Source organism: Schistocerca nitens, chromosome 1 (assembly GCF_023898315.1).
Source record: "Schistocerca nitens isolate TAMUIC-IGC-003100 chromosome 1, iqSchNite1.1, whole genome shotgun sequence".
Taxonomy (NCBI): Eukaryota; Metazoa; Arthropoda; class Insecta; order Orthoptera; family Acrididae; genus Schistocerca; species Schistocerca nitens.
The window spans coordinates 431658534-431936056 of record NC_064614.1 but is presented as its reverse complement, the minus strand read 5'-3'; the positions used below and the strand labels follow the sequence as shown (position 1 = coordinate 431936056).

Here is a 277523-nt window from a genome sequence, read left to right as displayed (position 1 = left end):
AGCTAGTCCTAAATAAAACCGATCTGCTTTCAGAAAAAAGTGTGTTGCATTACTTATTGAATGCCCCTTGTACATGTTGTTAAAAGATTATAACTTAAAAAACAGCCCTCAGGATCTTCACATTCTTAATGAATTTTGTGGACTGGTGCCTAAAGGATCCGAGTTGAACACTGTGTTTCTTCATGTTTCTTTTAACATAGATCTATTCTCCTCTCCTACTATCCGGCATCAATTACACTGTCTACAATTATCTTAAATTAGCATATTTCACAGACTATAAGGTGCACTTTTTCTTCAAAAAATTGCCTCCAAAATTCAGGTGTGTCTTATACTTGAAATTAATACAAAAATTCTGCTGTTTGATTTAAAATTACTGCCAGCCTTAAAAATGGCCATATATTCAATGCAATGGGAAACCTATCTCTGTCTGGTAATATTGGATTCAACTTGCAGCAGCAGTGCACCAATGTGATGAACATGAGTTGTGGAGATTCACAAGCTTGCACTGTCACCTTCCTACCCTGCCATCACACACCCAGAACACGGTCTAGCATATGATGCATCATTGCAGTCTACGGGTGCCAGTGAAGTTGAGCTGAAAGTGATTTGTATCAGTAACAGTACAATATTTTTGTTAGTAGCTAGTTTCATAATGGAAAATATAAAAGGTATTCATATGACGAGGGCTGTAAATTGAAAGTAATAGCATTTCGGTCCTCTACCAACAGAAAAAAAGCCATTCGCAATTGGCAACCTTGTAAAGAAGAACACAAAAAAATGAGAAAGACTAAATGTGCAAATAGAGGAGTGAATGCAAAATGGATTCAAGGACACCGTCAAAATGGCATTGGAATTAATACAAAAATGATTCAAATACATGCTTGTAAGCTAGCATTACAGTGGAACGTAACAAACTTTAACAGTGGAGTGGTTGGTGCTACAGGTTTATGAAGTATCATGGACTTAGCATGCAAACCAAAAGCAAAATATCTCAGAAAATGCCACAAGAGTATGAAGAGAAAATATTATCTTTCCATTGCTTTATTATTTATGTAAAAAAAAATAAAATTGTGGAACTAAGCCAAATAGCGAATATGAAGGAAACTCCTCTGACATTTGATGTGTCGAGCAACAGAACTGTCACCATGAAAGGTGCTGAAAAACTGTAGCTATAAAAACAAATGGACATGAAACAATGCACTACACTATTGTCCTTTTGTGATGTGCTAACAGTACCAAACTTAATCCAATGATCATTTTCAAACTCAAAACTTTCTGAAATACTGGCAGGTGGTGCTGTTCACGTACATGACAAGGGTTGGATGGATGAGGCTGGTATGAAATTATGGACTAACAGTGTGTGGGAGAGGAGGGAAGGTGTTTTATTGAAGACGAGTGCTCTCCATGTGCTGCAACATAACACTTTCGGAGTGAGAAATATCATTATAGCTGATCTTACAGTGTAGGAAGCTTTTCTTTTAGTAAACAATTCTGCTGCCACCACCAAGTTCAGTAATATGAACATCTTACTTTCATCATTGAGGTACCGTTCAATTATTTAAAAGTAAAGTGTGGTAGAGATAATTCTCCCTTGTAGGCATTATGCTGTTTCATCGAGTCATTTAAAACCCAAACTTTTTTTCTTAGTTCCAACAGTAGCCAGTATTATGCTTCCACTTTTACAAGGTTTCCAAACAATTCCATGTCATAATCTTCCTATAAGTTTATTTTTGTGTGAAACACTGTAATGGAACTGGTGAATGCACATATCATCATTTTATTACACACTGCAGAAAGCTTTTTTTTTTTTCAGATGTTAGCTGCATCACATTGATGAGAGGAAGAATAGGCAAGATAGTGGACTGAAAGCGTAATTGTTGACGTGCTAACATCAGTATTAAAAATAGTTGTGTGTCTTAGCACCTGTGAAAATAACTTGCATATTAGTTTAATCTAAATGGATAGATAAAAAATCTGCTCACCAAGCAGCAGCAGGGAAATACACACAAAAGGATTTAACTTTTACAAGATTTCGGAGCCAGTGGCTCCTCCTTCTGGCAGAATATTTGAAGCGGAAGGAAGAAGGGTAAAGGAAAAGGACTGGAGAGATTTAGGGAAAGGGGCACAGTTCAGAAAAGTCACTCAGAACCCCAGGTCAGGGAAGACTTAACGGACAGGATGAGAAGCAAAGACTGATTGTTGGGGACTGCAATGGATGAGATTTGAAAACCTGAGAGCTTAAAGGTGATAGACAGTGTAATATGCAAGACAGAGATTACTGCTAAAACATCATGTATAAGCTAATAAGACTGAAAAGCTAAGTGCATTGTATGTAACAGAGGTGCCAAGGGGACGGTGAAAAATAGACAGGTCAAAAAATGAAAGATGTAGAAAACTAAAATGGAGTGAATAAAGGAGTAGTTACAGTGAATAAATGCTGTCATGGAAGAAATGAACATAAATTAAGGCCAGTTGGATGACAAGAATCTTGGACATGTTTTAATGCTAGTTTCCATCTGCAGAGTTCTGAGAAACAAGTGTCTGGGGGAAGAATCCAGATGGTGCATGTGATAAAACAGGCACGAGGTCATGACTTGTCATGTTGTAGAGCATGCTCTGCAACAGGATATTGTGTGTTGCCTGTAGGATATTGTGTGTTTCCTGTATGCATCCTATGCTTATGCCCATTCATCCTGACTGATAAGTGGGTGGGAGTCATGCCAATGTAAAAGGCCGAACAGTGTTTACATAAAAGCTGGTATATGATGTGTTATTTCACAGATGGCTCTCCCTTTGATAGTTTATGTTTTGCCAGTTAAAAGGCTCGAATAGGTGGTGGTAGGAGGATGCATAGGGCAAGTCTTGCAGTGGGGATGATCACAGGGATAGGAGCCATAAGGTAGGATGCAGTGTGTAATAAAACGACGATATCTGCATTCACCAGTTCCATTACAGTGTTTCACACAAAAATAAACTTATAGGAAGATTATGACATGGAATTGTTTGGAAACCTTGTAAAAGTGAAAGCATAATACTGGCTACTGTTGGAACTAAGGAAAAAAGTTTGGGTTTTAAATGATTCTTTTGTAGTCCATGGAACAGGGTAATGCCTACAAGAGAGAATTATCTCTACTGCACCTTACTTTTAAATAAATGAACAGTATCTCAGTGATGAAAGTAAGATGTTCATGTTACTGAATGGGTGGTGGCAGCAGAATTGTTTACTAAAAGAAAAGCTTCCTACACTGTAAGTTCATCCATAACGATATTTCTCACTTCGAAAGTGTTAAGTTACAGATTATTCTGCAGGTATATACTTCTTAATACAGTACATATGCTATTCATTTACAAAACGCTAAATGTGACGTGTTACCTGTGTACCCAGCTTGATCACAGATACCTGCACCAGTACCATATTTTACGATCTATATGACACTATGGACTAAAGGTGCACCTCAATTTTCAAAAAGTTTTTTTTTTAATTTAAATTTTTACCATTTTCATTATTAGACTGCAAATCCAGACTAAAAAAAATTCTTCGTTTATAAAACCCGACTAACCTTTAAAATCCCTGAAAATCGTCATCTGAACTCTCTTCTTCTTCTTTTTCTCCTCCTCCTCCTCCACCACCACCTGTGCAGGAGCACAGGGTCTGTCAAAGAAATTGTGGATATTGGGAGGGCAACAAAAAGCTATTCTTGGTGTGGTGGGCAAAATCCCAATCTCTGCAATATCCTTGTCAGACCCTGTGCTCCTTCTGCACCCGTCTCCTTATCCTATGGCTCCTACCCCTGTGACCATCCCTGCTGCAAGGCCTGTCCTATGCACCCTCCTTCAACCACTTATTCCAGCCTGTAACTGGCAAAACATATAATATCAAAGGGAGAGCCACCTGTAAAATGACACATCATATACCAACTTTTATGTAAAGACTGTGTACAAGCAACACACAATATCCTTTTGCAGAGCATGCTCTGCAGCATGAAATTCATTACCTTGGTGCCTGTTTCACCACATGCACCATCTGGGTTCTTCCCCCAGACACCAACTTCTCAGAACTCTGCAAGTGGGAACTAGCACTACAACATGTCCTTGGTTCTCACGATCCATCTGGCCTTAATTAATGGTAATTCCTTCCATCTCAGCATTTCTTCACAGTAACTACTCCTTTCTTGACTCCATTTTAGTTTTATACATCTTTCATTTTGTGACCTGTCATTTTTTGCATATGTCAAAGTTATTGAAACAATATTCATTGTGGTGATGGACACAAGAATGCACAACTGGGTTTTTAGCTATCAGGGACAGTTAGGTGTCACACTATTATCAGTGCATTTTGATTCAGCCAGTTCTTTCATCTCATGACAGATGCCTCATATTAAGGTTTCTGGACCCAGCTGTGCCAAGAAACATGATTGGACACTGTAATGCTGTAAAGGAACACAAACCTATAGCATTTACAAGCCATATGCTTACACACACTGAAAGAAATTATGGCATAACTGAAAACATGACATTAGCTAGAAGTTTAAATACATATTAGCAGGACATGAGAGAGTCATCCCTAGTGATTACACATAATTAACATTACTCTCGAAAAGTGAGTTGCTACATAGTAGGTTCTCTAAGTGGGCACTGTTCTTGTGGAAATTTAATTTTTCTATAAGTTACATCAAAGACATGAAACTTCCTGGCAGATTAAAACTGTGTGCCCGACCGAGACTCGAACTCGGGCACACAGTCTCGGTCGGGCACACAGTTTTAATCTGCCAGGAAGTTTCATATCAGCGCACACTCCGCTGCAGAGTGAAAATCTCATTCTGGATACATCAAAGACAATTAAAATTCAGTTGTGGCTTCCAATACAGGGTGTATATATATGGATTTCCTGTTTAAAAGTACATCTTTTTCTGGGTGAAAATACGTATACATCAGGTGAGAGTACATTTTTGCAGTGTTAAGTGACAATATACTTTCCCTTGGAGCTGTAAAACTTACCAATCCTTTGAGTAGTAAAGGTTTTATACACCAATGTAGAACTTCCTGGTGCTTTAGGAAGCAAAACCAAGCAAAAACCAATGATATTTGGAAAAATCTTTAATGTTATGCAACCTCTACACGCGTTTTCGGTATTACTAAAGTATGAATATAAATTCCACCAAATATAACATGGTAGCTTCCAAAGTACAGTCTCTGTGCAGTAAATTAATAAAATTGGAAATAATGCTTTCCAATGAAGTAAATGACGCTTCTGTATTACGTCTTAATGAGCACTGGTTAAGAGAGAATATATTACAAACAGTGAACATAACGAACTATAAATTGGCAGGCACTTGCAGAAAGCAACTTCATTGTGGTGGAAACTGTATCTTTGTCAGAAAAGGAATAGCTTACAAAAATACAGAAAACTAAAGACACTAAATAGGGAAAAGGATTTTCAAATAACATCCATAGAATTACTATCACACAAAACAACTATAGTACGCCTTTACAGATCTCCTGATGGAGACATAAAAAACTTTCTTCAATATATGGATAAAACATTAACTCTAACCATGAAAAATAAACAAACACTCCTCATATGCAATGATTTCAATACAGACTTTAGAAAACGCCATAAAATGAGAACAGAACTATTGAATCTCTTAGTTTTTTATAACTTGAAAATCACAATACATTCCCCAACATGAGAAACTTGCTGTTTAAAATCCACAATAGACCAAATAATACGGTAATTAACTCTAATCAACAACACTGCAAAGCAGAAATAATAAAGAGTGGACATGGAGACCACTATGGACACATCATATTTCATTATTGAATGTGATAAGGACAAGAAACTGACAAGTACGTATGAGACCAGATCTTACAATGATCAGAATATTGACATATTTAGAAATCATTTTAAAAAAGAATCACGGGAGCAAATTTATGGTGCTGGAAATATATCTGACAAATTTAATATCTTTATGGATACAATTAAATATCATTTTGATGTAGCATTTCTACTTAAAATTAGGAGGTCAAAACTCACTCATACAAACAAATGGATCACTACAGGTATCAGAAAATCATGTGCAGAGAAATGATTCCCCTACATACAAAAACACAACACCAGAATTTGATAGGTATTTTAAAAACTATAAAATAATTCTCAAGAAAGTAATAAAAATTACGAAAATGATGGAAAATGACATACATGGGATGTGTATCCAATAAAGTGAAAGCTGTTTGGAATTTTCTAAAGAAAGAAGTAGGAAGTAACAAACAAAAACTAATAATATACAGTTGAATGAAAATTCGCACACTGTTTGCAAACCAAAGGAGTTAGCTTATACATTTAACAATTATATCGTAGATGTAGCAGAAAAACTTATGAAGCAAAGGGCCATCCAAAAAACATCCCTCACAAATAATATCAAAAATTTAACAGGTAGAAAACACAAGATTTCTCATACCAAGTAATACACAAGAAGCACAGCAAGAAATCAAGCTTCTAAAACCAAAACATTCATCAGGAATAGATAACATATCAGATTTTGTTGTAATAAAATGTGTAGACTTAATCTGAACCTCTGACATATCTTGTAAACTCATCCTTCTCAACTGACAGCTTTCCAACTTGTTTAAAAATTGCTAAAGTTAAACCACTGCACGAAAAAGGAAGCCAGGAAGAGGTGTCAAAGTACAGACCAGTTTCTCTACTGTCTGCATTTTCTAAAAGTCTAGAGAAACTCTTTTATGAAAGACTGCCAAATTTCTTAAATAAATATAATATATTAATGGCATCTCAACATGGTTTTAGGAGAAATCACTTTAGTGAAACAGCAACATTTTCTTTTCTGTATGAAACTTTACAGGCCCTAGATAGGCAGGAACATACCTCAAGCGTATTCCTAGACTTGTCAAAAGTGTTTGATACCATCAGTCATGATAAATTACCAGGTAAGATTCAGAACTGGGGTATTAGAGGAGTAGCACATAACTGGATTAAATCATACTTCCATGAAAGAAAACAGCTCATAGAGATAACACACGAAGTAAATTGGACAGTCAAAACTCCTCAGTCAGATTTATTAGTGGGCAATCGTGGTGTTACCAAGGTTCCATATTGGGTCCAATTCTGTTCTTAGTACAAGGAAACAATTTTCATACAAACAGCAAAAACAGTAAGCTATATCAATTTGCAGATGACAACAGCATCTCAATTACAGGAGGTAGCAAAGAAAACTTTGAAAATGACATTAAGACCATCACTGAGAAGATAGTACAGTATTTTGATGCAAACAGTTTGATTATAAATCTAGAAAAAACTGCCACAATGGATGTTTTCACCACCCAGAATAGGACACCAGCTAATCGTCCTGTAGAAACAAGTGAAACTGAAATCCACTGAGACAGAAATTGAAGAGGTAGAAATTGAAGCTGCATGTGAGATTGTTTGGGCAAGACTCAGTATCAAGGGTAGATATAAAATGATAACTGGATTCTTGTATCACCCACCAGACTTATCTCCGATGTAACTGAAAACTTTAGAAGAAACCTTAGTACACTTGTATGCAGGTTCCCCAGTCGTCCAGTAATCTTCAGTGGAGACTTTAATCATCCAACAACTAATTGTTAAATTACAGTTTTGTTAGTGGTGGGCATGATAACACACCCTGTGAAACATTACTAAAGGCCTTCTCTGAAAACTACCTAGAACACACAGTTAGGAACCCACTCATGGTGAAAATATATTGGATCTAAAGGCAACAAACAGACATGACCTCTTTGAGGATGTCCACATTGAAACTGGTATCAGTGAACACGACAGAGTTTGGGCAAAAATGATTATCAAAGTACAAGGGACAACTAAAACAAGCAAAATGATATATGTGTTCAGAAAACTGGATAGAAAAATCAGTAGTGTCATACCTCAACAATCAACTTTAAACATTCAGCACAGGGCAGGAACATGTAGAGGAACTATCACTAAAGTTTAAAAGAATAGTTGACCATGCACTGGATAGATATGTATCCAGTAGAACAGTTCATAACGGGAAGGACACTCCTTGGTATACAATCACTCTAAAGAAACAGAAATTGCTACATAATATGTCTAAAACAAAGTGTATAGAAAGATACTGATGAAACATGTTTGGCTGTCAAGAGAGCAATGTGTGATACCTTAAATGACTACTGTAGCAGCATCTTGTCAAATGATATTTCACAAAACTCAAAGAACTTCTGGTCATGTATAAAGGCTGTTAGTGACACCAAAGTTTGTGTCCAGTCCCTATCAAATGAGATAGGAACTGAAATTGAGGGTAGCAAAGCAAAAGCTGAAATTCTCAACTCAATTTTCAAATGTTCCTTTATGAAGGAAAACCAAGGAGAATTGTCCAAATTTAATCATTGAAAAGATGAATGAAATAAGTAATAGTGTCCATGGTGTTGAGAAACAGCTGAAATCATGGAAATTGAACAAAGCTCCGGGCCCTGATTGGAATCCCTATCAGATTCTGTACTGAATTTGTGGCTGAGATAGCCCCTCTTCTAACTATAATTTATCATAGATCCCTCGAACAAAAAATCATGCCCAGTTCTTGAAAAAAAGCACAGGTCACACCCATCTACAGGAAAGGTAGTAGAAGTGATCCACAAAACAACCATCCAATATTCTTGACAGCAATTTATTGCAGAATCTTAGAAAGTATTCTGAGTTTAAACATAATGAGGTATCTTGAACAGAATGACCTCCTCAATGCCAATCACTGTGGATTCCGAAAATGTTGATAATGTGAAACCAAACTCACACTTTTCTTACACATCATACTGAACGCTTTGTATCAAGGCAGTCAGATAGCTGCAATATTTCTTGGTTTCCAAAAAACATTCGACTCAGTACCACACCTATGCTTATTGTCAAAAGTGTGATCCTGTGAGGTATCAAGAGACATTTGTGATGGATTGAGGACTTTTTGGAAGGGAGGACACAGCATGTTATGTTGGGTGGTGAGTCAGCATCAGGTGTACCCCAGGGAAGTGTGTTGGGGCTCTTGCTGTTCATTTTGTATATCAATGATATTTCAGACAATATTAACACTTTTTGCAGATGACACAGCCATCTGTGATGAAGTACTGTCTGAAAGAAGCTGCATAAATATTCAGCCAGATCTTGATAATATTTCAAAGTGGTACAAAAATTGGTAACTTGCTTTAAATGTTCAGAAATGTAAAATTGTGCACTTTGCAAAACAAAAAAAAATGTGGTAATTATGACTATAATATCCATGAGTGACTACTGGAATTGGCCAACTCACGCAAGTACCTGGGTTGAACACTTTGTAAGGGTATGAAATGGAATGGCCACTTAGGCTCACTTGCGGGTAAAGGAGGTGGTAGGCTTAGGATTGGTGGAAGAATACTGGGGAAGTGCAATCAGTCGACAAAGCAAATTACTTATATAACACTTATGTGACCCATTCTAGAATATTGCTCAAGTGTATGGGACCTGTACCAAATAGAACTAACAGGGGATATTGAACGTATACAGAGAAGGGCAGCACGAATGATCACAGTTTTGTTTAATCTGTGGCAGAGTGTCATAGAGATACTGAAGGAACTGAACTGGGAGGCTCTTGAAAATAGACATAAATTATCCCCAGAAATTCTGTTAACAAAGTTTCAAGAACCAGCTTTAAATGATGACTTTAGGAATATAGTACAATCCCGTATGTATGGCTCACATAGGGATTATGAGGATAAGATTAGAATACTTACAGCACACACAGAGGTATTCAGACAATAATTCTGATGTGTCGGCAGCGGGGCCAACACCTTGTAGATCGAAGTGGCTGAAAGTGCACGCTAAACTAACGCAGACGGGCGTGAAGTACTGGAACATGAGACTTATTAATGAATAAGAAGAACAGTACGTAGCTGGAATAATATACTTAACTTTATTCTCTTGTTGGAATACATCTCTTGAATAGTAGTAAGCTATAAGCACTGATACAAATGGCGCCTTGCTAGGTAGTAGCTATGGAATAAGCTGAAGGCTATTCTATCAGTCTCTCGGCAAATGAGAGGAAGACTTGGTAGGTCTGGTCGCAAGCTATGTCGTCCGTACAACTGGGGCGAGGTCTAGTTCGTGTATTGTGACCTGCCATGTGGTGGCGCTAGGATTGCGATTACACAGTGGCGACACGCGGGTCCGACATGTACTACAGGACCGCGGCCGATTTAAGTTACCACCTAGCAAGTGTGGTGTCTAGCGGTGACACCACAAATTCTTCCCATGCTCCATACATGAATAGAATGGCAAGAAACCCTAATCACTGGTACAATGGGACGTACACTCTGCCATGCACCTCACAGTGGTTTGCAGAGAGTATATGTAGATACAGATGTAAACAAACCACAACAGAAAAATAGGCAGAAAAAGTGATGTAATTAAGCACAACACTGCACCAGAATCCATGAGAAGGAAAATTTTCACTGGAAGATAGCTACAAGGGTAAGAAATAAGCGGCATAACGTAGGTGTCCGATCATGTTCTCCTCACTGTCTGATGACCTACAAGGTAACTCATCCAGTGACATAATGCACTGAACTTCAATATTTGTTCCAAATATTGTCCCTCACTCAGGCTGCCCAAGGGCTACTACTGTAGTGGATGACAGCTACCTTCAGATTATGGCTCTGAGGAACCCTGAGAGCAATGCCAACTCCTGGTCAGATATCAGCTAGTAGCCACAGGCAACAGAATGTAAAGAAGTGCAGTCTTCTTCTGTTTCTGGGGCAAAGGTAGGCCTAGCCTACTCCTATAAAAAAATAAGAAGAACTTTATCTGTGCTGCAGGTACAGCAGAACTGATGTCATCCAGGCAAGTTGTGGCAATTGGTTGCAACTGACTTGATCTAGCTGCAGCATACTTAACACAAAAAAGTTATTGGAACTTGTGGTGAGCATGTAGAGGGCTCATCAGAGATAAGATGCACACCAGCCTACAAAATATGTGCCAGAAGTGCAATTGTGTAGCAGGAACAAATGGATGACATAGACGTTATGAAGATGGGTGTGGTCATACCGTGGCTGGTACCTGACACACACACCAGTGATAGCACAGCTTTAGGCAAGTATTGATAAGTCACATCACCCACTATGCCAAAACTATTCAGTAAGTACTGATAAGTCACACAACTCAATATCACAGTATCATAACTATTCTATTGATTGGCGACTCCATGGAGTGTCCTGTGCACCACGACCAGATAATGGATATACTTAGAAGGAGAGACAGCATTGGTCGTATTTTTTGTTTTATTAACCACAAAATCGATTTTTGGTCACTTAGTGACCATCCTCAGTGCTGTAATATATAATTTAAATTGTTAGGCACTGGTGTCAACAAGCTTAGAGCGATCACATAAACTGAGATTTTGACACCAGTGCCTAACAATGTAAATTATATATTACAGCACTGAAGATGGTCACTAAGTGACCGAAAATCGATTTTGTGGTTAATAAAACAAAAAATACGACCAATGCTGTCTCTCCTTCTAAGTATAACTATTCTAACCTATCAGACCAAATGGAGAAAATGATACACATTATAAGAAAGACACTGAATAGACATAGTGTGGTCATACTCGCATACAAGAGAGAATGTGCCAGATGCAAGTAAATTACAACTAAAAGACTGTAGATCAAACATATCCTGTGGTAGGGGATTTGTAGATAAAATGGAGATTCAGGCAAATCTATTATAGCACATTTGGACTACTCTAGGAGTGTGCCAGTAGTACCTTAATCTGTGTCATATGAACTTGAATGAACTTTATGGCAAAGCCCAGGTGTAAGGAAGAATAAAGAACAATTTGTTGCTTCACTTTCTGTGTGCTTATATCAAATACACTGCCTCAGAAAATAAGTGAAGTATCATGTAAACATGGACTGATGTCAATGTAACTTCACACACATACACACCATTGATGGGTATGCAAATCTACACACATCAAAAAAAGTTTTGCGTCAACCCATTTCTCAGAACTCCTGAAGACAGACATTGACTGTGGATTTGTATCACAGACACAGTCCCTTTGATTGTTCAGAGATGTCACCAAACCTGCACAAAGATGTAAAAAACCATGCATGAGCACCGCCTATTAGATGGAGGGGGTCTGACAGCCGAGCAGTTCCAGTCATTCCACCAGGAAGTAGGTACACTGCTCATGTTGTCTGTAGTTCAACTATGCCTAGACGGTTAATACCGCAGTTCGATCATGTCCGCATTGTTACTTTGTGCCACTAAGGGCTCTTAACAAGGGAAGTGTTCAGGCGTCTCAGACATGGAGAAGATACAGAGAGACAGGAACTGTCGATGGCATGCTTTGCTCAGGCTGCCCAAGGACTACTACTGCAGTGGATGACTGCTACCTACAGATTATGGCTCGGAGGAACCCTGACAACAACGTCACCATGTTGAATAATGCTTTTTCTGCAGCCACAGAACGTCATGTTATGGCTCAAACTGTGTGCAATAGGCTGCATGATGCGCAACTTCACTTCCTACGTCCATGGTGAGGTCCATCTTTGCAACCACAACACCATGCAGCTTGGTACAGAAAGGCCCAACAACATGCTGAATAAACCGCTCAGAATTGGCATCACATTCTCGTCACTGATGAGTGTCGCATATGCCTTCAATGAGACAATTGTCAAAGACATGTTTGGAGGCAACCTGGTCCGGCTGAAAACCTTAGACACACTGTCCTACGAGTGCAGCAATGTGGAGGTTCCCTGGTTTCTTGGGGTAGCATTATGTGGGGCCGACATATGTCGCTGGTGTTCATGGAAGGTGCTGTAAAAGTTGTACGATGCGTGAATGCCATCCTCCAACCGACAGTGCAACCATATTGGCAGCATATTGGTGAGGCATTTGTCTTCCTGGGCGACAATCTGAAGCCCCATTGTGCACATCTTGTGAGTGCCTTCCTTCAGGATAACATCGCTCGTCTAGAGTGGCCAGCGTGTTCTCCAGACATGAATCCTATTGAACACGCCTGGGATAGATTGAAAAGGGCTATTTATGGACAATGTGGCCCACCAACCACTCTGAGGGATCTATGCTGAATCGCCATTGAGGAGCGGGACAAGCTGGACCAACAGTGCCTTGATGAACTTGTGGATAGTATGCCACAATGAATACAGGCATGCGTCAATGCAAGAGGACGTGCTACTGGGTATTACAGGAACTGGCGTGTACAGCAACTTGGACCACTACCTCTGAAGGTTTCGCTGTATGGTGTGGTATAACGTGCAATGTGTGGTTTTCATAAGCAATAAAAAAGGTGAAAATGATGTTTATGTTGATCTCTATTCCAATTTTCTGTACAGGTTTCGGAACTCTCAGAACCAAGGTGATGCAAAACTTTTTTTGATTTGTGTATTATAGCACATTCGGACTTCTCTAGGAGAGTGCCAGTAGTACTTAATCTGTGCCGTATAAAGTTGAATGAAATTTATGGCAAAGCCTAGGTATAAGGAAGAATAAAGAACAATTTGCTGCTTCATTTTCTGTGTGCTTATATAAAATACACTGCCAGACAAAATAAGTGAAGCAGCCATAAAACATGGTCAGATGTCAATGTAACTTCACACATGAACATGCCATTGGCGGGTATGTAAACGATCAGAGTTGCAGATCTCTGTGACATGTGCCAGCAACCACAGTGCATTAGTATTGTTCATGTTTAGTGTTGTTACCAAGCCTGGTATGATATATAAGGGGCATGGGTAGCATCAGATGTTGAGTGGTCACTGTGCAGGACATGGACGTGCTATGTACACATGTAGTGCAGCAATGTCAGCACTTGATAGAGCTTGGAAGGGGCTTCATTGTGGGTATCCACAATGCTGGTCAAATCATGCAAATCCAGATTTTTTACGGCATTCAGATATAATAGTGATCCAGTGTAAGATTGTTTGGGAACTTGAGGGCACAAATATGCATCTTCAAAGTTGTACCTGGCCACCACAAGTGAGGACACCATATTGTGCACCAAGGTCATCATAATATCTTCACATGTGGCCAGGAACAAATAATGGACTCTGTGGTGCAACATTCCGTGTCATCATACACAATTGGTCGGAGACTAGTGGCAGCTGGAACAGGCTGCTGTCAACACAAATGGCTGCATTTGGAATGGTGACATGAGTGGGAAGCAGGGTCTGCTGATGAATGGCATCACATTGTGTTCAGTGATCAAATACTGCTCTGCACCAACCTAGATGACCATCACCAGTGAGTATGGCAGCAACCTGAGGAGAGGTCCCATTCCTCCAATGTTTTGGAGGGGCACAGTAGTGTTGCACTTGGTGGCATGGTCTGGGGAGCCATCAGGTATAACTTCAGGTCGTGGCTGACAGTGAGTGAGGGAACTCTGAGAGCACAATGGTATGACACGGACATCTGTATCCTCTTGTGTTATCTCTCTTGCAACAATACTGTGGCACCATTTTTCAACAGGACAGTGCTTATGCACACATGGATTTGTTTCTACGGTGCTGAGGTACTTCTATGGCCAGTAATATCCCCAATCTGTCACTGATAGAATATGTGAGGGACCAGCTCGGACTTCAATTTTGTCCTAGTGCCAGTATCCAGAGTATCAACAACCAGTCATAACGTTTGAGTGACATCTTGCCCCAGAAGGGGATACAATGACTATACAACACTACTCCCAGCAGAATCAGTACATGGATCTATGCTGGTGATGAGAAGGGGGGCGGAGGAGGAGATGTGGTCCAATGTCATACTGATAAATGTGTTCTAACTGCCAAGTTTCTGTAAATTTGGCTCAGTTTTGTAATCACTTAAATAACATTGTGACGCCAATGAGGTCGACACCAGCACCAATCTGAGTATTGTCTTTGAACTAAACTAAGATTATCTTTGGGGCGAAACCGCCATGTTAGTTCTCTTTAAGCCTTTGATGTGTTTAGGTGAATTAACAAACTACTGCAAAATGGGAGTGTTGTTTGGTGTAACTGACCCAAACATCTCCCTCACTGCTGACCCCATGTTGTAACGTCTTCCATTTTCGCCGTTTTACTGTGTCGGCGACCTCCGTGCCAGTTATTTTCGCGTGTATTACATCGACACAGCATTCGAGCAATGACTTCGGCCCAGCGCCTAATGCCGGATTTTGTGATCAACATGCATCGTGTTGCGGGCAATGTACACCCACCAGGACTGCAACATGATGCCTCTCACTCGACGGTTAGGCCAAACGTTTTCGAGCCTGCAACAATAAGTGAGATTAGGAGTGTGCATGACTCTGGCTATCAAACGCCTTTGTTCCCACCACATGTGCCCTCCCTCATCGACTGTCCAGTTACCTCTTACAGATCTCTGTGCAGTGCGGGACCAATGCCGATTTCTGCAAATGCTTTGTTGGACAACCTACCACCGCCAGGACAACAATTTGCCATGCTGCAATCCGTGCAGTACCACGCGGATATCTGCCACGTGGCCGGAACTGCTTTGTTCACAGGTCAACCTCCTCAGCATCTGACCACACCCATGCCTGCTTCGGTTCAGCATCAGTACATGCCTTGCCACTTCGATACCTCAGCCTGCAACAGGAACAATAACTTGTTATCTGTGCCTGACCTCCACCTCCGTCCTACTGCTACGCCTCAGTGTTTTGTGCTACGACATTCACCTTATCCGCACAACGTTTTGAGTGGAGTGACTATGAACAGTGAACATTCACACATTCCATCCCACATTCGACATCATTTCCCACACTGTGCTTCTGGACAGCCTGCACCTCCACAGCTTCCCTGCAACACAGGTGGCCCGGGCTCTGATCATACATTGAGCTCTCCGCGGACTAACACGCGTTCTCAAACTTTAAACTTTTTCTCACCTGTCGCCCCCGCGCCGGCTCCAGTCGAGCTTCTGCTACCGTTCTCAGCACATCTCGGTACCTCCTCCGCATCGGTCTTCCACGACGCGTCAAGCTTCCGAAACCGCAACCGACACATTATGGTGTTTCACTTGCGTCGGCCTTCCACGTCGCGGCGGATCACACTCAACCACAACGTGTCACCTTCACGCTGCCACCCAAACAGCCATTGTTGCCACATCCCCTGGAGGCACACTCTCCTGGAATATTACAGCAACAACAGCTCGATTCAGGCAGTGCCCCACCGAACTCAACTCAACCTGTTCTTCCGAACATTCTACAACGGTTACTGACACTGTCACCGTTTAATCCCGACACAGCAACAACCTGATTCAAAATTGTGGATGAAGTGTTCGACCATTACAAACTCGACGAGTCAACCAGGTTTCTGTGCCTCATCACCCACCTGCACGACCACGAGGACTTGATTGCTGACCTGGTCGACGCTCGGGACTCATCTACCCGGTAGACTCTAGCCAAAGAGACAGTTCTATGTTGGCTTGCATGCTCAACTGAGGCAGCAATACAGCAAGTGCTCCACGTCGAGCAACTAGGCAACGACAAACCTTCCCAGCTCTGGAGATGGCTATGTGCCCTGGTCAGCGCCAATCTATTCTCTGACACAGCTCTCCTCGCCATCTCCTCACATCCACTTTGCTCTGGCTCAAAGGCCTCCTGAACCTGTCGAGCAAAGAATGACGATTGCTAACAAGCTACACAATGCATCACTGCTCCATTTCGCCAGCCACTGCCTACCTGACAAGTCTCAGGTTCAGGCTCATTGCTCTGCCGCCGGACGCGGCTGGGGCCGTACTGTGCTGACTGTTCCACTCGCCACGGGAAGCAGTAAACAAGCAACTGGGACGTCACCAGCTCTTCCCGCGGCTACGCCCCCTCCTACAACTGAACCTGATGTGGCCACCGAACATCAACGACCACCACTGGCAACGAACTTTCCGCAGAAAATGCAACTGCACTACCCGTACTGTTACTTCCACACACGGTTTGGTGAGGCGGCACGGAGCTGCTACTTCCCAAACGCCAATCGCAGGTAGGTTCGGGTGCCGCCTCCTGCGCACAACATGACAGGCAGCCCCGAGTGCTCCATTCTGTCTGGGAACGACCGGATAATTGTGAACGACTTTACATTAAAGACATTTCGTCGGGATACCTTTTCCTAGGGGACACAGTCGCCGATGTTTCACTGCTGCCCACGTCCTAAGCGTCGTCGAACATCCGCCCTCATCATACTTCACTGCAAGCTGTGAATTCAACTAAACTACAATGCTCAGGTTCAACCTCACACATTGTCTCACTCTCCGCAAATTACAAACTCAAGTAGACTTTTTTAGTGTGTGAAATTGACAAACCTATACTAGGCATTGACTTCTTGCGACACCACGAACTTTCACCGGACCTAGTGCGAAACACTGTGTTTCACCATCCGTCCAAGACTCACTTCCCCTGTTCTCCACTCCATCGAGCAACTCCAGGCTCATCTCATTTGTACATGCTTGTCTCTGTCGACAATGTTACAGGAAACCACGCATAAGTGCCTTGTCGAGCTCGAACACGTCGCTCGCCTACACAAGGAAAACTTCCGAGCTCTCCCTCTGGCTCCACGAAACACAGCTCCCACTCTCCGATGCAGCAAAGGAATTACAGACACTACAGCAAGGTCAGTAAGTGCGCCGAATCTGCTTGCAATCCCAGCAATCGAGCTAACGTGTGTTTACCTCCTGCTACCCCACGCAACTGTGCTATCAAGACTGCCATAACGTGTACTGACAGTTCCGCAGGGCCACATCCTCCTAACACGGCAGCATTTGACACTCGGCCGGACACAAGTGTGCATGCACGACAAGCGTCACATGTTCCTGAACTGATAGCTCCTCCCCCGCCCCTTGTGGACAGAACCTCAAACAATGCAACTTTGGGTCTTGCGTGCCGCCGTGTGACCGCCACTGACAACACAAACAGTGCACTTGTGCCAAGCATTTCACCCATGACTGTGCTGCCACAGGCCGCACCCTTGGACAATGGACTCACTAACGCTTCATGAGCTCTACCAAGCTCACCCGACCATGGTGCCACTGCTTTGGGCCGGCGGCCATCTTGTCACATTGACTCCTGGGACACTTCGCTGCCTCGGCTCCCGTCGGATCTGCCGAGTGGCTCTGAACACCACGACCATGGCTCGCCTGCCCCACCTGCGACACATTGTAAACAAACTGCCTTCCGTGCCACCGGCAACATTTCCGTCGTCACCAATGGCACGGTTCACAACCTTCGCCTCACGCCAGGCCCCCTGATCTCCAGTAAACCACATTGACTTTGTTCTGAGCGCCTCTCCGACCTTAAAAAACAGATTTCTGAACTACTAAGCTCCAGTGTCATTGAACCCTCTGCCAGTAGCTGGCCTATGCCCATATACATGACACCCAAGAAAGATGGGTCGTGGCGCATGTGCGGAGACTACCGTCGACTAAACACACGAACAATTATGGACACCTACCCCATACCCAACATTGCCGACTTTACCAGTTCCCTCGCAGGTGCGACCACGTTCTCTGTCATTGATTGGAAACAGGCCTACCACCAGATCCCCATGGCACCTGAAGACATCGAGAAGACAGCAATCACCACCCCGATCAGATTATTTCAGTTTCGATTCATGCACTTTGGTCTGAAAAACGCAACCCAGACTTGGCAACGCTTCATCAATGAAGTGCTATTCGAATTAAAATTCTGCTTTGCATATCTTGATGACGTTCTTGTGTTCAGCTCCTCCATTGAGGACAAAATTCGACATGTGCAAACTGTTATGAACACTCTCGCGGCATGAGGCATTGAGACCAACCAGGACAAATTGCAGCTACATCAAACCGCTGTCACTTTTCTTGGTTTTTGGGTTCCTGCCGACGGCATTTCACCACCCCCTGAGAAAGTAAAAACAATAATAAACCTACCCAGACCTTTGTCATTCAAAGAGCTCTGGCGCTTTCTGGGGATGGTTAATTATTATCGTCGACATCTATGTCGGGCTGTGGAGATTCAAGCTCCACTGACGGACGTCATGGCAGGCACCAACACTTCTGGATCTCGGCCCGTTCCATGGACCCCTGCTATGACTGCCTCTTTCACTGCCCTCAAAAATCTTCTTGCCGAGGCCTGCAACATCGCGCATCCTCATCCCAGTGCACAGCTTTTCATCACCACAGACACGAGCGATACTGCCATCGGTGCTTTCCTTAGCCAGACAGTCGACGGCCAAACTTCACCTCTGCAGTTCTTCTCGCGCAATCTCACCAATGCACAATGGAAATATTCCGCGTTTGACAGGGAGTTGCTCGCGGTCTACGAAATGATCAAGCATTTTAAGACTGACATTGAGGGAAGCACTTTCTATGTTTTAAGAGACCATAAACCCCTGGCTGCAGCCATTACAAACCCACCAGCTGACCCGCCTCCTCGCCACTTCAGGTACGTGGACTTCATATCTCAGTTCACCACCGATGTCAGACACATAAAGGGTGCTGAAAATATAGTTGCTGATTTCCTTTCATGAGTCGACGCCGTTCATTCGGTGTTAGACCTCTCTGTACTGCCTAACCTCCAACCCGGCCAACGAGGACACACAAAACCTGATTTCAGACTCTACCTCTTCACTACACTTCGTCCGCACCACCTTCCCTCCCATTTCTGGTGATATCTGGTGCAACGACAGTATGGGCACATTATGCCCCCTCATCCCAACCACGCTCCGTCGAGCTGTCTTTAACGCACTGCATAATTTAGCCTACCCTGGTGTTTTTGTGTCCGCCCGCCTCATAGCGGAGTGCTTTGTGTGGAGAAAAGTCAACAAGGACTGCCAGCCATGGGTACGGTCCCGTGTCGCGTGCCAACGCTGCAAAGTACACAAACACACTTCACCCCCCCTCGGCGCCTTTTCGATTCCTCCTGGGCGTTTCCAGCATATCCATATTGACATTGTCGGCCCTCTCCCCCCCCTCCCCCCTCTAACGACTTTTGTTATGTTCTCTCGTCTATCGACTGAACAACTCACTGGGTCGAGGCTGTCCCCCTCCCCAATATTACAGCAGAAACTGTTGCTCGAGCTTTCGTCGAGTCATGGGTATCGCATTTCAGATGTCCAGCTATCATCAGAACTGACCAGGACAGACAATTTGAGTCGGCCTTGTTCAACGAGATTTGTAACATTTGTGGCATCCGGCACATCCATACCACAGCATATCACCCGCACAGTAACGGGCCAGTTGAGCGGTGGCACCGCACTTTCAAGGCGGCTCTTCGATGCCATGACTCTCTATGGGCGGAGGCCCTTCCCCTTGTGCTACTCGGCATTCATGCGATCTATAAGAAAGACCTCAAAGGCACAATAGCCGAGTTCGTATATGGCCAGAACATTGTTCTCCCTGGCGAACTTGTGAGCCCTTCCGCTTCTCTCCCTCAGTCTGACTTACCTTCCTTCATGGACCGCGCCAGACGCCACTTCACCAACCTCCATATCCCTCTGCCTGCCAGACATTTCCACCCTAAGGTTCACGTCCCGAAATCTCTGGACAATTGCGAATATGTCATGCTCCGAGATGACACTGTCCGTGCTCCCCTCCAACCTCCATATACCGGCCCGTACCGAGTTCTCTGGCGCTCAGCCAACACCTATGACATCCAGATAAACGATTCAGCTGTTACAGTCTCTCTCAACAGACTTAAGCCAGCTCATGTCGAACCCACTTCTACTCCCCTTCAGGCCACGACCACGCAACTCACTGTCGTGGGTCACGACACTCTGACCACTCCCTCTATGTCGGACTTACACACTCGGTCGAGTGACTTCCAGCTCCAATCGTCGAGCTCTTCTCCAATCTCGCCCTCTACTCTGGTCTCACACACTCCATTGAGTGATCACATACTCCCCACATCGAGTTTACCTACGATCATGCCCTCGCCGCCGGGCCCTTCACCGTTCCCTTCGACCTCTCCCCTGTCAACTGCCTCACCCTGTCGAGGTTTCTCAGGCCCCTCCCCCCCTCCATCTTGAATGCGCCCTCACTTGAGGTGTTTGTTCCTCTCCCCCCCCCCACCCCCGGACATAATCCACAACATCTCTATAATACTATCGCCTGACGTCAACCTGGACATACTTCGTGTGTTCACCACGCCCACCGGAGACGTCGTCGTCATCGCTCCATTCCACACGCAAACTGCCGACCTCTCTGTCACCGCATCGCCACACAACCAGCACGCCCAGTACAACCCCTGGTGTGCTTCAATGACTTTCAGGTTCGGTGGCTGAACCTTCCTTCAGACGTCTACCGACACAGCTCCCCAACAACGCTGTCGAGCTGACTGTGATCCGGCTCCTGTGGACCACCCCTGCCAACGCCATAGTCACCCCCCCCTCCCCCAGCCTCGGAGTACTCTTGAGAGGCTGGGGGGGGGGGGGGGTGACTATGGCGTTGGCAGGGGTGGTCCACAGGAGCCGGATCACAGTCAGTTCGACAGCGTCGTTGGGGAGCTGTGTCGGTAGATGTCTGAAGGAAGGTTTGGCCGATGAGGTCAACACCAGCATCGATCTGAGTATCGTCTTTGAACTAAACTAAGATTATCTTTGTGGCAAAACCGCCATGTTAGTTCTCTGTAAGCCTCTGATGTGTTTAGGTGAATTAACAAACTACTGCAAAATGGGAGTGTTGTTTCGTGTAACCGACGCAAACATCTCCCTCAACATCAAATACCCTCTCAGCCCATAAAGTTTCATTTCATTTCCTCCTCCCCTTCTGGGTGATTAATGTTTTTTGTGTGGCGGTGTTAGTTAGTTGTACAGTATGTTCAGTACTCACAATGAAGAGTGCTATAACCCTGTACCTTGTATTTGGATATGAATCATGGGCATGGCCACAGGCTCACTACACTCAAACACTCTGCCAATGGCATCTGTGTGGGCCAGCCACCAAAGGCCACCCACTACTTGTGCACATGGCATGGCACATACCATCGTATCTATCAGAGCTCTTCCTTATACAAGGGCAGTGCTGCAGGCACTTGTCCTCAGATGTGTCCTACTATTTATATGCTTGTGTGCATCTGAATATGGGTTAATAAACTCTTGTTCTTTATGGCCACGCTATTACTTGTGTCTCACATTATGACACAACTGGCGTTGAGGATGGGATTCACTTCCATGTGCTACATTTCTTTGGTTGTTTCCCCTGTTTTCTCTTCAAGCAGCAACAGGCTCTTATGGTTGCTATTACAAATTTGGTGGTCACATTGGCTATGGAGGCTTCTATACCATTGTTGTACCTGCCACCTTTCTCCTCTTACAATGATGCAACCAAAGACTGGAAAGCTTATGAGATGTGGCTTCAGCAACACTTCCTTGCTTTTGGTGGCCATTGATGCTAACATGCGTAAGGCTTTGTTTCTTTCTTGGATCTCCCCCCCCCCCCCCCACTCTTGGATTTATCAGTTGTTGTACAAGTTAGCCATGTTCCAGGAACCAGACTCACTTTCATATGACAAAATGTGTAAGTTGTCCAATTGCCGCCATAAATGCAAGCATATCATTTCAGTGCACATCAAGTTCTCTTGTTGTCATTAAAAGCCCGATCAGCCCCACCAGGCTTGGGTGGCTGAACTCCATGGCCTCAGTTGCAAATGTCAGTTTGTTACCAGTGCCCATTATGATTCCTCTGCTGATTCTGTGGTCTGTGACATCATCATTCAGTTGGCTTCCAACAAAGAGATGCATCAATGTGCAATACAGTGTGAAAATACATCTTTGGCTGAAGTGTTAAATATTACCCAGTCTTCTGAGATGCCTCATGCTGCTGGCAATCAGAATGTGGCTTAGTGTTCTGAGTATTTGAGTATGATTTAGTTCTAGGATGAGGATGACATGGCAGTGGGGCAAAGTGCTCTTCGCACTGCACTGGGCAGCAACATGCCAAACAAACAAACAACAATAACATCAACTGCCACAGCAGTGGCAGTGCTGGGCATTCTCATCTTGCCCGTATAGCTCTGTGCAACACAATAGGGCTGCATACATAGCATCTGGGTGTCATTCCCAGCCTTCCCCTGCAGATATGGATTAGGATGTAAATTGTTTATCTCCAGTGCTTATACATATTAACAAAACTGTTTATTGAACTGCAAGTGATGGACATGGGTGCAGCTTGACATTGCTGAACTCACAAATTATGTGGACTTAGTATCTCCAGCATTGTTTACTGTTACTCAATGGTTGGTAAATTACAAGCCATATATTCCAATTCTGGGGCAACTTAGAGCCCTCACTGTGTGTAAATCAGTGGTTCATCTGCTGATTTTTTGGCAGTGGGTGATGCTGGCATTGATAATTTGTTTGGTCTGGATGCTTTCAGTACTTTTGGTTTTTCTGTTGCGAATGCAGTGCACCTCATATTTACCAGGTCCCCTATCAGCAATTAGACTCTGTGTGCTCTTTTTTCAGATAGGTTAAGTTGTCCATCTAATTTTACAGCCCATGTTACTTGAAACCTATGGCACAGCCAGTTTTCTTCCATGTATGCCCTATTACAGTGGCATTGTCAAGTGAAATCTGAGATGGACAGACTGTCACCATTGGAGGTCATGCAGCCTATTACATCAAGTGAGTGGTCTACTCCCCTCATGACTGTTAAAAACCAAATGGTCATCTTTGGTTCTGTGGTGACTTTAAAGTGTCCATTAGCAATCAATCTATCACTGGCACGTATCCTTTGCCCCATCAGGATGAGTTATTGGCCAAACTCACCCAGAGGCCAGCTTTTTTCTAAGACTGATTTATCTGAAACATATTACAGGTTCCATTGGATGAAGATGGCTCATTGTGGTTAACATGCCCTTTGGATTGTACCAACACCAATATCACCCATTTGGTGAGGAAGTGCTGCTGCAATTTTTCAGAGTTTTTTAGAATAATTGGCCATATCTGTTCTGAGGTACACCAACTATCTCAATGATGTCCATGGACAAACACACATGCAACTTATACCTACTGTTCATGGTCTCATACATACTGCAGGGTTGAAGTGCATCTTAGCCAAGTCCCAATTTTTTCAGTCATCAATTGTTTACTTGGGGTATGAAGTTTCTTTGAACACTGTAAAGCCTCTGTATCATCACGTCACAACTGTCACAGCTATGCCTCACGCAACAAATATCAAAGAACTTCAAGTATTTTTCGCAAAAAATTGACTCATATCATAAATTCATTCTGGGTGTGGGCACATTAGCCTATCCTCTCCATAAATTACTCTGCAAGGGCGCTGTCCTGTGAGCATGCATTTACAGTTTTGAAATCTAAATTATTTGCTGATCCTTGTTTAGCTTCTGGTCACCACCTGGTCTTGGCTATGGGTGCCTTCCAGTATGGCCTCAGGGCCATTCTTGCACATCACTATGAGGATGGCTCTGAACAACCAACAGCTTATGGATCAAGATCGCTTAGCTCTGCTCAGCTCTCCCAAGTTGAAAAGGAACTGCTTGCTATCATCTATGCCCTGAAAAAGTTTCATATATTCCACCTCCTTGTGTACCACAAGCCTTTGGTTTCATTGTTGAATCCTTCTGCTTTGTTGCCCAAGGCAGCACATCATCTCCAGCACTGGTCCTTGTTTTTATCTTGCTGCAACTATCAAAAACATTTTTGCCTACCATACAGCATGCCAAGGGCAATGCCATATCCCTACTTCTGACGGTACTGGATCCTACTTTTGATCAGGATGAGTTCCTTAGAAATCCTTAGATGTTGAGCTACAATGTACAGTGGAAGGGTTCCTATTACAGGCTCCCAGATCACAGCTGCTGTTGCTGCCACTCCAGTTTTCTGCCAAGTTGTTCACCTTGTTCAGAACAATTGATTGGGCAGGCCTCCTGGCAGGGTTTCTGATCCTTTACTTTTTTGCACTCCGTCACCACCTTTCAGTGTTTGGAGGGTGTTGTTCTCTTAGCTGCAGACTGTGGTTGTGATGCTGGCCACCCTACAGTGGGATGTGCTTCAGCTCCTACTTCAAGATATTGGGGGGGGGGGGGGGGGGGGATCATCTGCACACGTTTAGGCACAGCATTTAAGGTTAAAGGTTACATGAAGCATCTTGGTCTTGGTGTGCTACACAATAGGTGGCACCATGTGTGTCACTCTCTGTGGTCCACAGCACAGTGTCTGTTGGAATGCATCTGTGTTGATTTTACAGGACTCTTCACCACTTCTTTTTCATTGCTGGTTGTCAATGAAATATCTAAATTTCCACATGTTGTCTGTTGTCCTATGACATCAGCTACAGCTGTGGTTCAGGCCCTTCCAAAAATTTTTCTATTAAAAGATTGCTGTATACACTTGTGACAAATGATAGTCCGCAGTTTGTGTCTCAGACCTTCCACTATTTCTGTGCACATTGAGGCATTCCCCATGTGGCTTGCCTTCATTTCTATCCCCAATCTAACAGTGAAGCTGAATGTTTCATCCACACATTCAAGCTTCAAATGAAGAAGTACATTGTGGACTCTTCCACAGTTGACATTGTGACGTACTTATTGAGCTCGTACAGGTTTGCATTGATAGGAGTCTGGCTGAGATGCTCCATGGTTGCCATCATCACACCTTCCTCCACCTGTTCATGCTGCCCAACCAACATCTGTCATTGGGGCCCTTGTTGTGGTTCACTCCTGGCTCCACAGTTTGGACATGGGCGTTTGGCCATGGACCGAAACGGCTTCTCGCCAAGCTCCGCGGCTGTCGCCTCTGTAAAGTGTGCACCAGTGATGAGCTCTTGGCAAGCCACCATGATTAGCTGTGTCTTTGCATCATGGCAAGAGCCATGGCTCCAATGCTGCTGCTGCCTCTGCCTCCACCTCCTCCTCCTCCCTCAGTGCCTGTCCAAGACATCCCTACTGTGGGGGCAGACCTGCCCTGCTTGTGGATGTCACCATTTCTTGCCTCTCCTCTGGGCCCTAGCCCCCTGATGTTTGCTGTCAGCCCTTCCCGCAAGGCTCCACAGCTATCTGCGCTTCCACCACAGGCTGGGCTGGCATTGTCAGCTCCCTTGACACCTGTGTCCCTGGCACCTCTGTCTGAGTGGATGGTGCCTTTGCTCTCAGTACAGTTTTACTATGATGAAGATCCCAACACTGAGATGCTTCCTGCACCCTCATCACCCATCCTTTCTTCTGGTACTTCAACGTGGGATGGCTGCTACATGTGTCCATGACTATGCCATGTCCGCCTCTACTCACCAATTCAAGGTCAGAATCTTCTTCCATTCCCACTGTCATCACTTGTGACACCCGCTGCAAATATATAGATGTGTCAATGGCCATCTTGACATTTGCACTGGACCAGCCAGCAGAGGCCATCCACAACTTGTCAATGTGGCATGGCATCTGCCGTGCCATCCTCCCTATATAAGGATAGTGCAGCAGGCACTTGGTTGTCAGATGTGTTCTATTGCTTACTGTACTGTCTCTATACTTGTATGTATTTGAGTGTGATTTAATAAACTCTTGTTCTTTGTGGCCGCAATACTGTTTATGTCTTGCATCAAAATGAATGGTACTTCTCCAATTCTTATGGACACATTACTATATGTTGAACATTGCATTAGATATGAAAAGACTCCTTGTGAATTTAGGCTGGCTATCTACATTTGTTTTCTTAATAAGATTGATGCCTGTATGAAGTGTTGCATTTTTTGATATGGTACTTCATTGAGTGAGATTTGCTGGTTTAGTATTGCAGAGATCACTCTGTGAAGGTGACTGCATACCTTGCTATTTCCTTTTAATTAAATGAGGACGTTTTGATTTAATGAAATGTGAATTGTGATTTGTAAAAGAATCAGCAGTTCTTGGGCCAGACTAATTGAGAATTGTGTGTGTATTGTGATTGCATATCAGTAAATTCAGGTGTTCTACATTATTTAGTTACTTACAGACACGTCCACAGTGTTTTGCTTGATTGTTTGTGTGGTGTCACCGCCAGACACCACACTTGTTAGGTGGTAGCCTTTAAATCGGCCGCGGTCCATTAGTATACACCGGACCCGCGTGCCGCCACTGTCAGTAATTGCAGACCGAGCACCACCACACGGCAGGTCTAGAGAGACGTCCTGGCACTCGCCCCAGTTGTACAGCCGACTTTGCCTGAGATGGATTACTGACAAATACGCTCTTATTTGCCGAGACGATAGTTAGCATAGCCTTCAGCTACTTTTGCTACGACCTAGCAAGGCGCCGTATTCAATTGATATTGAGATTCTATGAATGTATCATCAAGAACGATGTTCTACAAATGTGGATTAAAGTTAAGTATTCCAGAAGCTACGTACTTTTCTTTATAGCATTCATTACGTATCCTGTTTCAGACCTCACGCCAGCCTGCATGAGTTTAAGCGCGTGCCTTTCGGCTTCCTCTCATTGTGTCTGGGCTGTCTTGTCTAGACACAACAGTTTGTATTGTTTTGTTGGGGCATACGCTAAGGAAATTCCAGGTACCATTACAAAGCCATACAGTTGATAATAAAGACAACATGGACAATTGAATTATGCTAGGTATACTGACGTATTTGATACCACAGTCGCCTATTTTTCTTGCACACTGTGAACGCTTACTGTTTCGTTTACCCATATTTTCACTTCAGTTAAGATTGCATTATCACTTCTATTTCATATTTGTGTAACTATTTGCTAATTGTTTAGTGTTTTTATATAAGTTAGTAAATCACAGAAATATTTTTGCATTACTGGAATGTCAATAATTCTGGAATCAAAGCTTAATTTTTCTCCACACCAGAAGTTGTCTGTTCAAGAGAACACACTCTACAGACAAACACCAAAATTTTGATTGTCGTAAAATGTTCAAAGTAATTAAGTTGTAATTAAAACTTTAGTTGGAAACATTGTTAAGACATGTAACACAATATAATTTCACATGAATACTGTAATATATTCCAGATTGTAATTATGACAAAAGGTAGTCAATGAGATATAGTAATCCATGATATGTGTAATTTTTTGCAAACCTGTAACTTTTAATTGTAAATCAATCAAAGCTATGTGTCCAATTATATGAAATTAATATGTGATTATTGTAGAACTACAGGGTTATTACAAATGATTGAAGCGATTTCACAGCTCTACAATAACTTTATTATTTGAGATATTTTCACAATGCTTTGCACACACATACAAAAACTCAAAAAGTTTTTTTAGGCATTCACAAATGTTTGATATGTGCCCCTTTAGTGTTTCGGCAGACATCAAGCCGATAATCAAGTTCCTCCCACACTCGGCGCAGCATGTCCCCATCAATGAGTTCGAAAGCATCGTTGATGCAAGCTCGCAGTTCTGGCACGTTTCTTGGTAGAGGAGGTTTAAACACTGAATCTTTCACATAACCCCACAGAAAGAAATCGCATGGGGTTAAGTCGGGAGAGCGTGGAGGCCATGACATGAATTGCTGATCATGATCTCCACCACGACCGATCCATCGGTTTTCCAATCTCCTGTTTAAGAAATGCTGAACATCATGATGGAAGTGCGGTGGAGCACCATCCTGTTGAAAGATGAAGTCGGCGCTGTCGGTCTCCAGTTGTAGCATGAGCCAATTTTCCAGCATGTCCAGATACACGTGTCTTGTAACGTTTTTTTCGCAGAAGAAAAATGGGCCGTAAACTTTAAACCGTGAGATTGCACAAAACACGTTAACTTTTGGTGGATTGCGAATTTGCTGCACGAATGCGTGAGGATTCTCTACCGCCCAGATTCGCACATTGTGTCTGTTCACTTCACCATTAAGGAAAAATGTTGCTTCATCACTGAAAACAAGTTCCGCACTGAATGCATCCTCTTCCATGAGCTGTTGCAACCGCGCCGAAAATTCAAAGCGTTTGACTTTATCGGGTGTCAGGGCTTGTAGCAATTGTAAATGGTAAGGCTTCTGCTTTAGCCTTTTCCGTAAGATTTTCCAAACTGTCGGCTGTGGTACGTTTAGCTCCCTGCTTGCTTTATTCGTCGACTTCCACGGGCTACGCATGAAACTTGCCCGCACGCGTTCAACCGTTTCTTCATTCACTGTAGGCTGACTCGTTGATTTCCCCTTACAGAGGCATCCAGAAGCTTTAAACTGCGCATACCATCACCGAATGGAGTTAGCAGTTGGTGGATCTTTGTTGAACTTCGTCCTGAAGTGTCGTTGCACTGTTATGACTGACTGATGTGAGTGCATTTCAAGCACGACACACGCTTTCTCGGCTCTGGTTGCCATTTTGTCTCACTGCGTTCTCGAGTGCTCTGGCGGCAGAAACCTGAAGTGCGGCTTCAGCCGAACAAAACTTTATGAGTTTTTCTACGTATCTGTAGTGTGTCGTGACCATATGTCAATGAATGGAGCTACAGTGAATTTATGAAATCGCTTCAATCATTTGTAATAGCCCTGTATTTAATGTGTTAGTAACCAAACAGGTCTAGGTTTGATTTTGATTTTTAAGTAATTTCATCTGTGCCAGTGAATAGGGAAGTGGAAATGGATTAATAACTGCTTGAGTAATTGGAAAAATTGATTGGAAAGAATAGTTGAGAAAATTTTGAAGGTAATTTATGAATCTGTGCACAAACTTGAGTGAACTTTAACTGCTGCTGCCAATAACAACAGACCTTGAATATCATTACATTCAAAGTTGATAAACATAATTTTCATTATGCACTGCTGGTTCCAGTAGTATGTGGTATCAAATAGTCATCGAACCCATTGAAATTATTGATCTGTCTATAAGTTCTTAAACACACAAAGCACACTATTTTTAGTATAAGTAATCCAAGTTCAATAGGGGCCTATTAAGTCTGAGTCATTATCTTCACATTAATTCCATTGTGTTTAGTCTTGAGTGTGGCAATGTAAATGCAGGAACGCTCCTCCAGATATGGTGTTAATTATTCTTGTCTGCACTGAACCTTTTGATGCAGGATCTCGGAGGCAAGTGAAATGATGAACAGATAGGAATTGAACTTATAACTGTGTGAAAAATATTCCTTTTCTAATAACTTTTTATAATACTTTTAATGAATGGTTAAAGTACACATTTTTAACAATACTGGTACAATGGATCCAAGCATACGTCTGTACGCTACAACTTCCCGAAAATAAAGGGTTAAGACAGGTGAATTAATAAACTGAAGAGCACGTTTCCTACTTTGTTTCATACAGATATTTAACAATGTATCAAAACATTATCCTTGCCACAAAACAACTCGTTAATTTACTTTTGGTGGTGTCTTTGGTTTATAGCTCACCCAGTTTACATGTAGCTTATATGTAAGAAAAGAAAAGAAAAAAAATATTATTTTTTTCTTTTTTTCAATACACCAGTCATCACAATACTTGGAAAAACTGATGTAATTATTTTGGTTTTGTTGATATATTGAAAGTTAATAAATTGTAAGTTAAAATTTAATGTTTACTTATCAAACAATGGAAAATCCAGGAAGGAATGTAACAATATTATGAAAAGGATAGTTGCTACTCACCTTATGGAGGATATGCTGAGTTGCAGATGGGCACAACAAAAATAATTATAAAAATATTGTTATGCCTGTCTGCAACTCAGCATCTTTGCTATATGGTGAGTAGTAACTATCCTTTTCATAATAATGTTTTGCATGTGTTATTTTATAGTTAGAGTGCTACCTTTACATTATGACACACTAGTATTGTTTCCAGTTAAAGAAGTATCATCTGCAGCAAACTACAAAATTTGAGTTACAACCCAAAGATAATGCAGTAAAGTCAAAGTTGTAATACAAGGGGTGTTCAATAAGTAATGCAACATTTTTTTTTTCTTGGCCAATTCCAGTTGAAAAAAATGTGGAGTCTGTTGTGGGGCATTATCGAATACTCCTGCTTCAGCCCCTATAATATCATGAAGTTCAGATAGGTGGCGGTGTTATACATGGCCTTCTAAGTGGCATCTGTAATGGAGATGCATATCAAGCAGAGAGCATCACAGATATGTGATTGCAGAATGTCTACAGGGACTTGGAAGTGAACAAAAGCCTGGTGAATCATTGGGCGCATCATCTGTCTGCATTTCTGGGAGCCAAGTTTTCTGAAGGGCAATGCAAAAAGCAGGAGAAACACATAAGAGATGTCGTAACTCAGCCAAGGTTATAGAAAAGTTCACTGCAGTTCCACTGGAGGATCGCACTAACAGTATCCTGTGGGGGCATGTAGGGACCAAGGAGGCAGGTCATTCCTCAGGGGTGCCTGTTGCCATCAGTTGTGAGGATACTGCATCAAGAGACATTGATTCTGAACCAAGGTGTGTGGTGGGACTCCAGACCCATAGGGACAATCAGGGATGCCGCCTCAGAATCAGAGGCAGAGCATGCAGAGCCGAGTGGCACTGGGGCCACCAGAATCTCCTTCTCCTTGACATTCTTTTCCTTAGATGATTTTTGATGTCTGCAAGGGCTTGTCTGTCCAGGTTTCTGAGACAGAGGAAGGACGCAAAGTTTTACGATCTACAACTTGTGGCTCTTTCTGCCACTAGCTGGCATCTGGTTGATTACCAGCAGATTCCTGGGAATTGAGCATCCCAAGGGACCCCTTCCTGGTAAGAGATGCTGGTGCTGGAGGAGGGCACTGTTTCTCTGGCTGGGGAATGAGGGCGACATCCCCAAAGGGGGTATGGGGGAAGCAGTAAAAGGAGAGCCCCTAACTACCAGGGCTGGCGAGTGGATGCAGTCAAGTGGCCCCTAGAGCTTGAAGTATAAGAAATGGAGGGCAATGGTACAGTAGCTGGAGGACAAAATTTTCATGGCCATAGAATACATCATTGTTATAAGTGTAAGATGTAGAAAATCGTATTACATCTCATTGTCTTGATGTGTGAGTCAGTCCTGGATTTTCTTTTCTCTTTGGAAGACAGTGCATTCTGGTGAACAGTGGGAATGGTGCTCCCTCATTTGATGAGGGTGGTGAGGAACATGGAGCATATGTGAGCAACTGACATCCACAATCCCTACAGGGGGTCTGGAATTGCAATGCAAAGACATGTGCCCAGGATCTCATGCATTTGTAACACTGCATGGGAGGGGGGACATAAGTCTTCACATTGCATTAATACACCATCACCTTGACCACCTCAGGTGACGAGTCACCTTCAGAGGCCAAGATGAAGGTGCCAGTATCAATCCTATTGTCCTTTGGTTCCCATTGGATATAACGGGTAATGTGTACACCCCATTGTTCCAAATTGGCAAGCAACTCATCATCAGTCAGCAAAAGGAGATCATGTTGAAAGGCCATACCCTGCACCCTATTGAGACTGGTATGGGGAATTTAGTTACAGAAATGTCACTCAAATTGTCAGAGGTAAGCAGCACCCTTGACTGAGCAGGGTTGGCCATTTACATCAGAGCAGAGCCACTTTTTATTTTTGAAATCACTGCTAGTTTCCCAAACCTGTCCTTGAGGTGTTCAATGAACAGCAGTGGCCTTGTTGCCAAAGAGGAATCCCCATTAAACCTAGAACAAACGAAGTATTTTTCCCATTGTATCTGAGCACTATGTTCCTCCCATGGCATCGCCAAGGAAGGAAACATGCTAGGGTCATCTCTCTCCACACAATAAGTCTTACCTTAAGAAGAGGTTGCTGAGGTCATGTGGCCACGTGAAGAAAAGTTTAATTTGCTTCATGCGTAAGTCTTCTGCCGTGGTGCCAGCCACTCTGAACAAGGGCTCTCCCCATGGGCTCCACCAGTTCGCAGCAACGGTTACCTGGCCAGTAAACTGTTGCCCAGAGTCCTGGTGCCCCAGCTATGATGGGCACATATCCCTTGGCATGTGTGTGGAGTTTTGAGCTCAGGCACCAACAGTGCGAGCCCTGCACAGTCAGAGGGCTACCATAGAGCAGGTATTGGAGCCCCTCCCACAACTGAATGGCTACCATGTTGGGTTTTGGGCATATTATCTTTGCAAGAAAGAAAGAGTGCAAAGAGAGAAAGTGACAAAAGGTGGAATATACATCACCATGGCAAACTCCCTGCATGATCTGCACTTCTGTAAATTTTGGAGAAGAGGTAGCATATCAAACCAAACAATGAGGACCATATGTTTATGAATGAAAAGTTGTAGAATGCTGGAAGGGAAGAAAACAAATGTCAAAAATCACAAACCAAAGCCAAGTGCCATCATCTTCAAGAACAACATCCAATGGAAAGGCAGAAGGGAAAAAGAATAGTACAAGGATAGACTTGCAGCATGAAAAGGGAAGTAGCACTGCAAAGTCCAGCCCCCATGGTGGACAATTACTTATTCACAGAAGAGATGTGAAGCCCCTAGTACGTTAATTCACAGTCTTTGGTCAATACTTACCCCATTCCTCACCTGGATGAACTCATGATGAAGCTGGCTGGAGTACAGTATATTTCAAAACACTTATTTGTCAGAAGCATATTTACAGCTGCCACTTGAAGTATCACTTTATCTTCTTGTTGTTAATACACTGTAAGGCCTCTAGAGGTGCAACTGATTGGTTTCTTGCATTGCTGGCATGCTGGTCATCACTCTGGAACAACTTACCCAATAATTCCTCGTTGCATCAGATACCTCGATAACATTAGTGTTACTGGTACCACCACCAAGGGTCACCTTTGCAACTTTCTTCTTTTATTTCAGACCTTGTTTGATGCAGGACTTAAGTGTAATGTGGGAAAGTCATGTTTCTTCCAACCCTCTATAGAATTTCTGGGACGTCCGGCCCCGGTAGCTGAGTGGTCAGCGTAACGGAATGTCAATCCTACGGTCCCGGGTTCGATTCCCGGCTGGGTCGGAGATTTTCTCCACTCAGGGACTGGGTGTTGTGTTGTCCTAATCATCATTTCATCCCCATCGACGCGCAGGTCGCCGAAGTGGCGTCAACTTGAAAGACCTGCACCAGGCGAACGGTTTACCCGACGGGAGGCCCTAGCCACACGACATTTCATTTCATTTCTGGGACATGTTACTTCCAATCAGGGAGTTTAGCCAACCGACAGTCACATGGAGGATATCGTGGACCTCCTGCGCCCTACGAAAGTGAATGAGCTCCAGGCATTCTTAAGCAAAGTTGCATATTATGACAAGTTCCTTCCACAGGCAGCTTCAGTTTCCTATCTTCTCAATGCATTACTTAAGAAAAGAGCAGTGTTTGAGTGGTCCTCTGCCTGCAACTACACATTCAAGATGTTGAAGGATGGTTTGTGTTTTGTACCATGTTTGGCTATGTCTCAGCTGTGGCTCCAGCTCGTGGTTGCAATGAATGGATGCAAATGGCTCTGAGCACTATGGGACTTAACATCTGAGGTCATCAGTCCCCTAGAACTTAGAAGTACTTAAACCTAACTAAGCTAAGAACATCACACACATCCATGCCCAAGGCAGGATTCGAACCTGCCACCGTAGCGGTCGTGCAGTTCCAGATTGAAGCACCTAGAACCGCTCCGCCACACCAGCCGGCGCAATGGTTCGAATGGCTCTGAGCACTATGGGACTTAACATCTATGGTCATCAGTCCCCTAGAACTTAGAACTACTTAAACCTAACTAACCTAAGGACATCACACAACACCCAGTCATCACGAGGCAGAGAAAATCCCTGACCCCGCCGGGAATCGAACCCGGGCGCGGGAAGCCCGGCGCAGTGAATGGATTGCAGTATGGTATGTGGACCATGTTGTCACAACATCATGCAGAGGGTTCGGAACAGCCTATTGCTTTTGTGTCTAAGATACTTGGTGATGCACATAAGACTTACTATCAAGTAGAGGTGGCAGCTTTCACTCTTATTCATCCTGTCAAGAAGTTTTGTATGTTGCTCTATGGAATAAAGTTTCATTTGATGAATGATCATAAGCCATTAGCGTCTCTCTTTAGCTTTGCAGCACACTTGTTGGACAAGATATCCAGTAGATTTCAAAGGTGGGCCATGTTCCTTAGTAGATATAATTATGAGATTCATTTCTGCCCTATGGTTCAGCATTCAAACGTTCATGCTCTTTTGCATTTACCAGTGGTCCTGACACTCGTTTCAATCACGATGAAGTACTTTGTTTTTACCTCGACGAGGAAGGTTGGCAGACAGTGGGTGCATTCCCGATTACCAGTTGCTCAAGCCATAGCTGCTGACCCCATTCTCTGTTGTGTGATAATGTATTCAGCAAGGGTGGTCCAAGTCACCTTCAGCTCATGCATCAGATCCTGCCTGCAATTATTTTCTGATAAGGCACAAACTAACACTCATCAATGGCTTTATTTTGTTTTCCACTGGAAATGCTGCTCCACAGGTGATTATCCCACCATCTCTCTGGCGCAACATTCTTCGCCTCCTGGGATGTCTCACGCACAAAGTTGCCAGCTTGCCACCATGTCTTCTAGCCCAGAATTGTTAGTGACCCACCACTGCGATCAACTGTGCACTAAAGTGGAGGCCTGGTTGCCACCACCTCCTCACATGCCTACAAGATTGCCCACTCTTTCGGGTCCTCCTTCCTCACTCTGCAGCCCTTCTGTTTGTTTTGCCCCCATATGACACTGGGCCTTGCTCAAAATCCTCTGTTCTTGTTTCATCTCCTCCACAAGTTCATCAGAACCTGGGAACGGATGGCCATACACAACAGGTGTAGATCCTGAATTGGCAGCAAGTGCCACTTTGGCTGGAGCCATCTCATGCCCCTGATCCCCTGAATGCCTCCATGGATACAGTTCCAGTGTTGGTGATGCCAGCGGCTGGCATTCCACCTGTGGGCATCCACCTGCAGCAATGCCAACGCTGTCCGGATCACTTCTGGCCCCTCTCCTGTGCAGGCCAACAGGGAGTTATTTGCGGCACAGAGGGCATCTACTGACAGTACCACAGAAGACACGGACATCACCTTCCTGAGCACTGAATGCCATCCCACGCTACACGGGACAGATGTCGAGGTGGCACTGGCTTAGAGGCACCTTAACAAAAGGAGAGGACTGTGATAATCTGCAGTTACCACCTCAATCACACCAGCACCTTGCTGTCTGTCAAATTTTGCAGATCCAGAGTGCCAGCCTCTCATGTCTTATTCAATCCACCCATGCTGGAGCATGGCAGGTGACTCAGTCACCAGGCCAAGAGGTGGTACTTTCATACAGTACTGACAGATATGCATCAAGAGCGGTGCACGCAGCCATCACCTAGTGCCACTACGTGGAAACAGCAAATGTCATTCTATTTAACCCTGGAGCATTGTGGCTTCTGTCTCAGTCTGTAATGATTTATGTTCTTTTCTTACTTCACTACACTTTCAGATCATTGTACATCAAAAAGGTACTGACCCGACTGTGTACAAGGACAATTAGAGACTGCGTATATGGATTCAACATTAGAGTGATTGCATTTTTATTTGAAATCTCAATTGTTATGTTACTACAGATGTAACGGATGTATGTAAAGTCTCTAAGGATTATTATTGTTATTATTACGTAAGAAATTAAATTAGGAAAGTTTTGGTTAGAGGAATGGTGTTCCAAGTGTAGAATGGTATGTTCATCAAAGCATAATCGATTATTAATGTATGAAGTCATGAGTGAGTAGAGCTTGCCTGTCTAGAAGAATATGTATCTATTTCTGAAGTGTCATATCAATTGGAATTCAATGAAATACTAGTGAAATGTAATACAATTTTCTGTCATCATTTTGGCTGAGTGCAGTAATATGATTGCAACCAATATCTACAATTAGAAATAAGTACTACAATAGATGCAGTCATAACATTTTAGTCAGAGTTAATTGTTGGAAATGAGAGGAAATATAATGAGACTTCAAGAAAAAAAGAGTGTCATAAATGGATATACCCAACCAGATCGGCCGGCCGAAGTGGCCGTGCGGTTAAAGGCGCTGCAGTCTGGAACCGCAAGACCGCTACGGTCGCAGGTTCGAATCCTGCCTCGGGCATGGATGTTTGTGTTGTCCTTAGGTTAGTTAGGTTTAACTAGTTCTAAGTTCTAGGGGACTAATGACCACGGCAGTTGAGTCCCATAGTGCTCAGAGCCATTTGAACCATTTGAGCCAACCAGATCCAATTAACACTGTGTACGAGGCAAAAAAAAAAAAGTGTTATCAAAAATCTATTCATGAACCTTTTTACAAAATTCCTTCATTCACCTTCAAAGTACTCTCTATTAGATGCAATCGATTTGTCTTTTTTCCAACTGTTTGGAGCACATCTGGAAGTCTTCAAGTTAAATCATATAGTGCCCTTTGCAAAGCTGTTTTTACTGCCTCCACATCATCATAGCACTTCTCTTTAAACATTCTTTGCATTTGCAGGAATAGGAGAAAGTCACCTGGGGTCGGTTTGACAAATACAGAGGGTGGGGAATGAGAGACCATTCCTGAGATGCCAAATAGTGGCTCACTTGTAAGGCCATGTGTGCAGGGACCTTGTTGTGATGAATTAACTAGTCACCTGATAACTAAAGCTATGCGTATTTCCTCTGCAAATCCTCTCACAGACATCTTAAAACTTCCACTCAGAATTCACTGGCACAAGCTCCACCTCATACCTGTCTCTGTCAAAATTTGGTCAATCATGAGACAACAGTCCCCATCGATTTTTTTGGTAGATTTTTTCAAGGTTTTCCTTGTTTTGCAACATTGCAGGGCATCCACACTGAGGCTGGTCTTTAGTGCTCATCTCAACATGTTGAAAGCACTCAAACCAGTTGAAACCTTGTGCGCAGCTCACAGCCTCAAGGATTTGGTGGATCTCCACCGTTGATTTTTTAAGCAGGAAACAAAATTTCACACACACACACACTTTTTGTTCTTTTAAAAGTTGCCTTAATGCCTTCGCAAATGGAACACACCAACAGGCAGAGGAACACGGTAGAAATGGCTCTGAGCACTACGGGACTTAACATCTGAGGTCATCAGTCCCCTACCACGATAGAACACCTACACACTGACATCATCTGCACACTTGTGTGTGAAGGTCTCTACTAACCCCATCTAGCAGGATAACTCTGTACTTTGTCTATGAATAGCAGCACCCTCTCAGTCCAGTTCTTTTGGTCCCACCTCGTATATAACTGCAACTTGCTATTCTACACTGATATGCAAGCAACTAGTAGAAAAGTTGTTTTGCATGAACTCCATGTTCACACACAATCTGATGCCATGTGAATTTTACCTTTGAGAGTTCATAAAGGATCGTGTGTGTATGCCTCCACTACTAGCGGATCTACCCAACTTTGGAAACAGCACTGTTGCAACAATTACTCCAAACACACTGATAAAGGTTTGGGAAGAACTCACCTTTCGACTTGATGTTTGACAAATAGTACTCACATACAACAGTTGTAAGGAAAACTGTTTGAGTTGCTCTTTCATTTTATATATTATTTATAATTGTAAATTGAATTTAAATTTTTTTTACAAAGCCTTAAACCCTGTGTACTCATTTTGAAACAACCTGTACATTTTTGTACCATATATGTACTCGTCTGTCTTCTTTTTACTAACTTGTTCAGTGTTACTTTGTTGTCACAAAATGTCGCATACTTCAATGCAAATCATAAGTATTGTGTGTACCTAAAAAGAATTCAGTACTTGTGGAAGATATAAATCTTGAATACCAATTTATGACATAGAAAACAAACACAACTTATGTTCATAACTAGAACAACTTTTATTCTTGTCTAATAATTACAGGCAGACCAGTACCTGAGTAAGTTTATTTTCTTTTATAAATGTGCTCTAGTTGTTAACTTCAGTGACAATGAACATGTATGCTATTTCAAGTATATCACAATGTGATTTGTCAAGAACCTTACAAATTGGTAAAGAAAAGTGACACACTAATATGTCATGCTTTCAGTGTACATGTGATGAGGATTGGACTCTGGTGAAGAGTGTGATGGAAAGGACTTCAGAGAAGCCAGTCATTAAAAGTATAACTAACCAAAGTGTTAAACATGAAGTGGAAAAAACAAAAGAGGAGTTGTGGTGGGCAAGGTGGGCTCAATGCAGGAGGTGGGGGGGGGGGGGGGGGGTAAAAAAGGGAAGGCGCCCTATGGGATGGAGGAGAAGACAAAACCATGACTCCAGGAGGGAGGACGGCTCAGGAGGTGAGTCTGGGGACAGCAGAGATGGAGGTGGTCCCCCATCCATGGGTGTAGTTGGTTGTGATGGTGGGCCACCAGTCTGTCCTCCATACGCAGCACGAAGACTCGCAAAACCTACTAGCCGTCGATGACCAGCAGAATGCAGCATTTACCATAATGAAAAGCGTGAGCCAGGATGTGGGTCCCCAGCATGCAGTGTGGTGATGGAAGTGACCTAGGCAGGTGTGAGGTAGGCAGCATGGGGTGCACCACCATGCATGACTGGCACAAGTGCAGAAGTTCAACCAGGTTCTTCTGGCCAATCAGCATGGACCTGTAAGAACTGAAACAACACCAGTGCACCAGGCCATCTCTGATGTATTTCTTCGTTTGGGGTTTGAAAGTCCTTATAAAGATTTCTACCTTTCATACAGCTGAAGGTGGAATAGGGCCATTCTGATGTGGTGGGTACGATGTTCCAGAGAAAAATCTTGAACAGTCTGTGAGATGAACTGGGGGCCATTGTCCATCACCAGGGCCTGGGGAAGCATTCTAGGGAGAAGATAGGGGTGAGGGCCTGCATCATCAATTCCATTGTCATGAAATGGCAGTTTACAATGTGTGAAAACTGGCATTAGACATCTGTTACATTCAACCAATATCCATCCAGAAAGGACTGTGGAATCTAGGTGGAAGGTTTGTATGGCTGTGATGGATCTGGACACAGTGATCAACATTGCTGTGATACAGCCTGGTGATCTACACACGAGACAAGCAGTAATTAAATGTTCAATCTCTTGATCAACCAGTGGCCATTAGATGTGTTGGCAAGCCAGCATCTTCATCCTTGAAGCCCTCTGGTGACCTTCGTTGCAAGAGACGGGGGACGTACCTCCTGAGAGTCAGTCTATGGAGCAGCACAAAATAATTATGGATGGTATCCGATATCCGAGCTGGAAGCAATTCCAGCAACTCCCTCTGGATATACTGCTGCATCTGGTGGAGAACCGGATCTGACACGACTGAGTGAGCAATGAAGAAGTTCTTAATAAGGAATCCATTTACAACTGTAAAGCGCATGCTGGATGCTGGAAACGTCTCGCTGTCAGAGTGTAAATTAATATAGTTTGTGTGGAAGTATGTGTAGTGATATAACAACTGAACATCAAAATGGAGGCACACAGATGGACACTAACCGAAAAAAGCCGCCTATACTGTCGGAAGCCAGCACCTAGAATTATGCTAGCAATAATGATGTAACTTCCTGGAACCATCTGAAGATGAACCTGAAAAGGTTCGAAAACCAGTTCATGGAATAAAACATAATCATTAAAAAAAGTGACTGGTTGCAGTTTTGTATAATTTATTTACATGCAGTATACAGTCACGGTTCTAAAATATCTGTAATGGATAAGCATAATCCATTATATATGTAACTGTTTGCAAAACTATAACTTTCATTCATAAATCAATGACTATTGTGCGCACAATGGCCAGCACCAGCTGCTGCTGCGAGGGCCTTGGCTACTAGCTGGCATCTCAACATTCTTTGTCGTAGTGAAGAAAACTTGGCACTGGACAGATCTGACTTTGCTAAGTGGCTGTGTACCTGGCCAGTACCTCCATATAGCTCACACAGAACTGCTGAAACATCAGAATCTGATGTATAAGCACTCTTCTGCTCAGCCTCGCCTCACACTTTAGTAGTGACGAGGAAAGTGAAACTCTGGTTGGTTATGCCACAGTAGTTTGAACAAAATATTCATCACTGATTGAAAACTCACTGTTAATGATTAAAGGATAGACTGGTTACTACTATATATGAAATCACATCTTCACCGATTGATAGGTTTGGGTGACTGAAGAATCATCATATTATCACCCCCCCCCCCCCCCTCCCCCAACACACACTCAACATTTTTAGTATACTTGTGAAATGTAGAAGACAATCACGTAAACCCAGAAATCTAAGCTTGACTTTTACAAGCTAACTGCAGTTAATTACTTTAGTTTTGGAGTAAGAGATTTGAGTGCTGCACTGGCAATGGTAGCCATAGATTTATCCATGGTTGATTCTAGCTGTAAACAGATGACCCTTAAATAAGAACTTATTGCACTGGAGGAAAAAAAAAAACCCTAAGAAACAAATAAGGAACTAAAAGCCCTTATAGAGAGCTTTTCTTTTTTTTTTTTTTTTGATACATTACCCAATAAAATTAACTTCGCTGGCTTATATTTGTTGAGAACCTCTTGAGTTATGAACAGTCCTAAGTAACTGGAAATAACATGTGAAGGAATTTTAAACAGGTATTGAAGTATGCTGCATGTTGCACAAGTGTATTCATAGTTCGAACATTGTGAAACTCCTCAAGGATGTGGAATACTAGAGCAAATGGCTAATACTAGTATGAAGTAACCTCACCAAGAACACTGCAGTGAACTGAATAAGTATATATGAAGAATTAGCTGTTTATTCTGTCTGAACATCTGCAATGTTTGAGTTGTTGAATATTAATGGGTACATACAATTGAGAATAGCTAACAAATGCCCTGTTGTACATGCTGTTTAGTTACGACAGGGTTCAGGTGTCTCAAGGTCGTTGATGTAGTGATGAGTAGCAACAGGTTGCTGTTGTCATTGTGGGAAATACATGGTATTCTCTGCTGTAAGTTTCAATTTGTGTAATGACCTGTAATGGGCTCTAGCACAGCATATACAAATTTATCACATAAAATAAAGTCTATTACTACTTCTACACCAATACTCGACAAGCCAAGTTACAATGTGTGTGGGAGTGTTGTTCGTTGCTTGTGTACCACAGTCATTTCCAACTTTCTGGTTCCAGTTAACAAACAGTGACAGAATGGATGACTGTTGGTAAAGTCTCCATGTAAGTGTGAATCTAACAAATTTAATCTTCAAGGTCTTTTCCTAGGACCAAGCAAAATATTGATTGATTCTCCTATGAACATACACTCTCATTATTTCAGCCGTAAACTACATCATGATGCAAAAGTGTCTCTTGTAGTAACCACCTCCATGTTACTCTCGTGCTTACTACACAAATCCCCAACGAAACACGCAATTCTTTTTTGAATCTTTCAGCTTACCACTTTTGCACTGGAAAAGCCAAGCGATTGGAGCAGGGATTTATTTGATATTATAAATGTCTTATCTGAAAATTACCCTGAGCAGTTAATAAGAGAACAAACTCATGACGGTAGGTTCTTAGATCAACTTACAATTTTTTGGCTGTGTTAGAAAGCTGCTCTTAAATCTGAGAGAGCCTAGCAGACAAACAAAAACCAACTTAAATAAAAAAGAACTATGCATGAAGCATTCCCGAATCCAAAAGTAAAATTCTATTTACCGATCTGATAGTAAATTGTAAGATGATTTGGTATTATGTTAAATCGGTAAACAGATCACAGCCACTTGTCCATCACACAGTAACCACACTGGCAATGAAATGGAAGATGAGAGAAGCCTGAATCACTGGACCTAATGACATATCTAAACAAATCTCCATAAAGCATGAAAATCAATTTGCTCCTTCTCTAACAGCAATCTATCGTAGGTCACCAGAAGAATTAGGCATACAAAGTGATTGGAAAAATGTGAATATCATTCCTTTTCAAGAAGAGTTATCTAACAGAAGCACTCAACTATAGTCCTGTGTCACTGATGTCAGTCTGTTGTAGGATTTTGATACGATTCATGCTTGTGTATTATGACCCTTTGAAGACTGAAAATCTCCTCTGTTGGTATCAAAATGGATTCAACAAACAATGATTATGTGAAACCCAGCTCATTCCATTACAGGCCTTGTGGATTAACTTGTGGTTAACATCTCATGTGCTATTTACCTTGTCATATCATGCTGATTTACTTCAGCAGACACTATTGATATTTGTTTGAAAAGTATAAGCCCTTAAGAGATTACAAAATTCATCAGCTCACTAAAAGGTGATGATTTCTGAACTGGTCCAAAACTGGCTCACAGAGATATGCAATTGTTCGTATTTTGCCCTTTCAAACACGCAAAAATGACTTGCTGTGCTGGTGCCATAAATACTCTGGTGCTAAGGTATTTCATAAGCTTCCATCTAACATATGAAAAAAAATTAAGAATCCCAATTAAAATAAATAAATAAATACATATCACATCAGGCTCTCTAGAGTTTGTATGATTATCTATACTGAAGCTTTCCATTACCTGCTTTGTAAGCAGGAGTGTTCACCGTACGGCGGCAAGACAGATAGTAGTGTATTCGTAACAGCATTCAGTATTTACAGATATAGGAAACTGGATGATAAACAGTAGCTGTTGAATAAAGATGAGGAAAATGCAATTTTTTCAGAGTAGCAGCTTTTCTTCAATTTTTTGGGTAACTTTTAGCAAGGTTAAGGAAGAATAGTATTAAGCAGTACAGTGATAATCATTGTTAATAAAGTTTACACACTAACTAACTTTCTGTGTTCTGCTTCGCTTTTGATGGCAATGCTCGTCATCAGTAAAGTTCTCATTCTTGAAGGGATCTGCACAACACAGTGGATGGATGAAGGAATATCAATGAAAGAGTTACAACAAGAGTCACTGTACAAGTACTTATGGTCCTAGGCATTTTATAGGCTGGCCCAAGGTGTTGATACATTATGTAAATTTAATAATACTAACGAAATGATGATATTTCCCCGTAAACGATTCAGGAAGAACTATGACCTCGGTCTTCCTTTAAACAATAAGCACGGCTAGGTTAATCTTTTGAACTGCCTGAGAGTTCAGTATCAACAGACTACAGCACAAAAATTCTGAACCTTGCAGAAGAAACTCGCAAACTGGTGAAAAGAACAATTTTACAGTGCCTTAGTTTAAATTGGTAGGCCGTAATCGATGCGTACTGTAATTTAAAAAACTGTCTAAAACTGTGCAGCAGTCTGCACGCGACTAAAATCCTTTCTCACTATTCTATGAAACGCAGGTGCTGAAGAATTCTATATACTCTGTAGCACTTTCTTTCCGTTGACATGCTTAACAGAAATGTAAACGACTTTAGGTCATCGAAAAATTATTTCAAACTGCACAGTAAACAATAATAAACATTGGCACAAAAACAGGCAACCCTTCCCTACGGTCAAACAGCCAAAGTTCTCACGGACTGAAGATGAATCTCTTAATCGGCGCCGGAGAGATGTGTTGATTACTTACAATACATTCATTCAACTGCAAAACTCAACAACTGTTGTTTATTTAACAAGTGGGCTATGTTGCACACGTTGGTTGTTTTCCTTGATAAAGATATTGTTGCTGTCTACAAATATTTGGCTGCAGTAAAACAAATGACGCCTGCAAAATTTGGTGTCAAGAAACAGCTGATCGTGTGTTGAACGCTGCGACGCACAGAGCGAATTTATTTTTAGCGTAATGGTGTCGTGATGTGTTGGGAGAGAGCGTGCCAGCTAAAATCTGAGAGTAAAAACTGTTTGTTCCAAACAAAGATAATTCGCAAAGGAAATTGTTTACGGTATTCTACATGTTTGTTGCTCAGAACTTGACACTGCAGTTTTAGACAACTGAAAGTGTTTAAAGAAAACGAAAGTAGCATAATAATGAAAGGTAGGAAAAGCGTGTTTCGAGATGTTTTTCATCAGCCATACGACGATAAAACAAGAATAAAGTTATACAACAGCAGCAAAGGTTGGTGTCTAGTAAGAGGCATGTCATCATGGATTGATTGTTGATCTATTTTTACATCGCTACCTATATGAAGAAAATGAAACAACAGTACTAGATGTAAATGCAGTGGTCTGTGTTCATTTCCTTATAGTAATTGGATTTTGAGCCTAGTAAAATGACTACGAATATAGGGATAGCAACAGGAACACCACTGTAAGATCTGACTCACTTTAGTTGCAGATAGAGCTATTTACTAAACAAAAAAAAAAGGTATCAAATGAAATTAGCTATCCAATGAATAGGGAAATCCCCCCCCCCCCCCTCTTCGCAGTAACTGCTGACAGTAAGTATCGGCAGCTGCTAAATAGTGAGTTTCAAAGGACCCACGTAAAGTTTGATGTTAGCAAACGATTAGCTGTCATGGGGACAGCAATGAAAAATGATATATTGATCGAAAAAAAAAAATTAAACTATCAAGTCCCTATATGAAGCAATAAAATTTCTTGACACCCTGAAAGCAAATTCAAAGCCAGTAAACGAAATAAAGTTTACTATGAATTAACATGCTCAAAGCTGTGATATTTACATTCATTCTGATGACTATGCAGCTAGAAAGGACGTTATCTATTAATTCAAATCCTGGTGTACAAATCTAATGCACAGAATCATTCAGTGCAGTGATATTCCTGGCTCACAGTTGTCATTCGTTCATCATGCTTTGCAGGTCCCATCAATAAGGAGAACTTGCAGGGATGTGGAAAGTAATTAAGTTAATTATAGAAAATTGAATAGTATATTGTGTCAACAACAAATAACCACTATAGGCTTACTGTTGATGCAATATGTGCTTAAGCCATTCAAATTGTCAAGTAAATTAGAACAAAGCTGCTCTTTATCTCCTATTGGTAGCTTAACATTTAAAACCAACAATTACAGCGTTTCAGCGTAAGGGAAAGTATTGTTAGAAACACAAACTTGTGGAAACTTACCAATGGTGTAAATAGATGATTGCCATAATGTGAAATTGTTTAAGAAGTTTTTCATAAAGGACAGCTGAACATCTTATCTGTGTGCAACATTTATTTGTACTTTGTTGTACTATAAATTAACTCAACATTGCTTCTGACTTGGAACTGTAAATTTTTTTGTTTTCTTCTTCTTGTGAAATGTTTCATTTCCAGTTTTGGGCATTTGTGTACATAGGGGAGGATCAGAGAAGAGTACTGTTATTGTAATACCATGGATGTTTTTTGTCTGTCAGGAAGCCTCGATTTAATACAGAGACTTCGCTTACTGAAGAGCCTGCCTGTGCATAATGGCTGTGTGAATTCAATTTGTTGGAATGAGACAGGGGAATACATCCTTTCAGGCTCAGATGATCAACATCTTGTTGTAACACATGGTTACAATTATAAGGTAATATGTTTGAAACTGTAAAGTTTACTAGTTTTTATCTATACAGTTAGTCATATTACATTCTTAGTACACTCTTGATAATGGTTAAGAAGACTCATCTGAGTTTGAATATAGTGCAATTTATTAGTGCTCCATTGTAACTGTACCAGAGGGTCAATATCTGTCATATTGAGAAGTTGCGGTGTAATGTCAAGTTTGTTGATCAGCAAATATTAGTTGATAGATTAGAGTCTTCAGATCTCTCTCGTAACACAGGTTAATACTGAAGGCTACAGTGTACTCCACATGCTCCTATTATTGAATGATGGAGCACCATCAAGTTAATATATTTTCGGGTTGATGAAAACTCTCTAAGTGTTCCCTCAGAAAATATTGTAAACACCTGCATGGAACGCAAATTATTCTGTTTACTGTATCTGACACATCAGTAACCCATGTACTATTTCTACAAGTCGGTCTGTCACTTTCAAGTGTTCATAGTAAACAATCACCAAAACTGACAATGGCCAGGAGAGTGACGTACTGACTACATGCCCCTCCACATCTGAATCCAATGACGCCTGTGGGAATGAACCACCATGGTATACAGTCACTGTAAAGAAGAAATAGAGACTACTGCAAAATAGGAGTAAAACAAAGCATAGGGCCCTATAGATGCTGAATGAAACATGTTTGACTGTCAAGAGAGCAATGCATTGTGCCTTAAGTGACTATCGTAGCAGTATATTGGCAAGTGATCTTCCGCAGAACCCAAAGAAATTCTAGTTGTATTTGAAGGCTGTTAGGGGCACCAAAGTTATTGTCTGGTCCCTAGGGAATGAGACAGGAATTGAAATTGAGGGTAGCAAAGCAAAAACTGAAATACTTAACTCCATTTTCCAATGTTTTCAAAGGAAAACCCAGGAGAATTGCCCCAATTTAATCGCTGTACCACTGAAAAGATGCATGAAATAAGTAATAGTACCAGTTGTGTCGAGAAACAGCTGAAATCATTAAAATTGAACAAAGCTCCAGGCCGCCCCCCCCCCCCCCCCCCTCATGGAATCCCTGTCAGATTCTGTACTAAATTTTTGCCTGAGTTAGCCCCTCTTCTAACCATAATCTTTCGTAGGTCCATTGAACAAAAAACAGTGTCCAGTTCTTGGAAAAAACACAGGTCACACCCGTCTACAAATAGGGTAGAAGAAGTGATCCACAAAACTATTGTCAACTATCCTTGACATCAATTTGTTGTAGAATCTTAGAAATATTCTGAGCTCAAACATAATGAGGTATCTTGAACAGAATGACCTCCTTAGTGCCAACCATCATGAATTTCGTAAATGCTGATCATGTGAAACTCAACTCGCCATTTCCTCACAATGACACTGAAAGCTTTAGATAAAGGCAAACAGGTAGATACAGTGTTCCTTGATTTCTCAAAAGCATTTGACTCAGCACTGCACCTATGCTTATTATCAAAAGTACAATCATATGGGGTATCAAGTGTAATTTGCGACTGGATTGAGGACTTCTTGGTAGGGAGAACACAGCATGGATGGAGAGTCATTGTCAGATGTAGAAAAACTTTGTGTGTGCTCCAGGAAAGTGTGTTGGGGCCATTTTTGTTCGTGTTGTGTATTAATGACCTTGCAGACAATCAGGCTTTTTGCAGATGATGCAATTATCTATAATGAAGTACTACCTGAGAGAAGCTGAACAAATATTCAGTCAGATCTCTGTAAGATTTCTACACGGTGCATAGATTGGCAACTTGCTCCAAATGTTCAGAAATGTAAAATTTTGCGCTTCACTAAAAGAAAAGAGGAAAAAAAAAGTAGTATCCTATGACTATAATATCAATGAGTCACTTTTGGAATTGACCAACTCATTCAAATACCTGGGTGTGACACTTTGTAGGAATATGAAATGGAATGATCTCATATGTTCACTCATGTGTAAAGCAGGTGGTAGACTTCTATTTATTGGTAGAATACTGGGGAAGTGCAATCAGTGTACAGAAGAAATTGCCTACAAATCACTCATGTAACAGATTCTAGAACATCGCTCAAGTGTGTTGGACCTGTACCAGACAGGACTAACAGGGGATATTGAACGTTTGCAGAGAAGGACAGCACAAATGGTCACAGGTTTGTTAACACATACAGAGAAGGACACTATGAATGGTCACAGGTTTGTTCAATACATGATAAGAGTGTCAGAGAGATACAGAAGGAACTGAACTGGGAGCTTCTTGAAGACAGATGTAAACTCTCCCAAGAAAGTCTATTAACAAAGTTTCAAGAATTGACTTTAAATGATTACTCTAGGGATATACAACAACTCCCTATGTACTGCTCACATAGGGATCGTGAGGATAAGATTAGAATTATTGCTACACACACACACACACACACACACACACACACACACACACACACACACACACACAGAGGCATTCAGACAGTCATTCTACCAGTGCTCCATAAGTGAATGGAACAGGAGGAAACCCAAGTGACTGGTACAATGGGACGTAGACTCTGCCATGCACCTCATGGTGGTTTTCAGATAAGAGATGTAGGTGTAGATGAAGTTTTAGTGTAGATCTGCAGTATTAAATCAGTAAACATGATTTTAAATTAATTTAATCTGCTAATAACAGTATGAATGGTAGTAGTAATAACGAAATTACTCCAGAGCTCGTGCTTTCTCCAGGCATTAGCAGTAGAAATCTTACAAATTTCAATTTTGTAGCCAGATGATAAGGTTCCATAGTTGTAAAATTCAGTTACTTGAGCACAGACAAACAGTGGGTTCCTCTACTTCCTGTGTTATAATGAAGTGATGTGAAATGATGGTATGGCATTGTTGGCCGAGATGCCCCATCCAGGGAAGTTCGGCCGCTGAGTGCGAGTCTTATTACAGTCGACGCCAAATAGGGCGACTCGCTTGCCAGTGATGAGGATGAAATGATGATGTGGACAACACAACACCCAGTCCACGAGCTGAGAAAATCTTCAACGCGGCCGGGAATCGAACCCGGGCCCGCTGCGTGGGAGGCAAGCACGTAAAAACGTGGTATAAACTGGGGAGACATAACCTAAAAGTGCCCAGAAAACTTATAGTGCTGAAAAGTAATTCTGAGAACATTCTCCACAATTGTCCTCACCAAAGTGTTTTTTGCTTGATGAGCATCTCCCTAATCTAAAATTGCTCAGAAAATTTACAATGGTGATAAATCATTATGAGAACAGTCTCCATAACTATTTTGGGCAAAGTATTGTTTGCTTAGTCAGCATCTTCTGATGTCACAAGTGTTTGTTTAGAGTTTCAAGATACTGCCTTTCATGACTAAGCAGATGGATGTAGTCTGAAAATAACACTAACAAATGATGAAAGGCTGCCAATTTCTAGCTGAGGGTCAGTTTTAAAATACTTTGATGTTTTGATGGATTATCATACTCATCATCTTGTGGCAAAGTAGTGAGATATTGCAGGTGTCCTGGTATTTACGTGAGATAGGCAAGCACAACCTCCCCATGGATACATGGGCTGAGGCTTGTGCGGTTGGTGGGCGAGAGGGTTGCTGGACGGGAGCTGTGGAGTGATAGTGAACCGAGACTGGAGGCTTTGTTTTAATCTCTTTGTGGACACTGTTAATCCAACTCATACGCTTGTCATACTTTCAGCATATAGTTGCTGATGTGGGATTGATAGAAATTAGGTTCCATGAAAATCTCACCAACGGGGATATCAGCTCAATTCATTATGGAATCCTGTGTTAGCAGCTGAAGCCCATTCAGCAGTGAACAGCATGCGAAGTTGCTCAAGAATACCCATGCAAATACGAAAAACATTTTAAGATGTCTGAATTTCAAAACAAGGAAGCCTGGAAGGTCACAGTACTGGAACCTCTTTTTTTTACAAATAGAGCAATCAACTATATTTATATTGGAATTCATTGAACATTTTGGATTAAACACTGACATGAACTGAGCATACAACTAAATACAAACTATTTCACATAGTATTCTGTGGCGAGGAATGTCTTTTCTCACTGTCTGTTGTAGGAAATATTTTCGTTTTGCCCGGTGATACTGAAATTAGGAGAGTTGGTACCCGTGACAGAAGGACAATTGCGAATCAGTGTGTTTGCATTTCCTGTAGCTACTGTTGTTATGTGATGTGACATTGTTGTATTAGAAGTGGTTGAACACTTTGGATTAAACAATGAAATGAATGGGTGTAAATGTTGAGAAAGGGTGCGCTAGTAATATTTTGTGATGGACCAGTTAAATGTCTCACATACCATTACATTGCCATCATTAGCTTTAACAGTCTTTCATTTATGGGAAATTCAATCTCATAAATCAGATCTTGAGAAATATGGTAAGGAGATTTCTGGCAGAAGGTAAATAATTTAGAAGTAAAAGAGACCACTCACCGAATAGTAGAAGTAATGAGTCCACACACACACACACACACAGATATGCATGACTGTGTCTCATTGCTTCCACTATTCTGTGTGTGGTCTCCTTTACTAGTAAATTTTGTAAAATCTTGAAGAATTGTAAGAAAGATGCAGTGGATTAAGTCATGTATTTTTCAGATGTTCATTGTTCAAAGGAAAATGTGCCAAACCAAATAAGGAAACAGACCCTGACTTGCAGTCATTATAGGCATATAGGCATTCAGTTTGACTCCTAATGCCCGTTCCACTGGACAGATTTTGCATGGTGTGCAAGGTGGTGGTCATTGCAGCTCCACCACACATCATATTTGTAGCAGAACAACAATTGCACCAGATGATGCTTGCTGCCACCACTTCCACTCCCCACCCCCAAAACACTATCTAGGCTTCAGAATGAGATTTTCACTCTGCAGCGGAGTGTGCGCTGATATGAAACTTCCTGGCAGATTAAAACTGTGTGCCCGACCGAGACTCGAACTCGGCTTATTTAGACCATACTGCTATCAGCAGTTCATTAGTTTCACAGAAACTCAATATCCACATAGCACTCTCAAAATGCTCATATATGAGAATTGTCCCAATTTAATCCTCATACCACTGAAAAGGTGAATGCAATAAGTATTGGTGTCAATGGCACTGAGAAACAGCTGAAATTGTTAAAAATCTCCAGGCCCCAATGGAACCCTGTGAAATTCTACGCTGAGTTTGTGGCTGAGTTAGCCACTCTTCTAACTGTAATCTAGTTTAGATCCCTCGAACAAAAGATCATGCCCATTTCTTGGAAAAAGGCACAGGTCACACCTATCTACAAGGAGGGTAGTAGAAATGATCCACAACACTACCATCCAGTATCCTTGACATCAATTTATTGTTGAATTTTAGAATATATTCTGAGCTCAAAAATAATGAGGTATCTTGAACAGAAAAGCTCCTCAGGGCCAACCAGCATGAGTTTCGAAAACATCAGTCATGTGAAACCCAATTTGCACTTCTCTCATGTGACATACTGAAAGCTTTGGGTCAAGGCAACCCATAGATATAGTATTTCTTGACTTTTTAAAAAAACTCTGCACTGCGCCTACACTTATTGTCAAAAGTGTGATCATATAGTCTATCAAGAGAAAATTGCGACTGAATTGAGGACTTTTTGGTAGGGAGGACCCAGCATGTTATCTTGGATGGAGAGTCATCGTCAGATGCAGAAGTAACTTCGGGTGTGCCCCAGGCAATTGTGTTGGGGTCCTTGCTGTTCATGTTGTATGTTGATGACCTTGCACACAATCAGGCTTTTTGCAGATAAAGCACTTGTCTATAATGAAGTACTATCTGAGAAAACTGCATAAATATTCAGCCAGATTTTAATAAGATTTCAACATCATGCAGAGATTGGTAACTTGCTCTAAATGTTTACAAAATGAACAAAACATAGTATCCTATGACTTTAGTATCAATGAGTCACTGTTGAAATCAGCCAATTCATGCAAATACCTGGGTGTGACACGTTGCAGGGATATGAAATGGAATGATCACTTAGCAGGTGGTATCGGTTTATTGGTAGAATACTGGGAAAGTGCAGTCTACGAAAGAGATTTCTTACAAATCACTCATGTAACATATTCTAGAATATTGCTCAAGTGTGTACCAGATGGGACTATTAGAGGATATTGAATATGTACAGAGAAGGGCAGCCTGAATGGTCAGAGGTTTGATTAGTCCATGGGAAAGTGTCACAGAGATACTGAAGGAACTGAACTGGCAGACTCTTGAAGACAGATGTAAACTCTCCTAAGAAAGTCTATTAACCAAGTTCCTAAAATGAGTTTAAATGATTACTCGAGGGATATACTACAACCCTCTATGTATCGCTCACATAGGCATCATGAGGATAAGATTAGAATAATAGCTGCACACACACACACACACACACACACACACACACACAGAGGCATTCAAATAATCATTCTTTCCACACTCCATATGTGAATGGAACAGGAAGAAACCCTAAAACTGGTACAATCGCAAGATGGTTTGCAGAGCATAGATGTAGATGAAGATGAAGATATGAAAGTCCTGTTTCTGTGTGTACCTCAGCTAAGGCATTGCTTGATAGTGGTGTGCTTTACTATGTCTGGGAATAAGTTTGCCCATAACAGCTTTCTTTAGTGACTGTAAAAGTACGTATCATGTAAAAATCTAAGTTCACTGGTGACACACCAGTTGTAAAATTCATTTCTTATTGCCAGTTGTCTTACACGTTCCCCCTGTGCCATACTGTGTGTGTGTGTGTGTGTGTGTGTGTGTGTGTGTGTGTGTGTGTGTGTGTGTCCTAATGTTATTTTTGTTGTATAACTTTACAATTTAAAACTTTGTAGTGCATTTTCCAGGTTCTTACTGATCTGAAAACTAGTCACCGTGCCAACATATTCAGTGCTAAGTTCCTACCAAGCAGTGGTGACACAAGTATCATCTCATGTTCTGGTGATGGCATAATACTCTACACTGGTTGGTACTCCTCTGTGAAGTAGATTAGACATGGATGTATGAATTTGGAAATAATTGGTCCCATAATAGAAATATTTTCCAATAGACTATTTTATAATGTATGGTTATATTACAGTGCATTTTTTGAAGTTTTATGCTAAGCCTGGAAGGAAATTACTTTTTTATGAATGAACTTTGAATAATATTAACTCAGAATTTGTAGTCTTCCAGCGCCTCACTGAAATTTTTATTAAATCTAACAGTTCCGTTTTGTTTACTTGAATACCCCATTAATATTTAAGTCAGTGAAGCAGTTGCTTGAGTTGAGTGTTTAATAATTTGTCACTACCACAGTTTTATTGTAACAACATATTAAACAGACACAGCAGATCTGGAACAGGGAAGGACTTTGTGGCTTACATGAAAATGTGGCCTAAGGACAATGTGCACATAGAAAGTTAACTTTTTGAATAACTGTGTAGTACGTACAAAATTGTAACACATACTAACCAAATGGATGATTTGACAGCAGATTCTTTCTTAAAAGAATTTTTATCACAATTAATGTTCCTATAGCAATTGTAAAATATAGTCATGACATCAAATTTAGTTCTTAACATTTAGAGAACATTACCAGATATGAAGTTTTGTTATGGTTTTAGGACACATTTTAGGAAAGGTTTAAATGCCATAATCACTGTACACTTAAACATAACCTCAGATTTAACACCTTTTCTGTAATTACCATGTTTCTATTTTTGACGTTCATCAGATTTTGTTATATCAGGTAGTTACGTATTCTCTGTCAGTGACACACAAATGTAGGCACCTTTAATGTAAAAATGTTTGTGTTAAATTAATCAACCAAAAGGTATTTTGCATCACTTCTTATTTGATTGTTTCTTCTCACACTATGAGGAAGCCAACTGCACATAATAGTAAATTTCTTTGAAGATAAGTAACCCTGGAAGTAATTTTGGGTAAATAGTTTCATTTTCGCAATTTGAAATAACACAGGATGCTAAAAAAACTGTATGAGGTAACCTCTTACAGATTAAAGCAAAGTCCTCCACTCTAAATGTAGCATCCTGTTGAGAGTATAATGAATTTGGTGCTCTGTCCCATGTGAAGGGAAAAATTACGATTTGTTATTGGTTTTCAGTAATCTAGCTTGAAGTTTTGATGTAGCAACATTTTATCAAACCCATTACATCACTGAACTGTATTTGTGAGGCCACTTTCATGGTACAATTTTGCGTGCGCATCATATATGTTATTTGTGTCTGTTCTGAGGCGGATAGACATTTATTTGCTTGTTTGTCATACCACTGTGACTGGAAGTAAGTCTGATACGTTATGCCTCCCTGGGAGCTCATGTCTCCTTTATGAGTATATGCAGTGAGCATGAGACCTTAAGCCACCACAGAATTGTTCTCTTTCTTTCCTATGCCGCAATTCCCCCATCTTCATCCCCCCCCCCTCTCTTTCTCTCTCCCACCCCTTCCCCCTCCCTCTGTTGTGCCCAGTTGACCTTAGTATTGTATCTTGATGCCACTGTGTCTATTCTTTAAATTGTTTCTTCAGGTTGTTTTCCTTGCTTTCTTCTCATGATTATCTTTTTGGTGAAATATTATAGTCTCTGCTTTTGGGTTTGACTCTGCACCTTTTTTTTTTCCAAATTTTGACTGTAGTGTGGACCATATGGTGGAAAGACCTAAGTGGGACACATCCACAGGACAGTAAAATCACCTATGCATTTCCACTATTTGGATATCTACTGTTGCCAACAAGCCACCATGGTAGCCAATCCGACATGTTGGGGTCATCAGGCGTCAGGTACCTTCTCCATCATTACCATCTGACATTGCAGGATTTAGGTAGTTGATGCTCAAGCTGTTACTGCCCTATGCAAAATGTCTTTCCTTGTAGGGCATATTGAGTCTGAACTATGGCCTCAAGCAGGAGGATATAGCCATTATTGGGTGGCACCCTTGAAGAGCTTCGACGGATAGATGGCAGACATACTGCCCACAGCCTTTCCTTCCTGTCACTTGGACAAGGTAATGATTAGAAAACAAGAAATGAAATTTACTCATTGTTTAGGTCGTGCTAGGACAGATTGTCATTCCATCACAACAATGACATTACTGTTTGTTAAGTATGTCAAAGATAATTTTGATGAACTAGTTACCCTGGAAAAAAGGTGGAATGGATCTGTGTAGAGTAAAGCAGAAACTGAAATCCCTATCTTAAGCACTCCAAACGGAAACATGTTAGGAGATGTCCCTATCACTATTGCTCCACCCAATATCCTATGTACAACCAAAGGCGTTATCTTTCAAGTGTAAAACACTCCAGCTGAACAAAGAACTCAGAGCAAACATAGAACATCACAGCATGAATTTTGTATAGCATATATAGAAGGTCTCAAAGGAAAATTGGGCTGATATTGCTGCTTTCATATTGGCATTTGAAGGACACATCCTACCAGAAAACATAAGAATTGTGGCATATAGCTGTGGCACTAAGCCTTACGTTCTGCTACCCACAAGGTGTTCCTCATGTTTTAGTTTTGATCATGTACCATCTTTTTGTCCTTCAGAACCCATCTCTGGCAATTGTGGCAGAACTCCATATGGTGACCACCCTTGTGAAAAAACTTCGCTGTGTGCAGTCTGCTCAGACCATCATTTTCCCAGTGTTGCAAGTTGTCTCAGTTTTTAAGAAGGAAAAGAGAACACAGGAACAGAGTATATCAAAACTCGAATATGTACGAATGTCTCCATTTAATTTATATGAAAATGAAATTTGTGAAGGCTATAGTTAGCAACTTCTCTTTTCCAAGTTGTGAACTACCTATCAGATCAATAAATCATTCGAGGAAGAAGTTACTACTTCCTTTTGACATCACCTAAGCTGAGCCTTGCTGATAGCAGTCACTTCCATCCTCCACCCTTCTCCTTAGATGTGTTCTCCTCTTGCATTTTAACTGCCTGACACACAAGAATAACAATCGCTGGGAGGAGTGGATATGGCAACCGGGCCATAGAACAGTCCTATTGTCCTTTTATTTGGATAAAGAAGTTGAGGAAACCTCTCAAGAATTTGTAAAGCAAAAACTACATTGAGAGTACCACTTGACTTTGAATCTCCCCCATGTGAGACAGATCTGTTGATTAATTAATAAGACTTAATTACTGATGGACAAAGTTCAGAAAGTACAACAGGCTAAGAAGCAACTATGGATTTATTAATGGCTGTGTAGATGACACTTATGAAATCTGAATAATGAAATTGGATCATGAAATTCTAATAACAACTTATGTTCAAAAGTAATTCATTCTGGGATGATATTACCTCCATTCATGCTAACATTAAATATTATTCATGTACACAGCCAAATTCATATTTTGGCTCTGTTTCAATGATGTCTCTTTTTGACTCTGGCCAGTTGTGAATGACAACCATGACTATCATGCTGCCTACCCAAAACGAGTTGTAACCAGAGATTTAGCGAAGCTTTTCCGCAACTCACAGAGGCTATATTTATTCTCGCATTGACAAAGGTACGGAAATGGTAACCCCATTTCCCCATAACTTATATTTTTGACCTTGGATTCCTCATGTGTTTGTCAAATCTAAGGGCAGAAACTCAAACAGGCCCTGACCAAAATATTCAAGTTATTCAAGAAAGATTATAAAAGGCAAGAAAGATCAGACACTCACTAATGTTGTGGGATGTCTATAACTAATATACAAATTGCATAATTAACATAGCCATAACTACTGGAAAGACATATAATGTCAACGAAAATAAACAATTATGAAGGCAACGTCTAAGTAGGTAATAAACAAATACGGAGAAAACTTGTTAGTAGAATACAGTCATAGAGGAAAAAAGGACCAATCTAATTTAACTTTGAAACTGTGGCCACTATTAAATAATCAAGAAGATAGCACTTTCAAAGATACTAATTAATAAACAAGATCACTTCCGTAAAAACACAGTCATTTACTTCTGTGTAAGCACTCAGTCTGTTATGTAATTAAGTAGTATGAAATCGGTGTCAAATCTTGAAAGACTTTAAAAGTAATATTTGGTTGACTGGTTTATGACTCTCTGTCAGTGCAATCACTTGATGTAACAGTTGAACTGTGAATATTTATGGAGTAAAATGCTTTTTCATAAAAGTTAGTTATGTGAAAAAGAGAGATCTAAAGACATAAAAACATCTTGCAGCAATATTCAGATCATAGTAGCCTAAGATAAATAATAGATGTCATCAAACAAGATTATTAAAGCATTACATTACATAGCGTCTAGATAAAATTGTTTCATCAGAAAATTTGTGTCTAAAATTGGTAGTATAAGTTTACTAAAATGTTGGAGTATGATTCAGAAAGACCTTCAAAAATGGTAAATTCCCTTTTTTTATGTAGATGCACTTTCATGATGCACTATTTAATTCACCATTTCACTATGCTCTGTTTTTAAACACTTCACTCTGACATACTCATACACCATGTGCTCAAAACATACGTTTTTGATATTAGGTGCATTGTGCTGCCACCTGCTGCCAGGTACTCCATAACAGCGACCTCAGTAGACATCTTGAGAGACCAGACTGGGCCACTCCACAGAACTCACGGACTTCGAAAGTGGTCATGTGATTGGGTATCACTTGTGTCATACGTTTGTACGTGAGATTTCCACACACCTAAACATCCCTAAGTCCACTGTTTCCGATGTGATAGTGAAGTGGAAATATGAAGGGACACGTACAGCACAAAAGCATACAGGCTGACCCCATCCGTTAACTGACAGAGACCGCCGATGGTTGAAGAGGGTTGTAATGTGTAATAGGCAGACATCTATCCAGACCATCACACAGGAATTCCAAACTACATCAGGATCCACTGCAAGTACTATGACAATTAGGTGGGAGGTGAGAAAACTTAGATTTCATGGTCGAGCGGCTGCTTATAAGCCACACATAATGCTGGTGTAAGGAGCATAAACATTGGACGATTGAACAATGGAAAAAACATTGTGTGGAGTGATGAATTACGGTAGACGGTGTAGTGATCCAATGGCAAGGTGTGGGTTTGGCGAATGCCTGGTAAACATCATCTGCCAATGTGTGTAATGCCAACAGTAAAATTTGGAACTGGTGGTGTTATGGTGTGGTCATGTTTTTCATGGAAGGGGCTTGCACCCCTCGTTGTTTTGCATGGCACTATCAGAGCACAGGCCTACAATGATGTTTTAAATATCTCCTTGCTTCCCACAGCCGAAGAGCAATTTCAGGATAGCTATTGCATCTTACAATGCGATTGAGCACCTGTTCATAATGCATGGCCTGTTGTGGCATGGTTACATGACAGTAACATCCTTGTAATGGACTGACCTGCACATAGTCCTGACCTAAATCCTATAGAACACCTTTGGAATGTTTTGGAACGCCGACTTCATGCCAGGCCTCACGACTGACATCAATACCTCTCCTCAGTGCAGCACTCTGTGAAGAATAGGCTGCCGTTCCCCAAGAAACCATCCAGCACCTGATTGAACTTAAGCCTGTGAGAGTGGAAGCTGTCTTCAAGGCTAAGGGGTTGGCCGATACCATATTGAATTCCAGCATTACTGATGAAGGACGCCATGAACTTTTCAGCCAGGTGTCTGGATACTTTTGATCATGTAGTGTAGCATGAGAATATCATAGCAAAGAGGACAAGATATAACAGGCAACAAGGGATGCCTCGTGAAGAAAATGATGCATCGTGGAATGCAATGAACTTGCATTGAAGTTGTGGGCATAGTACATGTTTGGATGGCATGCAGTTTGACAGACACGCAGTGGGGAGGTAAGATGGTGGGCTTTGTAGCAGCTGCTCATGTGATGTCCTCAACTGGAAGCACCAGCAGTTGCAGTAGACAGCAGCTGGCGGTACAGTTGTCACAAAACATGTGCTCCAGTGGCGGTGGGTGATTTGGGTCCTAGTGCACTAGTGTACTTACTGAGGCAGAGATGTTTTAACAACATTAGTTGTATGGCAACAAAACAACCAAGCGTTGTGTGTGGGCAGAGCCTACTGCACTTGTGTCATGAGGGGGTGATTAGTTTTAATGCTCAGTGACTTCTCCATGCATATAAAGAAAGGAAAAAAAGGATAGTAGTATATATGGCATGACACTTTCTATTGTGAACTTACTGAAGATACCCAAACCAGTCTATACATTCACTGGAGATACGCAAACCAATCTGTTTACATGGAGATAATGGTACACTACAGTGTGTAGAAAGTTCTTGAACATATGAAATGTAATTTCTATCAAATACTTGATACCAATAAGTCTTTGTGATAACTCTTGTAAGTTTTTGGGTTGATCCGTTTGCAAAAGAATTATCCTGTTGATTTCTCTGGCATCAATACAAACCTGACCATACCATCTTGCGTCATTACTACCTGTATGTGACTAAAATACTCGCTATTTGATTGTTGGATGATTCCAGTGTCCAACATTTTCTGAATCTCCTTGTCAGTGCTGAAATTTTTGGCCGACCAAACAGAGTAAGATTTCATAAGATTCTCTCATTATTCTGGATTGAGACAAAATAACACTTTGTGGAACCTCAGTATCTCTCTCAGCTCTTTCCTTTCATGTTTGGCAAGTTCTAGTAATTTATTTAGTTTCACTTGAATATTTGCAGCATCATCATTTATGTCATCCCCTGACTTCATGTTGTTATCTTCGTCTTGAAATCGGAGAGTCATATCTCCCACTTTTTCTTTCACACAGACAATACAAAACTTCATGCCCAGAGCACTCTCACAATCTCCATCTTCAATTTCTGTGGAGCAAATCTTATCTCTTCTTCTTTATTCTTCATGTAAGCACATTCTTCTACAAGATGTAATCAGCATGATCTTTCTGCCACCCAGCTGGTACCGAAGGTGATTTCAATATTAAAAAAAGGAACAACAAAAACTGGCTGCTCGAAGCTTTCTACCAAAATTTGATACTTCAGCAGAACTTGATCTCTGATTGGCTTGCTCTGATACCCAAAAATGTTTACAGTTCGGAGTCCATTCACTGGAAAAATTGGCATATTTACATGATCATTGAATTCTTGAAATAACTTCTCTGCAGTTGCACTCACCTCCAAACCAGAATCCAATAAGGTGAAATAAATTTTCTGCAGTACACTCACCTCCAAGCCAGAATCCAATAAGGTGTCAACACCAACTCCACGTACATCATCTGTAACAATCGGTTTTAAGGTGTACTTGGTACATTGCTCATTTTCTTTAATAAGTGTTCCATAATGTCATACCCATTGCCTATGTGCATTGTTCGTATTGTAATGGGTGACCCATTTCTGTACATTCAGTTTCAGAGTGGGTTGCATCCGAAACTAACTACAGTTTTCCTGCAAATCACGAACTGGAACCACGTTATCGTTTCTTCCCTGTTGGGGGGTGATCAATTGTAAGTCTCACAATGGTCATTTCTGTGGCTTACACAATATCTCTGCCACCCATCATATGGTTGTCTACACTTACTGTATCTCCTTGGTGTATTATGCATTCCGCCGATTTGATGCCCTAAAATTCTGTTCATTATGATACTCATTTTGTGATGTCTCTTTGTATTGCTTTTTCATGTCGAAATGATTGTCCTCACGCCTCCTTTTGTGGTTTCAAGAGCTTCTATTTGGTCTGTCATCAAATATACCTTATTTACTTGAATAATCCGTGCACCCTAATTTTGAAGGAGGGGATTTTTTTTTTTTTTTGCATTGCTTTATTTACCAAAAAAAAAAAAAAAAAAATATCGTTTCAACATAATGATGTGTTCAAAATTACATATGATATCAATTGGTTTGAAGAAAAGCATCATAATCTTCACATACTGTTGTGTGGGTTGATAAATCGTTAAAATGCAACTGATTCAGTGGTATGCAGCTGGTTGGGCAGTTGGCTTTATACACACATCTAGTGGTTGTAGGATGGATGTTAGGCCTCCAGGGATAATGACCAAGTAAGTTTTCCCTTTTTGTAATTTGCCTCGCACCTCCTTAGTTTTATGTCTGCGGAACATGTCCAGGACCAACATGTTACGTGAATTCAGTAACACCCCAGGACGACATTGCCAAACATGTGTCACCCAGTCAATCACAAGGTCATTACCCATCCATCCTTTCAGATTCGCTCTCACTAATATGCCTTTCACTGATATTTTCGGAACAATTTCTCTTTTAAATATCACGTAAGGTGGTAGCTTTCGTCCATTGCCAGGTAAACACATCATCACTATACACCTTTGCTTCTCACTGCCGCCAGTTAATGTTGTGTGGCTGGATTCTCCTTTCCTGTTCACGTTGTTGTCGAATGGCATCTCAAAATAGACTGGTGTTTGATCCACGTTACCAGTTTGTGATAATATATAGGACTGTTCATGTCGCAGATTTATCACGTAACAATGAAAATGCACAATTTTTTCCTCATAATCATCTGGAAGGTGTTGAGTGATGGTAGTTTCCCTTCAGAATCCTAATCCATTTTGGTTCAAAAATCTTGATAGCCAGCCCTGGCTTGCTTTGAAACTCATAATGCCTATTGATTAAGGTTTCTTGGCTCTCCAGCCGGGTGGTAGTGTTAATATATCGCGACATTTCGGGTAGTGTCATACTACCCATCCTCATGGAGAGCGGGGTATTTATACATGCGGTCACCCCCCTCCACAAGACCTCGGGAGTCTGCGGTGGACAAGCAGCGTGTGCGTGGTGGTTGGTAGTACCAGTCATCCACGGTGGCTGTGTTCGGTTCTCAGTGTAAGCATTCTGTCTGCGTCCGCAGCAGAGAATGCTGACAGGCGCACTCCCGACGGATTGCAGCTATTGCAGGGTTCAATGCTGCGCTGAGTTGGTATCCCTCATCCCTGCTCACCAGGTTGTCATGAATCCTGATTCTTTGATAATACTTTCCCAGAAGCCAGATACTCGACACAGCACCTTCGTGTTTTTGAAGTTGGAGGTGTGTTCTTCATTCATGCTGTGTTCTGCTATGGCTGATTTTTCTGTGTGATCTAGTCGCACACATCTGATATGTCCTTCGCAGCATTTAGATATACAGCACTGTTTTTGTCCAGTGTATTGTTTACCACATTCATATGGTATGCTGTATATTCCTGGTTTGTTAAGCTTCAGCGGGTCTTTGTCAGAACATAGGAGCTCCCTCGTCTTCGATGCTGGGCAGAGAACGATTTTGATATTGTATTTGCCCAGAAGTCGTGCAGTTTTGGATGAGAGCAGACCCACATATGGAAAAAAATGTGAGTCATTTGTCTTCTTCTTCTTCTTCTTCTTCTTCTTCTTCTTCTGGGGTTGTCACTGCTTCCTTCTTCCTTTTAAGCGCACTGTTGATATGCGTTTCACTGACACAGACCCAAGAAACCTTCATCAACAGTTTATGCCGGGAAAGCCTACAGTCACATATCGTATGCCTAGTTCTTTGGCTAAAGCCAATGCTTTAAGTTGGCACATTTCACTTGTCACTGTGCATCCGTATTGTCACTTCTCATCTACATAATCGCAGAGCCTTTTTTCGAGGTCCAAATGCTTCGCTTTTTGGCTGCGAAAGGCCTGGCGATTACTGTTGTTTTCTTGAAACCGCGTTTTGTTTTTTTGCCAATCTCGATTATAACTCTCACTCACATTGCACTTTTTTCCCCACTGCACGGTTTCCAATGTTCTTGGCTTCTTCAATAATTTTCAGTTTTTCTTTAGTAGTGTACGAGCAATAACAAGAACTTGTAACCATAATTAACAAGTTTGAAGACGTTGTTAGTGCTTCACTTCTAATGTGTTACTGACACATCACAGACAAAGGCCACAACAATGCAATAATATAACATGATCTATTGTTGTAGGTGGAGCAATACCAACCTAGTTTCGAATAATCTGTGCACCCAAGTTTTTCATCCTTAAATTTGGGAAAAAAACATGCGTGGATTATTCAAATATATACAGTACATCATTGATATCCTTGTATCTTGAGAGAGCACTTTCTCATGGGCAAGCAGTGGTAATTGCTGAACTACGAGTTCTGTGCTTTGACAGACTCATCCAGGTATATATTACAATCTTATTACATCTGCAAAAACTCATGAATGAATGGTACTGCCCGTGCAGCCATACGATGGCGGTGTCAATAATTTTGACATGACTGCCCACTTTTGTGCGGTAGACCAAAATTTATTCAAGGATATGGTCTGAAATTTACTGAAACTATTGTAACTATCAGCAGCTCTCATGTTTCGTGTCTGTGCACTGTCTTTCAAATAACTCATACGGATATCAATTTTTTGTTTCACAAAATGCAATGTTGTGAAAGCATGCTTAACCTGGCATGTGAAAAAATAGGATGTAGTCCTTGAGCCGGTATGAATTCATGAAATTTGCATGTACCAGTACTGGTATCAGCAGTCATGCTTGGCGTTGTACTCAGTGTAAGACAACATTTCTCTTGTACCATATTTTTCTTCTAGCATACGCTCATCCAACGTGGATTGCAGCATGTTTTCGACCTAAGTGGCCAGGGTCATCGATCGTTCCTGTATGCCAACTACCATTTTAGAGAGTACCTTCTTGTGCTGTGAACAATCCTTCTTTACTGCCACAATCTCCTTATTGATTTTACTTTCCACCTGACCGAATGTGACTTTGACTCGATTGTTTGACCATAACTCCACCATGTAACCATTGTGCTTTCCTGTGAACATATCAACAAATTTCCTTTGCAACTTTTTAAATCCATCTCGAAATGGCCACACTCTCTTTTTGACATGGTCCTCCATGCAATTAATGATTTGAACAGTTTGCTTCCTAAGATTAATCGGCAGTTTTCTGTTTAAGATGGTCAATTTGCTGGGCATTTTGCTATTTAAGATCATCACTATGCTGCCTAAGATCAGTCTTAATTTCCTTAATGTAAGTGAGCAATTGATTGTACCCCATTATTACTGGCCCATTGCAAACTGTTGGTTTGGTAACCTCTATTGTTGAGATGACTACCATTCCCCTAGTTCATTATTCTCATTATTTAAGGTGCTGTTACTAAACAAAATTCCCTATTTGTTTTCACAATCAACATTTATAATTGGATTGTCCTGTGTATTGATATCTCGTCTTGATGGTATCGTCACTTTGACATTCACCGTCAATCATAGAATGTGCCTTACTACTTCTAAAAGTCACATCTTTTCCCAGTTTATAGTTAATAAATTGTCACTCTTTTCCAGTTTTGTTTTTAGCAAGAGAAAGTGCTATTGTGCTGGAATGGTGCACACTCCCCATTTTCTGTTGTTCTGTTGCAGCGTCCGCCGCTGTAGATTGCAATGAAATCATAGCCCGTAACACATGTCGCCATTTGTGAGACTCCCTGTGCCCCACTTAATTGAGAATAACACCGCTCAATGACTCATTGACTAATTAACAACATTTTATTACCAGTGAATTAAGTTCAGAAAGTACAACAGACTGAGATGCAACTATTGATTGTTGAATTCCATTGTCAATGACAGTTATGAAATCAGAATAATAAAACTATGCCATGAGAACCTGATAACTAGCATTCAGAAGTCATTCATTCTAGGACGACATTCCCTACACTGGCGCCAATGTTAAATAATAATCACAAATGTGGCCAAATGCATACTATGACACCACTTTAATGATGTCGCTTTTCAACTCCGAACGACAACCATGACTGCCATGGTGCACACTCAAAATGAGCAACACATATCTCATTGTTATAACCAGAGAGGTTTAATCAAACATTTCTGCAGCTCAAAGAGGCTATATTTATTCTCAGAACGATAGAGGTGCAACAATAGTCACCTCACACCAAGATGCAGCAATAGATATTACACCCATCGCACAGGAAGCCATGGAACAAATAGTGACTGAAATCTCCAGTTAACTCCTCTTTTAATGAAAATTTAATGGAACACTAATGGTTATCACATCCATGTGGTTGAAGTTTGAGCAGTTGATGCTGTATGTGTCACACTGTAAGTGTCATGGTTACTGGAACCCTCCTGCTGTCCATAGTGACTTACGATTCTTAGTAACAATACAGCTGGCACAGAGAGTGCTTGTGGGGGTGTTTGCACTCACCCACTTTTAAGGACCAAGCTCTGTTGAACACCATACTTCAGGCTGTAGCTGCTAGGATCTTCCTGTCTTTGTAACTATTTGCATTTTATCTCTCCCCCACAAATATAGATATATTCAAGAAGGAGGTGGTGGAGCTATTTTGTCAATTACACTTCCACCTTCTTCCCTTTTGTCCCCTTGTCTTTATTGTTATATTGTGTTATTTCAAAACCCACAGTTGCCTGAGGGGCAGTATCACTACAAATTGTAGTGTTCAACTGGTTGAACAGCTTTTCCTGGATTTTTAACCTTTTGTGTGATGCAAGGTATTTGTTGCAAGTAATATATCTCGATTTCCAACCAATAGCTCAGTACATAGTTGTGTGTGTTGTGGTGGTCTTCAGTCTTGAGACTGGTTTGATGCAGCTCTCCATGCTACTCTATCCTGTGCAAGCTTCTTCATCTCCCAGTACGTACTGCAGTCTACATCCTTCTGAATCTGCTTAGTGTATTCATGTCTTGGTCTCCCTCTACGATTTTTACCCTCCACACTGCCCTCCAATACTAAATTGGTGATCCCTTGATGCCTCAGAACGTGTCCTACCAACTGATCCCTTCTTCTAGTCAAGTTGTGCCACAAGCTCCTCTTCTCCTCAATCCTATTCAATATCTCCCCATTAGTTGTGATCTACCCATCTAATCTTAAGCATTCTTCTGTAGCACCACATTTCGAAAGCTTCTATTCTCTTCTTGTCCAAACTGTTTATCGTCCATGTTTCACTTCCATACATGGCTACACTCGACACAAATGCTTTCAGAAACGACTTCCTGACACTTAAATCTATACTCGATGTTAACAAATTTCTCTTCTTCAGAAACGCTTTCCTTGCCATTGCCAGTCTACATTTTATATCCTCTCTACTTCGACCATCATCAGTTATTTTGCCCCCCAAATAGCAAAACTCCTTTACTACTTTAAGTGTCTCATTTCCTAATCTAATTCCCTCAGCATCACCCGACTTAATTCGACTACATTCCATTATCCTCGTTTTGCTTTTGTTGATGTTCATCTTATATCCCCCCTTTCAAGACACTGTCCATTCCGTTCAACTGCTCTTCCGAGTCCTTTGCTGTCTCTGACAGAATTACAATGTCATCGGTGAACCTCAAAGTTTTTGTTTCTTCTCCATGGATTTTAATACCTACTCTGAATTTTTCTTTTGTTTCCTTTACTGCTTGCTCAATATACAGATTGAATAACATCGGGGAGAGGCTACAATCCTGTCCCTCTCCCTTCCCAACCACTGCTTCCCTTTCATGTCCCTCGACTCTATAACTGCCATCTGGTTTCTGTACAAATTGTAAATAGCCTTTCGCTCCCTGTATTTTACCCCTGCCACCTTCAGAATTTGAAAGAGAGTATTCCAGTCAACATTGTCAAAAGCTTTCTCCAAGTCTACAAATGCTAGAAACGTAGGTTTGCCTTTTCTTAGTCTAGCTTCTAAGATAAGTCGTAGGGTCAGCATTGCCTCACGTGTTCCCATATTTCTACGAAATCCAAACTGATCTTCCCTGAGGTCGTCTTCTACCCAGTTTTTCCATTCGTCTGTAAAGAATTCGCGTTAGTATTTTGCAGCTGTGACTTATTAAACTGATAGTTCGGTAATTTTCACATCTGTCAACGCCTGCTTTCTTTGGGATTGGAATTATTATATTCTTCTTGAAGTCTGAGGGCATTTCGCCTGTCTCATACATTTTGCTCACCAGATGGTAGAGTTTTGTCATGACTGGCTCTCCCAAGGCCGTCAGTAGTTTTAATGGAATGTTGTCTGCTCCTGGGGCCTTGTTTCGACTCAGGTCTTTCAGTGCTCTGTCAAACTCTTCACGCAGTATCGTATCTCCCATTTCATCTTCATCTACATTCTCTTCCCTTTCTGTAACATTGCCCTCAAGTACATCGCTCTTGTACAGTCCTTCTATATACTTCTTCCACCTTTCTGCTTTCCCTTCTTTGCTTAGAATTGGGTTTCCATCTGAGCTCTTGATATTCATACAAGTGGCTCTCTTTTCTCCAAATGTCTCTTTAATTTTCCTGTAGGCTGTATCTATCTTACCCCTCTTTAGATAAGCCTCTACATCCTTACATTTGTCCTCTAGCCATCCCTGCTTAGCCATTTTGCACTTCCTGTCGATCTCATTTTTGAGACGTTTGTATTCCTTTTTGCCTGCTTCATTTATTGCATTTTTATATTTTCTCCTTTCATCAATTAAATTCAATATTTCTTCTGTTATCCAAGGATTTCTACCAGCCCTCGTCTTTTTACCTACTTGATCCTCTGCTGCCTTCACTACTTCATCCCTCTGAGCTACCCATTCGTTTTCTACTGTATTTCTTTCCCCCATTCCTGTCAATTGTTCCTTATGCTCTCCCTGAAACTCTGTACAACCTCTGTTTTAGTCAGTTTATCCAGGTCCCATCTCCTTAAATTCCTACCTTTTTGCAGTTTCTTCAGTTTTAATCTACAGTTCATAACCAATAGATTGTGGTCAGAATCCACATGTGCCCCTGGAAATGTCTTACAATTTAAAACCTGGTTCCTAAATCTCTGTCTTACCATTATATAATCTATCTGAAACCTGTCAGTATCTCCAGGCTTCTTCCATGTATACAATCTTCTTTTATGATTCTTGAACCAAGTGTTAGCTATGATTAGGTTGTGCTCTGTGCAAAATTCTACCAGGCGGCTTCCTCTTTCATTTCTTACCCCCAATCCATATTCACCTACTATGTTTCCTTCTTTCCATTTTCCTACTGACGAATTCCAGTCACCCATGACTATTAAATTTTCGGCTCCCTTCGCTACCTGAATGATTTCTTTTATCTCATCATACATTTCTTCAATTTCTTCGTCATCTGCAGAGCTAGTTTGCATATAGACTTGTACTACTGTCGTAGGCGTGGGCTTCGTGTCTATCTTGGCCACAATAATGCGTTCACTATGTTGTTTGTAGTAACTTATCCGAACTCCTATATTTTTATTCATTATTGAACCTACTCATGCGTTACCCCTATTTGATTTTGTATTTATAACCCTGTATTCACCTGACCAAAAGTCTTGTTCCTCCTGCCACCGAACTTTGCTAATTAATCTATCAATTTCGCTTATTAATCTATCCATTTCCCTTTTTAAATTTTCTAATCTACCTGCCCGATTAAGGGATCTGACATTCCATACTCCGATCCGTAGAACGCCAGTTTTCTTTCTCCTGATAACGACGTCCTCTTGAGTAGTCCCCGCCCGGAGATCTGAATGGAGGACTATTTTACCTCCGGAATATTTTACCCAAGAGGACGCCATCATCATTTATCCATACAGTAAAGCTGTATGCCCTCGGTAAAAATTACGGCCGTAGTTTCCCCTTGCTTTGAGCCATTCGCAGTACCAGCACAGCAAGACCATTTTGGATAGTGTTACAAGGCCAGATCAGTGAATCATCCAGAATGTTGCCCCTGCAACTACTGAAAAGGCTGCTGCCCCTCTTCAGGAACCATACGTGTGTCTGGCCTCTCAACAGATACCTCTCTGTTGTGGTTGCACCTACGGTACGGCTCTCTGTATCGCTGAGGCACACAAGCCTCCCCACCAATGGCAAGGTCTATGGTTCATGGGGAGGGGTACTGTTAGACAAGCTTAAATAAAAATGTCTTTTAGATTTTAGTTTTGACAGCTCTTGGTCACGACAGTCAAGATGAGGTATTTTGTGTAGGATAAATTTATTAAAAGTGCAAAACCGTTTTTCATTCTGGCAGTGTATTACCATATTTACTCTAATCTAAGCCGCACTTTTTTTCCGGTTTTTGTAATCCAAAAAACCGCCTGCAGCTTAGAATCGAGTGCAAAGTAAGCGAAAGTTCTGGAAAATGTAGGTAGGTGCCGCCACAATTAACTTCTGCCATCGAATATATGTAGCGCTACACAGGCATGTTTTGCAGGCACAATGATAAATACTGGCGCCAAAACCTCTGCGCCAGTAAATAAATTTAATAAAAAAGGTGGCAGATGAGCTTTTTTCTCCGCCCCGAGTTTCGACCACTGCATTTTCATACATTATCCAACGAAGTAAATACAAATTCCGTATTGTTCATCTTCGAATGTAGCAACATTTCAATGTATTACAGAAATCCGACTGGCAAGACTGTTTGGGGTGTTTGTCAATATGGCCAACTCTACGTTCTGAATTTTTTCCTACCTGTGAGAAGAGATGGTTGCTAATAGGAACTTTCTGAATTGTGAATCACATGCAGTATTCTCTTCACCATAAGAATAATACGAATATAAACATTTTGCCATGTATTCTTTCATGTTTGCTGCTATCTCATTTAAATCCTGTCTGTCTAATAAACTACAAAACTATCGTGAGACAACAGCAAACGCAGAAGAATATACATATCATGTCATGTTTATATCCGTATTATTCTTATGCCTAATAGTGATACAGTCAGAAATGAAGCACGGCAATTGACTAGATTTTTAAATCTAAGATTCTGTGCAGAATGGAATGTACTAAAGACGTGCCTGCAAAGATTTTCAAACGGAGAAAAATTTTTGCTAAACTCTCGTTCAGAACATCTTCTATCATACGCAATCTATTATTTAGCTCTTGTTGATCATTATCAAAGAAAGCAGCAGTGCAAGTAACAACAAATAGCAGTCTCTTGCCATTGTTTCGCTAATAAGATGATTTCTCTCTCTCTCTCTCTCTCTCTTTTTTTTTTTTTTTTTAAATTGTAAGCGGCGGTAGCGCGCACAAAAGCAAGCCATGCCGCGAGCGCCGACAGGCTGTAAACACTCATTATCAGAATGTGACAAACATTGCATGACACAGTACAATATTGCATTTTCAGCTTAGAGTGACGTAAACACCTATAACAAAAAGAACGGCACTTATCAGATCAAAGAAAAATAAGCAATCAATTCAAACCAGACGAAGCACGTGAAAAATGAAGGGTACCCGTATAAATACGGACGGAGCGCCTGACGCATAGCAATGGCTACCTGGTAAAGCTTAACTGCTAAGCTTATGTCTCGAACCAAACTACCAAATTGTGTCTCATATTACAATGGACCAACTTTGTTTCGATTTGGAGGTGTGGCCTAAAACTTTTCTCTCCCCTTGAATTCCGAGTCTCAAATTTCAGGTGTGGCTTAGATTCGGGAAATTTTTTTTCCTTGATTTCGAGTCTCATTTTTCATGTGCGGCTTAGATTCGAGTGCGGCTTAGATTCGAGTAAATACGGTCATTTTGTAAATATTAGCAGTTCCAATTTACTGTAATGTATTCACCTACTTTGACAATCTCCTGATCAATGAGCAGGGTAGTAAGTCTTACATTCAATGTTTTATGTTTTTTTATGTTATATTTTATGGCCCACAAGAATCATCTCATTTTTTGGGTCTGTCAAATGAAAACTTAATCTAATCTATTGAATACAAGGACGCCTACACATTTTAATCTTTTCTGCGGCATTTGACTTAATGCTCTGCTATTCTAGTCTTAAACCTATGATACAGTGATCTCTATAATCACTTGTTTTATTGATAACACATTTGAAGAAATGAAGATAACGATTTTATATCCTGAGATGACGAGTTAGGTAAGGATTGAGTCCAATCCTGTATTGGGAATGGGTAGAGAAGGAAACTGGCCATGCCTTTTAAAAGAACCAAGCTAACATTTCCCTTAAGCTACCTAGGGAAATAGTGGGGAAACCTGAATGTGGATGCCTGAATGAGGACTATCACTCCTAATACGAATCCAGTGTCTTATAGCTGCACCACTTTGCTAGGTGATATTGTGTATTAGACCTACTAACACTCCACAGTTGTGGAGTCTCTATAAATACCAGTTAGGATTTCATACTTCTCTGAAGCCTGCATCACAGTGCCCAAAGAAAAGGAAAGTGATGAGATAGTGCCAAAAACAATGAATGTGATTACCCTTGAATTAATGACCGCGGAAACCTACTCTTCTACACCATCTCGATGCAAATTTGGCTCTTGGTGGTCTCAAAAAATAGCAGAGATCTTCAGAAATAGTTAAAGATCATCACTACAACTAAGATTATGTATTTCTGTTAATAGGATAATTTTATAACAAATGACTATGAGCAAAGGCATATTATTTAAGAAAAAAAATTTAAGTGGGATTGCCTGGAACAATACATCATGTCAATAAACACACATACAAAATATATGAACATGTGGGCCAAACTGTGATGTATCCGCTAATATTCTTCTGAACCAAAATATGTGGAATTTTAGACCAAGGATGTACCATACCAAACTACTGACGAGCAAAATTACTGATGACACATAATGCTGAAATTTTAGCCTCGAAACAATTTGCACCCAGGTATTACTCAACACTGAATTTCATCACCCAATGGATGGAGACCTACAATGTCCACTTTAAAGACTGACTGTATGCAAACACTTGGAATGGATGTGAATGAGGAACATCTTTGATGTCGGGGCAGGGGGTGAATTGTTTTCAGTATTTTGATTTGGATTTCAAAGCCTTAGATCCGCAACTGACCACCTTTTGTGATGGAAGTTTGCCAACAGGGAGCCATTTGTACGTAATGTGGTAGTGGTCCCCCTTGATTTACAAGGGCCATGTGATGCAACGTGGTTACACAAGATTTCGGTTGCGTCACAAGGTTGGGGCTTCCAAGACAGTTTACCCACATTCATTAAGAATTTGTTATCCTATCTCTATATCCAGGACAGAGTTGATAGCACCCTTAGTAATCAATATATGCAAAAGTTGTGTTACACAGTAGTCAGTCTCAAATTTTACCCTTTTCACCATTGCTATGAATGGGGTTGAATTGGCCACGGGACCAAACTTAATTCCAAATGGCCATGCAGAAGATGCAATTAGTTCACAATCTTGGTATTATTTTTTACCTGCAAAACTCTGGGTTATGCACTTTCACAGAATTTGGACGGCCCAAACACACCCCGATTTATATTTAGGTAACTAACTACAGAACTGCTGTAAATGCAAGACAACTTCACTTTTTAGAACTGCTGTTCGATCACAGACTGATGCGGTTACCTCATATAAAGCAGTTGAAGACATCCTGCATGCAGAAATGAATGAAATCTGGCATTTTCAGATTCTAGCAAGTGTTCTGATTGAGATATACCCTTTTATTGACTACTATCTTGATCACATTTGTTATATATTTTGCAACCTCTTGGTAGATAAAATCATGAACTGTAATAGATTCGAACCTAAGAGCTGTGCCTTCTGCGGCTAAGTGCTCCACCGACTGAGGTATTCGAGCCCAACTCAGGGCGCACCAGTTTCACTTACATTGGCATCTCATGTTCTACCTTTCAGATTTCACAGAAGTTCTCATGTGTATCTTGAGGGACTAACACTCCCACCAGAAAGGCCTGCCTTCCTTCCTTCCATCCATCCATCCATCCATCCATCCATCCATCCATCCATCATCCTTCCTTCACAGAGTGCTAGTTCTTCAAGGTATGCAGGAGAACTTCTGTGAAGTTTGCAAAGTGAGAGAAGAGATACTGTTGGATGTGAAACTGTGAAGGGTGGAGGGCAGCGTTGTGCTTGCATAACTCAGTCGGTGGAGTGCTTGTCTGTGAAAGACAAAGTTCCCAAGTTTGAGTGGTGGCCCAGCACACAGTTTTAATCTGCCAGAAAGTTTCAGATCAGTGCACACCCCACTGCTGACTGAAAATTCATTGTAGTTTGCTGGTTTTTATTCTAATCAGTCATCATCAGAATTAAAAATCTGGCATCTCGTTACAGAAGTAACATTTAAAGGTGTGATCAGGTGGTGTTTGTGGTCACTTAAAGTCAGTGAGTGATTGATAATGTTGTGATGCTTTACTTCTGTAACAGCATATGTGAGGTGCCGGGGTGGAGAAGAGTTTGTACCTCTTTAATTCAGACGAATTTTGCATGAGAACAAGACATGCACTTGACCTTCTCCTTATCTACCAGCTAATTAATTATGAGCACAACAGTGACGGAAGGAAATGATGGTGGGCCCTGCTAGTTGGTAAACTAAGGAGTACACTCTCACAATAATTTATTAAAAATTGTAATCTACTCAAAAATCATAATTAACAACATAATTAACAAAAATCATAATTAACAACAGGAAATGGGAGTCTGCCTATATCTATGAAATGATGTGCAGATTAAATATTACAATTTGATTTATTATACATCAGAACATAAATGCTCATGATTGTCGGCACACACAGTAAGTTAAAGGATAGGGTATACTGAAATATTATGAGAATAAGAGTTGCCTCGAGAACAAGAGTTGCCTCGAGAACAAGGGGCTCCTACTCTCTGTGTTGCAATAGGTTGATGATAATGACTGGAGGTCCTAATGAATCAAATATTAATCTCCCGACTATATAGCAGTATCGCAATTAGTAGTGAGAGCTCAAATGGGATCACATGGAGAAACAAGCAAGGTGGTCTTGTAGCAAAGCGAGTGTGCGTGCTGCTGAGGGATTCAGTATAAAATTGATAAGGTCCTACAATGCCGGAGCCGCAAAATACTGTACCAATACTGAGATCTACAGCACGTCATCAGTAGGCAGCGTCCTGATGATGTAGGCGCCGACTTCTGCTGTGCAGGGACTCTGTGTCAACCCCTGGCCGCGAAGGCTGTCTGAAAATTCTAAGTTCTTCCGAAAACGAGCAACCAAGTCGCAAGACCGTCCGACTCCGAGGAACATCAGATCCGGAATCCCACTGTGATGCGATGCAAGAGCGAAGCCTGCGTTGCTCAACTCCCTACTCTCCTCGAAAACCGCGAATCAGCATTCAGTTCTGATTCCAAAATTCCCCCACACTGTCTCGCAACATCATTCAGGCCAATAATGACCGTGCCCTCCAATTTCGAGCTGGGCTTTATGACGTCAGCTAGCCTGAGTTTAAGTTGACCAATCATGCCTCTGCTATTCAGCTGAGGGCACAGAACTTGTCGTTTGACCCGCTATGAAAACAACCTGCCTAGACCACTGGCCATCCGGCGCCAGACAGTCGCACCCAGCAGGGCACAGTCCACAAGTATTCTCAGAATCAAGAGGACAATGCAGTCAGTCGGTGCTAGGAATCTTCTTTCCGGACGCACCGGAACGGTAAACACATAAACCGCGGCTCCACTCAGACATCTCGCAGGTCGTTTCACCCTGCATACAATAGGCAAAACTTGACCGACGTGAGTCGTTCTGCCAGGTGCTTAAGCCTATTGTACGAACCCCTCAGAATTCAGCGAAGTGCAGCCCCCAACCGGAAACTCAGTGTGCCATGTCCTCCGATGCTCACCTTGCACAGGCCACCCAGTGAAGTAAAACAACATGTTTAGGAATCAAGTGAAAAGTATTTTTTGAGCTCTCAGTACAAATACTCTCATTACAATAACCTTATTCTCTCTGTTACTACTGAGCAATGACATAGAACATTAATAAAATTGATGAAAATGAGGGGAGACATGCAAAAGAGGGCATGGAACCTCTCATTAACCCCCCCCCCCCCCCATCCCCCCGTCACTTTAGATTATTTTTGGTAGTGGTTGACTCACTTGACAAGGGTAGTGTGTCAATCACTCAAAAAGAATCAGTCTAAACAGTTTCCAAAACGTCTCAACAAATTGGCAGATTAAATTGAAAATTGATGATAAAATGAAAGGTGGAATTTTTCTTATGACTTTGCCAACATCTTACTCACATTGACGAATAAGTCACACGCAACACAGATTCACCCTCAGGGAGCCCACTGTTACACAGGGACATACTCACACAGTCATACAAATGTTGAACACATGCCAGAAAGTCTAGTTCTAAGCTGCAGTAAAATGTTGACCTAATGACCTGCAAGCTTCTCATTAAGGTAACATGTAAGAATTAGCTACTGGTGTCCAACGCAAACACACACATACTTCTGCATGAAGCCAAAAAGACAATCAATATTTCTATGCTTCATGGTTGAAACATTTAACCACACTCATGCTGTTTCCCTGAACAGAAAGGATGATAATTTTTTTTTTCCAGTAATTGATTGACTGATGGTCCATTCACCATTAAACAGAATTGTAACCGCAGATATCCCGCTCACATACACAAACAAAAATACTCTCGTGTAACTGTAGCATATTATTGTGTATAACATTTTGTAACTATTGACACATACACAAGAAATTTGTACACATACGTGAGATAGAGAGATATATTGTACACAAAAAAAGACAGAAATTTTGTAGGTATACCTGTGTGATCGGAGATTATGTAACATAGTGTGCATCACCAAAAAAAATTGTTCCAAACTGACTTGATGATAGGGAACTAGGATATCTTTAACATGAACGTGTATATATAAGACATAAGACTGAAAGATATGAAACAAAACAATATACATGCAGTTAACATTGTATTTCCAGTTTCTAGTGTCTTAAATAAAGTTTGGGGGGGGGGGGGCAAAAAAAAAACAGTTTTTTCACTAAAGGCATGAATATTACTGTTTCACACAGTTGTCTGAAAAGAGAGAGAGAGAGAGAGTGAGAGAGAGAGAGAGAGAGAGAGAGAGAGAGGGAGAGGGAGAGGGAGAGGGAGAGGCAGTTGACTATAACATCCTTCACACGTTGCGATCACACAGCGAATCACTCAACACAAGGACATTACCGCACTTGTCTGTGGAACGGGTTGGTGGTTCCTAGCATGGAGAAAGGGGTGCCAGCAGGCAGGAGTGCGACTAGTGGTGTGGGCCACCAATCTAATGTTTCTCAGAACCAGGCGCGGCTACTGCATCCGGAAGTAGCTCCAGCCATCCTTCACTCTCTGTAGTGGCGTTGCCTGTCAACAAGAAGCTCGTGGGGTGGTACGACAGCCTATTGTTGATGTGCAGTACAGTGCGGTATGATGCAAGCACATGTACAGGCTTTAATTGTATTGAGGGCCACAAGATTCAGGACAGAGCCATAGGACAGGTAGTTGGCTATTTGAAAACAGGAACACTTGATCTTATTTACACCGAAAAATTGCAATACAGGATACTACTCTTAGAGTGACTCCAACACTCATGGAGTTATCTCATGGAGGTTTAAACAAGGGTAGCAGATCGATCAACGTGGCCAATTGCTCAGAACTGCTCTCTGTAGAAGAGGAGATAATTACGACAAACTGCAGTCCAGCAATACCCACCACGGAACTGCTTTGGGCGTGCAGTCCGGCCTGTTATAGTGAGTTATCCAAACTGGTGCAGGAACTGTAAACGGCGTCCATCATAAGTGCGGCTCAAGAGGTCTCCCCGAAGCTTTGTGCTGCCATTGTTAGAGCGTGCCCTCATTGTCCGACACCTCTTCTGCGTCACCTCTGAGCAGCGCCGTGCTGTCTCCTCGGCCAGCCGCCAACGGGGTCGCCGGTCCCGGTGGGAATCTGGGGTTGTGTCCGCCCTCAGCTGACCCAGAGCTGTCGGCCACGTGAACCGTCACCTTACTTTCACTGTGCTGAGCAGGTAGGCGGCATGCGCCTCTGTGCCGTCGGGGAGAGGGGTATGTGTCATAACTGACAGCCGCCTCCCTCAGGCGTTTCCCCATTTACTCCACATCGACCACCTTGTAGCGTCAATTCTCGTCCAGCAGTCATTCGCTGTTCCCAGTACCTGCACAATACTTTAAGTCCTTTTATAAAGTGTGCCTCCCCAAAACTTTTTACAAAAACAGCATTGAGACTTTATAACGATTACATTTTGTAAAGAAAGAAAGAAAGAAAGAAAGAAAGAAAATTAATAGATATAAATATTTACATGAATAGAACTGTTACACTAATACATTACAAAATTCTTATACTCTGCTGAGAGACTTTATAATTAATGCTTATTGTAAAGAATAGTGACTTAACCTATGAGCCCATTGTTAATACCAGGGTATGTGTAATTATTGATTCATTACGAGAAAGAGAAGCTGTAGTACACTACTCATAACTCTAAAATACTATAAGTACTCCCAACTACGGCCTACCCGTCACTGGAGCATGGTCACAACTACTGGTGACTCTTTAACTTCACTAACTACACTAACTATGCTAACTACACTATCTACAAGTGCCACTGCACATCCCTCTCCGTCTCTGATCCCAGAGGCCTCGATGGATCCCTGAAACTCCTCAAGACATGGTGGCCGCACACAAAGTCCTGCCCCGCTGAGACAACTCGATGGATGTTGCTGCCTCTGGTGTGGCCAATACGCTGAGTTGGTCGCTACTCATCTGAGATGGAACTGGATGTACTGAAACTTATGGTGGAAAATTTACACAAAAAATCACAGCAGACTTCGCAAGTTACAATGCAAAGACTCTACCTCTGTAAACAAGTTCTTATAAATATCATACTTTTAGACTTCTCTTGTGTGCTAGGTCTCACACCAATTACCGGACTTGTTGAGGAATTCCATACCTTCTGCATTACACCACTCATACGATAAATCCTGATGACCGCACACATTCAGAGATGTGACGTACCATCATACGAGAAACTTGCCACACTCCAGAAAGGTTGCACATGGGCTGGCACAATGGCCACCTTTGTATAGCCGCCTCCAAACCATAAGAGTATGGTGCAACACGCTGTGGTGTGCCCAGCATCACAACGAAAAAAAAAAAAACCTCACTGAAAATAGGTGCAACACTGCAATGGTGTGCCCATAACACCAGTGACAAATAGCGTGAAAACAAATAAATGGTGCACTGCTGTAAGGCGTGCCCAGAACACTGTTGATATGCATCCAGTAGCTCTTTCTCAACAAAGACACAGTAATAGGAATGTTGTAAAGACAAAACACACATGAAGATCAAGTCTGTGTTACCACTTACTTGGAAGAGTGGTGGCTCCACCATATGACGGGAAGTCCGGAAAAGTGAGTTAGACCGACACTTTGTTTTCGGAGTTAACAAAGATTGCGCAAGGTTCATATGTCGCTTCGTACCCCCTACAAGTTACACATGTACATGTTAAAGAATTTAAATAAAAACAAATTACCACACTTAATGTCTAATTGGCACACAACAGAAAGATGTTTTCTAACCCAGTCTATTTTACAAATGTTTCCCTTTTGTCTCACGCAAAGGCAACACTTTTTTTTTTCTATACGAAAACTATGTTCTCGTGCTCCTAACATTCCAACATATGTAAACGGCTCTGTCCGAAGATTTGTGCAGATTTTCCCCGAGCCGAATCCTCACGGTCCTGGCTTTAATCTCGCCCTCCATTTCTGTTTCTGTGATTGGAACGCGGAATAGGACCACGTATTTCGATTGACTCATCCCACTTTTCGAGTGAATCTCTGCGCCTCCAGCTCACGTTGCACTTGCAGGTATCGATTTGTCTCTGCAAGTTAATCTGCCGTCCTGAATTTTGTCTCCCATAGTCCAGCCTCCCGGATGTTTCATCACGCTCATTCTTCCTGTCATTGTTGTTACTTTGCGGTGCTCCGCGAAAGTCGCCATTGTAATAGTTATATTGCCCTTCCCTTCGATCATGTGCTGCTTCTTTTTCAAAAACTAGCTCCAACTCGCACAGATGGCTTTTGAATGTTTCAGTATTCGATCCGTACTTTCCTAAAAGCGCTTGCTGGTAGTTGCTTGGCAGTTTCGCGAAACAGAACTTAATTATTTCACTATCACTATGTGGCACATCAAGAAACTGATTCTTTTTAATTAAAGCCTCAAAGAACTTCATGGGGCTCTTGTATCCTGACGCCTCCAGATTTGGACACAAAATGATTTCTTGTTTTATTCGGTCTTGCATTTCACGCGACCAGTACGTTCCGAGAAATGCGTTGGTGAATTCTTGGTATGTTCGGCATGTACCCGCAACACCGCCCATTTTCTCAGCTGCCGTGCCCTCGATGTGCCCACACATAAATTCTAATTTTGCTGTCAATGGCCAAGATATTGGTAGCGTGTTAGAAAATTGTGACAGCCAAATTTTTGAGTGAAGTGAGCCTCTATTTTCCCGGAAATTTTGGAATTTGAGGACCGATAAAAAGTGTTTGTAATCAAGCGCTGGTCCCTCTTGCATATTTCTATTGGTTGTAGTATCAAACGCACTCGTCTGTTTGACGCGATCTGACATCTCCTGGTGCGTGCTGTGACCAAATAGTTCTGCCCCATAATGATACTGGAACTGAGCGTTAGTTGTTGTGGTCTGGCTGTAATTTTTCATCCGTGCGCTCTCTGGGCTGCTGTGTGCGCTTGGTAGTCCACTACCTTGCACCGAACCGGTGCACGGTGGCCGCCGTCCAGTGCCACACTTCCATGTCCGCCAGTCGTCGCCTCTGGACGCAGTGTACCAATTTGTACTTGGCGTTCCAGGCGTGCTACTTGTTCTATGCTTTTGCACCTTTGGGTGGTACCCGCAACGTGTTCTTCAATGCTTTCCTTTCTTTGTGTTGTGCTTGCAAGTGCTTCCTTCCCCTTGCATCAATTCCTACTGCATTGACATGTCCAATTCGCCTAGCGATTCTTGCATTGTTATTTGTGACTTTTGCAAATTTTTTGGTGCCAGCTGCTTCAACCCTTGCTAACTCTGCTTCCTTCTTGGCTTCAACGGCCCTATTCTTCGCCTCGACCCTCGTCTTACCGACCTCTGCTATTTCGTTCTTCACTTCGTTCACAACCACAAGTACCTTATTCTCTACTTCACCCATTCTCTTTTCTAGGCTCTGCTTTAGGTCTTTTACCACCCCCAAAATCTCTAAAAATAAATCCTTGGGCTGACATGGCCCGTCTTCACCAATTGGTGATGTTACTCTAGACAGTTGAGTACTATTATACTGTGGAGGCTGATTTTCTTAGGTGTATTCTCATCTGTGGTCTTATTTATATAAACAAGATCCTCCACATACCTATTCGTTTCTACCTCCCCTACTTTCTCACTGATTTCACCACTCATTTCCTCCTGGTCTTGGTCTGCCTCTGATTCGCGTCTATCGTCTGTATTCCATACCTCCCATTCCGTACGAAAACTCAACATTTCATCATCTGACTCAGCCCTGATACCACACTGATCCTTCTCCATCATGTGCAGTCTATTTATTCGAGATGTGTTCGACAACAGTCGCGCCCTGCTACAAGTGAACTTTCATTCATGGAACATCAACAACAAGAAAAATATAAAAGCAAAAACCCCATATAACACTTGACACAAAAATTGTACTAATCGACTCCTACTACTAAAAAAAAAAGAATTTAACCCACAAGTACAAATGTCGATAAAACAACCCCTCCATAATAATTTCAACGCTGAAGCAACGCTGTCAGTTTCAACAGAACGTGATGTGGTACAGAACACACACACACACACACAAACCAACACACACAAAATAGAACAACATGAAATTACTAAATAAATGAACATAATCAATGGCTATTACATGCGCACTGCAAAATATTTCTACAGCGAAATCTAATTACAGCAAAGAAAATTAATTATGTTTTTTTTTAAAATAAGGAAATGTTATCGATCAAGTCCTGACAGCGTCTCAGCAGCCACAGGAAAGAACCGAGGCAAGGGTCGCCATATTATGCGATGTGCCAGGGTGGAGAAGAGTTTGTACCTCTTTAATTCAGACGAATATTGCATGAGAATGAGACATGCACTCGACCCCCTCCTTATCTACCAGCTAATTAATTATGAGCACAACGGTAACGGAAGAAAATAATGGTGGGCCCTGCTAGTTGGTAAAATAAGGAGTACACTCTCACAATAATTTAATAAAAATTGTAATCTACTCAAAAAAAGAGAACTTTATCATAATAAACAACAGGAAATGGGATTCTGCCTATATCTACGAAATGATGTGCAGATTAAATATTACAATGAGATTTATTATACATCAGAACATAAATGCACATGATTGTCGACACACACAGTAAATTAAAGGATAGGGTATACTGAAATATTATGAGAATAAGAGTTGGCTCAAGAACAAGGGGCTCCTACTCTCTGTGATGCAATAGGTTGATGATAATGACTGGAGGTCCTAATGAATCAAATATTAATCTCCCGACTATATAGCAGTATCGCAATTAGTAGTGAGAGCTCAAATGGGATCACATGGAGAAACAAGCAAGGTGGACTTGTAGCAAAGCGAGTGTGCGTGCTGCTGAGGGATTCAGTACAAAATTGATAAGGTCCGACAATGCCGGAGCCGCAAAATACTGTACCAGTACTGAAATCTGCAGCACGTCATCGGTAGGCAGTGTCCTGACAATGTAGGCACCGACTTCTGCTGTGCAGCGACTCTGTGTTAACCCCTGGCCGCGAAGGCTGTCCAAGAATTCTAAGTTCTTCCGGAAACGAGTGACCAAGTCCCTAGACCATCCGATTCTGAGGAACATCAGATCCCGAATCCCTCTGTGATGCAATGCAAGAGCAAAGCCAGCATTGCTCAACTCCCCACTCTCCTTGAAAACCGCGAATCAGCATTCAGTGCTGATTCCAAAATTCCCCCACACTGTCTCGGAATATCATTCGCGTCAATAACGATCGTTCCCTCCAACTTCGAGTAGGGCTTTATGACGTCAACTAGCCTCAGTTTAAGTTGACCAATCATGCCTCTGCTATTCAGCTGAGGGCACTGAACTTGTCATTTGACCGGCTACGAAAACAACCTGCCTAGACCACCGGCCATCCGGCGCCAGACAGTCGCACCCAGCAGGGCACAGTCCACAAGTATTCTCAGAATCAAGAGGACAATGCAGTCAGTCGGTGCCAGGAATCTTCTTTCCGGACACACCGGAATGGTAAACACATAAACTGCGGCTCCACTCAGACATCTCACAGGTTGTTTCGCCCTGCATACAATAGGCAAAAGTCGACCGACGTCAGTCATTCTGCCAGGTGCTTAAGCCTATTGTACGAACCCCTCAGAATTCAGGGAAGTGCAGCCCCCAACTGGAAACGCAGTGTGCCGCGTCCTCAGATGCTTGCCTTGCATAGCCCACCCAGGGAAGTAAAACATGTTTAGGAATCAAGTGAAAAGTATTTTTTGAGCTCTCAGTACAAATACTCTCATTACAATAACCTCATTCAGTCTGTTGCTTCCGAGCAATGACATAGAACATTAATAAAATGGATGAAAATGAAAGGAATTTTTAGTTCAGACACAACTTATTAGAGCCAAAACTGGTTAACTGTAAAATATAAGCCCAACAGGATCAAAGATGTGAAGGTCTTTTGGTGATGCAGCAGGACTGATTGATAATTGTAGAATGAATTTTCGATGGTGTAATGTGCCATCATCATGATAATGACCAACTTCCTTGACCACTGGGTGTGATAATATATCGGTCGTATCCTCCCTCCACTGACCCCACTGCGGTCCTCAGTCCAGGAGAATTTTCATTGCCGAATTCCACACCTGACTAAATTGAAATCCATTGTCCTTGTTGATGAAGTTCTCATTCAGCCAGATTATGATAGCCTTCTTGTATACACAAGAATGTGTTGCGCAGAATTTTTGTATCTTTGTACGAGGATCATTCAGTAAGTAATACCCCACATTTTTTTACCATGCCCTTAATATACATAGAAAAACGTTCTCGTTGGTGCTTCACATTTGATGTTTGTTCTGTGCGCCAGTGAAGTTCCGAACCATTCTGGCAGATGGCAGAGCCGTAGTACAGCATCAAAATGGCATTTACATAAGACTCATGTTACAAGCAACATGCTGTTATTGAGTTCTTGTTTGCTGAAAAAGAAACTGCGGTGAACATCCATAAACATTCGTATGCAGCGTATGGCTATGCTGCTGTTGATAGAAGCACATTTGGGCAATGGGTGAAGAAAGATATTGCCTCAGGAAATGCAGAAACAGAGCTCCATGATCAGCTAAACTTGGGATGTCCTGTCACAGCCACGTGTTGATGTATATTGCCCACAAATTCTGACTCTTAACATTACATATGTTCTGAGGGGGGGGGGGGGGGGGGGGGGGAAGTAGGGCATTCCTTATTGAACGACCCTCGTATTTCATTTTGTGATTGATTTTGAGGCAGAGTTCAGCATTTGCTAATTTTGTGGGCTGCTGGATGTTGGTGTGCCATTTGTATTCTGTGTATCGTTCTTCGATTGTGCAAATGATTTGTGTGACACAGACATTTGTGCATGGAACACTGAGAACGATGGAAGGTGGAAGCACATACTGAGAACTGCAGCTCGACTCCCGTGCATGAGATTCCCCACCACTGTGGCCTGCATATCGCGTCGACCATGCCTAGGGTCAGTAGGGGGGGGAGATGACCAGTTGATTTATCACACTTACCGTTCCAGTATGGTAGTCAGCAGGAGTGACCTGATGATGATGGAATGTTACAGTCAAAAATTCCTACAATAATGAATCAATCCGGCTGATGCCCAGAGACTTCAAAGCAGCATATTTTCCAGGAAAACCCAAAAACACTTGTGATAAAAGATGTTTGTGAATAAAAAAAATGGTTCAAATGGCTCGGAGCACTATGGGACTCAACTGCTAAGGTCATTAGTCCCCTAGAACTTAGAACTAGTTAAACCTAACTAACCTAAGGACATCACAAACATCCATGCCCGAGGCAGGATTTGAACCTGCGACCGTAGCGGTCTTGCAGTTCCAGTCTGCAGCGCCTTTAACTGCACGGCCACTTCGGCCGGCTGTGAATAAAAGAATATGGATATTAAAAGTCACTACACTTTCTCAAAAACACTTCTTGCAAGTATATTGACAGGTTATATTGAAGTTTTAATTGTCATGGACTTTCACTAAATTAGATTAAGGATGTATTACTTATTGGCCAACAGCACCTTTCATTGAAGGCATACTGGACCCTGTGCACCACCATGGAAACCACCTAATGGCTGGAGCTTTCTGCAGAAGATTTGTGTATAGCCCTACGGATTCTTGTGGATAAGATATTCCATCTCAGAAGATACACTGCCAACAACATATTGTGTGGTTAAGATTCATTGTGGGTCAAAACATTACTGTTTTGAAATAATTTTGCAGAATGCCCACGGTGTCTCCTTTTAACCTGCTTGAAAACAGGGATCACAGCAGTAGCTAGACTTGACAAGTACTGAAAGCTCTTTCTCTCCCCGATAACTTGCCCACCTACCCTGAAGGCAGAGGCTATAATACCAAGGATCACACAGGCCCAAATGTCCATTGCTAGAGGCTTTGTTCCTCCAAGACTCCGCTACTTTTAGCCTGATACATACTGATGGCTTCAATAATGATTCAAAAGTCATTTATTGCCAAAAAGTTGTTTTTACAGAATTCATTTCCTCCATTATGCAGTATCTACACAATGGAATTGGTAGCAATACTCTAAGCTCTCAGACATATAGAACCTTAATCTGCCAGAAGTATTCTCTTTCTCAGTGCTTCCCTCCATAGTACAAAATGTGAAGTTATTGACAATTAGTCTCTGAGTTGTCCCATCAGTCTCCACCATTCACAAACTTTTATACAATCTCCACAAACAGGGACTTATGTTGTATTCGTCTGAACACAGAGTCACAGAGGCATCTTGGCCAAGGATGTAGTAGCTAAGGAAGACCTCAAAGTGAACCTATGGCACAAGCCTGTGACTGGACTGTTGGTCTGACTGCAGATGGAGTGAAGCCCTTCTGCCTGCCATGGCATTAAGAGAGGAGGGATTGGCGAGTCCCCCACCCCAGTTGTCCTGTACCCATAAGGAAAAAGCCCTGTTCTTATTTTGATAGCAGATTGGGTGGACCTCGGGCGACCCTGCAGGGCTGGAATGACCCACTCCTACCTGGGTTTGAAGTCAGAATTCCCAGGGCTGCAGTCAAATGCTATAGCCACTAAACCATCATGGCTATACAATGAACCTGCTGCCAATACAAATTCCTGAAACTGACTTACACATGAATTTCATGTGCTGTATCTTACAAAAGTGGGAAGAAGAGTGGTGATAAATTCTTGACTCAACAAACTCTGGATTACAAGGTCCTCCACCAAAAAGAGGAAGGTGTCATTTTACTCCTTTTGGAGAAAAGTTGTAGCCTTATGTGTCACTTCCAAGTTGGCTATAACTACCTATATATTCTATGCCAAAAGAGCATTCCCTGGTGCATATGCAGAGTGACCCTGATGCTCCATCCCATCCTAGAGTAATATCCAGACACAGTTCAACTACGGTGTTGAGTACATCTGGACCAGTCATTGCCACAGATACTGTCTGATGATGCAACAAAAGCAGCTCATGTTCTTATCTTCATGCATGAAAATGGATATTACCACACAATTTAAAACTTCCATTTTTGCATTTGGCTTAGAGGATGAATTTGATGGGGAAAGAGGAGGGGGGGGGGGTCCTGCTCCAGAAGGCACTTTGCCTTCTCCAACTCAGCTGGTTCTTACCCCAGTATCCTTGAAATCTGTCATTTCTCCTTATCTCACATAATACATTAATTTCTATTTTTCATCTTTTCTGGCATTCTATCCTGGCATTGGTGCAAGTATAGGGGGAAAAGGGGTGGGGTGTATCTCTTCCATTTTCCACCACAGTTCTTGTCCTGGGTGACCCATGCTCTCCACCCACTATGGTGTCTCCACTAGTGCATGTCTTATAACGCCTTCGATTGATATTGTGGGTTATATGTACTCCATAAGTCATTTTGTGTGATGGTATCACAGTCTGTGGATTGGCTCTATGCTATATTACGTGCAAAATTTTGCTGTTGGTTGTGAGGACACAAGTATTATATATAATCATACTGTCAAGTCCCTTAGAAATCCTGTTCACCACAACCACCAAATTATAGCTTTGCATATTATTGAGAGTTTATTTTTGAGGTGTTTTATGACAGTCCCTGTTAGAGGGCTAGTCCTGAGCAAGGTGGCACAGTGGTTAAGCCACTGGACTTATGTTCAGGATGTGTAAGGTTCACTCCCCACCTTGCCTTTTCCTCTCTTAATAGGTAAGGTGTACACTGTGCAAAGGAAGTAACTGCTTGGATGATGGAGTATGTGTGACATGTACATATTGTTTCTTTATGTTAGAGAAACCCTCCCTTTGTGGCAGTAACGAATTTCCTGCCAAAAATAAAAGGGTATCAGCCACATTACTCTTAAAAGAGAGTTTTTGTCATTGCAGACCAGAAAAAGAAAATGTTACAAGGATAGGCTAGATGCAATGATGATGACATATTTATTATCATAAAGAATCTGTAATATGTCCGCCTGCTTAGCTGGATGGTAACATGCTTGTCTCCCTTGCACTGGGCCCGTATTTGATTCCCAGCTGGGTCAGAGATTTTCTCTGCTCGTGGACTGGGTGTTGTGTTGTCCCTATCATCATTTCATCCTCATTATCGGCCACAAGTCGCTCAATGTGGCTCCGAATGAAATAAAACTTGCACTTGGTGGCCGAACCCAAATGGGACATCCCGACCAACAATGCCATATGATCATTTAATATTATATATAATATCTACTGAGGTTATAATAGAATCCGAATGTGAAATAATGTAAGTAAAGGTAAGCGTCCAATGTTGGATCAGATGTAGTAATTGGATGCTTTTATGTACCACCTGCCTCAGAAGCTATGGGCAAAACACTTCAGACAAAGTTTAGAGAACATTGCGAACAAGTTTGCTGTTAATGCCATTATGATAGGCAAAGACTCTACGTCCCAGCTACAGGTATATGATTAAAGAGCAGCTACTCTTGGAGGTTCATTGTGGGCCGTAATTACCATATGACAGTGAAACTAGGTAGATATGCTAATGAATTAATACAGAACCGATGTACACTGGAAAAAAGATAGTTCCAGTTTTGGCCACCAGACACAAATCTGGCATTGTACAGCGTCTTGTCGATGTCTCTGGTACTCAAAAATGGCCCTGAGCACTATGGGACTCAACTGCTGAGGTCATTAGTCCCCTAGAACTTAGAACTAGTTAAACCTAACTAACCTAAGGACATCACAAACATCCATGCCCGAGGCAGGATTCGAACCTGCGACCGTAGCGGTCTTGCGGTTCCAGACTGCAGCGCCTTTAACCGCATGGCCACTTCGGCCGGCCTCTGGTACTCATATTGAACAAATTTTGTTAAGTAGAGGTTAACAATAAAATCAACATTATGTCATTCGCAGTTGTTTGCCTTTTTCTGCTCATGTCTAGTTCCTAATCCATTATATGTGGAAATATCTCTGTATTTCTTTCTTGCATTCACAGCAGTGCCAAGTTTGAACCTGGAGACCAAAATTGGAACTATTTTTTTTTTTTCATCATAAATCAGTTCTGAATTAATGCTTTAGACTATCTACCAAGTTTTGCTGCGATAATTACGGTTCACACTGGATCTCTGTGAGTAACACAGAATATATCATGAATTAAAACTGGTGCCAGAGATAGTGATTTGTGTGAGAGTTGTTGGCATAACTTATCTGAGAATTACTTTGACCAATATTAGGGACCAAACAAGGTGGCACAGTAGTTAGCACATTGGACTCACGTTTGGGAGGACGATGGTTCAAGCCCATGTCCGGCCATCCTGATTAAGGTTTTCCATGATTTCCTTAAATCGCTTGGATGCTGGGATGGTTCCTTTGAAAGGGCATAACTGACTTCCTTCTCAAGCCTTTCCTAAGCCGATGGAGCCAATGTCCTCAATGTTTGATCCCCTCTCCCAAATCAACCAAGCAACCAACAACATTAGGAAAAGGATAGACTGCTACCTACCTTGTTTTATACTCATTGTCTCTTCATCATTGTCATCAGGCATTTGGCATTCAGTGTTGGATAACAGCTTGTTCTAGATCTTTCTGCAAATTGCGGTCTTCAGCAATACCAATCCATACTGCTCATGCAAATTTTCTGATGTCATCAACACACCATGCATTAGGTTTTTCTTCACTTTTCTTATCTCTTGGAATCCAGCAAAGAACTTGCTTGGTGCATCTACTTTCCATTCACTGGGCTAATGTTGTATTTACCTCCATTTTAGTTTTGTTGCAATCATAATTACATGTTCCACACAAGTCTGTTTCCTGATGTATTTGTTTGCTTCCCCCCCCCCCCCCCCCCCCCTCTCCCCGCACCCTCCATTACTTCCTAACACGCTGCTCTCCTTTGCTCTTTCAGAAATCCTCAGTTTTGTTTGTATTTAAAGTCTATCTCTCACTATCAAAAAGTTCAAATTGATAATACACACTGGTTTTAAACTTTCCATTCTAGACATATTGGAGGTATAGTTTTGAAAACTCTTATTTAGTTTACCAAAGGCATTTCAGGTAATTTTAGTTTCTTGTCCAATTCTTTAGAATCCATTTAGCTTTTCTTTTCAACTGCCCTACATAAAAAATCTAGTCAACTGATTCTTTGATTTTATTTTTTAATTTATCTTGTGTGCTTTTTAGGGTTTTGATTATAATTAGTTTTAGTCCTAATATAATTATTTTTCAGACTTACTTTCAAATTTTTTCTTAAAGTGTTCCATTCAATCTTGAAGTTTATCTGCACCAGAGGCAAACAGCACATTGTCATCAGCAAAACAAAGGTGATCCCGATGTACTCCATTGGCACACATTCCTCCTGGCATAATCCGTATCAAGACAGGCAGGAGGGGCTACCTTCATAGTCTCAGATGTTATTGAATTTAGCATATGTTAAAATTCAGGAGTAAGTAACAAACATATTTTTTGTTTTCTCCAAAAAATTCTTGCCCTGATATAAAGGCCTCCACAGATGACACTACGAACACCATTTTGAAGACGTGAATTTCAGTAATTTTTTTAAAAATTTCTATAACAGTTCTAGATAGTTTGTTAGAGTTTTTTTATTTGAAAGATAATTGTTTTATGATTACAATGGTATCCTCTGTTTGGACATATTTGTCAAGGTTCTTTTCCTGTCTGCTTTTGAATTTTTTTTATAATTTGCAGAATTTTTTTTTTTTTCAAAAATGCCAATCCAGGAAAGTTAATTTTTTTTGTTGATTAGTACCATTAGTACCATATTATCTGTAAAGGAGAGCTTCCACTTTTAAATTGGACAAGTTTTATTTTTAAAAATATTTTTTTTAGCTTTCAAGGGTAATGTATGTCTTCACTGTAGGTGTTTGTTACTAATTTGTTTGTTACAATCTTTGAAAGACAAACAAAAAAACAAACTTTGTTCAGGTTGGGAATAAGTGTTCTCATTTGAAGACTCTGTTTCAAAGTGAAGATGTTTCCAGGAAAAACTTTTTTGTGTTCTTAATGTTTTGACAGAATAACAACAATGATAGTATCTGAACAAGGTGAAGACTCACATCGTGCAGATGATGCAGATTTGGCATCAGTAGACAAATAATTATATACCCTGAATCAAGAAACCGTGGTCAGTGAAGTTGAGTCATAAGCTCTATGCATTAAGAAAGCGCATAGAAATTACTAAAGCTATGGATGAATACACTACAGCAAAACTGACCACACTCTTCAAAGTAGAAATTCCATCTTCAGAAGAAAATGAACCAAAGCACTCTTGCACCTTTTACCAGGAATTTTTCACAGATATCAATTCAGCTGTTGAATATTGTGCATCCTACAGTGAAAAGGTGCAAGTTTTGACTATTATTCCAGAGACATTTTCAAAGTAAACAATTTTGAACCACATTCCATTAGTATCAAAGTACATGGTAGACAAATCATTATTTCTGATGGTGCTCCTAGTCTCTTTGAATCGAGTAAGTTGCTTGTGCCAACTGACTGGATATACAGTGTTACTGGTCACGGGAAGGGGCCTTGTGATGGTGTAGGAGGCCTGCTGAAGCACTATGCTACAAAATATAATCTTTCTAGACCAAACACAGTTGCGGTTCAGAATGCTTAGGATTTTACGAGAGTCGGGATATCTTACACGCCAACAGCCCTCATTCTTTTGTCCAAAGAGGAAATCAAAGAATTCCATGAGCAGAAAAAAGAAGAATGGTCCAAACAAGCTACTCCTGTATAAAAGGAATTCACAAGACATATTTTTGGACTCAAAGTGATGGGCAAACTCATATTGCACGCACTTTTAAGAGTAAGAAAGAAGAAATTTTGGTTGTTAGGCCAACACCTCAGAAACAGCAGGATAATATTCAGATTCACAACCTGAGAAGGGGGATGTTTGTGGCATGTGTGTGTGACTGTGACTGGCGGATTGCAGAGATTATAGACACAAGTTATGAGTTAAATGAAATTGTAGTGAACTTTATGCTACCACATGGGCCAGCTGCTGGATATAGGTTTCCAGCTGAAGGACAGCAACAATGCCATCGGTGCTCACTTCCTGTTCACGATGTTTTGAAGATTGTAAGTGCTCCAGTTCCTATTGGTTCACCAGGAAGGCATCTCTATATCAAAGGAAGATACTGAAGCAGTGGAACACATTTTTAGTTCATTGACTGGCTAGTTTCAGTACAAAACAGAGTGCACAGAAGTTGTATAAACTGAAACCTTTAAGTATTTGGGTCTTTCACATACATTTTGGAACCATTTAAAATGCTTGAAAAATGAGTCTCATACTCATCTTTCAAAACTAAAATTATGTTAAATAAGGCTAGATTTTGATTTTAATGTCCCTGTCATGCGATAATGTGGTAATGAAACAGGTTTTATGTATGGCAAAAATTTCAGTTGCTTATAAAACCTGTTCAAATTAAAAGTGGAAGCTCTCCTTTTCAGGTAATGTAGAACTATACGATATTAATCAACAGAAAAAAAATTAGGGATTGGCATTTTGGAAAAAAACTTATCCATAAATTATAAAAATAGTTTAGAATGGTTTAGTAAAAGAACTTTGACAGGTAAGTCCAAATGGAGGATTTCATTGTAATTATAAAGGAATTATCATTCAAATAAAAAAAAAACAACATAATATTTAGAACTGTTCCAAAGATACAGCATTTTAAATTTTTTTCCAAAATTCACATCTTCAAAATGGTATGCGCAGTGTCATCTTTGGAGTAGAAATTTTTTTGGAGAAAACAAAAAAAAATGTGTGTTCCTTAATTAGTACTTCATTTTAACATATGCTAAATTCAATAACGTCCGAGACTATGAAGGTAAGATTTTTTCCTATTGACTGATGAAATCATTTTATATGTTGTAACAATGAAATCTGTGATTGTAAACAGAAACAAATTGCAGCGTGTACCAAGTACCCAATGCCACCTAATGGTTTAGTCCATTTGGCTTCCAAAATTTTCACTTGGTAGCAGTTTGCACTTGTCTCATGCTCGAAAATGTTGATTTGATAAAATGTATCTAATGTTTTTATCTGACTGATATGGCACAGGTAAGCTAGGAAGCAATATTCTAGTTGTTGTAATATGTCTCTTATCAATGGTGAAATATATCATATTGCCTAATACCAATTTGGTGTTGTATTTTTGTCGCCCTTGATAATGATGAAAAATAAAAGTGTGGTCAAGACAAAAAAGTGCATCCAGATGACCATGTTGTCTCTCAGCATTTTCATGCAAATTGCAGTTGTACATGATATAGGTAGAAGGCAACATGTTAAAGAAATACACACACACACACACACACACACACACACACACACACACACACACGTGTTTTAACATCACAGAAAACGTAATTTTTCATTACAAGAATCAAGAGTGAGTAATACATTCTTATGTTTTTCCTTATTGGTTAGTAATGGATTTCTAAATCAACATCCTCAGTGGCCCCAGACCATGGTATGATGCTTGATTAACAACACACTTGTTACTCACACAGTGATGGCACAAAATTGTCTCTCCAATGTCCAGGAGCCCCTGTAAAATGTTACACAAGTGAAAAATAGTATTTATATAAACAATGTAGCTAAATTAATGGTCTACTTCCTGGCACACAGTCGAGTTGTTTTGATTTTATGCACAGTATTTTGAAGATAATTTGACTAGAAGAAGGGATCGGTTGGTAGGACATGTTCTGAGACATCGAGGGATCACCAATTTAGTATTGGAGGGCAGTGTGGAGGGTAAAAATCGTAGAGGGAGACTAAGAGATGAATACACTAAGCAGATTCAGAAGGATGTAGGCTGCAGTAAGTACTGGGAGATGAAGAAGCTTGCACAGGATAGAGTAGCATGGAGAGCTGCATCAAACCAGTCTCAGGACTGAAGACCACAACAACATTTTGAAGATCGAACCAGTCCTTTTCTTTAGGCACTGTGAGTTGTACTGTTATGTGTACTCATGGCATGGAGTCCAGCTGTATACACAAAAGCATACCAGTAAACAATGTCACCGAGAAAACTTGACATATCACAAATCAACTTCAAATTTGTTAATTCCTTTTGTGTTATGACACACCTATTTATATTATAGTTTCTGGCAAGCCTGAATTACACACATCCCTGATGTCCTATTGCGTGCTGTCCCAACTGTTCACATTTTTTTGTATTCCGTACAGGATTGACTAGTTACACATCCATGATATCCGATTGCGTGCTGTTACAATTCTTCATGTTGGTTGTATTTCATACAGGACTGAGTAGTATAATTTTATTGGATTTTTTACTTTGTTTTTGAATATCAGTTTTATTGCATGAAAGCGACAAACAAACAAAGAGAGGAGAATTGGCAGTCACTAACTGGCAATTGAGTGCTGGGTGTTCCATAAGCGTACTTGAAGATCAGAAAATTACACTAGGTTTTGAGCTTCAGTATTGTTATGTTATGACATACAGGATGAAATAGAATACAAGCTTAAATGCGAGTGTTACCTTCTGATCTTTAAATACATTTATGCATCACATGTTAGGTAAGTGATGGCTTGTACTCGTAATTTATTTGCTATTTCTGACTGGAGTTCTCATTATCACAACATATGCTCAACACAGCCTTCTTGTACTAAACACATTGATTTCAGGGTTTTGTTTGCGGTAGCTAATTTGTTTCTGTTTTGTTTGGGTGTGGGAGACACCAAGAAACTAATAGAAAAAAATATTTATTTTCAATTTTCTTTAAAACTTTCAGATCTCACTAGGAAACAAGAGACATTTTACAACCAATTTAATTGCCATTCTGGTACAACATATGAAGTGGTCACTGTTCCTAATGATCCTCATTCATTTCTGAGTTGTGGAGAAGATGGCACTGTTCGGTGGTTCGATCTACGCTTGAAGGATCGATGCAATAAACCTCAATGCAAGGAGGTAAGTTTTATTTTTAAGATTCCTCTGTTTGCCTGTAATAGATATGATTTGTATAAATGTTTGTTTGTATTTGCATTCAGCTCATTTTATCACACTGCAATTTGCTCAACTTGTGGTCTTACATTCTTGGGGGAGGGGAGGGGGTTGGGTTTAAAACCCTATTTATTCTAATTTATGTCTTTTATGTCTTTTATGCTTCTCCTTATTTCTCTTTCAAAAATACTGTTTATATTACAGGATGTTCTTATATCATGCCAGCGTGCAGTTACAGCACTGTCTGTAAACCCAGTAGCACCATACCAGCTGGCAATTGGTTGCTCAGATAGCACAGTGCGAATGTTTGATCGCCGCACACTTGGGACTAAAGCATCAGGTATATCTAATTTAAGTTGTTGAATTGATTTCAGAATTGACTTGGTTAAATTTCTAATTATTAAAATACTGTTTTTATGATGTATTTCATGACAATGTAACAGATAGGAAATGCTTTAGGTTGGACGGACACAGGATCATCATTGAGGCCCCTTTGTTCATTCACGGTACCTGGACTTGAGAATCGATCATTTCGTATTACGTCACTCTGCTTTAGTCCAGCTGGCGAAGATGTCCTTGTCAGTTACTCATCTGACCATCTCTATCTTTTTTGTGTCAAGGTAAGAAAAATTTAGCTGACTTAATTTAAAATAAAATTACAGTACAAATTGCTAATGCGAATGTGATTGTTATGTATTTATGTGGAAAGAATGAAAAATATTTTGCTAACATATATGAATGTGATTGTTGTAACTTACTTCATTATGGGCCACATAGTAGGTCACACATCACAGAACTTGAAGGTTGGCAGTTGATTACAATAAACGTAAATAAATCCATGACATTTCAGTTAAACAGGACTTTTTTTTAATTTTGGGAAGCAGGGCTGCATACTTGTATTAATGTAATGGGTCTCTTGAGGCGTGGCAGCATAACCTCAATCTGTGTTATATCTTCCTATCAAGGCTAAAAAATTTTGAAATTCAGGTACGATAGGGACATCATGGTACTGATTCCATAACTGCCATATCCTTACAGACTCTGTCTCCAGTAGTAAGAAAATTCTGGTAGAATCTAAAAGCTACACAAGTAAAAAAGCCACTCACTAGAAAGTGGAAGTGTTGAGTCGTTGAACGGTACACATGAAAAAGAAATAATTTATTCCGAAAGCTAGCAAGTTTCTTTCTTGAGCTAGAGTACACACACATACACACACACACACATACACACACACACACACACACACACACACACACACACAGTATCTGCTAGAAGCACACTGCCAGGATTGCAGCTCAGCAGGTAAACTAGGGTGGGGTGGGGTTGTGTTCAATGGGATGAGTATAAGGGGGGAGGGGGGGGACAGAGAGAGAGAGAGAGAGAGAGGGGGGGGGGGGGGGGTGTGCAGAAAGAGGGATTGAGCGTGAGCAGCTTGGAGAGAGGCAGCTGGTTTTCCTGCTGGAATGTGGGATAAAGGGGTGGCAGGTGCATGGGCTAGGCATTGGTGTCAGAGCTGGTGGGCAGTGGCACATGATGATGATGACATGAAGAGGTGAACTTGAGGAAGGAATAAGCCGGGAAATGGGATAAAGTTGGTTGAAGGGTGGCGGACAGTGGGTTAATGGAGACTGAAGACTGAGGCCTGTTGGGTCATGAGAGTGAAGGATGTGTTGCAAGGATAACTCCCATTTATGTAATTCAAAAAACCTGGTAATGGAGGGAAGAACCCAGCCAGAAAACCAGCTGCTTCCCTCTGAGCTACTAGCTACCCATCTCCAGCCCCTCCTCCTGCCTTCCACCTCTCTAACCCTCTACCCACATCATCTGACAATACCCCACCCCACCGTAGTCCACCTACCGATACGAAACCCTGGCAGTGTGCTTCTAGCCAATTCTGTATAGGAACACTTGTGTGTGTGTGTGTGTGTGTGTGTGTGTGTGTGTGTGTGTGTGTGTGTAGAACCAGTCTTAAGTCATCTACAAGGGAATAATCCAAGTCGTGCTGGTTATGACCAGGAACGACAAAGAGATGGACTAGAATATGGTGTAGGTTATTGTTTGGGTGACGGCATACAACTTTGGTTTGAAAGGATAGGTTTTTGGGTAGGATATTCCTCATCTCTGGGCACCTTGAGATGTAGGCAAAGCCTTGCTGAAGCATGTGGTTTAGTTTTTCAAAGTTTGTGTTATATTGGATGATAAGGGGAATATTGGTCAGTGTCTGTTCGTAGTGGCCATAGATTTGTTGGTGACACAGTTGAAGATGCATATGAAATACATGTGGCCTCGCTAGTCAGGATATTGTGTGCCTGTGAAGATTTGGTATATTTGGCAACTCTTGCTTCCCACTGCAGATGCCGCATCCACTAGACACAAGGCTATAAGTTACAGTCTTTTTAATGTGGGGTGGATAGCAGCCTTTGTGTATGTATACTATTCTTCTTTAATATGTTAAATAAGAATAGAGGTTCTTATGGAGCCACCTAAGAGGTTGAGATCAACATCTAGGAAGATAACTCATTGCAATGGGAAGTGGTGATGAAGTATAATTAGGAGAAGATTTTGATGTTCTGGAAGAAAGAGCTGAAATATTCCTTGCCATCAGTTGATATAGTGAAGGTTTTACCAAAGAATCTAAACTGGACTATGTGTTTTTGTGTTGAGTAAGTGGAAAGTGTGAGGGTTTTCTCCTTCTTGAAGATGTCTTCTTGGTCATTTTGGAGGGGCCCCACTTTCTACCAGACTTTTTCCATGAAATGACTACTGTTACATAATAACATGTGCTGTTAGATGATTCACAAGCAGAGTTCATTATCCCGATTACATGTTGGTTTAACTTCCAATTGGTAATAAATGCCTACAACCAGTTAATAACATGCACTGACCCTTCTTACTTTTGAGAATCAAAAAAACGATTCTGTTTGATACATAGATCTCCTTAGTTTCTGAGTCCCATGATTATGAAACTTTGCCATGGATGGAGCTCCATGGCACACTCCAGCTTTCTGTAGACTCTGAGCCCGTTTCTGCTCTGATGCCATAAGCACCCGTCCGGCGCACATTTTTGCACTAACAAAAGGAAGGATTTACTCAAGTCGGCAAAGAATGGAACTATATGAACACATTTCACAGTATCACAGATTTGTTTGTGGATTCAGCCTTCAACGCAGAAAAAATTATGGGTTAGCACCCACAGTAAGAAGTAAGGAGTTTGATGCTAATGGGACAGGGATTGGTAGAGGTAGATGGGTGAGGAAAGTGACTGGTGTCTTAAGTGAAAGTGAGACTGCAGACAATTGGTTGAAGATTCTGCTTAATGAAGGCAGATTTTATTTTTAATAAAGGCAGAATGTTTTCCTGCTGGAGAATTTTAACCACTCACATTGGAAATGAAAGTGGTTGTGTGGAACTTGGGGAATAAATAAAAAGTAGTACTTTGATTCATGACAATTGTCCAGTGAAAACTAGATGAGGTCACAGTCGGCTTTAAGGCCATAATGAGTAGCTTTTAATTTCATGTATGTAATTATGGATTGATTGCAAAGGATTTGGGAAAGGAAGGTGAAGGGAGGTTCGTGGTGAGGAATTCCTGGAAATTTGCATGTGCCTGGGAGCACAGAGTGACAGATCATGGTTGAAGAAAGGTTGGAACTGTGTGCGGCAAGGTTCTGTGCATGCTTTTAGTAGCATGTGGTCCATAGGGTGGGGGCTAAGGAAATATTTCTTCTGAAAGTAACAAGTAAAGTAACTCCTTTATTACTCCATTGTAGCGAATCTGAATTTGGGACTAAAGGAGAGGGCATTTTGAGAGCACTAAAACTTGTGCAGAGTTCAAGTTTTTGCTAGATAGGCTGATGATAACCTTGGAATTTTCAGTAGCAGTTTCCTTTAATGAGAGGTGAAGAAATTTTCTGGCTATGTGTGAAATGGAGTAAATATGCATTGCAATGTAAGGGAGGTATAGTAGGTTGACAAAATGACTGGATGTGAGTAATAGGTTATTGTTGGGTAGAGTACTTTCTTCAGGTGCTGTTGGGAATGTTGCTCCAGCTTTTTGAGAACACTACTCTGTGTCTCAGAAATGAGATGCAAGAAACTCTTAATTTTCCTTCCAAACATTTTTTACTTTCTCTGCACCTTCCATCATTGATACTCTGCTTCACAAAAAAAGAACCTCGAAGTTGATTTCCTCACGCTATTCTATCTTTACTCAAACACATTAGACTTGAATTCCTTAGTTTTTTGTATTTAGCATCATAAAGGGTACAGGAGACTTAAATGACTCTATCTTCCTTATCTTCCACAGATATATTTATTATTTCTTTAGATGTTTTTAATGCATCTCCCTGAACATACAGTAATGTTAGTGAAAATTGCTACACCAGGTGAAAATACTCTAACAATTAGAATTACAGAACTGGACATAACTTCCAGCTTTGTTAAGCTCCCATGTGCTGCAGTTAAGGTCAAGAAATTTCCTGGAATTCAGTCAGCATTGGCCTTAAATGTATTACAGGATAGTCTCCCTCCATGGTATTTCTGTGAGAGTTCGCAAAACAATATTATGAAAAGAAAAATTGCTACTCACCATATAGCAGAGATGCTGAGTCACAGAGAGGCACAACAAAAAGACTCACAAATAGGCCTATGTCGAAAATAGATGACAGACACACACTCACGCAAACGCAACTCACACAAACGTGACTGCAGTCTCTGGCAGCTGAAGCCACACTGTGAGCAGCAGCAGCAGTGTATGATAGGAGTGGCAACTTGGTGGGGGTAAGGAGGAGGCTGGGGCAGGGAGGGGGAGGGACAGTGAATTGCTGCTGGGGAGCGCGCAGGGACATGGTGGAGAGAGGGTAGGGCAGCTAGGTGCAGTTGGGAGGTTAGACGGAGGGCAGGGGTGAGATGGAAAGGTTGGAGGGGGGTTCGGGGAGAAACGAAGAGAAGTAAAAAAACTGGGTGCGTTGGGGGAATGAGGGCTGTGTAGTGCTGAAATGAGAGCAGGGAAGGGGCTGGATGGGTGAGGACAATGACTAACGAAGGTTGAGCCCAGGAGGGTTACAGGAACATAGGATATATTGCAGGGAGAGTTCCCACTTGCACAGTTCAGAAAAGCTGGTGTTGGTGGGAAGGATCCATATGGCACAGGCTGTGAAGCAGTCATTAAAATGAAGGATCTCATGTTGGGCAGTGTACTCAGCAACAGGGTGGTCCTCTTGTTTCTTGGCCACAGTTAGTCGGTGGTCATTCTTGTGGACAATCAGTTTGTTGGTTGTCATGTCCACATAGAATGCAGCACAGTGGTTGCAGCTTATCTTGTAGATCACATGACTGGTTTCACACAAACATCACCTTTGATGGGATAGGTGATGTTTGTGACTGGACTGAAGTAGGTGGTGGTGAGAGGATGTATGGAACAGATAATAGACCTGGATGCAAGACCTGTCCCCTACATCCTCCCATCACCACCTTCTCCAGTCCGCTCACAAACATCACTTACCCCACCAAAGGCAGGGCTACCTGTGAAATCGGCCATGTGATCTACAAGCTAAGCTGCAACCACTGTGCTGCATTCTGTGTGGGCATGCCCTCTATCTAACCTCCCGACTAACCTAGCTGCCTTACTCTCTCTCTCCACCTCATCCCTGTGCACTTCCCAGCAGCACTTCACTGTCCCCCACCTTTGCCCTACTGTCCCTATCCATCCCCCCCCCCCCCCCTCACAGCCTCCTCAGTACCCCCACCCAGTTGTCACTCCCATCATGCACTGCTGCTGCTGCTGCTGCTAGCAGCGTGGCTTCAGCTGCCAGAGACTGCAGTCGTGTGCGTCTGAGTTGCTTTTGCATGAGTTTGTGTCTGTCGTCTATTTTAGACAAAGGCCTCTTTGGGTGATAGCTTATTTGTGAGTCTTTTTGTTGTGCCTATCTGTAACTCAGCATCTCCACTATATGGTGAGTAGCAACTTTTCTTTCATAATATTGTTACATTCCATCGTGGATTATCCATTTTTAGAGTTCACAAAATATGGACAGTGGTTGCTAGAGAACTGTAATGATTAAGTTGTGAAGTTACCACAGCCCGAATGTGTTTAATAGGCAAGGTACAAGCAAACATACAGGCCCAGACGTAGTAGAGTCTCTCATTTTTTGGAGGGTTCCACATATTTTGTTTCATCTGACAGAATATCATCTTGCTGAAATATGGCAGGGAGATGCATGAAAGAGCTAGGGCTCTAACACTCTGTAACATACTGACCTGGTTCGTATGCTTCCGTTTTTTCGAAACCCTTCTTTAATCTTCCTCTTTTGATTATTGAATGTAATGAGCAATTATAAAATAATGTACACCACTGCAAAAATTAACTTTTTGTACTCTTTAACTCCCACTGATAATGACGTCACTGACTTGGTTAATATGAGTGGAAGAATCCGACAAGGATGCGTCCTGTCACCTTTGTTACTGAATTTGTTCTCAGACAGTATCTTTCAGCAAGCACTTGATGATACAGAAAAAGGCATAAAGGTTGATGTGTGTTCATCAACAATGTTGCACACTGTCTTGATGACACAGTATTGATTGCTGGTAGTTTAGATGATCTACAGCAACTTGACATTATAGCAGGAGATGAAAGCAGTGATATAGGTCCGAATATCAACACAAAAAAACACATTTTATGAGTGCCACATGACAGCCTGACTACTCTACAAATGCAAATCTATTATTCAGTGTCTCCTTAATACAAACTGTAGGCAAGTTTAAGTAACTGGGAACAAGGCTGTGTGAGAATTGCAGTTCAGATATGGAGATAAAATGTTGCATAGAGAATGCCAATAATGCTATATTAAAATTCAAGAAAATTCTGATTAGCACAGACCTAGCTCCTAGAGCTGAATTTGTCACATACTACATCTCATTTGTATTTCTACACAGTTCTGAAGGATGGACATTAAACATGCCAGAAGCAAAGAATGTGGATTCATCACAGAATGCGTAAAGTGTTGTGGGCAGTAAGAATAACGAATGCAGAGGTATTGAGATGCATACACAAACAACAAGAAATATTAACGTTTAAAACAAAAACTGCATACCTAGGACATAGTTTATGGAACACCAAATATATTCTTCTAGAGTTGGTAATAGAAAGGAAGATTGAGGGTAAAATAAATAAATAAAAATAGAAATTAACTGAAGTCTGATGAACATTTTGCACTTTTTCCAAACAGTGTGAATAATGCTGCCTTGTGTGCACAAGTGAACTCAGGGAAGATGTACAGTGAACTGAAGTGAACTCTTGATTTGTCGGTTGCAAATACTGAACTATTTATGTCTTTTTATCAACCAAAGCCAGGACTAGCATGATAATATTGAAATTTTATAGTCAACATCTACATCTACATACATACTCTGCAAATTACACTTAAGTGCCTGGCAGAGAGTTCATCGAACCACCTTCACAATAATTCTCAGTCTTGAACAGTGCACGGAAAAAATGAACACCTATATATTTCTGTGCAAGCTTACAATTACGAAAATCAATTGCAATCCCGATAGGACACTCTGTGTAGTACCTAATAAAATTCTATGTTTATCTGTGTCTGTTACATTACAGGCTGATTGAAAGCTAATGACTTGTACATAGATTGTGCACTCGGTAATGATTATACACTGACTCAAAATTGACATACAATTATGATTTTGGTTTGTGAGCTGAGAGTCAATGGCCCAAAGTAACTATGCACTTTACCAGGCACAGGTTGTGGGAAGGCTGTGACATTTATCGATAGAACTAACCTAAATGTCAGGCTACGCTACAGATCAGTCTTTCACCACAACCAAGATTTCAGGAGAGGAGGGAGGGGGGCTGGGGGTGGAGGGGGTCAAATGTTTACATGCTGTATTTACAATCAATTACTAAATAACATCAGAAGCTATCTCTAAGATAAAATCTGTAGGTAGCTTATTTATCCACCAATGTCACATTTTTTAAGAGTTTACAATAACAACTCATACTAAAAGATGTGTTTTGGAAAGATCTTAAGTGTAGTGTATGTTAGCTTTGCTGCATACTTAATGTTTTTGTTATTTCCAAACTTCAGATGTTTTGGTATTTAATTTACACCCCATGTTTGTTGTATTTATACTTGTGTATTAAAGAAATATGCATTTTAAGTGATCTAGACTACAACCACTCAGCTGCATTGTACATTGCTCTGTTAAAATTGTATGCAAACCCTTGCCTGGATTTACACTATTTTTGTTCTTGATTCATGTTTACATTGGGTGTGGGCACACCAAGTTCCTCCACGTTTATCCTAATCACATGTTCCAAAATTTTACATGATAAATTGCATGCTGAATTCATATTGTGCAGGTTTTGAGCTTTTGGTATGCTGTTGTTATTAGCTAGAAGGTATAACTTGCTAAACTCATGCGCAATACACTCACAAAAAGAAACTTGCTAATAATGCACATTACCCACAGTCAGCAATCAAGGAAACTAAAGTACCAGGACATATTTTGTGCATGGGGTGTATTTCATGTACTTTTCCTCTAATGATTAGTGAAACACTCATTACTTATGTCACTGTACTACAGTGCACTCTGGGGAAACAATTGAAAACTCATTCCGGTGGTGGATAGAATAGCCAATGGCAGAAAAAAAAAACTGTCTGAAACACTATCAAAACAATAATACTAAATGTCAATTAACGATGTGTCAGATCGTAATAGAGATATTACAGAGACAGGAATACAATAGCAAAGTTTGAGCAACTCTGTTCATCCCCTTTTGATGTAAGCAGTGAAATGTGAAAATTGTGTGCACGTTGGTAGGGCACCCTTGGGCTGAAACACAAGGCCTTCGGGACGTCCATAAGAGCTGTACTCTGAGGAAGTCATGCCCCGAGACCTCTGCTACATAGAGCTAAGCAGCGATTTAAGCTTCTGTCTGTTCAATAAACAATGCTTGATATCACATTTAACAGTTTCAAAAATGCTGACCAGCATTATTTAAATCCGTTTGAGAAATATACAAAATGCTGCATTCTGATAATTTAAATTCTGTAATACTTTATTGAGAAATTTATTTTAATATATATTTTAGGTTAGCTCCACCTTAGAGCCTCTATCTATGAGGTTCACCTGCACTTTAACTATTCAATCATGACTCCATGAGGCTATGTATGAGATGACAGTTTATAGATGCTTGTACTTGTATTACAGAAATTAAGAAACAGTAAAATACATAGCTATTGCTTTTTGGATGTTAACATGTTGTTGTTGTTGTTGTTGTTGGTGGTGTTGTGGTCTTCAGTCCAGAGACTGGTTTGATGCAGTCCTCCATGCTACTCTACCCTGTGAAAGCTTCTTCATCTCCCAGTACCTACTGCAACCTACATCCTTCTGAATCTGTTTAGTGTATTCATCTCTTGGTCTCCCTCTACGATTTTTACCCTTCACGCTGCCCTTCAATACTAAGTTGGTGATCCCTTGATGCCTCAGAATATGTCCTACCAACCGATCCCTTCTTCTAGTCAAGTTGTGCCACAAACTCCTCTTGTCCCCAATTCTGTTCAATACCTCCTCATTAGTTATGTGATCAAACCATCTGCTCTTCAGTATGTTAACATAAAATATAGAAAAAATGAAATAGGCAGAGATTCAGTAAGCAATGCAATAAATTTAACCAAAAGCTGTACGGTTAGGTGAAGGAAGTTTCCATGTGCACAGGGATTCCCAGAGTTCACCATGAATTTTCTAGAAACTGAAATTTTCTTCTTCTTCTTCTTCTTCTTCTTCTTCTCTTTCTTTTTGTGCCTTTGACCCACATTGACACAGTTCAGCATGCTTGTTAATGAATTTGGCATGGTTAGTTTAAGGGATTCCTGGATGCCCTTGTTGCCACCCCATTTACTCCCTGGAATGGAATATATGTACCCCAGCTGTCTCCAGTGTGGTTCATGTGAAAGTGGGCAAAAGTGCTCTAAATGTTTATGAATGTAACTGAGGCAGGACTTGGGTATCAGCCCCCTATTCAACTATTAGGATGGGGGAAACTTCCTAAAAACCACATCCAGGCTGGCTGGCACAGTGATCCTTGTTGTTAGTCTGCTGGGTGGATTCAGCGTATCTCCCTGGCTCAAAAGTGGCGCTTTAACGTGCATGGCTATCTGGGTGGATAGAAAGTGAAGTTTTCTAGTTGGGATAATTAATAAACTAACATGTTATTTTAAGGAAAATATAAATTTAAAAAAAGAAAATTCAGTTTACAAAACTGAATGCTAGATTAGAGAGATAATTACATTTTAAGATTGGAACATTCTGGAACGTGAAAATTTCAAATACAAATAACTTTTGAAATATTACATTTTTACATAAAGTAAAATGTTAGCTGTAAACAGGAGGACTAGGGGTTTGAAGTAAACTGCATCAACGATAAAACAAACAAATTTTAGCAGTGTTGTATTTTGACATGCACATGATGTGCAGGTATCATAAAATATAAATATTCGTTAAAATAAAATGTTTCCGTATGGTCCAAATATACCATTGTCATCAGCAGATTGTAAATTATATTGTGATTAATAAAATTTAGTGAAATATTGTGTAGCATTTTTTGCTGTTGCATTTAGAGCATTAGCAAAAAGACAGGTTATATCGGCTCTAGGGAGAGAGCGAAACATGCAGTGATTTGTCTCAATCACATAAGCATTTGGCATATTGATAGTAGCTGGCAATTCTGCCCTCCACCACTGACATTTGCCACACTAAGTTATAGATGATGTTGTTGTTGTTGTTGTTGTTGTGTGTGTGTGTGTGTGTGTGTGTGTGTGTGTGTCTTTTGTGCAATTTAGATTACATAACAAGCAGAACAATTGTCTTCTCCTCATTATTTTAAATGCATAATGTGATGTATTGTAGCCAAATAAACAAGACTGTTGCTCACAGCATAATGTTTCAAAGCTATAGATGACAGTAGTCTTGTAGACAGGTAACATGCCATGCTGTCATATTTCAGTAGCTGAAAGACAAACATTGTCATAATATGTCAAAACAATTTGCTGGATACAGTCTTCTCTGCTTCATTTGAACATTTGAACTCACTCAGATGCTGATAGTGTGCTATTTGATGTCAGTGAGGCATGCTGACATTTGTGTATGCTTTTCCAGTTTTGATGAAAACATTTATCTTAATGAAAAATTTATATTTCCCATGTTAAAAGTCAGGATGCCATACAGCATGCAATGTGAAACGATTGTTGACAGTACAATGTTTAACATATTCTCAGAGTATCAGAGTAATTTAAGCCTTCTAGCAGAATTATGTATTATCATTTTTGGCTGTAATACATGTTGGTTAACAAGGCATTATGGAGGAGAGGGACAGCACTTAAGTGAGGCAGCAGAGTATGTGACACCCCAATGTTGCCGAGCTTTGAAATGTTATGCTGTGAGCAACAGTCTTGTTTATTTGGCTACAATACATCACATTATGCATTTAAATTAATGAGGAGAAGTCAATTGTTCTGCTTGTTATGCAATCTAAATTGCACAAAACACACACACACACACACACACACACATATTGTATGTAACCTGTTTTGATCAATTCACTGCTAGACAACAGTCTACTTCATACATATTTTACTCCCCAATGCTGCATTAACTGTTTCATGGCTGTAGTGCCAGACACTTCTGCAGTGATTAGCATGAATTGCAGAACAGCTAATACAGCCATTATATTATCCATGATGGTTTGAGAACACAGCAGCTGTTTTCCAAATAACACTGAAGAAAGATTTGCAACTAGTCACACTTCTTGAATGAATTATTTATATCACCATAACTACACTGTTAAAGAAGGCCCAAGCACATGGAATAGGTTCATAGATACACTCAGGAACACTGAAAATAGCGCACCCAGAGGGAAGAAAGGTACAAACACGAAACTTTGCAGATAAATGCAGTGAGATCCAATATGCAAATGGTCCAAGTATGGTGTGAGTGCACATGCCCACAGACCCTGCAGTGGCACTGTAATTGAGTAGAGTACCCTATTTAAATGGCATATAGTGGACGAGTCATACGTGTAATGATCACATACTGACTCGAGGAGGGCATTAGTAGACGTAGAACACCAGGTAGACAAGTTAGATGACATTTCTCACAGTGAAGACTACTATGGCCGGTCCTCTCTAATTGTGGTACATGAAACCATAATGGCCCAGTACTATGTTGATGACATTCTTCAACCCCATACGAAACCTTTCCAACATGGTCTACCAGAACCACTTTTCCAGCAAGATAATGCTCATTCACATACAGCTTGAGTTGCTCAAGACTTCCTAGGTCGTGTTAAGACTCTTCCATGGCTGACCTGCTGCTGGAACTCGTCCACAATATGGACCACCTGAAACATCAGATGTTGCCGTGTCACTCCGTACATGATTTGAAAGTGGCTCTTCAGGATTCTTGGGCCAGTTTGCCTCAGGACAACATCAGACATGTGTTGCAGCATGTATTGCAGTGCATCATTGATGTTGCACTGCATTTGTCTGCTTGTACTCATCATACTTGTTTACCTGTCTTGATTTTGGGATCAAGCAATTATCTCATCTGTATCATTTCATTTTGATCCAATGTTCCATTCATGGTGTACTATTTTCAGCGTTCCTGAGTGTGCATGAGTGGCTCAAAGACTTGTTAAGTAGCAGAACCCAGAACATTGTCCTAGGCAGCGAGTATTCATTGGAGACAAGGGTATTGTCAGGAGTGCCCCAAGGAAGTGTGATAGAACTGTTTATGTAGCCTACCCACAATGTGATGAACAGGGTGAGTGCAATCAGTGACTGTTTGTTGGTAACACCGCAGTGTAGTGTCATCATTGAGTACAGGATGACTTCGACAGACTTTTTACTTGGTGTGATGAATGGCAGCTTGCTATAAATATAGACAGAATTTTAGTTACTGCAGATGAGTCAGAAAAACAATTCTGTAATGTCTCAATCCAGTAGTAGTGAGTAGTACTTGACGCAGTCTCACTGAATAAATATCATAATGTTGCAAAGCGATATTAAATGGAATGATTGCACAATATTGGAAGTAGGGAAGGTGAATGGTGGAGTTTGGGTTACTGGGATACTTCTAGGAAAGAGTAGCTTTTTGTGAAAGGAGACTGCCTATAGAGCACTAGTGTGTCCCACCGTTCTTGATTACTGCTCAAGTGTTTAGGATCCCACTAGGTACAGCGAAGCAATTCAGAGACATGCTGCTGGATTTTTTACCGGTTGGTTTGATCAATGTGTGAGTATCATGGAAATGCTCTGTGAATTCAAACCTGCAAACCGTAGAAGAAAGACTATGTTCTTTCCACAAAACACCTTTGAGAAAATTTAGTGATCTAGCATTTGCGGCTGACTGCAGAACAGTTCTACTGTCACCAACATACATTTTGCATATAGACAATGAAGAAAAGGTTACAGAACTAAGAAATCATAGAGACAGTCATTTTTTCCTCATTCTCCATTTGCAAGTGGATCAGGAAAAGCAATGATGAGTAGTGTTACAAAATACCCTTTGCCATGCACCATGTGGTGGTTTGCAGAGTACAGTGTGGATGTAGATGTATGTAGAATTAGTTTGGGCCTGGGCCCATCGTCAGATGGAGCAAGGATTTCTCAAGTAAATTTCCTCAAATCCAAAATGTAATATTTGTAAAAGAAATCCTTGCTGCTTTCTGATGATGGGCCCAGGCCAGAAACTAATTATGGTGAATAAATCATTCGTCCAAAAAGTTTGGCTGATGGCAGTTTTTTCTTTGATGAAGCAGATGGTTGTCTGGCTACTAGTCAACAACTGGCTAGAGCCATTGTGATTTTAATGTTTTTAGCCAGTATCCTGAAGAAAATTGTGAGAACAGCTTCCTATTATTTTTGACATTACATTCACAATTATAAAAAGTTATGATAAGAAATGTCAAAGCCTACTGAACTTTGTATATACATCCCTAGTCAGATAAATGCTAACAAGTTGTCACACAACATTCTTTCAATTAATATTTATGCAAACAGCAACACAAAAATTTTTAAACCTTGAATTATGAATATTATAAACTACGTAAAATAATGCACACTCCTATGCATTGTAAAGATTAATTATTGATACTTGATTATTCATAGCAGTTGCCTGATCTGATGGAGGTGGGAAGGGGATAGGGAAGTACAAAAGGAGGGGATAACAAGAAAAGGTGGGTCTTCGGACAGATACCTCTGTGGTTCTCTTATTGCCCCCTCTCCCTCTTCCTGCATCTATTTTTGTGCAATGCTCTTTTCTCTTTTCATCTTGTTGTGCAGTCATGGAGTAATCTGTCCAAAAACCTTCCTCTTTCTCGCTATCCCTTCCTTGTGTCCTTCCCTATCCTGTCTCCACCTCCATCAGATCGGGCAACTGCTTTCAATAATCAAGTATTAATAATCAGTCTTGCTGTGGCCATGGCAGTGTGTGTTTGGCTGTCGTGTAGATGTGTGTGTGAACATGTGTACTTTTTCCCAGAAAAAGAGTGAATGCTTGAAAGCTAGTGTTAAGCTGTTTTCTGTTATGTGTTTCTGTGCTTCACGCTTCAATCCACCATAAGTGAGTTGTTCTCTTTCATATATTTTACATATTGCACCATCTAGGAATTTCCGTTATTGTTAAAAATTATAAACCGCTATTATGTTAAAGCGGATGGTATGTTTTGGGTATACAGCTGAGTTGTTGATCTGTTTTATTCATAACCATACACTCGAAAGCACACCATTAATCATGGAAACCTGATAGTTCACAATCAGTTCAGCACCCTTTAGTTGACCAGGTATTGCTTAAACTTTGAATTATGAATATTATAAACTACGTAAAATGAGGGAAACACAGCTGTTCACCTAGGGCACATCATGTCATGAAGCTGGCCTAATAACGATAGTGAGATTCAGCCTTTGCCATTTGCAAAGAGCAGTGACTTGCCCCCATTTTAAGATTGCTGCCCATTGTCATTCTGAAAGGAGAGTCCAGGCTGTCTCAAGGCAATGTGTGTGTGGTTGGAATTTTGAAGTGCCACTGGGCTGTATCTGACTGACTTCATAGTGTGCGTGGAGTTTTTAGAAAAATGAAGGTTGGAGATATGTAGGATTGTGTTTAATGTAAATGTTTGTGTTAGTGTTTGTTTCTGTTGATACTGTCCATAGTGGCATGTAAGTGTTAGTTTTTGACATTTATGTGGAGTTTTGGAGGGTTCTTTGCCTAAATGGTGTATTAGGAGGTGGGACAATGTCTTTGTTTTTTCATACTAACAGAATCTTCAGTCAGTTCTTGGTAGAACAACATTATAATAATAAATGAAAAGCAACAGTTTGCTTTTGTTCTACAATATTACTTTTATTGCTAACCGGTTTTCGGCTTACAAGGCCATCTTCAGACATCTTCAGACATTTTGTTTTTTCATAAAATTTTATTGATTTGTCTTTAATGATTGCGCAGATAGTGGGCTGGTTTAAAAGGTCTCTTATGTGTGTGTTTGAGAAATAGTTGAGATAATACGGAAGGCTTTATTCTCAAGATGTTGGAGGTTTAGGAGGATGGTGTCTGGCAGCATACACCACACTTCCAAGCCATACAGGATGACTGGAAGTATGAGCTGGTGCCAAAGGAGGAGTTGGCATTTCATGGTCAATCTGTCACCCTTTAAGAGAGGATAAAACTACACAAGAGAGTGCAACCTTTATTCTGGTTTTTTAATGTGTTTTCGCCATGTGAGGCATCTGTCTGTTTCGAGGCCCAGGTATGTGATTGAGTCGTGCCAGGGCAGGTCTCATCCATTGACTGTGTGTAGCCAGTTAGGAAGCTTAAATTTTGTAGTGAAGTAAATGGCCTGGCATTTAGTGGTATTAATTTTCACCTCTCATTTATTACACCATTGCGTGATCTTGTCTAGGTGTTCTTGCTGAATGCTGAATGAATGAAAGGTTACTGCTGCTCTTGTATATGGCTGTATTGTTGGTGTATAAGGCTATTTCGCTACCGGTGTGCTTGGGTATGTAGTTTCTGTAAATAGTATATAGAACAGGGCCTAAGACCGAACCTTGCGGTACTCCTACCGCAATTGGATGGGTCTGGCTAAATCATGTTCTGGTGCCTCGTAAGAAACAAATCGATGATCCTGATTAAATGTTCTGGGGAACATAATTGGTCAAGTTTGTAAATAAGGCCATCGTGCCAGACATGGTCAAATGCTTTTTCAATGTCCAGGAATACTGCTCCTATTGATTCTCTCTTCACCCTGAGGAGACAGATGTACTCAACCAAGTGTAGAAATTGCTAGATGGTGGAGTGCTCAGTGTGGAAACCAAACTGCTCAGGCATCAGGGTACCGTTTTCGGTTAGGAATTTGTGGAGTGGGACTAGGATTATTAATTCAAGGATTTTGCCAAGGCATGGGAGTAAGGAGATGGGTCTAGAGCTTTCGGGAAGGAGCAGGTTTTTATTAGGTTTGGAGAGAGTGATGACTGCAGTTTTTCACACTGTGGAGGAACTATGTCAATTCTAGGTTGGCATTATATGCACTTGCTATGTATGTTATTGCAGGAGGTGGAAGGTGCTTCAGGAGTGGGATATGGATTTGATCAGGGCCTGGGGTTTTGTGGTTCCACTGGTGCTTGACTAGGGCACTTATTGTCAGCTCGGTAACAGGTGCAAATTCCGTTGTTGGGCTCGTATTTATAATCTGAGTCACTCATCTGATTACTGCTCTTGCTTTTCCATTGGGGAATTTCCTCCACATGTTCCCCCACCAGGTAGTTGTATTTGGCCCAGTTTGTTATTATCTGTGTTTTTGCCATCTTCCTGGTATCGTCTTTGGCACTGGCTAATTCCAGAATGACGGGACTGTGGTTGGAGTTCAGTTCACTGTGTACTGTGGCTGTCTCATTGAGATCCAAGTTTATTGCTACAAAAATGCCCAGAATACCAGCATTTTTGTGTGCGTCTGTGGGAATTTGTGTAGGCTCATCAGGTGCAATGATGCATAGAGCAGCACACCTCTCAACGAGGCTAAACAGCCTCTTACCAATTGTGTTCTTTGTGCAGCAGCCCCAGGTCCTATGCCTGAAATTTAGGTCCCCTCCTATAACCACATGCACGCCAGTACCCAGCATCACCTGAAGGCCCTATTCTTGGATGGTGGAAGAGCGGGGAGAGGTGGTATGCTGAAATAATGTGCCATAGGTTTTGCCATAGTTTAATTTCAAATTTCAACACCGACAGCCACTATACTTTATGTCTATGGTGGTTCCAGTATACAGAAAAACTTTCTGCCTTTTATTAGAACTGCTGCTCGGGGCAGTCCACGCAGTCGTCTCTGTGGACAGAGTAATTTCGAATGATGAAGCGGTCTTCTGATTTGCGGTTGGTTTCTGTAAGACACACAATATCAATGGCGTGCCATTCCAGAAAGTCAAGTATTACTTTCCTGGATTTTGTGCCATTCGTGTTCCAGTTTAAAATTTTTGGATCTATGGGTATCCATTAATTGTGTCTGGCAATGTCATTGCCCCTTCTGCAAGAACCATGATTTTGCTTGGGTCATCAGGCACAGCTGTGAATTTTGCCATGGTACCCTTAAACATAGTTGTAATGTTTTTTAGGCCAAAACCCATGAACAGCAGGAGTAACTTGCAAAGTTCACCCAGTATATTGAACTGCATCTGTGGCTGAGCATCAGTGGACGACTGCTGTTGCGGGGTGTCTGTCAGCTGGTTTTGTGCCGGGGCAGTAGGCTGAAGTGGTGGTGGTGGTGGTGGTGGTGGTGGTGGTGACACCCTGGCAGTGGCTGCAATCGGGGCATATGGAGAGGGAAGCACAGGGAATGATGCTGGCACAGGCACATTCTGTTTCCTGCTGCTGGCGGCGGCAGAGCTAGCGGCTTCTCTCGCAACTGTGGTAGCAGTGCGTGGGGGATTCCTCGCCATCAATTTATGTCTAGTGGGACATATACTGTAATTAGTTGGGTACCTGTCATTACACAGGGCGCATTTTGCCATTGTTTTATGGGTCTTTTTACATGTGCTGAACAAGTGTGGCCCTGCACAATTGACACATTTTGGGAGGTGGTGACATTGTTCAGCAGTGTGGAAGAGCTGCTGGCACTGACGGCATTGAACAGGGCTTTCAGGCCAGCTATACTTCTCATGCTCAGCTTATAGTGCATGAAATATTCAGTTTTATTTAAATCTGTTTGTTTGATTAGGGTGGAGGTTGACCTTGAAGGACATGCACTTTATGTGGCCTTCAGTGGGCTTCTCAGGGTCTGTGGGTTTTGTTTGCTGTTTACCTGTATAATTTTGTATAGCTTTGAATTTGTGGAAGACGAGTTCTACTTTTATTTCTTCAGGGTCCGTATCCCTTGATAGACCTTTAAAGACTACTTTGTACGTCTCCTTTTTGGTTCTAGAATATTTGTGATACGGTACTTTGTTCACTGTGAAGTAGTCACACAGGTATTTGTAGTTTGGAGGGCTGGATGGTTGAAATTTTATGGGAGTGCTGCAGACGATGTGTTGAGGCTGCCTTTTAAGTATGGGGCAATTTCCTTGATGTTTTTTATCACCCCTTTGTGGATGGTGTGATGACAGATGGTATTTTGTCATGTTTCTGATTTACTTGTTGCGTACCTACTGACGAGGGCTGGGTGTTGTTTTGTAAATCCGCAGTTACTTCTGCCTTTGCATTTGCAGTGAGGGCAAAGCTCTTTGAGGTAGGGACTTTGGTGACTATGGTTACAACTCCTATTTCCATATTATGCCCTGCAGGACCTCTTCCTCAGCGAGCCGGCTTGGGCCTAGACCCTTAGGTACTGACTTAATGTCCTTTTCCTGTGTATGTGATTTTGCTTTGGTGATGCCTGTATTGGGTTGGCTGCAGGAGCCCAGAGACTGGGTGCCACAGTAGGTTGGGGCTTTGGGTGTATCCAACGTGCTTTTAGCAGATTCTGAAGCCAGACTGTCACTCCCAAGGGGTGCTGATTGTTCATTCGTTGGAACTGTAGATCTCCTTGAGCAGTACCAGCCCTAGCACAGACTATGCGCAGGTAACCACAAGCCACGGAGGAGCAGGGAAGATGCCCTGTGTCAGTTTCTGTCTGAAACATGATGGCAGAATTTCAGCCAATTGCAGAACAAGACAGCTTGGTCTCACAGACACTGTGCTACCAGTAGACCGGCAGCAGCTGCACAACAAAGGGACCAATCCAACTTCCTCTACATGACAGTTTACGACGCCGCGCAAAAGCCTGCGCATGTTACTCACGACAGTCTTGCTGCACCATGGAACATAGCGTAAAGAGACAATTTTGCAGCTCCACATCAAAGCATAGTGCATTCAGCAGCAGCAGAAGAAGAATCGCAGCAGTGAACGTAGCACGTCCACTCACTATGAGTCCTCCCCCTCGAATGCTGTCTTAACATCAAACAGTTTTTGGTCTGTTTCTTCCAAAATTGAAACTGTCAAGGTCAGCTAGTATGTGTTATAACTCCTCAAAAAATTTCAAGTGAAAAACTGATTCATCAACACAGCCCTCGTGCTATGAAATACACAAGAATCAGCTTCTCACCAAAGAATGCAAATTACACAAGAATAATAGAAAAAGAAAAGTAAAGTAAAAATAGTTTGTGTATACTTTAATTTCAAAATTTTGGAAATCTCAAGAATTTTTAAGAAAAAGCCCTTGCGACAGACAAAATAATCCCTTATTATGTAAAAGCTTATCTAGTTACATTGTCACTTCCACTTACTTTAAATATACTTTCACTTCTTAAAAATTGTAATATGGGTATTGTGTCATCAAACATATTATTAGTCATTACTTAAACAGTCATCTGTGAAGTGACTCAATCTTCTTTCTCTACATGCTTTCAGGTGACCATGCCAACATTTAAAAACTTTTTAGTATAGTGGAAGATTACTTTAATTGACTTCAAAAACACTACAATAACAATGATGTTAAATTTGTTTATGATATGATTTCACTTGATTAGAATTGTGAAACAGATATCACAAATTCAGTATTTGGCATCTTGAATGTATCCCTTGGAAGTAAGTGGACTGTCTGTGGTCAGTACAAAAACCCTCAAGTGGATTTTATGCCACTGTCACACATCTTCCTTCCTCCCAAACTTACTCTTTTTTTACTATAGGAGAGGAACAGTCCATTGCAGGAAGCTGAAATTTGGTTTATGTTCCTGCAAGCTATTGCCTAGGGGAAATTTTTTCTTCAGTTTTAATAGATATTATCAGTTAACATACTTTGCTTTCTAGTGACAATTTAATGTATGTTACTCTAAGGCTTTCTGTTGATTGGCACAGGAGCAGGGAGGGTCCACACTAAAATCCACCCCACCATGTTCAGAGAAGGGGAAAAAACCTATTCAGCGCTCTCCACCACCAGTACGGCGACTTCGTCTAAGAGGCGACTGGTCTGATACTGGACCAGATGCTCGACCGGAAAGAGAAGGTGGTCGCCGTGGAGGTAAACATCAGTGATACTGCATGCAGGTATAATGCTTGCATGTAGCAGAAATGTATAACATACACAGGAATCATTGAAAAAGTTTGCTTACATGTTGAATAGGTAAATAAAGGACCTTTGAGACAGCTATGTAATATCTTCGTAGACTAAATTTGGATAGTACAGATTATTGTAGATAGCTGTTTAAACATGTACTGCAGTTGTGTTGTATGTAGTCAGAACTTGTACAAAATTGCAAGTCATGTTTAACTTTCTCCTGAGTATGTCAGAAGAATGACTTTGTTGCATCCTATCCAGCAGGGCAAAAAATGGATAAAATACTAGTAGTAAGGAGTGCCAGTATAATGTATAAACAGAGGAAGACTGAAGTCAGTCCATGGTCACTGTGATTTGTTTATGATAACTGCATACAGGCCCAAAGAAGGTTTGTGACAATTGTACGATAAGGCAGTAACCTGTTGACAGCAGTAGTAACGATCTGTAAAAGTGTTGCAATGACTAACATATCATGAAACTGTCTTGAATACAAGATTGCTGTTGAACTGTCAGTGGTATATAAAAAGCATTAGTTTATAGCTAGTGTGCTGTATCGAGAAACTCTGTGACTTAAGAAGGCTGAGCTAGTGTGTAATAAAATATTCATATAACACTGACTGGATTCAGGAATGGCAGAGAAAACAAAAGATTGAAAACAAGAGAAGGCCATGACGATTGGTTGTAATTTAATTTAGGCTGGAGATCTGTTGTCTAGTGCACAAAAGCAAACTACATTAGAATAATGATTGGAATTAATGTATGCAAAAACTGCATTAAAAAGAAAATCTGACTGTAGAAAACATAGTTATTGAAAAAGAGATAATAGATCGAATGTGAACATTTGGCAAAATGTTTGCTTCTCTTGTTATGTAATCATTCATGACTGTGTATTAAGACTATTTCTTCTTTATATTATCCTATTTGTGATGATAAAATGGTTATTATCAAGGTACCAAGAGATAAGTAGATGCATTACACCCAAGATAACTAGAGAGAGAGAGAGATCAGCAGTTGTATATAAAAGCAAAGAATGTTGCAGTACTTCATCTTGAAATCACCATATGTGTATCATTTACATTGTTAGATATTTTCTGTGACCATAATGGCGATCAGTCAGTTACTCCGATGCATAAACTGATTATTTTCTACATAGTGGCTCATTAATTTAAATGAAGATAACCAGTTTCAGCCTCAAAGGACATCTTCTGATTTATAAAGGTAGAAGCCAAGGTGATCTACTCTTTCAAATTGTACATATTATTGTTGGAGATATAAAATTATAGATAGATGACTTGTTGACTACAGCATAATAGATCACAAAGGTTCTTTACTGAGGCTGACTGTTTCAGCACTCAAGTACTGGGCAGGGAACTCTCAAGGATAGTACCTATTTTCATATTTCATTTTATTCTGAATGTCTGTTTTTAATCCTGAATAGACATTTTAATGTAAGAAAGTCTTTAACATCTTCAGCTCATGTTCTACTGGTTAGCATTGCTGGCTCTACACCATAGGATCCCTTGGGAACTGAGTGTTTGTGTTGTCTTAATTATTTCATCTCACCTTCATCACAAAGATGTACAAGTTGCCGAAGTAGTGTCAAATAGAGAGACTTGCACTGGGCAGCTGAGCTCCCCAGATGGGGTGTGGTCTCCCAGCCAATAATGCCATACAATCATTTCAGTGTCTTCATCTGAAGATTGCTGTTTTTAACTTGTGAAAAGTTGGTGTGCCAGTTTAAAACAATATGCCTGTCATCTTATCATCTTAATCAGGTACTGAATGAATAGTCAAAGTGTGCAGCCAGCTAGCTTTTGGACAAATCCTTTAACGAGCTGGAGTACACAGTCATACACTTGCATGCATACCTGTGAACAACCATGGACACGGACACAAACATGCATGCATGGGCAGGTGGGCAGGTGGACGGATGGACACACACACACACACACACACACATACACACACACCAGTACAACTACATTGTACCAGCTGAACACAATGCTGGAGCTGCAATTTGGCAAGTTGACTGTCGTGAGTGGTTGTGTTAGGTGGGTTATGTGGAGGGTGAAAATAGCTAAAGAGTGATCGCTCAAAGAGAGGAAGGGAGGAGGTTTGGGGGCAGGAATGCAATACACAAGCAATGGAACCAGTGAGTTCATGCAGTGAAGACTATGACATGGGGCAACGGATAGTGGTGACAGAAAGGAGGAAGGGGAGAGTGTTGACTAAGAGTGTGAGTGTGGATGCAGTGGTTTAGCAAAGGCTAAGGCCAGAATAAATATGAGACTGGAGGTTGTGTTGCAAGAATATCTCCCATCTACATAGTTCAGAAAATCTGGTGCTGGGAAGAAGCATCCAGATGGCATAGGTTTGTGAAACAGCCATTGAACTCGAGCATGTCCTACTCAGTAATGTGTTTTGCCACTGGCTGCTCAACACTACTCTTCGCTAGAGTTTGGTGGTGGACATTTGTTCTGGTGGATAGCTAATTGGTGGTCATGCCAACATAAAATGCTGTGCGGAAACTTCAGCAGAACTGGCATATGATATGGCTGCTGTCACAGGTGGCCCTGTCTCCAATGAGTTAGGATAAGCCAGAGACAGGACTGCAGTAGGATGTGCAGGGTGTAGAATTGGGCAAGTTTGCACCTAGGTCTTCCATAGGGATATGACTTGTGTAGCAAGTGATCAGGAGTTAGAGGGGCATAGGGTGGCTGGCAGAACACCAATTTAGATAATCAGAATGCTTTTGAAGGACATGGTTCATTTGCTCCAGTCTGGGATAACATTGGGAAATCTGTAGGTGAACTAGATTTGTAGGGCAGTTCTTTCTGGGCACGCCTTTTTGGGAACTTTAACATACTGTAGAAGGAAATTCTTTTCACTGCTTTTGGAGATGGTTATCAACAAGAGTGGAGATTCTTTCAGTGGGAGTACAGTAACCAGCTATAACATGGCCAGGGCACACAGGAGCAATTTTGTGGTGTGGCTGGGATGACAGCTGTCAAAATGCAGGTACTGTTGATTCTGTGTGGGCTTCATATGGATGGCAACGTGGAGTAAGCCATGAAAGAGGTACTCGTTGTCCATGAAGGTGACACATTGGGCTGGAGAGGACCAAGTGAAGATAATGTGAGGAAGCTGCTGAGACTGCGGAGGAGTGAAGATGTCTTGGGCCTGGGTTCAGATTGTGAAGATATCATCAATGAGCCTGAACCAGGCAAGGACTTTGGGTTGTTGGGAGGCTAGGAATATTTCTTCTATATGGGCTAAAAACAGATTGGCATAGGGGACTGCCATGCATGTCTGCCCATGGCCATGCTGCAGGTTTGTTTATATATCTTCTCCTCAAAGGAGAATCATTCATGTGTGATGATGTAATTCCTTAGGTGAGTAATGATTGAGGTAGTGGGTTTAGAGGTGTAAGTGTGTTGGGAAATGTAGTGTGTGATAGTGGCAAGGCCATCAGCATAGAGAATGTTGTTATCTAAGGAGATGGCCATGGGTAATGCTTTTGTTTGGGGACATGGCATCAGTATTGATGAGTAGGGATCCATGTGGTACGAAAGAAGTAATTCATATACTTGATATGAGAGACTAGGTTATGAGCAGTTGGCTGGAGATGGTGATCAACAAGAGTGGAGATTCTTAAGGGGAGTACAGTATCCGGCTATAACATGGCATCCAGTATTGTTTGATTTATGGATTTTGGGAAGCATACAGAATGTAGATAATTCCAACTTCGAACCTTCCGTCTCCCAGTTTGTACCACCATCCAACTGTGACTCTCCCCCTGTCCCAACTAATCACCAGCAGCTTAGTTTCCATGAACTCATTCCCTAGAACCTGACGTAACCATCCTTCTCCATGTCCCTTCCCAAGAACACAAATATCTCAACAGAAGAAAGAACAGCCATCTGCAGTCTCAAGTCAGACCTTGATTTAATCACCCTGCCTGTGTATGAAGACACCACTGTCATGGTGAATCAATGTCTCTGTGACAGAGGGCATCAGCCAACTATCTGATTCCTCCTACTACAGGCTCTACCATAGTGACCCCATTCCAGGAGTCCAGCATAACCTCCAGTCCAACAACTTCAACTCAAATCTGAACAGCTTTCCCTGGAATCCATCTTCCTCTTAACCCCTGCCCCCCTCCCCCCCCCCCCTCACATACAGACCTACCTTCCTACCTTCTATGTATCTTCCAAAATCCATAAACCCAACAACCTTCGACACTCCATTGTAATTGGTTACCTTGTTCACACTGAAAGAAACTTTGATATTATTGACCAACACCCCGACCGATGACCGTAGCAGTCTGGTCCCTTTAATCCCACAAACCACAAACCAACCAACACCCCCAACCAATCTCTTGTAGCTTACCCTCTCATATTAAACGTGGGAACTACTTCCTTCACTGATTCTTGCCCATTCCCAAACCCGTTACCACTTGGATCTCTTCACATCTCTATTTATGTCATCATCCTATCTCGCTTGATGCCATCATCCTATACATCAACATTCCCCATGCCCAAGGCCTTGCTGCTATGGAACACTATGTCTCTCAAAACCCTTCCTTTTATAAACCCAGTACCACATCCTTTATACATCTAACCAACTGTATCATCATGCATAACTAATTTTTGTATGAGGTAAGCTATACAAATAAATCTGTGGCACAGCCATGGGGACATCCACATGGCACCCTCCTATGCCAATCTGGTAAGTGGCAGCTAGAAGAAACGTCCCTAGTCACCAAACACTCCAGACCTCTTGTGACCTCGTCATGATCTGGACCCAGGCCCAAACAATCTTCAGCCTCAACACTTTCTCTCCTATTATCTTCACCATGCCCTCTTTCCTTGTAGTTGATCTCCATGACTCTATTGTTTCTGTCCATACCGCTGTCCATACGAAGGCCAGTAACCATCAACAATATCCGCATTTTGACAGCTTTAGTCCCGTCCACACCAAAAAATCCCTCCCATGTATCCTGGCCAATTGTGTAGAGTGTATCTGCTGTGGAGAGAGTTGTTGTGTTCAGTATGCTGAAGATCTTACTAAGGCCTTCACAAACAGGCATAGGAGCACTTCCCTCATTTCCCAATATAATGACAAACTGGAGAATCTGAACCATTTCCTTCACGAGGCTTCAAGGATCCTTCATCATGTATGGGACTGAAAGATATTCCACTCACAGTCCTTTCCGTCTCTCCTAAAGTGGTATTCAACCTCCCACCCCACATTGTGGTCCACTCTTCATCACAATCACACACGTTTAATATTTCCACAACCCTGTACAACCAGCTGCAGAGGAGCACCTCCCTCATCTCCCAAGACAAGTATGGACTATAGTATCTGAGCCATGTCCTTCACCAGGTCTCAGGGGATCCGTGTATGGAAATGATTTTCCTGCCCACAATACTTCGTTCCCCTCCTAAAGTGGCACTTGGCTCTCCACCCCCACCCCCACCCCCCCCACCCCACCCCACCCCCCCACCCCCTCACACACACACACACACACACCGAATCTACCCAAGATCCTGGTCTACTCACTCCCAACTACTTGCCACACGGGTCATTTCCCTATGGAAGACCAAGGTGCAAGATCTGCCCTGTTTCATAACCCAGCACATTGTCTAGTACTATCACAGGCTTGTCCTATTCCATCATAGACAAGGCTGTGTTCGAAAGCAGCCATATGATGTACCAGGTGTGCAACAATTTCTGGACAGCATTTTATGCCAACATTACCACCAACCAACTGACCACTGGAATGAGTGGCCACCACTACATAGTGGCCAAGAGCAGATTTGAGCAGACACTTGCAGAACACATTGCTGAGTACAACGTGCTCGAGTTCAGTGACTTGTTTCACAACCATGCCTTCTAGAGTCTTCTCCGCGGCAACGAATTTTGCGAACTACATAGATGGAAGTTTTTCTTGCAACACTATCTTCATTCCCATAGTTCTCCTGGCCTCAGACTCAGATAACGCACCCCACACCCACACCAGCATCTTTACCCAACAGTCCTCCCATCCTCTGTTCTGTCATCTCCTCCCTATCATTGCCTTACATTGTGGTCTGCACTGCAGGAACTCACTGGCTCCTTATATCCTCCTAACAGAACCTTCATTCCCATAATCTCCTGACCTCGGTATCTGATAACTACTACACCCTCATCTTTACCCAACAGTCTCCCATTCCTCCTTTTTACCCTTCCCAACCCATCGTGCCATATCATAGTCATCAAACACTGCATAATTTCGTTGGCTCCAGGGCCCTCGTGTTGCATTCTTATCCCATACACCTACTGCCTTCCCCCAAGCTGTCAGCCAGTCTTCCCAAACCTTCCCTCGCACTTTCCACCTGGATTCTGCCTTCTCCTACCATACCCGTTCGACCCTTCACCCCAGTCTTAGCTGAGTAGTCAGCATGTGTGACTGCTGTGCAAAGGACCCAGGTTCAATTCCTGGTGCTACCAGGGATTTGTTTCCTTGGTGTGTGGAGTGGAACGGGGTCCTCTCAGCCTCATGATGCGTATTGAGGAACTACTTAACCCTTTCACAGGTCGTGGGGGATATACTTCCCACTAAATTTATGTGTTACCACTTCTGTACACTCCCGGCATCTAGTGGCAGTCTCCTGCACCAGCTGTTGTTTCTGCTTGTTGTGAAATATAGCCTTCAGGACTATGGGAGGTATATATCCCACCAAACAATGGTGTTTTAATGGTTCTTGGGAAATATGGTCACGACAAAAGTAGTTTCTGAAAGTGGCTTGGGAAGTAGACTTACCCACAAAATTAATCTGTCATTTGTGGTCCTCGGAAAGCATACTTACCACCAACTTATGGGTGTCCCAAAGCTTTTGGGAATATGTGTTACCACCTCTGTCCATGTCTGGTATCTTGTGGTAGTACACTGCACCAGGTGTTTGAAAACTGCTACAACAATCTATTTCTGTTTGTTGTGGGATCACTACTGTTATCGGAATGCATTGCTTCATGTATGCAGTATACATTATTGTGACGTAGATCAGCTTATACCTTTATTGCATGGTAAAGTTTCGAGGATTGTTTGTACATTGTGGTAAGTAAATTTTATTATCGGTAAACAATATTTGTTAAATAAAGTAAAAGAAAACATAAAATGAAAACAAAAATCACTGTTCATTATTTCTTTACATGTAATGGCAACACAGCTGACAAAAGGGAAGTGTGAAACCCATTTACCACCATAGTTTTAATACCTCACAAAGGTGCCTTGATTATATATGTACCACCATAGTGTTTGCTCTTAAATCACAATAATAAAATTATGAAGAAACAGATATAGTCATTTGATCACAATTGTAATAGGGTAGGAAAAAGATCTTTGCTGAGTTGCTACGAAAAATATGCCTGCAAAAGGGTTAAATAAGATGTAGCGACTCCAACATCTGGAAAGGTGACAGATGTTGGGTGAGTGGTGTGCTGACCCCATGCTCCTCCATACTACCTCTGAATGATATCATATGGCAGAGGATCACACAGCAGTCAGTTGGGACTGCGTAACCCTCTGGATCTGGTTATGGAGTTACATTACTCCTAAATTACATTTCACAAAAGCTTTCCTTACCATAATGGCACTATTCTATTGAAAATTTACATGGTAAGAGCATGGGTATTTAGAGGTACATGTTAATTCTTATAAAAAGTTAAAAAGAAAAAACAGCTGCCAGCCACTGTTTTTAATAAATAGCTTTTATTGCTGTGGCTAGTTATTAATTTTTAATTTTTGTAGGATCTTACCTGTCTCTAATGACTTCATAATTGATGAAACATTCTTTTACTGTGACATGCAGTGGTTTACTTGATTGTTGGGACAGTGATACATACTTTAATCTCTTTAAAACTGAGTTGTATCAGTATCTAAGGTATTTGTGTATGGGTAACCTAATTTTCATAACCTTTTCTATTATTATTCACAATCTGAAATTAATGAAATGTGTTAATTGAAACTGTTTGTACACCTTTCTATCTTTTATTTAATTTTTTAAATTCTGTTGTGCAAAGTTAGAATGTGACCAGAATGTTTACATCAGTGGCCAACACATCTTTGCCTGGTTACTAAAATATCATTGGAGGTCATTAACATTTATTAATAAAGGCAGATACGTAGAAATCCATCCTTGATGGAAACGATATGCAATTTTTCACATTCCTCAGTTGATATTATATTTGTGCATATTAGGACACCACTTAGGTTATTTTTATTTGTAAAATAGCTTAAATACATTTTGCAAGCAATATTTGATGTTTCGATTGGTAGATTACATTTTGTTCCTTTTGTTCTTTGCATTACTCTGATTGACAGGGGCTGGTACTCTTGAGACACATTAGTTTTTAATCACTCCACTAGATCTAAGTTTTAAATGAAAATGTAGTTATAATTACAGTTTGTATTATAGGTGTTTCTATTAGTATGATAAATGCTTGAAATTATTGACATCAGCATCAATACAATCATGTAGGGATCCATAAGTAACTGAATGTCTGAGGGAGGAACATCTGTGGTTATAGGTCCTCCTATTAAGTGCCTCCTGAATCAGTTAACTAACTATTGTCTGTGCAAAAACATCAGTTTGGACAGAATGCTGGTTTTTGTAAAAGCTGTTGCATACATTTGGTAGTTCTTGTTTCACCTCTTCTGTGTGCTGATAATGCTACACCTGGCTGTTGAGCCACTTGCAGTTAATTTATTAATTAAATTAATTAATTGTTTATAACTGTTTTAAACAGAAGACTTTTACTTTAGCATGATATTCTGGCATGTAAACAGCTGCAAAATCACTTTTACGGAAATAAGCATTCCGAGGTTACTGATTCATTTGTGTGGATGTTGGTTGATAAACTGGTTCAAAACAGTGCTCAGTACAGGCATTTAGCAGGAGAACCAGTCATTACCACTTCTGTATCTGCACGAAAGAAATTTAGTTACATTGTGGCCAACATTTACATTGTTGATAGCAGTTGCCAGAAGAGCAAGACAAATCCATTGCTGCTATTGCTACTACTACTGCTACTACCACCACCACCACTAATGCTGTTTCTAGAGTATTACTAGTGAAATAGCAGCAGAGGAAAACTTAATTGGATAGATTTAATCAAGCTGATTGTTTTACCAAAGTCAGTGTAAATTCAAACTAAAAAATGTCTTTGTTTTCGGTGTACAAATCAAAATCAGTGTTCTACAAAATACTTGTTGAATCCACTACTCTTGAAATATGCATTTAACAAAAATCTCATACTGTGGTGAAAATTGTGTGAAAAAGAAAAGCTGTCTTCACTGAAGAATAGGTAATGGAAGAGCAGTAGGACAATGACATGGCAAAGGTACAGTGTTCGAATTCTGGTCCGGTATGTAATTTTAATCTGCCATAAAGTTTCATAGCAGTGCACACATTTCTGCACAGTGAAAATTCATTCTGGAAAGGATGGTGATTGTCAACCTTTGTATGCAGGTAGAATCTGTTACAGTTGTTTCAAAGAAAGTAATCCAGTCTCAGTTTTCTTTGCATCATTTTATCATTTTTAACCAGACTTGTCTCTTGATTTACATACAGGTGCTAAAGACCTGGATGCCATGCACCCAAACTAATTATATCTTCTCCTCCTCTTTCTCTAGCCATAAGTGATATTTATCATGCTCGAAATTTTTATAAAGGCTATGGATTTTTACTTCTTTAAACTATTAGTTGTGCAGTATATATGTCTCCAGTACAGCTTTTGTAACTGAAGCAGTTATTCAATTTTTAGTTCTCACTTTAAGAATAATATACTTATGTAATGCTTGTGTTTTTCATACTTAGCAGAAGTAGCACAGGCACGCCCAACACTCCATGCAACTTTAATGCAGCGGATGACAGATGTCCTGTCACGCATGCTCAATGACCCTGCAACGCGGGCTGCTCTGAGTGGTGGTGGCGAAGACTCGTTGGAGGGTGGAGCTGGAGAGCCTGCTGAACGGCGCTTCTCGGCACTCTCTCTTGATCCAGCTCAGCCTGATTCCAGCTCTGCTGCTGGTGCCACATCACCCACTCAGTCAGGACAAGAAGCCAGCAGCTCTGCTGCGACACCAGCAGAAACTGAAGAGCAACAGCCCAGTGACAGCACTTCATCTGAAGAAGCTCCAGATGCAGCTCTTCTACAGAATAAGATCAGCAACTTACAGGATCAGCTAACATGTATGAGAGATGGCTTCATAGAGAGGTACATAATACTTTAGTAACAGATATTTTGTTTTCTTTTTGTAATTGCTTCACTGAGAAAGTATTAGTCAAAGACTAAAGAACTGTAAAAGCATTTAATTGGTGAAAGGTGTTCTACTCCTGCCATAAAAGGTGACCATAAATCTGTGCCGAGTGGATTCAAATGTATCATATTACTGACAGTGCTGTCACATTTTGTTGCTTGATAATTATCATTACTACATTTCTTGTTGGGATTTTTTTATGTAAAGGACTAAAACTTAAGAGAAAACAGACAAGTAGTGATCTGAAAATTAATTGAAAGATACAGGAGTCATATTTAGTGGAATCTTCAGAAATGTTACCCGAATTCGGTGGGATCTCCTCTTGCTTTTTAGATTCATTTTTAAAACTAAGCATCCATTTAGAGTGAAACTTTCAATTTGATGCAGAGTTTGTGGTGTCTGATGGCTTAAAACATTGTGTTGTATAAAAGTCTCAAACATGAGATATTTGCTTTTCATAGATAACAATATCAATTGAATTAGAAGAGAATGCCTCTCAGTTACACTTTCTTAGAGAACTCGTACAATACACTTTAATATAATCCATTTTTGATGTGTGAGATAGCAATTGTTATACTTTATCTCCAATAATTACTTGCATCAGCCATTTTAATATTACTGTTTTCGATTTTAAGAGTACTGTTTTTATCAGCTTGTGACTATGTCTGAAGCAATTTGGTAATATACCTTTATTTATTTTAAATCAAGAAGATGGAACACCACCCAGAAATGTCTAACATTTCTGAAATCTCTGTGTGAGAGCTATACATCTACAAATTTCAAATTTACCACTTTGCAGTTGAGTAGGAGCGGAGGGAGAGTGGTGGGGGGCTGAAAGAGAGAAGGAATTCTATGATGTAATTCATGGTAGCAGATTGTGTTTGTGTGTATCAATTAAAAAAATCCTCTCTGATCTACACTAAATTAAGGAACAAATGAAGCACAGTTTTTTGGCATCTCTTAAGGGCCAAGAAACTGGACAACTGTGTTCCTCACAAACTTGATAAACATCATGTACAAATGATATAAAACAGTCTCCTCTTTCTGCTGTCCTAAGATATAAATGACTCACCTTTGCCCAGAGTTCACACACAATGGAAAATCCAGGATGGAATGTAACAATATTATGAAAAGGAAAGTTGCTACTCAGCATCTCCGCTATATGGTGAGTAGCAACTTTCCTTTTCATAATATTGTTACAATGACAAATTAGTATTATATCATAATTGCCACAGTTCCGCACAGTAGTTCAACATGGCAAAAGCAACTCTTTAGCTAAGAAAAAAGCATGATTGTTTAATAGCGTGTTTCTAATGTCATCATTGTTAAGGAATTGTTAAATAACTTTGATGGATACAGTACGATTTCTGCCAGGTCGCTGTTTGAAATTTCATTTATTATGGAATTCAACATATTTAGGGCAATATATCACTCAAAAACTACATAAAATAAGAGAAAGGAAACCAATCATGTATAGTGAACTGATGTTTAGTGCGTAGAAACACACCACCGAAAACAGCATTCACACTAGCTTTTGACCTCTTGCTCTTTCTCCAGCAGAAGAAGTACACACATTCTGTCTCACCGCAGGAGTGTGTGTTTGGGCATCGATGTGGTTGTGCTTGTGAATGTGTGTACTTTAGCTAAAGAAAGAGCAAGAGCTGAAAAGCTAGAGTGAACAGTTTTTTGTTGCTTGGTTCTACACACAACCCATCAGTCAGCTATAGGTGACTGGTTGCCTTTTCCTTATTTTATGTACTATTCTGAAAAGGAATTTCCATTGTTGTTATACTCTTCAAAAATATTACTTGAGACAGTCACAGATGATTGGCTCTACAAATTTTTGTGCTCACAGGAACCATTTACGGAACAAACGTATACCTTATCCTGTCACCACCGGTGGACAACTGCATGAAGTTCATTGTCTATAGTGATCTTCTTACCACATGATCTCTTTCATTGTGTCGAATAGGGCATAGTCACTAGGAGACAGATCCAGCTAATATGGAGGATGTGACAGTGCACTAAACCATAGGTCTTGCGCAGTGGCAATGGTATGGCAACTGGCAAGTGGCCGCACATTGTTGTATTGGACCAGAATGCCACAGCTCTTTTTTCCGTGGTGGTGGTGGTGTTGAATGCGGTGACAGAGTCACTGCAGTGGACTGCAGTACCGATCACTGATGAGAGTTGTAGTGGGAGGAAGCCAGTCTGCCAGAATTATCCCTTCCTTATCCCAGAACATAGTCGCCATTTGTTTCTGCATGAATAGCTGTGACCATGACATAAACCGGCATTTCTTTTCTGAAGTCTGATGGAAGAACCATAATTCGCTGATGGTGAACATGTAGTCAAGGAACTCAGCTGAATCTGCACTGCACTGCACCAACATCAGCTGTTGGCATATCTCCACACGCTTCTGTCTCTGTGCAGTTGTGAGGGAATGGGGCACCCATTGTGTGATCACCTTCTTCATCTTCAAATCACCATGGATGACAATGTGGAGGATTCCCCATGATAGACCTGTTGCCTTCTCTTGTTTATCAAATGTGATTTGGATGTCTCCTATTATGAAATTATTGACACGCTGGACATTGTTTGGTTTGTATGCAGTTGCTGGACGCCCAGTGCTCTTGCTGTTTTCAGCAGCCACTGCCATCCCTGAAATCTGAGACCCAACAAAACACAGATCTGTGACTTGGTGCTGTTTCCCTACATATAACTACTAACCTCTTGCAGATATGTGAGGCAGTCATTCATTCCCCCCAGAGAAACCACACTGTCCACTGTTGCCCATGCTTGTCTGCTTCCGTGTTGTGTTATAGATGTTCACCAGTGTACTTGCAAGCCAGAAGAAGTGCTGTTACAGTGTGCCACCTGTGGGAAGCAGCAACACCGTCTGGTGGTGGTAGATGTTACTATAGTCTATCTTCACAAATACGTCATAAATGCATAGATAAAAAATCTACTCACCAAGTGGCAACAGGAGAACGAAAACACTAAAAGGTTTAACTTTTACAAGCTTTCGGAGCCAGTGGCTCCTTCTTCTGGCAGAAGAGTTGAAAGGGAAGGAGGAAGGGTGAAGGGGAAGGACTGGAAAGGTTTAGCAAACAGGGTACAGTTCAGAAACGTCACCCAGAACCCCAGGTCGGGGAAGACTTACCAGATAGGATGAGAAGGAGAGACTGAGTGTTGGAACTGCACTGGATGAGATTTGAAAACTTGAGAGCTTAAAGGTGGAGGACAGGATAATAAGTAAGACAGAGATTACTAATAAAACATTGTACATGAGTTAATAAGAGTGAAGAGCTAAGTGCATTGTGTGTAAGAGAGATGGGAGGGAGGAAGGCGAAAAATAGACAGATCAGAAAACAAGAGATTTAGAAAATTAAAATGGAGTGAAGAAAGGAATAGTTACTGTGAAGAAATGCTGAGACAGAAGGAATTAATGTAAATTAAGGCCAGGTGGATGGCAAGAACCAAGGACATGTAGTGCAAGTTCCCACCTGTGGAGTTCCAAGAAACTGGTGTCTGGTGGGAAGAATCCAGATGGTGTGTGTGGTGAAACAGGCACCGAGGTCATGACTGTCACATTGTAGAGCATGTTTTGCCACTATACACTCTCTTCCTGTGCCCATTCATCCTGACCAATAACTGGGTCCGATGTAAAAGGCCGAACTTTGTTCACATAACAGGTGGTACATGATGTGTTGTTTCAAATGTGGCTCTCCCTTTGATAGTATATGTTTTGCCAGTTACAGGGCTGGAATAAGTGGTGGTAGGAGGGTGCATGGGGCAAGTCTTGTAGTAGGGGTGGTCACAGGGGTCAGAGTCATAGGGTAGTGAGATGGGTACAGAAGGAGCATGGGGTCTGACAAGGATGTTGCGGATATTGGGAGGACGACAAAAAGCTATTCTGTTGTGGTGGGCAACATCTCAGACAGAATGGATCTCATTTCAGGGCATTATTTTAGGAAATCATGGCCTTGGTGACGTAGCTGATTCATACGTTCAAGACCAGGATAATACTGAGTTACAAGTGGCATACTCTGAAGTTGTTTTTTGAAGGGATCAACAATACCAGAATTGGATGTGATGGCCTGGAAAATCTGCTTCTGAAGAAGGCTGGTGGGGTAATTACGTCCAGTGAAGGCTGATGTGAGACTGGTTGTGTGTTGCTGTAAAGAGTCTGCATCCGAACAGATATGTTGCCTCAAATGCAATGGCTGTTTGGAAGGGAACATCTAACATGGAAAAGATGGCAGCTATCAAAATGTAACTGCTATTGTTTATTAGTAGGTTTAATGTGGACAGAGGAGTGTAGCTGGCCTTTCCTGAAAATGAGATCAACATCAAGGAAAGTGGCATGGGATTTGCAATAAGACCGTGTGAAATTTATTTGGGAGAAGGTATTTATAGATTCCAGGAATTTTAACAAGTCATCCTCACCATGAGTTCATATGGCAAAGCTGTCATCAATGTATCTAAGCTAAATCAGGGGATGAAGGCTAATGGATCCCAGGAAAGCCCTCTCCAAGTGACCCATGAAAAGGTTGGCAAAGGAAGGAGCCATCCTGGTTCCCATGGCCATACCTCTGATCTGTTTGTATGTCTGTCCCTCAAAGGTGAAGTAATTTTTGGTAAGTGTGAAGTTGATTAAGGTGAGCCAGAAGGATGTCATGGGTTTGGAATCGGGTGGGTGTTGACTAAGGAAATGTTCATCAGCAGACAGACCATGTACGTGGGGGATGTTGGTATAGACACAGGTGGCATCAATGCTGAAAAGCAAAGTGTGTTGTAGACGGACACAGATTTCAGACGATCTAAGAAATGGGTGGTATCTGTAACGTAGGAATACATCGACGCACATTTCAAACTGCTACTTCGCAGGAGTTAGAGGGGGAGTGTCAATCAGTATTGAAGAAACTAAATATTTTGTGGCAGTATTGCTGCATCTGGCAATAAAATTTGTGGTAAGAGTTAGGTATTGATTGAGTAGCTCTTCCCTGTTAATTAAACATCCAGTGATGATGGAGAGTGTGTGCAAGTGCAGAAGTTGTCTGTGGACTTTGCGTGTCCTTACTGAAGTTTAAACAGAACGATTACTAAATTACCATCACTCTTACGACCTGTAATTTCAGCTGTGTGGCCATGGTATTTCTCTGATGGAACAGTGTACATCTACATAATACTTAGTGACAGTGTTAATAATTTAGTATGACACAATGAAAATATTTCCAATCTTTAATAATGGACAGATTTTGGAATTTGGAGAGAAAGTGCCCCAGTCTCTTAAATGACTGCACTTGTAGGGTGTTAGAGAGCTCTTGCAGTTTGCTCAAGAGACCCAGAGCCGAGATTGAAATTGTTAGAAATGATATATGTAAACAAATTAGTGACAGAAGAAATACGAAGGGCAGGCAGAGTTGATGGCCATGTCAAGTGCAGCACTCGGGGACCAATACAACCAGTTGATGCTGCTGCAGCTCTGTAGAGCAACTGACCTCCACTGTAATAATGGTCAAAGTGTCAACAGTATGTTGATGGCCATGTACTACACACTCCATAATAAATGAACTACTCCAGCAGGTACCCACTGGGTCACCTACATGTCACGGGAATCTGTCAGTGAAGTCACTTGCAAATTGCATGGTAATTGAGAGGTAGAGAGAGGTATTTTAATTTGACAAGTTACGAGATTTTGTTCCATTCTGTGAATGGTTATGTGCATGCTTGGCTTGAACTACTTAGTATGGTGATACTGTTATGCTTGATGTCAGCAGTCTATGTTGGCAGCAGTGGGTGTATATGGAGTGATTTATTTACATGACAGTGTCTGATACAATAATTCAGCAAATTTTTGATGACTTTTTTTTTACCTAACATATGGTAATTGAACTCCCTGAGGGAACATCTGTATATTAACCAGACAATATATTTATTTCTGCTCTACTATGGGGTCATCCTGTGCCAGAAATCCCTCCTTATACTGGCCTAGTCCCATAGACTGTGTAGGAGAACTGGTGAGTAATTTGTACTCTACTGACCTTTTATTGATCAGAAGGCATATCTAACAGGTCAGACAGTACTCAAAAGTATGCAAGTAATGAACTTTGCTTGGTGGTATTGTACATTGGAGTCATTGATGGGGCATGGGAAAGAGAGAGAGAGAGAGAGAGAGAGAGAGAGAGAGAGAGAGAGAGGAGGGGCAGTAATAAAAAGAAGTTTTGAAGGACTGTGATGGTGTGGAACATGTACATGCACACAAGGGAAGTTGCTGACCCCAACACAAACATATAGAGATAGAGACCATAGTAAGAGACTGACCAGAAAATCACAGAAATTACTCTAAGGGAGAGGAGGAGGTTCCGTATTGAGAAACAGAGATAAGATTGGGAAGATACAGTTGAGATAATCGTAGTTCAGACACGTCAGATGGAGCAGGATTGTAGAATGAGATGTTAACAGGAGAATGGAGACTGAGGTGAGGAGGATTGTGGAAATGAAGGGTATGTTGCAGGATGATTCCATACACTCCAATAGAACGGTTGTTGAGGGGTGGGGATCCAAATTGCATGCATTTTGAGTAGCTGAGCAATGACCTCCACAACTGGGTTGTCTTGATTGACCCTTGGCCATAGTTTGGTATTGGTCATTTGTTAGCCTGGTGGATAATCATTTCATTGTCATACCCAAATAGAACACTGTATAATGATTGCTGTGCAGTTGGTAGCTGATTGACTGCTTTCATATTTGGCCTTTACCTTTGACATTGCAGGAAATGCGTAGCACTGGAGTTGGAGGTGGTAGATTTATGTATGGGACAGTTCCTGAACCTGGGTCTTCTGCAGGGATTATGGTCTGCTGGGTAGGGGTTGGAAGCCTTAGCCACGTAGGGATGGACAAAGATGTTATGCAAGTTCGGAAGGCAGTGAAATATTGCTTTGGCAGTTTCTCTGATTTTCTTATAGCAAGTGTTCTTTGCTTCAGGAGCACCTGTGGTCTTAGTGTGCATGAGTACTGTTTCTTCGCCCATTTTTACCCTCTCTCCTTCCTCCATACCTTGATACTTTTTTATACCATTCTGACTCATTCAGATCTTCCTTTCCTTATCCCTTTTTCTCTGGATCTTCATGTATCTCCGTTAGTATTTTCTTGGCAGTTTCCCTAATGGCTCATACCCCACTGATTTTCCCTTTGTATGTACTAGTCACCTTCCTGTGTGCATCTACATCTTTCAGATTTGTATGACTGTTCTTAACCTTTTGACTGTGCAGCTCTGCTACAGCAGTTCAGTGCCCACATAGCTGTAGTGTGATTGAATGTTGTGGAAGTTCCGAGATGTACACTCTGTTAACATTTAGCTGTGGTCAGATATGAGGTCAGCACACCTTAACATATACTCTGAGCTTGAGAGTGGCATTTCACTGTCCATTATACAACTTCATTATCAATTTGATGTTGGTGTTTTTGCAGGGATTTCACCATAATTTATAGTGTGCTTTATACCTGCACCGGTGAAACATTGCACTTGACAGTTCGCTTTACATTAAGCTAGGTTGCCTATACTGCAGTAGTGATGTTGCAACTGCAGTGTTCACACACATAACAGACAATACTGTTTTCTGTTTCATTTCATAAATGTAAACTATTGAGCAATGGCACTATATATAAGAAATGGTTTTGTAACAGAAGTCCTTCTTTCCAGCACAAATTTAGCAGCGTTTTCCCACTCCTGAAAAGTTCACTTTCTTTTAATGACACTAGTAAGTTTGCTACTGTAGGATAGTCTTTCCTGCTGTAGTGAGCATAAGTATGCCTGCCAGTTGCACCAGTCTTGACAGAATCTCAGTGACAGGGTGAGGCTGCTTTTTCTTCTTCCCATGAATCGTGAGTTGCTAAAAATATATAATGTGATCCAGACGGCTTGGGATCATTACGGCTCATGTCTACATCTTTAAACTTTTGCAAACTTTTGATGTTCATTGCACATCTTTATTGGTAGGAACTGATGGCTGTCCATGAATACATGTATATTCTTTCTCTTGCTTGTAAGACTCATGAGCTCTCTGTAGTAACTTTAACGCCTCCCTGTCTAGTGAGACACCTTGACCCAAGGAATTGTCACGAATTTTTTTTGAGTATCAGAATTTTATAAATAACAGCAAATAAAACACAGTTCAATGCAAGCACTTAATAGAATCTACCTACAACATGCATTGTTTTTTGTTCAGCCCAAATAAAGCCAGCAACGCGGGAACTTTGACGTTACGACCAGCTGCGATAGTGCTGCAGGGATTGGTTCACGTCCCACGCTTAGTGCTCGTGATTCACGTTCTTCACTTGTTAACCTGTTATACTGTCAGCTTGAGATGCATATGTCAAGTGCAAAGTTTCAGCGACCTGGGTATAAATGCAACATGTGGCATTTCAATATACTGAGATCGCAGTATTCATCCTGTTGTTTCTGTTAGTTCTGTGTTTTGTGCTTCCTGACAGACTATGTTGCTATGAAAAACTACAGTAGATAGTGCAGATATTGCAAATATCATGTGCATGCAATTACATTTCTGCTACTTATGAAGGACCAGTGTGGGCTGTAATTATCACAATGAAGCTTGGTAGATATGCTAATTCATTAGTGCGGAACTGATTTATGCTGGAAAACAAATTATTTACAGTTGTGGCCACCAGATGGAAATCTGGTGCTGTATGCTGTTTGTATGATGGTGTGACATGCATGCTGTCATTTGACCACAATATGTGAGAAAAGTATGGCTACGGAGAAGAGACCGTGCTTTGTTAATGAAACTGTATTATGTGAACAGCAGAAGTGACAGTGCTGCATTGAGAGAGTATCACTGACTGAAAGGTCAAAAAACACAGGTGAGCTTGATGTGGCTCCTGGAAGAAGAAGGTGTCCTATCCTGGTGGAAGTTGTTGATGAGGTTGCTGCTGCTGTAACTGGCCATGAAGCACGTGCCTTGGGTAATGCTAGTGCATATGCAGTGTCACAAGAATTGTCCATCCCATGGTCAACAGTATTGAAAGTTTTGTGATTGATTTTACACTGGTACCCGTGCAAGAGCAAGAACCACTGCTTGGCCATATGTGACAGTGCTGTGTGGATACTCAAGCACATTTATTCTCAGTTCATTCTTCTTTAAGGAGAATACACCCAGAGAGCCTGTCAGGTGTACCATGATGTCTGCATGTTATTGACACCTTTTTTTACAACCATGTGATTCCTACAATGGAAGAGCAGAACTCTGTGGAAATCACTGTTTTCACGCAAAATTTGGCCAACACCTCATGTCGCCCACCCAGTGAAAGATATGATTGGTGAAAACTTCCATGCGTGTGTTATCTCGAGGCTTTCCATGTGAGGTTTGGTCGTCGGGATACCTAAAAGAACCCATTTACAAGAGACAAATTCGGTCTCTACCTGATCCGAAGGCCGGTACACAGGAATATGTTGCTCAGATTCAAAGAGAACCACTGTGAGCAACTGTTGATCATGTCATTTTATGGATGCAGCATTCATCAACATCTCTGGTGCTCATATTGAACAAATTGTGTTAGTGGCAGTCAATAATAAAATTAACATTATGCCTTTCTCACTTGTTTGACCTTTTATGCCCATATCCCATTCCTAATTCATTACATACAGAAACATTTCTATGTGTCTTTCGTAAATTCACAGTGCCAGATTTGCACCTGGTGACCAAAATTAGAACTAATTGTTATCCACTGTAAATCGGTTCTGCATTAATGCATTAGAATATTTATGGTGAGTGTATTGAAATTATTCAGCACTCATTGCATGGTGAGGTGTGTGACAAAGCAGTATATGGATTGTGACTTTGAAATCTCATAGAAAGCAGTCAAAAGGTTAACCTCCTGCCCTGCCATTTCTCTCTCACACCAAAATTCTCTCTCTCTCTCTCTCTCTCTCTCTCTCTCTCTCTCTCTCTCTCTCACACACACACACACACGCACACGCACACACAAAGACACAGATACACTCTCACTCTCTAAGTTAGCTCTCATGTGCAGTTGTGTGTGTGTGTGTGTGTGTGTGTGTGTGTGTGTGTAAAACATTGTGGAAGAGGATTTTCTCCAAAACCTTTTCTACACACTTGAGTCATGCTATTGGTATAAATCCTCTTTTTTATCATAATGGTGTGGATACGAATGGCAAGTAATGTTATCCCTACATGTTTTATTGCAACAGTATGTTGTCACATTTGTGTTCTCCACATTCCACTGCCATTGAAACATCTGTGGTGTGTTTATTACAGACATGGCGTTGAACCTGCTGTTCGCCTTGTGTACTCTGACAAAAGTTCGTCAAGTGGTACAATCTCATTAGGTGTGGGCGATGAACTTGCACGTGAAAGATCGCCTACCGCAACAGGTAAAATATATGCTAAGACTTTTTTTTTTTACATTTGCATGTGAAAATAATTAGAATAAGTATTTAGTTAGTGTGAAGAAGAAGATTGCTGCAAGCAAAATTTAAATAATATAATTGATTAACTGATTCAGTTCCTTAATTAAAATAAAGAGTGTTAATTTTGTAGAGATGTATTTTCAACATCTCTTAAGTTAATCTCATGATCTTATCAAATTTTCAAAGAGAGAATGTCTACGTTTTTGCATGACTCTTAGGTGCAGTTGATGCAAGCTATAATTCCAATTGTTCCTAACATTTATGGAGCAATATAGTGGGAACCCATCATATTGGAAGATCAAGCCTTTGTTTTCTTTCTGTGCCAGGATTATCCAGTAGTTTCCAGTGCATGTTTCTGTGGCAATTCTTTCAGTGGAGAGAAAAATACACATTACTCATAATTTATGAATGGCACTGAACATGTTAATATTACAGCTGTCATGTTGGATCTTATTGACAGCAGCATATTTCTTTGATTCCCATATCTAGATATTGTATGTGTAGACTCTCTCAAAAAAATTAAATGGCATTTAATCACTTACAGTAATTCACTATGATTAAGTCCTACCTTTATTGTTAACAATCATAAAATTTGTAACTTATTGCCAACCCTTTCTGTGTGTAATTGATTTACCAGTTGTAGTTTGTACAGGATTCATTGCAATCCTTCTGCAAAATTTTCTATCCTGATAATGTTTGTACTGTAACTGTTGACTGATCCCAGTACTGATTTCTGCAGCCTCCCATTAGAAACTTTCATGTTCTTTGCCAATTTGTGTGTTTGCTGACCTATAGCCTCCCACCACATTCTTTTCTGTGTGACATATGAAGCCTCTGTTGTAAAATTGTTCCTATCATCTTTTAGTTGATGTCACTAGTGGAAAGTGATGCCAAAATAGGCTGTCTGCGCATACAGCAAGACACACGTGGGGAGAGAGGTAGTGATGAGGGTTGCAGGAAGTTCTGTTGGGGAAATGCCAATTGTGTCACTGATGACAGTGCCACTAAAGCAGATTTACTAAATATGGTTTTCCAAAATGTGTTCACCAAAGAGGATGAAGAAAATAATCCAGAATTTGAATCTAGAACAAATGCCAATATGAGTAACTTAAAAGTAGATATACTCAGTGCAGCAAAGCAGCTTAAATCACTTAATAAGGGCAAGGCTTCCAGTCCAGATTACATATCAATCAGATTCCTTTCAGAGTAAGCTGATACAACAATGATACACAACTGCTCACTCATCGGAAGATCTGTATCTAAAGACTGGAAAGTTGCACATATCACACCAGTACCAAAGAAAGGAAACAGGAGCAGTCCAGTGAATTACAGACCCGTATCACTAATATCAATTTGCAGTAGAGTTTTTTAACATATTCTGTTTTATAACATAGTGAATTATGTTGAAGAAAACAATTTGTTGAGTAATGGTCAGCAGGGATTGAGATAAAATTGTTCTTGTGAAGCACTACTACCTCTCTATTCTCATGAAGTAATGAATGCTATTGACAGGGGTTATCAAATTGATTCCGTAGTTTTAGATTTCCTGAAGGCTTTTGATACTATTCCTCACAAGTGTCTTCTAATCAACTGTTGCCCCCACACCCCCTTCCAAACAAATGAATGAATTCGCTCAGTGCTTTGAACAAAAATTGGTCACTGCACATCAGCTACCCTATTCTGCGTGGACTCTATCATCAAGCATACTCAAGCCCATCACGGCTTAGGTTGAGCAGTAACTAATCTATCTTTGATAAATAGCATTTTTTTTTAAAACAACATACTTAAGGTTCATACTAATTATTTATACTTCAGCTGGTGTGCAGGGCTAGCCCATCCACAGGAACCAAACACTGGCATAAATTTCTTCCAAATTGGCGTCATGTATACTACCTAGCAACTATCAGTGTTTCTCGTGTTGCTGTTAAAAACTTCTATTCCACATTTCCTAATCCCTATCAAATAACGTGCAGTATTTCAGGAGTATTAATAACTTTCGTAGTCTCTTTCTGAAAAATACATTAACTCTTTTACATGAACATTTTCTTGACTGAACATATCATATCCGAATCCGAACCATGATCAGCAAAAATGGCAAAGGTTAATAAAGAGTCTTTCTTCTTTATGAACTTCAGTTATTTCTTTCTACACTTGGGAACACATTTCCATCTCCGAGGCAGCCGGCGATCCACAGCACAATTGTTTTCAGGTCTGAGCAGGTATTTACTTGTGGGAAGTTGCTGTGATTACCATCCATGTTGAAGATGTGTTGTTGTGTGATTGAGCTCACCACATCCTAATAAAAATAACAACCGTAGACGATACATACACTTTTATGTATGATAGCTTATTTTATAATCCTCAGTTGCAAGTATCATTTGTTGATAATATGGTCATAGGGATACAGTCTCTCTTCAGGAGAGATATGTATCACCACATGCTGTAATAGAAACTTGAAGATTCAACCTTCCCTCTTTGAGGGGAAAAAAACTTCCCTCTTTGAGGGGAAAAACTATTTAATACATTTAACATCCTGTGTTATTTGCAAATTTTGAACTTCTGCTGAATACTTTTTTTAAACATTTTCAAGAATGTTTGCACCATGTCTCCATTGAAAGAGAATTGCCCAGTTTGTCATGGTGTTGCTGCTGTGAATGACATCATAACCATCACCACCATTACTCAGCAGCACCAACTGATCGACAACTTCTTTTTGTTTCACGTATCTTATTGCTCTTCAGTTTCTTCTTTCCTCCATAGTTCATGTCTAATTGACTTTCTTAAGAAAGAAATGCCAATCCTATAATTTGTTTGCAGTGGCTTAGAAGTTAAATGAAGTACAAGTTGTCTGTATATGGATAAGATAAGAAAGAATGCAAATGCCAGCACTGTATCTGGGCTAATAAATTGAAAAAGGCACAAAAGCCATACTGAGAACGTTGAAGTTGACTCGTCTGTGATCTGTTGTGGCTTAAAGTCTCTGGTAAGTCCACTAAATGCAGTCTATGTAATGTAATCAGGGCACTGTGAGTCCACATCACAGATTTCTTTTCTAGCAGAATGAGTCAGTCTCCAGAATGCAAATGGATCACAATGATAGGGATTCATAAGCCTGAGTATTTAGATGAGGACTTTCACATTAGTTAACTGTGCTCAGATTCACAATGAGTAATATTGTTGTAAAGTGAAATCATCGAGGAAGCATCACTTTTTTAGATCTAACAAAGTAAATGGTGGGATTACCAGACTTTGAAGTGGCATCTTCATCATCTCTTAACACCTGTTATTGTATGCATTTGCAGTGAGAGAGAGGGAGGGGGCAGTGGGCTTCTGATGCCTAAATTTTCACATGTTTTAATCGGAAGATTTTTTGATACCTCGACGTATACTGTACTAGCAAACCAGGTAGTGCTTAGCAATTGCCCCTCTCTCCCTGCAGTGCTCCATGTAAATTTTCCACTGATGGAAACAGCACTGGAAGTCTTCCTTTGAGATACTTGATGATGCTTGCCTCTTTTTCTTTCATTGCTTCAACAGACTGAAGTCTTGTTCCTTTTAATGCAAATTTACCTCGGGGAACAGATAAATCATAGTGTGCTAGGTCAGTCAGATGAGGGGGTAGTCTAACACTGGGATGCTGTACGTCACTAGAAACCTCTTAACAGACAGTGCGGTACAAGCTGGTGCTTTGTCTTAATGCAGAACCCATGACTTGTTATTCCACAATTTGGGTCATTTCTTCCTTGTTTTCTCAGGGAGTTGAGCAAGGGCGTCAAGGTAGTAATGTTGATTAATAGTTTGACATTCCATGAATATAAAAAAAAAAAAAAAAAAAAAAAAAACGATCATCATGCTTTAAGTCTTGACTTACTCATTCGAGATTTATTTGCTCTTGGTGAAGCTGGCCCTTTTAGTGCATGGATTGGCTCTTAGTTTCTGGACCATAAATGAAAAACCAAGATTTGTCATGTCTTATCACTCTTTCCAAGAAATTAGGATCATTTTCAATGGTATTCAAAGTGTCAGTACAAATATTTTCACAGTCTTCTTTTTGTTCAGTCATGAGAATTTTCGGTATCAGTGGAATTGTCTTCAGTGACGAGTCCTACTTCTAACTAAACACTGATGACCAGTGAAGACATGTTTGGAGATGTCCCAGACAGTGGTGGGGTACCATACTGCCCCCTGTACATCCTGGCAGTAAGGAGTGATGGCCTAGGGTTTCATTTCATTTCATAGTAAGACTCCTTTGGTTGTCATCCACGGCACACTAACGACACAGCAGTATGTCGAAGCTGTTCTACATCCCACTTCGTCACACCTCAGGGCAAGCCATCCTGGACTTGTATTTCAGCAAGATAATGCCCGTCCGCTTGTGATGAGAGTTTTTACTACTTATCTTCATGCCTACCAAACCCTACCTTAGCCAGCAAAGTCACCAGATCTCTCCCCTATTGAGAACATTTGTAGAATTATGGGCAGGGCCCTTCACCCACCTCAGGATTTTGATGTTCTTATCTGCCAATTGGACAGAATTTGGGATGATATCCCTCAGGAGGACATCAAACAACTCTGTCAATCAGTGTCAAGCCAAATAACTGCCTGTATAAGTGCAGAGGTGAAACAATGTGTTATTGACTTATTCAATTTGTGAAGTTTATCCTCTTCAAAAAAACATCCAAGTTTTCAGAAATTATAATAATTTGTTTGTCTGTAGGTGGACATCATCTACCAAGTTCCACCTCATTCAGGTAATTCGTTTGTGGTGTGTCATTTTTTTTTGTCGTTGAGTTTACATAATGTATGTCTTAATGCCTCCCCCCATGAACCATGGACCTTGCCGTTGGTGGGGAGGCTTGCGTGCCTCAACGTTACAGATAGCCGTACCGTAGGTGCAACCACAACGGAGGGGTATCTGTTGAGAGGTCAGACAAACGTGTGGTTCCTGAATAGGGTCAGCAGCCTTTCCAGTAGTTGCAGGGGCAACAGTCTGGATGATTGACTGATCTGGCCTTGTAACATTAACCAAAACGGCCTTGCTGTGCTGGTACTGCGAACGGCTGAAAGCAAGGGGAAACTAAAGCCATAATTTTTCCCGAGGGCATGCAGCTTTACTGTATGGTTAAATGATGATGGCGTCCTCTTGGGTAAAATATTCTGGAGGTAAAATAGTCCCCCATTCGGATCTCCGGGCGGGGACTACTCAAGAGGATGTCGTTACCAGGAGAAAGAAAACTGGCATTCTACGGATTGGAGCGTGGAATGTCAGATCCCTTAATCGGGCAGGTAGGTTAGAAAATTTAGAAAGGGAAATGGATAGGTTAAAGTTAGATATAGTGGGAATTAGTGAAGTTCGGTGGCAGGAGGAACAAGACTTCTGGACAGGTGAATACAGGGTTATAAATACAAAATCAAATAGGGGTAATGCTGGAGTAGGTTTAATAATGAATAAAAAAATAGGAGTGTGGGTAAGCTACTACAAACAGCATAGTGAACATATTATAGTGGTCAAGATAGACACGAAGCCCATGCCTACTACAGTAGTACAAGGAGAAGGGAGAGAAGGAAACATAGTAGGTGAATATGGATTGGAGCTAAGAAATGAAAGAGGAAGCCGTCTGTTAGAATTTTGCTCAGAGCATAACTTAATCATAGCTAACACTTGGTTCAAGAATCATAAAAGAAGGTTGTATACATGGAAGAATCCTGGAGATACTAAAAGGTATCAGATAGATTATATAATGGTATGACAGAGATTTAGGAACCAGGTTTTAAATTGTAAGACATTTCCAGGGGCAGATGTGGACTCTGACCACAATCTGTTGGTTATGAACTGTAGATTAAAACTGAAGAAATTGCAAAAAAGTGGGGATTTAAGGAGATGGACCTGGATAAACTGACTAAGCCAGAGGTTGTACAGAGTTTCAGGGACAGCATAAGGGAACAATTGACAGGAATGGGGGAAAGAAATACAGTAGAAAACGAATGGGTAGCTCAGAGGGATGAAGTAGTGAAGGCAGCAGAGGATCAAGTAGGTAAAAAGACGAGAAATCCTTGGATAACAGAAGAAATATTGAATTTAATTGATGAAAGGAGAAAATATAAAAATGCAATAAATGAAGCAGGCAAAAAGGAATACAAACGTCTCAAAAATGAGATCGACAGGAAGTGCAAAATGGCTAAGCAGGGATGGCTAGAGGACAAATGTAAGGATGTAGAGGCTTATCTAAAGAGGGGTAAGATAGATACAGCCTACAGGAAAATTAAAGAGACATTTGGAGAAAAGAGAGCCACTTGTATGAATATCAAGAGCTCAGATGGAAACCCAGTTCTAAGCAAAGAGGGGAAAGCAGAAAGGTGGAAGGAGTATATAGAGGGTCTATACAAGGGCGATGTACTTGAGGACAATATTATGGAAATGGAAGAGGATGTAGATGAAGATGAAATGGGAGATACGATACTGCGTGAAGAGTTTGACAGAGCACAGAAAGACCTGAGTCGAAACAAGGCCCCGGTAGTAGACAACATTACATTAGAACTACTGACAGCCTTGGGAGAGCCAGTCCTGACAAAACTCTACCATCTGGTGAGTAAGATGTATGAGACAGGCGAAATACCCTCAGACTTCAAGAAGAATATAATAATTCCAATCCCAAAGAAAGCAGGTGTTGACAGATGTGAAAATTACCGAACTATCAGTTTAATAAGTCACAGCTGCAAAATACTAATGCGAATTATTTGCAGACGAATGGAAAAACTGGTAGAAGCCGACCTCGGGGAAGATCAGTTTGGATTCCGTAGAAATGTTGGAACACGTGAGGCAATACTGACCTTACGACTTATCTTAGAAGAAAGATTAAGGAAAGGCAAACCTACATTTCTAGAATTTGTAGACTTAGAGAAAGCTTTTGACAATGTTGACTGGAATACTCTCTTTCAAATTCTGAAGGCGGCAGGGGTAAAATACAGGGAGCGAAAGGCTATTTACAATTTGTACAGATACCAGATGGCAGTTATAAGAGTCGAGGGGTATGAAAGGGAAGCAGTGGTTGGGAAGGGAGTGAGACAGGGTTGTAGCCTCTCCCCGATGTTATTCAATCTGTATATTGAGCAAGCAGTAAAGGAAACAAAAGAAAAATTTGGAGTAGGTATTAAATTCCATGGAGAAGAAATAAAAACTTGGAGGTTCGCTGATGATTTTGTAATTCTGTCAGAGACAGCAAAGGATTTGGAAGAGCAGTTGAACGGAATGGACACTGTCTTGAAAGGAGGATATAAGATGAACATCAACAAAAGCAAAACGAGGATAATGGGATGTAGTCTAATTAAGTCGGGTGATGCTGAGGGAATTAGATTAGGAAATGAGACACTTAAAGCAGTAAAGGAGTTTTGCTATTTGGGGAGCAAAATAACTGATGATGGTCGAAGTAGAGAGGATATAAAATGTAGACTGGCAATGGGAAGGAAAGCGTTTCTGAAGAAGAGAAATTTGCTAACATCGAGTATAGATTTAAGTGTCAGGAAGTCGTTTCTGAAAGTATTTGTATTGAGTGTAGCCATGTATGGAAGCGAAACATGGATAATAAATAGTTTGGACAAGAAGACAATAGAAGCTTTCGAAATGTGGTGCTACAGAAGAATGTTGAAGATTAGATGTGTAGATCACGTAACTAATGAGGAGGTATTGAATAGGATTGGGGAGAAGAGAAGTTTGTGGCACAACTTGACTAGAAGAAGGGATCGGTTGGTAGGACATGTTTTGAGGCATCAAGGGATCACAAATTTATCATTGGAGGGCAGCGTGGAGGGTAAAAATCGTAGAGGGAGACCAAGAGATGAATACACTAAGCAGATTCAGAAGGATGTAGGTTGCAGTAGGTACTGGGAGATGAAGGAGCTTGCACAGGATAGATTAGCATGGAGAGCTGCATCAAACCAGTCTCAGGACTGAAGACCACAACAACAACATGTCTTAATAGTATAATTTTGGTTATGTTCCATTACACGAATATGAATGTCAGACAAGAAATTGAATTTCTAATGTTATAGTTTGGTACTGTAATTAACTCTCAAAAGCTGTAAATTGAAGTCTTTTTAAAGAAATACCTGTAAAAAATACTAAATTCGCACATTTCTTTTTAATCACATTAACATTATCTTCACTGCATACAATATAAAATGTACAGTTCTACATTTCACAATATTAATGCATTGTTCTACGATCATAGCCTATTTACTCATCATCTTGACTGTTGTTCTTTACAGGCATTTTCAGTATTTCTCCATGGTAATGGAGCTGTTCATTAGACATATATGTTGGAGTTCTGAAGTCCTTGATTTAATTTTGTCTTGTGCAGCCAACAGATTACGTTGAAGGCTCAGATGGAAAATATGACTGATCAGTCCATTGAACATTGTAGAAGCTGTAACACAACGTTTTATTGTGTTATCAAAAACAGAACACGAAAATTTGCTGATATGTATGTCACCTTCCAGTACTTATAGTTTCTTCCAAAATTCTGGTTTTCCTGTAGTACTGTTGTCACCATGATTTGAAGCCTAGTCAGGCAGTAGTAGCTGACCGAGACACACAGCAACAGGGAAGTAACTGCTTTTGTTACATTTACGAGTTCCTAACCAGGAGCGAATTTTATTATATCATCTGTGCTCTTTAATAGTTTAGTTTCTTGAGTTTCTGCATGTAAATTTAATATCTAATAGCCACAGTTCTCACATTTTCATTTGAACTGGAAAGTAAAGTGACTTTGTGACATATTATAAGTTCCTAATCGGGAAAATTATTTAGTTTCACCTGAGTGCTTTGGTAGTTAGGTTTTTGAATATCTGCGTATTACTAGACACAGTTCATGGCGTTTTCCTCAGGGTCTACAGTAGAGTTGCGTAGCACATGCCGATAGTCTGTTTATCTGCATAGTTTAGTTTACCGTGGTCTTTAGTATGGTCAGGGACTGCAATTGTTGTGTGCGGATGCGAGCCGAGTTGGTGACACTTCACTCTCAGCTGCAGGCTGTGATGGCTTTGGTTACACAGCTTGAGGCTGCAGTGGGTGGGCACCACTGTTGTGGGCTGGCCGTGGGGATCTAATGGACGTCCAGCTCGTCAGAGTCCTCCGATCGGTCCTCACCGGTGGCCAACCCAGTTACGCACTGAGGCTGACCCCTCACCTGTGGTCGAGTGGGATGTTGCCCCAGGGCGAAGCAGGCGGCGAAAGACTTCCCAGGCGGCCGCACGTAAGGCCTCCCCGGTTTGCCTGACTAACAAGTTCCAGGTGCTGTCTGTGGCTGACGCTGTCGCTGAGCCAGATACTGCCACCTGTCCTGTTTGAGAAAACCACTCAGCCTGCAAGATCTGGGCAGTCATAGAGGGTGGGATTATTGGTAGTTGGCTGACAAGAAGGGTAAGAAAATCAATGTGTACTCTGTGTTCTTACCGGGTGGAGTCATACCTGATGTGGAAAGGGTCCTCCCAGATGCCATGAAGAGCACAGGGTGCAGCCAACTGCAGGTGGTTGCTCATGTCGGTACCAATGATATGTGTTACTTTGGATCAGAAGAGTTTCTCTCTGGTTTCGAGTGACTAACAGAAGTGGTAAAGACTGCCAATCTCGCTTGCAAGATGAAAGCAGAGCCGACCATTTGCAGCATAGTCGACAGGACCGATTGCGGACCTCTGGTACAGAGCCAAGTGGAGGGTCTGAATCAGAGGCTCAGACGGTTCTGCGACCATGTAGGCTGCAGATTCCTCGACTTGCGCCAAAGGGTGGTTGGGTTTCGGGTTCCGCTGAATAGGTCAGGTGTCCACTATACGCAGGAGGCGGCTGCATGGGTAGCAGGGGCTGTGTGGCGTGGACTGGGCTGTTTTTTTAGGTTAGAGGGTCTTGGGAAAACACAAGAAGGGCCTCAATCACAAAAGGTGCAGGCTGAACACAGGAAGAACGTAGATACAGGAACCATTGGTATAACAGTTGTAAATTGTCGTAGCTGTGTTGGGTAAGTACCAGAGCTCCAAGTGCTAATAGAAAGCACTGATGCTCAAATCGTTATAGGCACTGAAAGCTGGCTGAAGCCAGAACCTAACGATGTTCCAAAAGGATAGGCTAAACACGGTTGGCAGTGGCGTGTTTGCTGCTGTCAGAAGTAGTTTAACTTGTCGTGAAATTGAAGTAGATACTTCCTGTGAGTTAGTGTGGGCAGAGGTCATTGTTGGCAACCGGAATAAAATAATAATTGGATCCTTTTACCAACCTTCCAATTCAGATGATACAGTTGCTGAAAGATTCAAAGAAAACTTGAGTTTCTTTTCTAACACGTACCCAACTCATATGATAATAGTTGGTGTGACTTTAATTCACCCTCAATATGTTGGCGAAAAGACATGTTTAATTCCGGAGGTATGCATAAAATATCATCCAAAATTGTGCTAAACACATTCTCTGAAAATTATTTCGAGCTGATGGTTCATGAGCCCACGCGAAAACACACTTGACCTTGTAGCAACAAATAATTCTTAGTTAATAACGAGGATCAAAACCAATTCAGGGATTATTGAACACAGGGTTGTCGTAAATTTACTTGACGCCTTCCTGATAAACAATGTACACTCATTCCAAATTAATAATATAAGTGTAGACCAGATCTGGCTAAAATTCAAAGAAATAGTATTGGCAGCAATTGAGAGATAACAAACTACGGAGCTGATCCTCCTTGGTACACAAAACAGGTTAGAACACTGTTGCAGAAACAGCGAAACAAACATGCCAAATTTAAACAGGCGCAAAATCTCCAAGATTGACTATCTTTTACAGAAGCTTGAAATTTAGTGCGGACTTCAATGCGAGATGCTTATAACAGTTTACACAACGAAACTTTGTCTCAAAACCTGGCAGAAAATCCAAAGAGATTCTGATCGTGTGTGAAGTATGTTAGCGGCAAGAAACAATCAATGCCTTCCCTGCATGATAGCGTTGGAGATACTATCGAAGACAGCGCTGCCAAAGCAGAGCTACTAAACACAGCCTTCCGAAATGCCTTCACAAAGGAAGACAAAGTGAATATTCCAGAATTCGAATATTGAGTGACATAGAAGTAAATACCCTCAGAGTAGTGAAGCAACTTAAATCACTTAATAAAAGCAAGTATTCTGGTCCTGACTGTATATCAATTTGGTTCCTTTCGGAATATGCTGATGCATTAGCTCCATACTTAACAATCATATACAACTGTTCGCTCGACAAAAGATCCGTACCCAAAGACTGGAAAGTTATACAGGTCACACCAATATTCAAGAAAAGTAGTAGGAGTAATCCACTAAATTACAGGCCCATATCGTTAACATCGATATGCAGCAGGATTTTGGAATATATATTGTGTTCGAACATTATGAATTATCTTGAAGAAAATGGTCTATTGACACACAGTCAGCATGGTTTGAAATACAACTAGCTCTTTATTCACATGAAGTGTTGATTGCTATTGACAAGGAATTTCAGATCGATTCCGTATTTCTGTATTCCCGGAAGGCTTTTGACACTGTACCACACAAGTGGCTCGCAGTGAAATTGCGTGCTTACAGAATATTGTCTCAGTTATGTGACTAGATTTGTGATTTCCTGTCAGAGAGGTCACAGTTCATAGTAATTGATGGAAGGTCATCGAGTAAAACAGAAGTGATTTCTGGCGTTCCCCAAGGTAGTATTATAGGCCCGTTGCCTTTCCTTATCTATATAAACAAATTGAGAGACAATCTGGGCAGCCGACTTTGGTTGTTTGCAGATGACGCTGTCGTTTATCAACTAATAAAGTCATCAGAAATCAAAACAAACTGCAACACGATTTTTCTAAGATATCTGAATGGTGCGAAAAGTGGCTGTTGACCCTAAATAACAAAATGTGTGAGGTCATCCACATGTGTGCTAAAAGGAACTTGTTAAACTTCCATTACACGATAAATCAGTCTAATCTAAAAGCCATAAATTCAAATAAATACCTAGATATTACAATTATGAACAACCAAAGACTGCGTTTTATTTGCTGGACGCTTAGAAAATGTAATAGACCTACTAAGGAGACTGCCTACACTACGCTTGTCGTCCTCTTTAAGAATACTGCTGCGCGGTGTGGGATCCTTACCAGATAGGACAGACGGAGTACATCGAAAAAGTTCAAAGAAAGGCAGCATGTTTTGTATTATCGCAAAATATGGGGCAGAGTGTCACAGAAACAATACAGGATTTGGGCTGGACATCATTAAAAGAAAGGCGTTTTTCATTGCGACGGAATCTTGTCATGAAATTCCAATCACCAACTTTCTCCTCTGAATGCGAAAATGTATTGTTGACACGGACCTACTTAGGGAGGAACGATCACCTGGATAAAATAAGGGAAATCAGAGCTCTTACGGAAAGATATAGGTGCTCATTCTTTCTGCGTGCTATATGATATTGAAATAATAGAGAATTGTGAAGGTGGTTCGATGAACCCTTTGCGAGGCACTTAAATGTGATTTGCAGAGTATCCATGTAGATGTAGATGTACTTCAGAAGCAGCAGCCACTCTAATGAGAAATTTACGTTGTTTTGATCTTGTAAGAATCACTTCTATGATATCGTGCACAGTAAACACACTGTCCTGATTACCCTAGTTTCCTTTTTATAATACTGAAGTCCCTACTGCAGGGTAAAAAGCTGCAGCCTATGGCTGGAAATTGATATTGAATTTGTTGAATTTTCTGTTCTTGGTTAAGTACAACAGAAATCCACTAAGAGTGTGATTCTTGTTCTGAGCTCAGTAGTTGTCTGAGAATAGATGAAGTTTGGTATGTGTTTATATATACTCTTGGAAGTACTCATTGTACTACCAATAATCAGTAAACATTACTACCAGCCTAAAATGCAGTGCAGCAGTATACATCAGTCAATATAATTGCAGCATATTGTTTACCTATGGACACTACTGGTGATGCTTTCTAGGGATGCAAGTAGAAAGCATTAAATGATTTGCAGTATTGTCAGTGCTGATGTCCACAGCTCGTGGTCTAGTGGCTAGCGTTGCTGCCTCTGGATCATGGGATACTGGGTTCGATTCCCAGCCGGGTTGGGGATTTTTCTCTGCCTGTGGACTGGGTGTTTGTGTTTTCCTCATCATTTCATCATCATCATCATCATCATCATCATCATCATCATCATCATCAACATCATCATCATTCATGACAGTTGCTAGATTGGATTGAGTGAAACATTGGACATTGTAAAAATTGGGACTCTGTACGGGCACTGATGATCGCACAGTTGAGCACCCCACAAATCAAACATCATCAGTGCTGATATCTAAGCTTTATTTTCAAAGGGTCATGATTCATGGCTATAGAATGTGTACTAACTGATGGAACAATACACTTTTCATGTCAGTTCATGCAGTTACAAATGCTGCAGTAGCAAACTCACAGCAAGTGTCTGTTGCCCTTTTAAAAATATGTTTTTCATATGAGGTATGGGAGAGATCCCTCTTAACTGCTGGATCTGTGCAAATGGCAGCTTTAATGACACTATTTCACATAGTTTTAATCTGTGAATGGGTAACATTAAAAAGTTTTGGATGAATCAGATTGCATAGTAGTATTCATAAGCCAATAAGCAATAAATACAACTTTCGTAATATACAGGTTTTCTGTTAAAACCAGCTGCGATGGAGAAAAGAAAACATCGTTGTGTATACAATTTTTGTTTAAGATTACATACATTGAGAAACATTATCTGTGGGAGAAACTGTTTGCCTAGTGGTTTAAATGTCCTGCTGTCATAGTTAAAACTGATTGCATGAAAGAAAATGAAACAGCACATTTTTACACCACAGCATTTTCTTTCTTGCGGTTTGTTTTAACAGAAAACGTATTCATTGGTGTTTAAAAAACATATAGCATATGTGCGTCCAAATGTTTATAATATCATAGAAAAATTTGAAATGAATTGGTCAAGAACTTCTCGAGATATTTGCTAACAATGTTTCCCCATTTTTATCTTAGCATAGATGTGCAGCTACTTTGATCTTATTATTTAGGAATAAAGGAGACAACTAACCGAAAGGCAGAAGTGCTATGTCATCGATAGGTATGCAAACAAATGGTACAGAGTGTGGATGGTTTTCAGAACGCACTACCTTTTACAAATGTACCAAAAACGGGCACACTAACACACATACACTCACTCACATGAAAGAAGCTTGTCTCCCTACATTGTGCATGTCCACAGCCAGCTCATTCATTACTCACAGTGAGTGTACTGTGGTGAGGTGGCTGTGTGGTTTGGGGTGGGGTGAGGGATGGAGAGAGGCGTCGGGTAGGGATGGGGTCAGGGGGGAAGCATCTAGTGGCTCGTGGGAGAGCGGGCGCTGTCTGTGGGCTACCTAGGGATGCAGGTAGAGGGGAGCAGGTGGCAGATGGCAGGGCACTCAATTTCATAGACTAAGGCATGACATAACAACACACAACTAGCAGATGCGAGGACACAAATTGGGTGGGGGTACTGAGGCAGGGGATGGTCTGTGACACACACACACACACACACACACACACACACACACACACACACACACACACAGAAACTATTGAGTGAGGGGAGGGGGTCAGGCCAGGAAGTTTACGGGAGTGAAGGATGTGCTGTAAGGATAGCTCCCATCTGCACAACTCAGAAAAGTGGTGGCACAGGTTGTGAAGCAGCCATTGAAGTCTTGCATGTTGTGTTCTCCTGCCTGTTGTGCCACTGGGTGGTGCACCTCGTTTTTGGCAACAGTTTAGCGGTGGCCATTCATTCTTGTTGGAAGCTGGTTGGTTGTCATACCAATGTAAAACAGTGTGCAGTAGTTGCAGCAAGCTGGTATATAACATGGCTGCTTTCACAGGTGGCCCGACCTCTGATGGAGTAGGATAAACCTGTGATGGTCTGGAATAGATGGTTCTGGGTGGGTGGATTGGGCAGCTCTCGCATCTGTGTCTTCCACTGGGGTATGATCCCTGTGGCAGGGAATTGGGTGTGGTGGTTGTATAGGGATGGACGAGGATGTTGTGGAGGTTCGGTGGGCAGTGGAGCACCACTATGGGAATGGTTGGAGTATCTTGAGTAGAATGTCCCTCATTTCAGGGCATGTTGATAGGTAACCAAAGCCCTGACGAAGGACATAGTACAGTCGTTCTAATCCAGGGTGGTATAGGGTGACAAGAGGGGTGCTTCTTTGTGGTTGGCTCTTGGGTTGGACGTGAAGATCAGGTGTATGTGAGGAAGTCCTTCCATTATGGGGTGGTATTAGCTTCTTTATGGTTGGTTCTTGGGACGGATGTGAGAATCAGGTGTGTTTGGGTAATTGCCATGGGAGATTTGTTTGTGAATTAGGTCTGGAGGGTATTGCCTGTCTGCGAAGGCCTTTGTAAGGCCTTCAGAATATTGGGCAAGGGAGTTCTCATCAGAGCAGATGCCTCTTACTCAGTTGGCCGGACAGTATGGGAGGGATTTTTTGGTGAGGGTGGGGTGGCAGCTTTCAAAGTGCAGGTACTGTTGGTGATTGGTGAAGTTGGTGTGGATCGAGGTGTGGATGGAGCCATCTGAGAGGAGGAGATGGACATCTAGGAGGGTGGGACAATGGGTGGAGGAGTACCAGGTGAAGTGGATGGGAGAGAAGGTGTTGAGGTTGTGAAGGAATGAGGATAAAAGTGTTCTGGCCTTGAGCCCAGATTATCAAAATGTTGCCAGTAAACCTGAGCCAGACCAGGGGTTTGGGGTTTTGGAAAGCTAAGAATGTTTCCTCTAGGTGGTCCGTGAAGAGATTTACATAGGAGGATGCCGCACGGGTGCCCATGGCTGTGCCATGAATTTCTTTGTATATCTTCCCTTCAAAGGTGAAGTAGTTAAGGGTTAGACTGTAGTTGGTTAGGTAAATGAGGAATGACATGGTGTGTTTGTAATCTGTAGGGCTTTGGGATAGGCAGTGTTCAATTGTGGCAAGGCCATGGGCATGAGGGACTCCCCCCCCCCTCTCCTTCCCTGCCTCCCACATCTCTCCATCTGTCATCCCACCCCACACCGCCACCTAACCATAGTACACTCACAATGGGCGAGAAAAGAGCTGGCAGTTGACAGAGCATAACGTAGGGAGACAATTGTGTACATGTGAGTGAGTGTGTATGTGTTTGTGTGTGTTTTTCCTACAAGCTTGAAAAAGGAAGAGTAATCCAAAAGCAATCTAAGCTCTGTACCTTTTGTTTGTGTACCTATTAATGACACAGCACTTCTGCCTTTCGTTGAGTCATCTTCTTTATTCCTAAATAATTCAAAATTATCAACCAGAGCTTTCCATACATTATTCTTTTATACTTAGACACTTTATGTGTACAATTAAGTTTTTTGTACAAAAACTTGTTTGTTTACAGTCTGATGAATCTCTACTACTACTACTACTACTACTACTACTACTCGGCTCTACAGCCCTTGGAGGGCCTTGACCTGCATCAAATATCCTGCCATTCTATCCAGTCCATGGCTTTACGTCTCCATCCTCTGACACCCAGATTTTCCATGTCTTCTTCAATTCTGTCCATCCATCTCTTTCTGGGATGTAAAACGGTGTGCAGTAGTTACTGCAGGCTGGTATATAACATGGCTGCTTTCACAGATGGCCTTACCTCTGATGGAGTAGGATAAACCTGTGACGGTACTGGAATAGATGGTGCTGGGTGGGTGGATTGGGCAGCTCTCGCATCTGTGTCTTCCACTGGGGTGTGATCCCTGTGGCAGGGGATTGGGTGTATCTTCCTCCATTCTGACCATGTGTCCTGCGCATTGCAGTCTTCTTATTTTAATGATAGTGACAGTGTCAGGTTCTTCAAAAAGTTGTTCTGATTCTGCATTTGTACGGATGCGGCAAACTTCTTGATCGTATATTGGGCCGTATATTCTATGCAGAACCTTTCTCTCCAAAATGCTAAGGATCCTTTCCTCATTTGCAGTCATGGTCCATGTTTTGGCACCATACATAACAACTGGTCTTATAATTGTTTTGTAAATGAGGATTTTATACTTTTGTGATAGAAGTGAACTCCTAAGCATGGGTAGTGTGGCAAAGTAGCATCTGTTGCCTGCCGCTATTCCAGCTTTCATCTCGCTGCTCATGTCATTTGTCTCTGTGATAGTCAATCCGAGGTACTTGAAGTTTCTCACCCTTTCAAACTTCTTGTCGGCTATCCTCAGATTTGGTGGGTTTCGCTGGTTGGTCATTGCCATATATTTTCGCTTTTCGACATTGACTTCCAGTTGTTGATAGGCATCAGCCAGCACAGCCGTGTTTCTTGCGAGTAATGCCACATAATCTTTGTAGGCCAGGTACTATAGTGAATGATTAAAAATGGTTCCTCCTCTATTTATCTCTATCTGACTTAAGACTTTTTCTAGGCAGAGGTTGAATAGCAGTGAGGAGATATTCTCACCCTGTCTCAGTCCCTTCTTCACTTCCACTTCTCTGGAGATTTCGCCCTGTATTTTTACTTTTCAGTTGATTTCACTGAGGGTCATCACAGTAAGCTTAACGAGCTTCTTAGGTATTCCTGCCTCTTCCATCACATTCCATAATGTCACTCTTGAGATGATATCGTAGGCTTGTTTAAAATCAGTATAAAGCTGATGTATGTTTATTTTATGTTCATAACGTTTTTCAGTGTGAATATTTGGTCAGTTGTTGACCTATTTCTTCTAAAGCCACTCTGATAGTCTCCAATTCTCTCTTCCACATAGGGAGTAAGCCTCCTAGTTAGGATCTTGGAGAACACTTTATTTGTAGTATTTAGCAGGGATATTCCTCGGTAATTCTGGCAGTTTAATTTATCTCCTTTTATATGTATGGGGCACATAATATCCGTTTTCCACTCCATTGGCATGCTCTCCTCTTGCCAGATGTTCAGTATTACTTTATGTATTGCTTTCCACAATGCTTCCCCACCATTTTGAGAAGTTCCACCTGGATCTGGTCTTCTCCAGGTGCCCTAATATTTTTTAAGGTCTTAATGGCTTGTATCACTTCCTCCAGAGTGGGTTCTGCTGTTAAGACCTCTGGTCCATAATAAGTTATTTCCACCAGTTCTTCTTGTTCTAGTCCTTCTACTTCTGGGTTCAGTAACTCTTGGAAGTATTCTGCCAATCTTTCGAGTATTTTATTACTCTTTCCTATCAAATCTCCTTCTTTATTTCTACATATATTTGTTCTGGCTTGAAACACAGCCTTTCTTTCTTTAATCTTTTGGTACATTTCACGTACTTGCTTCTCTTCTCCTAGCTGTTCAATTTTTTCCAATTTTTTCTTTTCTAGTGCTTTTTTTCTTTCTTTCTGCAAACCCTCTTACCTACACTGTGCTTCTCATTATATTCATTCAGATTTGCTCTAGCTCTTCTCTGAAATAATCTCATTCATGCTATGTTACGCTCCTCAGTTCTTCTCATACTTTCTTCATCAAACCAAACTGCCTTCCTTTGAGCCTGTACATGTCCCAAAACCTCCCCAGCTCCCTCGAGGGTTGCAGTCTTACATTGTTTCCGCATTATTTCTATATGTTCATTTGATGTGTCAGTATTGTTCTTAATCCCCTCTTCTATTTTTGCCTGATACATCCTCCGTATTTCTTCTGACTTTAGTTTATTAATGTCAAAACTTTTCTGTTTGTGGCCTTTTGTTTATTCAGCAGTGAGATCCTTTGCCTGTACTTTGGTCTCACTAGATGATGGTCTGAATTGCAGTCAGCTCCATGTTGGCTCCTAACATCCATTACGTCTGATCCATGCCTCCTGTCAATCAATATATGGTATATCTGATTTCTAGTTTGACCATCTAGTGACATCTATGTTTCTTTGTGTATATTTTTGTATGGAAACCATGCGCTGCTGACAGTCATGTTTTTACTTATAGCAAAATCTACAACCCAAATTCCGTTGTCATTTGACATTTCATTGAGACTGTGTCTTCCTATAGTTGGCTGATAATCCTCTTCTTTTCCTGTTTTTGCATTCAAGTCTCTTATTAAGATCTTAACATGTTTAGGAACCTTATCATACAACTGCTCAACTTTGCTATAAAACTCATTCTTCTGTTGTTCATTTGCCACCTCTGTGTGTGCACGTACATTTATAATTGTTATGTTGAAAAATTTTCCCCTTAATCTTAATATACACATCTGTTCATTGATTGGTTCGAAGCGCATTACAGCATATTTGTCCTTTAGCGACCACAAAACCTGAGTCCATTATGTCACTTGCTTTCCACCTAATTTCCTGGAGAGCCAATGGTTTTATACAGTAGTTGTTTACTTGCGTTAGCAGCTGCCATAGGGCTCCACCTTGGTATAGGCTCCGCACATTCCATTTTCCTATGTACATATCTCTTATCCTTTTTTTGTTTGCTGGGGTCCTCATCAGAGTATCTGTCCAGCTTGCTCCTTTGTTAGCATTCACAACAAGTGATTTTTACAGGGAAAGATTGTTACTCTTCTGCCCAACCATTTGAGGGGTTGCCTCTTGCAGCTTGCCGGGTAGCTGGTTCCATTTTCAGGGTGATGGTTGGGGGGCTCCTCTGTCTTTCTTCCAAGCCATTGGCTCTCATACCTGCTGGTTTTGGTCCGCCCCAGGTATTTTTATTTCCCTGGTACCCTCCATATCTGGAGGATGTTCCCGTATCCGCTACTTGGGGAGGCGCCCAATGGGGGACCAGCAACCCCACATGGGGATGAATCTCAACGACAATTGGAAAACTTTTTTTGTTAAATACTGGCTTAACTTGTTGTGATACCTCTAGCTTTTTCTTATTATAAACCATCCTTTAATGACAGAACTATGAACAATATGTCTTGGAGTTAGTAAATGTATTTTCAACATTTGGTGATTACAATCACAGTTTTGAATCGTGGAGCTATTATGATCTGTATATGGGCTCTAAGTATCAGTGAAACTTTATATCTAGACTAAGATATAAAGGGGAAACATTGGTAGTAAATGTATTGAGAAGTTCGTGATCAATTTACTTCAGATTTGTACATGATATTCTAATGATCATTTGGATGGACATAAGCTACATATTTTTTGACAACAGTGTGTACAAAGTGTATAGCAAAAATTTCATTGTACATGCACTCCATTGTTTGTCTGTGTATGCCACAACTCACTCTGTGCCCATTTGTGTAACAAAACCTTTGCTGTTTGAAGAACATTAATGTTGCAATTGCTCTTTACGGAACCACACTCACAAATTTAGTCTTGTTATTGCGTAGTTTTAATAAACTTGATTTGTTGAAATATAAAAGTTTAAAAACTGTCAGTAGCCATTCAGAAAAATGTTTTTTAATGCACAGATGCTAACTCCTGGAGTGCAGTTGTTGAAATAATAAGCCTTTTTCATTAACAGACTACAGTTCTCTATCAAATCTTAACAAATGAGCTGTCTTTATTGTGGTGCGTTTTGTTCTTTTAATGTTAATGTATTTTCCCATTTGTTATGTCCATAAGTTGAGAGCAACGGAACAGAAGAGCAGATGGACAGTACTGTTTCAGAGGCAGATAAAGATAACAGAGTTTCTGAAGGACCTACAGAACCTGATGGAGCAGTTCCTGGTCCTAGCAGGGTGCAAGACGACATCCCAGCAGATGGTAGGCTTAACTGTGAAATCGAGCCATCATAAAATGTGAGATATTGCAGCTGATGTTTAATGCAAGTGCTATTTACAGGTCAGCCACAAGCTTTTGCTGATGGTGAAGATGAGTACAATGACAGTGATGATGATGATCTCTTGCTTAATGCTAGTAGAAGGTACGGATCTGAAGTATTATATGCCTCTCCTTTTACCCTCCACTTTGAGAGATAAATTACACCTTAATAAATTATGTTTCATAAAGGTGAATCAGTGTGATGTAATTTATTTTTGTTTGTTTCAAAAGTAGGAAAATACGCTCAGCCTTTCTTAATCAGTAAATCACTGATGTGAGCTCTGAAATTTGCTATGCTGGGCACAGTTATGATCAAAGCAAAATGAAATTTGTTTTCAAACACCGTCTGGTCAGGAATATTTGTAAAATCTACTCTGTCTAAATTGTTTTCGGTTGAAGGATCTATGGAGCAGAAAGTTCTTATTTGATCCTTCTATTGGCCATGAGATTTAGTTGTAGAAGTAACTGGTAACTTCAAAGAAAACCTTCATACATTTGTACGTGTATTTCCAATTCTGATGGAAAAGTTGAAAGAGATTTTAATCAACCTACAGTTGATTGGCAAAATTGACAACTTCATGAGTGACTGACAAGAGGAACCTTTATGTTATAAAAGCTTTCTGTGGAAAAGTCATAGAATAGTTGTTTTGGAACCTACCCTTGATGGGAATATACTAGACTTGAAGGCAACAAAAAGAACCAGTATCTGAGAATGTTCGCAAAGAGACTGGGATTAGTGATCACAGTATTGTGTAATAACTATAATCACCAGCATGCAAAGATCTAGAAAAGTCCACAAGTTTAGTGAAAGGGATGAAGGAAGTCACTTCATTTCGTAGACGCAAATTAGAATCATTTGATATGGGCAGTGAACATGTGGAGCAACTGTCTCTAAGATCAACCAACTTTTGACCAGGCTGTAGAAAACTATGTATCTACCTTAGAATAATTAGAAATGTTGGAGATATTCCTTGACATACAGATTATACCAGGAAGAATCTTAAGAAATGGCACCTACAATACACTAAGTACAAAACAAAGCATATGTCCCCAAATAGGCAGATGTGAATTAAAATGCACTTGCCTGCTGGGAGGGCAGTGTCTACCTTATTAATGTACTATAAGAATGCTTGTTACGAAACCTTAAGAAATTTTAGTTGTTTGTTAATACTATAAGTGCTGCCAAAAAACAAGTGTTCAGACACTTGGATAAAACAGGTAAAAACAAAAAACTGAGTTGTGTCCTCAAAATGTTCCTTCACATAGGAAAATCAAGGAATGTTGCCATCATTCAATAGCTGTGCTGCTGTTAAGATGAGCAACCTAGTAATCATGACTAGTGGTGTTGAAACACAGCTGAAATTGCTAAAAATCAGTGAGGCCCCAGTGCATGTAAATTAGAGGTCGCATCCATCTATAAAAAAGGAAATAGAACTGCTCCACATAATTATTGCCCTCTCCTCAAATGATGTCCTCTGTGCCACAGATAGAGGAAATCAAGTTGATTTAATGTTTCTAGACTTTAAAAAAATTTTTTTAAATCACTACCACAGTGACACCTTCTAAGGAAGTTATGGTCCAGGTTTGCAATATTTTAAACATTTCTTGACTGCAATAGGTAGCAGCATAGATCATCATTACTGAAATATTGTAATTACACTGAAGCACCAAAGAAACTGGTAGAGGCATGTGTATTCAGAGATATGTAAACAGGCAGAATATGGCACTGTTGTCGGCAACTCCTATATAATACAAAAAGCGTATGGTGCAGTTGTTACATTGGTTACTGCTGCTACAATGGCTGGTTATCAAGATCTGAGCGAGTTTGAATGTGGTGTTGTAGTCAGGGCATGACTGATGGGACACAGCATCTCTGAGGTAACGATGAAGCGGGGATTTTCCTATACAACCGTTTCACGAGTGTACCATGAATGTCAGGAAACCAGTAAAACATCCAATCTATGACATCGCTGCAGCTGGTAAAAGATCCTGCAAGAATGGTCCAACGACGATTGAAGAGAATCGTTCAACATGTCAGAAGTGCAACCCTTCCACAAATTGCTGCGGATTTCAATGCTGGACCATCAACAAGTGTCATCGTGTGAATCATTCAATGAGACATCATTGATATGGGCTTTCGGAGCTGATGGCTGCACAACAAAAAGCTTTACGCCTTGCCTGGGTCCGTCAACACTGACATTGGACTGTTGATGACCGGACACATGTTGCCTGGTCAGATGAGACTCGTTTCAAATTGTATTGAGTGAATGGACGTGTACCTCATGAATCTGTGGACCGTGTATGTCAGCAGGGAACTGTTCAGGCTGGTGGAGGATCTGTGATAGTGTGGGGCATGTGCAGTTGGAGTAATATGGGACCCCTGATATGTCTAGATACGACTCTGACAGGTGACACGAATGTAGGCGTCCTGTCTGATCACCTGCATCCATTCATGTCCATTGTGCATTCTGACGAACTTTGGCAATTCCAGCATGACAATGCAACACCCCACACATCCAGAATTGCCACAGAGTGGCTCCAGGAGCACGCTTCTGAGTTTAAACACTTCCACTGGACACTAAACTCCCCAGACATGAACATTATTGATCATATCTGGAGTGCCGTGCAACATGCTGGTCAGAAAGGATCTCCACCTCCTTGTAGACTTACAGATTTATGGACAGCTCTGCAGGATTAACTGTGTCAATTCCCTCCAACACTACTTCATGCCACAACATGTTGTACCACTTCTGCGTGCTCACGTGGGCCCTACATGATATTAGGCAGGTGTTCCAGTTTCTTTGGCTCTGAAGTGTATATACAGGGCGGTCAGAAACAGTCCGAATGAGTTGTAACGGTATTGGAGGAGAGGTTGTGCTGAGAAATAATTGTTAAGAAAAACATTCTGTACATTGTGCCATCTGAAATTTACAGTATTTAGTGTTGAAGCTGACCAATCAGCATGCAAATTCAGGCACCTACCAGAGATGTATTCTTCGTTCAGTTTCATTGAACCAAACAAATGAAGCTTTGCTCACCTAGCTTAAATCTATTACTTCTGAAGAAGTCACATTTTAACTGGTAATGAGCATTAGAGTAAGTGGTAACTCACGAACCCACAGATATTTGTGCATTACCGCTTTTCAGCACATGCAGGTACTTGAATTTGCACTCATGTCTACCTGATTCACTAACTTTAAGTCTAAATAACTTGGAAACAGCTCACTGTATCGATTTTTTTCTTAACAATTGTTTCTCAGCACATCCTCCCATGCAACACCCTTATAACCTTTTCAGACAGCTTCTGATCACCCTGTATAGTGTGTGCCAGTGACATGTAATAAGACTATTACAGCTCATGTTACTTGTCAATGACATAGGAGACCATGTTAACTGTAATCTCAGACTCTGGTAGATAATGCAGTTATTCAGTAATAATTTAGCTCTCGTGCAATTTTTTTTATTTTTAATTTTTATTTATTTTTTATCTTGCTGGTTCAGTGCTGCAATCTGCTGATGGCTGAGGACTGACAGAAATAGTAGTACAAATATCATTATTGTGCTGAAGTGGTGGCTGTGATTACTTTGTGAACAAGATTGTTGAGTTTTCCCTCTATCAGTACACAGTAATAGATAGCCAAGTCTTTAAGTCAGTAACACTGTTTTTTATTTTCTTGTATGTGTTGCTTACTGTTTCTGTTGTAACAAAGAAGCACCGTCTTCTCTTCATCAGTGTAAGAACAGGTAGCCATGTATAAAAGCAAAATTATAACTATCTTTTCTATTATTTCATTATGTTCGTCAGTGTTAATGGTAATTTTATGCAGATTTCAGCTGCAGTATGCAATCCCTAAAGAAGCTAGGATAGCAAACACCATACAAAATGTAATACCTTAAGAGCCACATTGAAAGATTATGTGAAATCTTACCCTCAGTCATGGTATTCACAGAAGAAAATGTGCACTTACTGTACAATATATTAATATGATGAACTATCAAAGGAAAAAATATACATACATAAATACAAGTGAATAAAATATTGTGATAATGAATGTTGTCAGTTCACGTATTGCTCTGGACATTTGGAAAAAAATATAGATACATAAATACAACTGAATAAAATATTGTGATAACGAATGTTGTCAGTTCGTGTATTGCTCTGGACATTTTGATGTTATACCATCATGCTTTAGCATTGATTTGCAGTATTATTATTTGATAACTAAATCCATTACACACAAATAAATTTCATACTATATACACTCCTGGAAATTGAAATAAGAACACCGTGAATTCATTGTCCCAGGAAGGGGAAACTTTATTGACACATTCCTGGGGTCAGATACATCACATGATCACACTGACAGAACCACAGGCACATAGACACAGGCAACAGAGCATGCACAATGTCGGCACTAGTACAGTGTATATCCACCTTTCGCAGCAATGCAGGCTGCTATTCTCCCATGGAGACGATCGTAGAGATGCTGGATGTAGTCCTGTGGAACGGCTTGCCATGCCATTTCCACCTGGCGCCTCAGTTGGACCAGCGTTCGTGCTGGACGTGCAGACCGCGTGAGACGACGCTTCATCCAGTCCCAAACATGCTTAATGGGGGACAGATCCGGAGATCTTGCTGGCCAGGGTAGTTGACTTACACCTTCTAGAGCACGTTGGGTGGCACGGGATACATGCGGACGTGCATTTTCCTGGTGGAACACCAAGTTCCCTTGCCGGTCTAGGAATGGTAGAACGATGGGTTCGATGACGGTTTGGATGTACCGTGCACTATTCAGTGTCCCCTCGACGATCACCAGTGGTGTATGGCCAGTGTAGGAGATCGCTCCCCACACCATGATGCCGGGTGTTGGCCCTGTGTGCCTCGGTCGTATGCAGTCCTGATTGTGGCGCTCACCTGCACGGCACCAAACACGCATACGACCATCATTGGCACCAAGGCAGGAGCGACTCTCATCGCTGAAGACGACACGTCTCCATTCGTCCCTCCCTTCACGCCTGTCGCGACACCACTGGAGGCGGGCTGCACGATGTTGGGGCGTGAGCGGAAGACGGCCTAACGGTGTGCGGGACCGTAGCCCAGCTTCATGGAGACGGTTGCGAATGGTCCTCGCCGATACCCCAGGAGCAACAGTGTCCCTAATTTGCTGGGAAGTGGCGGTGCGGTCGCCTACGGCACTGCGTAGGATCCTACGGTCTTGGCGTGCATCCGTGCGTCGCTGCGGTCCGGTCCCAGGTCGACGGGCACGTGCACCTTCCGCCGACCACTGGCGACAACATCGATGTACTGTGGAGACCTCACGCCCCACGTGTTGAGCAATTCGGCGGTACGTCCACCCAGCCTCCCGCATGCCCACTATACGCCCTTGCTCAAAGTCCTTCAACTGCACATACGGTTCACGTCCACGCTGTCGCGGCATGCTACCAGTGTTAAAGACTGCGATGGAGCTCCGTATGCCACGGCAAACTGGCTGACACTGACGGCAGCGGTGCACAAATGCTGCGCAGCTAGCGCCATTCGACGGCCAACACCGCGGTTCCTGGTGTGTCCGCTGTGCCGTGCGTGTGATCATTGCTTGTACAGCCCTCTCGCAGTGTCCGGAGCAAGTATGGTGGATCTGACACACCGGTGTCAATGTGTTCTTTTTTCCATTTCCAGGAGTGTATGTTTCCACAAAATACTTCTTCATTGATTTGTACAGATCTAAGTTTTGGTTCTTCTTATGTTGGCAAGAACCCCAAAAGAGAGAACAACACCTTGATCATATGGAATGTTTAGACAAATTTACATTTTGCATCCCCGGTTTTTGAAATCATAGATTTTTAAGTATAAGGTAATATAGATGATCTAGGGACCCAGAGGATAGGAAAGTGGTGAGAAATTTATTGTGTTTTTCTTTTTACAAGAACCGCATGTTTGCCCAGTTGAAAAATAAACTTACTTCTTGTACAAATAAGCTACTGCAATGAAAAGAGTTATAGCTTTGACTCCAAAAACTGCTTTTCAGGTCCGTAATTACAAATGTTCTTCAGTCCCATACGTGTTGGTCATGTAAAAATGATAGAGTTTAAATTAGGGCCAGAAGAGACTACACAGAGGCACACAAGCAGTCATTTTCCCATGCTCCATCTGTGAATGGGATAGAGAATAACCTTAATACAATTGCAATATGTAATACCCTGTGTCACATACTTCTTAATGTTTCATATAGGTTATAGGTGGATGTAAATGTAGTTTAATATTTGCCTTGTTCCTGATAATGAATTTCCCTTATTCTTGTGAAAGAAACTGATAGCAGTATCATGCCTTGTATAGGTTAGTCTTCTATCAACTTCTTGCCAATCATGCTGACACACTTCACGTCTTCTTTCAGTATTTGTAGGATATTTAGTTTTGAGCATTATAAAGTTTATCTTGGCTGGATTCGATTATAATACATATTGCAGCTTCAGCTGTTCTACTTATACCAATAACAGCACCTTTTCTCTGTTTTACATTGAAACTCTAATCCTATGACAGCAACTTATAGTCCTGTGACAGCACAGAAAGCTCTTCTGTTTTTCATGACTTCCCTAAAGCGGTTGATGCAAATGTTGGGATGGTTTCTTAGAAGACCAATGACTGACTTACTATACTATCCTTATCTGTCAGTGTTTGTGCTTCATGTCTAGTGATTGTGCTGTCATCTCGACATTAAACTATAATCTTCCTCATCTCTTTTGAGGTATATGTCATGTTAATATGTGTGTACTTACTTTATATTGAGCAGCATCCCAAGTAGATGCATTGTGTTTTTGACTAGCATCCCAAGTAGATGCATTGTGTTTTTGACTGTGCTCAAAGTGAAGAATTTTTGTATAGTAACTATAAAGAAAGTTGACTTACAATTGTTTAATTATGCAGCGTTATGAAATAATAAAATCTTCTCGGACTTCCAGCCGCATCAGGGGTTAAAATCCCATGAGCTTTCAACCAAATTCTCATCGGCCATTGTCAAGCAGTAAATGATTGCCATGTCGCTGTGGTCTCACGATTATATATCAGCATAGCTGGTTGTGACTTCACTGGTGCATTCTTCCTTGCCCACTGCAGTAATGTTTATGTCCTGCGTACCTTGCGCCCACTTCAGTCTCGTGATGGCTGGGTCCCCAGGCTGTGCTGAACCACAAACAATCGTCCTTGTTGATGGTGTTCTCAGATATTTTTATTTCAGCCACTTACCACTATCCCAAAATCCCTTAATCCTCATAATGATAGATGTTTCATAGAATAGAATCTAGTGTCGATTTTCTAAAGTGTGTTCTGCCACAGGTGATTTTTCAGGATTGCATAGGTTTAAGCATCTCTTGTGTTCTGTCTGGCATTGCTCCAGAGTGCGCACTGTTTGTCCGATAGTAGCAGCCACGCTGATGTAGTATTGTGTACACTCCAGACATTCTAAGCCCTAAATCGTCCTTCACAAGCCTCATGAGGTGTCATATTTTTGCAAGAGGTCTGAACACTGAATGAATGATGTGTCTCTTCAGGAGCCAGCTAATCTTTCCTGACACTATGCTACAGAAAGGCAAAATACAGGTTTCTTGTTCTCTTCTTTGTTTGTGTTTTTCCTGCATGTCTCACCAGGAATAGCCTGTGATACCTCGCAGTGATAGTAGCCATTTTCCAGAAAACGTTTTGGAGATGGCTTAGTGCTAGTGGCAGATTTTCAGTGTCTGAGACGACTTTAGCATGGTTGGACAAGGGTGTTCAGAATGCTACGTTTTTGTGCCAGATGGCTAGGAGCGTGCAGACACCAGTATGTGTATGCAGGTTTCCTCTACACTCTGTGGCTGAGATATCCACAGGTTTTCTGGCAAATGAGGATGTCAAGGAAGGGTAATGCACCATCTATCTGTACTTTCATCAGGTGTTCTAAGAATTCTCCTATTTTGTCATGTCAGTGGAAACAGGTGAAAAAAGTGTCATCAGTGTAATGATAAAAGCGACTTGGCTTATATGGAGCCATGTCCAAAGTGATGTCTTCAGATTTCTCCATAAAAATGTTGGCTGTGGATAGAGCTAATGAACATCTCATCGCCATGCTGTCCAACTGGTTGAAGTAGTGACCACTGTATAGGAAATACGACATGCTGTCCAAATGGTTGAAATATTGACCACCATATAGGAAGTATGATGAGGTCAATGTGTGCTTCAATGATCCCACAATTGTGTTATCGAATAACTGGGAGAGAAAATCTATGCAGTCTTTGACAAAAACACATGTAAATAGGGGGACAACGTCAAAACTGGCAACTATATCACCCTGCCCCACACACAGATGTTTAATATAGTTGATAAAATCATTGGTCTTCTTGATGTGATGCACACAGTGACCTACATGCGGCATAAGGAGGCTAGCCGTACATTTTGCCAGTCTGTAAGTTGGTTACCCAACTGTGTCACAATGGAGCGAAGAGGATCTTTGTGGATCTTTGTTAGTCCGTAAAGCATAGTTAGTCCCTGCACCTGAGGGAGAAGATTCTTAATAACAGCCTATTCCATTGATGACTGTTTTTAGGAGCTCTGATATCTTCCTCATTATTCTTGACCTACAGGTCCCCTGGCAATTTACGGTAGGTATCCTCCTTGAGAATCAACTGAATTTTAGCATCGTAGTCAGCTTTATTCAAAATGGTTGATGCATTGCCTAGCTCAGAGAAGTTGTCTAGCTCAGAGAAGTGTAAAGTATTAAAATAATTTGTCATGTCACCTGTCATACCAAATCTTTTTACCAGTGTCAACAGTTGTGCATTCAGTCTGCACTTTGTTGTTTAATTTTTTTTAATATAAATAGGAAAATAAATAGCAAAATAATTGATAGTTAACATTCACTTTTGTACTCCTGTTTCACAGCAATGTCTCAGCTATAGTGTTTGGAAACCTCACAGCTAAATGTGACTGTAGTCCATAGTTTCTGCATTATCTTCTCACACTCCTAGTACTTCAAATGCACCACTTATCAACTTTGATGGAACACCCCTCTTATTAATCAGTTTTACCGTACAGTGGGAAAGCAGAACCTTCTCCAGTTGACTACCTTTCATCTTTTTCTGAAACAAAGAATATACTTGCCAAAATGTATTATAGCTCTTCTGAAGGAGTTTCCCACCATCTATTCAACCTACAACATATCCTGGTTCACTCATTCCTGCTTCAGGCACCGTGCTGTGTGGGCCATATCCACATGAAAGACAACATTACATGGCATCTTGTATGCAGTTACCTGGCACTTCCCATTTCAGCTCTGTCACTGTCCCATCAGCAACAGTGCCACCTGTACAACACTGGTGCCACAGTGTTGTTTTTTATTGTGTTGTGGTAAATAATCAGCTGTCCACCCAGTGGTGGAGACAACATGCACATTTTTAATGGTTGCTTCACAATCCATGCTCTCTCTTTCTCTGTTCTACACTCACATTCAGAGGGATTATGGTTCAAACCGCTGTCCGCACATCCAGATTTAGGTTTTCCATGATTTCCTGAAATTGCTCTGCTGGCTGCTGTGGCTGAGTGGTTCTAGGCACTTCAGTCCGGAACTGCGCTGCTGCTATGGTCGCAGGTTCGAACCCTGTCTCGGGCATGGATGTGTGTGATGTCCTTAGGTTAGTTAGGTTTAAATAGTTCTAAGTCTAGGGGACTGATGACCTCAGATGTTAAGTCCCATAGTGCTTAGAGCCATTTTTGAAATTGCTCCAGGTGAATACTGGGATGTTTCCTTGGAAAAGAGCATGGCTAATTTCCTTCCCCATCCTTTTGTTATCTGAGCTCGTGCATCATCTCTGAACATTGCGCTATCCACGGGACATTAAACTCTAATCTTCCTTCCTTCTTCAGTTTAACATATAGCCTATGTATCTTCTTCCTTAGTTTTCCTCAGTACTGTTCCTCTCCTCCCCTTTTATGATTCTCATCCCTTCTAACCCTCTCTCTCCATCATATCACAGTGTTCAACAAGCCGTTACCATTAACCTCTGCCTTCTCCTCTTCCCAGGCTCTAGCACCAGGACAGTGCAGGTCTCTCTCTCTCTCTCTCTCCCCCTCCCTTCCCCCCCTCCCTCCCTCGCTGTGTGTGTGTGTGTGTGTGTGTGTGTGTGTGTGTGTGTGTGTGTGTGTGTGTTTCAGTACATGGGCACACATACTGCAATTAGAAAAATGGTTCTCTTCAGGGTGGTTAACTTCTGGATACTGGTGAATGTCTTCCCCTGTGTACTGTCTATTTCAGTTATCTGGTAACTACCGACTTCACATATCTGGGATTTGGAGAGAGGTTGATATGAAGGGGGATGGCTGTGTGGTAGGCTATTGCCTGTGCTACTCTTATGGCGGACTGGAAGGCAACTCTCATTAGTGACTGGTACACAATAGCACATGGGCAGCTTGTACCCAGGGGTAGTGTTTTCGTGCAGCAAAATGTTAATGCTGCATGGCAGTTCTCTTGTGACTACTGTTTTTGCTGTTAAACTGGGTTTAGTAGATGCTTCTGGCTGATAAACACACACAGTCTGCTGGGCTGGAATTGTCGGCAGCCACACTGTAGGTAACTTGTATAGCCATTGTCCCTGTTCATGCCATAGAGGAAGACAAGGGAGAAACTTCTTAATGATCTCGCATACATGGAGAGATGCAGAGATCATGACAGTGTACCAAAATTCCTTTGCTTGCGACCACATTTCGGAACTAGAAGAAAGCAAGTAATATGTTCAGGCATGCTAGTCATTCCCTACTGAGGGAAATAATCCATCATCTTTATTCCATCTTAGATTTTAACAGCAGATTGCTACTCAATAACTGTCCATAACTGGCATCCAGGTCATTGGCAACTGGCTGGGACAACATCGACAAAGTAACATACAAACAAGCCTACACATTGAGTGAAGCAGTGAAGAGCTGCCAACAGAGGGAATTTGCGGGGCTTGCATGGGAGGAACAAAGTACGTAGCTGAAGCTGGATACATCTTGCACTGTAGTGATACGGTGATATGGGAATAGCATATACTAGCTGTGGATCTTCTGGTTAGCTTTGACATGAAATCTTTGTTTACTAACATACTATAGCTGAAACCACCAACATCCTACAGTAGCAAGGCAATTACAGATGTGCTGTACAAGAGTTTAAACTTTTCTGTGATGGACCAGTACATACCAACAGAGGACGCTATACAAGGCGTTGAAGTGTCGCTCCAGAAACTGCCTCAAGTAGAACCAGAGAAGATCTGTCAAGAAACAGTGAGATTCCTGCAGCATGCAAAGCCTTCAATGCCAAACATCTCACTTGAAGATAGAATTGTCCTAAGTAGACTCAGAAACAACAAAGATATTGTAATTTTATGGGCAGGCAAAGGTAACATCACAGTAATATTTGACTCTACATCAAATGGAGCCAAAATGAGCAAGTTGCTGAATAACCCCATGTACAAAGAACTGAATCGTGATTTCACAGTGAAAATAGTGAGACAGATGCAAGCTCTACTCGAGTTTTAGAATCAATGTTGCCACAGCTACGGGGCTCATATTGAATGTTCCATTGTCACCAAGAATTTATGGAGTACCTAAAGTCCACTAGGAAGGCTGTCCTTTGAGGCTGGTTTTCAGTGGGATCAACTTGCCTACAACTGTCTGCCAAAATATCTGCCTCACAAATTACACATCCTGGTTGGTGACTCAGAGTCTTATGTTAAGGGTTCTATGCATTTTGTCCAGCTCATATGGGAACAGCATATACTGGCTGTGGATCTTATGGTTAGCTATGACATAAAATCTTTGTTTACCAACATATTGTAGCTGAAACCACCAACATCCTACTATAGCAAATATCACAGACACGTTTGACATGGCGCAACTGTGCTTTTTGCAGCATATTGTAGTTGGCAGGGCAATTTTTTCTGAGTGGACAGATGGAATGGCTATGGCTCCCCCCTCCCCCCTCCCCCTCCCTTTCACTTATAGCAGCTGACAGTCGAATAGACTGCTCTAAATTGCGCGCCACTGTGCCCAGCTAAGATACATGGATGACAAATCCGTCATATGGCCACATGGGGAAGCAGAACTACACAGATTTCATGAGCACCTCAATAGCTTGCATAAGAACATACAGTTTACATAGGAAATGGTAAACAATTAACTGATTCCTTTCCTGGATGTGAAGGTTTATAGGAAATCTAGCAGCAAAACTGGGACAATGCACACCAACAGGTACCTGCATGCAGATTCACAGCACCATCCAGCATAAAAGAACACTCTGCTATGTACACTGACAGCCTGAATTCACCGCATTACTGACGCTAACCACAAACAACGTGAACTGAACGAGCTCAAGTCTACTTTCTGTGTGAATGGGTACAATAACAGAGACATACAGTGACTTATGAGGTACTGTGAGGGCAAAACCAACAAAGATACAGAAGAAACCCTTCCCGTTGCTCAGCTACCTTATGTGAGAGGTGTCGGCGAATCTGTCGGCAAGGTTCTGCATTTCAGAAGACTCGGACCCATTTTCCAGAGTGGTTACAAATCTGAAATCTGTAGATCCACTAAAGGTTCTGTTGATTTTTTATTTATTTATTATTTACACATCAAGTTCTGTAGGACCAAATTGAGGAGCAAATCTCCAATGTCATGGAACATGTCAGCTCATGAAATTACAACATAAAAGTAATAACAGATAAAAATAAAATGTTTATGAACCCAAAAATGTCAAGCCATAAGTTTACGTAAACACAATCAACAGTATAACATAAGAATCACCTTAATTTTTCAAGGAGTGACACATGAGGAAACTCTTCAGTTTCGATTTGAAAGTATGTGGATTACTGCTAAGATTTTTGAATTCTTGTGGAAATTTATTGGAAATGGCTGCAGCAGTATATTTTGAGAGGCCAATATCAAAATATCCAGATTAGTGGAAAGGGGTCGACAAGAGGTTCACGAACTTACACCACTTATTTCCTGAACTGCCCATTTCTGAGCCAAAATATCCTTTTAGAATGGGAGTAGTTACCCCAAAATATACTACTATATGACACAAGCAAATGAAAATAAGCAAAGTAAACTAATTTTTGTGTTGAACAATCACTTACTTCAGATACCATTCGAATAGTAAAAATAGCAGCGTTAAGTCTTTGAACAAGATTCTAAATGTGGGCTTCCCATGACAGTTTACTGTCTATCTGAACACCTAGAAATTTTAATTATTCAGCTTCACTAATCGTATGCCCATTCTGTGAAATTACAATGTTGGGTTTTTTGAATAGTGTAGTGAACTTATGCCATGAACTGCACTATTTGTAACCAAGCCAATGTTGCAAACATCATCCTACCGAGCCAGTGTCATCAGCAAACAGAAATATTTTAGAGTTACCCATAATACTACATGGAATAACATTTATATAAAGGAAGAGGAGTGGCCCCAATACTCATCCCTGCGGTATCCACCATCTGACTGTACCTCACTTAGACTCCACATCACAACCATTATCAATACTGTGAATAATGATCTTTTGCTGTCTGTTGTTAAAGTAAGAGGTGAACCAATTGTGAGCTACTCCCCGTACTCTGTAATGGTCCACCTTCTGGAGCAATATTTTGTGATCAACACAATCAAACACCTTAGTTAAATGAAAAAGATATGCCTAGCATTTGAAACCTATTGTTTAACCCATACAGTACCTCACAGAGAAAAGAGAATATTGCATTTTCATTTGTTGAATGACTTCTGAAGCTGAACTGTACATTCAATAGCAAATTATGTGATATAAAATTATCAATTATCCTTACATACTATACAGCTTTTTCAATAACTTTAACAAAGACTGATGACGTAGAAATAGGTCTAAAATTGTCTACATTATCCACTTCTCCCTTTTTATAAAGTGGCTTTACTACTGAGTACTTTAATCATTCAGGAAACTGAACATTCCTAAAGGAAAATTTACAAATATGGCTAAGTACAGGGCTAACATATGCAGCACAGTCTTTAATATTCTGCCAGGTATTCCATCATATCCATGAGAGTCCTTAGTCTTCAGTGATTTAATTATTGACTGAATCTCCCCCTTGCCTGTATCACAGAGGAGTATTTCAGACCAATCTCGGAAAGGCATTTGCCAAGAGAGTTATATGATTCCCTGTAGAAACTAATTTTTTATTTAATTCACAAGCAATGGTCAGAAAACTCTTGTTAAGTACTGTACAGATATCTGACTTATCAGTAACAGAAATATTTTTACTACAAACTGACTTTATATTGTCGACCATTTGCTGCTGACCAGACACTTCCTTCACAATTGACCACCTGGTTCTAATTTTATCCTGTGAATTAGCTATTCTGTTTGTGTACCCCATACTCTTTGCCTTCCTAATAACATGTTTAAGCACCTTACAGTACTTTTTATAAAGGGCTACTGTAGCTTGATTATGACTACTTCTAACATTTTCATATAATTCCTGCTTTGTTCTACATGATATCCTTATCCCACTAGTCAGCCACCCAGGCTGCCTTTTAGTGCTAGTACCCTGTTTAGAATGTTCTAATGGAAAGTAACTCTCAAAGAGCATGAGACATGTGTTAAGGAAAGCATTATATTTGCCATCTATGTTATTGGCACTATAAACATCCTGCCATTCTTGTTCCTTGATGAGGTTTAAAAAACTCTCTATTGCCATTGGATTAACTTTCCTACATAGTTTGTAATTATATGTGACATTTGTTTGAGCACAAAAGCCTTTTACTGTTAAAATTTGTGTGCCATGGTCTGAAAGGCTGTTCACCCTTTTTACCGACAGAATGCTCATCTAGTAATGAAGACTGAATGAAAATATTGTCTATGACTGTGCTCCAGTTCCCCAGCACCCTAGTTGGATAAAACATGGTCTGCAACAGATCATTAGGAGATCTACCAACATCCTTTTTTTTGCACAATCACATACAAAATTAATATTGAAGTCACCACATATAACTAATTCTGGTACTTCCTATAAAGTGATTTAAGAACTCTCTCTAGCTTGAGCAGAAATGCTCTGAAGTCAGAGTTAGGGGACCTAGAAACAACAACAGTTAGAAGTTTAGTTCCACGAAATTCAACTGCCCCTGCACAACATTCAAATATCTGTTCAGTGCAGTGCCGTGATACATCTATGGAATCAAATGGAATACTGTTTTTTACGTACAGGGCCACTCCCCCACTCTGCAAGAAACTCCTTGAAAAACAGCCAGCTAATCTGATGCTCTCCACTCACTAGCTGTCTATGAACTTTGGTATGAATGCGGTGTAGTCTGTGTTGGTGAAACCATGAGCCCCATTAGCACTTGTGAATGTCAGATCATGACAGTTACTTATGACTGAGGCAGAACAAGTCACTTGTAGCTGAACACCACAAGGAATGTGGCCATTCTACCAATTTGCTAAAACCCTACTTGCTTGCTCAGCTGCCATGATTGCAGCAGTGAAAAAATAAGAGCGGCTATTGAAGTAACCAAACACTTTAACGGCATGAACAGGGAGAATAGCTACAAGTTACCTACGGCCAGTGATTCAATCCCGGTAGACCACGTGTGTTTACTAGCCAGCAGCACCACTTGACCCGGGTTTAACTGCATAAATTGCAGTCATGAGAGAACTGCTGTGCAGCCTTAACACTTCACTACAGGACAACACTGTCCCTGGGTACAAGCTGCTGACTTGTTATTGCCTACCAGTCACCAGCAAGAGCTTTCAACCAGTGACTTACTAGAGTGGCACAGGCAGTAGCCTGCCTATACATTATTTCCAGCCAATCACCTACTAGAATTGCCTTCCAATTAGCCACCAGAGTAGCGCAGGCAATAGCCTACCATACAGCCATCCCCCTCCGTAGTCCCCCCCCCCCTCCCCACCCCCCCACCCCCCATCCCCACACACACCCTCCGTGCCCCTTCACACTGTCTGAAATCCCAGATATGTGTAATCGGTGGCCACCATATATTAAAAGTAGACAGTATGTAAGGGAACACATTCACCAGTAAATAGCAGCTAACTGCCCTGAAGAGGACTTGCACAGCAAGTCAGTTGAAATGTTGGCAATGTAGGTGCTTTAATTTTGATATACAACAGTATGACAAACAGTACTGTATAATTTTAAAACACACCTCTTAACAGAAAATTGTTAAATATGAGATACATGGTAATCCCTAAAAAGTTAGGCACCTTGTGATCTTTCTGCTCGCCAATATTATTTCTGCTGGTCACAAAATTCTACAGAATGCCTTGTTGGAACTACAGCTGCTTGCCTTGCATTTCTGGGAATCTGAATCTCTTCTGTTCCAAATGTGATTTAAATTTTTTCACTATGCAATTGACTCCCAATTATCAGAGCTGGGTCCATTAATATTGTACCTTGCATCCAGCAGTACATGAACAATCTGTACTCATTAGGGACCATTTGGCTTCGTCGGTCAAAAAACACAGTTAAATGAACTCTCCCTAGCTGCTAGTTTATCATGATTTCTTATAAAATTTCAGAATATGTGTCTGCTATTATAACAGGTATGTCTTCTCATTAGTTTTTGAAATATATAGCCTCTTTTTGTGAACTTTCAGCAATCTTTGTTCACTGCAATTTACAAATGTATAATGTTTTTTCCAATGAGTCACTCATTGCTATTCATTCAGAATGTAGATTACTTTCATTTTATTACCTTTTTTATTTGTATAATACCATAATTTGTAACAACGAATAACTTCTCATCCCGTACAGTAAGTCTCCCCTGACCCGTGGTTCTGGGTGACTTTCCCGAAATCTACCCCTTTTTCTAGACCTCACCAGTCCTTTTCCCTTCTGCCTGAAGAAGGAGCCACTGGCTCCGAAAGCTTGCCAATTACAACCTTCTTTTATGTGTGTGTTCTGCCACAGCTTGGTGAGTTGATTTTTTTATCTAATTAAATAAACCATTTGTGTGTGTGTGTGTGTGTGTGTGTGTGTGTGTGTGTGTGTGTGTGGGGCACCTCTCATGATGAAATTTTATTGATGATCTTGTCTTAAATATACAAATCTTTCTTGTGGTGAGTAAATGGTACAAATTATTTGTGATTTGTGGGTGGCTCTTTGTTAATTTTCTGCTTACAGAACGTTCTTTTATTGATGTGTACATTTTTGAACTGTCTTTGTTGAAATATGATTAATGAATTCATCTCAAAGGTGAAATCTACATTGTGAAGACAAACTGTAGGCTGGGGACTGGGATAGATTGGAAGGTGACAGTTTGGTTGTGAATTGGTGAAGCAAGCAAAAGTGAAAGTGAAATCTTGATCTAGGTGACAGACTGATATTTAGAGTAGCCAGAGTTCTGTGTTAGGATGGGAGGTGATAATTGTGGCAGTTAAAAGCAAAGGGGTGTTGGGTGTAACTGGCAAAATTATGATTCTGAGAAAAATCTTCAATGTTTGTATCAAATTAAAATTGTATGTTCTTTTGTTATATTGTCTACAGTAACAGTCATATGCAGTGGTTATTAATGAAGCTAATTCACAAAATATGAGTGAATTTTACTCAGAATGCTCTGCTCACTAATATTTTCATCAATAATCTATTTAGCAGCTACATCTTGTTTCTCCAAGGATGTCACTATACATACTTTGACTCATTAATATCACATTTGGAATGACCCACAACAATCTAATACCAATATTTTGCCCCATTTTACATTAATCCATACATATAACTTTTATTGATTATGCATGTAATGGACTGGTTAAGCCAAATGTATAAACGATGTTACACAAAGAAACAAAAATTTCCAAGCAGACTCTTAAGACATGCACATACAAATATTCCTAATCGTTTTTATTATGGAAAATGTCTGTTCAGAGTCTCACAAATCATCACCAGAAGGCATCACATCATTAGCAGATTGTGTACTGGGCCCTACACTTTGACAAAGACACGTATTTTTGCTTGCGTCTCTTTGCATTCAAAGGGAAAACACTTCTTGTTAAGTAGTTCTTCAAATAACTGCTAGGAAACAAATTACATCTCCCAATCCACCTGTATCCATTTGCCATGAAACAGATTGGTTCTTCCACTAGAATATGACGAATTTTTGTCATTGTTTCTGTGGATGAAAGTCAGAATTGCAGCTTGTTCACAATGTGGTTTACTTTTAATACTTTTCCTGCCTTTTTCTAATTGTATTAAACCATAATTTGTGCTGTGCTCACTGAACTGCTCCATAAAATACTAATTTTTTGTTTGTGGATGTTGAAATAGCAATTTTCAAACAAATCTTTATGCTTAGCTTGATCAGTCATTGCAAAAGTGATAATATAATTCATTACGCAAGGTGACTTACTGGTGTGTGATTGTCAATCGTGGTAAGCAAAACAATCCTCCTTCACAAATTTGCAGTGCAGCCCATTAATATCAGCTACCAAAGTATGTTGAAGCCATACAGATGCTTCTCGCTGTGTTAGTATTAGTTATACCTCTCCAGGGGATACCTTCTGTAGTACTGTCTTAAGTAATTCTAAGGTGGATACTGCTGTAATCCTTACTTCAGGCCATTGAACATAAGTCATTTTTGTAACGCAACCTGAACCAAACAGTAATAGCTCTTGGTAAAAGATTCATCTAAGGGACAAATAGAAATTATCATGAAACCTTCCAGTAGTTTAGGTAAATTCCAAGCATGACTTAACCAGATACCATGTATTTTGTAATCAAAGTTCCATATTGCGAAATGGTGGTGGAAACCACAAATTCAGGATTTGTAGCAGTATACAAACAGCAAACAACTGCGGTGTTGCAGAATCAGTAGGCATAGGTGAAACAGATTATAGTAACTGAGGGAGAGACTGCCTCTGGCCAGCTTTATATTTGGACAGCTATGGAAGTTTGTGTAATTGGCCTGCAATATCAGCCTTGTTTGTTTCGCAAGTGCCCTTGCTGGACATGTGTGACATTACACATATTGATGTATCTGTGCATCCTGAAAGGGTTACTAAAGCTACTCTCTGAGCAAATATTTTTTTCTCCATTTTCCATTGTATTTTAAGAAATGTTGTTTGTTTAGCCAGTTATTTAATGCAGCGCTTTGTTTTGTATATTGTACAAAAGAACCTCATACCTCTATGGAATTTTTGGGGTTATTATTGTGAATTTTTGACTGTTTAGGTTTGTTCATCCTATTGAGGATCACATGGATGAGGCAGTTAATGCAATCAGGAATGCAAAAGAAGATGCATTTGATGAGTGCAGTATACCACAGCCTTCTATAAAAAAGAAATTTACTGGACACAGAAATGCCAGGTATGTACTCAAACACACAAAATTTTTTATTGGTTATTTTAGAAATTTATTTTCTTGCAGTGTATGTGAACTCATTTCTCACATTACTTTTTGTGCATATGATCTGCAAATTTAAGTTTACCATTCTGTATGTATCAATTACTTTTCTGTGCTATTTTTGTTTTAAGAAATTAGGAATGGAGTAAAAATAACAGAACAGAATACTGAGCCAGATTGATTTATGTTACCCTTAACAAAACATAGTGATGTAGTGGTACATAATGAACTCAAAACAAATGAAGTAAACATTGAACACACAGGTTTTATGGTTAAAAAAAGGAGGAAACAAGATGTTGTGGATAGTAGTGAAAGATAAACTGATTCTACTGTGTTCTTACATACTTTCTGTGCATCACACTACTATTTGGCATGACTGTGCTCTCAGGCAGCTGAAACTGAGTGTGGTTTCAGTTGCCTGAGACTGCAGTTTTGTGTTGTGTGTGTGTGTGTGTGTGTGTGTGTGTGTGTGTGTGTGTCTGTCTGTGTCTGTGTGTGTGTGTGGGGGGGGGGGGGGGGGCGCATGCGTGCGCGCATGTCTGTCTATTGTTGACAAAGACCTTAACAGCCAAAAGCTATACTTGTGAGAGTCTTTTTGTTGTGCCTATCTGTGACTCAGCATCTCTGCTATATGGTGAATAGCAACTTTCCTTCTCATAATCTTGTTACATTCCATCCTGGATTTTCCATTGTTGGAAAATAAATGAAGACATAAGAACAATAACAGGAGTTGATGAGTTTGTGGAAGGACATGAAAAATGACAGATGGACAAAGACTGTACCGTAGTGAAGTCCCAGAGAAAGACAAAGAGCACAAGACAGATTACTACCATTGCTGGGATAAAGAACTGAAGAAATTCACACGCTTCAGCTGTAAATGGACAACAGGAGACAGAGAAACATGGGAACAGTGACATAAATTGTATTTGTTAGCTTGAGATTGAAGAAGCTACAATTTTTTAAAGGTTGGATTAACTGAACACTAAATAAATAAATGAATGCAAGGCTGTTTGGATGAGGAAATTTCTTCATTTTTACTTCACCACTACTGCCACCACCACCACCACCACCACCACATCTACTACTGCTTACTTCTTCCTCTTCTACTGCAACTGTTCCTTAGGAAGTTTGCCGGCCGAAGTGGCCGTGCGGTTCTAGGCGCTGCAGTCTGGAAGTTGTTAGTGAAAACTACGTGTGAGGTGCCACGTATATGTTTCAGAGTGCCCTCTGAAGTTGACTGTTATTTTGGGATGTGTTCTTTGTTTATCACACATTTCAGTTTGTGTTGCTGTCCTGCTTGCTGTAATGGTACTGCATTTGTCATTAATTAAATAGTGAGTTTATATTCTTCTTCAAGCAAAACCATGTTTTACCTTTGTGGTTGCTTATATGAGCCGTAATCCCCTCCCCCTCTCTTCCACAAACACCATGGTTGGAAAGGGGGTGGGGAGAGAGAGAAGAAAAGAAAGAGAAAAAAATATTGAGGATATTTTTAATTTGAAAAATTATGAAGAGAGTGTGGGTGAAAAATGGAGTGGTGGCTTAATCTGATGTTTGGCAGAGATGCTCATCCTTTTCCGTCTCTTTTGGCCTCTCTTCTGTTTTTTACACTTTAGAATTCCACCCTTCCCCTTTTCAGCTTTTGAAGAGGAATCCAAATAATTGAGGTTTTATCATTTTGCTTTCAACTTCACATTGGCTGTTACAAACTTTTGGTGAGTTCATTCATGTCATTGTCCTTTTTCATAGTTTCAGTTTTTTAGTATTTCCACCTCATTCATTCCACACGTATGAAGTGAAATTTTCAAAATAAAATGGTGTAAATTGAGCAGTGAGAACACAGGAGCCTATATTTGTCGAACTTAAAGAAGGTGCTGACTGAAGGCCATCTCGCTGTGATTGATTGTTTGGTCTTGTGCACACAGATTATTTTCTTTGTGTGTCTGTTAATTTACTATCAGATAGTACCAATACTGAGTGAACATTATTAATAAAATTTGATATTTTATTTAAAACTTTGTAATGACACAGTCTGAACTTGTAATAAAGGATGTACTTTCTGACAGATTAAAACTTTGTGCTAAATTGTAACTAGACATCATCTTTAGATTTTGCAGGCAAGCTCTCATTTAATCCCATGAGAAATGATGGGTCGCTTTTGACTGTAGAGTCTTGCCTTTGTGAGACAAGTAACCAAATTTGTGTTCAAATGGAACACAGGCTTTCAATCTGTCAGGAATAATATTTCAGCAGACATTATGCCACAGAGTAATCAGCAGACATTATGCCACAGAGTAAAGTTTGTGCTTTTGTATTTTCCTTTTTCATTCTTTTTCAGAACAATGATAAAAGAGGCAACTTTTTGGGGTGAAGATTATGTGCTTTCAGGATCAGATTGTGGCCATGTTTTTATTTGGAACCGTTTCACTGGCTCATTGGTCATGCTTTTGGAAGCTGATCATCATGTTGTCAATTGTCTCCAGCCACATCCTGTTCTACCAGTGCTAGCAACCTCTGGTATTGACTATGATGTGAAGCTTTGGGCTCCACTTCGTGAGGAAGCCAGTTTTGATGCCGAACTGGCGGAAACAGTAAGTTAGTTTTTTGATTATGAGATATGCTGCATATGTTATGAGGGTACAGATGGTTCATCGTATGTTGTGTGGGGGGAAGGGGTCATAGTATTATGTATAGTGTATCGGTGATAACAACAACAACAACAACAACAACAACAATAATGATGATGATCTGTTCAACATAAATTGCTTTTGTGCGTGCCTAAAAACAGAAGGTACAACATCACTCTTATGTATACCTCATTGTCCATACTGAAGTGTTAGGATAAATCATTTACCTGCAGAACTTTTTCTTTTTGTTCTCTGGTAATTCATGGCAATTTTTATGTTAAGTCTTGGTAACAAATCATTTATAAAGTATTTCATTGAACTTACTAGCAGTGATACATGTTCATCTGCCTGAAATTATAGTATTTGTGAATATGTAGAACTGCTTAGTAATAAGCAGATCTTTGAAATAATGTTAGGTTCAGTCAGTGAACACGTAGAACAATATAGAGCAGTCCATATCCTAATTTAATGCCTAAAGGTACTGGATCCTTTTTCAAATAGTCCTTTTGTGTGAGTAATAATATTGTATAATATTGTTTTTATATTTAGTTATAATATAATTTTGTAGTGACTAGAATTTACATTTGTTTGCAGTTTTATGAACAACAGAAATTACATATTAATCATGGTTGAAGCAGGATGTGAAGGTTGGCTACAACCTTTGGCTTTAACCCCACCAATGATTCAAATAGCCCTTTTTTTTTTTTTTTTTTTTTTTTTTTTTTTGCAGGACCAGTAGCATTTTTAATTGAAGATGAGTGGGCATGACTTACATTTTTGTTCTGTAACATACTTCCAAGGAAATGAATCATAGTATGCAACCTTCAGTGTAAAACACTTTTCCAGCATTAACACAATGATTATGAATTATGAATATTGGTTAGTTTTATTGTCTAAGTATTTTCTTGATAATCCCACTTCTGATGTTGCCTTGAATTGTTATAATCAGATATTGTATGCTTGATTATTTCTAATTTGCAGTTTTATTGTCGTGTGTTGTTCCATAGCAATGCTATTAAGCCTTTTTGTATTAAATTCCATGACTGGTGTTGTTTTGCTAGTACCTCAAGTGGCTTGGATTTCACTGAAATACTATACTGTTTCTTTTAAAAGAAGAGTAAAGCAGTTCTCTCAACTTCCTCATAAACTTTCTGTACAACAATACAACTTTGCAGGCAGACAACAAATTGGAGAAATAGGCATAAAATACAAAGGAAGACTACAGTTCTGTGTTCTACAATATTATCGCGTAATCAGAGGGTGTAAGATACAGCAGGTTGTAATAAAATTAGGAAACACTGTACATGCACCAGAAGTTAACATGCTAATTCCAAGTTCATGACAGCAGCAGGTTCTTTTATGTTACGTTCTACTGTGTGATGATACATTTTGATCTGTAAAATTAGGTTGCCTATGTAGGGATTATTGATTTTTAGATTTCTACATGAATTAGGTGACATTGTTTAGGGTGCAGTACAACAAAAAAACAGAATTGAATGTATGACAGTGAAGTATATTTCAGGAGGAGAAAGAATATTGAGTAAACTATGGTAACTGCCAAATGTTTTTTACTCCAGTCTCTGATCACAATATCAATTCTTTAGACGATGACCGGTTCATAGGTGAGATGTTTTCTGGTACATCCAGTGCCAGATTAGGCACGTAGCACTAGTTAGCAAATGCTATGGTCCCCGTGCCTGGTCGCGAAAACTCTTGTCAAGTTAGAGGTTTTTTTCTTTTTTCTTTTTTTTTTGACAGTCATTTCAGGTATAGAATTTATTTGTTGCAAGTAGACTAGTGAAAAAGGTGAATTATCTTACCATTTGGTTAAGTTAGCAACATTCTGCCGGCTGATTAATAACGTTTCTGGTGTCACGATGAAGAATAGGGTAATCGGTGTGTTGGAGCTAACATTGATGGCCAACAATAGCTTCTTAGGGACATTTAGTTCATGCAACAAACCCCTTGCATACAACCAGTGCCACACAGCACAACAATTAGAAATGTAAAAGCACGGGAGTGTTGACATTGGGAACAGCGATCCAAAAAGGGCAGTCGACACAAGTCCCGAGACGTACAGACATGTAACAATCGGTGCTTGGAGGCCAATCATCAACTTCTTTTACAAAGTAGAAGATTATTAAGTGGGTGACATTTATTTTATATAGTGATTCCAAAGTTGCTGACTGAAAAGAGGGAACTACTGAAGCATAAGGTAAGGTCCTTGTTTGTTCATATGTACCCCGAAGTTTAAACAGTAAAAAAGTATGTTGGTTCTCAGTATGTAACTAAGAAGGAATAAACTATTTGTGTTTGATATTATCATAAAACACTGTAGTTTTTATTTGGATGATTCTGAATACAGTAGACATTTATTTATCACTCAGAATTTGTTCACCCTTGGTACTGGCATATACTTTAGAGTTTTTAATACCATAATGACTTGAAGTCATATTTTAATGAGGAAAACAGAACACTGGTGAAATAATAACCTTGCAATTGATTTTGCATCAAAATTTGAGCAATAATTTTGATAGTGCACGGCTTTGACCACCTTCGATGCACACTTTAAGCATTAGCACTTAGCAGTACCCCACTTCACTGTATCCTCTGAATGGTAAAACATGAAGCACGAACACAGGTAATTGGTTAAACAATTATTTCATTAACAGGTTAATAATTTTCAGTTTACAAATCCATGGCATTGGAGAATGGTGTAGCTCTTGAATCTGTACTTCATTTAATGTTGTCAGCTTTACAATTCAAAGGAAGTGTTCCCTTAACGGTATCTCTAACAATTTTTCAAATGATGATGATCTGGAGAGACATCCACTCAGCTACTCAAGACATTGGCTGTGAAAATCATTCAGTGTTGGACATAGCTCTGCTGCATATAAACCCGTACTCTTTGAATAATACGCTCAGTGGTTTCCACTGCATTGAGAATTTACACATATAATAAAATTGTAACTTGAAGATGTCTGTACATAGGAGATATTTAAAAAAACTGAATTTGAGGGTGTTTATTTAACGGCTATCAAAGCAAAAAAATTATTTTCAGGATTTTTGTGTGTATGTATGTGCACCACGCAAAAACTAATGCATGAAATTGGATGTGATTTTCAGTTGTATTTTTGCACGTCTAATTTAAAATGTAATACAGCTTTCACTTTGACATGTAATACAGCTTTCACTTTGACATGCTGGGTAGAATCAAAGTTCTCATAGTTTTGCCATAAAAGCATGTGCTGTTACACACCATAGGGCATTGTTGTTTGCTGCAAACAATCAAATGTGCCGGCAGGATGGCAAAGCTTTGTGAGCCGCCAGCCGCACTGGCACCTTTAATGTGCGGACAAAGTCACAGGTAAAACCTAGTAACATTATAAAAATGTACAAAGCAAAGATGTCTCTGGCACCAGTTACAAACTAATAAAGCAAGTGAACAGACTCAAAACTACACTCCTGGCCATTAAAATTGCTACACTGAGAAGAAATGCAGATAATAAACGGGTATTCATTGGACAAATATATTATACTAGAACTGACATGTGATTACATTTTCATGCAATTTGGGTGCATAGATCCTGAGAAATCAGTACCCAGAACAACCACCTCTGGCCGTAATAATGACCTTGATACTCCTGGGCATTGAGTCAAAGAGAGCTTGGATGGCGTGTACAGGTACAGCTGCCCATGCAGCTTCAACACGATACCACAGTTCATCAAGAGTAGCGACTGGCATATTGTGACAAGCCAATCGCTCGGCCACCATTAACCAGACGTTTTGAATTGGTGAGAGGTCTGGAGAAAGTGCTGGCCAGGGCAGCAGTCGAACATTTTCTGTATCCAGAATGGCCCGTACAGGACCTGCAACATGCGGTCATGCATTATATTGCTGAAATGTAGGGTTTCACAGGGATCGAATGAAGGGTAGAGCCACTGGCCGGAGTGGCCGTACGGTTCTAGGCGCTACAGTCTGGAGCCGAGCGACCGCTACGGTCACAGGTTCGACTGCCTCGGGCATGGATGTGTGTGATGTCCTTAGGTTAGTTAGGTTTAATTAGTTCTAAGTTCTAGGCGACTGATGACCTCAGAAGTTAAGTCGCATAGTGGACCTTTTGACTTGTGGAAGAGTGGTGAGAGTTTCACAGTTTAGTTTCTAATTATGTAGGAATAAAGGAGATGACTCACCGAAAGGCAGAAGGGCTGTGTCGTCGTCAGGTTCACACACAAAAGGTGCAGAGTTTTGCTTTGCTAACTTTCTGAATGAAATTCCCTTCTGAAGGTTGTAGGAGGCACCTGCGCACGCACGCGCGCGTCCACACACACACACACACACACACACACACACACACACACACACAGTATTGGGTAGGCAATGGGGGGACAGCGAGCTAGGTTTAGACCAGGGAGGTACGGTGGCAGTGGATGTGCTGTAGGGACAGCCCCCATCTGCATAGTTCAGAAAAGCTAGTGGTGGTGGGGATCCAGATGGTATGTGCTGTGAAGCAGCCATTGAAATCTCGCATGCTGCCCTCTGCTGCATGTTGTGCCACTGGCTGGTCCACCTTGTTTTTGGCAACAGTTTGGCGGTGGCCATTCATTCTGTTTTTTGAGTCATCAGTCTTTTGATTGGTCTGATGTGGTCTGCCACGAATTTCACTCCTGTGCCAACCTCTTCATCTCAGAATAGCACTTGCAACCTACATCCTCAATTATTTGATGGATGTTTTCCAATCTCTGTCTTCCTCTACAGTTTTTTGCCCTCTACAGCTCCCTCTAGTACCATGGAAGTCATTCCTTGATGTCTTAACAGATGTCCTATCATTGTGTCCCTTCTCCTTGTCAGTATTTTCCGCATGTTGCCTTCCTCTCCGATTCTGTGCAGAATCTCCTCTCTGGTTTTCCCACAGTCTGTGTTTCACTACCATACAATGCTGTGCTCCAGACACACTTTCTCAGAAATTTCTTCCTCAAATTAAGGCCTATGTTTGATACTAGTAGGCTTCTCTTGGCCAGGAATGCTCATTTTCCCAGTGCTAGTCTGCTTTTGATGTCCTCCTTGCTCCATCCGTCATTGGTTATTTTGCTGCCTAGGTAGCAGAATTCCAACTTCATCTACTTTATGACCATCAATACTCATTTCTGCTACTTCTCATTACTTTCATCTTTCTTTGATTTACTCTCAGTCCATATTCTGTACCCATTAGACTGTTCATTCCATTTAGCAGATCATTTAATCCTTCTTCACGTTCACTGAGGATAGCAATGTCATCAACAAATTGTATCATGATATCCTTTCACCCCGAATTGTAAATCCACTCCAGAACCTTTCCTTTATTTCCATCATTGCTTCTTAGCACGTATTATGAAACAAACATCAGAACTAAGTTGAAAAAAGACATGTAGGTGTGTTGTTGTTGTTGTTGTTGTTGTGGTCTTCAGTTCAGAGACTGTTTTGATGTAGCTATCTGTGCTTCTCTGTCCTATGCAAGATTCTTCATCTCCAAGTAACTATTACAACCTACATCCTTCTGAATCTGCTTAGTGTATTCACCTCTTGGTCTCCCTCTACGATTTTTACCCTCCACACTGCCCTCCAATACTAAATTGGTGATCCCTTGATGCCTCAGAACATGTCCTACCAACTGATCCCTTCTTCTAGTCAAGTTGTGCCACAAGTTCCTCTTCTCCCTAATTTTATTCAGTACCTCCTCATTAGTTACATGATCTACCCATCTAATCTTCAGCGTTGTTCTGTAGCACCGCATTTCAAAAGCTTCTATTCTGTTCTTGTCTGAGTTGTTTGTCATCCATGTTTTACTTTCACACAGGGCTACACTCCATACAAATACTTTCAGAAAGACTTCCGGACACTTAAATCTATACTTGATGTTGACACATATCTCTTCTTTAGAAACACTTTTCTTGCCATCACCAGTCTACATTTTATATTCTCTATAATCAGTTATTTTACTGCCCAAATAGCAAAACTCCTTTACTACTTTAAGTTTCTCATTTCTTAATCTAGTTCCCTCAGCATCATCTGATTTAATTCGACTACATTCCATTATTGTTGTTTTGCTTTTGTAGATGTTCATCTTATATCTTCCTTTCAAGACACTGTCCATTCCCTTCAACTGCTCATCCAAGTCCTTTGCTGTCTCTGATAGAATTACAATGTCATCGACAAACCTCAAAGTTTTTATTTCTTCTCCCTGGACTTTAATTCCTACTCAAAATTTTTCTTTTGTTTCCTTTACTGCTTGTTTCATATACAGATTGAATACCATCAGGGATAGTCTAAAACCCTCTCTCACTCCCTTCTCAACCATTGCATCCCTTTTCTACCCCTGGACTCTTTATCACTGCCATTTGGTTTCTGTACAAATTGTAAATAAATTGTAAATAGCCTTTTGCTCCCCATATTTTACCACTGCCTTATGATAAGGTCTACATAACCAGCATCTTGTGACAACGGATGTAAATACACTGCCCGACAAAAAGAATGAAGTATCCAGAAGAAATGGTCAGATATCAATGTAACTTAGTACACATACACACCATTGTCAGGTATGTAAATAATTAGAGTTGCAATCCGCTGTGAAAGGTAAAACATCCACCAGAGTGCATTAGTGTCATTCATGTTTTGTGTTGTTACCAGGTCTGGTAGGTTATATAAAAGGTGTGAACAACAGTAGGTGTTGAATGATCACTGTGAAGAATACAGAGATGCTGCTTGCTCATGTGAGGCAACATAATCAGCAGACGGAGTTTGAAAGGGACCTCATTGTGAGTCTCCATTTGGCCAGCTGGCCGAATTCTGGAATAATCATGTTTGTGGAGCATTTGAATGTGACAGTGGTATAGTACTGTACTGCCTTGAAATGTTCGGGCAAGTATTATCATCATCAAGGCTATGGTCGGCCACATCTGATCACCAAAAAGGAGGATCACTGTTTGTGGGCAAAACACATTGTAAACCTTGACATCTGTACCTGCAATCTGAGGATGAGTATGGACTCCGTGTGTCATTCCACACCATTGATTGGAGACAAGCGACAGCCACACTAGCAAGTTACTGTCCCATGCGTAGACTGCTGTCAACACATAACTCAAACAGTTGTATTTGGAGTGGTGCCGTGATCCATATGCATGGATTACTTATGAATAGTGTTGCGTTGTGTTCAGCAGTGAATTGTGGTTCTGCACTACTTTGGATAACTATTGTTGATGAGTACTGTGATGACTTGGGGAAGGCCCCATTCTTCCAGTGTTTTGGAGAGGCACAGCCGTGTTACTTGTAGTGCCATGGTGTGGGGAGCTATCAGGTCACAGCTGGAAGTGATGGGAACTCAGATTGCACAACAATATGGCAACAATATCCTTTGTCCTAATGCGACACCTCTTATGCGACAATATTGTGGTGCCATTTTTCAAAAGGACAGCGCTTGTCCACTTATGGCATGTTTGTATGTATATACAGTTCTGTGTGATGCTGAGCTATTTGTGTGGCTGCAGAAATACCCATATCTGTCCCTGATAGAACATGTATGGGACTAGCTTGGGTGTAAAATCCATCCCAGTGCCAGTACCTAGGATATTGGGGACCATTTGCAACAGTTGTGGGCCAGTGTACCTCAGGAGAGGATGAAATGGCTTTATGGCAGCTCCCCAACGGAATGAGTGTATGGCAGCTCCCCAACGGAATGAGTGCTTGCATCCATGCCAGAAGATTTATAATGCCGTACTGACAAGTGGGCTCATGCTGCCAAGTTTCTTGTAAATCTGACTCAGTTTTTTAATCATTGATATAACACAGGATAGCCTCACAACACTTTGTTTCCTTCTCCACTTCTGGGTACTCCACTTCCTTTGTCGGACGGTGTAAAACAGGACTCTGTTCCTCCAGGTGACATCTGACACTTGAGGCACAATTTCAGTGCTGCTCTGTAATTAGAGGAGGCCATACAAGACACTCGAGTTATTGTCCAAGACAATCTGTTCATAAGTATTTGAACTTGTTACTGTGATCATGTACAGTTACAACATGTGTAATATATGAATAATTTGATTTATATCAACCAGGTGCTTCATGGTGTCCATTTTCCCATTTAACACTATTGAATTTAAAGTAAGAACTAATAAAAATAGACAGGACAACAAGTGAGTAGTTTGTTCAGTTTCAACAGGCACATGTTGTATAGAGATTGGCTTATAGGGAATGAAGCTGTAATCAGTTCATAGTTGAGTGAAAGACAGTATCTCTAACAAGATAAGCAATAGAGAACCACTGCTAATTTATGTAAGAAAAGAATTATTTCAGTGTGGAAGAAGGAGCTGTCTGACATGAGGGGATGTAGTTGTACGTAATATAAGAAAAAGACTGAGTTTCACTGAAAATTACGAAGGACTGAAATTTAATGGAATTAGGGATGGTGGAGGAGGGGGTTGTCAGTTAATATCAAAATAAATAAAGAACATAAAAATTCACTTTGTTGCATTTATTGATTAGAGCTACATTTGTATTTTTGTCACCATTTGTATATATTCATTTGTATATATGTATTTGCCTAAGTTTGTTAGACAAACATTTGCTCTCTGTCACTTCCTGAATGAGGTGAAGCAATCCACAAGGTGATGAATTCTGTTTTGGAGGAGTAGAATTGAAATCTAAGTGGCCATCCTCATTCTGTCATGGTTTTCCAAAATTCCTTCAGTTGAATATTAGTCTGTCCTGATTTCTATTTTGCTTGTGTTTCCAAATCAGATAAGATTAGTGTCAGAATGATGCCAAAAGCATGGTCATGTCCGGTTCTCTTCCATATTCTTCCTATATTCGAGCTTGTAGTCAGTCTCCAATGACCTCATCATCAATAGGACATTAAATCTTAATCTTCCTTCATAAATTTTTAATTCTTTCTTTCCTTTTCAATACAACAGAAGTGTCCTAGCATGCTTAATTGGCATCATTCAATCTTTAAAGTTTTAGAGGCAAAAGGTTTTATTTTTGGGAGTTAAAAGATGGAGTAGTAGGTAAATTGTAAATCTGTATACTACTCTTGATACGGATTTCAGAGTAAAAATTTCTTGGGGCTTATGTTCGCCCAATCATACATTTTCCATTTTTGTTGCCTTTTTGTTGTTGTTGTTGTTGTTGATGTTGTTGTTGGTGGTGTTCATTTTCTTGTTATTAGTAATTATCTATTTGTTTTGTTGCTTCATTATTTGATTATTATGTTTAAATTTTGTTAGTTACATTGTAGAAGGAAGAGAACAACATACGTGATAGTTATATTTTTATTCTTATAATTTTTATAATTGTATGTAATTTTTGATGCACAAATACAAGTTACTATTTCTTTACTTCTCTTGAGACACTCCTTCCAAAAATAATCCTAACATACACCACCAATGTAAAATCACCAAATCTATCATGGTGGCATGGTGTTGAAACAATCATCATTTGGATGTCAGTCCTCTTCTTTCTGTGCTTGATGACAAAAATTAGAGAGATATTCCCCTATGCAAGACACTGTTCATTTGTTTTACTTTTCCCAAGCATGTTTCAGCTCTTCTTGTGCCATCTTCAGTGGATTTTTTGTATTTTTCAGTCTTAAAACTATTATAGTGTGGTAATGTTCAAATTTGAACTTATTTATGTGCATATACAGAAGTGGTAATAAAGTGTCAAATTTTGCATTGGATTACATATGTAGTGAATAAGACGTGTCGCCTAACTGATCCGGAATATTGCACATTTTTGCTGTGGCGAAAATTAGGCCTAGAATACTGGTTTAGAGAAATATTTTATACAGTTTTGGAAGGATCTTACATACTGCTGATAAATTAAGGAAAAAATACACACACATTTAGACAAGCAAGCACACCTCCTGCACATGACTGCCATCTCTGGGAGTTGAGACCGGAATGCTTTATCCGAAAGCTAATGCATAAGTGTCCTTTTGTTGTGCATGTCTGCAGCTCAAGGTGTCACCTTCACAGTGTGTAGCAATCTATTATTTGCTTATATTGCAGCTACTGGAGTGGCTATATATTGTTAAGCACCTGTAATTTTGTATGTTTCCCACCTGTTTAGTGGTTTTGTTGTTGCATATCATTATGTTCAATTTGCTGCTTACTGTCTGCCTCGTGTGTGTGTGTGTGTGTGTGTGTGTGTGTGTGTGTGTGTGGTTTACCTCACACAATGTTCAGCATATGGCCAGATATCTATGAGAATATCTTATGCCCACAAAGGGAAGTTAATGACAAAATTATTAGAATTTTCAATAATTTTATATTTTAAATGAAAATCAAATTATTCTTTCCATTTCTTCTTACATCTTGTTGTTATGGTCTTCAGTCTGAAGACTGTTTTGATGCAGCTCTCAATGGAAGCCTCTTCCTCTCTACAGAATTCCTACAATCAACATCCATTTATAGCTGCTTACTGTATTCAAGTCTTGGTTACCCTCTACACTTCCTTCCATTACTAAATTTACAGTTTGTTGATACCTCAGGGTCTCTCTCATTAAGCAATCCCTTCTTTTAGTCAAATTGTGCCATAAAGTTCTTTTTTCTCCAACTCATTTTATTACCTCCTCATTTGTTATTTGATCTTCCCATGTAATCTTCAGCATTCTGATAGTTCATTACATCCTCATTTGTTGTTTGATGTACCCATATAGTTTTAATCATTCTTTGATAGTTCATTACATCCTCATTTGTTATTTGATGTACCCATCTAATCTTTGGCGTTCTTCTATAGCATGACATTTCAAAAGCTTCTGTCTTCTTCTTGTCCTAAATGCCTAATGTCCATGTTTCACTTACACACATGGCTACACTCCAGGCAAATACCTTCAGGAAAGGCTTCCTAACACTTAACTTTATGTTAGATGTTAACAAACTCTTTTTTTAAGAAATGCTTTTCTTCCCACATTTTCTCTCTCCCCTGCTTCGGCCATCATTAATTTTGATGTTCAAATAACAGAAATTATTTTTTTAGTATTGGTGTCATATTTCCTAATCTAATTCTCTCAAGAACACATGATTTACTTTAACTACATTCCATTACCCTTTTTTTACTTTTATTGGTGTTGATCTTATAATTTCTTTCCAAGACACTTATCCATTCCATTCAACTACACTCCTTAGTCATTAGCTGCTCTGATACAATTATGTCATTGACAGACTGCAAAGTATTTATTCTGCTTTCTTAACTTTAATTTCATTTCAAAATTTCTCCTTGGTTTCCTTGACAGCTTGCTCAGTGTACATATTAAATAATATTGGACACAAGTGACAACCCTGTCTCACTCTTATAAAATACTGCATACCTTTCATGTCCTTTGACACATATAGCTAAGTATGGTTTCTGTACAAGTTGTACATAACTTTTCAGTCCTTGTATTTTATCCCTGTGACATTCAGAATTTCAGAGAGTGTAGTCCAGTCCAAATTGTCACAAGTTTTCTCTAAACCTACAAATGCTATATAAACATACATTTGCCTTTTTTCAACCTATCTTCTAAGATAAGTCATAGGATTTGTACATTTCTCTGGAACCCAAACTGATCTTTGCTGTGATTGGCCTCCGCCAGTTTTTCCATTCAACTGGGGGGGGGAAATCATATCAGATTTTGTAACCATGACATATTAAACTGATGATTTGGTAGTATTCACATCTGTCAATGCGTGTCTTCTTTGGAATTGGAATTGTTTTATTCTTCTTTACATCTGAGGGTATTTCACTTGTCTCACATATCTTACACACCAGGTGGAATTTTGTCATGGCTAGCTTTTCCAGGATCTCAGTATTTCTGAGGGAATGCCATCTACCCAAGGGGCCTTGTTTCCATGTTGGTCTTTCATTCTTTCAAATTATTCTTGTATATCATAATTCTCATCTCAACAATGTAGAAAAGAACAGATTGCTACTTACCATAAAGAAGACAAATCAGGTTGCAGATGTGCACAATTAAACGACACACATAGCTTTCAGCCACAACGTTCATCAGTAAAAACCACACACACACACACACACACACACACACACACACACACACAAGCACAAGCAACCACACCCCGTGCACACACGACCGCCAACTCCAGCATTTCGAGCCAGAATACATCATCATGTAAAGAAGGGGTAGGGAAAGTAGTCTCTCTTTTACTGACGAAGTGTCTCTCTTTTACTGACAAAGGCTGTGGCCGAGGCTATGTGTGAGTGTCCTTTAATTGTGCGTGTATACAGCTTGACATGTCTTTTTTTACGGTAACTAGCAAGCTGTCTTTTCCTGCTTTATTGATATTACTACCTGGAGTTCCCATTGTTTGACAATTCTCATACCTAATTTAGCCATTTTACACTTTCTGCCAACCTCAGTTTTAGATGTTTGTTTTCCCTTTCACCTGTTTCATTTGCTGCATTTTTATATTTTCTTCTTTCATTAATTACCTAGGATTTGTATTAGGACTTAATCTGAAACCTTCTATTAAAGTCTGCACATCTCTCCCACATATACATCATTCTTTCATCATTCTTAAACCAAGTGTTAGCAATTATTAAATTATGTTCTGTGCAAGATTCTACTAGGCAGCTTCCTCTTTCATTCCTTTCCCGCCAGTCTTTATTCTCCTACTGTTTTCCTTCTCTCCATTTCCCTACTACTGAACTTCATTCGACCATCACAATTAAATTTTTCTCTTCCTTAAGCATCTCAATAATTTCGTTTATCTCATCATACTTTCTTTGTATATCTCGTCGTCATCTGCATTGCTAGTTGGCATATAAACTTGTACTATTGTTTTGAATGTTGGCTTCATGTCTCCTTTGGCTATGATAATGCGTTCATTATGCTGTTCATAGTAGCTTACCTGCATTCATATTTTCTTATTCATTATTAGACCCACTCCTGCTTTACACCTATTTGATTTTGTATTTGTAAACCTGCACTCACCAGACTATAAGTCCTGTTCTTCCTGCCATTGCATTTCGCTAATTCCTGCTATATATACACTACTGGCCATTAAAATTGCTACACCAAGAAGAAATGCAGATGATAAACGGGTATTCATTGGACAAATGTATTATACTAGAACCGACATGTGATTACATTTTCACGCAATTTGGTTGCATAGATCCTGAGAAATCAGTACCCAGAACAACCACCTCTGGCTGTAATAACGGCCTTGATACGCCTGGGCATTGAGTCAAACAGAGCTTGGATGGTGTGTACAGATACAGCTGCCCATGCAGCTTCAACACGATACCACAGTTCATCAAGAGTAGTGACTGGCGTATTGTGACGAGCCAGTTGCTGAGCCACCATTGATCAGACGTTTTGAATTGGTGAGAGATCTGGAGAATGTGCTGGCCAGGGCAGCAGTCGAACATTTTCTGTATCCAGAAAGGCCTGTACAGGACCTGCAACATGCGGTCGTGCATTATCCTGCTGAAATGTAGTGATTCGCAGGGATTGAATGAAGGGTAGAGCCACGGGTCGTAACACATCTGAAATGTAACGCCCACTGTTCAAAGTGCCATCAATGCGAACAAGAGGTGACCGAGATGTGTAACCAATGCCACCCCATACCATCACACCGGGTGATACGCCAGTATGGTGATGACGAATACTCACTTCCAATGTGCGTTCACAGTGATGTCACCAAACATGGATGCGACCATCATGATGCTGTAAACAGAACCTGGATACATCTGAAAAAATGACGTTTTGCCATTCGTGCACCCAGGTTCGTCGTTGAATACACCATCCCAGGCACTCCTGTCTGTGATGCAGCGTCAAGGGTAACAGCAGCCATGGTCTTCGAGCTGATAGTCCATGCTGCTGCAAACGTCGTTGAACTGTTCGTGCAGATGGTTGTTGTCTTGCAAATGTCCCCATCTGTTGACTCGGGGGTCGAGACATGACTGCACGATCCGTTACAGCCGTGTGGATAAGATGCCTGTCATCTCGACTGCTAGTGATACGAGCCCGTTGGGATTCAGCACGGCATTCCGCATTACCCTCCTGAACCCACCAATTCCATATTCTGCTAACAGTCATTGGATCTCAACCAATACGAGCAGCAGTGTCACAATACGATAAACCGCAATCGCGATAGGCTACAATTTGACCTTTATCAAAGTCGGAAACATGATGGTACGCATTTCTCCTCCTTACACGAGGCATCACAACAACGATTCACCAGGCAACTGCTGTTTGTGTATGAGAAATCGGTTGGAAACTTTATTCATGTCAGCATGTTGTAGGTGTGAATGCTCTGAAAAGCTAATCATTTGCATATCACAGCATCTTCTTCCTGTCGGTTAAATTTCGCGTTTGTAGCATGTCCTCTTCATGATGTAGCAATGTTAATGGCCAGTAGTCTAACTTCAGCCTATTCATTTCCTTTTTTAAATTTTCTAACCACTCTGCCTGATTAAGTGATCTAACGTTCTGTGCTCTGACCCATAGAATGCCAGTTTTGTTTTTTGTGTTGGCAATATTCTCTTGAGTAGTCCCTACCTGGAAATCCGAATGTGGGCCTATTTTATCTCTGGAATATTTTATCCATTGTGATGCCATCATCATTAAGCCACACAGTAGAGCTGCATACTTTCAGGAAACAAAAATCCTAGCTGTAGTTTTCCCCTTGCTTTCAGTTTTTCACAATATCTGCACGGCAGTGCCTTGTTGGCTAATGTTATGAGGTCAGATCAGAAAATCATCCAGACTGTTGGCCCTTCAGCTACTGAGAAGGCTGCTGCTTTTCTTCAGGAACCATGATTTAGTGTGGTCTGTCCATAGGTACTCTCCCGTTGTTGCACCATCTTGGTAAAATCCGTGTGTGTGTGCGTGTGCGCGCGCGCGCACATACGGCATAGGGAGGGGGTATCTTTTAACCTATACAGTGTCATTTGCACATCAGTAATAAATCGAACATTAAAATAATACACGAAATAAATGAAACCAAAGCTTGTGAAAATGACAATGAAGACATCATTGTAAGCAGTACATTTCTGTTGATTTTTTTTTTTTTTTTTTAAGGAAAATGTTCAAAGTGAGAATCATTTGCATCACAATACTTTTGTACATGCTGCCTCACTGATGAACTCACTGCTGCCAACATAATCTACTCTTATTGCTTATATACAGCAGTAATTGTGTGTCTCATGTTTCTAAGTTGGTGGAACCTCCTTACATAGCACATGCTTTATTTGGCTCCAGAGGAAGACTGCTGATAGCCTCATATCAGGTGATAATGCTAGATACTTTCTGAGTAGCACTGCCTCTTCTCACCCACTAGTACTCCAGTAAAAGAATCATGAGCAGTACATTGATCCTGTTGGCATGTTGATCATTGCCGTGCAGCTAATAATGTAGAGAAATGTGGAATGGGAGATCTTTGTATTTGTTCAGAACTGGTATATGGATTTAGCAGTAGAGGCAAGAACCATTAGTTCTGCAACTTTATTGGTAGCCATCTTCTTTCAGATAGGTTTTCTTGAGACAAAAATTTGAGGCCTGCAAAGTCATTAGTTGGCATTAACAAAAGTGGGATGAGTTGGATAGCATCTGGGAAGCATTCTGTATAGATTTCTGCAGCCCTTGATGCATTTTGGTGACATTCACGTAAGCTAAGAGCATGTCAACCAATTCTTCATTAGTAAATGGCATTGTACTCCTGGAAATTGTATATGCATTAATAGCAATTTGATTATGTGTATATTTTACAAGCAGCACATTGTAAATGAACTTCAACATTCCTCCTAACAAACCTGATCTATGTAGACAGTGGTTCCACTACACTTTTAACAGTTAAACTTTGTAAAGGACAGCACACAACTGATGATGTATCTATTGTCTTTACGATGCAGGTTTCCATTGAGTAGTGTGAACATCATGTACCTGTTGCCTCAGCAGCATAAGTTTCCTTGGAGAGTGTCACAAACTTCTGGGTGGTGAGATAGTCGACAGCAGGAACTCAAACATCCTTATATACGATGTAGTTCTACTACTTTATTTCTTGTTAGATCCACAAAAGAGCTCCTATCAGTGCAATTGTGTCATCAGGCTACGCTATTCTGCAGGGAAAAATAGAATACAGCAGAGACTCGATTAACCACACTAATTATTGTCGTAAGTCATTCGGGTAATCTAAAATCTGGATAAATGAATATATGAAGAAAGGAGATTTCTGTATTATCATACATCTCTCACATGTGGTTATGTTTTTAGGGTTAATGCATAACATTGTTTATCTAAGACAACAAAAACCAAATTAACTTATTAAAATCAACCAATGTCAATGTTTATTAAGAGACTAGACACATACTTTCATACGTACGTACATATTTTATATAATTACTAAATTACTGCTACCTTAATCATGAAATGCCTAGCAAAAGTCACATAGGACATTTTTTTTTAAATACACACATCAAAAAAAGTTTTGCATCACCCCAGTTACCAGAACTCCAGAAGATAGGCATTGACTGTGGATATTGTATCACAGAGACAGTCCCTTTGACTGTTCAGAGATGTCACCAAACCCACCCAAAGATGTTAACAACTACGCTTGAGCAGCGCCTATTAGACGGAGGGGATCCAACAGCCGATCAGTTCCAGTCACTCCACCAGGAAGGAGGTACATGGCTCAGAGAGACAGGAATGTCAAATCACATGCCTCGCTCAGGCCACCCAAGGGCTATTACTGCAGTGGATGACCGCTACCTGCAGATTATGGTGCGGAGGAACCCTGATAGCAATGCCACCATGTTGAATACTGCTTTTCGTGCAGCCACAGGACGCCTTGCTATGACTCAAACTGTGCGCAATAGGCTGCATGATGCACAACTTCATTCCCGATGTCCATGGGTTAGGTCCATCTTTGCAATCACGAAACCATGCAGCGCGGTAGAGATGGGCCCAACAACATGCTGAATGGACCGCTCAGGATTGGCATCACGTTCTCTTCACCAATAAGTGTCGCATATGCCTTCAACCATACAATCGTTGGAGACATGTTTGGAGGCAACCCGGTCAGGCTGAACACCTTAGAAACACTGTCCAGTGAGTGCAGCAAACTGGAGGTACCCTGCTGTTTTGGGGTGGCATTATGTGGGGCCAACGTATGCCCCTGGTGGTCATGGAAGGCACCGTGATGGCTGTATCGTATTTGAGTGCCATCCTCCGACCAATAGTGCAACCATATTGGCAGCATATTGGCGAGGCATTCGTCTTCATGGACAACAATTTGCGCCCCCATCGTGCACATCTTGTGAATGACTTCTTTCAGGATAACGACATTGCTCGACTAGAGTGGCCAGCATGTTCTCCAGACATGAACCCTGTTGAACATGCCTGGGATAGACTGAAAAGGGCTTTAGATGGATGACGTGACCCACCAACCGCTCTGTGGGATCTATGCCAAATCGCCATTGAGGAGTGGGACAATCTGGACCAACAGTGCCTTGATGAACTTGTGGATAGTATGCCAAGATGAATATAGTCATGCATCAATGCAAGAGGACGTGCTACTGGGTATTAGAGGTACTGGTATGTACAGCAATCTAGACCACTACCCATGAAGGTCTCGCTGTATGGTGGTACAACATGCAATGTGTGGTTTTCATTAGCAATAAAAAGAGCGGAAATGATGTTTATGTTGATCTCTGTTCCAATTTTCTGTAGAGGATTCTCGGAACCGAGGCGATTCAAAACTTTTTTTCACGTGTGTATTTGTCATCACACTCCTTCAAATTCATGTACTTGAAAAATGACAAAAAGACTTCTACATAATCTTCATCAACAGATAATGATCTGTGTAAATATTGTTGTCTATAAAGTCATTTTGATGTTTAAAGAACACTTTGATCTCTTGGTTGTTGCAAGGAGGCAAAATTTTACTGGAAGCATCAATTTTTTTGCCTCTAACTATTCAGCTGAAGGATGGGTTGGCACATTATCCAGCAAAAGCAAAAGCAAAAGCAAAAGCTTTCCTTGTTTACCAATTCTGTTTTGATTTTTTTTTACCTCATGGATAAATGTGTTGTCATACCAGTCAATCAAAATTTCGGTGTCATCCATGTACCTTTTTGGTTTTTATAAATTTACGGAACCCTGATATTTTTGAAGCATCTGTTTTTTTAATTTCTGAGGACCAAAGGCATTTTGTGGATCTTGGTAGCGTTTGTGCAAACAAATTTGTCACTTTCTGTTTGCTGTTCCATATCCTGGAGGTGAACACTCTTGCTGAGAAGCTAAACAATTTGATGGTAATGATTTCTAGTTTAATCTGGTTGCATCAGTGTTTTAAACAAAGTTTAAGACATCATAATTTTCATTCAGTTCTTTTTTAAAACCATATTGAAAAGAATTCGCTGCCTCTACATCAACTGACTTTCACTCACCTTGTATTTCCAATTCGTGAATTCCATGACAAAATTTCAGTGTGTACAGCCATTCTTTATTTGCCACCTATTTTTTAATTTAACTGTGATGCCTTTCCACAGTGCAAAGGACCAGATATTGGTGACCCAGCTGATCGTTTTTGTAAAAACCAATAATACAAAGCTTCTTCCAAAAGTTCTCTTTTTGTAGAAGTACCTACTCCATGCTTATCAGCCAACTAACAACCAGTTTCACCTCCTCCTCCTCCTCCTCCTCCTCCTCTTCTTCCTCTTCTTCTTCTTTTTTAATGAAGCCATAATGTTTGTTATCTTTGAGCGACAAGAAGTCTCTCTTGTGCTTTAACATTCCTCAGCACAAATGTGACATGACACAGTGGCATAGCAATTGGCAACTATCTTAACTTGAGCAATGCACACACAAACTAGACTAAAAAGATATTTGTTCACAGTTGACAGTCCAGATAATCTTGAATCTGTAAACTGAGGTCTATATAATCAAGTCTCCACTGCAGTGTCATTAAAAAATTAATGACTATATCTCTTGTTACTCATGTAGATGCAAGAGTACATTGCTGTTTGTTTTATGAGACCCTGGTCGCTGTTCATCTAAAAGAAAACAAATTAGAAGTTCTTTAACAGGTCAAAGGTATATATGACAAAGTGACTGATTAGTATACACCTTCAGGAGGTGAGATTCCAAGTACTCGCCAAATGAAATAACCCTTCAGAATTAGAAAAAAATGTATTTCTTCTTTCTTTTGGAAAGTACTTAGAATTCTATCTCCTGAAGGGAAGTGGTGGTCATCAAATCTGTTTTATTGTAATTTTACTGTTTTCTCAAGAAAATTTTTCTTTTGATATGTAATTTCATTCCCAAAACTAACAATGCTCATCCTTTTACAAGGTATCTGACACCACTGAAGGAGGCACAGCATTCTGTTTTGGGAAAAAGTTAGTTGCTTCCACATCATTTATTGAATTTCAAATTTCCAAAATTTTAATTCCCATCAGGACATCCAGATTCAGATTTTCTGTGTTTGACCTTAATTGGTTAAGACAAATGCTTGTATGTTTTTTGAAAAATAAACAGCTGATTCCTTGAATTTTCATTACAAATGATAATTTTGTACAAATATTCATTGTGTCAAGAATCATTTTTGAAATTTTATAGGTATTCAGTTTACAGTGGATACAAACTGTATAGCAGACTGTTGCAGCTGGAGTGGCTGCCCACAGACTGGCAGATGACTCTGGAACAAATGTGCATGAGTGAGCAAAGAGCTGACATGCAGGCAAGGCATCCAGACCTTAGCTTATGCAGTTGTACTGCCCCGGCCAAGTGCCCATGTCAGGGGTGGCTGAGTGATCTGTGTATGTGCAGAACGCACATACAACGAGACGGGCAGCCTATACTACTTACACCTGCCGGCAAGGAAGTGGGCATACCTGCAGTTTTATTCATTTGGAATCCTGGCTTGAGCATAAGCAAACTTGGATCTTCTAATTGACCTGACATATCAAATATTGTGAGTTACCTTTATTCACCATTAAAGTCTCCTTTTTTCATAAAGCAGGAAATATCTTCCTTCAGTAACTTGTCTCAGCAAATTGCTGGAGTACTGAACTGCATATATCTTTTCTTCCTGTATAACCAGTAACATGACACAGTATGTGCAGTAAAGGGACAGTAGTAAGCAGTTTTGCACTGCTTTCTCATAACAACATTGTTACAGAAATTATGAGATGATCCCACCCAAACAGCAAAAAATTGTATATATTTCAGTCAATATGTTAATGGTTATGTAAATAATTTAAGGAGTCATTATTTCCCTTGTGTCAGGACTCTCTGTTCCCATATTAATACTTATGGCATGCTTTATGGAAGTAACGTGTGCAATTTAACTGTCAAACAAAATTTTTCCACAGAATGGAGACATTCAAAAATTTGATTGCAATTAAAAGCGATTAACTAGAAAATATGAGTAGTTTTTTAACTGGACAGTGTAAAGTACAGGTTTGTATTAAAAGATGAGATATTGTGGAATTTTTTCAAGTGAATGTTTAAATACAATGTGGAAAAAGATGTATAAAGAACACTTATTTTCAGACTTGATATCAGCCTGTTGCTGCCCAATGTTGTTTTAGCTCTTTCTGCCACTATTTATAAATCTTGGTTATAGCTAACAAAGCGGAACGAAATCATGCTGGAAGAGACAAAGGATACAATCACCGTGCCAGCTTCCTTCATGATCCGTATGCTTGCCTGCCTTAATCAGATCCGTCGAGGTGAGTAGGAAGTGAAATGTCAGTAATAAGTATGTGTGACATTTGTATACTGTCAGTGTTTCATTGATAGTTTCATCTAATGTGTGGAGAGACCCATAATATTTCAGGAGAGAAAGTTACATTGGAAACATGGTGCCTGTTCACTGCTTAGCACTGCCCCTATTTGATGCGTAGTGACTCATCCGCTGATACATATTATCTCCCATCATGGATTTCCCACTGTTGTAAATATAAATACAAAATACAAAGGCAAATATGCAGTGTGCCATAATGTAAGTCAGAAAAGCAGTTGCTACCATTTGCTGAGGTAGAGAAACTGCAGCAGGGCTTACACAAAGTCTTAATTGAACGTCACGCACATGCAACGTAAAGGTGAAGACTGACATGAAAGTTAAATATCAAAACATATTGATTGGGGGAGGGGTGAGGCAGATGAACCAAGCAGCGGGAAAGAGAAAAATAACCAATGGGGTGGTTCTAATTATAAACCTTTTCCATCGTCCCTCTCCCTCCCCCTACACCTCCCCCTTCCGCTTCTCCTCCTCTTCCCCGTCCCCTGCTCTCCTCCTCTCCCTCTCCTGCCCTCCCTCCTCCTCCCCCCCTCCACCCCTTCCCATGCCCTCCCTCTTCCTCCTCCCCCCTGTCCCCCTCTCCCTCTACTTCTGGCTCTCCGTCTCCCTCCCCTTCCCCCTCCCTTCCTCCTCCTACACAGTTTGCAATGACTCTTTTCTCCATTTTATCTGTATTTTCTTTGTGGAAAATTTTCTTATCTCCTGTTTGCCAACCCTCCTAACAAAGGAATTAAAAATTGTAAAAGCTTGTGACTCAGTGGATGCTCTTCAGTATTCACATGTCTTGTAGCTCTCACGTGGCTATTCTTGTCTTCATAATAGATATTTAGGTGCTGCTTTTCTGTGTCATATGATGCAATCTTAAAATTTTATGATGGGATTATTCTCTAGATAGAAATGGTTTCCACCACTGCAATAAATTATAGGCAGTTATCTACTACTTCAAAGCATAAAGCTGTCCTGGAACACTACGCAGAGAGCTGAAGAGCTTCTTCTAATACTTCAACTTATCTATGTTAATGCAATACTTGCAACACACCTTAGAACATTAGACTTAAACAACTGATGGTGTAATGAGAAACACAGTTTTAATGTAATTTTGGCACATATAAGCCACAGAATTTGATGTTACATTATGACAATACATTATTTGGCTGTTTGGAGGGAATACTGAGATTCAATACCAAGTCAGTCTTAGGAATATTTTTGTCACTTATCTCCTCTGTTACCTCTGACAGTGATTGTTTTTAACTGTGAAAAGATGTCAAGATGCACTGCGGTTCATTGTCGACATTAACTGCAGATCTCCTTCAACTGATTAGGTTGTCAGTTGAAAAAACTGGAGGAGGGCAAGGGCATACCACATCCAGTTCCAAAGCTCTTTGGTGTTCTAACCAGCATTCAGGTTTAGAACAGTCTTGCTTTACTTACAATCTGCATCAGTTCTTAAATGCCAACAGTTCCACATGTTAATTATTGAATGTATAAATAAAGAACTGCATAAAGAAAGGACAACATTCTATCTCGGCTTCGATATTTTCATTCTTCAGAGCACACTGATATACATCAGCTCATAATAACATTTCCCAGGCACTTCGTGCCCTCTGAAGAAGACCAGAAGTTTGAATGCTGAGCTACAAAGATCTGTTTCTTATTTTTTCTGGGCCTATGCACTTCAACTATACAGGTGGTCAGAAACAGTCTGAAGAGCTTGTAAGGGTGTTGCAGGGTAAGTTGTGTCGCAAAATAATTATAAGAAAAAAATTGATAATATATTTTAAATAAATTGCAACATCAGTCATAAATACTGAAATTCTTTATTTTACAGATTAATTTTGTTCACTGTGTGGCCATCTTCAGTGCAAATTATTCTAACCCTGTAGGCCCATATAGTAACAGCACATTTCCTATGAGGTGTAACATGTACTATGATGATTACTTCCAACAGACATTTTCAATTTTATTGCATACATTAATTAGCATTGAAATTAATTAATCAGGTCGCTGCATGGACAAATTCAGGTGGCATACCACATACAATTAATGTCAGTTGTTCTCATAGTGTAGATGATAGTGCATGAGACTGCTCAGTCTTTGGCTCAGATTTGATTCTTATGACTGTCCCATGTCCATTTTTGTACTGCTCTGTTGCTCGGTTTTAGGAAACCAAATGAAGAATATGTTTGATGACACCACCTCTGGCTGCATGTGCAATGGTCTGATTGGCTAACTTCACTACTAATTAACTCAGAAATGGCAGATTGTATTGAATTTTTTTCTTCACAATTATTTGTCAGCACGGCATACTGTGCAACACCCTTACAAGCTTTTCAGACTGTTTCTGACTGCCCTGTATATTGATTTTTAGAATTTCAACAGTGCATTGACAGAAGGACAAGCACCCTTATTTAATATTACTATTTCTCTATATTTCTGTGTTAGTGTTCACATTTGAGTTAGCTGGTAACCAGTTTCGAATGTGCTTGATAGGTTCCTGGGAATTACGCTGGATAATATTGTAAAAACCGCGCAATATTTCAGCAAGACAACTGCCCGCCATCTTCAGGAACTACTGTCGTGTCGCTGAGAATCTTGCCAATTTATATGTTGGCTTTCTATAACAGTGCAAGCGCCAGCAGGCGCATAACGTCATCGAAGGCCAATTGTAGACTCTTCTTTAGGGTTTAAGAGGACGAGCACCAGTTCCGCCACCACTTTATGGCCTGCCAAAGATACATAAAGAGAATGTTCCGCTTCACCCTATCGTTAGTAATATAGGTTCCCCAACATACCACGTAGCTAAACATCTGGCTTCTCTTTGAGTCCCATGGTGGGGAAATGTTAACACCATATTTGAAACTCAGAAGATTTTATACGACGACTGAAGGACATGCGCCTTGAATCTACCAATTTTCTAGCGAGTTTCGATGTGGTTTCTTTGTTCACACAAATGCCTCTGATGGACTCATTACAACTCATAGGAGCTAAGCTGGAAGAGGACATCTTACACCTTTTCAAACATGTGCTTACCTCGACTTACTTTTTATTCAATGACCAGTATTTTGAGCAGACTGACAGTGTTGCTATGGGTAGCCCTCTGTCTCCCATAGTAGCTAATCTTTTTATGGAAGATGGTGAGGACAAAGCACTTCAGACGTTTTGAAACCCAAATGGTTTTGGAAATATGTAGATGATACGTTTGTGGTATGGCTGCATGGGACAGCACTGCTTCCTTCTTTTCTGGAACATCTGAACTCCCTCCATCCAAGCATCTGTTCCACCATGGAGGTAGAGAAAGATGGTGAGCTCCCATTTCTGGATGTTTTGGTTCATAGAAAAGGAGACGGCTCCTTGGGTCACAGTGTGTTCCGGAAGCCTACACACACACATACTTGTATTTACAAGCTACAAGCTGTCAGCATCCCTCACAGCACAGCGGTGTATTACGGACGCTAGTGTATAGAGCTAGAGCCATCTCAGATCAGGACAGCTTATCGGCAGAGTGTAGCCATCTCCAATCTGTGTTTGCCCAGAATGGGTACTCAGAGAAGCAGATCTGGAATGCATTTCGACCAGCACGCTCCAAACGTCAAGAATAGCCTGAAGAAGCAGAGAACACCACAGTGTTGGTTTTTCTACCGTATGTCGGTGGCATGTCTTTCAAGATGGGCAGAATTTTCAAGAAATACCAGATTAAATGTGTTTTTCGCCCTCCAGCACCAGTGCAATCAATGCTGGGCTCTGTTAAAGACAACCTCGGCCTGAGGAGACCAGGAATATATGAAATCCCGTGCCACTGTGGGAAGTCTTATATTGGCCAGACATGTCGTACGGTTAAAGACAGATGCGACGAACATAAACGTCACACGAGGTTGGGTCAGCCAGAGAAATCTGCGGTTGCTGAACACTTCTTTGAGATGGGACACGGCATGAACTATGAAGAAACCAAGATCCTCTCATATGCTTCCACGTACTGGGACTCCATCATCAAAGAGGCAGTCGAAATATGTATTAGCAGTGACATAATAAACAGAGACACGGGGTTTCACCTGAGCAAAGCCTGGCAGCCAGCCTTGGCGGCACTAAGGAATCGTCAGCCGCTGATTAGCAACTGCACCGAGTCAACGCAGATGGGAAACCTTAGCGCAGATGCTTAAATCGCGCGCCAACACCTCGCGCATGCGAACAGGGTACGTTGCTCCCGGCCACATTTTCCCACACCGCGGCACGCTTCAGCAGACTGCGACCCGTTTCTCCAGCAGAGGGCTCTGGTATTTGATGCCATCTACGATTGGACTTCGATGACGTTATGCCCCCACTGGCGCCTGTGTTGTTCTAGAAAGCCAACATATAAATTGGCGAGCTTCTCAGCGACGTGACAGTAGCACCTGAAGATGGCGGGCAGTTGTCTTGTTGAAATATTGTGTGGTTCTTACAATATTATCCAGCATAATTTGTGGGAACCTATCAAGCAGATGCAGTGCCGGGAAAGCCTCAAACAGCACATCAGTTTCAAATGTGTTTGTTCATTTTCAGAGCAGTATCTTAGTTGTTGTTACTTGCATAATGAAGCAGTTTCGTGGTATAATGTATATACATTTTGAGCTGTTGTCAACTTTTCACATTTGAACATTACATGTACATGATGCTTCTATGTACTGTACACTGAGCCATCTTTTAGTGAAATATATACTGAATGTTTTGAAAGAAATAAGTTTCCTCCATTGACTGTTATTTATTTCCATTTTATTGTTAGATTGCGTACTAAGACATTTTAGCTTTGTATCCAGTCTCAAGCAAAATGTTTAACTCATTAACTCCATATGTTTTGGGTTAGTCATTTTCATGGGCAGTATGTGGTTGGTCTGACTTGAAATCTGTACCCATGATATCTGGTGCAGTACAGAGAGTAGCACACAGCCATTCCATTTGTTGTTGTCAGAGAGGACTGACTGGAACCCAAAACATATGTGTTTGATGGACTGGACTAAGCATTTTGCTTGCGAATTGCTACTCAGCCAAAACATCTTCATATACAAAATAAAAATAAAATAAAATAAAATGGAAATGAATAACTACCAGTGCAGGAAATTTATTTCCTTGAAGAAGTTAATCACTGTTATGTTTGCAACTAAAATACATTGAATGGTTGTCTTTGTTTGTTCCATTCTTTACACTTTAGTAATTGACATATGGTGTAGTTAAAAAATTATGATTGTAACAAAATTAACAAGAATCTGTGCAAGCTGTACTGAAAGTTGTCATCACAGCTGTACTCATTTCCTTGTCGATATTACACCCTGGATTTCTTTTACCTTCCATGTCCTATTTTCATGTTAAGGGAATAAATTTGAACAAGGTTTTTGCCTCTAGTCCAGATAAATTTCAACATTGAATGGAAGTACTTAATAGAGGAAGTTCGCAAGCAAGCCTGAAAATCAATTATAAAAGTCTAAAATAATGTATGCATAATGTATACTAAGCTCATCAAATGTGATATAACACAAATGCACAGTGGAGTCTTAGAATCAGTTGATGAGTTTAGTGCAATTGAAGGCAACATCTGGGCCAACAAGGAAAGCAATTAACAGAAGAGTAAAAGTAGCTTAATGCTTTTAGTAAATTAAGTAGTTTGGAAATAAAGATTCCAATGTGCTATAAATTTTACTGTCAGTTTTGAGTTCTGGGAAAACCGTTCAAATACTGAGAGGCGCTGAGCAAGCATGGGAGAGAGACATGTTGGGAATATCATTAAGAGGGACAAAAGCTAATAAGTTTATCAGGGTACAGGGCAGAGTAGAAGGTGCAGTGATGGTAACAACAGTTATTGAACTTTTGTCACAGTAGTAGAAACATAAATGCTTGCTGTCATCTTTGTTTCAGCTGTGTATACTTTAAGTCTGAGAAGTTATATTCTTTAATTTTGTGCTTCCGGGTGTTCTGCCAAGTTGTTGTTTCCATGGAAACAACAGTCCTCCAGAGATGCACCATTAATCAGTCGCCCCGAGGAAAAGTGAGAGATCACAGTTTATTTTTTGCCATGGGTACCCCACACTTTTACTTTCTCCATATCATCCAGTTCCAAAGCTGCCATGAAAGTTATACTGTATGTTTATTTAAAAGTATTTTCTGGTCAGATTCTTCAGCACTGTTCCCATTTGCATTGGATGGATTTGTGACTATTCTGAAAGTCAACACTGTTCTTTAACTCTAAATACTAAAACTGTTTATAATTATTAATGTTGCACATGTGAGTGGTGACAGGGAGTAAGTTTCACTAATGATACAAGGAATAGTATCTGTGAGGAATGTAAATTTATTTTGAAGGTAGAGAGAGAAGTTATAAAAACTTAAAAGTTCATTTGCCCTTTTTTGGTATTATTATGTAAATTACTGGTAATCTTGGACTTAATAGCAAGGGTGTGGAGTCTACAGTGTGGTTGTGGTGAAAGCAAAGATTCCATTATTCATAGATGTACATTCTGTATAGAATAAGCAATATGGTGCAAGAAATGAAATTGATGCGAAGAATGTTATGTTCAACACTTAAAGTTTTTCACACCTTCAGTTTTCAGATTGTTTATCGTCATTTGCCTTACACTGGAAGAATCCTTTTTTCTTGAATCCAATAGACAGTCACCTGATAGGAAGTAACATTTAACCAGAAATAGCACTTATTCTCCCAACTATGTTCAATACTGTGCTTAATGCTACTATTACCTCTGCTGTACTATACGAGAAAGAGAGACAAACAATATCTCCCATATATTATCACATGAATGTTTTAATGTTAATCTTTATGTCAAATAAAGCTGAATTGTTTTTACAGAGAGAAAGGGTGCTAAAATTTAATCAGTGACAATTAGCAGGTCTTGCTAAGATTAGATTATCTTATTAATTAAAAATTCGTTGAAACACAGTACCCCTGCAACTATACGGTTTATATAGTGATAGCTGTAAACAAGAGGTTGAACACAGTTATCTCAAAAATTCATCTTGTGAATAAACTTTATTAAACTTTAAATTAGGCATGTCCATATCCACAGTATTGAGCAATTTTTCTTGTATTATCAGAAGCTCAGAAACAGACAAAGGTGAGAAATATTAAATGAGAGTACTTTAAGGTTCACAGGTCCCAGCCACTGGTAGTGTCTAAGGTCAGTTGAGACAACGTCCCCGTCCCCGTCTCTGTCCCTGTCCCCGTCCCCGTCCTCATCTCCTTACAGCATCTACTGTCAGTTTGGTCAATTGCAACATATGACTTTTCCATATGATAGGTGGGTCCATTTCCAGGAAAAGGTGTCTCTACTCCTGACATACCATATCAGAACTTTTTTTTTTATTTTTTTTTTATAATAATAATGCAGACAGTCATTTTTCTGTGGGCTCACCTTTGTCTTACCAGGTGAAGTCTCATGCAGTGAGATTGACTTTTTGAAATCACCTATATGATGATGTAGGTTAAGGTCCCAGGTATCATATCTTGCAGCCATTCACCCCTGTGAGCCTTCATTTGCGAGAGATCAGTAAAAAAAATTGGAATTTTGTGTTATGCTCTACAGCTTTAAAAAGATGTTGTTATATAGACTGGCTGTGTGATGTTGGTTAAGAAATTGTGCTCACATGCAAAAAGCTGTGGTTTTGAATCCTGTCAAGTGCTTTAGCTTACTATTTTTTAATTCTTTATTGAAACATCTTTGATCATTATTTTTATTCAATTAATTGGTTTAAGTGTAAGTTTTTTAATTCCTTTTTCACATCATTTTAATCTTCATATTAACTTTTTCATGTGCTCTCATTTTTCGTCTTATCATCTTTTTGCCCATTTGGAATCTTTGTTCATGTGATTGGCACACCTTGGACCTTAAGCTACTACACTGTGTAGGTGGTTTAAAAAAGTTGATCCCTCTGCTGGGGGACCTCTCCTTGTTAGATGTTAAGTGAAACTAATGTGGTTACTGGAGACTGAAAAATATCAAATCATGCATTCAATAAAGTACTGATATATTTTTTATGAACTGTTGTTTGAAAACTTTATAAATTGTAAGTTATGCTTGGCTTTCTGTAGAATTTTATCATTTTGTATTTTGTTTGAGATTAGCCACAATAGCTGACAAATTCTTTGTCCGTGCATATGTGTGTGTGTGTGTGTGTGTGTGTGTGTGTGTGTGTGTGTGTGTTTGTTTGTGAATATTGTTGTTGTTTATACAATAAAAGTTGCTGTTGTCAGCGCCTTGAAATACTTTTGGTAACACTTTTTGAAGTCAGAATTACCTGTAAGTAAATCAGTACAGTGTCATGATGAATTAAGTACTTTTTGTTGCAATGTTTAACTATCAATGTATGTAGAACTGTACAAAGCCTGTCTAATACTGTTTGGGGCTTGAGATGTTCTATAACATCTAGTCTGTAAGCAACTTTAGCCTGCAGAAGCCTTTTGAGCAGTTATTTTATACTATATTCATTAAAATGTATGTTTTTGATTATTGTTTTTACACTTGCAAGATAATATAAACTCAAATCTAAATTTGTAACCAGTATGAAACACTCAAATGATGGTTTCATGCAACAGTTTGTCACACCCTTTGAGAACTCAGAAAATCTTGGCTACCAATGCTGAAGCTTTAACACTCTCACATTATTCCTGTGACCTTTACTGTGTTGAAAGTTCATCATATAGTGTTAGTCAGGGTATTAAGCACACTTTGAGCCAACAGAAGGAAATTGAAATATCTTTTTTCTAAAAGTATACACTGAATCGCCAAAGAAATTGGTGTAGGTGTGCATGTTCAAATACAGAGGTATGTAAACAGACAGAATACAGCACTGCAGTTGGCAATGCCTGTATAAGACAACGAGTGTCTGGTGCAGTTGGTAGATAGGTTACTGCTGCTAAAATGGCAGATTATCAAGATTTAAGTGAGTCTGAATATGGTGTTATAGTTGGCGCATGAGCTATGGAACACAGGGTCTCCGAGGTACTGATGAAGTGGGGATATTCCCATATCGACAGCCCTGCAGGATTCATGGTGTCAGTTCCCTCCAGCACTACTTCAGAAATTAGTCGAGTCCATACCACGCCATGTTGCGGCACTTCAGCGTGCTGGCGGTGGTCCTACACGATATTAGGCAGGTGTACCAGTTTATTTAGCTCTTCAGTGTACCGTGAATATCAGGAATCCAAAAAAACATTAAATCTCTGACATCACTGCGGTCGGAAAAAGATCCTGCAAGAACAGAACCAGTGACAACTGAAGAGAATCGTTCAAAGTGATGGAAGTGCAACCCTTCCACAAATGGCTGCAGATTTCAATGCTGGGCCATCAACAAGTGTCAGTGTGTGAACCATTCAACGAAACATCATCAATATGGGCTTTTGGAGCTGAAGGCCCACTTGTGTACCCTTGATGATGGTACGACACAATGCTTTACACCTCCCCTTGGCCCATCAGCACTGACATTGGACTGTTGATGACCAGAAACAAGTTGCCTGGTCACACGAGTCTCGTATCAAGTTGTATTGAGTGGATGTACGTGTACAGGTATGGAGACAACCTCATGAATCCATGCACCCTGTATGTCAGCAGGGGACTGTTCAAGCTGGTGGAGGCTCTGTAATGGTGTGGGGCGTGTGCAGTTGGAGTAATATGGGACACCTGGTATGTCTAGATATGACTCTGACATGTTACATGAACAGAAGCATCCTGTCTGATCACCTGCATCCATTCATGTCCATTGTGCATTGCAACGGACTTGGACGATTTCAGCAGGACAGTGCGACACCCCACACGTCCAGAATTGCTACAGAGTGGCTCCAGGAACACACTTACGAGTTTAAACACTTCCACTGGCCACATAACTCCCCAGACATGAACATTACTGAGCATATCTCTGTTCAGAAGAGGTCGCCATCACCTCGTACTCTTATTGATTTATGGACGGCCCTGTAGGATTCATGGTATCAGTTCCCTCCAGCACTACTTCAGACATTAGCCAAGTCCATACGACATCATGTTGGGGCACTTCTGCATGTTGGCGGTGCTCCTACACGATATTAGGCAGGTGTGCCAGCTTATTTGGCTCTGCAGTGTATATATGGTTTTTTTACTTTTCTGAGATGTTCCACACCCTTGAGAATCTTCTTGCTAAGAATCGATAGAATGAACAGTGTATCCAATCTAACCTCACTACCTTTGTACTGTTGCTGTTAAGATAAACTATAAATGTAGGGAAATTAAAAAGAAGTTATTTATTTGCAGAAGGTCAAGAGCTATTAGTGTAGTGGCTTCATGTGTTATTACTTCTTCTTCTTCTTCTTCTTCTTCTTCTTCAGCGTTACAGCTCTTGATGGGCCTTGACCTGCATAACAATCTGTCTCCATATTGCACATCCATCGTGCTGTTGAGTGGCTCTTCCTTCCGGCAGTATATAAGCTTCTGTCATTTCTCTCTTGGGCATTCTGTTACTTTCTATCCTTTGTGTCCTAACCAGCATATTCTCTTTGGTTTGATAAATTTAACTGCATTTTTTCCTTATATAAGATGATGTAAATTATAGTGGTATGTTAGTCCAATCCTCTGGTCATAGATCGTTGATTTTTGTTGTTGAAATATTCTTTGTTTATATCTGCTTCTGTTGTTCTCCAAGTTTTAACTGTACTGTTTGTTATAATTAGAGAGAACTGAAATGTATGTAACTTTGAAGAATAGGATATATTTTCTGTTTCTGTCTTTCCTGTAATACACTGTGTGATACTTAGTTGGGTGCATGGTAAGTTGTTCAATGTTTCATGAATTGTTGAGTCTGTTGGACCTTTTGAGTTTCATCCATTCATGTGTTACTCCTTGTCATTGTTGACAATTTGGAGGGGCAATATTGGTGAGTACTGACAGCCATGGTGTTGGTGTGGTTTTAAGAGTTCCTGTCATGATCCTTATCACATCATTTACATGGATATCAATTTTGTTGACATGGCTGCTTCTCCAAACAGGAGAACAGTATTCTTCATCAGGGTCTGGTACCGAGTGCTGCGGGTTTCGAATCTGTGCCAGACGGCATCGACCTCGATTACCACTAGAGGTCTCTGCAGCCATTGTGCCGTAATCCTAGGCTGCGCATGCTCCTTGCACGTGTATAGTGTGAGGGCACCACGGTGGAGCACGTGATCCCAGTGGCCAATAGCGATGTACCCTATCATGTATTTAAGCACCTGCCTCTCGCTCAGCGAGGCAGTCTGATATTTGCGTGAGTCTATCGACATCTCACCTACAGACAGCGCATTTACTTTGCTTGTTTCCGTGTACAAGTGAACATTGTTGATTCGCGAGGTTTTTCGCTTGTGACCCTCTTGCTTGTTGCATGTTGTTGTTCGTAGGGTCTTGCTTGGTCGTCAGTCATTGTTCATGCCCGTCCTGTCCTGTTCATCCGTTTTGTTTGTTTGCGGGCCACTCCCGTTTGGTCTCATCGTGCTTTCACTCTCGGCAACCAGAACGGTTGCGGTTACAACATTTTGGCTACGACGTAAAGGGTGGTAGTTGTTATCATGGAGGCGAAGCTGGTCTGTCTCCTGGAGCAACAGCAGCAGCTCATGCAGCAGCAGCAGCTCCAGTTAGACATCTTACAGCAGTTGTTACGGTTGCTAACGGACAAAGTTGATGCAATTGACACACTACCACAACAGCTTCTGAGTCCTCGGGTGTCCGATGCTTTTTCATGTTCGCCGTCATTCCTCCCATTTAATGACACTAAAGAAGACTGGGAAACATACTTACATCAGCTGAAACAACATTTCACGGCTCTTCAAGTCATGGATGACTCCTTCCAGCGGTGGTTGTTTTTGTCTTGGGCCTCCCCTGATACGTTCTTTCTTCTCCACAAGTTGGCACTGTTGTCCGATCCTGTGGCTCTCTCTTTCCAGGAGATAAGCCTTTTGCTGACCAAACCATTATTCCGAACACTACCATGTGGTCTCCTCTTGGTTGGTGTTCCACCAGTACCATAAACAGCCTGGTCAATCGTATTGTTCTTGGGTCACGGACTTGAGGTCTGCACTGTGGCATTGAAAATTGATAACCCTTCCTTGGAAGAGATTCTCCACATTGCCCACTCATTTGAAATTGCTCAGGCAGCTAACGAGCGTCTCATGGTGCAGCCACAAGTGGCGGCAATCAATGCGTCTCGGTGGTTTCTGTCCTCGTGGCCTGGCCGACAGAGGCCAATGCCATCGGGACACCTCTTTGTCCACTGTCTTTATGGCAACCTCCGGTCGCTGCTTGTTGCCTGTCATACGGTCCACTTCCATCTTGCCCACAGTGCTTTACTGCACATCCTTGAGCTGTTGTTCCCACCACTGGAAAATGTGCACGCTGTGTGACAAGGAGGGCCACATCCGATCAGTTTGTCGTAGTCGCTCGACTTGCTCCAGTCCTGCCCCTCCTGGGCCTCATGATACTGTACATACTCTGCAATTGGTTGTCCCGCTGAATGTCCCATCAGTACAGAAGCTTTCCTCATGCTCCATCTTTTCACTGAGGACATCAGTATTCAGGTCGACAGTGGGGCCACCATCTCCCTGCCTGATTAATGTGGCGACATATACTCGTTTGGGCTCTCCTGCGTTGTCACCTCCCTTTCAGTGTTTGGTCACCTATGGAGATGGTTCTATTCCCCTTCATGGGCAGTTCATCGTCCAGGCAACGTACAAATGTGTTCCCCGGCTCCTTACCCTATTTGACATCGACCATCCGTCGGCTTCGAATATTTTTGGCCTGGATGCCTTCCAGCTGTTTGGCTTTTCAATTTCTGATGAAGTTAAGGTCATTTCCAGGCCTGTTCCTTTTCAGGACTTGTACGATCTGTGCTCATATTCTGCGCCGTTGTTTGCAACGGATCTCAGATGTGCTTCAGATTTTCAGGCGCACATCACACTTTGGCCGCTTTTTCCGGGCCTGACCCCTTACAGTGGCCTTACGGCCGGCTGTGAAGCAGGAACTTGATCAACTCCAGGCTGTTGGCATTCTGGAGCCTGTGACATACAGTGCCTTGGCGACACCATTGGTGGTCATACAGAAACCCAATGGGTCCCTTCAGCTGTGTGAGTACTTCGGCGCTACTGTCAAAGCTCAGTCCCTCGTAGACACTTACCCCATTCCTGACAGGAAGACCTTCTCACCAAGCTGGCCGGGGGAGAGTACTTTTCAAAGATCGACCTGGCTCAGGCATACCACCAGTTACCCTTGGATGCTGATTCCCAGAAAATCTTGGTTATCAGTACTCCTTTCGGATTGTACAGGTACAAGTGCCTTCCATTTGGTGTCTCTTTGGTGCCGGCCATTTACCAGCAGTTCCTGGAGCAGCTTACATAGCCAATCTGTGCCTGCATGCATTATCTGGATGACATCTTGGTCACTGGATGTTCCCGCCAGGAACATTCGCAAAACCTCAGCACCTTATTTCACACTCTGCAAGCTGTAGGTTTATGCTGTTGGCTGGACAAGTTTTCTTTTTTTTTTTTTTTTTTCCAACCGGAAGTGGAATACTTAGCCACTGGTTTAGCAAAGATGGCATTCACCCTTCGGGTCATAATGTCGCGGCCATGAAGGCCCTTCCTCGTCCCAAGGACTTATCTGAACTCCAGGTGTTTCTGGGCAAGGTTACTTATTACATAAAGTTCTTACCCCAGGCTGTCTCTGTTGCTCAACCCCTCAATCACTTGCGTTGCAAAGGGGTGCCTTTTGATTGTATTCCTGCCTGTGACCAGGCTTTTCTCCATTTAAAGGCGATGCTGAAGTCCGCCCCTTGCCTTACTCCCTTATCTCTGGACCGCCCCTTGGGTGTGGTGGCTGATGTGTCGGCATAAGGTGTTGGGGCCGTCCTTGCACATTGGAATGCTGATGTCTCAGAACAGCCCATCGCTTATGCATCTAAGACGTTGACCCCAGCGCAATGGAACTACTCCCAGATTGAAAAGGAGGCCCTGGCAATAGTGTTCGCCATCCAAAAATTTCACACCTTTCTCTTTGGGGCAAAGTTGACCCTCCTGACGGACCATAAACCCTTAGTTACGCTTTTCGGACCCCACTCTCACCTATCAGAGCGGATGACTCAGCGTCTCCAGCGCTGGGCATTATTTTTATGAAATTATGCTTACACCATCCGGTATAAGCCCACCACACTAATGCAGACGCTTCGTCATGTCTCCCATCAGGCCCCTATCCTGTGTTTGGCCAACAGGTGGTCTTCTGCTTTCACAATGATTCTGCCCACCAGGATGCACTGGACGGTCTTCCTCTAATGGCTGCTCACATTGACACAGCTACATGCCAGGACCCTATCTTATGGCTGGTTCTCCGCTACGTGGTCCACGGGTGGCCCTCCTATGTTACTTGTCGGATGCAGGCAGACTTCAGCCCCTGGTGCCACCTGTCCCACAGGATCTCCGTGGTTGATGATGTCCTTATGTTGGCCACAGAGTCGGATGCCCCTCGGGTGGTCATCCCTTCAAATTTGCGGCATCAAATGCTCAGTTTGTTGCACCGCGGGCACTGGGGTATGTCCTGCATGAAAGTTTTGGCTCGCTGGCATGTGTATTGGCCCGGCACGATGGTGATATTGACCGCCTGGTCCACGGGTGCACTGTGTGTGCGCATCACCAGGCAAACCCCCCTCAGTCGTTCACACCCTGGCCTGTACCTCACCAGCACTGGGATCGCATCCATCTCGATTTTGTGGGGCCGTTTTTGGGGTCCATGTGGTTACTTATTGTTGATGCCTGTTCCAAATACCCATATGTTGTCTGCATGGTGTCTACCACCTCGGAGGCCACATTCACAGCCCTGGCCCAGGTTCTCGCCATTGAGGCCTTCCTCACAACATTGATATCTGATAATGGCACCCAATTCATGGCCTCCTCCTTCCACGACTTCCGTAGCCTGCCTTTCCACCCTTCCTTCAATGGCGTGGCGGAGAGGCTTGTCTACATATTTAAACACCAGTCGACACAGGCAGTCGAAACATCTCCAACCACTTCGGCCCTCACCCTGTTTTTGAGCACCTATCGCACCACGCCAGTTAACGGACGTAGTCTGTCAGAGCTCCGCCATGGGCGACAGCCGCAGACCCTGCTGCATTTGCTGATGCCATCCCCCTCCTGCCCCCATTCCCAGCCCTCTCAGCATTACACCCGTGGCGCGGTCGTGTGGGCCCATGTGTACGGGAGCAAGGCGGGTTAGATGCCCTCCACGGTCGTTGCGGCCCATGGGCGGCAGGTGATGTCGGTGTAGACGTCGAAAGGGTTGGAGCGCCGCCATCATAACCGGCTCCACCCGCGTACCCCCCCGGGACTCTCGCCGCCGCCGCCTCCTCCTCCTCCGCTACCTTCTTCGGGTACAGACATGGTCCTCAATTTGCCGCCACTGCCCCTGGTTACTTTCTCCCCACGGGCGGACACCTCGGATGTCCCTTCCTCCCCGCCAACGACTTTTGGCGAGAACGGTTCTTCTCCCATCTGTCAACCAATGCGGCACTGTCCGGGGCGTTTCCGCCCCTACACGCAAGTTTCAGGAGGGAGGGATCTGGTAGCAAGCACTGCGGGTTTCAAATCCGCGCCAGTTGGCATGGACCTCGATTTCCACTAGAGGTGTCTGCAGCCGTCACGCCATAAGCCATGGCTGCACGCGCTCCTGGCCCACGTATAATGTGGAGCACGTGGTCCCAGCAGCCAATAGCGATGTACCCTATCACGTATTTAAGCATCTGCCACTTGCTCAGCAAGGCAGTCTGATATTTGCGTGAGTCTATTTACATCTCACCTGCAGACAGCGCATTTACTTTGCTTGTTTCCATGCACAAGTGGACATTGTTGATTCGTGAGGTTTTTCGCTTGTGACCCCGTTGCTTCTTGCGTGTCGCTGTTCATAGGGTCTTGCTCAATCATCAGTTGTTGTTCATGTCTGTCCTTTCCTGTTCATCCGTTTTGTTTGTTCGCGGGCCACTCCCGTTTGGTCCCGCTGCGCTTTCGTTCTCGGCAACCCCGCAACCGTTCCGGTGGCGGTTACAACACAGGGTGCATGAGTATTTTTTTGCTAAGTTCTTAAGCTGTTTGAAGTAGATCCCCAGCTAGGACCAGCCAGTTTCCTTCATCTGTTATTTTCTGATTTTAGCTTCTGTCCTGTTAGTTATAGGTGTTGCCTACATGTCAGCGACCTGTTGGGAGTCACACCCAAATATTTGGGGTGTCAATTATGTCGTAATTTTTTGCTGTGGAATATTACATTTATTCCTCTGTCAGTCTGACTATAATCTAGAGAACCAGTGTGGGTAAACAATATTCAACTCACCCCAGAAAGCTATAATGTAAGAGATGAATGGAGAAATCAGTGGACACCTTTCTCTGGTCATAAGAGTAAAATAGATCCAACCATCCAAACCCCAGGATTGAACCAGTGAAGAAAAATATGGAGCTCCCTCAACTGTATCAGAACTGGCCACACTATGACCAAAGCACAGTACAGTAGTGGTGAATTACCAATGGTGACTGATATGACTGCAGTACATTGGAACTCTGAAATGCAAAGAAAATTCATGGCTAACTGGAAAGACTTCATTGACTTAACACCTGCAGCAGTTAACTGGCTGGAGTCTTTGGATATCAAACTATGATGGAAAATGGGAATCTCAACTTATTTTTGCTACTGTTTACATTATTACCTATACACACACATACATAAATGTATCTGCTTGTATTGATTCATATCGTTTTATGGAATCTTGTATCAGCTTAGTTGTGTGTACTTTTAAAATATAATTCAGTAAGCTGTACACTAAATAAATAAACTTTATGATACCAACTGTTACAAAGCATACCTAGATAATTGACGCATCTGACATTTAACAGTGAACCCAATTTCTGGTTCTAAGGTGTTTACACTGATGGGTCAAAGCATCATGACGACCTGTGTAACACTTTGAAGTTCAGCCAGTTAGAAGAATTTTGGGCATAAAAAACCAGTCATTTCTGCCATTATTTAAAGTATTATTAGCACGTATATGCTTGATGTACCTTGTAGGGTAACACATAAAAAGAGAGAGAGACTAAGTTTCGAGATTAATTTTTCATTTTTTTTATATTTACATCAAATCTTCAGTAGATCACAAATTTTTAAATAGTGATGACAGGAAGTATAAATATCCTTCCAAAAAAAGTGTTAGGTGAATTAAGTCGTTTTGTGAGTGAGCCATCAAATTTTGGAAATGAGTGTTGGGTGCTACTTCTTCATGAGATTCGTCTGTAAAAAAGATGAGATTAAGATGAATAAAAAAGAACTAAATTGCAACTACAGCAGCAGTATCTGTAGGAACAGTATTAGCGATAAAAAATTACAGAAAACTGTTTATCTGAATATGAATCTTCTTCAGGTATTTCAGATATTTCTCCCTCTGATCCCTTCCAAAATTTGTTACTCATTCAACAAGTGACATATTTGTAGCAGAATTACAGCAAACTGCGAAAGCTAACGAGTACATGCACAAAACTAATGAGAACACTATCAAATACTGGCTCAGACACTTGCAACAGCTGGCATTACGTTTGTTACCACTTATTTTGAAATAATTCTAGAAATTGACAACAGAAGGCAGTACCTGTCAAGGGAAGGATAGTGAGACATCTATACATTGTTTCCATACAAAATGAGTCCAATTTTTGAATGATAGGTGGCCAAGTTATACTTGGGTATAGTCTTTTGAACACAGCATTGTAGCCTGAGTTATGCTCTGGCTTGGTTGCCAAAGTGTTAATAGCATTTAGGTGCACCTGACAGGAGCTTCAACACATGCTTGACAGGGAAGTATGTAAAACTAGATGTCTACGCACACATCACACAGTTCCCATAAATAGTGGGCCTCTGGTTTTTTGGTACGGAGGTAGTGCCTGATAGGCAATAACATACCAGATGTGTTCCATTGGGTTTAAATTGGACTAATTCGGTGGCCAAGACGTCACAGTGAATTCACTGTCATACTCCTCAAACCATTGCAGCACAATTCTGGTCTTCCGACGTTGTCTGTTGTCCTGCTGGTAGATGTCATCTTGTCGGGGAAGACATCTGATATGAACGGATAAAGTTGTTCTGCGATAATGTTCACATAGTCCATAACTGCTGCCACAGATCCCATGGAAGCCCAGGTGCATGTCCCCCATCGGTGTATGTTTTTTGCAGGCGTTCATTTGGATGGCAGTGTGTCCGGACGCAACCATCAACCCATTGTAACAAGTAATGTAGTTCATCTGACCAGGTGACAGGGTCCAATCTCAATGAGTCTGTGCCCACTGCAATCGTAATTGTTGATGTCGTTGGTCAACATGGAAACACATCAGAGACATTTGTTACGGAGACCCATGTCCAACAGTGTGTGCTATATGATGGCTCCAGAACACTTGTATCTGCACCAGCATTATACCTTGTCATCAGATCTGCTGCCAACCACTGCCTGTCGTGCTTTACAGAGGAAGCAAGCCTCCAGCCTATACTTTCTGTGATGAGGCGTGTATGTCCTACACCTTGTCGCTTATTTGTGGTGTCACCATCCTTCAGCCACTTTTCAGAGATGTTGATGACAGTAGTATGTGAACAGCCAACCAAGTTCGCAGTTTCTGAGAATTCTCAGTCATTGCAGGGTATCAGTCTGCCCTTTGTCACTGTTGCTTATTTCTGTATATTTATTCACTTGCAAATTGTGCCACTGCTAAAATATTTTCCCATTCATCTTTGTACTGCTTACATATTTTTCTTACGACATCACATGCCTGCAACAGCACCAAGCTGCATTTAATCTCATGGTGGACAGTGCACATAACTTTTTGGCTCATTAGTGTGAATCTTTTGCTGTAATTGCAATGCCATCTGTGTATGCACACATTGGACTGAATTTCATCATTATTGTACTTATTTGGTATATTGTTCACATCCTGTTATGCGGTGCTAAGTTAAATGGGGCTCTGGAGAGATGATCATTCTGTTTTACTCCAGCTGCCACTTAAGGAAAATTAAAGAATCCTTTTAAAAAAAGAGAAGCGGATGTTTGAACATAAAGAGCACAGATGGAAAGCCAGAAGTAAACAAAGAAAAGAAGTCTGAAAGGTGGAAGGAATATATAGCAGGACTGCATAAAGGAAAGAAACTTAAAAAAATATTATGGCAAGGAAGAGGCATTTGATGAATATAACATAAGTGATGCAATATTGCGGAAGAATTTGGCAGAGTACTATGATTACCAAAATCAAAACAAAGCACCTGGACTAGATGACTTTTCCTGAGAACTGTAGGATCCTTAGGAGAACAATTCTTCACTAAACTGTTCCACCTAGTATTCAGAATATATAAGATAGGTGAAACACCCCCCAGACTTCAAGAATACTGTAATAATCTCAGTACCAAAGAAACTAAGTTACATCTGCTGTGTCGTCAGTCCATTGCTTTAACAAGCCAAAATACACTCCTGGAAATTGAAATAAGAACACCGTGAATTCATTGTCCCAGGAAGGGGAAACTTTATTGACACATTCCTGGGGTCAGATACATCACATGATCACACTGACAGAACCACAGGCACATAGACACAGGCAACAGAGCATGCACAATGTCGGCACTAGTACAGTGTATATCCACCTTTCGCAGCAATGCAGGCTGCTATTCTCCCATGGAGACGATCGTAGAGATGCTGGATGTAGTCCTGTGGAACGGCTTGCCATGCGATTTCCACCTGGCGCCTCAGTTGGACCAGCGTTCGTGCTGGACGTGCAGACCGCGTGAGACGATGCTTCATCCAGTCCCAAACATGCTCAATGGGGGACAGATCCGGAGATCTTGCTGGCCAGGGTAGTTGACTTACACCTTCTAGAGCACGTTGGGTGGCACGGGATACATGCGGACGTGCATTGTCCTGTTGGAACAGCAAGTTCCCTTGCCGGTCTAGGAATGGTAGAACGATGGGTTCGATGACGGTTTGGATGTACCGTGCACTATTCAGTGTCCCCTCGATGATCACCAGTGGTGTACGGCCAGTGTAGGAGATCGCTCCCCACACCATGATGCCGGGTGTTGGCCCTGTGTGCCTCGGTCGTATGCAGTCCTGATTGTGGCGCTCACCTGCACGGCGCCAAACACGCATACGACCATCATTGGCACCAAGGCAGAAGCGACTCTCATCGCTGAAGACGACACGTCTCCATTCGTCCCTCCATTCACGCCTGTCGCGACACCACTGGAGGCGGGCTGCACGATGTTGGGGCGTGAGCGGAAGACGGCCTAACGGTGTGCGGGACCGTAGCCCAGCTTCATGGAGACGGTTGCGAATGGTCCTCGCCGATACCCCAGGAGCAACAGTGTCCCTAATTTGCTGGGAAGTGGCGGTGCGGTCCCCTACGGCACTGCGTAGGATCCTACGGTCTTGGCGTTCATCCGTGCGTCGCTGCGGTCCGGTCCCAGGTCGACGGGCACGTGCACCTTCCGCCGACCACTGGCGACAACATCGATGTACTGTGGAGACCTCACGCCCCACGTGTTGAGCAATTCGGCGGTACGTCCACCCGGCCTCCCGCATGCCCACTATACGCCCTCGCTCAAAGTCCGTCAACTGCACATACGGTTCACGTCCACGCTGTCGCGGCATGCTACCAGTGTTAAAGACTGCGATGGAGCTCCGTATGCCACGGCAAACTGGCTGACACTGACGGCGGCGGTGCACAAATGCTGCGCAGCTAGCGCCATTCGACGGCCAACACCGCGGTTCCTGGTGTGTCCGCTGTGCCGTGCGTGTGATCATTGCTTGTACAGCCCTCTCGCAGTGTCCGGAGCAAGTATGGTGGGTCTGACACACCGGTGTCAATGTGTTCTTTTTTCCATTTCCAGGAGTGTACTAACACAAAATATCTACAGAAGACTGGGACAGCTTATTGAAGCCAGCCCAGGGGGAGATAAGTTTGAGTTCCAAAGAAATGTAGGAAAATGCAAGGCAATACTGAACCTGTGACCTATCTCAGAAAATAGGTTGTAGAAGGTCAAATGCAAATTTATAACATTTGTAGGTGTAGACAAAACTTTTGACTACACTGACTGCAAGATACTATGTGAAATTCGAAAATCAGGGATAAAACCTAGGAAGCTTAAGGTTATCTATTACTTGTACAAAACCAGACGGCAATCATTAAAGTCAAAGGACATTAAAGGAAGGTAGTAATGGAGAACAGTGTGAGACTAGGTGGTTGCCTCACGCAGTTGAACTTGTACAAAGAAAAATCGAGAAAGAAAACTATGAATCAAGTTGGAAAATGAACTAAAATTCAGCCAGAGGAAATAGAAACTTTAAGGTTTGCTGACAACATTGTGATTATGTTAAAGATAGCAAAGGACTTGGAATAAAAGGGTAGTAAAAAGAGGCTATACAATGAACATCAATAAAAGTAAAAAAGGGTAATGAAATTATGTTAGGTGATACTAAAGGAATTACGAGGATGTGCTGAGAAGTAATGCCTGCAAATTTTTTATGTGAAAAGTTTTAAAGTGTTTTAAATAAAACAGATTTTATATGTAGTGTGTGTGCTTTTGGACATACATAATTAAGGCAAAGATGACCAATTGATCACTTCAGTGTGTATGCACACTACACTTCAACTCTTATGGGAATCAATGAAATGCCACAAGTAATGAGAATGGTCAAGGAGAACTACATCAGTAGTGTGTGGATAGGTTGAGAATTTGGATCTGGCGGGAGGCATGCTAGGGTAGTCCGTGCAGTTGCAGTGAACACTGTGTCTGGATGACACAGTGGTCTGCCTAGTGGGCTAGAGACCTGGGTTTGAATCCCGGTCTAGCACAAATTTTCAACATTCTCCATCGATTTAAATCAGTGCCCACTGGCAGGTAATGTCATTAATTCCTTTGTGTCTTAAAAGAAATTTTATTAACATTCTACATCTCAGTTCTTCGGGTCTACATATTTATTTCTCAACAGTCACCCTGGTGACAAACACATTTCTCCCCCATCGAGCGAGGTGGCACAGTGGTTAGCACACTGGACTTGCATTCGGGAGGACGACAGTTCAATCCCGCGTCTGGCCATCTGTGATTTTCCTAAATCACTTCAGGCAAATGCCGGGATGGTTCCTTTGAAAGGGCACGGCCGACTTCCTTCTCCGTCCTTCCCTAATCCAATGAGACCAATGACCTCGCTGTTTGGTCTCTTCCCCCAAAACAACCCAACCCAACATTTCTCCCAACGAGAGACCAGTTTGTTGATACTGTCACTGTAGGATGTTTCACATAATTTACTACCTCACCTCTGCTTCCACCGCTTAATCACTATCAAAGTGAGGTCCTCGAAGGTGTTCTTTCTTTTGGAAACAAATGAAAATTGACTGGGACCAAGTTGGGACTGTATAGAGGATTATCAATGAAAGTGAACCCAAAGCATCCGATTGTTGCAGATGTCGCAGCACTCGTGTGTGGTCTGACATTGTCATGCAGAAGGAGTGAGTGCTTCATATGTGGATAAAGACTTTGAATTTGTGCTTTCAGTTTTGTGAGGGTCTTGCAATACACCAGCATAGATACGTTACACATCATTACATCACATTCTACAATTCAGAGCTGTCTAGTGGCATAGGATTGCAACATTCATCAGTGAAGTGGAAAAGCTGACTGAGTAATTTGCGTCACATATTGTAATTTGGAGGTATTACTTTTCAGTATGCCCTCATAGATTAGAAAATGAGAGACAAAAAGCAGTAAGTGTATAGCAGTTTGGGAATCAAAATAACTAACAGTATCAGAAGTAAAGAGGATGTAAAATAAAGACAAGCAATAAGGGTCATTCCATGACAAGTGGCCTAAGGGTCCCCACTCGACCATCTCCAATTTTGATGAAATTTTTACAGGATGTACATATAGACCTTACATGAAGCACTGCCAAATTACAGCTTCATAAGTAGTATGGTGGGGCCACTAGCCACCTTTCCGTAAAGGCTTGTTTCTTGACATGGCGACTGAAATGAATAAATGATCAACTTTGTTTTACCATTGTTCAGTATCTAAGGGACCTCTTGTGGTGAAACTTCATGATCCTGTTCAACGTTTTGGGTACAATATCTTATCTGTAAAACAAAAGGTCAAACTATGGCAAATTCATCGTGGTGTGCTATCAAAGTGGCTCATAAATCTTGTCGTACCAAATTTTGACTATACTTTATTGCATTGTATCTGCTGAAAGAATAACTTTCTGAAACTGATACTTTAGTTATCTGCAACCTGTCAGCGTGTCATAAAGCTCTGCAAGTGGTATCTAGATTACTCAAATCATAACTGAGTTATCTGAGCTCACCTTGTGTGATCAGAAAAAGTTGTTTTTATTTTGGAGGCGGGCCAGTTTAGTGTCAACAAAGTTTAGTGTCAACAATGGAGTTTGGTAACATGCTTCAACAATCAGTCTGAAGCATACTGCTGTGTAGTGAAGAGTGTCCAGATGTTGTGTTTGCCTCTTTAAATGATGTAAAGTGTGTTGTCATTACTGGATAAACATCTTTTTTCGGTTAGTAAAAATTATTTCTAGGTACGGGGTGACTCTTTAGGAATGTTTATCAGGTTATTTAATTTTTTTCTGTTGTATTCTCAAGGAAGTTCCCATTATTTATGATTGTTTAATATTTTTCAGTTGGAAATATACACCACTTCTACTTTATCTAATATTGTAACAAATGGCAATTGGAAGCATAAATTTAATTGTAGTGTAATGGATATCAATAAGGTTTCAGTACCATGTGTCATTGGCCATGCAGATAATTCTGCATGTCATCTGAAAACATACACACAGCTACAAGGCTTCATTCCAATCAAAGAATTTTCAGTAGAACAACAGGAATTAATAAACCAAAGAAGTGAGATAAGTCTTACTAAATGCACAAATATGCTTTCATCACAAAGCAATACTTGCGGACAGATATGACTTTCTACAGAGATCTTGTTGTAATCCTTTTGGTGCAAAGAACCATTCTGTTAGAAAGGGTTTACGGGTTGTCACTGTGGAAACAGCAAAACAATTGCAAGCCATGACTAAGAGCAATGTGAAACCTGGTCAGAAGATCTGTCCAACTTGCAGAAAACAATTTTTAGCAAAGAAAGCAGAATAATCACAATCACCTTCAAACCAGTCTGAAGATGAAGCATATCCAGAAGTATCAGTCGATTCAAGTCTAACTGCTTTTGGGGTCTCCTCTCTAAAATTTCAGAGTGTATCAAAAAGGGATGCAAAATGAAAAACAAACGAAGCTCAAGAGGCAGTTGCGAATAACATTGCTGCTGCTGGAGGATTCGCCCCAAAAGATCTTCAAACACCTAGTACAAGCAAGACCTGTCCTAATTGTGAAGATTATAAGCAGATGATTAAAATATTGAAAGATAAGTTGCAATTGTCGAGGCAGCCCCAAAAATTGCAGAAACTGGACTATAAAAGAGACAATGCAAAAATTTGGTGTTTCAGAGAGGTGGTAAAAGCAACTAGGAAGTTACAAACAGAAAATGGTGTATTAGCTCTGCCAAAGAACATTCCAGATGGCATAAAAGAAAGAGTGGTAACATTTTTTCAGAATGAGGAATTTAGCCAAATTTGTCCACATAAAAAGGAGTGTGTATCAATCAGAATAGAAGGAAAGAAAGTTTTGACTCAAAAATACCTTCTTCTGAATAATTTGAAAGACATGTTTGCTGCATATCGACTTCAGCATGGGTCTGAAATTGAATTTTCCAAATTTTGCGAATTGAGGCCAAAATGGTGCATCATTGTGGGTGCTGCAGGAACCCACTCAGTCTGTGTTTGCACTTTACGCCAAAATGTGAAACTGATGCTTGCAAGCACTCCAATTAAAGAAAATTATAAGAGTCTGATTCACTAAAACAGTGTGTGATTTGGAATCCAAAGACTGCATGCCTCATCGCCTTGAAATCTGCCTGGGAAAAGAACTACAGTAACAGATTTTAGAAAGTAGTTTTGAAGACAGTGATCCAGAAGATACCACTGAGTTCAAACAGTGGGTGCACACTGATAGACATACATTAGAAACCAAGCAGATAACCACTGAGGATTTTATTGAAGATCTGATTCCAAAAAATGACAAACTTTTCACTCATCATTATGTTGCAAAGCACCAGAGCAAGCACCTAAAATGCATAAAAGAAAGCTGTAAGCTAACTGAACTGATCATATTAAGGGACTTTGCTGAAAATTATTCCTTCATTGTCCAGGATGCAGCTCAAGGTGTTCACTGGAATAACAGCCAAGCAACTTTACACCCATTTGTTGTGCACTTCAGAAATAACTTGGACATCAGCAGCATCAGCTACTGTATAATAAGCGACAGCCTGAAACATGATGCAATAGCTGTACATGCTTTTATAGTAAAATTAATAGAAGATCTAAAGTGAAACTTCCTGGCAGATTAAAACTGTCTGCCCGACCGAGACTCGAACTTGGGACCTTTGCCTTTCGCGGGCAAGTGCTCTACCATCTGAGCTACCGAAGCACGACTCACGCCCGGTCCTCACAGCTTTACTTCTGCCAGTATCTCAGATGGTAGAGCACTTGCCCGCGGAATGCAAAGGTCCCGAGTTCGAGTCTCGGTCGGGCACACAGTTTTAATCTGCCAGGAAGTTTCATATCAGCGCACACTCCGCTGCAGAGTGAAAATCTCATTCTGGAAGATCTAAAGTGTTTCCTTGGAATAATCACACACATTTACTACTTGAGTGATGGGTCAGCAGCGCAGTACAAAAACTTTAAAAATTTTCTGAATCTCTGCCACCATCAAAATGACTGGAATCTCAGCTGAATGGAACTTTTTTGCTACAGGCCATGGAAAATTTCCATGTGATGGGAATTTGACGAACTGTAAAGTGCCTGGCTAAAAGAGCAAGCCTTCAAAGACCAACTGAGGACCAGATTTTGACACCAACTGATTTGTTTAAATACTGTACAAAGAATATCAGAGGAATCCAGTTAATTTTTGTTTCAAAAGAAGAAATTGAAACATTAAAAACTGAGCAGGAAGCAAGGTTCAAAAATGGCTGCACAGTATCAGGTACAAGAGAGAATCACCATTTTGTGCCATTAAATGAAAATCAAGTTTGTATTAGAAGAGTATCCAATGATACAATTTTTTTTTGTGGCGAATGTTGACCAAAGTCAAGCAACAGTTCCATTCAGAAATATTACAGCCTTAAAACCAGGCCAATAAATTGCCTACATTGCCTGTATGATGGAAACTGATGGATTGGTAATGTGTCCGAAGTTTCAGAAGAACAAAATTATGTTTTAGCCAGTTTCGTGCACCCCAGTGGACCTCCACATTCATTCTATTGACCAGCTAGGCAGGATGCTTGTTGGATTCCAAACCAACACATTATTTCTGTAATTCCAGCTCCATCAGCAACAAGAATGGGCTGGCATTATAACTTGTTAGAATCAACTGTGATCGCTATTTGTAAAAAAATTCAGAAAATGAATTAATAAGAACTGAAATATTTGGCTTGGGAACCATAAAGAGTATGACTGGTACCTGTATTTTTTAATGTAATTGCAGAGCTTTATGACATGCTGGCAGGTTGCAAAGAACTAAAGTATTAGCTTCAGAAAGTTACTCTTTCAGTAGACACAAGGCAATAAATTATAATCAAAATTGGGTACGACAAGATTTATGAGCCACTTTGAGAGCACACTATGATGAATTTACCATAGTTTGACCTTTTGTACCAAAACTAAGCTGTTGTGCCCAAAAAGTTGAACAGGATCACAAAGTTTCAGCACAAAAGGTCTCTTAGATACTGAACAATGGTAAAACAAAGTTGAGCATTTGTTCATTTCAGTTGCGATGTTAAAAAACGAGTCTTTACGAAAAGGTGGCTAATGGCCCTACTATACTACCTATGAAGCTGTAATTTGGCAGTGTTCCATGTAAGGTCTGTATGTATATCCTATAAAAATTTCATCAAAATTGGAGATGATCGAGTGGGGAGCTTGTCTAAATTTAGGCCACTTGACATGGAATGACCCAATAACAAGGAAGCCTGTTTCGATGGTGTACGTGGGGAGTGAAGAGTTGTGTGGAAGTTAAATATGGAGGACAAACAGAACCAACAGCAAGAGAACAAAAGCTTTTGAAATGTGTTGTGAAAGAAGAATGCTGAACATTAACTAGAGGGACCAGATATCAGTGAACAGGTATTGAATCAAATCAAGGAGCAGATAGTTTTGTTATAATTTGACAACAAAAGTCATGATCTGTTCTTTTAATATCATCCCTCCATTGCTTATACTCTGCATAGCACTTTCCAGGATCATGTTTTTCGTGTTTTAGTTTCTACACATTACTTTCTGTTCTGTGTACTCGTCTCATCCATTTTTACCCTGTTCTCATGTTGCATACATATTACAGTGTGTTTCAAAGGGCTGTTATTCCTACAACACTGTAATAATGTCCAGAAAGTCATTGATACAATTCCCTGTTCAACCATCCAGAGTTATGTTTCCTTTGCTTTCCTACAGTTTCTTAAGGCAAATGCCAGAATTTTTTTAAGGCATTGCAGAATAGCTGATTAATAATGTTCTTTTTTATTCCCACAGGCTCACAGAACATATCACATTAGTTTTTTTTTGCAATTATAGTTGTTGATCTTATTGTTTGAGGTGACATCTTATGCATAGTCATTCGCAAAATCTTTTTCTTGCCAAGAAAGTTTCAGCAATAATCCTACCTTATAACCAAAGTCTTATGAATTATCAAATTATACATATAATTTCTGCAATTTAATAGCACGCTATAGAAACCCGTAAATCTGCACTGTTTTCACTTAAATGAGATCAACAATTTGAAGTCAAAACAGTTTTTTCTGATTAATAGCAATAATAATGACGATGATGATCCAAAAGGAGAATGAAATGTAATCTGGAAAATTTTGGGTCCAAATTATACTGAAGAAGGAAGAAAGAGCCTAAGGGAAAATAAAGAAATTCATAAGTGTACCAACATATTTTTGGATATGAAAAAACTCATGATACAATTCTGTGAATACATTATAAGAATATAACCAACCAGTTTAACTAGAAAGTTTGTAGGATTCTGTGAAATTTGCAGTAAAACTAAAATTAAAATGATAAAATGAATTGTGGCAGTAAAAAAGATTGAAGGAGGCAGGAATAACACAACAGGTCAGTTTTATGATAAGAAAAACTCAAGAAGGCTAGAACACCTTTGCTTGGTAAGCAGAAAATACCCATTCTGAGAGAATGAAACTTACACTATTCAGCCAGAACATTATGACCACTGACCTACTATCGATATAAACCCATCCAGGTGATAGCAGCTTCACCTGGTGAGGAATGACTGCTGGTCAGTCACACGCATAGTGTATGTAGTATCAGTGAGCATACTGTCTGTGTGTAGAATGGGGAAGATGCACAATCTATCTAAGTTTGACCGAGGGCAGATTATGATGGCCCAGAGATTTGGCATGAGCATTTTGGAAACTGAGCGTCTTCTGGAGTGTTCAAGGAATGCTGTGGTGAGTGTCTTTAACACGTGGTAAAACTGAGGTGAAACCACACCAGGCATTGTGAGGTTGGGCGGCCAACTCTAATTGCAGAAACAGGGCGGCATAGGCTGGGCAGAGTGGCAAAACAAGCAAACTTTAGTGCTGGGCAGAGTACAAGTGTGTCTGAATACAGAAATGAGCATGTGACCATTGGCACTGGACATTGGCACAGTGGCAGAGCTTTGCATGGTCTGGTGAATTCTGATACCTTCTTGATCATGCCGACGGGAGTGAGTGAATCTGTCATCTTCCAATGGAACAGCTTCTTGACATTTGTACTGCAGGATGGAGACAAGATCCATTATGTCCTGGGGAATATTCACATGGGCATCCATGCACCCAGTGGAATTCTTGCAAGACGCCGTGATGGCCAAGCAGTGTCATATACTGGTTGCAAGCCATGTACACCCCTTCAAGGCCATAATGTTTCCCGATGGCAGTGGCATTTTTCAACAATATAATGCACCATGTCACGACACCATGCATTTGATGGAGTTGTTCAAGGAACACAGCCGGCCGAAGTGGTCGTGCGGTTAAAGGCGCTGCAGTCTGGAACCGCAAGACCGCTACGGTTGCAGGTTCGAATCCTGCCTCGGGCATGGATGTTTGTGATGTCCTTAGGTTAGTTAGGTTTAACTAGTTCTAAGTTCTAGGGGACTAATGACCTCAGCAGTTGAGTCCCATAGTGCTCAGAGCCAAGGAACACAGTGGCAAGTTCCAACTGATGTACTGGCCCCCCAACTCACCAGATCTGAACCTGATCAAACACAACTGGAATATGATTGAACGTGGCATCACAGCTCATCTACCGTCCCCGGATTTACAGGAATTTAGTGACTTGTATGTGCAGTGTGGTGCCAACTCCCTCCAGTGACCTAGCAAGGCCCAACACATCACTGTTGCTATCTGTGCTAAAAGTCAACATAATTTACCCCATGGGAAACTGCCTTATACACTCGAATCCCTCACAGTTGCAGTAATCCTTAGAAGTCTCCCCTGGGAAAGGTGAGTGCTAGTTGTTCCTCACTGCAGTGATAATACTGTTTTTCACTTGTGCAATTCCTTATTTGTCGTCAACAATACACCTATCCAACCATGTGTCATAAGGTAATGAGTCATTACTTTTCTTTCTACTTTGACTGATTTCTTTTTCATGTGCATAGTATTCATCTTTTACCTCACCAAATTCTAAACTTTTTTCTACAGTATTTTTCATAAACTATGTAAACAGGAAGTAGGTCAGTAGTTAGCAGAAAGCAAGAAGTAAGTGTAAGGACTAAGAGGAGTTTAAAAGAGTTAAAGATGATTCACACATTTTAAGAACTAGTGATAAAGAGAGTAGTTACAAGAAGCAACTGAGGGGAACATTAGTTGCAAAGAACTTCAGAGAGAGAGAGATTGATTACAGGGGGACAACAGAGTTCAAAAAGTAGTCTGTAACTCTACAAATCTTAAAATTTCAAAAATATTCTATGCCTTCTGTGCACAGTTTAAGGATACAAATGTAATAAAATACTGCATTTCCAGTGACTTTTCTCTGTTCACGCACTGTTGTTTCCAAAATGTCATTAATGAAGCACGCAAACAAAATGAAATTTACAACAAATCAAAGTAAGAACCTTAATGATTAAATTTACAGAATGTTGTTGTTGTTGTGGTCTTCAGTCCTGAGACTGGTTTGATGCAGCTCTCCATGCTACTCTATCCTGTGCAAGCTTCTTCATCTCCCAGTACCTACTGCAACCTACATCCTTCTGAATCTGCTTAGTGTATTCATCTCTTGGTCTCCCTCTACGATTTTTACCCTCCATGCTGCCCTCCAATACTAAATTGGTGATCCCTTGATGCCTCAGAACATGTCCTACCAACCGATCCCTTCTTCTGGTCAAGTTGTGGCACAAACTTCTCTTCTCCCCAATCCTATTCAATACTTCCTCATTAGTTATGTGATCTACCCATCTAATCTTCAGCATTGTTCTGTAGCACCACATTTCGAAAGCTTCTATTGTCTTCTTGTCCAAACTATTTATTATCCATGTTTTGCTTCCATACATGGCTACACTCCATACAAATACTTTCAGAAATGACTTCCTGACACTTAAATCTATACTCGATGTTAACAAATTTCTCTTCTTCAGAAACGCTTTCCTTGCCATTGCCAGTCTACATATTATATCCTCTCTACTTAGACCATCATCAGTTATTTTGCTCCCCAAATAGCAAAACTCCTTTACTACTTTAAGTGTCTCATTTCCTAATCTAATTCCCTCAGCATTACCCGACTTAATTCGACTACATTCCATTATCCTCGTTTTGCTTTTGTTGATGTTCATCTTATATCCTCCTTTCAAGACACTGTCCATTCCGTTCAACTGCTCTTCCAAGTCCTTTGCTGTCTCTGACAGAATTACAATGTCATCGGCGAACCTCAAAGTTTTTATTTCTTCTCCATGGATTTTAATACCTACTCCCGAATTTTTCTTTTGTTTCCTTTACTGCTTGCTCAATGTACAGATTGAACACATCGGGGAGAGGCTACAACCCTGTCTCACTCCCTTCCCAACCACTGCTTTCCTTTCACGTCCCTCGACTCTTATAACTGCCATCTGGTTTCTGTACAAATTGTAAATAGCCTTTCGCTCCCTGTATTTTACCCCTGCCACCTTTAGAATTTGAAAGAGAGTATTCCAGTCAACATTGTCAAAAGCTTTCTCTGAGTCTACAAATGCTAAAAACGTAGGTTTGCCTTTCCTTAATCTTTCTTCTGAGATAAGTCGTAAGCTCAGTATTGCCTCACGTGTTCCAGTGTTTCTACGGAATCCAAACTGATCTTCTCCGAGGTTGGCTTCTACTAGTTTTTCCATTCGTCTGTAAAGAATTCGTGTTAGTATTTTGCAGCTGTGACTTATTAAACTGATAGTTCGGTAATTTTCACACCTGTCAACACCTGCTTTCTTTGGGATTGGAATTATTATATTCTTCTTGAAGTCTGAGGGTATTTCACCTGTTTCATACATCTTGCTCACCAGATGGTAGAGTTTTGTCAGGACTGGCTCTCCCAAGGCCGTTAGTAGTTCCAATGGAATGTTGTCTACTCCGGGGGCCTTGTTTCGACTCAGGTCTTTCAGTGCTCTGTCAAACTCTTCACGCAGTATCGTATCTCCCATTTCATCTTCATCTACATCCTCTTCCATTTCCATAATATTGTCCTCAAGTACATCGCCCTTGTATAGACCCTTTATATACTCCTTCCACCTTTCTGCTTTCCCTTCTTTGCTTAGAACTGGGTTTCCATCTGAGCTCTTGATATTCATACAAGTCGTTCTCTTATCTCCAAAGGTCTCTTTAATTTTCCTGTAGGCAGTATCTATCTTACCCCTAGTGAGATAAGCCTCTACATCCTTACATTTGCCCTCTAGCCATCCCTGCTTAGCCATTTTGCACTTCCTGTCGATCTCATTTTTGAGATGTTTGTATTCCTTATTTACAGAATGATACTTCGCAATTATGTCATCTTCAAATTATTATATACAGCTTTATCAAAGAAAGTTGAACATTCCCCACAAGTGGTGAACAGAGCATGAAAAATCACTTATTACTTAGCATATAAGAGTACCTTTTGATAGAATTACAAATTAAGTGGCTTCACCATGAACGTGTCATGTCATGAAGTTGTAACCCATATGTGATTCTGTGCATGCATGAAAAGATGAACCGAAGGGAACTAGGCGTGTTGTAAATTTAGAAGTGAGCATGACATTGATATTGTATGGAATGACATTTGTCATCCACATCAGTATGGAGAACATAACTGTTTTTTGATTGTTGATACGATGCTGGAACACAGCTACAAATGTGCTGTTGTATTTTCTCAAAAGTAGGTGGTGACTGCAATGGTGTGGATTGTATGCACATAACACATCACATCTTTGATATTAAATAAAATGTTTGTTTGGATACAGTGGGATTGTCAATGTGAATCTTGTTATAATGGTAAGTGTGATTTCGGTTTTTACTACCGTGACGGTTCCATAACTGTGACATACTGTACATGTGACCAGTCCTCCAAAGGAAATGCTCTAGTGTCTTTAACTGCCTCAGATCAAGATCTTGTATGCTATTGAACTTTATGGAAAATCCAGACTGCTCTCTATAGCTGATCACATTATTATGTAAACTGTATGGTCTGAATAGGTGTCCCTGCTTCAGTACATACAAACAAATGAATTTTTACAGAACTGCATGTCTACATATTGTAAAGAATGTTTGTTACTACTTCTCTTCATGACAGGTAGAATTTTTTCTTTGACCTTTTCATTGAAGTTAAGTAGTATCCCTTAAATATTCAAGTTAAGTATTATCTCTGAAATGTATCTGACAATTTGTTAAGCTGTTGCTGTAACCAGAGTAACTGAACTTTAGCATGTAAAAGTTCTATGACATACTGCATTGATTTAGTCATTTTGTTGTGTCATTACAGATCATGTATGAACTAAATGTCATTCCATGATGAAGAAAAATTTTTTGCAAAAAAAATTGTACGTTATGAAAAATGCATAGAATTGTCAAATTAATACAAGTCCCTAAATCATAGCAGTGACCTTATGTGCTTTAAAAGTGACAAGCAGACACTGTATGAAGCATGTGTTGAAAATGCTACTGGGTAATACTAGATAAGATTTCATCATTAGGTCATTTATCATATTTCCAAGAAATTTATTGTGTACATGAAAATTCCTTATTTGCAGGTGGCCGAAATCGTGCCCGTTCACGAAGAAATAATGGAGATGATAACACCAATTGATATCTCAGTGGCTTATCTGCAGCAGTGTTTATAGATTTTTTATGTGTAATTTGATTCAGTTTGAACTTCCTGGCAGCTCAACTCTACAAAATAAAACCACTTCCATAGTTTATTTTTCATTTTATCTTAAATTTACTTATTGCAGAACAGCAACCAGTAGTCCAAACATTGTTTCTTTTGCCATCGTTGTATGTCTTACATTTCAGTTTGGATTTTATCTCACAGTGATTTCTGTTTGCATGTAATGATATTTTTTTGTTTCTGTGTAGTAGTAAAATGTTTTTGCTACTGTTTTGTTCTTGTTTCATTATTCCTAATTTGTCAGTAAGAGTTTCCATATTGTATACAATGGCATAGCAACTAGTAAGTGAAAAATAGGAAACGTCATATCGAAGGGCCAAATCTCACAAGCTATACATAAATATTCAGTAATTCATTAAGCCATTACCTTGCATATTTTGTGAATATTTTCAGAAGCTACTTTCAGTTACGCTTTTATTCTTGTTGTAGTTGTTTTTTGTGTGGTAAAGATCTAAACAACATTCCTTTTTTAAAGTTTGACAGACACAATATGCATTCTGGTACTACTTTTTGTCCTTTACTTTGATGAGTTATTTGTAGTTAAGAAGTTTTGCTCAATACTAGTCATAGAGCTGCACAGGAAGGTAGAATAATTGTCAGATTCATGAAATATTTTTGGTGAATGAACAATACCAAACTGTACATAAAGTTTAATTTTTTGTAAGGTAATTTAAATACAATACCTTTTCCACCAAATTTCAGAATTAAATTACTGAATGTGGTGGTTATTAATAGAAAATTTATGTTTTGTTGTTGGAATGTTGAAATACAACTAAAATTACACCATTGGGATGCCTGATATTGTAATTCCTAATACACTGTTGTAGGTATGAAGTTTTGTGTACATTGTGTACCACATTTCCTCATCCCGAATTAAAATAAGGTATTAAAATGAAACTCTTTAACATAATTGATATAAGGATTTTGAAAATTGTTGTTTCAGAGGCACTTATTGTGAGGAATACAACTGTGGTGGGTTAAAAGATAGGCACTGGATAGGGTGTGTCGAATATTATGAGGAGCAGTCTAATTAAAATGAGACAGTTGGCAAAAAAAAAAAAAAAAAAGAAAAAAAAGAGTATCTGTTATTTCAAAAGTAATTGCCATAACTGGTAATGTTTATATCCCAATGCCACCATGTAAAAATATTTGCAGTTACCTGTGGAACCGTGAATATACCCAAGTGTGCACCTCTTTGTCCGAAGCAAGTTGATGGCCATGAATGCCTTTCTTCAGAGCATCAAAATATGGAAATCACATAGGGACTGTATGGATGATGTGTAAGGTCTTCCAGCAAAACTTTTACAGTGTAGCGAAAACAACTTGGCACCATGTGGGTGGTACCTAGACTAGATTTTGCTCATAACAACAGTAGATCAGACAATGATGTGGATGATCCAATTTCATAAATGGACAGGAGATAATGCACATTCTACATAGAGGGCCATCTAATCATCAAGTATCAGGTAACTTCATTCATTTAATTTTTAATCATCTAAACTGTGGTGTCAATGGCACAGGGTTATAGAATATTTCATAATGCATCAAGAATTTAGTATATTTTTAATTCATGGAATTACAGCATGGCTGATACATGTGTAACATTGATTGTAGTGTTTAATAAGCTACAGACACCATTGGTGTCTTACCAAATGCCTAGCAACTGAGGAAACTAGGTCAGCATTGCGTGAGTGTTGGTGGGCAAAAAAAGAGTTCTCAAATTAGTGGCTGGCCAGTGCCACCAGTCCTTTAATACCATAACCTTTGCACATGTTCTGATTATTCCCAGCCCGTTAATGCCATAACTTTTTGCATGTTCATGTGACAGTAACTGAATATGATTGTGGAACATTCTACCTCACAGGGATCTGGGCTTGATTGCTCAGATCAATAGGATTGTGCAAATTTTTATAACAACCCATCAGCCTCAAGGTGTGCTACGTACAGTTGAACTTAATGGCTTTTGAAGCAGCCCCAGTTGCATTAGAGACTGTCATGTAGGAACAGGAAGTTGTCTCACTCAAGAAAAATATCCAAATTTTCGAGAATCTCAGAAATATCTTGAGAAATGTCCAACTGTGCTACCCAATTTGGTTTTCAAATGAATGTACTGTTAGTGTAATAACTATTCTGTAGGAGTGTGGCTGTTGGTTATGTTGCATACTAACCAACCACAGCTGTTATGGTTTCAAATGTGGTTGCTACATATGCAAACTGAATAATCACATGTATCTGTTGTGGGTTTTGACACCCAAATTTAAACTGGCACTTTTGGTTGATCTGCAGGGACATATGCTCTTAAGTTAATATGTAAGAAATAGTTTATTTACAAAAAGGAATGATATAGGACTAAACCCAGTTTGTATGGTATTAGGAAACGAAATCATTTCATTGTTTGCCATTGAATAAAGCTTTGTTCTTTTATTGAATTAGAGCCCTTTTAATATGTGATCATTAAGGCTAGGTTTACTATATAGTTTGCACAGATTTTTTTTGTTTTTCTTTTATCAAATTTGTTTATATTTACAGCCATTTCTCATGTGTAAATCTACACACTGTATTGCAAATAAACACTCCTATACATGGAGTCGCATTTAAACGCGGTACTGTATCTATTTTGTCATCGCTGATGATTAGTTTGCATTAATAACTGCACCAAAAATAATTTTATAAAAATACATAAGTCATACTCAAAAAGTAATGCATAAAAGATCTGTTTCTTTTTCTATGCAATTCTGACAAAGCCGATTTGTTGTGGTGACTGTTAAATAGATTTCCTCAATTTAGTTCACAAATTGCAACACCTCAACTTTTCATGATAATTAAGACCATAGAGGCATGTTGTTTTTTGGATGTACCTCTGACTAGAAAGCAATTCTGGTAGCTGAAATCAGAGGTTTTTGTTAATCCTGCCTATTGATATTTTCATAGAGACTTTCATCCCCAACACTTTTTTTTAAATTTCAAACTGAGAAGTCAAATACCAATTTTCATAGATGCAGCTTTAAAAATGTTGAGGTATTTCTTTAGTAACAAATTATTAAAAAAACTTTCAGTCTCTTGGGGGCTGCATAAACACTGAAACACACAATTCTTTTTATTTTTTAATTTCTGACTGAAACCAAATACCAATTTTTGTAGTCCTAGCTTTAAAATTGCCTTGTGACATATTTTCAAAAAACCTTTCATCCCCTATTTCACCCCCTCAGGGATGAAATGTCCAAAAATCCCATATTATATTATGCCTACAGTATAAGATCAACACCCTCTCCAAATTTCAGCCTACAGTATAAGATAAACACCCTCTCCAAATTTCAAGTTTCTACCCTTAGCAGTTTGGGTTGGGTGATGAGTCAGTGAATAAGTCAAGACATTTCCTTTTATACTTGGGAACGAAAATAATCAGTTTTTGAAAACATAATATTTTAAAATCTTGTCCAGTGGAGTCCCCAACAATCAGTCTTTCATTCTTATCCCATCCAGTAAGTCTTCCCTGACCCAGGGTTCTCTGCATTATTTCCAAACTCCCCCATTTCCTAAGCCTCACTAGTCCTTTTCCTTCACCACTCTTCCTTCCACCAGCAGAAGGAGCCACTGGCTCCAAAGGCTTGCAGATGTAAATACTGTTATGTTTATATTCTCCTCCTGCTGCTGCTTGGTGAGTACATCTTTTATCTGTCCAATTACACACACACACACACACACACACACACACACACACACACACACACAGATATATATATATATATATATATATATATATATATATATATATATATATAAAAAGAAAGATGATGAGACTTACCAAACAAAAGCGCTGGCAGGTCGATAGACACACAAACAAACACAAATATACACACAAAATTCAAGCTTTCGCAACAAACTGTTGCCTCATCAGGAAAGAGGGAAGGAGAGGGAAAGACGAAAGGATGTGGGTTTTAAGGGAGAGGGTAAGGAGTCATTCCAATCCCGGGAGCGGAAAGACTTACCTTAGGGGGAAAAAGGACAGGTATACACTCGCACACACACACATATCCATCCACACATACAGACACAAGCAGACATCTGTATGTGTGGATGGATATGTGTGTGTGTGCGAGTGTATACCTGTCCTTTTTTCCCCCTAAGGTAAGTCTTTCCGCTCCCGGGATTGGAATGACTCCTTACCCTCTCCCTTAAAACCCACATCCTTTCGTCTTTCCCTCTCCTTCCCTCTTTCCTGATGAGGCAACAGTTTGTTGCGAAAGCTTGAATTTTGTGTGTATATTTGTGTTTGTTTGTGTGTCTATCGAACTGCCAGCGCTTTTGTTTGGTAAGTCTCATCATCTTTCTTTTTAGATATATTTTTTCCACGTGGAATGTTTCCCTCTGTTATATATATATATATATATATATAGAGAGAGAGAGAGAGAGAGAGAGAGAGAGAGATTGTTATTGTTTTTGATGAGAAACAGTATTTTTTGTATGTCAAAAATATTATTTTGTTTGCTGTTTCCCCTTATATTTTTAATTTTGCATCTAGCGGGTACAGAATTACAGAAATAATGGCTAACATGAAGCATAGATATAATAAAGACAAACATGCTTAAGAAAGGAAAGGTTTATATTGGAAATTGGCACATGAAGTAGGTTCTGCCAGACATTGTATATTGGCTTATGGAGTAGACATATTTTAGGTTCCAACTGGAGAGCTGTACTTAGCATGCTGCCACAAATATTAGGGTGTAGGCCTTGTACAACATTCCAAAACAGCTGAGGACAATTCCTGTTTTACATACTTTAAAAGGTCTTAAAATCCATCATGAGAAGCAGTCATATTGCAAATAAAAGCAGTGCGACGAAGCCAGTCCCAGGAGTCTGAGGCAGTGGAGATATGGAAATAGATAAAACCAATTCCAAAGAATACTTGTGCAGAAGAAACATGACATCTGTTTACAGTGGCACTTAGTATGACACAGTGTATGCTACATAATCCCCCTCCCTGTGGGTCTGGGGGTTAGAATAGGCCCGAGGAATTCCTGCCTGTTGTAAGAGGTGTCTAAAAGGAGTCTCACACCTTTTGGCCTTTATGTGATGGTCCCCTGTAGGGTTTGACCTCAATTTTTCAAAATTTTCCTGAAGAGCGAGCCAATTGGGGAAGGGCGCCTTACATGGTGCATCGTGTCCATTGTACATTGGGATCTTTAGCTCACTTTCTCGTCGTGGCATTGCAGTCCTACTCATCCTCCATCTCTTGAGTGAGGACACCTTCCTAGGTGCATTTTCCTCCACCCACTATGCAGTGTTGTTTTCTGTGCCGATGATGACCATGGAATTCTTTTCACCTTCGATCCAGCACGGTAGCCAGTCTGTTGTGGTGGGGCCGCCATGTACCCTGTTGGTTGTAGCCCCCTGACTACACAGGGATCACTCTGCTGATATCTGTGCCATTAACTCTCCATGTATGCCAAGGAGTAGATGCCCATCACCCTGGGGCATTGGCACTCCCAGCAATGGCCATCGTGCCAGGTGGCCTATGCTGCAGCTGGGTGGCGCCCATGGGGAGGGCCCGTGGTCGGAATGGGTGGCATCAGGGCGGATGACGTGTGATGAAGCGTACCACATCATCACTTGTTGGTGATCAAATGCCAGCTGTCTAAGCGTTCCAAGCATCAGTACAATGCAAGGAAGTATGATTCTATATCGTTCCCCTCCCTGGCCGCACCATGGGAGGAATGCCAGGCTAAGGATGGCAGTGAACCTTATTTGCCCCAGTACCTTATACGTAGGAGAGCTGATGGGAACTCCTTTGTCTTGATGAAGCCTCAGTTTTTTGAAGAGCATTTAGAGGACAAGTTTGGGGAAGTGGAGGGCTTGTCCAAAATGCGGTCAGGCTCAGTCTTGATAAAAACGGCATCCTCTGCCCAGTCATGGGTATTACTTGCTTGTGACAAGCTGGGGGATGTTTCCGTTACCATCACGCCTCTTAAGAGCTTAAATATGGTCCTGGGTATTATATTCCACAGGATCTTCTTTTGCAGTCTGACAACGAGCTGTGCGCCAACTTAGAGTGGCAAGGACTTCATTTCATCTGGCGCAGCCATCGGGGTCTAGGAGATGATCAGGTTGCCACTGGAGCCTTCATCTTGGCCTTCGAGGGTGACACATTACCTGAGAAGGTCAAGGTGATGGTCTACTACTGTGATGTCAAGCCATATATCCTTCCCCCAAGGTGGTTCTTAAGGTACTGGAAGTTTGGCCATATGTCTTCCCGCTGTACTTCCATCATCACATGTTAAGATGGTGTACATCCATCCCATCCCAATACTCCACGTGCCCCGCCTCCCGTCTGTGTCAACTGCGGAGAGCACCATTCCCCTTGCTCACCAGACTGCAGGATTTTACAGTGAGAAAGGAAAATCATGGAATACAAGACCCTGGACCAACTAACCTACACTGAGGCCAAGAGGAAATTTAAACGCCTACACCCTGTGGCTATGAGCTCCTCTTATGCCGCCGCTCCAGAAACAGTTGTAGCACCATCCGTTCCGCTGCCTAAAAGCTCTGCGTCTGAGGATGAGGTGAAGATTCTGGCATCCGCTGAGGACCTAGATCTCGCCAGACCCTCAGACACAATGGGTATAGCCTGTTCAGGAAATAAGTCAGTGGCAGCAGGTGACTCTGAGGCACAGACTGCCTCATTGAGTGTTTCATGCCTTCCCAGTCTAAGATCATGTCATCCTCCAGTGGAATTGCGGCGGTTTTTTCCACTGCCTGGCTGATTGAGCTATGGAAACTGTTAAGCTTTACACCTGCTTTCTGCATTGCCCTCCAGGAAAACTGGTTCCCAGCAATGCAGACCCCTGCCCTTCATGGCTACAGGGGATATTACAAGAACCATAGTGAATATAATAGTGTGTCAGGTGGAGTTTGTGTTTCTGTCCTGAACTCGGTATGTAGTGAACCTGTGCCCCTTCAAACTCCTCTTGAAGCTGTGGCTGTCAGGATACGGACAACGCAGGAAATAACTGTCTGCAATGTATATATCCCTCCAGATGGTGCAGTACCCCTGCACTGACTGATCAACTCCCTAAACCTTTCCTACTTTAGGGAGATTTTAACACCCATAATCCATTGTCGGGTAGCACCATGCATACTGCCCATGGCAGAGATGTCAAAAATTTACTGGCCCAACTCGACCTCTGCCTCTTAAATACTGGGGCCACCACACATTTCAGTGTGGCTCATGGCAGTTACTCAGCCATTGATTTATCAATTTGCAGCCCAGGACTTTCCCATCTATCCACTGAAGAGCACATGACGACCTGTGTGGCGGTGACCACTTCCCCATCTCCCTGTTACTCCCCCGGCGTCATGCCCATGGACGCCTACCCAGATGAGCTTTAGACAAAGCAGACTGGGTAGCCTTCACCCCTGCTGTCACCGTTGAATCTCCCCCAGGTGGTGCCATCAATGTTGTGATTGTTCAGGTCACTATAACTGTAATTTCTGTGACGGAAAATGCAATCCCTCATTCTCTAGGGTGCCCCGGCGAAAGACAATACCTTGGTGGTCACCGGAAATTGCTAAGGCAATTAAAGAGCGTCAGCAAGCTCTATAGTGACATAAGCAGCACCCTTCCCTATAGCACGTAATAGCCATTAAGTGGCTCCGTGCCCACGTTGGCCTGCTTATAAAACGGTGGAAACAGGAGTGTTGGAAGAGGTATGTGTCGACCATTGGGTGCCGTAAGTCACCTTCTGAAGTCTGGACAAAGATCAGGTGTCTTTTTAGGTACCAGACCCCCTGGCATTAACATCAATGGCGTGCTATGTACCGACGCAAATGCGATTGCCGAGCACTTTGCTGAGCACTATGCTCGAGCCTCTGCGTCGGAGAACTACCCCCCAGCCTTTCACACCTTCAAACAGCGGATGGAAAGGAAAGTCCTCTCGTTCACTACACACCACAGTGAACCCTATAATGCACCATTTACAGAGTGGGAGCTCCTCAGCACCCCTGCACACTGCCCCAACACAGTTCCCGGGCCGGATCAGATCCACAGTCAGATGATTAAACATCTCTCTTCTGACTACGAATGATATCTCCTCGTCATCTTCAACTGGATCTGGTGTGATGGCGTCTTTCCATCGCAATGGTGGGAGAGCACCATCATTACGGTGCCAAAACCTGGTAAAAATCTGCTTGATGCGGATAGCTGTCGGCCCGTCAGCCTCACCAGTGTTCTCTGTAAGCTGCTGGAACATATGGTGTGTCGGCGGTTGGGTTGGGTCCTGGAGTCATGTGACCTACTGGCTCCATGTTAGGGTGGCTTCCACCAGGGTCACTCTACCACCGATAATCTTGTGTCCCTTTGAGTCTGCCATCCTTACAGCCTTTTCCAGACACCAATACCTGGTTGCTGTCTTTTTTGATTTGCGTAAAGCATGCGACATGACCTCTGACATATCCTTGCCACATTGTATGAGTGGGGTCTCTGGTGCCTGCTCCTGATTTTTATCCAAAACTTCCTGTCGCTCCATACTTTCTGTGTCCAAGTTGGTGCCTCCCATAGTTCCCCCTGCATTTCGCATGACTCCGTATTGAGTGTATCTCTATTTTTAGTGGCCATTAACCGCCTAGCAGCAGCTGCAGGACCATCGGTTTCCCCTTCTCTGTATGCAGATGAACTTCTCTGTATGCAGATGACTTCTACCTTTCGTATTGCTCCTCCAGTACTAGTGTTGCTGAGCGGCGCCTACAGGGAGTCATTCACAAGATGCAGTCATGGGCTGTAGCCCACAGCTTCCAGTTTTCAGCCATGAAGTCATGTGTCATGCACTCTGTCGGCATTGTACTGTTCATCTGGAACCTGAACTTTATCTTAACGACGATCCACTTACTGTAGTGGAGATGCATCGATTCTTAGAACTGGTTTTTGATGTCCAATTGACTTGGCTACCTCACCTTCATCAACTTAAGTGGGAGTGCTGGCCGCACCTCAATGCTCTCCTCTGCCTGAGCAACACCAACTGGGGTGCAGATTGCTCTACGCTGTTGCAGCTCTACATAGCCCCCTGCCTTGACTATAGGAGTCTGGTTTATGGTTTGGCAGCGTCCTCAGTGTTGCATTTACTCATCCCAGTGCACCTCTGTGGCGTTTGCCTAGCGATGGGAGCTTTTAGAACGGGTCCGGTGACCAGTGTCGTGGTAAAGGCTGGAGTCCCTCCATTGTGTATCTGACGTGCACAACTGCTCACCATTTATGTTGCACACATTCGTAGTTCTCCTGAGCATCGGAATTACTGTCTCCTTTTCCCACTTGCAGCAGTTCATCTCCTGCATGGTAGCCCAGGTCTGGGCTCACGATTGAGGTTCATGTGCGATCCCTTCTCTCTGAACATGAGACCTTTCCTTTACCCCCTCCACTTTAGGTCCATTCATGTACACCTCCATGGAGTACACCTTGGCCGAAGCTTCGTCTGGACCTTTTACATGGCCCTAAGGACTTGTTAACCCTGCCGCTCTCCACTGTCACTTCCTCTTGATTCTTGACGTGTTCTGGGGCTCTGAAGTTGTTTACACTGACGGCTTGATGGCTGATGGTAATGTTGGCCTTGTCTATGTCCACAGAGGCCATATTGAACAGCATTCCTTGCCCACTGGCTGCAACATATTCACTGCAGAGCTTGTGCCCATATCTCGTGCACTTCAGTACATCTGTTCCTGTTCTGGTGAGTTGGTGCTACCCTTGGCATCCTTAGATAGCAAACATCCAGGAGTCCATCTCTGCCCTGGAACAGTCCAATCATTCAGTGGTGTTTGTGTGGACCCCAGGACATATCGGAATCCCGGGCAATGAATTGGCTGATGGGCTGGCCAAACAGGCTATGCGGAAACCGCTCCTGGAGATGGGCATCTCTGAAACTGAACTGTGTTCTGTCTTAAGCCGCATGGTTTTTCAGCTTTGGGAGATGGAGTGGCATAGTAGTATGCACGGCAAATTGCCTGTCATTAAGAAGACTGCAAATGTATGGAAACCTATCCTATAGGCTTCTCGCAGGGAATAAGTTGTTCTTTGTCGGCTCGACATTGGCCATACATGGCTCACAAATGGTTACCTCCTCCATCGCAAGGACCCACCTCAGTGTTGCTGTGGCTCCCAAATGACAGTCATCTGCCTCTTGCTGGACTGCCCACTTTTAGCCAGTCTGCGGTGGACTTTTAACTTCCCCAGCGGCACACTACCTTCAGTGTTGGGTGACAATGCCTCAACAGCAGCTTTAGATTTTAGTTTTATGTTTTATTCGTGAGGCTGGGTTTTATCATTTGATCTGAGTTTTAGCCCATGTCCTTTGTCCCCCTTTGTTCTCCACCCTAGAGCTTTTAGGGTGGAGGTTTTAATGTGTTGCAGAGTGGCTGGCTTCTTCTTTTTTATTCTCATGGTCACCCAGCCATGTTAATCTGCTTTCTTGTTTTTAATCCCTTCTCTCTGTTTCTTGCATCTCTCTGTGGCTTTCTTGTCCTGTTTTGTTCATTGTAGGGTTTGTTGTCCTTCTGTTGTTGTTCTGGTTCTTCTTTTCTCCTGTTATTGTGCCATACGTCTTCTTTGTTTTCTTCTTTCCCTTGAGTAATTGTTCTACTCACAGTTTGGTCTCTTCTTCCCCCCCCCCCCCCCATCCCCCCTTTTAAACCACCCAACCAACATAATTTTTTATGCTTTCTCTGCCAGTTTTAGTAAATAAATCACAATTTCATATTTTCAGCCTTCTCTATGTGTTGTTAATGTTACAGTAATTCATATCTCCACAACCTTCAACACCAAATAGCCTTCATACTAGAACACTTAAAAAAACTTGTAGTTCAATGTTAAAATATAATGAAAAGAACAGTTGCTATTGAGCATAAAGCGGAGATACTGAGTTGCAGAAAGGCAACACCTGATGGATTCCAAACCAACCACCTCCTTCTTAGTTGCTAAGACCAACTATATGCTTACCAACAATTACTTCTCCTTTGAAGGCATTAACTAAAACAAATACAGGGTTCAGCTATGGGCACTGGCATGGCACCATCCTACGCCAACCTATTCATGGGCCATCAAGAGGAATCCTTCCTAAACACCAAGAATCCCAAACCCTTCACCTGGTTCAGATTCACTGATGACATCATCATGATCTGGATCAAGGGTGAGAACATCCTATCTACATTCCTCCAGAACCTCAACACCTTCTCCCCCATTGGCTTCACCCAGTGCTACACAACCCATTAAGCCACCTTCCTCGATGTTGACCTCCACCTCAAAGATGGCTATATCAGTATCTCTGTCCACATCAAACTTACCAACTACCAGTAATATTTCGACTTTGATAGCTGCCACCCATTCCGTACCAAGATGTCCCTTCCATACAGCCTAGCCACCCATGGCCATCACATATGTAGTGACGAGTGGTCCCTCTCAAATATACCGAGTGTCTGAGTGTCTCACTGAGGCCTTTACTGATCGTAATTACCCTTCCAACCTTGTACAAAAATAAATCTCCCATGCCTTATCTTTCCAGTCACCAACATCTCCCAAAGTCCCACTTTGTGGCCACAGAGGAGCATTCTCCTCATGACTCAGTACCACCCAGAACTGGAGCAACTGAATTACATTCTCCGCAAGGCCTTGAAATGAGAAATGTCCTACTCTTTATCCTTCCACCCTTCCCACAGTGGTATTCTGCCACCCACCAAACCCGCATGATATTCTCTTCCATCCCTACATAAACCTTGCTCCCAACCTCTTACCTCATGGCTCAAATCCCTGTAATAGACCAAGTTGCAAGACCTGTCCCATACAACCTCCCACCACCAGCTATTCCAGTCTGGTCACAAACATTACCTATTACATGAAAGCAAGGCTGCCTGTGAAACCAGTCATGTGATCTACAAGTTAAGCTGCAATCACTGTGGTGCATTCTATGTGGGCATGACAACCAACAAGCTGTCTGTCTGCGTGAGTGGCCACCGACAAATAGTGGCCAAGAAACAGCTGGACCACTCTGTTGCTGAACATGCCACCCAACATGACATCCTTAATTTCAATGACTGCTTCAAAGCCTGTGCCATCTGGATCCCAGGTGGCTCAACCAGCATTAGTAATTGTCCTTACCGATCTAGCCCCTTTCCTGTTCACATTCCAGCACTACAAAGCCCTCTATTCCGCGAATGCAATGCACCCGTATTTTTACTTCTCTCCTTTTTCTACTACCCCCCCCCCCCTCCCTCTCTCCCTTCTGCCCTCCATCTAACCTTCCAACTGCACCTAGCTGCCACACTCTGTTGGCTCTAGCTGCCAGAGACTGTAGTCATATAAATAAGGAAGCAATTATATATGGTTACTAAAAAGCAAACCGGTGTGCTGCATGCAGTACTTATGGTGAAGCAATCAAAGAGTTTTATCCCTAACATGCATATTTTAGGCACTTTTATTTTCACCAGTCCGTCGTCTTGATCACACAGATTTCTTTGCACTTTATTACCAGTTTCAGCTTACCACCATCTTCAGATCTTTAAAATATTCTGATAAAAATCATCGTCAAGTTAAACATGTGAGTACATGGTAGAGCACGTCAAGTTAAACATGTGAGTACATGGTAGAGCACATACCCTGTGCTCACATGTTTAACTTGACGATTATTTTTATCAGAATATTTTAACGATCTGAAGATGGCAGTCAGCCGAAACCAGTTATAAAGTGTAAAGAAATCTGTGTGATCAAGGCGGAGCGGTGAAAATAAAAGTGCCAAAAATAAAATGATTGCGGACTCATGTACAGACTTCATGTCTTCAATTGGTGCATATTTTAAGAAATGTTTCCCAGAAAAATGAGTAATGTGCTGTTATTAGTTATACTGCCATTAGTAACTCACAAGAGGAAGAGTCACTAGTTGGTATGCTTGCCTTAGAATACTTCAAGGTTCTTAAAATGGTGATTTCTGAATGGTGTTTTTGTATTGTGGCTTTTGAAAGCAATATTTTGTCATGACATTGCACCTTTTTTTGTGGGCCATCTCTGAAATATTCTGAGGCCCATGATTTCTTATTAATTGCCATCAATATTCGCAAGTAATGGTTTTGGTACAGATATTTCTTACTACTACCACCGAATAAATGATGCAACTCAAGTGAAATGACCAAATTTTCCATGTCTGGTGTTTGGCATTGAATAAAGACCACACTTCTCTTTATGACTCTGCCTGTTGGCTCATTCGATCAAACTCCAAGTCCGTTGTTGTCCTCAGACTTTGAGAGTGCAGTGGACTCATTACAGCAGAACCGTACTTACAATTCCAAGTGTCTTATGAGGCATGGTTTCTGAGGAATGTGTCAAGCCAATTCTTGGGCGTCTCAAGATACATGTTCTCATTTCCAGTCCCTCCTCCAAGGTGAAGGTGGTTATTGGGGGAGGTGGAGGGGAAAAGGAGGAGGAAGAGGAGGAGGAGAACAGTCTGGGACAGAATTTCTAGATTCCTGCCTATTATTATGAACCAAGGTTGATCAATTCAATCTTAGTTGCAATTTGTCACATAACAGTAACTAGGTTCGAGTGTGTAGTGATCATCTTCATATCTTCTTAATAATAAGTCGTAAAAAGTCAAATATTTTTGTAAAAGAACACAGACATTAGAAGTAAAATAAAAGAAACAACTCACAATCTGTCTTAAGGTTATCATTTTGTGGCAAATTGTGACTAGGAATGTTATATTAAATATTTTAAAAATTTATGCAGTTTTGACATCTGTCATGAGATATTGTCAGCCATTATCAAAAAGTACTGTTTCCTATTGCGGATCAACTTGACATTGAAAGCACTTGAAATCAGGATGAGAACTGTTATTGACTTGTAAAATTTCTTAGCAATATGTTCTCTTCTGTTTAGCCCCTAATGTAGAGGTAGATGTAGATATACACTCCTGGAAATTGAAATAAGAACACCGTGAATTCATTGTCCCAGGAAGGGGAAACTTTATTGACACATTCCTGGGGTCAGATACATCACATGATCACACTGACAGAACCACAGGCACATAGACACAGGCAACAGAGCATGCACAATGTCGGCACTAGTACAGTGTATATCCACCTTTCGCAGCAATGCAGGCTGCTATTCTCCCATGGAGACGATCGTAGAGATGCTGGATGTAGTCCTGTGGAACGGCTTGCCATGCCATTTCCACCTGGCGCCTCAGTTGGACCAGCGTTCGTGCTGGACATGCAGACCGCGTGAGACGACGCTTCATCCAGTCCCAAACATGCTCAATGGGGGACAGATCCGGAGATCTTGCTGGCCAGGGTAGTTGACTTACACCTTCTAGAGCACGTTGGGTGGCACGGGATACATGCGGACGTGCATTGTCCTGTTGGAACAGCAAGTTCCCTTGCCGGTCTAGGAATGGTAGAATGATGGGTTCGATGACGGTTTGGATGTACCGTGCACTATTCAGTGTCCTCTCGACGATCACCAGTGGTGTACGGCCAGTGTAGGAGATCGCTCCCCACACCATGATGCCGGGTGTTGGCCCTGTGTGCCTCGGTCGTATGCAGTCCTGATTGTGGCGCTCACCTGCACGGCGCCAAACACGCATACGACCATCATTGGCACCAAGGCAGAAGCGACTCTCATCGCTGAAGACGACACATCTCCATTCGTCCCTCCATTCACGCCTGTCGCGACACCACTGGAGGCGGGCTGCACGATGTTGGGGCGTGAGCGGAAGACGGCCTAACGGTGTGTGGGACCGTAGCCCAGCTTCATGGAGACGGTTGCGAATGGTCCTCGCCGATACCCCAGGAGCAACAGTGTCCCTAATTTGCTGGGAAGTGGCGGTGCAGTCCCCTACGGCACTGCGTAGGATCCTACGGTCTTGGCGTTCATCCGTGCGTCGCTGCGGTCCGGACCCAGGTCGACGGGCACGTGCACGTTCCGCCGCACTGGCGACAACATCGATGTACTGTGGAGACCTCACGCCCCACGTGTTGAGCAATTCGGCGGTACGTCCACCCGGCCTCCCGCATGTCCACTATACGCCCTCGCTCAAAGTCCGTCAACTGCACATACGGTTCATGTCCACGCTGTCGTGGCATGCTACCAGTGTTAAAGACTGCGATGGAGCTCCGTATGCCACGGCAAACTGGCTGACACTGACGGCGGCGGTGCACAAATGCTGCGCAGCTAGCGCCATTCGACGGCCAACACCGCGGGTCCTGGTGTGTCCGCTGTGCCGTGCGTGTGATCATTGCTTGTACAGACCTCTCGCAGTGTCCGGAGCAAGTATGGTGGGTCTGACACACCGGTGTCAATGTGTTCTTTTTTCCATTTCCAGGAGTGTAGATGTAATGCCCATAATACGAGAATTTCATGAAGTGTTTTTACTTGAATAATGCATTGAAGGTGGTATTGTAAATAAATTATATTGGATCAAGCATACTTTGTCTTTTCATGAAAATAACCACCTAGAATCCATACATATTATAAAAATGTATGTCTTTATGTATGTATGTTCTGTATCTCCTCCTAAACCACTGGACCGATTTCAACCAGATGTGGTACACAAACCACTTACTGTCTGGATATAATTACTGCATGTGTGCATATTGGGGGGAGGGGAGGGGGAGGGGGGGGACAACCACCTACATGTCAGAGGGGTGGGGGTGCAAGTGAAAAAGGATTGTAGCTACAACCCATGAATATCCATAATTTTTCATCAACTATTTGAGAGTGAGAGCATGTAGTGCCTTGCAACAAACTTTACACATAATTTCAAACCTTTATGAAACTTTTAATCACTGACAACCCCTACAAAATGAGAAAATGAAAAAAGTTTATTTTTGCTGTTCATGCAGTAAAACTGCCTCATTAAGCATAACATTTTAATTTCTTCATTTCTACTAAATCTATTTCCAACAAGTTTTGCAGAAAGTATTCACATATGCTACTGAAAGCACCAACAGAATTGTATAATTTTATGACGTGTAGTTCAGGAGCTATGAAGTGATAAACACAGAGATGCATGAAAAACATGTCACATCATGTGCAATGTTTAAATTTATTACTACTTTACTACTACACTATTCAGAACACATTTCAGAGACAGTATCCACATATGTCCCTTAATGTATTTACAAAATAATATCATCGTACAGCACACAGTTCAGGAGATACGACATCACAGACATTGAGCTTAGTCAAAACGAAACTGCAGAGCAAAATTTGCAAGAGGTACAGGTGAAATATGTGTGATGTGGGTACGTTGGCAAAGCCACAAGTTGAAAACTCCTCCTAATGATCTGGATTGATTTCAGTCAAACTTGGTCCATATGTTACTTTCTGTAAGGAAAGGAATACTGTGGGGGTAAGAACCTGCAACCTCCTAGAGAGTGGGGGATGATAACTGGGAGAGAGGAGTGGGGAGGAAGAAATGGACGGACAGTGAGGGGGGAAGAGGACATGGACACAGATATGAGGTAGAAGAAGATGGACAAGGAGAGAGGAAGATGTGATGGAAAGAGAGAGGGGAGGAGAAGATGGGCAGAGAGAGGGGATAGTAGCAGATGGACAGAGTGTGGGGGTGGAGGAGGTGGACAGAAAAGTGGGCAAAATACACTCCTGGAAATGGAAAAAAGAACACATTGACACCGGTGTGTCAGACCCACCATACTTGCTCCGGACACTGCGAGAGGGCTGTACAAGCAATGATCACACGCACGGCACAGCGGACACACCAGGAACCGCGGTGTTGGCCGTCGAATGGCGCTAGCTGCGCAGCATTTGTGCACCGCCGCCGTCAGTGTCAGCCAGTTTGCCGTGGCATACGGAGCTCCATCGCAGTCTTTAACACTGGTAGCATGCCGCGACAGCGTGGACGTGAACTGTATGTGCAGTTGACGGACTTTGAGCGAGGGCGTATAGTGGGCATGCGGGAGGCCGGGTGGACGTACCGCCGAATTGCTCAACACGTGGGGCGTGAGGTCTCCACAGTACATCGATGTTGTCGCCAGTGGTCGGCGGAAGGTGCACGTGCCCGTTGACCTGGGACCGGACTGCAGCGACGCACGGATGCACGCCAAGACCGTAGGATCCTACGCAGTGCCGTAGGGGACCGCACCGCCACTTCCCAGCAAATTAGGGACACTGTTGCTCCTGGGGTATCGGCGAGGACCATTCGCAACCGTCTCCATGAAGCTGGGCTACGGTCCCGCACACCGTTAGGCCGTCTTCCGCTCACGCCCCCAACATCGTGCAGCCCGCCTCCAGTGGTGTCGCGACAGGCGTGAATGGAGGGACGAATGGAGACGTGTCGTCTTCAGCGATGAGAGTCGCTTCTGCCTTGGTGCCAATGATGGTCGTATGCGTGTTTGGCGCCGTGCAGGTGAGCGCCACAATCAGGACTGCATACGACCGAGGCACACAGGGCCAACACCCGGCATCATGGTGTGGGGAGCGATCTCCTACACTGGCCGTACACCACTGGTGATCATCGAGGGGACACTGAATAGTGCACGGTACATCCAAACCGTCATCGAACCCATCGTTCTACCATTCCTAGACCGGCAAGGGAACTTGCTGTTCCAACAGGACAATGCACGTCCGCATGTATCCCGTGCCACCCAACGTGCTCTAGAAGGTGTAAGTCAACTACCCTGGCCAGCAAGATCTCCGGATCTGTCCCCCATTGAGCATGTTTGGGACTGGATGAAGCATCGTCTCACGCGGTCTGCACGTCCAGCACGAACGCTGGTCCAACTGAGGCACCAGGTGGAAATGGCATGGCAAGCCGTTCCACAGGACTACATCCAGCATCTCTACGATCGTCTCCATGGGAGAATAGCAGCCTGCATTGCTGCGAAAGGTGGATATACACTGTACTAGTGCCGACATTGTGCATGCTCTGTTGCCTGTGTCTATGTGCCTGTGGTTCTGTCAGTGTGATCATGTGATGTATCTGACCCCAGGAATGTGTCAATAAAGTTTCCCCTTCCTGGGACAATGAATTCACGGTGTTCTTATTTCAATTTCCAGGAGTGTAGATGGACATAGAGAGGAGGAAGGAGGGGATGGTCTAATATAACTGGAATAAATACATACCCTGGCAATATTGGGTATTCAGCCAGTTTTACTATAAATTGTTTCATTAACATTTTAAAAAAATCAAGTACATTATCACAAGATGATAAACCTTGTAATCAAATTCTAATGAAATATGACTGATTAGACTTCAATGTAATACTAGAGTGAAGTTCTCAAAAAGACCTTAACCAATGTTGCAGGATAAAATTGTATGGTTAGTTTTAATACAAATAGTAGTCACTAAAATTGTAACATACAGAATTAACATTAGCTGTAATAGAACGGTCAAAAAATTCTGCGAGTTTATGAGGAGAGGTGGGCAGAGTGCGTAGCCACTTTTGTGATAAAATGTCATCACAAAAACTTCCTGTACCTAAGTTCTCAACATTTCAAATAACGATTGGGGCACCTATTCTAATTGAGAAACATAATGCCTCATAGAGGACTCTTATTCATGAAATAGTGCAAACAGTATTGCCTCTGCCTCACTAAAAATACTTTCTTGCAGCAGGCATGCAGAAATGGTTTATTTCTTCTGGTCCATCATTGTTTTAAAATGTATGGTCTGTAGTAGTTGCAAATTAAACAAACAGTAATAAATAGTGTTTCAAAAAGAATGAACTCTGCTTACAGTCCAGTGCTAATGTAATGAATCTCCACCAAAGAGTGAATCTCATTATAAAGCTTTGAATCATTAACAGCTTTTTCCTGACATTTAAATGTTGTTTCACAATTTTTTTGTTATTCCAGAAAAACAGCCTGTGGTAGCTGGTAGCCGAACATTTGGCCGTTCACTTGCGGAGGAAGCTCCCCCTCCTGACCATCTTACCATGGTGGCCAATGAACCTATTGAAAAAATGGACGATGACTCTCCGCCTATTGATAGTGGCAGCAGTGCTCGCTCGAAGCCAGGCCCTCAGCGGCCTTCGAGGTGACCCCTTCTTGCTTGTCCTTTTTCTTTTTCTTCTCATGATGGCACTTCTTCATTGGAATATTCGCGGCATTCGCTCCAACCGAGAGGACTTAAAGTTGCTGCTATGCTTGCACTGTCCGCTCGTAGTAGCTCTCCAGGAAACGAAGCTACGCCCATGCGATCGTATTGACTTGGCACACTATACCTCTGTGCGTTTTGACCTACCCCCTGTGGCAGGTATACCGGCTCATGGATGGGTTATGTTGCTGGTCCAGGATGATATCTACTATGATCCCATCACATTGCACACCGATCTGAAGGCAGTTGCCGTCCGAATTACTCTCCCCACTTTCACATTTTCCATTTGTACTGTTTACACTCCATCGTCATCTGCCGTTACTAGGGAAGACATGATGCAAATTATTGCTCAGCTACCTGCACCATTTTTGTTGACTGGAGACTTCAATGCCCACAATCCCCTTTGGGGCTCTCCAGCATCCTGCCTGAGAGGCTCCCTGTTAGCAGACATTTTCAACCACCTCAATCTTGTCTGCCTCAATACTGGCGCCCCCTACTTTTCTTTTGGACACAACTCACACCTATTCCCATTTAGACCTCTCTATATGTACTCCACAACTTGCACGTCGGTTTGAGTGATCAAAACACTTCCTATATCTAACATAAACACAAGTAATCAATGTTCAAATATCAAATAACACTAAACAAAAAAGCGTATACTTCAGCTGTACTAGCAAGCTTTAATAATAAAAATATACATTTTCTGATACGTATTCGAGCGACCACTTCCCTTGTGTTATCCATCTCCTGCATCATACCCCGTCTCCATGCTCAACTAGTTGGAACATCTCCAAAGCAGACTGGGGGATCTTCTCTTCCAGGGCGACATTTCAGGATCAAAACTTCGCAAGCTGCGATAGGTCGCACACCTCACGGAAGCCATTCTCAATGCTGCTGAATATTCTAGCCCTCATACTACTTCTTCTCCACGTCACGTACCGGTCCCCTGGTGGACCGCAGCATGTAGAGATGCTGTACGTGCTCGTCGACATTCTTTAAGCACCTTTAAATGCCACCCTATGATGGCGAATTATATTAATTATAAACGAGTACATGCACAGTGTCGTCATGTTATTAAAGAAAGCAAGAAAGCCAGCTGGGCTGCTTTCACAAGCTCCTTCAACAGTTTTATTCCTTCTTCTGTTGTCTGGGGTAACCTGCGCCGGCTATCTGGCACTAAGGTCCACTCACCAGTTTCTGGCTTGACGGTCGCAAATGACGTCCTTGTGGCCCCTGAGGATGTCTCCAATGCCTTCGGCTTATTTTTCGCAGAGGTTTCAAGCTCCGTTAATTACCACCCTGCCTTCCTCCCCCGAAAACAGCCAGAGGAGGCAAGGCCACATAACTTCTGCCTCTCGAATCATGAAAGTTATATTGCCTTATTCACCATGTGGGAACTCGAAAGTGCACGGGCCCGGTCACAGTCCTCCACTCCGGGGCCTGATTCTATTCATATTCAGATGCTGAAGAACCTTTCTCCTGCAGGTAAAGGTTTTCTTCTTCGTACTTATAATCGCATCTGGACTAAGGGTCATGTTCCCGCATGCTGGCGTGAATCTATTGTTGTCCCAATTCCTAAGCCGGGGAAGGACAAGCACTTGCCTTCCAGTTATCGACCCATTTCCCTTACCAGCTGCGTCTGTAAGGTGATGGAATGAATGGTTAACTCTCGTTTGGTTTGGCTGCTCGAATCTCGATGTCTACTTACCAATGTACAGTGTGGATTTTGTAGGTGCCGCTCTGCTGTTGGCCATCTGGTTACCTTGTCGACCTTCATTATGAATAACTTCTTGCGGGAGTGCCAGACAGTGGCTGTGTGTTTTGATTTGGAGAAGGCTTACGACACCTGTTGGAGGGCGGGAATTCTCCACCCCATGCATACATGGGACCTTCATGGTCGCCTCCCTCTTTTTATTCGTGCATTTTTAATGGATCGAAAGTTCAGGGTACGTGTGGGTTCTGTCCTGTCCGACGCCTTTCGCCAGGAGAATAGGGTGCCACAGGGCTCAGTTTTGAGCGTCGCTCTCTTTGTCATAGCAATCAATCCAATAATGGATTGCCTCCCAGCTGATGTATCAGGCTCCCTTTTCGTGGATGATTTTACCATCTACTGCAGCGCGCAGCGTACATGTTTCCTGGAGCGCTGTCTTCAGCGTTGTCTTGACTGTCTTTACTCCTGGAGTGTAACCAGTGGCTTCCGTTTTCCTGCCGAGAAGACGGTCTGTATTAACTTCTGGCACTACACAGAGTTTCTCCCACCGTCCTTACGTCTTGGTCCCGTTGCTCTCCCATTCGTCGAGACAACAAAATTTTTAGGTCTTACATTTGACAGGAAACTTAGCTGGTCTCCACATGTGTCATATTTGGCTGCCCATTGTACCCGTTCCCTAAATGTCCTCCGTGTTCTCAGCGGTACGTCGTGGGGAGCGGATCGAACCGTCCTACTTTGTCTGTATCGGTCGATCGTCCACTCAAAGGTGGATTATGGGAGCTTTGTATACTCCTCTGCACGGCCGTCCATCTTACACGGCCTCAACTCTATACAACATCGGGGGTTACGTCTTGCGATTGGAGCATTCTATACTAGTCCTGTCGAGAGTCTTCATGCTGAAGCCGGTGAATTGCCACTAACCTACCGGTGCGATATACTGCTTTGTCGGTATGCCTGTCGGCTATTATCAATGCCTGACCACCCATCTTACCGTTCCTTTTTTAACGACTCTCTCGACCATCAATACGGGTTGTATGTATGTACCCTGCTACCCCCTGGAGTTCGCTTTCGTTGCCTCCTTCAGCAACATGATTTTGCACTCTGTGCAACCTTTAGAGGGGGCGAGAGCCACACGCCACCTTGGCTCCAGGCTCAGGTTCGCGTTCACCTTGACCTCAGCTCACTCCCAAAGGAAGTTACCCCAGCTTCGGTATACTGCTCGCGGTTTGTCGAACTTCGTTCGAAGTTCATTAATACGATCTTCATTTATACAGATGACTCTTAAGACCAGTGACGGTGTCGGGTGTTCTTTTATTGTCGGGGCACACAGTTTCAAATACCGGCTCCATGGCCGTTGTTCGGTCTTCACAGCTGAGCTATTTGCCCTCTGTCAGGCTGTTCTTTACATCCGCCGCCACTGATATTCTGCTTGTGTCATCTGCTCTGATTCCCTGAGCGCCATCCAGGGCCTCGGTGATCCGTATCCGGTTCACCCTTTCGTGCACCAGATCCAACGCTCTCTTCAGCAGCTGGTGGACGACGGTTCTCCAGTTACCTTTATGTGGGTTCCTGGCCATGTCGGTATCCCTGGGAACGAAGCTGCAGATGCCGCTGCCAAGGCTGTGGTTCTCCAGCCTCGGACAGCTTCTTGTTTTGTGCCTTCATCTGATTTTAACAGGGTCATTTGTCAGAGCATTTTATCGCTGTGGCATGCCGATTGGTCTACACTTACTGAAAACAAGCTTTGGGCCTTGAAACCTCTCCCCACGGCTTGGACGACCTCTTTCCGCCCTTCTTGGTGGGAGGAGGTCCCATTCTGCCCATGTGGGCAATTGCTGATGGTGCGCCACATTTTAACGTCCTGTTCGAATTTTAATACACTGCGCATTGATCTTGGCCTGCCATGTACTCTGGATGAAATTTTAGCGGTTGACCCAGGAGCAGCTGCTCGCATTCTTCATTTTATCCACTTGACATACCTGTCTAAGGACATTTGATTATGCTGTTTTCTCTTAATCCCTTGCCTGTTAATGTGCTTTTTATAGTGTTGTCCTTTTTAGTTGCTGTTTTAACATTGTGCCTCGCAGTGCATTCATAATTTAGTCTGGGTGCTAATGACCACTGTAGTTGTGCGCCCTAAAAAAAAAAAAAAAAAAAAGAGAGAGAGAGAGAGAGAGGGGGGGGGGGGGGGGACCTGCTGTCAAAGGAAAACCTTATTTATAAATTACGCTTATCATTCTCTTCCTCACCATCAACAAACAAGCTGAACATTAGTGCGACACATTCTTGAACATGGTTTGAGTGTGTGAGATCCCCACCAGTTTGGATTAAAGGAAGATGTCGAAGCAATTCAAAGGTGTACTGCTAGAATTGATACTGGTAGGTTTGGTCTGCACTCAAGTATTACTAATATGCTTTGTGAAATCAAATGGAAATCCCAGGTGCGAAGACTACATTCTTTTGGTGAGGTGGTATTGAGAAAATTCTGATTGCAGAATTACTGTACTGCCCCCAATGTACATTTCAGAAAAGAACCACAGAGATAAGGTGAAAGGGCTCATATGGAAACATGGGGTGGTCATTTTTTCCTCACTTCATTTCTGAGTAGAACAGCAAAGGAAATGGTTAGTAGTGATACCTTCTGCCACGCACCGTACAGTGACTTGCGAAGTATTGTGTAGAAGTAAACACAACCTCAGTGGCAAGAGGACAACTCTCACTCCATTGACCACTTTCTGCATTTACATCTGTTAGACAGAGGAGTACATGAAAGAAAACTGCCTCGATAAATCTTCAGTAATACACACGGGACACTGTACAGTCAGCTGACCACGTTTGTACATAAATAATGCAACTAGGAATGGATGGATCATGTCACCAGTGGAACTCATTATGCCACTGGTGTGATCGTGCCAGAGTTTTCATAGTAGCTTATTAGGCAGACTACTTCCTGGTGATTGTATAGTTTCTCACCCTACAATCCACAGCATGCACACTAATTGGTGAAGTTTTAAGTCCTAAAAATCTACCATGTGGACAAAATGCTAAAAAATTAACAAGAGCAAGAAGAGTTTGTGGCAACACTTGTTGCCCTTGACAAATAGTTGCAATAAACCATCACGTATGATAGGCTGGATGGAGACTTTCAGGGAGAAGTGGGAGCTGTAATGAGTCACGACAATGTTCTGACCAACCAAGGGCACATTGCATACACCATGGTGGAATATTTCACTCAAATTGTTGCCACCATTGGCCATCTTCCAGGGACTTCGAGTCCATCAATAATGAAGTTCACAACTGCTCCTGTGTGTGAAAGCTGGATTCAGGACTGTCTATGTCACTGGACACGTTATGTCAGGAAACATTATAGTAGCACTAAATCTGAGGGGGGAGGCTTTCGGTGTGGGTTAGTGAGATATCACTCAGCCACTGCTAAAATGAACCTACTGCAAGCAGCTGTGCAACAGGCTTTATGTGGAGGAATAATGTAATAATTGATTTAGTTAGCCCTGAGAAGACTGGGATAGCTCTTCCTGTCTTTTGTCAATCGTTATTTTCCCAACATTATTTTAGATATATAGTTACTGATATTCTGCATTAATGCTCAAAAACTTTTTAACAGAATACTAAATGCAAAATTGTACTGACAAAATAGACAAATGTGCAAACTGGTGCAGAATCATCAGGACTGGAAATAAATGTAAGGATATCAGCTTCAGTTTCATGTGGAATGTTGTAACACAACGTACGACATTAAAGGCGCTGGCCACTGTAAGGAGTGCTGCTATCTCTGATGTCATAACATATCAGTTTTGTACTCGTTACTTGACGCTGGCTCCTAGAACTTTTAGGAGCCAAGCATCCTTAATGTGTGAGAGCATTGTCTTGGTTCATACTGACAACAATGCTCAAGCGCTAGTGGTCACCCGCCGTCTAGCGTGCTGCGTAAGTGGAGGAGTCGGTTTTGAGCTTCTATACGGAGTGGTGACACAGTGCAGCACTGTGGAAAAGTAATGTGCAGAATTTGGTAGAAAGTGGGTTAAAAGTGGTACATGGTTTGTAAAAGAAAAGTATTTCAGTTACTTTCAGAAAAGGCGCACAGAATTAATTAAGCGGGTGATGTTTGATACAGTGTCGTGTCTGAGAGTCAGTAATTATCATGGAGAAATATGTGAATATTAGAATGTAAAATGAAAAGGCTTCTATGATAAGTGATTACCTATTTAATTAATGTGGGAATGCAGTGTAGTGATGGTTGCTTCACTGTAAATGTGAATGAAACATAACTGTTAAAGGAGACTGGTGACATTTTGTACATAATATTTTTAATTGCTGGCAACCGCAGGCAGATTTCCATGTTTTTACAAGAAGGCAAAAAACACCGCTCTGGCTGTCAAAAGTATTTTACTAAAACCACAGCTGGTTTCACAACAATTTAGGTGCTTCCTGAGGTGTTCTAAACAGGGATTAGAAAGGAAATATTTTACATTGGCTTAGTAAATACTGGCATATGAAGTAGAAAAATCCTGTACATTACATACTTACACGAAGCTGTGTATACGATATTCTTTTACGCTGTCCTGAAGCCTTTCCCGCATCTTTCACGTTCCTGATAATTGAAACCGAGTAGAAGTGTTTGTCAAACTGATAAAGAGAGATGTCCCTAAAACAAAATGTGTGTTTGGTGTGGAGAGAATGAAATAAGCCCTACAAAGTCTTCTTATGAAAATGCAGATATTTTGCTGCGGTTGCCCCCAATTCGAAATAATACTAACAAAATCGCCCTGCATGCCTAAGCAGTTTTTGATTTTTTTTTTGTAAATATCTGAATTAGAAGAAAAATATTGTAAGGATATCCAAAAACGTCCAGTTTAACAAATCTTGCCTAAGGGAAAAGATTATCCCGAATTATGTGAGAACCTATTTTACAGATGTGCAAAAAAATACGAAGAGTATAACGTTATTCTGAATTCGAAATGAAATTCGCTCCTTTTATACGTAGAAGGATAAGATAGTGAATTTTATCTCATTCATCTGCATTTATCTGGAATGTTATTTGACCAGCAGTTCAAGTGGGTCTCGCTGCATATTAATTTGTGTATCAGTAATTTCAAGTAGTGTGTCTAACGGCCATGATAGGAAATTTCAGAATCTACAGGAGTTTTCAACATGCAGGTCTAATATTGCATTACCATAAAGCGAATTTCTGTGCTTTCCAAAGACTAGTAATTTTACAGTCGTTGTTTTTGACCAAAAGGAAAAAGTTTTTGGATAAGGACCTGCCTTATAACACTCAGCAGGTACCATCACAACAGTAGTTCGACGAACTGATTCCTCGTACTGTTTTGGGCCTCGATGGGACTTCACTTACTACATCCCAGCGCAGCAAAGATTCCATAGGCGTAAACAGAGTAATAGAAAAATACTTGACCGATACCGATGTTTCTACTTACCCACCTTCTTGTAGACATAAAGGAAACATCATCTTACAGAAAATAAATAAAAAGCGTAAAGACAATAAGGTTGTTGTCAAAAAGGCAGGCAAATCAAAATATGCCATAATCGTACACGAAGACCAATACACTGATAAAATTAAAGTTTACGGTTACCATTTATAAATTCTCCATTGATTTTCAAATTGCGTGGAATAAAATTATTTATGACAAATATTAGTACCAGTAGTCTGCATCATTCCAGATTTACCGTATTAGATTTCTATCCTTGAATTGTCCATGTTTTATATTACTTTTGCTTTTATGTAGAGTGCTTCCCTCTCCTTCAGGCTTCACCGTTCAGTGCACTGGCCCCGCTTTCTATGGGTTCATGTCACTGGGTTTTCGGATACCACAGCCAATGCAGTTCGCTGAAGGCTGCTTGCATAGGGCTCTAGCTAGTTAAACACATCCAGATGATAATATGGTATTTTTTATTGGTGCTTATATTCATCCTCGCATATCTTTGTATGGCTTATTTTATTCTCTCTGCCCCAAATAATTTTTTAATTTTGTTTTAGGGACAATCCTTTTTATCAATTTGACAAACGCTACTAGCGGGTTTTACTTCATCAGTGGCGTGAAAGATGGGGAGAGGCGTCAGGACGATGTGGTAGACACAATTTATTAATTACATAATGTACAGGAATTTCCTATTTGATATAGCAATATTTACTATGCAAATCTGTGAAAAAACTGTAAAATACTTCCTTTCTAATCCTTGTTTAGATCGCCTGAAAATACTCCTAAACTGGCGTGAGACCTGTCGTGGTTTTAACGAAAAAACTTCCTACAGCCAGGGCGGTGTTTTTTACCTTCTTATAAAAATGGTGAGAAAAGAGTGTTGCATGCGAATCGAACAATAAACCAAAGTAATTTTACTGGTACTGTTATAATTTAAATGTAACATATTCATTATTTAATTAAATAACTTCGATATTGGAAAAGTGTAAGAGAAACATATTTGTATTAGGCACATGGTCAGATTTATTTTCGTAAATAGCATAGACACCAAACTAGAGTCCGATAGCTGCAAAATATATGTTGTCAGAACTAAAGAGACAAGGGCAGACTTACTACACTTGGCTCTGTGACAGGACACTGTTTATATTACACCATCAGAATGCCACATAATGCAGATACAATGATGCCAGTGATCTGCAGAATATTGTGTAAAGTTACTGCAGGGAATGTGTGTAAATGTAATGGTTTAAAACTGCTGAATAGTAATGTTGACTTCGAAATTTCTCTGAGTAGTCTCGCCAAAAATTAATAATAAAGGTGCCAAACATGACGTGCTTATACCGAAAATTTCAGCTGAATCTAGTTCCAATGAAGTTCTTAGGCGATATAAGCTCAACGGTAGAATTTAATACTCAGTTTTTTGATTTTCGTATCCGATGTACGTTATATGTTGCTGCAAGAAAATGTGGCAATCTTGCCACATCGTGCAAAATCATGAAAGTTCAGGAGTTGCAATGAAGTCTCTCACTACAGCATAGGTGGTGTATCAGCAGTGAACAATTGGCCTTACAAATAGACTACATCTTACCTCACTCAAAACCGACTGTAATTGTTTAATAACAGTGCTGTTGCACATCTAGTTATAAGTTTGGTAAAAATCAGTAGTATTGTTTACGATGCAAATTTGTAAAATTACAATAGAAAATTAATACACATAGATAAATTGTGGACAGTGTAATTTAGGTACTTTATTTCTTGATTAGTACATGTAGGTAGTTTGTGAAATAAACAATTTAGAGGTGTGAAGCAAGAGAATATACAGAAATTAACCATGCGAATTACTTTTGATTAATTTATAAGCAGAATACAAGTTATGTCATTTTCATAACGTAAATTGATGTTACAAATTAAATATTTTTACATTTGTAGTAAAGGACAGCATAATTTCTTCTTAATCACAAACAATTTTGCAAGTATTTGACACTGTCGACCTATTACACTGCAAACTTTGAAGAAATAATGTATACAATGCGAACGAATATGAGGCAAATATAAATCCTGGTGAACATTGGTAGTCATTAAAGAATTTATATAATTAGTGGCTTGAATGTTAAAAAAAATATTCGTACCAATGAACAGAGTATACTTAAATCTGATGTAACACGAATATGTCTTTCTTCATAAACCTCTGAACAATAATGGAAATAAGTCACTCATGACTTCATATATATATATATATATATATATATATATATATATATATATATATAAAAAGAAAGATGATGAGACTTACCAAACAAAGCGCTGGCAGGTCGATAGACACACAAACAAACACAAATATACACACAAAATTCAAGCTTTCGCAACAAACTGTTGCCTCATCAGGAAAGAGGGAAGGAGAGGGAAAGACGAAAGGATGTGGGTTTTAAGGGAGAGGGTAAGGAGTCATTCCAATCCCGGGAGCGGAAAGACTTACCTTAGGGGGAAAAAAGGACAGGTATACACTGGCACACACACACACATATCCATCCGCAAATACACAGACACAAGCAGACATTTGTAAAGGCACAGAGTTCAGGCAGAGATGTCAGTCGAGGCAGAAGTACAGAGGCAAAGATGTTGAAAGACAGGTGAGGTATGAGCGGCGGCAACTTGAAATTAGCGGAGGTTGCTTGTGTCTGTATGTGTGGATGGATATGTGTGTGTGTGCGAGTGTATACCTGTCCTTTTTTCCCCCTAAGGTAAGTCTTTCCGCTCCCGGGATTGGAATGACTCCTTACCCTCTCCCTTAAAACCCACATCCTTTCGTCTTTCCCTCTCCTTCCCTCTTTCCTGATGAGGCAACAGTTTGTTGCGAAAGCTTGAATTTTGTGTGTATATTTGTGTTTGTTTGTGTGTCTATCGACCTGCCAGCGCTTTTGTTTGGTAAGTCTCATCATCTTTCTTTTTAGATATATTGTTTCCACGTGGAATGTTTCCCTCTGTTATATATATATATATATAACAGAGGGAAACATTCCACGTGGAAAAAATATATCTAAAAAGAAAGATGATGAGACTTACCAAACAAAAGCGCTGGCAGGTCGATAGACACACAAACAAACACAAATATACACACAAAATTCAAGCTTTCGCAACAAACTGTTGCCTCATCAGGAAAGAGGGAAGGAGAGGGAAAGACGAAAGGATGTGGGTTTTAAGGGAGAGGGTAAGGAGTCATTCCAATCCCGGGAGCGGAAAGACTTACCTTAGGGGGAAAAAAGGACAGGTATACACTCGCACACACACACATATCCATCCACACATACAGACACAAGCAGACATATTTTCAAGGTGAATACAAAGGGAAACTACTGGCAAAAACAGAAGGAGGAAATAAGACGACAGAAAAGACTTCGAAATGTAACAGTGACAATAACAAACATCATTGTTGGGTTCAAATTAATGATATGAATATAACAGAGGGAAACATTCCACGTGGAAAAAATATATCTAAAAAGAAAGATGATGAGACTTACCAAACAAAAGCGCTGGCAGGTCGATAGACACACAAACAAACACAAATATACACACAAAATTCAAGCTTTCGCAACAAACTGTTGCCTCATCAGGAAAGAGGGAAGGAGAGGGAAAGACGAAAGGATGTGGGTTTTAAGGGAGAGGGTAAGGAGTCATTCCAATCCCGGGAGCGGAAAGACTTACCTTAGGGGGAAAAAAGGACAGGTATACACTCGCACACACACACATATCCATCCACACATACAGACACAAGCAGACATATATGTCTGCTTGTGTCTGTATGTGTGGATGGATATGTGTGTGTGTGCGAGTGTATACCTGTCCTTTTTTCCCCCTAAGGTAAGTCTTTCCGCTCCCGGGATTGGAATGACTCCTTACCCTCTCCCTTAAAACCCACATCCTTTCGTCTTTCCCTCTCCTTCCCTCTTTCCTGATGAGGCAACAGTTTGTTGCGAAAGCTTGAATTTTGTGTGTATATTTGTGTTTGTTTGTGTGTCTATCGACCTGCCAGCGCTATATATATATATATATATTCACTTAAAGAATATAAACACTTGTCAATCAATAAATATTTCAGTTTCACTTTGAATAAGTTCCCTTTGTGGCACCTTATAGAGCTCGGTAATCTGTTGTACCATATTTGACCACTAATGCATGGACTATGGTCTGTTGTTTTTAATTTTGTTCTTTGTCTATAGTAGCAGTCTTTATTTCTTGTATTATAGGAATGCATATCAGAGCACTTTGTTGCTTTGTTTTGATGTGTCACAAAAAATATAATTAATTTGTAAAGATACAGTGAGTAGACTGTGAGGTATTTATGATGAACAAAGATTTCCCTGCATGAATCTCTATACCCTAATCCATGGATAATTCTGATTGCTCTTTTCTGTAGGGTCAATATTCTGTTCATATGTATGTCGGCAGCACAACCCCATATCTCTATCCCGTAATTAATCTGTGCAAAAATGGTTCCATAATAAATTGTTTTTAATGTCTGATGTGGGACTACTTTTGATAACTGGCTGATTAGATGTAATGAACTGCTGATTTTATTGCATAAAAATTTGATATGGTTTACCCATCTTAGATTTTCATCTGGGTGAATACCTAGAAATCTTCAGCCTTCTGTGTCAACCATTTCAATTCCACCTATGTTACTGATAGAGGCTTGGTGTGAGTTTGTAAGTTTAAATGGCAATAACTGAGATTTACTGATATTAACTTTCAAACCTTGATCTTGGAAATAAGTAGTTATTTGACGCAGTCCCTCAGTTGGTACCAACGTTAACTCATCTTTTTGTTTACCAAGAAATAACAGTGAGGTATCGTCTGCATAGGTTACCAGTTGGGAGTTGAAAGGTTGCTCTATATCATTTATGTACACTAGGAAAAGGAAAGCGCCCTTCACAAAGCTGTTGCATTCCTTAAACACCCTTTCTATGGGGGATGCTTTGGGGTGAAATGTGGATACTAAAATGTGCTTGATTTGGTGACAATCTACAAACTGTTTCCATTTACATCCAACAACATATGAGGAATTATCTGTAAATATGACTTCTGGTTTTACTACTCTTACAAAACAATCCTCTTTGATTCTTCTTATAATTGAACTGGCTGTAATGTTCTGTACAGCATACAATTGTATGTATTTGGTGAAAATATCACACAGACCTACTATATACTTTACGCCATCCTTTCCTTTGGGATAGGGTTCAGCTACATCCAAAGATACCTTTTATAGAGTTTTTTTTTAACAGCATTGGTATGTAGTTCAGTCTGTTTGGAGATGTTATAATGTTTTGTTTTCTGGCAGTCAGTACCCTTTCTTACCACCTGTAGTATTCTTTGTCTAAGGTTGGGGAAATAACTTTACCTAACTATTTTTGTGTGTGTATTGTGTGTGTACAAGATAAAATCATCCACATATTCCTCTGACAAACACATGCGCCATTGTTCTTGTTCAGGAAGGTTCCTATGGAACAGAACATCTTTGTGAATAGTGAAAAACTGTTTTAACTTTTCATCACCGCTTTGCATATGGTCTGTCTTCCTGCTATAATTGTTCCATGTGTTTGCACAAGTGGACATAGTGTGGTCTGAGTGTTTTGTCTTCCATCAACATTGTTCTTATTTCACCTTCCTGCTCTAAAATATCGTTAAATTCCTCTAAGCCTTATGGTATTCGAGAAAGAGCATCAGCTATTATGTTCCGATTTTCTTTCACATATACTATTTCAAAATCGAATTCTTGAAGATACATACACCATCTGGCTGTCCGTTGGTGCAGCAATTTACAAGTCAACAAAGACGATAGGGACTGATGGTCACAGTGTACTTTTTTGTGTGTACCCCAAACGAAATATTCAGACTTTTTAAAGGACCAAATTACTGCCTAACTCTCCAACTCCATAACTGAATATGAACGTTCAGCTTTGGATAAGGTGCGGCTGGCGAAGCTAATTATTTTAGGGATGAGTTTTCCCTCTTCTACCATTTGAAAATGGCATGCACCCAAACTTTGAGAAGATGTGTCGGTGCATAAGCAAAAATCCTTCTTCATGTCTGGTTGAGATAAAATATTAGCATTTAATGAGGCTTGCTTAATGTTCTCGAAATCAGTTTGACGTTTCTTGTTCCATAACCAAGGTCCGTTTTCCAGAGAAGATTGAGTAAAGCATCAGTGTTCATAAGATGGTTAGGGATGAATTTCCTGAAAAATGAGTCAAGACCTCAGTATACCTTTAATTGCGTCTTGATTTGAGGAACAGGACAATTCCTAATGACATCAAGTTTTTTAGTATCTGGCAGTATGACTGCTGAAGGTATTGTGTGTCCTAATAATTTTACCCTTTTTTTCTAAAGTTAGATTTCTTGAGTTTTGCTGTTACTCCATGTTCAGAAAAGTGGTTCAATACTTGTTCAATTACTCTTAAGTGTTCTACCCAAGTGGGTGTGGCGACTAGAAGGTCATCCATGTATACTGTTAGCTTACTCAAAAGTTCAGGTCCTAGCACTTTGTCCAGAGCAGAGATAAACACACCTGTACTTACATTCAAATCAAATGGTAATACTTGAAATTCGAAGCTCTTGCCCTGACATATGAAGTGGTATAGTTCTGACTTTCTTCATGTAGTTTTATTTGCGAATAAGAGGACTGTAAATTGATTATAGTAAGAAATTTAGCATCATGGAATTCCATAAGCTGTTCCTCTAAATTGTCTGGATGTATTTGTACTGATACAATGTTCTTATTAATGTTATTTACGTCGAGGATGAAGCACCCCTTGCCATCTGGCTTACTCATGGCCAGAATACGACTACAATAAGGAGAAGATGATGGTTGTATTACACCCCATTGGAGCATCCTGTTAATCACTCTTTTACTGCTTCCCTTTTTGTCCATGATATAGGGTATGAAATAGAACAAAAGTTTCGTGAGGATATACTTCCATTTTGTACACAAAATCGTTAATGATACCTGGTCTTTTTTCAAATACATGTATTTAAGCAAGTATCAGTTCTCTAAGTTCCTCCTGCTGTTCTTGAGACAAGCACCTTGATTCACTTACCTTCATGTTTATTGCGTCGATGTTTACCACTTCTTCTGCCAACTGATTGTTGTACATGTTGATAAACATGGCTATGGGATTTACCAATTGAACTTCAAGGTCGTGAGTAGCTTCATTTTTACGTCTATCAGTAATTTCCCTGATTGGATCTATTGCAAATAATTGTTTATTTACTGTGAAATGACACTGGCCCCTGCCTATAATAATTTGTACTTGGTATTTCCTAAATGTATCCATACCGATTAAACATTCAACTATTAATTTCTCTATCATCAAAAAATTGAATCGTACAGAAAACTGTCGTATTTGGATGGGAATTAAAGCTTGCATTTTAACTTCTTTCGATTTGTGACCAGTCGCAGTTTGTACCTTACAATTTTGCACTGGCAGTGTGGGTATTCGCCCACATTTCTTCAGTTCTTGAAAGAATCCCTGCGACATCAAATTAGTCGTAGCACCTGTGTCAAGCACAATGGGTACATAAAGGTCAAATATTTCGGCTTTAATAGTGGCTTGTAGCTTGCCCTCTGTCAAGTTTTCATGTGTATCCTCATTACTTCTAAACAGATCATCTGTCACATCATTACCTTGATCGTATCTGATGAAGCAAGCGTCGATCAGGTTCGTGCTCTCACTCTCCTCCCAGGTCGCAGAACAAGGGTCTACCGTGACCGGTTCAAATTTTGCAGCGTCGTGGTGGCATTGGTCTCTTTGCCTTTGCGTGTTACTTGGCATATATGCATTACTTTGCGGACCGAATTCCACTGTCTGTGGATTATTCGGCTGTCTGGTATTATTTTGTGTTTGCCAAGCGATTGGCTGATTACTGCCGGTAGCTTGTGCCTGTACATATTGTACAGGTGGGCCATATGCTACTTGCCCGTTGCAGTTGTCTTTGTTAAATTTTTGTCCATTTCTTTCCTATCCGCCCTTTAATTTACGGCTTTTGCCATTGCCGTTGTGATTACCGTTACCGTAGGTCTGTGTGGGGTAAGATTGCCACCTATGTTGTACTACGAATCCGTTGTTCACTTGTTGGTCCGTAAATCCCTGTGGCACTATCTGTGTATTAAAGTATTGGGTTGTACTAGTCTCTCTTTGCATATCGAATCTATTGAATTCAGTGCACATAGAAAGTATTCCGTGTCGTGTTCCGGAATGGTAATGAGTTTTTCTCTAATGTGGGCAAGTAGACGGCTGTTAAAAATTTTCAGCACGTCTGCTTGAGATACTGGGGTCGTCCAGTATCTGGTTTTATTCAAATATTTTTCTAAGTAGCTCCTTAAGCTTCCATGTTTACTATTGAATGGAGCTGGGTTGAATATTTCATGTCTGAGTCTCTCTTGTACGGCCTCAGACCAATATTTATCCAGAAAGGCTCTCTCGAACTGTTCATAACAGTAGCAACGTCCCGCCATGTCCGTGGCCCTTAGCAGAACGTCATCCTGTGTGTATCCGACAACAAATATAATTTTCTGAGCTTCGGCCCAGGTACGAGGTAAAACATTTCGAAATGCTCTGATAAAGACCATGGGGTTTGTTCTTTTCCCTTCAAAGGTAAGTACCGAGAATTGTCTAAGTAATCCTCCTTCTGCAAGTAATGTTCACAAACACGCCGCGCCGTCAGTGACAGGCGTGTGTAAGTTCGTGTTTGGCGCAGCGCGTGGCAATTGCGCTTGCTCAACAGTACAGCTGCCGGCAGCTGTTGTTGCATTCTGCAACCTTTGCTATTTCCCTTCGACAAGCTAGCCACATATTGTGGGTAACCAGTGAAAGTATCCAACTTCTCTAAAAGCGTGGGTTGTTTTCTGTCAAATGTTGTTTTGGAATGTCAGTACTTTTAGCAATACTGCCTCGTAACCTGAATCTTTTTTTTACCTATGACTCTCTTTCTCTTTTAGAGCGTCTTCTACTGTATCAACATAAATCTTGCGCTCTGACACCACCTTTTCAGCAAGGGTGCTTCCCTTATCCAGCATCATTGGCTTCAGCTTTTTCAGTTATTTCCTTTACATCGGGACATATTTTGTCTCTCTCTTTTTTGGCAAATTATGGCTCTAAACTTAACTGGTCCACTCTTAGATTTGACTTTTGTACCTCTATAGGTAAGTTGTTGCACACGTCTTACAGCTCGCTGACTGCATTCGTCACGTTTTTTACCGACGCATCCACTGTTGGTGCTTCAGGCATGCATTCGTCTGTGTGTGCACCAGACATCAGAATGTCAAGTTCATGTTGCAAAGTGCTGATATTAAAGATGACTGCAAAATGCTAATAGAAAAGCCAGTGTGTGGTGTGAGTGCCAAGGTCTGTGTGCTGCATCGTTGTCAAAGCTGCCCTGGGGAATATGCAGTCAGGGATGCAAATGAATCAATTGTATTCGAACAGAGGGTTCAAGCTGACCACGAAGCACTAAAAACTACATCTACATCTACATACATACTCCGCAATCCACCATACGGTGCCTGGCGGAGGGTACCTCGTACCACAACTAGCATCTTCTCTCCCTGTTCCACTCCCAAAGAGAACGGGGGGAAAAGGACTGCCTATATAACTCTGTACGAGCCCTAATCTCTCTTATCTTTGGGGTCTTTCCGCGAAATATAAGTTGGTGGCAGTAAAATTGTAGTGCAGTCAGCCTCAAATGCTGGTTCTCTAAATTTCCTCAGTAGCGATTCACGAAAAGAACGCCTCCTTTCCTCCAGAGACTCCCATCCGAGTTCCTGAAGCATTTCCGTAACACTCGCGCGATGATCAAACCTACCAGTAACAAATCTAACAGCCCGCCTCTGAGTTGATTCTATGTCCTCCCTCAATCCGACCTGATAGGGATCCCAAACTCTCGAGCAGTACTCAAGAATAGGTCGTATTAGTGTTTTATAAGCGGTTTCCTTTACAGATGAACCACATCTTGCCAAATGAACCGAAGACGACTATCCGCCTTCCCCACAACTGCGATTACATGCTTGTCCCACTTCATATCGCTCTGCAATGTTATGCCCAAATATTTAATCGACGTGACTGTGTCAAGCGCTACACTACTAATGGAGAATTCAAACATTACGGGATTCTTTTTCCTATTCATCTACATTAATTTACATTTATCTATATTTAGAGTTAGCCGCCATTCTTTACACCAATCACAAGTCCTGTCCAAGTCATCTTGTATCCTCCTACAGTCACTCAACGACACGGCATCATCAGCAAACAGCCACACATTGCTATCCACACTATCCAAAAGATCATTTATGTAGATAGAAAACAACAGCGGACCTACCACACTTCCCTGGGGCACTCCAGATGATACCCTCACATCCGATGAACACTCACCATCGAGGACAACGTACTGGGTTCTATTACTTAAGAACCCAGTACGTTGTCCTCGATGGTGAGTGCTCATCGGAGGTGAGGGTATCATCTGTAGTGCCCCAGGGAAGTGGAGAACTTTACTGCAAATCTCTCAAGCTAGATTTGAAAGCTAACAGGCTGTCATTACGTTACAAAACATCAAAATGAATACCAGAAGTCATTGAAGACTGACATAAAAGGAACAGAATTGATTGTTCTTACGGACTTTGCAGAAAGCTACTCATTTGTGGTCCAAAATGCTACCCAGAGCTTTCACTGGGACAATTCACAGGCCACAGTACATCCATTTGCTGCTTATTATATCAATAACGTGGGCAACTTGCAAGTTGTTACGTGTTGCATGATTTCAGGTAAATTGCGACGTGATACAGTGTCCATACATTTGTTTATTCAAAAGTGCATTGAATTTTTGGTGACTCGAACAAATGTTACCAAAAAATGTTATTTCAGTGATGTCTCAGCGGCACAATATAAAAACTACAAAGACTTTGTGAATTTATTCAACCGTAAGGATGATTTTAGTGTTGAGGCTGAATTGAACTTCTTTGGTACAAGCCATGGGAAATCTCCCTGCGATGGAGTTGGTGACACTACTAAATGGTTGGCTGCATGGGGAAGCCTCCAGAGACCTTCATCTGAACAAATATTGACGCCAAAGGATCTCTTCAACTTTTGTGATCAAAATATAATGGAATTAAATATATTTTTGTCACAGAAGCTGCAACTGAAGAAAGCAGAAAGTTCCAATAAGAAAGATAACGAGAAAGCAGCAGAATAGTTGGTACTAGAGAGCGTCACCACTTTTTACCAGTTGATTCAAATACAATTTGTGTCCGCAAAATTTCCAATGACATGATATATTTCGTTGCTGGAATTTCTGACACCACTATTCTGTATTTGAAATTACACGAGCTGTCACCTGGTTGCTACGTGCCTGTGTTTATGACAACAAATTGTGGATTGGCAATGTTGCTGAAATTTAAGTCGAAGAAAATGATGCACTGACAAAATTTATGCAGCAGCCAGGTCCTGTTCATTCATTTTATTAGCCAGGAAGATAAGATATATGTTGGATTCCGGAGCAACACCTGATTTGCATGCTCCCTGCTCCTTCAGCCACATCGTCTGCCTGGCAATACCAATTTCCAGAAACTGTGCTGGAGGAAGTGGCGTGTAAATGTAACAGAATGTGAAGAAAGATTACTATCAATTAAAATCAGGCTGTGGACACTGGCTTGGGAACCATATAAGATACCCAGTTTAGGCTTCAGAACTCAAGATTAGATGGTCTATCATTGGCGTGGGGACCAGGCAGACACCCACGTAAGGATTTGGAACCTCAGGTAAGAAGTCAGATCACAAGCATGGGAACGTGGACTAAGAAACCCACCTGTGGCTGGTGCTGCACGGCTGTCGAACGTAACCCTACGGCGATGGGGTTGCAGTTCAGTTTCTTGAACTGATAGTGACAATGTCACCATGGACCAGCGCAACAAAAAACTGCTAATTTCTCAATTAAAAAAGTATTAAAAGTTGTCTGAACCAAACAAAAGACAGAATTTGAGTACTAAAATAAAAGCTGTTCTACAGAAATTCTTCTTACTTTGACCCTTTTCTTAGGACACTGTACGCCAGTGTTAGTCAATCGGACGGCCGGAGTGGCCGTGCGGTTCTCGGCGCTACAGTCTGGAGTCGAGCGACCGCTCCGGTCGCAGGTTCGAATCCTGCCTCGCGCATGGATGTGTGTGATGTCGTTAGGTTAGTTAGGTTTAATTAGTTCTAAGTTCTAAGCGACTGATGACCTCAGAAGTTAAGTGGCGTAGTGCTCAGAGCCATTTGAACCATTTTGTTAGTCAATCAAACCCACTTTTCTAGGATAATCAAAACATGTTCTTTCTAATGAGAGTAGTTTTAAAACGTTTCTAGAAGGTACCTTTGTGCAACATGTGATTAAAAATACCCTTTTTACAAAAATCATCAACTTCACACTAAATTTGTAAAGTAACAAAAAGAACCAGCAATAGCAATTTATAAATTATGAAAGAACAACTTGTCAACAAACTATGCATCAAATTTGACATCTATTACTTAATGATTTAATTAGCTATTTAACTCTGAACTTTTTAATTGTTTAGAATGCCAATTTTTTTGACTCACTTTGACATAATTTATCTACTTACACAAGAAATTTAAGAATCAAACTACGAAGAAAACAGAGAAAAAGCTAAATAAGTAACTTGTTGCTTTTCTGGTGTGTAACTGGCCAGAGATGAAGCCTGACATGTCATGACACTGGATTACAATCAAGCTTTCCAAATTGGTGAAATGTTGTAAGAGGCAATGCAGCTTTCATTATGGCTATTTCTAATAGCTTCACTGTTTTAGAGTCCTTGGACAAAACCATACAACATCCCAACATGTTAAGAAGTAATCTGACAGTATAGGGCAGGAGGTTTAGGCTAAGACAAGGGAGGGAAATGTTATAAGGCCAAAGAGTATTGCTGGATATTAGTTATGGGAGCAGTAGAGAACTATTTGAGAGATGATTTCAGGTAACTAGCTGAAACCCAAAACAAAAAGCTTTGAAATATTTAGCGAGTCATGGAACATATATCAAAAAGATAGATTAGACACCACAGGAGGGGGAATCGACAGTGTCCTGAAAGGAGGATATAAGTTGAACATCAATAAAAGCAAAACAAAGATAATGGAATGTAGTCGAATTAAATCAGGCGATGCTGAGAGAATTAGATAAGGAAATGAGACACTGGGTGAGTTTTATTATTTGGGGAGCAAAATAACTGATGATGGTCGAAGTAGAGAGGATATAAAATGTAGACTGGCAATGGCGAGGAAAGCGTTTCTGAAGAAGAAATTGTTAACATTGAGTATAAATTTAAGTGTCAGGAAGTATTTTCTGAAAATATTTGTATGGATTGTAGCCATGTATGGAAGTGAAACAGTGACGATAAACATTTTAGACAAGAAGAGAATAGAGGCTATCTAAATGTGGTGCTACAGAAGAATGCTGAAGAATAGATGGATAGATTACGTAACTAATGAGGAGATACTGAATAGAATTGGGGAGAGGAGGAATTTGTGGCACAACTTGACTAGAAGAAGGGATCGATTGGTAGGACACGTTCTGAGGCATCAAGAGATCACCAATTCAGTATTGGAGGGCGGCGTGGAGGGTAAAAGCATAGAGCGAGACCAAGAGATGAATAGACTAAGCAGATTCAGAAAGATGTAGGTTGCAGTATGTACTTTCAGATGAAGAAGCTTGCACAGGATATGGTAGCATGGAGAGCTGCATCAAACCAGTCTCTGGACTGAAGATCACAACAACAACAACAGTTGGTTGCTGGGCTTGATAGATTGGAAGTTCCAAGTTGGTGCAAATTCTTTTGCACACACTCCACACTAGTTCGTAACTGCTGAATCATTGGTTACAATGTGCACAGTTCCACTAAAACTTCTTTGTTACGTGGCCAGGGCCATGTGATCAGTATAGCAGGTTATTTTGCTTTGCATTTCTGATATGCTGAGTGTTATAGGTTAAGTAGTAATGGTGTCAGGATGGACCATTGTGGTAGCCCTTTCTGTTTTGGTTTATGCTTATAGGTAGTTTTTTCGCTGGGAATCATCGGAACTTTCTATTATAGCACTCATTGTTTATTTGCATAACGAATTTGGCAGAGAACTACTTTTAGTAGTTTTTATCATATGCCTTCTCTCCAAATTTCATAAGAACAGCAGAAAGATTTTCAGCTTTTCCTGATAACCTGCCTCAGTGTGTGTTGTTAGAAAGAATACTTGGTCACTGCAGCTGTGATTGGGTCTGAAGTTTGCCTCAGTAATCAGCACCTGATAAAGGATGAAACTGCATATCATGTTGTAATTTAGTATATCTTAGAGCTTAAGGAGGAGATGAGCAGGGCTATAAGTCTGTCGCTTTCTGGATGGTCACTTGGTTTACTAAGATTTGGGATTGAAGTAACTTATATGATTGAAACACGAGGAAGATTACCTGTTTCCTCCAAGCTTGTGAAGACTTGAACTAGCCATTTTTTTACTTCTGGTCTTGCATGAGTAATCATGTCAGTATGAGTACAGTCAATCCATACACAAAAAATGATAGAAATGAAAGAAATGTACAAGAGGAGGATTAAAATTCAGGATGAAAGTATATTGATGATAAGTTTCGGTGATGGTATTGTTATCCTCAGTTGGAAATGAAAAATTACAGGATATAATGAATGGAGTGAACAGTCTAATGAGCACGCATTGTGGATTGAGAGTAAACCAAAGAAAGATGAAAGTAATGATGAGTAGCAGAAATGAGATTAGTCGTTAACTTAAAATCAAAATTGGTTTCCATCACGTGGATGAGGTTAAGGAATTCTGCTACCTTGGAAGCAAAATAACACATGATGGACAAAGCAAGGAGGGCATAAAAAGCAGACTAGTACACCAAAAGAGGGCATTCATGGCCAAAGGAAGTCTACTAATTTAAACATAGGCCTTAATTTGAGGAAGAAATTTCAGGGATGTACATTTGAAGCATGGCGGGGTGCAGCCAGCTGCAGGTGGTGGCTCATGTCGGCACTAAAGACGCGTGTTGCTGTGGATCGGAAGAGATTGCCTCTGGTTTCCGGCGGCTATCTGAGTTGGTTCAAATGGCTCTGAGCACTATGGGACTCAACTGCTGAGGTCATTAGTCCCCTAGAACTTAGAACTAGTTAAACCTAACTAACCTAAGGACATCACAAACATCCATGCCCGAGGCAGGATTCGAACCTGCGACCGTAGCAGTCTTGCGGTTCCAGACTGCAGCGCCTTTAACCGCACGGCCACTTCGGCCGGCCTATCTGAGTTGGTGAAGACTGCCAGTCTTGCTAGCGAGATGAAGGCAGAGCTCACCATCTGCAGCATCGTCGACAGGACCTATTGTGGACCTTTGGTACAGAGCCGAGTGGAGGTTCTGAATCAGAGCCTCAGACGGTTCTGCGACCGTGTAGGCGCCAGATTCCTCGACATGCGCCATAGGGTGGTGGTGTTTCGGATTCCGCTAAATAGGTCAGGTGTCCACTACACACAGGAGGCGACCACACGGGTAGCAGGGGCTGTGTGGCGTCGACTGGGCAGTTTTTTTAGGTTATACAGTCTTGGGAAATGTCAAACAGTGCTCCAGTCTCAAAGAGTAAAGGGCAAAGAAATGACGAGACTAGTCTAAGCAACAGTCGGTATTGTAGTTGTAAATTGTCATAGCTGTGTTGGAAAAGTACCAGAGCTTCAAGCGCTGATAGAAAGCACTGAAACAGAAATCATTATAGGAACAGAAAGCTGACTAAAGCCAGAGATAAATTCTGCTGAAATTTTTTCAGAGGCACAAACCGTGTTCAGTAAGGATAGATTAAATAAAGTAGGTGGTGGTGTGTTTGTGTCTGTTAGTAGTAGTTTATCTTGTAGTGAAGTTGAAATAGATAGTTCCTGCGAATTACTATGGGTAGAGGTCATACTCAACATCTGTACCAAAATAATAATTGGCTCCTTCTACCGACACCCCGACTCAGATGATATAATAGCCGAAAGGTTCACAGAAAAACTTGAATCTCATTACAAATAAGTACCCCACCCATACAGCTATAATTGGTAGAGACTTCAATCTACCCTCGATTTGTTGGCGAAAATATGTGTTCAAAGCCGCTGGTAGACGAAAACATCATCCGAAATTGTACTAAATGCTTTCTCTGAAAATTACTTTGAACAATTAGTTCATGAGCCCACACGAATTGTAAATGGTTGCGAAAATACACTTGACCTCTTAGCCACAAATAATCTGATCTAATAGAGAGCATCATGACAGATACAAGGATTAGTGAACACAAGTTTATTGTAGGGAGGCTAAAAACCATATCAACTAAAACCACTAAAATAAACGCAAAACATATCTATTTAAAACAGCAGATAAATTTTCGCTTGATGCTTTCCTAAGAGAGAGTCTCCATTTCTTCCAAGCTAATTATGTAAGTGTAGACCAGATATGGCTCAAATTCATACCGAATAAGTTAATAAGAGACGGGACTGATCCACCATGGCACACAAAACACGTCAGAACACTGTTGCAGAAGCAACGAAAAGAGCATGCCAAATTCAGAAGAACGCAAAATCCCCAAGACTGGCTAAGTTTCACGGAAGCTCGAAATTTGGTACGGACGTCAATGATATGTGCTTTTAATAGTTTCCACAATGAAACATTGTCTCAAAAATGGTAGAATACCCAAAGAGATTCTGGTCGTATGTGAAGCACACCAGTGGCAAAAAAAAAAAAAAAAAAAAAAAACAGTCAATACCATCACTGCGCGATAGCGATGTAAATGTTGCCGATGATGGTGCCACTAAAGCGGAGTTTCTAAATACAGTTTTCCGTAATTTCTTCACGAAAGAAGACGAAGTAAATATTCCAGAATTCGAAACCAGAACAGCTGTTAGCACGAGTGACATAAAAGTAGATATCTTAGGTGTTGCGAAACAACTCAAATCACTTAAGAAAGGCAAGTCTTCCAGTGAGATGGTATACCAATCAGGTTCCTTTCAGAGTATGCAGACGCAATAGAGCCTTTCTTAGCAATCACATACAACCGCTCATTCTGTTCCTAAAGACTGGAAAGTAGCACAGGTCACACCAATATTCAAGAAAGGAAATAGGAGTAACTCATTGAATTACAGACCCATATCACTGACCTCAATTTGCAGTAGGATTTTGGAGCATATACTGTACTCGAGCATTATGAATCACCTTGAAGAAAACGACTTATTGATACATAACCAAGACGGATTCAGAAAATACCGTTATTGTGCAACACAGCTAGCTAGCTCTTTATTCCCATGAAGTAACGAGTGCTGTCGACAAGGGATCTCAGATCGATTCCATATTCCTAGATTTCCAGACGGCTTTTGATACTGTTCCTCACAAGCGACTATTAATCATATTGCGTGCATGTAGAGTAATGTCTCAGTTGTGTGACTGGATTCGTGATTTCCTCTTAGAGAGGTCACAGTTCGTAGTGATAGACAGTAAATCGTCAAGTAGAACAGAAGTGATATCTGGCGTTCCACAAGGTAGTGTCATAGGCTCTCTGCTGTTCCTGATTTACATAAATGATCTAGGTGATAATCTGAGTAGGCCCCTTAGATTGTTTGCAGATGACGCTGTAATTTACCGTCTAGTAAAATCATCAGACGATCAATTCCAATTACAAAATGATCTAGAGGGAATTTCTGTATGGTGCGAAAAGTGGCAATTGGCACTGAACAAAGAAAAGTGCGAGGTCATCCACATGGGTACTAAACGAAATCCGATACGTTTTTGGTATACGAGAAATCGCATAAATCTAAGGGCTGTCGTTCGACTAAATACCTAGATATTTCAATTACGAGCAACTTAAATTGGAAAGACCACATAGATAATATTGTGGGGAAGGCAAAACAAAGACTGCGCTTTGTTGGCAGAACACTTAGAAGATGCGACAAACCCACTAAAGAGACAGCCTACATTACAATTGTCCGTCCTCTGCTGTAATATTAGTGCGTGGTGTAGAATCCATACCTGGTAGGATTGACGGAGGACATTGAAAAAGTACAAAGAAGGGCAGCTCGCTTCGTGTTATCGCGCAATGGAGGTGAGAGTGTCACTAATATGATACACGAGTTGGGGTGGCAGTCACTGAAACAAAGGCGGTTTTCTTTGAGGCGAGATCTATTTACGAAATTTCACACACCAACTTTCTCTTCCGAATGATAAAATATTTTGTTGACACCTACCTACGTAGGGAGAAATGATCATCAGAATGAAATAAGAGAAATCGGTACTCGAACGGAAAAATTTAAGTGTTCCTTTTTCCCAAGCGCCATTCGAGAGTGGAATGGTAGAGAAGTAATATGAAAGTGGATCGATGAACCCTCTGCCAGGCACTTAAGTGTGAATTGCAGATTAACCATACAGATATAGATGTAGATGGCACTGTATGGAAGTGAATTGTGGGCTATGGGAAAATCAGAAAAGAAGAGAATTAAAGCATCTGAGATTTAATGCTACAGAAGGATGTTAAAAATTAGGTAGACTGATAAAATAATAAATGAGGAGGTTCTCAGCAGAACTTGGAAAGGAAGGAACACATGGTAAATAGTGTTGAAGAAAGGACAGGTTGATAGGACATGTGTTTCGAGGTCTGTCATGGTTTATTCATGTCATGAGATACATCTGCAGTTAATTTGGTTTGCATGCAGGAGACTTGTCAAAAATTTACTATATAATTTTTACACTAACAAATAATAATATAGCACTAAAATAATATTTATTTGGATGTGTAACACATTGTATCCAGGTCAAATTTGCAGTTCATCCTGCGTTGAATCATCCACTGAGTAACATTATTTCATTGACAGTGCCTTGTATAGTTTTCTTTTAAGTGAGTCTGAATTCATCTGCATTAAGTTGCACCACTTTAATTTATTATAATTTGCCTTTCTACGATATTGAGGTCCCTGGGCACACAGTTTGAAGCAGTGGGCGGTGGGCAAGCGTAAAATTTTCTTTGTTTATTGTATCATGTGAGTGAGCAAAATCATTTCCCTCAAATTATTCATTTCTGTTGCACAGAAAGATAAGTTTGCTAAATAATAGAAGACATGATTCTTTGTATTTTGAATGATTTTTTTTCTGTATTTTCAGTATCTACACTATGTTTGTCGAGTCAGCCCAAAAAACAGTACCATATCTAATAATGGATTCAAAGTAGTTTTTATATGCTACTTTTCGTTTGCCTGTGTC

The 277523-nt window shown here is 41.1% G+C and overlaps 1 protein-coding gene across 3 annotated transcripts; it reads left to right on the top strand.

The window, feature by feature from the left end:
* Window positions 1–44365: 44365 nt before the first annotated feature.
* On the top strand, window positions 44366–234407 carry LOC126251001 (DDB1- and CUL4-associated factor 6-like). 3 transcript variants are annotated; one of them, XM_049951605.1, is made up of 15 exons: window positions 44366–44815; window positions 46056–46210; window positions 53045–53162; window positions 93376–93554; window positions 93792–93927; window positions 94047–94207; window positions 113982–114144; window positions 124041–124440; window positions 134785–134900; window positions 155530–155625; window positions 155704–155785; window positions 174884–175018; window positions 177393–177645; window positions 198283–198388; window positions 231842–234407. In XM_049951605.1, the coding sequence occupies exons 1-15, from the start codon at window positions 44728–44730 to the stop codon at window positions 231895–231897; spliced, it is 2244 nt and encodes a 747-aa protein (XP_049807562.1). In that variant the 5' UTR covers window positions 44366–44727; the 3' UTR covers window positions 231898–234407. The 3 variants fall into 3 exon arrangements, with proteins under 3 accessions (XP_049807562.1, XP_049807561.1, XP_049807560.1); XM_049951604.1 differs by having other exon boundaries at window positions 44373–44815; window positions 124044–124440; window positions 155485–155625; XM_049951603.1 differs by having other exon boundaries at window positions 44374–44815; window positions 155485–155625.
* The last annotated feature ends 43116 nt before the right edge of the window (window positions 234408–277523 follow it).

Excerpts from the sequence above, each read along its gene's own strand:
- LOC126251001 (XM_049951603.1), top strand. The coding sequence starts at position 44,728 with ATGAAAGGTAGGAAAAGCGTGTTTCGAGATGTTTTTCATCAGCCATAC. Across the intron at positions 46,211-53,044 it reads CACATGGTTACAATTATAAG|GTTCTTACTGATCTGAAAAC; the intron begins GTAATATGTTTG and ends TGCATTTTCCAG. Across the intron at positions 94,208-113,981 it reads TCTATCTTTTTTGTGTCAAG|GAGCAGGGAGGGTCCACACT; the intron begins GTAAGAAAAATT and ends TGATTGGCACAG.